A 217,234-nucleotide genomic window follows, 5' to 3' on the forward strand; every position below is an offset into this window, starting at 1 on the left:
TCACCCCTTAGGAAGCTCCTCTAGCTGAGAATGACCGATGTGAATGTGTCATCCCACATTACAGTAAACTCCCAGAGGACATTGCCTTTAAGCAAACACAATATTTCAAATCCAGCTGACAAAACAAAGTTTGGGGACCATATAGCACACCCTTTTCTTTTGAAAATCCCCATTAAGTGTAGGCACATTTCTTACTCATCACACTAGCTTTCCTGCAAAACCTTCCTCCAACCTGTACATCAGAGCTGATCCCCTTTTTTCATCATCCAAAAGCAAAGCTTCTTTATTAACAGCAGCTGCGAGCTCATCCAGCTGGGCCAAGCTGCAGCTTTTGTTGAGTCTGTATGGACCTTTCCTTTGCCCAAACAGCATTTTGTTTCGGTTGCTTCCCTAAAGCCCATCTGAGATGGACAAAATACTAATTTCCAGGAGACCTCTTGTATTGGGTTTGTCTGGTGGGGTTTTGGTAGCAGGAGAGGGGCTGCAGGGGTGGCTCCTGTGAGAAGCTTCCCCGGCTCCAAGTTCAACCTGCCTCTGGCCAAGGCCAAGCCCATCAGCGAGGGTGGTAGCGCCTCTGGGAGAACAGATTTAAGAAGGGCAACCTGCAGTGGCAGGAGGAGAGTGGAATGTGAAAGAAACCCCTGTGCAGACAGCAAGGTCAGTGAAGAAGGAGGGGAGGAGGTGCACCGGAGGAGGGGGTGCCCCTGCAGCCTGTGGTGAGATGGCAGGCTGTCCCCCCCAGCCCATGGAGGGGAGCGGGGGAGCAGATGCCCACCTGCAGCCCGGGGAGGAGCCCACGCCAGAGCAGGGGGATGCCCCCGAAGGTGGCCGTGACTCCATGGGAAAGGCCACGCTGGAGCAGTCTGTGCCTGAAGGACTCCAGCCCATGGAAGGGACCCATGCTGGAGCAGTTCATGAAGAATGTCTCCCATGAGAGGGACCCCACGCTGGAGCAGGGAAGAGTGTGAGGAGTCCTCCCCCTGAGGAGGAAGGAGTGGCAGAGACAGCGTGTGATGAACTGATCCCAAACCCCATTCCCTGTCGCCCTGCACTGCTCTGGGTGGGGGTAGGTAAAGAAAATCAGGAGTGCAGTTGAGCCTGGGAAGAAGGGAGGGGTAGGGGGAAGATGTTTTAAGGTTTGGTTTTACTTCCCATTATCCTGTTTTGATTTGATTGGTAATAAATTAGATTGGATATTAGAAAAAATTTCTTTACTGGAAGGGTTTTCAGGCATTGGAACAGGCTGCCCAGGGAAGTGGTGGAGTCACCATCCCTGGAGGTGTTCAAAAAACATGTAGATGTGGCACTTCAGGACATGGTTTAGTGGGCATGGTGGTGTTGGTTTGACGGTTGGACTCAATAATCTTAAAGGTCTTTTCCAACCTAAACGATTCTATGATTCTATGAAATTAAATTGATTTTGTTTTTTTTTCCCCAAGTCAAGTCTGGTTTTTGCCCGTGACCATAAGTGATGAGTGATCCCTCCCTGTCCTTGTCTCGACCCACAAGCTTTTTCATTATATTTTCTCCTCCCCATCCCACTGCGGGGGGAGGAGTGAGTGAGCAGCCATGTGGTGCTTTGTTGCCAGCTGGGCTTAAACCGTGACACCTCTTCCCTCCCTTCTCTTACAGAAAACACTCCTAAGGTTTTCTTCAGGTCAATGTTACCTTTATTATCAAAGCTATTTCCGCTTTGTCATTGCATCCTGTGGACACATGATCCCATGAACACAATTGCATTTGCACAGTAGATCTCTGCTGCGTGTTTTGACCAGTTTTGATTGGAAAACTCCTGACCTAACACCTTTTTCTGCTCAATTTTCACTTTATATTTGCCTGATTTTACAGCTACTCAGAGTTAACTGCTATGCACTCTAGAGTCCTTCTGGTCTGAAAACCTTGCAGATGGCCTGTGAAGGGGCACTGGGACATGCCCGAAAGGACACTCAGTGTCCCCTTACGGATGATGGTTAACCTCACAGATTTCAACATGATGGTGTAAGCAACCACTCCACAGCAGGCAGCCCATGGCCAGGCACGTGCCAAAGGCAGGGCAGGCTGGACCACTCCCCGACACTGCTGCTGCTGGGGGTCCCCCTCAGCAAGGTCCCCAAGGATCAGAGTAGATCAGGGCTAACAGCATCCACTGCCTACCCTCCTGACCCTGCTTAAATTGCTCCCACACTGCCAGACATGATTCACAGACTGTGAAAACCAGAGGGACAGTTGCAGCACTCTGGTGCAACTCCTGCATAGCACGAGCCAGAGTCTCGGTCACTAATGCCTGTAGCAGAGGATAATTATTTTTCCCTCGTTATATGAATGTGTATCTGCTGGGACTCAAGCTCATGACATGCTGCATCACGTAGAGTTACCAGCAGGGAAAATAAATGGGTGGTGTGTCATGCTCAGAGATTAATTAAATGGCTATTGAGTAGCCCAGCTTCCTCAGCTAGCAAAAATCTTCAGGAGGTACTGGGACACATCAACCTCCAGTAATGTGTCATAGTATCACCGGTCATCATCCTCCCTCACCAAGGTCACCGAAACATTTGGCAATGCACCGGCACTTTCATATCCCCTCTGAGAAGAGCGTGACCAGCAGAGCCACCAGCAGACGCCTTGTTCTTCTTCAAAAATTGTGAGGTTTTAATAGGGCCCTGGAGGCAAAGGCAGGGAGGAGATGAGCCCATTGTGGTGTGCCCTGGCATTTCTGGAGGCACGTTTGTTCACACGCAGGCTCGCTGAGGGCTTGTGTTTGCTCCTCATCAAAGCAACATCGGAAACAAACCTGCCAGCTGAAACACCATGTCCTTCATGCAAGCCAAAGCAAGTACCAGCCCTGCGAGGACTGACTTTGTAACTGACTTCACTTCTTTCCATTAGGTCACGCACACAGCCGCAAGGCATCTCTGAAAGTCACAGCCCTGCCTTCAGTGGAGGTGAAATAGAAACAGGGAGAGATGTGTGCAGGAGCTGGTGGTAGCAGAGGTAGCCTGCAAAGGCAATCGCTGGCTGCAGGGGTATTAATATACTCACAGAACAAGTTCATAAATTATTTCAGCAATCCCCCTGCTAGTCCTCAGTTCCGAAAAATCTGTGGATGAGCTGGTAACCTGTACAAAGTATACAAGGGCAAGAGACACGGACAGAGTTTGTGCTCTTTCTTCAAGCACCCCAAGGGCCCCACGGAGCCTCCTGGCCATCACACCACCAGCACAGCGCTGAGCTCGCCCAGTGCCTGGGATGCAGCCACTCCATTTGGGGCTGCCGGGGCATGTGTAAGTCCCAGAGCAGCTCTTCTAGCCCAGCCCCAGGCTGGCCACAAGGGCTGTGGGAGGAGGTGGAAATATTGCAGGGGACAAAGGCAGGTGGCTGAGGGGACCAGGGTTGCAGTGGGGTGGGTGGTGGCTTGCTTGGGTGTGAGTCTCATGGACCTAAATACCTTGATTAAACGCTACTGAAAAGCATCTGTCATGTCTGCCACGGATTTCACTGCTTCATTCAAGACTCCTGAGCAGTTCCAGGGAATTTTCTCAAAACCAGAGGAGACGTTATACTGGTTGCATGCAGTACTAAGGAATTGCTGTAAACCTTTATTGTAGGGGCTTAGGAGATAGAAAGCTCTTAGAGTGGGAAATACAGTGGATAAAAAGTGGACTTAACCTGAAGGACATAAGTCTGGACTGCGTCATATGAAGCACAGTGCAGAAAAATGCCAGTAGTGGGATTCAAGGAAACGCGAATGTATTGGTGCAGTTCAGGGCATGGGGGTAATCCTTTACTTTGTGCAGAGCTGGTGTTTCTGAGTTTCCTTTTCATTGCAGAGAACAACAGAAAAGGCCATCTACCAGGACCACCTGCATGAATAACACACCCCCAGGAGAGCCGGGGCCCTGGTGCCCCAGGTTGCTGGAATCCCCAGTCCCCCCAAGCATCCTCCATCTCCTGTGGGCTGAACGATCATGGGGCCACACCACGCCGACTTGCAACCGTCACTTCCCCTGCTTGTACTGTAGTTTCCTCCTCAGAAATGAGAGGTGTTGGCAGTGCCCTCTCTGCAAAAATGCTTTGAGATCCATGAATGCAGAAGTGCAAGTGAAAGCTAGCAGCTGCTTACTGCTATGGCTGCTACCACTGCTGTCCTCGGGAAGGGAGGCAGGGCCATGAGACTTGGCCTGCTGATTTGTTAGCAGTTGAATTTGCAAATAATTAAATACATGTAAAGCAGAAGATAGGCACCGATTTCCTTTAGTTTATTCCTCAAAATAAGTACATAAAAAAAAGTAAATGCTTTCAGATTTCATCCATGGGGAAAAATCCAGGAAGAGTGTGTTTTTCTTTCCCATCCTCACTTGGTTGCACACCAGAGGGAGAAGGCTAAGATGAGCCATTCTCCCCTGACATTCGCCAGGTCTCATCTGTTTCATCTCCATCCCATCCAAACAAGGGATGCTCTGCTCGCTCTCTGTTAGTCTCCCTTACCTGGCACTCAAAGGTGCAAACACACAGTGTGGTTACAGCTGGAGCCACAGCTTGCAGAATGAATAGTCCCACCGCTCAGAGAAGAAAAACTCAGAGCAGAAAGATTGTGACATTTCAGGGAGCATTCATGGAAACAAGTGGACCAGTGGCTATCTGCCAGACCATGACTGCCCATTTCCAGGCTGCTTGAGCATCTAACATCAGAGCTCTAAAAAGCTCCATAGCTACACAGGGAATTTGGATTTCCCTCTTTAGCCCTGAGCCACAACCACACTGATGCCTCAGCAGGAGCATGAATGTCCTCTTCTCTCCTCGCAGGTGGAGTGACCATGCTAAAGGACCTTCTACCATCTCATGTTGTTTTGCAGACAGAGGGCTGTCAGGCCCTGCTGTCACTTGTCCTGCCTTGTCCCCGAGGCAGATCAGTGTTGGCAGAGAGGTGGAAAATCATTGCCTCCCCTCTTTGCTTTTATTCAGGGAGGTTAAAAAAAAAAAAAAAAAGCTTACTGGCAAAATTTGTGGAGTTAACTAGAAGAGATCAATAGCTGCTAGATTTTTATATTGTTTGAGACTACTCAGCACAAGGATAACAGCTGCCTTTTGCTTCTGAAAAATGTCTAAAAAGAAACCAGCACTCAGCTATTCGACCAGGTGCCTTTTATCAAATGAAAAGTCATTTGCTTCACAAGGAAATGCTCCGAAATTTGGATTCACCTCATCAACAGGTGCATCACTGCATGCTGCAAAGAAGGTCAGGAGAAAAATCCAGCCCTCATTCATTAAACACTGCTCTGGGGAGGGTGGGCACCGGTGGGGTAAAAAATGAGTGAATGCAATATCAACAAGGGGAAATGAACGGTGAACAGTGCTGTGTGTGGGTACATGTGTGACGGCAGTACATCCTCTGCAGTAAGTGCTGTACAACCCTATTTTTGTCACTCTTCTCTGACCCAAATACAGGAAACACAACACCCTGGAGCTGTCTCCACACAGCAGGGCTGGTTCTTGAAACAACATCTGTAGCATCTGCACCCCTCACACCTACCAGCTTATATTCAGCACCTCCAGAGAAAGTGGGCAGTTTTCCAGCCTTCTGTGAAGGAGAGACAGGATTTACTTTTTTCAGTGCCCTGGGCAACAGTAGCTCTGTGCAGCCAGGTCGGTGTTGCAGAGGGATGAATGGGAGCCACGGCTCGGGGGTCTCTGCAGGGCAACAGGGATGCAGTGGAGAGCAGGGACACCTCCATGTGAATGTTAGCTAACACACCTCAGCTGGCCAGTGTGACATGGCCTGAACTCACAGAGGCAGACCGGACATCGTAGTAGGCAAAGCAGCCAGGAATGAATTAATGCACAGATTAAACACTTGCTGAGGAAACATGAGAGGCATTTGGAGAAACAGTGAGAAAGTTATTTATTGAGGAACAGCCTTGGCACATCCAGACTGACAAAATGTGCCCACATGCCTGAAGAGAGAGACCCTGAGGAAATCCTGCACAAACCATGCCGGGGAGGGCTGTTGTATAAACCTACCCTGGGGAGGATGTGCATTTGAAGCTAAAGGATAAAGCTGGCAGAAGGACAGCTGGTTACAAACCAGTCATCAACAATCTTAGGTGGGACATTGCAAAGCCGCAGCTAGCTGGGATGTTTGAGAACAGGGCGGTAGGAGCAAAAATAATCCATTTCGGGAGGAGGCTTGATGGGTTTAAGGAGGGGATTTGTACGAAGTGGTGTTTGCAACAGCCAGGGTCAGCAGGCAGTGAGCCACAAATTGCCAGCCAGTGCGGCACTGCTGTGTGTTCGCTCTGGTCCCTGCAAGGGCACAAGACGGTGCCCGCCCTGCAGCTAACCTGTGTGCCTGGGCACGAGCCCACGCTCCGCTCCGGATGGTTTCGTGTGAAGGGGCTGTGCTCACGTCTGGCAGCTGTGGAGCTGTTTGCCGGCGATAGAGCGGCGGCGGAGCTGGAAGGGTGCCCTGGGTGTGGCCCACCGCCTATCGCAGGGACCGAGGGCCTGAAATTGCCTTCATTTGCTTAACCTGCTATAAAAACAAGATGGAAAGCAATTCTTGGAAGTGCTGCCCTTCTCCATATGCTAAACCAGCAGGAGCAGAACGAAACCCCCAGGTCAGCACGTTGCACTTCGCAAGTGCACATCAAGTAGAAACTCGGGATCAAATTTTTCACCAAGGCTTCCTATGGTCCATTGCTGTTCTGGCCGTGGTTATAATTCTTTTTTGTTGTTGTTGAAAGGTAAATCTTCTATTGTTTTATCATCAGTATGGGGTGTTCTCAGCCAGTAAGAGCTGGCTTAGGGTGGGTCTTCAGGTCATATCGACCCTGAGGTAAAAGTTCATAGTCTCAGGCAGTGTTTGTTCTTCTAAGCCAGTTGTAATGCAGTTAGCATCTTGCCTTTCATGCTGTCTTCTGTGCATAGATTTGCACATACAAATGAATTTGCGGGCTGAAGTCACAGAGTTTGCATTTCTGCAGCCAGAAACAACTGAGAGACAAAAAAAAAAAAAAGCTGCCTAAGCATTATTCTCATGATATTTTTTGAAACGAACTCTATTAACCTAAACCTCCTCTTGCTCACTGACCTTCTTAGTGCTTCTCCTACCATTTACATTCATGAAGGGCTTTGAAAAAACACTTTACATGCCAGCATTTATGTTGATGAGTTCTATTTAAGAAATCTACTCAGTCTGAAAAATGCAGACACGTTCCTCCACTTCCATTTTATGGTTTCATTTTTGCAAAATCACAATCTTTTCTTCACTGGGCACTCAATGAGACCAGCTGCAGTGTCCTGTCTGAGCTGTTTATCATACTCCTCAGAGCCTCACACCTTCAGGAATTTACCACCAGTGGCTGAAGCACCCTATCAGCACGTATAACGTATCAGCACCCTATAAACATCTGCCAGTGTTTTCTTGGCACTGTGAGCAGACAGGCTGTCCTCTCCCTCCACACAGTCCAGGCCACTTGAAGTGAGGAGGGGGCTGAAGTTTTTGCAAGATTGCATCCCCAACAGCTTTGGAGAACCATGTGTTGCAAGATGAAAGTCAGAGCTGGGTTCTCTAGCTAAATGACAGCTGAATCTTGCTCGCTACAAATCCACAGGCAGTAATCCCTCTGACTTCCTGCACTGCCAATATGCCATTAAACTATGTTTATTTATTTTATTTGTTCTGCTAGCTGTTTTGCAAAAAGGTGAAGCCAACAAAGAAGTCAAAGTCCTGCTGCTTTCAGTTAGAAAAGTGACAAGTCAGGTTAGCGATAAAAGCCCTCATGAAAGCTGAGGAACTGCGTTTCCTATTCTGCACCCCATGACAATACAGCAGCCACTAAGTACTGCAGCTTATTTTGGGAAGTGTGTCATGCACTCCAGTTATATATAGAAAACAGCAGATTAGGTAGTGCCCTATTTCTTTTAAGACCCTCATGAGATTTAGGGGACGAGGTATGAGTCTGGTGCCCAAGCACAGGAGCATGTCAGACAAAATGGATAAGTAGAGAACAGAAGAAATGGAATTTCTCACACTCTGCAAGGCAGCAGCAGAAAGCGGAGGAGCAAGGCTCTAGAGTGGCGTACAGAAATAGAAAGCTGGTACCGTCCCTCCCCCTTCTTTCCCAAATGAAACCTACTTCCACCAAACTGCAATAACACTGCAACTAAGGGAGCACGTGGCTTCTTGCTTCAAAGCAGAAACATCCTGGTGAGATTAAAAAGTCACAGCAAGTATCAAATCAGAAAGAAAATCAAGGAGCAGCACAAGACACTGCTAGGTGTTGCCAAAGGTGCTTTTTCCACCCACAGGGAGGAGGAGACATGAGACAACCTGCAGCAGAGCGTGATCTGCTGCCTTGAAGGAAAGAACAATGGTCCACACAGACAATAGACACTCCCAACACACCCAGCAGCTCATACAATGGCTGGAAGTATCCAAGTGCCTGTTGCAAAGAAATGAAGTGTTTAACCCTTTGACATGAGGAAGGGGATAGCTTTTATCCGTACGAGTCGCACAAACGGCTGGGGTTGCCTTGTACTCATGCATTAACTGGTTTCTCCAGGTGGGCTGGTGGCCTTGCATCCCCACAGGAGGTGGGGACCCGCCAGGGAAGGATTTCCTCCCTGAAGGGTGACTTCATCTGAGGGAGAGGCTGAGTTTAAGCTAAGGTTGGCAATCACAAGTAGGGATTGTGGTGCAGGTGTTTGTACGGGAGTGCGTGTATCTCACAGAAAGGCCTTGGAAAGAACAAGCTAACATCTCAATACTTACATTTAAAAATCATATTAAAAACAGAATCAGTGATCTGCAAACTGCTTTACTCCTGGGGAAGGTTGCTCTGCTGTTGGTTGTAGTGGCTTATCGCAGTGCCTCCATCCAGACGCACCCAGGGTTGGAGCCAAGGTGGGCCACCAAAGTCAGGCTGGAAACTCCAGTTCAGCTCATGGGTTCAGACTGAGACAGGTACTCAAGTCATGCACAGCCATCTACCTACTCCCTAGTGTCACCAGTATAACTCCTCACTCTGCTGGGTGTTGGACCAATACATAGAAAGATCTAATCACTAATCCAGGAACTGGCAACTCAAGGACCAGCTATCAGAACAAGATTTTCCCAGGTCTGTGGTAATGATTGTCACCCACATCTATCTTCTTACTTAGAAATATTATTCCCTTCCAAGCTAGAACACAGATCAGACATATAGAGTACACAGAGAAAGCTTCACCTCAAAACACAGCCTGGCAATCACTAATGTAAGTGATGCAATGCACTGTCTACCTTAATCCAGATTATGTGGAAGAGAATGTGTTCATTGTCAATGAGCTACACAAGCCTATAAAACCTCAGAGAAAGAGTGCTTTTTATTGCATGAGAAGACTAGCATGCCATAAAGCAGAAGGCACTCCTATTTTCAGCAGCCGAACATGTAAAACTAAGGAAGGGTGTGGGAACCAGGAGAAGGCTCAGCAACATGAAACGAACCAAGATTTTCATGTGTTTCTAATGAGTATGGAGATCTTTTAAAGTGCCGTGTCAGAGCTCTCTGAGCAGGACTTTGTCTTCAGAAAATGTTTGGGAACTCTGAATGAGGCCTCTTCTGGAGGTTTCAGATCAAGTAGCTGAAATATGCCTCCTCCTCTGGTTAAAGACCTTCCCTCCAGTTGCCAACATTGATAATTCAGGGACGAGCAGTTTCTGAGTCCTTTCTGCCTGTTGAACTTTCAGAAGATCACAGGATCAGAAGGGGAACAGGAAAGGATCTGGGGGTTGCGGACTTTTCAAGCATCCACCTAAGTTAATGGCACATGAGGATGCCCGGCTGGGCAGGAGCCGTCTGGCACCTCCATTCACATGATGGGGCAGCGGGCACAGCTCCAGGCTGCAACAGGAGCGGTCATTTCTCGAGGGACTGGCTGGCAGTTGCCACAGCCTTGGTCAGTGAATCACAGATGGTGGCAACCAGCCGTGGCTGGCATGTGGAGCCATGGTGCAGGTAGGAGGCTCTGCCCGGCGCAGCAAACAGGCGCTCTCGCCCTAGCTGCAGGCAGGCCAGAGGCAGAAGCCAGTGCTGTGAGTCCTGCACTTGATGCGTGAGATCAGACAGGTCTGGGCTTATGCAGGATCATGTGCTGAACATGAGTCAACTGTGTGATGCTCTTGCAAGGAAGGTGTTCTTGGCTGTATTTATAGGACTGTAATAGCTAAAGTATGAGAGGCAATTATGCCATGCTACTAATTGCTGATGACTCCCCAGCTGTAGTCCTGTGTCCATTTTTGGGGACAGTACTTCAAGAAACAGGCCCGTGGTGAGCATCTATGGGAGAGCCACCTCAGCAACAGAAATTTAAATAACATGTGATGTTATTCTGTGATGGAATACTGAAGCTGTTTGGGTGCTTAATCTATAAAAGCAAATGCTAAAAGGGGAGCTGAGGAAACAGCTATTTTCTGTTTCTGGGATTAGTTATTTATTACAAATGATTACTTAATTACTCTCCAGATTCATGGGGACAAAGTAAGAAGAAAAAAAAAATCAGTATTACTTAAACCTTCAGATGATGAGTAAAGCTGTCAGGAAAAACTTGCTAACTATAGAAGTAGTAAAGATCTAGAACAGGCTACCTGCAAAGGATGTGGATTCTCTGAGAAGGTTACACAAATATTGGTCACCCATGATGTGTTGATATTACTCCTCTCTTAATGCAAAGGTTTTCATGAGATGATCTCCTTAGGTCCCTCCCAAGCTGATTCTGTGACTCAGTGCCTGCCAGACATCTGCTTCTATGCTTCTTATTAAAAAATGCCTTCATTTGGTGGCTGTAGGCTCCTGAAAAGTTGCTCCCACACAGTCTGTGAAGGCATGTTAGAGGTGCCCATCTAAATTTTCACATCTTGTGTACTAAGTATAGTGCAGCCTCTCATACCAACTGGTCTCCAAAGCCAGTTAGGAACAAGGAACAAGAACACAACCTGAGCTCTCAGGGGTGTTCTGAAATCAAACTCATCAATGTCAGTGAAATCTGCTGAGGCTGTGATGAAATTAGTAATGGTATAGTCAGAGTAGGATTTATATTATTTGCAGGAAATGATATAAATGTGAACCCAGATATTGAGTAAGGAGCTTCAAGAGAAATACTGAGTAACTTTTCATCCATTGTTAAAAAAGGGTAATTACAACCTGTGTGCATTGGGCAGCTGAATTAAACTGCATTTCCTAAATTAAAGTAAGTAAATTAAAGTAACTTCCTAAGTTTTGAGGGCACTTTGAGGGCTTCACTTAGCCACATTACCATCATAGCATGGCTTCTTGTCTGTAAGAATTTAACAGAACCTCATAGCTACTCTAAAGCGGGTGGTGCATTAAATTCCAGAGAAGAGTAAGCTAAACAGAAATATGTGACATATACTAGCACATCCACAGAATACTTAAGAATGAAGATACTCAAGGACTCAAAGGTATCTTTGGGGTAATCAAGTGAAGGCAACATCTCACACAGCTTCCTTCAGAAATTGTCTCTTATTCTCATTTCCAGCCTGGCTAATTTCTATCCATTTGTATTTCTGCCCACACCATCCATTAGCTTAAGTAATTGCTTTTTCATCTTTGATACTTACCCTACTATTTAGAGAGAGCAATCTTATGTTTTTTCCTCAGCTTTCATTTGTCTGGGCTACAAAACCCAGCTCTTTTAATGCCTTCCACTAAAACAGGTCCTTCATTCTCCTGGTCTGTTTTGCACCTCGTATAGTCATTAAGCTTCCCTGAGTGGGAATGAGCAAAAGTGCATATGATATTTCAAAGGGGGGTTCCCTACTGCACTGTGCAGTGACAGTAATGCTTCTCTTTCTGTACTGGAGATATCATCTCTGGTGCATTGTAGGAACATCTTCATCTTCTTTATGGCCATACCATAGGGATAGCAGTGTAGAAATACTCCAGAAAGCTCTCCTTGAGGTAGTGCCAAAACTGAAAGTGATACTGCAGTGACCACTCAAATTTCCACGTGAAGTTCTGTGCAGCTTCTGTGAGTCATGATGAATTGGCCTTGCACTAAATATAAATATTGCATCTGCTAGTCTTCAGTCATATAGCATCATCCTATATAATATCACCCCAGAGTAAGCAGGTGGGAATGCAATTGCATCATGGACTGGTGGATGTACTGGTGTGTGGCTGTTTTTGTATCATATGATGAGAAATTGCATAGTTACTGAAAGCCCAGACCTTTTCCATACTCAGGTCCTTGAGATACTCAGCAGCTGACTTTGCTGAACAGCTCTCTGAATTTATCGGAATGCAGCCTTACGAGCTGAGATCAAAAACACATTTCCCATGGTTTATCCTTCTGCTGACTCAATCACTGATTATTTTCTATCACCAACTCTTCAGTGATCCCCTAACTGCTTAGCAAAACCTGTCTAAGACATTGTCATCTTTGACTATTATCATCCTTAATTATTTGGACTCAGTGATTGGGGCCCTGACCCCAATCTGCTGGCTGAGTTCCTGGCTTAACCTCAGACCTGCCTTATCACCAGACTTGTCTGGCGATCTGGACTCCTGGCAGACCCTAGATATTGTCACTGGACCTGCCCTGCCTTGCTGTCATGCTGGCTCCCACAGCCCCATCCCATTCTCCATCTTGTCCCCCAACTCCTTCCATCAGCTGAGTATATCAGCAATATTGGTATTTTTTGGTCACTTTGTTGGCTGTTCTTCTACCCTCTCATGTTTTCTTATTTGTTGTTAGAACCTCCTAATGTCCTCTTTATCAGTACCAGGAATGAAGCTCATAAAAGTCCTCCTTTCTTGTATGATAGCTTAAACGTTTCTTCACAACGACCAGAGCCTCGGACCCAGGGATCCATAACATAGGAGCTCATGTGGAGTGCATGTGTTTTTTCAGGGTCTCCAGGTCTGACCAAGTGAGTAAAATTGATCTTTGCCAGAGACCTCAACTAACAAGTGCATCCTGAATGTAAGCTGTAAGGTTTCCACCAGGACAGAGAAAGAACTCAGCCATTGGTGAAGTGGTAGAAACAGTGTCCACAAAAGAATTAGTAACTTGTGAAGCAACTTGTGCTTGGGAAGAACAAGATGGACCAGAAACAGAAATGAAGAAATTTGGCACAAAACTGAATGAAAGGGTTATAACAGAAGACAGAGACAAAATACATCAGAAACACAATAGCTCTGTAGAAATAAAAGAGACAATAAATTGGCTTCTGCTCTGAAAACAGGGATGCTGAGAAATGTTTCAAAACACTGAGTTGGAATGAGGCTGTTCTGAGGCTTCTCAAAGCAGCCACTGGCTTTACTGCATTTCAGTAATCTTTTTTTTTAAGGTCATTTGCCCTCATTGCCGTAAACTTATTTAAACCTTGCAGGGAGCCACCTTACAACTAGTATTCTGCTGACTCCCAGTGATCCCTGGCATACTTTTAGAAGCTCCCAAAAGGCAACTGTTGTCAGTAGATTTTAATTTGCCATACGTATTTTTTTGAGTTTATAATTCGAAGACTGGAAACCACAGCGCACACACCATATGAATGTTTGCTTGTGTATACATGTTCAGCAAGATGTTTTGTAGATTATTAGATATTTTTTCTTAAGACTTTAGTACTCCTAATAATTCAAATTTGAAAGCACATCTATACATTATAGCAATGTAAATCACCCTTCTACACTAAGGCCACACTTCATAAGCAGTCTCCTGTTTTAACTGATGATTTCAAAGATCTTTGTCATGAATTGGGGTGGACTTTCCCTCAGGAAGCTTTTAATCTAGTTTGGATACTATTGTACTTGCCTAAATAAACTCATACTTCCAGCCAAGTGAAATGATCAGTGACAGTTTCTGATCTAAAACCCACTCACACGTGGTTCCTTCAAACAATACCACACCTACTGTTAATGCAAAAAACCCTAGCAGAGGTTGAAAATGTTTCCACTCCCTTTCTGCAGGTCACTCAAAATTACTGATTGCTAGAACATCTGAATGGCAAAGCAGGCTGGGCATGAAGACAACGCCATGAAGAAAGTACTAAAAATACGCAGCTCAGTTTTTTACAATTGCACTGCTACAGATGTGATATACATTTTTTTAGACTTCCTTTGAAACAATGCATCAAACAATGTACCTGTACAGACTCCTACTTCAGGTTGGAAGTTTTAGCCTTAGATACATTTGCAACTGGAAAGACTCCTGAAAAAAATCAGAAAATACTATTAAGGATTTGCTTTGGATTCAGAGAGTAGAGATGTTCAAAGGAGCTCAGCCTGTTTGGGTGTATTTGCTCGTTAGCCAAGCAAAACAGGAGCTGAGACACAATTCAGCTGTGGCCTATAAATATATTCTAGACTACACACTAGCGGAGAAGAAAAGCTTCTCATGAATGTGTTTATGCTGGAAATTAGAAGGTTACCCAATCCTTACAGCAATGATGCTTTGGAACAACCTTTTACTGGAGGAATGAGGCAAAGCCATTTTAAGTTGTGGCTTGATTAGCTGCAAGGATGATCCTGTGGTTGTCTGTGACAAGAAATGACAGGGTGCGTGGGTCTATGGGTGGGTGCCTTTTCAAAACATGGCCTTACTTGTCACAGTGGGAACTTTAGGATGCTGAGTATTCTGGAAAACCTGGCTTTTACTAGATGTCTGAAAGTGAGCAGAAGCCATTCATTAATATCCGTAGTCGGCAGAGCACTTCAAACCTCCTTTTCATGTGGTATTAACATGAGGCACCTGGGAGGTAGGAAGTAGGCATTCGATCATAGGCTACAGATTGATTTGAATAGAACAATGTTATGAAGAATTTCTTTTAAAAAAACCTACGAAATTCAGCATAAATAATCGCATGAATGATATCTTACTCAGACTTGCTATCAGTTTTTATACTATCCCTTCCAATTACCAGTTTATTACAGGAAACAGCCTTCGTGTTGCACACTGTCTTCTGCAAGCCATGCTGATATTCCAAGTGCACACTAAGAGTTGTCATGACCAGACATTTCAGAGAGAATGAGGGTAATTATGGCATCCCTAGAGATGGCTGGCGCTGTCTTGCCCAAGGGCGTACCAAGGCTAACCCCCATCAGCTAGAGGTTGGACTGTGCCCGGGGGGGAGCACTTAGGGTCATTTAGGGTGGAAAACAATGTTGAACTGCAGGGTGTAGACTAGGTATAACTGCAACAAGGCCAAAGGGGACTTTGCTTTGCTTGCTTTTCTTATGTCATAAAACTAAAAGAAGTTGGTCAAACAGCAGCGTGACAACTTTACTAGTTTTTTGTTTTGTTTTCCTCCAGCCTTTCTTGCCTCTCTGCTTCTTTGGGTTTTTGATTTGGTTTATAGACCTCTCGGCGGTCATGATCATAGATTTGGTTTTGGGTATCTGTTCTGGCGTCAATACAATTGGGGAGCTAAATAAGACAGGACCTTATTAAGGACATTGCATGGCATCGCTGTGTTTCTTCCCTCATGAGATGCTTTTGATTAGCTGCCTGAAATACAGGTTTCACAAGGAACTCCTGTGGCGCAGAAGTTTGTCTGGCAAAACTAATTGAGGAGAAATGGCCCAATTAAGAAACTCATTGTACTTTTCCATTTCTAATGGCAAACTCTGCTACAATTTATGTCCTGTAGGAAGAGTTTGCAGACTTAGAAAGGGTCCTCATTATTTTTGAACTGACAAGCAGTGCAACTCATGCATTCATCTGTGTTTGGCAGTCCCCAGAACCAAGTGCTGCAGAGAGAAAGGAAAGTGCTGTGCAAAGCCTTCAACAAAAGCACACCTCATCCTCAGCTTCTTCAGTTAATGACATGTACATGCCTACTAATGCCTAAGTGAAAGCATTATGTACATAGTCGTTTCATGTAGCAAACCAGAATGATATCCAGACCAGCCAAGCAGTACATGCCCCACTGTGGCTCAGCAAAAGCTTTAAACATAATTTCCCAGCTTCATCTAAAACACAAAGCCTGACAGTATTTTAGGCAATATTCCCCCAAGAATCCACTTTCTCAATGAAAGCTCATAAGCAACAGGGGAACAGGCACAGAGCTCACTTCAAAACATCAACTTTGAACATTTGGTCGTGCCTCTGCCAGTTTCCTCTAGCAGGAATGTTTTCCCGGATCCTGCCATTTAAATGTCTCCTGCTAGCAGTCAGCTTAAACCCCCAGGCCTTCAAACCATGAGTTCAGTACTAAAGTCCTTCTACTCCTTCAAGTACTCAGCTGAGAATTCTCCAAAGGAGAGGATACACCTATATGGAAATAAAATACAGAGTTTTTCCAGTTAAACCATTTCAGGTACCAAAATCTGCCTGTCCCAAACACACACAAAATTCTTAGCAAGGCAAATTCTCTACTTTGACAAGTAAACAGCTGATCAAGACAAACAGGTCAGCAGCTAGCTGAGCAGCATCTAGTGCCATTGGCCAGATGATATACTGGTCTTTGAAGAATGTGTTTCCTTCAAATACCCTATAATGTTAAAAGGGAGAGAAAGAAGATACAGTGAACTTGTTACCTATAAGAACATTCAACCTTTATGAACTTTATTCTTACCCTATGTCTTCTGGGTAAGACTTTTCCAGATTGTGCACTGTACTTTGACATGATCTTTTTATTGCTTGAACACTTGCTTTTTATTGCTTTTAGTGCTTCTTATTGCATGAACACTTACTATGTAGCACAAAAGAGAATTGAAAGCAACTGGTTTGGTTTCTGTGCATGATTCATTTGTATTGCCTTCATCACATCCCATTACTAAAGCAGCAAATTCCTACTTGTCTGTAGGAGCTGACAGTGCCACCTTCTCTCCTTCTTTCTCCTCCAAAGATTTAACTATGCAGAAGGTTGATCTAATTACTACTACTGAAAATCTTAAAATTTGTTCCCTAACCCATGGCCGCATAAGCCACCCATTCATTTTGCGGGAGCTCTGGTCCACATGCCCTTCTACAAACCTATTTGACTCACTAAACCCACAGAAAACTCCCTCCTCCATTTTTTTAAAGTTTGTTTTCTCCCGTTTTATTGGATTAAATCAGCTCATAAGAGTTGGCCAAGCAGCAGAAACTGCACAAAGCCAGCAGCTTTCTGGGCTGAAACAATCTCCAATTTCCATAAGCAGAGAGCTGATAACTTGGCTCACTGCACCTCTGAGCCATCAGAACTATCATGTGAACATGCCTTATCTACACAGTTTAAAACCAGATTAGCTTAACTCCTACTAAAGGTTCTTTAATTCACATTGACTTTGCACATGAAGAGACTTCGTACCATCGGTCTTGCAAGCTCATCTGTTAAGGCAGCATCCTTCAACAGAAAGGTGGCCAGATCTTAAAACAGCCAAAAGCATTTTTTGCAGTGATCATCCAACTGAAGCCCAGGAGTATGCAAAGCTATTGCTGAAGAAAGAATGCAAGGAATGACTGATGTAATGGTTGTAATGCATGGTTGAATGCAGAGAAAACCAAAAAGCACCAGATTTAGCAAGTAGAGGTAGGAATGGTTTCCACACAAAGAACTTTATTTTCATAAATACAGCAGTGAAAAAGCAAACTCTTAAAAGAAGGGGGGGGGGAGAGCGAGCTTTATGTCTATATGTTTAATAAAAACACTTCAAGACAAAAATCATTTACATTCTGAAAACTCACATTCAAAAATAACGAGAGAAAGGCAGCAGGGCATACCATTCAAATGAATACCTAGTAAAAGGTAGTAACGTATTTTTATTAATAATCAATATAACACTGCAATATTTAATCTTGAATTTGTATATACAAATGCCATATCCTACACAGCAATAAATCAAGACATATACACCATAAGGAGCATGTACACTAATTTCTGTCAAGTTGAAAAAGTAGGAATCATACTTAACAAAAATCTCCTCCAAACTGGTAACATAGAAAAACCACTTTGAGTGGTAAACAACAAAAAATAAACACTGAAATACCTAAAGAAAACTAGTTTGAAAAGAAATACAGTTAACACATAGGAATCACAATGTAGGATTACCTCTCCCCAAATATCCAATCATTTATTTTGCTCTAAGGTAGATTACACAGCACACAGAAAAGTTGTTATATTTCAGTATAGTAAAATGCAGGCTTTTGCAATTTGGTCCATTTACATTTCACTGATTATTTTAGCCTGCCGTATCAGAAAGCAAAGTTGTGTGTCCCTCAATCTTTGGATACAAAAAATAGAGAAATTACATTCTTCAGCACAAAAGCAAGATTTTGAGAAATGTGTGCATTATTTTTTTGGTTAAGCATATTTAGTTTATTACTTTCATTCATGCAAAAACTGTGAATTAATCCCATTCCAGATGAGGATTTTACCATAAAATTTAAATAGTCAATTTATTAGATTACAGAACAATGGAAAAAAGCTTGATGCACGTAATATCTTGTTACTGAACACTACTCAGTCAAAATCACACTAACCTTACACATTTGCCTTCTTAGAGATGCAGGCATAACAATTCATTCAGAAAAGCTAAAAGACATACAAATTTAAAATACAACCGATCCGAAAACTATACTTACTCATTTTTACATAAGAGGTTCAAACATTTATAAAGCTACACGTAACCTCCAAAGAACATGGACACTAAATTGTTAAACAAACTACAAGTAGCCACTGCAGACCTGACAGTAATACTAAAGAAAAATGAGTACTATCATTATGCTATCAAATTCTTATATTTCCTAACCATGTAAGTGCAAATCAGAAGTTGCAGCTCAAACGTGTAGAAAGCTTGAAATGAGTAAAATAACTCAGGTGTATAGTATTATTAATATTTTCTGTTAGCCACATAATATATAAATATAGATTGGAATTTTAACTAGGGGAAATGATTTTTTTGAGGTAAGGAGAGAAATTCAAGGGGATTATATCTCTGAAGGAGCAGAGAGAATCCTCCAACAAACATTCTGTCATTGCCAAATTGTGCCTTAGGCACTGTACTCAACTGAAGAAATAAGATTGGTTTTGGCAAGTAAATTTGCACAGCAATCACCTGTACAATCACAAACAAAATATATTCACACTCTGAAGTTACATAGCCTTTCACCAACATCTCAAAGAATGTTATGGAGCAAACATATTCTCTCCTTGTTGCAATAGGCACAGAAGACCTGCCCAAAGGACCCCATCTCCACATCAATGCATTTGTCTTTAAGCAGAATCCGTATTTCCCAAATTTGATACTCATTCTCAGGACTCTATAGAACAATTGTCACCTATCATATTTATGTTAATTTGTCATATATTATAGTAGAATTATATACATGTGAGAAATCCAGTTTGCAAAGATTACAAACGTATCAAGCTGCCAGTAAACAGTTCCTATATCTACATATGACGGTGCAAGTTAGTGGTGTCATAAAGGCACTTGTCTCTCACAGACAGTACTGTCTTCTCTAATCAGTCAAAAATAGATCTAAAAATATTTATTTTAACATCCGAAATGGTTTTTACTCCTTAAAGTGGTGCAAATCAGCATCTATGGAACAGTAATTCATTAATTCAATGTGAAAGAGCTAAGTGCAAAGTATCCATAATTAAATATATCTTTATAATTAATTCATTTTAATGCCATGCTCTCAAAAAAATGCCAAAAAACATGCTATAGTAGAAATGTGATTGGCACTAGCAGCCACAAATAAAAAGGTAGGTGCATACAGTATTACAAGCAAGCTTATTTACGAAGTTACCAAAACAATTAAGTGATGAGTTGCAAGGAGAGACATTTGCCACAAGTCTTTTCCAAGACATGCTTGAAGCCACACCTGACCAGTATGAAATATATAACACGCATTTACATCATTAGGGACATCTTTATAGCTAGCTACCTAATTTTACAAAAATAAATCCAAAATGCTCGTTTACTTAAAAGTGAATTCTGTTTCTGTTATCACGGCATGTGAAAAGACAAGTCAAACCCAGATCTAACAAGAGTTTAAAAAGACAGATAAGCAGCCACTAACTAAAGTTCAGTGCAGTTTTCAGGGGTTTATGGATAGCAGTGTGAAATCCTCAAAATCCCATTTATCTGGTCAGTATGTATGCACAGATTTTCCTCTCCAAGTCTCAGTACCTTAAAGCAATAATTTGAAAGAGTTTCCATCAACAAAAGACCTGTTGTTGCAAATCAAAGTGCTCAGGTATTACAAAAAATAGACATAATTGGCTTTGCCTATGTAAATGCTAATTTGCAGTTCGCATTATAGCTCCATTAACTGAGAAATTTAAACACCCAGAAAGGTGTGATGGATAGAATCAATCAAGTACAACCCAAAAGCCAGCAGGTTTTTTCCCTTAATACCTTCTGTCATAACAGCACATTAAGAGTATATCCAGACTGCTGTGAAGTTGCTGGATGGAGCCTCATGCTTGAATACTAATTTTCATGTCCAGACTTCTTTAAATAGTTTTGCCAGTACTGTACCATAAGGAATTTTCCGCATCTTTGAAAAATCTGCATTCACTGAACATTGCACAAGGTTATTAGAACAAGAACAGGAAAAAAAAAAAAAAAAAGCCATTTGATCAAGTATTAAGCTATTCCTTCAGAGAATCGCACTTCTTTGCTTATAGCAATGACCAGAATTGCTGATGGCATACTGACAGTTGCCATAGCAAGTGGGTGACTGCGTGGGATAGCAGACATATAGCCAAGTCAACTGCTTATGCAATCTCCACGATTTAAGCAAGCACAGAACACACCACTTTTATTGTGTGCTGCCAATGATCTGCATAAAGTGCCAAAGGAAAAAATGTTCTTCTGTGTTAGACCATGGCTGTTTCAGTATTCCCATTCATCTGTTTTCATGTCCAGATAGTAAAGAATATTCTGCGCAAGCTTTACCGCTTGCTTTCTGGCAGCCTTACACCGCTCGTCACCTTGTGGATCAACAGCATCAAGTGCTAGAAGTTGTTTCGTAAGAAGTTCTTCCAATCTCATGTAATTTTTATCCGTTCTGTTTCCATCAAATGAAATCACCTCCTGCTGAATTTGAGACAAGTTTCCAAGAACAGTCCAAACTGCTTTATGAGACTGATGTTCGGCAGCAGTTTGCTCAGAATACATTTGCCTTTTTTCAAGTGCTTCCTTCAAGTCAATATACGTTATAAGAGTTTGAACTTCTATTACTGCTCTTCTCCTGGCTTCTCTAATACAGGGGTTTTTTCCTGGACTCACCTCATCTAAGCAGGCAATTAATCCCTGCAATTCTGCTTTGGATCCCAAATACAAATCAGAAGCATTCTCTGTTTTTAAAAGTAAAGAATTAACTTCCTTCATTTTCTTACGGATCTCTTCTATTTTTAGAATGGACTGATTTTGTGCTAAATCATAAGCGTGAGTAGAATTTGCTTCTTCTTCCAAGTCCAGGTATTTCTGCAATTTATTGATCTCTTCCACTACTTCCTTTCTGTAATTTCTTATTTCTGCGTGACCACAGACATCTAAAGCATCCAAATCAGCAATGAGGCCTGTAAGCACACAGGATAGATGCCTGCAGGTATCATTACTGCTCACTCCCATTAGAAGCGCAATAAGAGTTCCTCTTGCTTTGTTCACATCGCACATTACAGAGTTAATTTTGGAGACAGAAGGATGCGCATCATTAGAAAGTGGCAGGGACAGCTGTTGCTTTACACAGCTTTCTATAATCTCCTGAACAGCACATACTTTTGTCAGAGTGCGATATCTTGCTTTGCGTAAAGAAACCTTCCCTCCGGTTTTCACCTGGGTAAGCCTCAATACAATGTCCTGAATACCTTCTTCAAATTCGTCACTTATACAGTTACCTCCTTTGTAAAAAGGTGTAATCTCGCGTTCGACAAGCGACTGTGCCTCCTTGAATATAGCCTCTATTTCCAGTCTGCGCGGATGGTTTGCATTTTGTTCCAGTTCCTTAAGCAGCCTCTCTGTTTCCTGAGCAGCTCGCTTTCTAGCTTGCTGAATATCCCCCTTTCCTTCGGTGTCTACAGAATCTATTTCAAAAAGCTGTTTAGTAAGACTCCTTTCTAATTTCTTGTAATCTCGATCAGTAGACAGACCACTGAAGACGACCACTTGCTGTTCAATCTCTTTGACTTCCTTCTGTATCTCATGCAACCGTTTTATGGATGGGTGTTGGTTACCCATATCCATTCTCTCCTTTCGTCCAGTTTCAGATGAACTACAAGGAAAGTGAGAAGGAGACTTGCGATTAAGGAAGTGTTAACGCAAGCACATGTCACAACTTTCACAACATCCTGAAGCACTTCAGCATTACAGCTATTTTAAATATCGCTAGCAATACGAATAAACCACTTGGCTGATAGTTTATAGCCATTCCTCTATTGTTTCACACCTCCTTCTCCTGCTCGGGCTGCAGGGGAGATGCTTTAGTTACCACACGACCACCTCTTAACGTTCACCCACGACCTGCAGCCCTCCCTTCCCCACCTCCCCTACAGCTGAAGGCATCGCAGAACAAACCGGACACCCGCGGCCCAGGGGAAAAACAGCGGCAAAACCCGACCGCCCTCGGGGTGCCGCAACCCCAGGGCAGGGCCGCCTTCCCCCACACAGGTCCCAGAGCCGACGCTCCCCCCTCCTGGCCCCTCCACGGCCGCAACCTCCCGTCCCGTCCCGGCCCCGGCCCCTTCCCGCCCCCCCCCCCCCCCCCCCCCCCCCGCGGCGATGGGGCCCGACGAAGCGGGAAGAGGATTTAACACCGGGACACCCCCCGGGGGAGCCCGGAGGCGCCTGAGGAGAGGCTCGTGTCCCGTGTCCCGTTCCCCCCCCCCCGCCCCCGCAGCAAACCCCCTCAGCGCCCCGTCCGCCTCACCCGCCGGCCGCCCCAGCCGAAGGACCCGCTGCCCGGCCCGGCTCTGCGCCACGGGCCGAGCGGCAGCCAACGCCCGCGGCCCCGCCCCGCGGCCGGGCGGGCGGCGGAGGCGGGAACGTCGCGGCCGAGGGACGCGGCCCCTTCCCCAGCGCCGCCCCCGACCGCAGCGCCGCGCTCCGGGCGGCCCTTGCCTTTGCGACACCGCCGTAAAGCGCCAGTCGCCGGCAGGAGGCGGGCGATGGCGGCGACCCGGGCGCTCTGGGGGAGCGGCGGCGGCGGCGGCTGGTACCGCCACCGCCGCCGCCTCCTCTCCTCCTCCTCAGCCGGCGGCGGCGGCCCCACGGCTGAGCGCGGGGAGCGGCAGGAGAGCGCGGTAAATCCGGGCGGGAGCGGGGCAGCTCCTGCGTCCCGGAGCCGGCCTGCCGCGGGGGTAGGCCGCGGGGTCTCCCGCCCCTGCGGAGCCCTGAGGGGGGAGCGGGCCGGGCCGGGCCGGCTGCCCCCGCGGTGACTCTCAGCGTCGCTGGGCGGGTGCGTCCCGATAACAGCCGGCGTCTCCCGCGGGCTCTCTCGTTGTTTATGTATTTCCCAACGCCCCCGGTGTTTGTAAGTGCCAGGCGGGCCGCGCTGCGCCGCGCTGAGGCACAAGGGGAGTAAAACGCTTTTACAAGCGGAGCGGGGAGTTACGGGCTGCCCGAGCCAGGTCTTCCCGAAAAGCTACGCGCTTGTGCGTGGTCAGACGGGTGCAGGAAGAAAGCAGGGCTTAGGGAGACTTACACACCTGTTAGTTCTTGCCATCAAATATTTTAATGAAGTGGGACGTCAGTGATAGAAAAATGGAGGAAAAAAAAAAAAGTTGCTTTTAAAAGAAAAATCATGGTTCGTGTCTTGGGAAAGAGTCAAAGGCTTCTCCTCTGTAGTGCGTTTCTAAATAAACGTAACTTTTAAATGTATCAAGTGGTTTTCGGTCAGGGTAAATGAATCTGCGTAATTTCTGAACTTGTTACGCTTGTGTGTTTTAAGGTTGTGTGGGAGTTTTGGAATTTATTTCAAATCGGGATGTTCTTCAAAAACTCTGCTAAAGCGGTCATAATGAATTCTGCCTGTATTTTCAAGGGCCTGGGTTTCAGCCCCCCGGCACACTCCCGTAATGACTGGATTGGCCCCCCCGACAAGCACTCCAACCTGCGGCCGGTCATCTTCTACGTGCCCCCCGAGGAGTCACCTCTGGAGCGGCGGCTGCGGGAGGCGCGGCAGGAGGCCCAGGCCTGCGACCAGCGCTTCTGGGCGCGGCACAACCGCACCTTCCGCCAGGTGAGCCTGTCGCGATGCCCGATGCCGCTTGGCTCCCGCCTGCCCACCCGAAATCAGGGGGTTTGGTCTCCATGAGGTAGGGTTCAGTTCTGCCCACTGTTGCTGGCTGGTAATTGATACTGTTTCCTTTAATGCGCATGGTGTCTTTCTGGAAATTACTTTTTTGTCATTCATTTCTTTAAAATGACGTACAAAACTGAAAAGCCTGCGTCTTTTATTGCTGTTTAGTAGCTTATAATGATATTTGCCTTTTTGCTATCTTGCACTGAAAACATAAAGTTGTAGCCACCCTACACGCAACACCTGTCTGTGACTAGAGTGGCTGTTGAAAATGGTTCTGCAGCTCTTCTTGCTCTGTCATAAGTGAGAGAAATTAGGTATCATCACTAAGGGTAAATGAGGGACATGGCCTGTTTCACTGGCAGTGTGCCCCAACAAAGCTACAAGTGGGGACTTCGCAGTCATGGTCTGTCTTCTTTCCTGATTGCAGCATTGGTTAGGAGACACTGAATTTTGTTGGAAGAACAGTAACGGTTCAGTAATTCACCATCACTTGTGATAATTTTTAATCATCATATCCTCCCATAACTTGGAAAGATCTCAGAGAAAAAACAAAGCTTATTTTGTAATTCCATAGAACTACTTTTTAAGTTTGCAAAACTTATGTACAAATAATTATTCTGTTTCCATCTAAGTAATTTCGATTTTTTTAAGGCTGCATGTTTTTCTCTATGCTCAAATTCTCAGTTATACAATACAGCAGATCTTCATAGTTTGTCTTAGAAACTGAAGGTTCGGATCCTGTAAAACAATACTGAAGCTCAGCTGTAACTTCACAAATAAGTTTTATATGTTTCAGTAGAACACTTGCATGAATTAACTGATGCATGCAGGTAGCAGGATCTCAGTGACAAAGTTACCGGTTTAACTAACTCACTGGATTCAGGAAGATGTTTTGTTGACATTTCCAAGTGTAATGAGTATTGCCTGTTATTTCAGAGGGTATTAAGCACTACACTGTTATCTGATTAAAAACAATGGTTAACGTAAAGGACTGAGTACTTCAGGTTCTAATGTGGAAAAACGTGTTTTAGGAAAAAGAAGAATTTATTTATTCAAGACTGAAAGCCAAGGGTGTGGAAATGAGAGATGAAACAGGTTAGTGAGATCTTTGTTTATAGTTTAGGATGCATTATGAATTCTGTTTAATTTTGAATTTTGTTAGTTTATGCTCTTTGTGTTCTGTCACAAGTAATCTTGAGGGTAGGATTTAGAAGTGTTTTCAGGAGCATGATAAAAAAGAGGAGAGGAGCTCTTCAGAGATTTGCATGTAGGGTCAGATTATCTGCTGCACTGTTCTTCGTCTAATTCCTTCCCTGCAGCTGGAGGGAATGTGCTGAAATCCTAGCCAAGTAATATAATCATTCTGTAGTCTAAGGAGGAAGGGACTTTTTCCTTTCACACCTCCTAACCTAGTGAGCTAGCTGAGCTAAACATACAGAGCATTTGCCTTGAGTGCGTATTGTAGTTGGGTGGATAAGTTCACACTCTTTGGCTTCAGGTCTATAGTGTATACAATTAATACAATATTTTTCCTTGAGGCAGAATAAGACGGCTTCTGAGGAGACAGCAGCTGCTATCTGCCTGTCTTTGCCTGAGCACAGTTGCTGTAAAATAGTTGCCTCTCTAATTCATTATGTGAACGTGAAACTGAAAACAAGATGCCTTCATAATAACAGTGAATTGGCCATTGTAGTAGAAGGTTGAACATTTTCTTCACAGAATAATGATCTGTTTGAGTTTAGTAAAGCATCTGCTCTGATGTTCTGTATATCACAGACCATTATTTTTCTCTTCTGTTTGTATCCTGGTGATCAGTGTGTGGTTGAGAAATAATTTTAGTTAAGTTCTGTGTTGTTTAGAAAACACTGCTTTTATATATTGCCATTTAGGGTTTGGTTTGGTTTTGGGGGGTTTGTTTTTATACCCTAAAAATAAAAGAAAAAATAGTAAGCATGTACATCCCTTAGAAATAAAATTATATTGGCTGCATGTGTTGATTAACTCTGTTCTATAATACAGCTGCGTTTGTATATAAAAATAAGAGTAATAACAATATACATGAACAGTTGGAAAAAAACTTACTTTTTATGTAAGTGAATCTACAATCAGTTCTGCTACCAGTGTGAAGAAACAAATTAACTATCGTTGTTAAGTAGGCAGCCTTCAAATAGTCTTAAATTTATCCCATAGTATGTTAATCCATTGTAATATAGTAGATTTGTAAATAACGACAAATAGAACTGATTAATAATTTACACTTCCATGATCAGTTTCAGGAGCTTTAAAATGCATTTTGGAACAGTAACAAGTTGAATATCACAATTCCATCTCCCTTATCATATCCACGCCCTATGGGACATTCAAATTTGACCCTCATTTTAGAAACATTGGAAGTGCCAGAAAGTTTGTATAGGAATTATGTGGTAGAGTTGAGAATATTTGCTGGTACCTCTGTGCTGTAGCCACAGGTTTTCCTGTCATGTTCTGTGGAGAGAATCCATCTCCTCTTATATTCTGCTTATGAGAGTGGCATATTCAAAGTCATCTTTTGTACTTGCTTCTTCACAAAATAATTGTCTACTATATTGTTAATAAGTCTGACATCTCAGAACATATGCTCTTTGGTATAAGTTACTTGAAATTTATCAACAGCAACAGAAAAAAATGTACATCTGAAAATATCACGTCAGTCGTGGATAGTGTTCTTTCCCTATTTATTGACTTCCTTTAGGGGGAAATTTAAGTTACTGAGTGCTCTTACTGATGCTGTTTAGACTTCAACCCCATGAGAGATTAATTTTACTCAAAGGATAGATACTTCTAGATCTATGGACTTTTTCACAGGGGTCTACTAGTTCCCTAAATAATCTAAGACCTAATAAACAAGTCTTATGAGGAGTGGCTGAGGGAACTGGGGTGGTTTAGTTTGGAGAAAAGGAGGCTGAAGGGAGACCTTATCACTCTCTACAACTACCTGAAAGGAGGTTGTAGTGAGATGGGTGTTGGTCTCTTCTATCAAGTAACTAGTGATAGGACGAGAGGAAATGGCCTCAAGTTGCGCCAGGGGAGGTTTAGATTGGATATTAGAACAAATTTCTTTACTGAAAGGGTTGTCAGGCATTGGAACAGGCTGCCCAGGGAAGTGGTGGAGTCACCATCCCTGGAGGTGTTCAAAAAATGTGTAGACATGGCACTTCAGGACATGGTTTAGTGGGCATGGTGGTGTTGGGTTAACGGTTGGACTTGATGATCTTAGAGGTCTTTTCCAAACTTAATGATTCTATGAACATAATCACTTTCACAAGTAATAAGGGCTTAAGAGTTATGCCAGCTTCAAGATGATCAGTATTTTTAATCTGCTGTTATGCCAAAACTTATTTTCAGGTCAAAAAGCAACACTGAACGTGGAAGAAATGGCTGACTTTTACAAGGACTTTCTAAGTAAAAATTTTAGAAAGCATATGGAGTACAACAGGTATGTAGAAGGTATTTATGTTGACTATTATACATTACAGTCTAAGTGAAAGGCATAAGATCAAATTTAAAATTCAAACTTTTTTTACCATAATTGGTAAAACAGCACCTAAAACTATAATTTTAGAAAATTATTTTTTTAAATGCTATTATTAGCATTTGACAGAAATTTGCATTATCATTTGAGGAGTTCTACTGCTTATTGTTGATTTAGTGGAGAGATGAATCTCATCTCTGAGATTCAGAGAGACAAGATCAGGCACTCAATTTTTTTTCTCTTATGGCATGGGTCTTTTCATGCTGCTAATTGAAACTGATAAATAGGCAAATAAAACAGTTGAAATTTTTTTATAACAGATTCTGGTTTATATTCTGTTTTATATTCTGTTTTACAACAGATTGACTGTTAAATAAGCACTAGTAAATGTGTTTCATCTCAAAGGAAAATTGTTTAGTGAGAGTAATATTTAGCATTCTTGGTTTTATTATTTTGCAAGCATATAGTAAAAATGAAAGTGATTAGCCTTGAGTTTGAGGGTTTTTTTGTGTGGCCAAGCATTAGTAAAATGGTTGCCTGAACTCATCCTGTGTAGAACCTTAGCTACAACTGGGTAACCCCACATCCACCGTGCTTCTTCATAACATCTACTGCATTGTTTCAGTATTACTGTTTGTACAACAACTTGATAAACTGGATTGGGGATCTGAAACAACTGAAAAATGACTTGCAAACATGCATTACCCTGCCAGTAGCTGTGCACACTTGGTAGAGGGCTAGAAATGAGGAAGGAATGGTAAGCTGGATGAGGATGGCACTTAATCCAGTTACAGTAGCACTGCCCACTGAATATGAAACCACAACTTCAGTTTCTTCTCTGTATTGGATTGAAAGATTATTGGGCTCAAATGTGTCAAGTATTACCGGGTTCCTAATGGTGTAATGCTAGTAAGAATTCTACCATCACTATAACTGATCTGTAACAAATTGTGGTTAAGGATTCTTTGTACGTATTGTGCATATACCATAACATACTACACTGTAAAAACAATTTTACTGTAACAAATATTTAAAACAAATATGCATGTCTTGTCTTGCCCATGGGGGGGGGGGGGTGGGGTGTGGGGGGGCAACATCAGCAAAAACCTAAGCAACAGCCTGAAAAGATGGAAAGTAAAAAAATTCTTTTTAATAAGAGGATCGTTCAAATTGCCTATAACTGATGAGTGAGAAAGCAAATAGTTTATCTTAGAACTGGTCACCAGATGCCATTGTTGTACTGACCTCAGGATAGTGTCCCGTCTTCATGGTAAGAGAGTTCAGGCTTTGTGCCTAAACATGACCTTCCTTGTTGCTGCCTTGTAAAATCAGGTAGTGTAAGCTGCGTCATTGTAGTTTCAAAGTGGAACTGCACAGCCCTGAAAGCAGTGGAGCTTTTTACAGGCATTCTGATTTTGAGGGGTCATATTTATAAAAATCTGTTTATGCCTTCAGCTGTATGTTCTTTTGCAGTGTTGCCAGCTGGCCTGAAAACGGTGGCTGCTGAAGTGTTGCAGCTTCTAAAATTTAGTTAAAATTGAAGCAATGACTGTGCATAGACACCATGAATATTTAGTTCAGGGTACTTAGACTGAAATACAGTCTAGTTTAGGAAAAAAAAATTCAAGAAGGATATAGGAAATGAGACATGAAAGGGGAAAAGAAACAGTTGCAATGTTAGCATGATATTTTCATTTAACATGACATTTGAGGGGGCAGCTCAGTGCTGCTTGTCAGCATGATTTTTGCTACTATCCTTACTGAGAGGTTAGTATCTCAGGTTTATGTTAGATCTGTACATGCAAGGTTTCCCACAGAGAGCTCAAGAGAAGACCTAAATCCCAGTGTTTAATATTCCCTGCTAGTTCTACGATAAACGTATTCTGTTGCTTCTCGTGCAGCAGTTTAAAAAATGGGGGAGCGATCCTTGTCGGAAACTAGAAAGAAATTATGAAATTAGTTTGTAACAAGGGCAAGAATTTGAAGCACGTTCTCAGAGGTTAAAAAGGTCTGATACGGACTCTCTGATCTATATCTTGAATTGGCTCCAGAAGTCATGCATGCTGCATAAAAATTATTTAAAGATATAAACGCTAACATCGGGAATATTAAAGCCATCATCTTTAAAGGGTACTGCATTAGAAGCTTAATGTTTCCTGTATTGGGTTATATAATTAGTCTTTGAAGTGTCATTTATTTTATTTCCCCCCCCTTTATAGGTGACCAGCTATGCCCTTTCCAACACACGAATCCTCATACATGCACAAACAAATCTCGCCCATAGCACAGCACTGGCAGGAAATTCTTCTAGATAGCTTGATGATCAGCTTTACTTCTGAAACATGAGATATGGTTACAATAATTTTATCTTACCTGATTCCAAATACAATTGGTCATAAAACTACTCATGACTTAACTTTTTTACAGTTAAGCTCTCAGTGGTTGTAGCCCTACGGTCTACATGTAATCTCTTCATGGATGTGGATATTCACATAGACGTTTTCATAGGTTATTTAACTCTAATTAAGCAGGAAAAGCATTGCCACAAAGAATGGAAAATGATGTTGTTACTGAATTGTCATTTGTCAATGCCAAAGGATATTTTAATATAATCGTGTACCTTTCTCCTGTTCTTGTTCTGTGTGCTGATGATTTTCCTGGCTTTGGAATCCTAGAGATTGGTATAAACGTAACTTTACTATCACATTCCTCATGGGACAAGTAGCACTGGCGAGAGCTCTGAGGTGGCTTCGTTGGAAAAAGAAAAATGTTGGAAATTAGTGATCACAGCTCCATGAAGAATGCAACACTAGCTAGGCCTGCTATAAATTTGCTATTTATAGTGATCTTCAGAATCTGAATGACTAATGTAATAATTGCTGAATCTATTTGTTAAACTATGTAAATAAAAGTTACCATTGGTATTAATTTATAATCACTATGTAGATTTCCTTTACCTTTATTCCAAGAATATCTAAAATATTTCCCAACCAAAACACAACTGAGAAAACTGTGAAAAGCTGTTCCTCGTTTACATTAAATGGAAGGGATTACAACTGTCACATTTTTACTGCGGAGTCATAGCTCCTAAATAACATGTGATTCAGTATGCTGTACCTGAAGTCAGGTCAGAGAATGATGTCTACACCAACCATATTAGTATATAAAACCAAAAATGCCTCATTTTGTGGCAGTTGTCTGTCTGGGGCAGTAGCTATCCACAAGTAATACAACATGGCTGAAGGAACGAGTATGATTTGTGAGTATATGTACAATCAGTTTAGAATAATCCTCTTTTCAGTGTGATTATTTCCTATTTTAATAAAGATTTAAGATATATTTCATATAAATTACTAATGCAATAGGATCTTCTTAGATAATTTTGTTTCAATTAAAAGAAATGTGCTCCCCTTGGACAAGAGTTCCTCTAACCTATGATTGGTAAAGATTTTAGTTGCTGAGCAATAAAACAGATGCATTGCCAGTCACTTAATCTTGGTAGAAAAAGAAACTGATACTTGGCTGTATGGAGGAGAGCAACATTAGCACTAATACGCACTGCTTTCTGCTTGTTAATTTCTTTCAAAAAATGTGCTATTCTCACCAGTTTCTCTGAGGCACTCAAAACAACTTGCCTCAGGGTGATTTTTCTGGCCTCTAGGTATCTAACATCAATTGGAAGGAGGTTGGTTTAAGTGAAGTCTTAACATGTTATGCCATATATCTGTAATTTAAAAGAAGTTCCATTCCTCAGAATTTTCTCTCTGTCCATTTATACAGTTAAATGATTTTTTTGATACAGTAGCTACTAAGAGGATTCTGTTAAAAAGAATGTATGTTGTCAAATGAAGCATGTTTCCCTAAAGCTATGCTGTAGGGAAGGTTCTGCTTTTGGAAACGTCAGCTCAGAGGCCATTGACCTGTTTTTCATATCTAAACATGACATGATTTATTCACAGCTTTTTATTTTTTCAGCTGGAGCAGAGAGCGCTTCGTCAGTATCAACTGTAATAATTCCTTTGCAAGATGAAATAAATATTAATGATAGAGTAGCAGATTGCACTGTTTCATACAATGATGGTATCATCATTGGGGCTAAAACAGTCACTGAATTGTGGTTTTAACTTGTGTTATTAATAAATGAAAACAGTCATTAATAGTGTTTGCTGAGGTGATAACCAACGCTTCTAGGAAAATAATATTTGTGAGTGTTATTTACTGCATCAGTACTGTAAAAGGTATATATTTATTAAAAAGTTACAAAATGCCATGTTTCTTTAGGAAAATAATTTTTTTAAATAGACCACTATGGGTATGTAATGTAATTCTTCAGGGCTTTACAGTAAATCGTATCTTACAGTATATAAGCTTTGACCACAATGCAAATGGACACTTTAATAAATAGTTCCAGGGTAAAAGAATGGTAGGATAATATAAGAAAATATCCCTGAAAGGCAGAGACCAGAACCCCAATGGACTGGTGGTTGATAGCCATATGTTCTGACAGCCTATGCATAAGATTCCTAAGGTAGTTTCACATATGCTTTAAGTGGGTAGAGGTCAATCAAAAGAAGCATTTTCATCTTCCGAGTGGCTCACTTTTATTAACACAGACGTTTTTGTGTCTGCCTGCTGAACCAGATCAGGAAATTGATCACTACTAGAACTAATCCAACAAAAAAAAGTGTTACTAGATGTCAGTTGAATTAATATGCCTCTTCATGCAGATATAAGCGTTCTACTGTTGGCATGAGGGAGATGTGGGAATTCAGATGGAAGGTTTGGATTGTGCTTCAGTCAATTCATAGTTAAAACTGTTCTCTGAACATGTAATTTTAGTGTTGGTCACCCCCCAAAAATATAATCAGCATACGATGGATTGTGCTAGGATTCTGCTCTGAGCTGCTTGTAGGTAAAGTTCATGCCTTTATGGCATTGCCTTCATTAAGATTCTGTGTGGAGTGCTGAGTCCCTTCATGTAAAGCCTATTGAAGGAGTGAGGTACTTATCTATTAGGTAAGTGTTGAGCTCTGATTTAGAATATCTAATAAAGCCACTGTGAAAAGATGTTATTAGAAATAATCCATCTGAAATTTTGAGTCTCATTACGAAAACCACATACGTTTACTGAGATAATTACATTTTTGGGACAGCCAAAAGCCATATCGTTTTTGCTATTGTTACATTACTTCTGTTTTTTTTTTCTTGACTCAGAGCAGTTGTAATAAGGCCAGCTGCTTTCAGATATTATTGATCATAAATCCTTCATACATCAAAGGAAGAATAAGGAGCTGCCACAGACTACTAAAAATAATTTTTTTATGTGTACAAAGGCCTGCTACAGTAACTGAAGCTAGTGAAATAGATCAAAGAGTGACTTTTCTGTGCACATTTTCTGAGTATAAGAAAAATACAGGGGAGTGTTCTTATCATTTAGGTATTTAGCTAATCCTGTCAGAAGGAACAGCAGTATTTCATATTTAGTAGTGTCAGCATGTGCCTTTTTAATCTGTCTTATGCACCCAGTAAGTTCATAATAAAGCAACAGTATTTTGGTAATATTGAAATAATTTTAGATAGTTTGTATTGACTTGGGGTGGTTCTGATAACCTGTGTGGGTTTTTGCTATTCACTGAATTTCTCTACTGGAGCATTAATTTTGATAGAATATGAGAGGAGTAAGAGGAAGTGTCAAATGGGGATTGAGAAGCAGACCAACTAAAGGTTGGGTTGAGGTGATTGTAGCACCTTAATATAGGATTAATAAAGAACTGTACATCTTAAAAAAAATGCATTTCTTAGTTTCATTAGGAGTTTTAATAGTAATGGTAGCAACTACTGAGAAGATAGCTTCTATGTTTAACTGAACATTCTTAGGGATAAAATTAAAATCTATTTCAAAACTCAGATTTGTTATTTAGATGCTGACCCTTCCTGGCCCCATTTTAAAGGGACTGTTCTGCTTGCAATTTTTAGCTTCCACTATCACTAAGCAAGATTGGTACCCTACAGGGTAATCAGATTTAGCCAAACAAGAACTTAATTTACATCCTGCGCAGAGCCCATGGGCCAGTCTTTTGCATAAAGACTGGGAGATTGAAATGTTTTCAGGAAAGGATAATATATGCCTGGAACTGTAATATGCAGGAATAACATTTTCATATTAAAAATTATATCCACTGATTGTTGTAAACCAATTCACAGAATAATAACCCCATAATTGTATATTCAGGTTCATTTCTCAAAAAAAAAAAAGGGAAACACAAGTTACTTTATTTCTTATGAGTTTATTTCTTAAAAAGAGTTTGTAAGTGCATGGAATGTAATAATCTTGAAATACATACTCATTAATATTCATTATTATATAAATCACTTCTTTGTGCCTTGACTTTGCATTCATTAATGGATTAAGATTTATCCAAGTACTGTGAGATTTAGTTGACTGATATATTCAAATAGGAGATGCTGGGGAAGTGCAAAAGCAGTACTTTTGGCTAGAAATAGTAAAGGCAAAAAATTCCATGATCCCTTTTTCAGTGTAGTCTTACTCAGGAGAAATATTTTATAGTACTACCCACAGTCAAAATCAGTTTCAGAAGCCATGTAAATGCTCTGAAGACATGGTCCCTGTTTCATACAGCTGCTTGTGTTTTACTAATTCAAACCAGATACCCATTTAATCGAGTTTCTTATATTTTGCAGGGAAAGGCACAGTGATTTTGCTTTCTGGTGTATGCAGGTTCTCATCCTTACGGGTGGTCCCAGGTGTGTTGTGACCAGGGCCTGAGATGGCAGGAGGCAGCAAGAATGACTGTATGCATCTCCTGAGACAACCAGGAGGCAATTAGCACGCAGCCTGAGCTGGAGTAGCCCTGAAGCTACTTTGATGGACCATGACTGGCATGAATTTCCAGCAGCCCCCATGCCAGTCAAGAATTGCTGTCATTTAGCAGTATTCTGTTCACACCGCTGCCTCCAAAGAACCCACTGATATGATTTAGCTGCAGAATTGGCTGTGATAACTTTCATCAGCTGAGCCAAAACACATTAACAGGCAAAACGCAAGTTTCAGAATCATAAGGAATTCAGGTCACTATTCATATCTCATTGTTTAAAAAACTTCCTGTTGACAGATTTTAGCTCCATCTTTGTAATAAATCCCTGCCGTGGAAAACTTCTCATATGATGATCAGTGTGTAGCATACATTGGCTGTTTTTAAAGGGTTCCAGAAAAGTTACAGATTTTCATTTCTAGAATGATTTGAATAATTAGAAGTCAGGATTGTTGAGGGGCGGTGCGTTTTGCAAAACAGATTTTGTAGTCAAGGCTATATTAGAAGACAAAATCCATGAATTGCAAATTTCAGAAGAGATTAATTGACTGCTTTGATTGCTTTCCAAGTGATTTTATTATTCTGGAGTGTCATATAGAAAATAGATGGTATGACACAGCATAAATATTCTGTAACAAACGAAGTCAAGACAGTTCTGACCTTAGTAGCTGTAGAAACTATAAATACTTGGTAGAAAACCCTTATTTGTGCAAAATTTTATGAGACTGAAAGACGAAATGGAAACTAAATTCCAGTGAATATGTAAGAAAATGTTTTCTGATTTACCAATCTTCTTCTCACATTTACAAAAATAATATTTCACTTTTAATGTGATGTCTGGAAAACGTCCAGTTTCCTCAGGCCTCATGAAAAATTCCACCATAAAAAACAGAACAAAATACTAAGCTGACATGAGTAAATAGCCACAGGTGCTAATTTGTGTCAAAGGAGAATTCAAGCTCACTTCAAAGAAAAAAATCAGTTCTGCCATAGGATATTATAGAGCAATTTTAATTGACAAGAGATGCTCAAAATTAATTTGCTGTGCTCCTCTGCTGCTTCTTCCCTGGTGCCGCTTTTGCTGTTAGGAAAAGAGGGGTCTGGTCTACTCAGTGTGACACGTGGAGACTTGCTGGGCATGCTTAACAGTTACCATGGTATTGCAGCCATAAATCTGATTGCCATAGGACCGAGTGAAATAGCCTGATGCTGGGAGAATGTGGCTGAAGAGTTGCCACTGGACAGGGCATGTTTCCATCTTGGGAAGATTTTTTTCAAGCTTTTCAATCATGAGGTTCACACTTCCTCTAAAAGCAGCAAAGCAGCTTATTACTGTCTTGAGTCTATAATTTATAGGTATTATCTAACAGCCACTTAGCACTCAGTGTTTGATTTCATATGTAATTGACAATGTCATTTCAACTTTTAGTTCTATTATATGTTTACATGTAAATTAGAAAAGCAATCTCACTTATTTACAATATGAACTTTGGTTTTGGGCACTACCCAACAGAGTTCACAACCAAAAATTCAAAGTGAAAGGAAGGTAAGTGAAATTAATGAGAATGCCGGTCACACAGCATTCCAGCCTCCTTTGGTTGCAAAATGAGTGGGATGGGAAATGACAAATGTGTGAACAGTCCTTTAAAGATATTTAGAGTGCTTTCTGCATTGGTGCAGGATAAACCTGGCAGTAACGTTTTTACGGTTATGTAGTTAATTATAAGGATATGGGGCATGTTAAATTGCTGCCCACAACAGAACCATTTACTGGGTAGATTTCTGGTCAGTGTTATATGCTGATGAAGGAAGATACTATTTATTCATCAGTCTATTCTGTGTGAGTCATGACAGTTTTCAAACATATGGTGATGGTGTACTTTGTGGCCCTTCAGCATGTAATAACAAGTGTAACACTGTGTAGGCAGTACATTTCATTTTCATGGCTAATTTATATATATCAGTTTTTCCCAGCTTTCCCCTAGTGTTTATTGAGGCATGTTTCAGTTCCTGTTTACAGTTACATTCTTTTCAATACGCAGGGTTTCATAAACTATGTAAAACTGCATTATATATGTCTTTGAAACAATTTCAATGTATTTCAGCTTTCATTAAAACATAATTATTATTTTAAATATTAAGGAATAATTTAATGTTGGAATACACAGATTCAAAATCTAAAGTACTGCATATGGCATGTTTCAGCAATTCCCCAGAACTTCGCCAGGAGACTGTTGTTAACTGATGTGACAGAGTGAACTGCTCCGTGTAATCAAAACGCCTCAAACAGTCCTGGTGTTTTAGGTGACGCTGGTGTTGTAGAGAACCGTGGTGGCACGGATTTCTTCCTTGAAAGAAATTACTACAAGTTCTACTTTCTGTGAATTGCACTATGCCCAGCTGGTCACCAAAGTCAAAGGTCAAGGAGTCATGCTTTAAATTGCTACCTTTAATTATTTGTCCTCTGAAGCAAAATTGTAGCCTCAGAATATCTGTGATGATCTACATACTGATGAGGTAACTGCCTTCTTAGCCAGTTTCTGCATAAATTACAACTTACCTAAATTGAGTCTAGCCTTTTTGGCACAAGGAAAACCTTCAGAACATGATGTGATGCAGCAGTATCTGCCAAACTTGACAAATTAACAGCATCCCCTCAATGTTTTTTTGTGTACTGTTCTCCAAAACACCTCTACACAGATGTATGAGGAATTCCTTTCTTCAGAAATTGACACCTACAAGGCTAGTTTCTAAGCCTCCTTTCACATCCCCTAATATAGGGGCTACACTAAGTGTGGATGGGCTGGGTTACAGATGGACCCTGTGGAGGTCCTGGGCAGAGCTATCACATGGAAGCCAGGCCCTTGTGGTTGTCTAAATCACACAGGGAGCAGAGAATAGTATAGGACTGGGAAGGCACAAAGATGATTTAAAACCATTCTCTCCACCCCTTCTCATCTCGGGTATCAGACTCTGTTCTAGACCTTTTGGAGACTGTCCACAGATTGAGTTCTTCAAGAATATTTACTCTTAGGTAACTGACAGACAAGCTTGTAGAGATAAAACACACCATCCATCCTGTAGGAGTGAATTAGGCAATCATCTCACTAATGTTTTAAGTCTAAGACTTGATAGCAGTGATGTACATATCTTGTTTTCTTCTGTATCATTGTGAAGATAGAGAAGTGAAGAGTGTGTCCATGGCATGTCTTTGAACTTAATGCTTTTCAGTGGATTTCTCTGTGAACTGGCAAGAAAATGATTCATTAAAGCAGATTAAAAAAGACAGAATTACAACAGAAAAGATAGGAATTACAACACCTGAAACTGAAGCAAAAACTTCACAGTACATAGTTGCTGTGGGAAGAGCAAGGAGAGAGAATTAATATCCAAACCCCTGGGAATAAGATCATCTCTCCTTATCCTGCATCTGCTCTATTTCCCAGGAAGCAGGATGAGGAACAAAATACCTAGCACAGGCTGTCCTGTTTCCTATTGATTTCTAGAGTGACTCTGCCCTTCTCAGCCCCACCTACTGTATACCATCCATCTAGCCGCAGGCATATTCACAGATGCCATTTTCTGTAGAGACATAATTGGTCATTGGCACAGAAACTACAGGAACAGTTGTCACACAGCAGAAACATTTGCATTTCCCTTTCCCTTGGGGCAAACTGTATTACCATTAGTTCCCCAGTCCAGTGCAGCTGAGTACTGCCTTGGTTTGAACACCCTCTTAACCAAGGCAAAGTCCAACAATGAAAAGCACATGTAAAATGGCCTCCCATAAAAAATGAGAAATTCCAACCAACCAGTGAATTTAGTATAATTCCATACAGAGTATTAGTTGAGGAGGAGAGAAAAGCATTTAACAGAAGATCTGAAAAGGGGATAAGGGTTTGGCAATTACTGCGGCATGTGTAGAAAAGGAATACATCAAGTGAAAGGGAGGTTATTGATAAATCAGACTTAGGAACAATCGTTTTCAATAATGACCATGGCGCAAACAATTGCAGCACATTAGGCTCAAGAAAGATGAAGCAAATGGGAGTAGAGAAGGGCAAGATGAATAATCATGGAGATGTAGAATCTCTCTTAAAGAGATTAAGAGTTCAGTTTGTTTAGCCAAGCAAATTGATGGTCAGGAGGGGGTAAAGGAATGCAGAATCTCCTAGACAGGTGGAGGAGGGACCAGCTAAGAGGGTTACCCAGGGAAGAATCTTCTTTCTCTGCAATAATTTAATCAGACATATAAAAGAGAAGTGCTACATTTGAGGATTTCCTTAGAAATGCAAACATGTAGAGAAATGGAGCCAATCACTAGCAAGGGAAAAGAGCTAGAAAGAAATGACACAATTTGGCACAGTATCTATATGTATATATTACCCTTGAGACTGAACACTGGAGGAGTGAGGTTCTTGGACAGGAATGGCAAGATGCCTGCTTAATTTTCCATAGAGTTTGATAATTACATTTAGAAAAAGACCAGATGAGGTGGTTATCTGTAATGCCTTTTAGACTTTTGAGACTTAGTTCGCTGTCATCAGTGGGTGCAAATTTCTACTTGGAAAAAGTCACATACAGGCATACACTGGCATTAGCATTTCTTATGATTAGCATATGCATGAGCTTTAATAAAAGGCAGCATCTGGAAAATCATAGCTTCCTTCTTTTATAAATGTATGTAGGAATCTTGGTGAGAATAAAGAGAATACATCCTCTGTATCTCCATGAGGAAGCACCAGTTTCCCTGGTGCCAAGAAAAGTTTATGTCCCAGTCTGTGCCTCTGCCTAATGTTGGTTGGAAATATGAATGCCTTTCTTACACTTTCAAAGATTCACTTCTCAAAAAAAGAAAAATCTTATACTGGTTAAGGAAATTATCCAAGATTTACACTGATGTGTGACTGAAATTAAAATCACAGCCCTCACAGGTTTTATTTTAGGGAAAAAAGCACTTTTCATAATGAAACTCTGGAGAATTTAATGAGAAAAAGGTACCTAAAAGTCTCCTTCACCATGGAAAAAACTCTACAATGACTACCAAGATTACCAAGGTAAGAGTCTCACCTAATCTAATTGCAAGTAACGTGGCAGCAAAGCCTGATGAGTTAGCAAATCTCCATGAAGGAATGCTGACAAACCATATAGGTGACAAACAGCTAGTGTTCAAAGAAAGGGAAGGGGATAATGTAAGTAGTAATAAAGCAGGCACTTAAAAATCAGTAGAGGTGATCCTTTTGTTTTCTGCTTTTAGATAAATGTTCTTGTGTTTGAACACAGACTATCAAAGATTTTGTCTTTGGAAGACTCTGTTTGTTGTGTTTGTGTAATAAACTATTTTCCTATCAATACTAGGCCTTATCCCAATAGAAAGGTAAAGAAAGGGAGCACAGTCATAGTTGGGAAGATATGGGAGGGTGAAGAGAAGCACCGTATCACACACTGAATGTTCTTACTCTAGTAGCAGCCAAGATTGTGATATTCCAACAGAGTGTTTTTTTGTTTCCTCTGAAAGACTTAATACACTTCTGCAATGGTTCAGTGACTGAGGTAAGTGAATACAGAAATAAATGTAACTTCCTGTGACTCATATGCAGTGATTAATAATTCTCATAACCTTGAATGAGCAACTGAAACCCTAAGAGAGAATAAACTCACTGAAAAGTGAGAGTATAGAGGAAGGAAAGGAGGAGCATAAATGGAACACTATCTTTCTTCATGTATAAGCACTAAAAGTCATGTGGAGTGAATATGGAGAAGAGAGTCTTTCCAAGCTAGAAGGGTGCTGGTAGTCAACTATCAGCTGACTACAGAACATGGAAGCAAGTAAGGAAGAAAGTTGCTTCATCTTTCAATGAAATGAGAGGTATGGCAGAAGTAAAGAAGGAACAGAAATTGCTGCTTGAGCAGAGTAAGTAGGTATTGGTGCGAGCATTCCCTTGCAGAGGTGGGAACCTACTCCTTGAATGCAGGGAGTAAAAATACAAGTCTAATTATCGTCATAAGCTCTCCTCTGCGAACCCTTAACCTGTTGGGATTTTTGATGCTTAAAAGTAGGACCTTGGAAAATACTGACAGTGTCTGTAAATTCATACAGCACAGCGTATTATACGTGCAATTCTTTGTTCCTTGATCACTTACTACTTTGAAGATAACAGTGGAAATTGGGATATATATAAATACAGCTGTGTTGCTGAAATTGTATAGTATTTTTCTTTATGTTCACATTAATATTCACATGCAAATTCCCTAATAGTTTCTAGCTTTCAAGTGGTTACTTTAACTGTATTACCTGATGTTTTTACGTCTGTTTTTAATAATAGAACTGTTTTAAAGCTAACTGAATGGGCTGCTTAAACCTTTCAGTCAGTATCTTTTGGGCTTGAACAATAGCACAGCTCTCTAATAGCTGGGAGATTAAAAGAATTCTGGTTAGCAAAATGTCAATGTCCAGCGCAAGTATCCTGCTCTGTTTAAAAAAAGTAACAGAAATTAACTAATGAAATGGCCTGTTCAAGAGTTGAATTAACACTGCATGCTTTATTTCGTTGTTATTTCTCTGTGAATAGAAAATGGCAGGGAAAAGCACACTGACTTTCATTTGTTACAGCTTTCTAGAAATCCTTGTGACTCTGAAAAAGGAGAATTCACTTGCATGTAAATACAGCTTATTGACTTGAGAAGCAGGATCATGATCAGTGTTCATTTTACTTAGAACTTTAATGCCATGTCCAACAGTGGGTTCCGGATGGTATGTTCAGGCAGCTTGACTCTGACAGTGAGTCAAGGTAAACAAAATACAGTCCTTTTACTCAGAAGTGCCTGAACTCCCTGATAACAAGGTAGCTCTGCATGCAATAATTGCACGTACGCTCAAAGGAGTTAGGCTAAAACTGTGTCTGGGACTGCATACTTGACACTTGTGACTCTTAAGCACTGACTTTCACGTTTCCTCTTTTCCATAAAGGACATTCTTGTAGGAAATACAAACTAAAAGCATATGCAACTGTCAAGTGATGGTGATGAAAAGCCAGACAGGTTGCTGAGTCTGGCCTTTCAATATTTATTATCGCCAGAATGCTTTTAAACAGCACTTTAGCGGCAGTTGAAATTATTCCAATGTAGTGCTTTATTGTAGCCCATATTTGTAAAATGAAGTAATAGATTTTATAGACTGTAGGATTAGATTTAAAAAACTTTTTTAGAGGAAAGATCCTCTAAGCCAGGAGGATAATTTTTTTTAATAACAATGGTAAAATAAAATGACCCACACTTCTTAAATGAAGTGAACCTGAATTTCCTTATAGAGGTTTGCTCTATTCGTGGATGTCAGTTAAACCGAACCTTAATTTGCTGCGTGTATTTCTCACACTGTTGCACCTCAAAAACCTAAGAGCTTGGTGCTGCATTAGTTGAACTGTTTCCTTTTTTTCTCTCCCACTGTGAATTACAAACCTCCCTCTCTCTTCTGGGAGAGGAGGGAAATGGGTATATTGAGAATAAAGAATCCAGCAGTGTAAAGAATGTGTTTTGGTGTTTTGTTTTAATATTCACTCAGATGTTTGCAGAAAACCACAGTGACTTGTAGGTGGCAGGCAAAGAATATTCTAGAGACAGCATGTCTAGATCATTTCAGCCTAAAAGCAGGGCATATAGCATAACTAGTTCCCTAAGAGAAGATGGAAATGTGGGCAGTAAGTAGTTTTTACTGCTAGATGAACTTGGATAACTCTTATGTAGATGAGACAGGAAAAACAAGATCCAAATGGAGAGGAACTCTTACGATATTTCAGGTCAGGCAGAAGTTTGAGGAAGAAGCATGCTCACCAAGTCTCTTCTGTGTCTATCTTCTGCTGTGTGCCATGAACAGAGGGGAGTAATACTGCACTTTAGTTCCATTGAGCTAATCAGCCTTCCTGCAGGAGGGAGCTTATAGTGTGTGCTGCTTATGTGGGAAATTGCCAGCATGCATATACTTGATTAGCCAGCATATTATGAATCAGGGTCATAGCTGGAGTAGTTGCTTTGTTCAGAGATGCTCAGATCCCTCGGGTAAGCAGCTAATTGCAGGAAATCTTTTAAAGCAAATGTGTGATAGGAAGAAAGCAATGAATATTGTTTATTCAAAAGACAGGAGTGGTTCCTTTGAATCAGTTCTCTTGCATAATTATGTAATTAGGACATGTTCTATTTTTAATTAAATCTCTTGCATATTCATGAAAATTCTCTGAACCTGTGGACCAATTGGCATGACTCTTACTTTTAAAATGTAGTTTGTATAAAGGAATGCCCTTCAATCTTTTCTTTCCCTTTCATACTACTGTACAAACACATATTTCACATTATTATACATCATTAGCCTGTATTACCTGTCAAAACTACAATATGGTAAACCATTAATACAAAATTGCCAGAGGAATGTTTTAAATGGAGCTGAAGAACACAAGAACCTGCTGTCTGAAATACTACTATCACAGCTGGTTTTTTGTTGGACAGCTTGACCTGTGTAAGATCCCAATCAATGAGCAGTATTCAGAAAGTATACTTCAGTTCCCTCAGTTTTTCAAATCCAACAGTGACTCTCTGCATTTGCAGTCTGCAGACAATCCATGTTCCCCTAACTTTGTTTTGTTTCTTGTGGGCTTCTGTGGCTCTTCCTGTTCTTCTGCCTCTTTGACAACAGCATTAGTTTTGATTCCTCTTCTGTCTTCCTGCTTCTTCGTAGGAGTCTTGCTTTCTCACCTGATTCTTGTTCTCACATCTGCCATTTTGTAGACTTGCTCAGTGTTGTATGTGAGGGCAAAGAGATGTGAGCTCTGCTTTCCTTGTGTGTTTTAGATATTACCATTTAGGTGAGGCTGCACATTTTGATTTACCACTATACCTCCATATGTTCCCATTAGCTTATGATTCATACCCTATATGTACTACAGAGTTACATAGCCAGTTGGACTAGATGATCGTTGTAGGCCCCTTCCAATTGAACTATTCTATTCTATTGTATGTGGAGCTCAGATGGTAATGCACCATAATATTCTGCCCAGACATAAATAATTCTTCCATAAAGTTAGGCTGTCGCTGTTCCCTGATGATTTCCAATGTGCATTTTACTGCTTTGCTATATTTAACTGTTTTTCTTCATCTCAGACCTCAGTTCCTTCCATCTTTCATTTCTGGGCTTTATTTCTACCTAGCGGAACATAAAGCAACATGAAGAAAGTACTGTGACTGTTCCTTCTTCTCTAGCGAGAGTGGGAATGAAATTGGAAGCTGCAAATAAATAGTTCTCGTGACAAGCGCCACAGAGTTCTAATGGAAGTCTTACTTTTTACGTGTAAACCTGTAGAAGAGAGGGATCTTAGTTCAATGTGGAACAAAGACAAGAGTGCTGAAATATATTAACAGCACATAATTAGCCCTAAGGGGGGACTCGGCCGTCACCGCAGAATTTGTACTTCAGCCTCAGTTTCCCCTGTGTAACTTGCTCCACGAGCCGGCTGCATGCTGTACAGCTCTTGATGCGCATTTGTCCCAGGGGCGTTCAGCTGAGACGGAAGCATCAGCTTTACAAGCCCTACTGTCGGCCTGCTTTACATGAGCAAAACCCTAAACTTCCTTCCAGCACACCCAGAACAACCGATGCAAAAAGCATCTGCGGTGGTACCCCATCCTGGAGCAAAATCACCTCCGTGTCACCGGAGGGTGCCCTGAGGAAACGCCGGGTTTTGCTCTCCGCTGACACTCACGCACTTGAGGCAGACAAGGCCTCAGCAAGGTTTAGCACGGTCCCCGCCCGTCTGCCCGGGCAGCCTCGGGGCTGTCAGAGTGGGGCCTCGCACCTGAACCCCTGACGGCCTTCATCAGCATCCCTCCTCTCCCTCTCGGGGGGGGGGGCACAGCTGCCTCGGGTGCCGCGCTAAGGGGGGGGGGGAGGCCATTGCGCTCGCGCTCTCCCCCCCCCCGCACGGCCCTCTCCCCTCCGAGGGGGGAGGAATGACGTCATGGATTGGGGTAGGCGGTGGGAAAGAAGGGCGCGCGGGGCCTTGTGGGAGAAGACGGGGGAGCCGCCATGTTGGGCGGGGCGGCGGGTGGGAGGGAGCGCAGCGCGGGGCGGGCGCAGGGGCGGCGGCGGCGGCGCCAGCAGCAGCAGCAGCAGCAGCAGCAGCAGCCGGGGCGGCGGCGGCGGCTGGCTGCAGCTGTCAGCGCCCGCTGCTCCGGGGCCGGGCCGCGCCGCGCCGTGCCGCGCGCCGACCACCGGGCTGCGCAGGGCCTGTCAGCGCCTCGGGGGAGGCCCTGACAGCTCCGTGGTGCTGACCCGCTTCCTTCCTTCCCTCTCTTCGGTCCTCTCCCCCCCCCTCCGCCCCCCAAAAACCCCTTTTCCTTCCTCCCTTCCGCCCGCCCATCGCTGACATCCTCCTCCGGTCGCCTCCTCCCAACCCCCCCATCCCCCCCCCCGCCCCGGGCTGCGCGGCCCCCGCCGCCTCTGCGAGCGCTGCGCACATCGCCCGAGCCTGCAGCACCGAGCGGTGAGCGAGGGGAGCTGCCCGCGCCCGGGGGCGGCCCTGCCGGGGGGGCGGCGGGCGTGGGAGGCGGGGGTGTGCGTGCGTGTGTGTGTTTTAATTATTTTGCCTTTTAATCTGCCGTTACGCAGACAACAAAAGGCTGCGCGGGCCGGCTGGTCCCGCCGCAGCACCGCTGACAGCCAGCCCCTTCCCTGGGCGGAGGGGTGGGGTGGGATGGGTTTTTTGGGGGGGCGGAGGAGAGGGGTGCCAGGTTGTTTTTCGGTGTTTTGTGTAAAGCTCTGTCAGCCACAGTCACCGCTCGGCTGCGGGAAGGAGGAACCCCCCCCGCCCCCCCGGCGGGGCTGGGGACCGGCTCGGCTTTGTCCCCGTTCCCTCTCCTGGCTCCGTTCGGTGCTGCGGCTCGGGCCGGGCGCCGCCCTGGGAGGGACCCTGGGCAGAGCCGGGGGGTGAGGGGGGCTGCCGGCCTCGCCCCTCCTTCGCGGTCCGCTCGTTCTCCGTGGGGCGTGCGACGCTTTGTTTTTACTTCACGGACTTCGCCGAGGTGGTTTATTCGGTCGCTAATTCGGAAACGGTGAAAGAAGAGGCGAGGACAGCTCTTTCTTGGGTTTTGTAAAGAGTGACCGGGTTTATACATTGTAGGTCACCTGCCATGCTGTGGTCGGAGGCGATTCGTGGACTTACTTAGGTCATGGCCAGATTTCTGCGCTTCTGAAATAAGGAAGAAAAGCATTGGTTAGGAACACGTTATTTCAGCAAAATGACAGGAATACGTAACTGACTTAAGTGGTAACTGTATCTTTAGGGCAGAGATTAATTAGAAGGACACTTTAGAATCTTACTCATTCTGGTTTCGTGTGTCTGATGTTTTTAAGTAACAAGATGCCTGATTTGTAGATCTGCATAGCAGTTGTCTGTAGTCACAAGAAGGAACTTCTTGAATCCTTATGGAATTCTGTGTCTGAAGCATATTTTAAGGACCAAAGCAGCATCACCTAGTGTAATGCTGTTGCCTGGCTTTTTGAAGGTTACTAAATCAATGATGGTGCTCTTACTCTTTTTTTTTTTTTTTTTCCTGTTAATGATTTCCATTAGTGTATATGATTTCAGTGTAGCAGCAGTACTCAAGTACTGCTCATGGCATCAAAATACAAAATCAGGAAATAAAAACAGCTAGAAAAAAGTGGAAGTTTTTCATAGTTTGCTTTGAACAACAAAATGGTGAGCAAATGTCATTCATGATATAAAATTCTTTCACAGTTATACATAATAATACATCAAATGAAGACTATTAAAACGTAATTTTAGTGTTTTTGCAGTTGGCAGAAGGTTTAGTAACAATTACTCTGGGAAGTAATTGCCTCTTTCACTTCCACTTTTGTATTTGCAGTTCACTTAAATAGAAAACTTATGCCCAAAGGGTGTGCACTGGAAGCTAAAAAGGAACCTTCGAGATTTAGACAGCTTAACATTTTAATTAAAAAAAAAACCAAACCAACCCAACAAAACAAAAACAAAAAACCCAACAAAACTAAAAACAACACCTTTTTGAATACACAATTGATTTCAAGCTCTTTTGGAAAATAGCTTTATTTTAATTGATTATGAATTCCAAAGCTTCAGCGAAACATGATAGAGGATATTACAACCCTAGGATTATAGATACAATTGAAAGTAACACATTCAGCATTTGCTGGCAGCAGAGAGAAAGCTGATCCATCTGGTGATTCCGAGTAGAAGACCTTGTATTTTGTAAGTCACTTGCACAATTATTTTTGTGAACACGTGGTTTAAGAGGACCTTTTTGTGAAATTGCAACAGATATGGAGAACTCTAGCAGTTCCATTTAGATATGCATTTTATATAATGCAGAACCATGTGGGTAAATGCAGGGAATTTAAATTGTCAGCTCCTGAAACTCACACAACAATGCAGTATCACTTCTGCATCATGTTGCAGTTAAAGTTTGGCAAGCTTTCTGTTTCCGGAGGATGATGATGGAACTGGATAATTCCAGTAATCAGAAATGCTAACAGCAATTTGAGCTTAGATTCCCTTCACTTTCTAATAAAAACCCATGCTATCATATGTAATTAAAAAAGAGATTAAAGTTACCCTCCAGACATCTCGTGAAATAGCCTCATTTACTGTTTGTCAAATTACTGTGATGTGCTAACAGTGCCTTATTAATGGAAACTGATTTTTAAAAAGGTCTGTGTTTGACAAAAGATGAATTACATACAAAAGTGTTAATTAAATTTGCAGGAGTCCAGAATGCAATCTTTTGAATGTTTTCGACATACAAGAATCAAAATAATACTGTACAGACACTTAAGGCATGTAAGAGCAATTGCTGCTTCCTCTGTTTATGAAGAACTTACCACAATAATGTAAGAAGACCCTCACCTGTCTGCTACTCTTATGCAAGATAGATCTCCCTGTATACCTATATATGTGTATCTATTTGTATATACACACATACCTACATGTCTCTTATTTAATTGGGAGTTTGGGGAAATATCGTAGCCTCGTATTCAGTTCTGAGTCCATTTAATGCAGCTTCTGTTTCTCTTGAGGCGTGGGCTTGTGCAGTTACTCTTTCATCTCTTCCTCTGTTTGGCTTCTCTGGCAGACGTGCAGTGGGATTTATTCTGGGATTAATAGCATCTCTTCAGATGCGTAGCTCATGGTTATTTTAAAACTTAATTCAGTGTACAAATACTTGTTAAAATAATGTTTTTATAAGAGGAGTGGAAAATAAGGAAATTCAGGTAAATTCATTAATAAGCAAAATATACTTCTGTATTTAATGTTGAAGAGCATAGTAGCGGATAGTGATGGGGACAAGCATGCTAGGTCTATTTAAATAAACACCTCTTGTAGTCTGTCTGCCTCCAGGGTGTTGTTCAGTATGACACAACTATTGTAAAAATGGACCAGTTCCATCATCGTTGCAATGAAGTGGCTAGTCACAGGCTTTTCTCTTAATCCAGCCTGTATAATACATTGTGTTTCCAAAGTATTTTTAATTGTTTTATAATAATATCCTATTTACTTTGACCAAGGTTTAGAAAAAAGTTTCTTTTCAATGTTAACTCTCATTTTCTTTAAAACAAAAGCATGACACACATAACCTCTAACAGATACTTCATGGTAACAAAGTACCAGTCAAAGACAGATTGTTCATTCTAAAAAGAAACCTTTTTGACTTCAAAATAGAACTGATTATAATAGTTATATCCTGAGTCACAGTCAGCTTCAGGTATTTTTGAGGTATTAAGGCTTTCCCAGTAATTTCTTTAGTGAAACATTTTCCTTTCTGAGAGCAGGCTGTAGAAATAAGTGTGGTTCCTTTGAAAGATTACTTAATGCCTGACCAGAAAAAGGTGCGCTTACGCTGCCTTAGATTTGCTGAGATGCTTTTGTTGCCTTAGTCTTATGGCCCAATTTAAGTCATTGGGCACTTTGTTAGAGGGTCAGAGCCAGAATTACAGATGCTTTCAGTGATGGAGGAATTATTTCCATAGGGTTTTGCGTGAGGTGCTTTGCAAGCATCAGGCATAAGATGACACTATACTTAGGGCTTTTTTTTGTGCTAGACAATTAATATACTTAACAATGACAGGCCATAGCGAATAGTCAAGCATGAGGACTGAGGATGTGTGCTTCCGGTACCCATAATGTATTTGGAAATGTGAACAAAGGAGTTGTTCTCAGAGGATGAGCACTAAAGCACAGTTAACACTAGGTATGCTAATTTCTTATAATGTATAAAAATATTAATCTCTGATAGTTGACAGTTTCTTCAGATTCAGTCAGCTAAGAAAACAGATGCAAGTAATAGTATATTGTGTGCTGATTTAATCACTGTTTGTTTCTTTGAATCCAGCTTATCCCCCATGGACTCTGCTATTTAACTCTTAGTGTAATCAGAAACAATCTTTACTCTGGAAGCTGTGTTTTGACATGTATGTAGAATGAAATTGAATTTATTTTGTCAAATAATTATTGTTGGTCAACTTTCTTGCTCAAAATTAGGAAGTATGGGATCATGTCATCTTCTGTTCCAAATATGTTCTCCCTCTGTTGTCTACTTAAATGTACAGATTTTTTACATGGTTTCTCAATATCAAGTCTTGCTTACAGGTAAAAGCAGTAGAATACCTGTTGTGGGTAGTCTTAAAAGTGAGCAGTTTCTTGTTTTGGTCCTTTTGTAAATCTCTGCCATAAATCCCATTCATCATACTAAGATTGTGTTTCTGGGATTATGTCAGAACTATAGATGATTTTATTAAATTTTAAAGTGAATAGAGCAAAGGATGTAACCAGTCTAGTCAGTAGTGCTGGCTTCCTTGCATATCAGTAGGGTTGGGGTGGTGTCTAATTATACTCTACTGGCTATGTGATATACCCCAGCAAACCATTTAAAAAGTTAATGTTGCACTAATTAATGTTCAGAAGGTCAACAAATGTCTGACATAAAGCTGCACTTTTTGGTACTATTTGAAAAGTTGTATCTAAAACCCAGTCTTTTTGAAGGACAATACTTAAATTTCTCAGAATTGGCAGATAACTGTATATCTTAATTCTTAGTAATTTGCATTACATACAAACACTGATGTTATTCATAAACTGTTTCTTAAATCCTGTGCTGCTATCCCTTTTGGCAGCATATTACTACTAATGTTTTATAGTGTTCTAATATTGTGCTTTGTCTGGAAAAAGCACAAGTAGTTAAATGTTAACAAAAAATTAAGATTACTTCCAGTGTGCTATTATTTGTGCGTGTGTGCCATTCCACAGTGTAGAGGGTGGTGGTTTTAAACTTTGTAAGGGATTGCAGTAACTGCATTCCTGCAATCTATCTTGAGTTTGCTCCTTCCAGCTAATAGTGGTTGAATGATTTGCAAAACATGTCATACAGATTATGGACTAGCAGGGGAAGAGGAGGGGGGTTCTGCTTCCCCCCCCCCCCCCCCCCCCCCCGAATAGAATATCGCATTTAAGATTTGAGTGCTTTTATGGATGTTCCTTTATCAAATAACGTCAGGCTGAATAGTGTAGGAGAGTCACAGTTGCATCTTTCTCTTCCAGTTTGAGCAGCTTCCGTTTTAGAGAGACTGCTGTTATTCCCTCATCCCTCTTGTCTTTGCCACAAGTGGATTTTACTATACCCTTGCCTTTAACATTTAATTTTTTTCATGTGCTTGAGCTGGATGTTCCTCCCTGCCCCTCCCCGCCCCCAAATCATATTTAGTGTGTGTTTAGAGGGAGAAGGGTTGGTTAAAAAAGTGGCATTCCTACCCCCTCTCCCCCTCACCTCAGCGTAGAGGGTGGCTGTGTGTAGTCAGATTAATGCAACTAGTGGGTTGGTAATCTGTGAGGGTATGGGGGAGGTTACACGTTTGAGATAGGAGGAGGACAGCAACCTCCTAAAGTGTTTCTGCTGACAGAATAGTAATTTATAATCAATGTTTAAGGATCTAGTTGAACTTTTCTTCAGTCTCAGTGCTGGTTTACGTAGTTCCACACGCCTGTTGCTTGTTCCTTGTCCTCACTGTTAACACAGCTTGCTGCATGGCAGCATGGGGAAATGGGTGTACTTTGCTTGTGTTTGTGTCCTGGACCTTTGCCTTTTCTGTCCCGTCACCTCTGACTGAAAAATAATCCTGTAAGAGGTGCAGATCTTTGGTTTGATTTATAATGGACGTGAGTGCTGGCATCATGGAGGATGTGAATGAAATGTATGGCTGCATGAGGAGCATTACTTATTATCTCTAACCATAGCCTTAGTGAGTGAATGCTCATGGTCTTGTGTTTGCAGGAAGCCACACCAGATGATTCGATGACCATTTCTGTCTCTAATTTCCTCTGTATGTAGAAGACAATAATGTGTGGAAGATACAAGAATGCACTGTTGTTTATATTTACCATTTCCCTGGATGTAGCCCAGCTGCATTCAGTATAATGAATATTGCTGTATTGAAATATAGAGGTCATGGAGTACAAGTCATGCTGATGTTTGGCAGTATGCCAGCACACATGATAGTGACCTAGAGGCCTTACTAGAGGTATGAATGAATGAATTCTCAGGAAGATATGCTAATTCTGAGGAGTGCTCTATATTGTGAAGGTTCAGTGTGCGAACCTGATCACTATGCCTACCGTAAGGCAGAATTGAATTTAACAGAGAGGATGTGATAAAACTGCTCTGTAGGGTTCTGGTCTGGGACCATTCTGAAACACAGAATGCTGGTGCTTGGTGGACATTACTGGGGACTTAAGAAATCATGCAGAGATGACAGGTGGGATTTTGTTATGGTACTGATAGATGGTTTAGCCAGATGTCCTAATTTTTCAAAGATTTGTTATCCATCCTATATCTTTTGAAAAGGCAAGAGGCACCACAGGGTGACTTTGACTTGGTGTCCCAGTAATTTGCCGATACTTAATTACATCTCCTTTCCATTGTTCAGAAAAGAGGTAAAGGCAGATTAATGATTCAGTTACTCTGCTTTTAAGTCTTTCTTACTCATTTAGTATCAATTTCTCTCCCAGTACTTTTAAGTTAAAATTATATGCTGCGTGTTGATTTTAGAGCACACTTAAAATATTGCTGTTAGAATACTCATTTAACCTTAGAAAAAATTTCTAACTTTGGAGTTTGTGCAGAATGCAGGTAGAGAGTGAAGATGCACAGTATGTTTTTGAAAGCAACAGCCAGTGGGGTTTGAATTACAGTGCCTGCTTGTAGTTTGTGTGGCCATTGAATCTTGATCCCCACCCAGCTGTTACCTTAACAAATGGCCTGGAAATATGCTGGCTGATTTTTTTTTTAATTTTTTTTTTTTTATTCTCCCCATTAGCCCCCAGTCCAGCTGCACATGGAGCAGTACTTGAAAGTGCATGATATGTTGCTTTCAGTGGCATGCTTGTTTTAGGAAGTGACTGTTCTGCTGTCCTCAGTACTGGGATGCTTTCAAAACAGATTTATCCAAACATGATGGTTTAAAAAGTAATATTAAAAATGTTACTTTTTTTTTTTTTTTACTTCTTTTGCATCTATTTCCTAGTTGCTGTGTGCTCTTGTTCTGTGTTAGCCCACCAGAAGAGTGGTGTAGTGCAGCAGGATGGTGGCAACTGTCGCGCTAGTGTTGTTACCACAGCCAGTATTTCAGGAGTTCCAAAGGAGCACCCAATGCCCCAGCACTAACTAAGATTAATCATGAATGTGAAAGATCACTGAGAGGGGGGCTAAAACTATGGTTCGATCCTCAGATGTGAGTGCACAGAATGTTAAGGTGACAGATGCTGGGTTAGGGCCTGCTGTACTGCTCCGTACCTCCTGGCCCAGTGGAGTTCAAGACCGTCTCAGTAATCCCTGCATATTATGGAGTACTTAACAAGGAAATTATTCCCAACCTTACAGCAAAATCAGCTCTCTGCTGTTGTAGGTAAGAAATAGTGAATGATACAAGGTTGTTTTTCTAGACAGCTGCATCATTTGCTACACTATGAAATGAAATTTGCAAGATATAAAAAAGTACTAGTCTGATAACTGGTGATTGCCATTGAAAGTCTTAAGTTTTGATGTAATATTTAATGGGGTAGAATTAATTCCTTCTTGATACTAAGGATAATGCTTGAACTATTTAATTGTGCGACTATTTTTCTGTAGTCATTTTGGAAGAATTAGATAAGTCATTTTGGATTTTATTTTTTTTTAATGGAAGGATAAGTGGGGGAGGCTATTTTCCCTAAAGCTTGAAGGGAGACTGCAGTTTGTGCATCTTAATGTGAACTATTAGATAGCTTCAAAACCAGATTTAAGGGTTTGTTGAACCTAAAGGCTAGTGTGTGCTCAAGCAGTGTTAGTGAATGTTCCTTTTATGTCTGCAGAAGAAATCAGTGGTTTTCTTGTTTTGTTTCAAATAACCGTCTCTTCAATGTTGTCAAGTGTGTAAGAGCAACATTATCTGTGCTCACAGTAAGTTGTCAGCAAAGCTTCCCGCATAGATCCAGTAATATGAGGCAAGATGTGGCCTTCTCTGCCCTTCCTGCATGCATTTTTTTAAATGGTTATAGATATGCCATAAAAAGTAGATTTGGTTAAGATTATAGGTCTGATGTTAGTAAGTGGAAGCTGATGGGGTTTTTAATGTATTATGGAAGTCTGATTTGATGGGAACATTCCTGTGCTTTTACCTAAGTGCTATTTAGAGTTAAGATAATTAGATAACATAAATGGATGCTTACTTTGATTAGTCAATACAGCAGTTCTTGTCCAAAAATAACAATGCAAAATGAAAGAACTAGAGTCAAGCTCAAAAAATGTTCTGTCTACACTATTGGCAGCTTAAAATTGCAAGACAAGCAACTTTTAAAACACTCTTATATTACTGTACCTCTCTATTCCAGTCCCAAAGAGATGCTCTCACCAGCTGGAATCAGTCTGTTAAAAATGTCTTACCAAGACTTAAGATTCACTGAAGACATAGTTGCGCAAGTTGGCAAGTCCATGAAGAGCCAAGTGCCATTTCCACACAGAAATAAATGTAGATCCTTGGAATATTGAGGGTAAAACTGTGAAATTTGATAATGGTGATGGATTTGCAACTCAAACTGTCTTGACAGTATTTCTTTAAAAATACAGTCAAAATTTCATTTCAGTCCATTTAGAGTAGGTAATTTATGAAGCATGTCTTTGTAACTACAAAATACAATACAATTTCTTTGAAAAATTAGCCTTGATTTCTCCTGATGTATCTTTGATTCTTGTGACAAGCATTTTTAATAACTAAGGGTAAATATAATGACTTTTTAAATGATTCAACTTGTGCCTTCTGATGCTTTTAAGTATGTTTATTCTGTCTTCATGTAACTACTCTTAATACAGTCATGATAATTTTTTGAAAATGATCCAGTGAGGTGGGCTTTGTGGTCATAAGCACAAGGCAAATCCTGTGTGGCCCAGACTGGTATGTTGTGTCAGTGTTCTAGTGAACAGGCAAAATGCTCTGCTTTCTTGAGGTCCATTGGTGGCTGCTTGGAAGTGTTTATTAGTGCTCGCAAGAAACTAAGGAAGCGCTAGCTTTGAAGAAGATCAACAGACGCTGTTTGCTGTTGACACAGCAGTAGTACAAAAAAGAGACAACTCCCTTGCTCCAAGGGGTAGGAGACTTTGCGATTTGCAGTCTGTCCTCAGAAGTTGCATGGACATAACTAAATTAACAAACTGGCATTAGAGCTCTTTGCCCAAGACGACCAAACAGCAGAAGAGGTTTGTATTCAGTGTTATTATTCTGGAAAAGAAAGGGGGGTTGATCTTGCTGCAGGTCTGAGGATATTTGATAAGTCTGTTGTTTCAGATTTAGAGTAAGGAAGGTTGGTACCACCAACCTGTAACAGATTATAGTAACCTCGATTAACAAAGAGTTAATAAGCATGTACCTTCTTGAAGGTGTGGCTTTTAGTGTAGTTTCTCTAGACTCCTGACTGGGTCTACTAATCCGGCTTAGACACATGCCTGTCAGATTTCTCTTGCACTTGCTTCAGCTTTGACAAAGAGTAATCTTTGATGTGATAACAAATGCATAGAAGGATCTTATTTCCATCCAGCTTAATTTGAAACCTGAGATGTTATAAGGGCTTGTGAACATATACAGAGAAAAATTTTTCTCCTGCATGCTTATGATACATGCAGAGTGGTTGTAGGATCTAAACAAATGCCACTTTTCAGAGGAAGAATAATCCACTGTGATTTTAGGATATGTCACTATTCTGTGTTTTTATTGCTATCTATTTTTAGGACTTCAGAAAGGTAAAATAGTGGGTGAGACATGCCAGAAAGAAGATACTTTCCCTTGATTCCTTTTACACAAATAATGGGGGTAGGCATAGTAATGTGTAGAGGGGGTAGCCATATCATCTGAGGATCTCTATCTGCTGCAGTATGTGAGCAGGAGGAGCAAGGTGGGATTTGGCCGCGGTCTGCAGCATTATGGAATTCCAGATACAGTTGAATCCACAAGAGATTTTGGAAATAGATTGACAGGTCATCTGGATTGTCTGCAGTTAAAAGGGTACAGATTTGACTGTATCATCACAATTGAAACACTAGCTAGTAGCTAGTGTTGATTAAGTGGAGCACTGTCAAGGGATTGACACCATAATAACCTCTTCTTTAAGAGGAAGAACAATCTGTGTAGTTACAGGATGCTTTTATGCCACTGAATACTTTTACACTGTATAAGCGTTTTTTGCTGAATTAACTGTTTCAGCAGGAAGACATAATTTTAATGCAAGTAGTGTACTTGCTACAGAAGAAGGGAGGCTGAAGGCTGAAATTACTCTGAAGGGTTTTTTTTTTTGCAATTATCTTTGAAATGTGCAAAAGTATTTATTTCAAAATAGTGTTAAGATGTTATTTCTAACAATGCAGATAAGATTGCCAAGTGTGCTGTGGAAATCTAAATAAAAGGACTCCACAGCAGTGCAAATCTTCATAGCTTGTGCTTTCTCAAAGAGAATTGTTGGCATCACCCTTGCTACAGGTTTTATAGGAGCTATTTTTGCTATCATCTCTTTTATTAGCAAATATAATTTGTTAGCCTGCTTTTCTCCGTAATAATTTTTAACGTTCCAAAGATTTCCCCTGAAAGGTATGAATTTTTTTTTAATAGCAGGCTGCGACGTTAAAAGATTCCAAGATTTATCAAGGCAAATGTCCAGTGGCTGTGTTCTTCAGCTAAAAAAATACATAATACTCTTCATTTAAACATAGTTTAAAGCAGTGGATGGGCTTATTGATAGCCATTGGGATTTCCTAGAGTCTGATGCAGTGTTTTTCAGAGGTGGATGCTGCTGTTACGTAGGGGTAGAACATGCAGCCTCTTCCCACTCGTGTGGAGAGTAGGCTGAGCCTGGCAGTCTTAATGGAAAAGCAACAGCCAGGTTAGTCTGGTGGAAATCTCTGCCAGTATTCAATTTTTTTGGTGTTTTACACTTTTTAGTCAAGCTGTCCTATGCTTATTGTGCATTTCTTCAGAAATTTGTGGGTTTACCTTTATAAATGCTAAACCTTTACAAAGTATGAGTGTTTGTCCAGTTTGCTTACCAACACGGACGTCTTGTGGTGTTAAGGTTGTAGGTCAATTAAGAACATGATTCTGAGCTTTTATTAGGATATGTGCCCTTGACATTGAAGGACTACAACTGTCCTTTTTATAGTATTTACCTTGCATACCTTCATTTTACACCAAGTGATAGGGCAGACTTCTGCATTCAGGGTTAGCTCTGAGTTGAAGGCTGGCAGAAGGAGCACAGTAGGGTTTTTTAAAATTCACATGCTTGCTAGCTGGAAGTTGATAGAAACTCCAAGGGGTTAATTCTTTTTTCAAACACATTGTGTGTTCTAAAGGACTTCTCTGTAGCTTAATGTTGGTTGCTAGTCATGTGCAACTCCATCTTCTTACCTGCTTCTAATCAGTGATTTATGGCCTCCAGTGTGTGCTGCTAATTGTTCTCACTGAGTTATTTTTAAGGTAGCTTGTGTGCATGTGTGCTGAATTGTGAAGACGCTTTCTGAGATTACGTATTTGGAAACCTGAGGCAGTACAGAAGTGCAGCAGTATTCTGTTTATAGAACTGGGTCAGCGAGCGTACCTTAAGTCTGACGTCCAACAGGACACTGTTTGCAGGTGCAGTTCAAGGTTTTTCTGTTCTGTAGAGGCTCATATGTGGATTCAAATATAGTATGAGGAAAAGAGTGATAGCATTGACAGTTGAGCTACAGTCCTGAACATGTCAAGGGGAAGAAGTTACTCTGTTTGTTTTGTGGGGTTAGAGAGAATGTATTGAAATAAAATTCCTGAGTGTAAGGGATCATTTTAATTAAAAGGAGGGCAAGCCAAACAAAAGGAGAAAGATTATAAATTTCCTTAGGTATGAGAATATGACTTGTGATAGCAGAAATAGCCTCACAGAGAAAGAGAAATTAACATCTTAGATTAAAAAAAAATGTAAGTAACCATTCTTCTTTTAGACTTGGAGATTTCTGACGAAACCATAATAGCAATATATTCAAACTAGAGTGTTTCTTATCCAAGTCCTTTTACAAATACCTTTCTAAGTATATGAAAGACATCCATGAGTGATTCATCCTTGCCATTTCTGACTAGTGTGTGTCACCGAGCTGCCTTGTTAGAAAGGGGTGCAGTTAATGTAGTATTTGACATACTACTTGTGTCCCTTGGCAGACTGTTTTTCATTTCTTGCCTTTGTTGGTGATTTTCTTTTTGTGCTTGGAAGGCCTGTGATCTTTTGAGGATTGTTTGAGAAGGCAGTTCTCCACATTATGAAGATCAGCAGTTAAAGCAGCTCGTGGTATTTCAAGATGGTGCATTCCATGATGTAATGAGATGTGTTCTTGGTTTGAGCAGGGAATTAATGACTTGTAATTTGCAGCTAATACAAAATGAAACAAGCACATGCCAGATGTAGGACGCTGAGCCTTGCCATTTAATTAAGAAGGAACTAAGAGTGAAGTTAGGGTTAAAAGCCCTGAATAGACTGATTATTGTTATGAAACAGTGAACTTATAGGTACATACTGGAGATACAAAAAGCTCAAATTAGTATATACTTTATCTTTGTTAAAAGCTCAAATTAGTATATACTTTGTGGAATTTGCTGTGCTTGTAGATGACGGGGCCTGTAGGTATGGCTTGAGCCAGTCCTGTAGTAGCTTTTACTGTCAGGAAGATGATTTATTCTTTCTTGTAGGCAGACACATTATTCCCTAATTTTCAGCTATCCTGCCTGCTATCTGTATATTCAGAGGAAAAAGTTCAGGCAGAATTTGACTTGTCACAGCAGCTTACAGACTTTGGTGTTTTGTTTTTTTTTTATTGTATTTGAAATTGTATTTTAAAACAATAATGATCAGACACTAGATACATTAAAAATTTATCTTCCAAGCTTTTAGTACTTGAAACCTGACTATTAAATAATGAAAATATCAATACTGAGAGAGGGAATTCTTAGGGATACATAACAAGGAAATAAAAATAAAAAATTAGAACTGTTTTGTTTACTTGTTTATTTATTTATTTGTCTTTAGGACCCATGCTAATCTTTAGTCAAGAAAAAAAAAAACCTTGTGAGTTTTAGGAAAATGTTCTTCTTCCTTAATAAGTTTTCCTACACAAAGAAGATTCATATGGTTATGTGTTTGATTCAAGAATTCTTTGAGGTGATCTGCAGGGAAATGACACTTTTTTTTTTTTTTTTTAAAGTAGCTGAGTAGGAAAATCTATTTATTTTTAAGAGATCCTTAAATATGAGTTGAAGAGCTTAAGTAGCTAGCTCTGGTGTTTGTGTGTCCGCAGGAGAATTTAGGCACAAATTGTAATGTCAGCATTACTAGTGCAGTTGGTTTGAAAGTTTTATGAATAACAAAATACTTAAGTGGTTGTATTTTTAATTAAAGTCATTTGTATATGATGAGATTATCCTAGCAGTTATAGGACTGAAAGACAGTAGGCTTAGCTCTGTTTCCTTTATGCTTTCTTTGGTTCAGATTCTTGCTATTCTCAATACATTTCTTTGATTGGAGTTCAAGTTATAAAATTCTGCAAAAACCTCTTTAGTGGGTGTCATTGTAGGGCTTTTTATGTTGATCTGTCCAAGTTCATTAATTTTTGTGTGTTTGAAGAAAATTGCTTGATTCTTTTTTTTTTTTTTTTTTTTTAAAGTGTTGGAAAGTGTTAAGTGACTTTTTGTACTTTAGCTTAGTCTATGTTGTGGTAAATAAACCAGGAAGGTAATACTCAAGATCTACACAGGCACGTATTTAAGATGATACATAAATTGCTTAGGCCAGCTGGCTAGTCTATAACTCTGGCTGCATTGTGTATTTTTTTTCCTCTCTTCCAAAATTCTGTTTTCCAGCTAAACCTTTGTGCATCTTAATTTTTTGTTTTGTTATCAATTGTACACTGAATGAAAAATTAGTGTTTGAATCTAGAATTCCTGCCCTATAACAGGTAGAATTTGCAGTGCAGTGGAGTGTATACAGGATAAAACTGACAGGAGCTTAAGAAGTCTTTGATTATGCCCTTTTTTTCTGTAGGGGAAAAAATAGAGGAAGAAAGAATTAACATTTTCGAAAAGTGACAATAGGCATGGTAGGTTTTGTATCTTTTCCTCTGTATACGTGCATGTCTACTTCCTGCATACAAACTTAACTTTTTTGCTTCCTGTATGGCTTTTGCTGCCTCAGGGTATGCAAAACTAATTGTATGATTATGTATTCAAATGTAGTCTTGTTTGATGAATAGGTAATACCCTTTTGTAAAATATATTTTTAAAAGTCGTGGAAATAGCACCACACCTCCATGCTACTCTTAAAATATATTAGATATTTATTTATTAATCTTAGTCCTACAAAGGATCAGATGTGATAGCATGATAAATTACATGTTTGTTATCCTTCTGTTTTCTAAATTATTCTCCCAAGCACAATCTATAAAACTCTGAAGAACATTGTCCAAATTTTCTGTAGTGTTTTATACAGAGATCATTTAAACAGATGCCCTATGAAACCTATGCAGAAGGATTTATTCCTTTCCTGTCAATGGGAGAGACTGGGATTCTAACAATTTTCGCTACAGGAGACTTGAGAATCCCTTTCCCAGGCTGCATGGACCTTCAGATCAATCTGTGTCTTGATGTAGCTTTTGACTTGACGCCAGCTCCGGTATAGTTGCTTGTACTGGTAGCTTTGAGGCAATGAAAGCTTATAGCTACATTTAGTTTAAAATGAGGTGGCCTAAAAATCTGACGCACCGGATTGAGACAAGAAGCATGTATTTGTAAAGCAGGTCTACTGCTGTGATGGGCTTTAAGAATGTTTTTGCCCCATTGGGTTTAAACCTTTCTGCTGTTCCTTTCTTCAAAAGCTTCTGTGCTGGCTTAGCTTTCCTTAATTGCAACTTCAGTGTATTCAGCCAGAGCTATGTGCCTGGTTCTATCTATGATCTGACAACCTTTTTTCCATATAGTAACAAATCAGTGTGTGTTTCACACCTTAGATGTAGTTGTGCACACAGATGTGTCTTTTGGCTGGATTTCGTATGTTGGATAGGTATTTCCCAGGCTACTGTATTCTTTTTGCATGAAGGCATGACCATTGCAAGGCGTAACGTAGTTTTTGGTATTACTTTCTTGGTTTTGTGTATTCTTTTTGTAACAATGAATGGCTGTATTTATTATTTGTTATTTATTATTATTAATTTATTTATTATTTATTTATTATTTATCTGTATTCATCACCTAGAATTCATTTAACTTCTACTGTGGCAGTTAAAATGTGCAATATTTTTTAAACAGCATCTGTACATGCATTACATACATACATGCACACACCTGCCTTCCATCTTTGGTGTAGAACGACAACAAAATACTGAAACATGCAGAAGGAGTTGCTACCCCTGTTCACATAAGACAGATAAATGATCACATACTTATTTTGAAATATTGTAGAAAAACTCCAGGTATTTAAAAATCGCATTTCTCAGAACTTCTCTAATATAAAATGGAAGCCCCTATTTGTTAGATGTCCGCTGCTGTTTTTATTTCCTTGTGATCAAAGGTTCAGTTCTTTGCATTCAGGATGGAAATTGTTAACTGAAGGTGTGAAAGCATGCTGACGGTAGTAAGGGCTGAGTTCTATGCTGAAGTTAGCATAATCCATAACAATTTCTTACATGACTCTGCATGTCAGAAGCATTTATTTACAAATTTGGCTCACATTAAATTGCAGTTCATTTTTATACACAATTTTAGAGAGTATGTGCTTTAAAAATGTCATTTGAGCATCTGGGTAGTAGTTCTCAGGTTATAAATGGGAGATGTGTAAATATCATTCTGCTCATCAGGTTCTGGTGGGTTGATTTTTTTATGCCATGCTAGATTAGATGCTTTATACAGATGTGTATGCTCATTACATATATTGGTGAATATGGAGTTCTTGTATTAAACTGTGGTAAAACTAAATTCACTGCTTCCCCAAATTATCTGTGTTTTCAGACAATAGATTATTACAAAATAAACCAGTGTAGAATACAGCTCTTTTGTGACAAATGGGTGTGCCTTTTAGGTATCACGTTGCAAGAGATCGTAACAGAGAGGGTAATTTGAGTGTACATAAGCAGAAAGAACAACTGGTTTGTGGTTGATTTTTTTTTTAATGTAATACAAGAGTATAAGAGCACATTCTTTGGCTTTTGTCATGAAGTGGTGCATATATGCATGTTCTTTATAGCACTCTTATTCAAGACTTAAGTAGTTGTAATGTTTTTGCTTTCTTCTAAAACTAAACTTGTTTCTGTACAAAATTTTAATACAGTTTAGCTAATTCATTTTAAATGTTAGTTTATCAAAGCTTCCCCAAGTGTCTTCATATAGATGTGATAACTTCTTGCTTTTGAAAAATTTTTCCTACTTTATTCTGATTTATACTACCTGGTTCACTCAGAGATATAAATATCTTAAGTATAAAGGAGCAATTCTTCAATTCTTTATTTTCATTATAGAACATTTTTCTGGTGACATTTAAAAAGGATCAAGTGATTTCTGTGTCTTCTATTTGTATTTTTACATTGTTATACTTGTCACTTCAGTAACAGCATGCATGATAATAAAGTTACTTGAGTTTCTAAACTTCTTTGGATCTTAATTTGCATTTGGTAGAGGTGTTTACAAATATCCAGCAATTTGCTAGCCATAATGTAGTGCATGAGGTACTGACAAAATAGCACAGTGAAATGTTTCTTGCAAGAGTTGTTTTACGCAAACCCATTTTTTTCCAGCATGAGACAGCTGTTGCAACTTCATCAAAACAGCTGCATCTAGACCTGTAGGCAATTGAATGTCTATATGTAACTGTAGAGTTAACAATAATGAATGTAAAGGAATCTTAGGGGGTAGTTGTTATTTTCAAAACGTAGTGATAACAGCTTTTGTAGCCCTTGGAAAATGGATGAAGACAGTGTTTCCTTCTTACTGAAAAAGGATGATTTTTCTCATGATTGATTGATCAACCCTTTTAGAGGGTTGGATGGTGTTTCTTCAAATTCTTCAAGTTCTATTTTGTGGATATTTTAAAAGATAGTTGTAGATCAGTAGCATCTGCAAATAGCTATGTTTATTACAGTATGTCTTCTATACACTAGCTACTTCGCTTTTGCACAAACCAGAATCCTGGAGATGCAGCCCTATTCTTCAACACTCGTTAGAAATTCTGCCATGTTGTAGTATATATTTTATTTTCTGCTGTTGTTTGGCTTATGGATTAGTGTTAATATTATTTCTGGAAATAGAAACTGGAAAACTTGAAACTCTGTTCAAACCCGGGTCTTAAAACATTGTAAAAGTTGTGTAAAAATATAACTGCATTCCAAATATACATTTCAAATTCATATGTTTTAATGTCTTCTTAAAGGAAAGCTTTTCAGTGATAGAAAATTGCTTGTTTTATTTTTACTTTCAGATTAACTAGCATACTCTTCCATTTCAGAATGTATGAAAACATGTCCACAATGGTGTATTTAAAGGAAGAGAAGTTGGAGAAGCTTACTCAAGATGAAATCATTGCCAAAACTAAGCAAGTGATTAATGGACTAGAGGCACTGAAGAATGAACACAACTCAATTTTACAGAGCTTACTAGAAACACTGAAATGTTTGAAGAAAGATGATGAAACTAATCTGGTTGAAGAAAAATCAAACATGATTCGAAAGTCACTGGAAATGCTGGAGCTTGGCCTTAGTGAAGCACAGGTAAAACTGCAGTAGAAATAAAGCATTTCAGACTTTGAGGACTTACATTTGCCTTACTGAATATTAGTAATGTGCTGGGACATTTACGTTGTTGTTGTATGTTAAGAAAAAAGACTACTGTAATTGAGAGGTAGATACTGTCCATCTTGCTATGTTACAGAACTAATTATGCATTCAATATTAAAGCACTGAAGCTCATAACTGAGCTCCTCTTTACTTTGGTGAGACAGTTGCTAATTTCTGTATAGACTTCTCCACGACATTAGGCAGGTAGTGTTTGAGCAGCTCAAGAACGGAGCGTTGGCATTTTAACTCTAAATTATTGCATAGGGAGGTCTTACACACACACACACACACACACACACACACAAATAAATGAATTTGCTCCAACCTTTGAGCTCTGCTGTAACCTTAAATTCATGTTTATATTCCCTTGATTCTGAGATTCTTCATAGTAGCTGATGATGCTCCTGGGGCTTAAGAATCTCTGATGTTTGTTGAACATTTTACTAAACCAAAATTGAATCTAAAAACATTTTAAAGGTTAAGAATTGAGTACAGAATCTGAACAACTTTCACTGATGCATTAAAGAAAAGACTCTGAGCTAACTTCTGTGAACTATCTTAGTTGATGAAGGTATCGTGTAAAGAAGATGAGTGAAAAGATGCATGTTTAATCGGGATGTCAGGACTATATTTACAGTCCAACTTTAGGGTATTTTGTACTAGGTCAAAAACCAGAAATGATGTGATGTGACATAGTCATCAGTATAAAACGGCAGAATGTTTGCAAATGAGTTGCAAATGCCAATGAGTTAGCTCTATGTTAATAGGCTTTATATTAGTCTATACCTGTGCTCAGTCTTCTCATCTGGATCGAGCTATTGTTGTTTGTGATCTGGAAGTTGTGTGCATTGGATCATGGTGAATTGAGGCCTGAGAGAATGAACAAATACAGGTTACCAGACATGGGAATCTAGAACCCCTGGATGTTATGGTACAGACCGGCAGGCCTTAGTATATTTTACAAGTTTTGATGCCTTGTATTGGAAGAAAATACTAGAAGATATATGGAATAAAATTGCAATAGTTGAGTTACCTTTAATGGGTGTCTGTAGAAGATCTGTGAGTGAATGAGTAACTTCTGTCTCCTAACTGTGTTGTGGTATTGGGACTCCAAAAAGCTAGTTCTGATTCTTGGCTCTATCAGATTCAGTGGCCTCAGCTGCAGATGTTACTGCCTTGTTTGCCCCACATGGTGTTTTGTGAACTGTGGTGGCAAGGAGCCAAGATGTCTGCATTTATTGCCTTTGTTAGGAAAACAATTACACTTCAAACTACTACTCTCAGACCTGCTAAGCCTACTCTTCCTGCATGCTTTAGGTTGCAACAGTGTAGTAATTTTCTTTATTTGCAGTATTTAAATTAAGATATGGAAATATTTTATACACATTTTTGTCACATGGATGTAGGTCTGATGACATGTTATTTCCATGAAAATGAAGCTGACTTTTCTTAAGAAGTAATCAAACTTTTTTTCAGTTAATTCTAGAGGGTAAGATGGCAAAGGATTTTAGTTTGCCATGGTAGCTTGTACAATGTTGTTTGAATATGTTGATCCTATTATCACAACTTTCCTAAATGTACTTTCTGATGTTTCAAACAGTGGCATTTGTATAGGCCAAGTAATTTAAATTATTAACAATCTTGGATATGTAAATAGATAGGTGCTGGAGACTGGAGATTTGGACAGGTATTAGGAAATTATAACTGGAGTTTTTCTTACCTTTATAGGAAAAAGTAGTTTCTAAAGGCTTGATGTATTTTTTTGAAATCTGAAATTTCAGCTAAGGACACCATCTGTTTCACATGAAATATGTAGTTTTAAAACACTTCAAGGTAACGTCGTTTTAAAGAAACATGAAATTGAGGAGATGAAATACTAATAACTTGGGGATGTCAAATTAATCTGAAAGAAGATTTGTATTATCACCAGTGGTCCATTCTTACAAGGAGTGCTTCCTGGGACTGCTATCAGCTGTTTTACGTGTATCAGTGGGAAATTACATAAACAGTGAAGGGAGAATATCTCCTGTATGTAGTGTTTGGCTTTTACTTAACAAGCTCCTTTTTCATTTAACTTTGCATAGCAAAAAAACCCAATCCAAGTAAACTGCTTTTATGGCTGTTCCATTTTTTTGTCCTTAATGTGACTGTTCAAACACATTGAATGTCTGCACACTCAAGCTTATGATGTGCGTATATAAAGTGCTTATATAAATTGCGTGTTCAGTTGCACATTTAGATCTCCATAGTATCATTGTCCCTTTGAAGTAATATCGTTATGCTGGGGTGTTCGTCCTTATGAACTGTAATCATGTATATGAATGCTTTTCTGTCTGAAAGCTGCTAAATTAGAGCTCTGTGTTAGTTCTTAGGTTATTTTTGTGATCCTTCAAGTTAAAAGTATTACTGCTCCATTTCATGTTAGTGGAACAAAGATTTCCATTTCAGTAATCTAAACTCTAATTCAAATTTTTCATTTATTTTAAGTTTGTATGTAATCTTCAGGGAATTCTAAACCAATTTGACTTCTGATAGCATCATGGAAAACAATCATTACTAAAGAGTTCCTCTAGGTTAATTCTGGCTGAACAAATGGTAAAAAAGTTTAGAGGAAAAGTGAGAACCAGATATATAAAGAAGAGAAATCTGAATGTTTACCAGATTTCACAGCTGACATAGGTTTTAAATAATAAAAGGCTTTTATGTTAAATACAGGACTGCATTCTAGGGGAAGTATGTCATGTGACACCTTCTGCTTTTTAGGTAATGATGGCCTTGTCAAATCACTTAAATGCAGTGGAATCAGAGAAGCAGAAATTGCGTGCTCAGGTTCGCCGGCTATGCCAGGAAAATCAGTGGCTACGGGATGAACTAGCCAATACACAACAGAAATTACAGAAAAGTGAACAATCTGTGGCTCAACTGGAGGAAGAAAAGAAACATCTAGAATTCATGAATCAATTAAAAAAATATGACGATGATATTTCACCATCAGTAAGTAGCTGTATAGTAAAAAGCACCTTACATTTACATGTGTTGTAATTTGCCTAGTTACCAAGAAATGACAGATAGAAGCTTTTTATTTATCTTTAACATAAACTTGTCATTAAAATGCTTACCTTGTACCAGTGTCACATAGTTTGCAGAAAGATTCTGAGAGTTTAGTTCATTCTTATTTTAAGAGAGTAAATGTTTTACTGTGTGTACATAATAAAATACATATGAGGATCAAAATCCATAAATAGTTATTTAGTATCATATTAGCTTAAAAATACAAAGAACTGAACTAAACTAAAATTTCCTTTTGTAAATTCAACAGTTAAAATAAGTGGGGAATGTAAACTATTAGAGATTCTAAGTACATACTTGGCTTATTTTGACTGCAAGAAAAATATTTACTTCTCATCTAGTGAAATCAGTGTGTAGCTGTTATATCTGTTGAGAAGTTATACTGTGATAGGATATTATTGAATCTCCTTTCAGGACCTTCTGCCAGAGATTGTGATCATCTGCATGTTTTCAGTCATGTTTAGCTAGCCCCTTGTGTTACATATTCTTAGATTCAGAGAGAGAATGGATACAATTTTAATTTACAGAAGTAATTTATCACTTAAAAAGACTTCTGAATTACTTGCCCTTCTTGTTGTCCTTTTATTTTGTTTCCTTAATTTAGATGGCACAGTAGAGAAAGATCTCATTTTTTGTGTTCAGACCTTCTCAGCTGTGTCTTGGAAAGAACAGTTTTTCATAACGAATTATGAGTTGGTATTTGTACCTGAATACTGCCAGTGAAGCCTGTTTAGAAAAGGGCCAGGCAGAGGGAATATTGGGGTTTTGATGTGCTAAATGTTGAACTGTAGGCTGCAGATGGCCTAAATAGCACCATTATTTGAAGTTTAATTGGCAAATAGGGTCAAAGTAAGCAAAGCATCTTTATAGTTTCACTAACCACATGGACAGTCTCTGTTGTTAGCCTTTGAAAAATAGTCAATTGTGTATACTCAGTACAAGGTTGGAATCAGCACACTTAAAGTTACAAACTTCCCATCTGAGATCTAGTCCCATCAATTGGCTGTCTTTGCAGAGCACTCACTTTGCTACCATTGAACTTGAATGCCAGTAGCAGCAGTTGTCATCTTCTCATCTGTAGAAAAAGGTGTTGGATGGAGAGCCAGAAAAATAGGAAATGTGTTCTGCTCCTGGGTTTTCTCTTTACTGAGATTAACATTTCTGAGAACTTCAACTATTTATATTGTGTAGACTCCACATTTAAGAAACAGGATTGAGGGATGATCTGTTTCTTTATTTTACATGATTGCGGGATTTGGAATGATCTTTGGATGTTTAAAATCAATACACACTGATGGATTGTGCAGAAATTAATATGGTTCCAGATGGAGACTGTTGGAGATGAACTTCCTTCCAAGTGTTGTGGAGTTTTTTGGGTGTTTGTTTTTTTTTTTCTTTTTGAACCTTACAGATCACAATTGCAAAGTCTGTTAGTTGTGCAGAAGTTGAGTACTCAGAAATTGAGGTCTCCTTATTCTTCTCCCTTGCCCATCTATAACTGTTTATGACTAAAAAAGTACAGTGGACGGTTCTGTATTCAGTAGTGCTCACTCTTCACGGGGTACTTTCATTAGGTATAATGTCTCTGTAAGAATAGCAAATGTGTTCTTCTGTGCTTAAATTGAGGCTGAAATCTAGGAGACCTGATTTCTATTCCTGGATCTTCTGAAGGTGTCCTGTATTGTTTGGGGACAGAGTATGTAAATATATTTGAACATAAGACCTTCATAAAACTTCTGTGAGAAATGTTATTCTTGTCTATTCCTAAGTTCTGGAAGTGGGATTTTCCTTTAACATAGCTGATTAAAATGGACTGTCCTGTTATGCCTTAGATTTAAGTGTAACAATTTGTTTGGGCTTGTTCTATAGGAGGATAAAGATACGGATTCCACCAAAGAGCCTTTGGATGACTTATTTCCCAATGATGAAGATGACCAAGGACAAGGAAGTAAGTGCACTTCAAATTAGAATGTTAGTGTATTTCTGCAATGCAGAATATAAAGATGCTCTTTATAAAAAGGAATCCATGCTTGGGGTCCTCTGGGACACAGCGGGAGTGGTGAATGCCTCTGCGAGAATAAGGAAACCAGTCATTGACATGCATTCTATACATTGATATGTACAGAACTGGGCCTAGGTTTTTAAAGAGAGTTTACTAGCTGTTGTAAAGTTCTTGGGACTGGCTTCAGTTCAAAATTCATCCCACGGTCTTTTCTGCGGGCCTTGGAATGGAAAAGGTTTGTTCCAAGTGACTGTGGCCGATTCTGAAACATTGAAGCTTTTTGATGGTCTGCCCAGGTGGTGAATTCTGTTAATGACCTTTCTGATGATCTGATTTAACATTTTGGGGCAGGTTTCAGTATGAAGTCTTTCTCGTATAATCTTTTGTCCTTTGCTAAAGTTGTCTTCCTTAGTTTTACTACTCATTCTAGAAGTATTGTCTTCAGGTCAGAAGGACTGATGAATATGCAGTGGAGTTTGAGGTAGAGGTTTTGGTAGCATGATTGAAAGAAGCCATTAATAGATGAGCCTTGCTTAGTGAAACGTTGTGTTTCCTGTATGGGTGTGAAGCTGATATGTGTTGTATTGATACTGTAGTGTATATGCAGTGTGCTAGTAGTATAATGGTTCTTAGTAGACAAAGGATTTCAGAAAAAATGTCTGAAGGGTACCACCTTTGTAATCAGTAAAGTTTCGAATTTCCTTTATGGGCACATACACAAGATACACTGCATTCTTGATAGCATGGTAATGCTATCCATAGCCAGCAATGGAAGGAAGACTTGAAGAGTTTAGAATAGGCTAGTGTTGAACATGAACTCCCCCCTGAACTCATCCTTGCTTCCCTAGAATTTTGTAGTAGGAAAGTTGAATGGCAAAGCTGTCTATACCTGCATAGTCCATCTACCTTATTTCACTTTACAAAAGACCAAGTTGACATGTCAGTTATTTCCTTGACCTTCAGGAAAAACACTGAAATGCTTCAGTGCTTTGGTAGGCAATGATTGTGTATGTGGACTTGGAATTGTATGATTCCACTGACATAAAAAGGCTCCTACTTGCTGTGAGAGTGGTTTTTGCTTGATAAAAAGGAGAGAAGAAAGTCAGGCTCACGGCTGGAGCCCTTATCCTGTGTGTTGTCTAGAATTTAATGAAAATGAGTGAGAAGGAATTTCTTCAATCTTCCTAGAAATCTTCCAGGTGAAGAGAAAACAGGGAGTAGATTTTTGGGGGGTGTAGGAGGGTGGGGGTTGCAACAACCAAAGGTTAGGAGCTACTGGAAAATAAGTGGCTAAGCCTGAGGGTTAGTAAGTAAAACCTAAGGGTTGACACTGGCTTTGATGACTTTTTGCCTTTTCTCTTGCAACTGTTATTTGTGGCATCCAAGGTGTTTTAATCCTTTATGTGCCAACCTAAAGTACTCCTTGGTATAGCAAACAAAGGGAAACAAAAAAAAAAAGTATATTTAGAGAAGGAGAATAAATGAAAAAGGACAAATCATTTGAGCTTTTCTGCAGGTATTTGGCTTGTCTATGTTTAATGTTCCTTTCCATAGAGAATGTCAATATTTGTAAGTGCAAAATTATGACATAATCTTGAGAATTGTTAATTATTTGCTGAGCTGAAATAGTTTCCTACTTTCTTCATTCGTTTATTACATTTGGTCCTTTGAGCTGATAGAAGTGTAAAATAATAGAATACTGGACAGAATATGAAGAATAAAATGGTTATATTTTCACTGTTACTGTCCACGACTGCATGACTGCTGTGAAGTATGTGCTAATACTAATGCTTTGTACTGAAGAAAGAAAATTCAGTGAGTCTCATTTTGTGTCGTTGAGCAGTAATGTTAAGATGTTTTCGTTACAGTCATCTTTTAAACAACTTGAAATCTTGTGGATTTTTTTCAGTTCAACAGCAGCATAGCAGTGCAGCAGCTGCTGCCCAACAAGGTGGCTATGAAATTCCAGCAAGGTTAAGGACACTTCATAATCTTGTTATTCAGTATGCTTCCCAAGGTAGATATGAGGTTGCTGTACCTCTCTGTAAACAAGCTCTTGAAGATCTGGAGAAGACTTCAGGTCACGATCATCCTGATGTTGCCACTATGTTGAACATACTTGCTTTGGTGTACAGGTTTGTATACTGGCATAGATAAATACCAGTTAAATAAATAGCTAATCTTTGGCTTTAACCTGTTAATGTTCAGACTAACATTTTTTGACTTTTATTTTCCATTCCATTTATTTTCCATTCCCCGCTTTTTATTAAAACCCTCAAGAGGGTCCTGCACTATTTATATGTCTCCCCATACTTAAAAGTCAAACAAGTTGGCTGCATTTTTGCCTATGACTTTGTTGTGGGAGTGAAGCTGGTTTTGATACTTGGGGTGGTTTGTTTTGGTTTCGTTTGGGTTTTTTTGTCTACTGAGGGGGCATGTCTTGATTACTCACTTACAGATAACCTAGAGGTATAAATTGGCCAGCAGTGTAGAAGTAGTGCATGCTAGTCCTTAACCAGCAAACTACTTCACAGTTACAGGCTTCAGGTTTTTACTTCCTGATTTCTGAATATATTCTCAATTACTCCTCTTTTGTACTAGCTTCATTAGGCCAGTACTGAAGTCAGCTTCATTTTTATGACTTTCTTTTCTGAATCCCCAGTATTAATTATTACTCTTTAACATTTAGAGACCAGAACAAATACAAAGATGCAGCAAATCTCCTGAATGATGCCTTGGCTATCCGTGAAAAGACTTTGGGCAAAGATCATCCAGCGGTTTGTATACATGCAATATCATATTTTTAGTTGTGTTTTTCACTGAATTTTTTTCAACTCATTCTAATATTAAACTCAACAGGAAAGTTTTTAAGACCTGGCTTATCTCTAAACAGTACAGGTAGGAGGCCACAATGCAACATTCTTCATTGTCTCTTGAATATTTAACGTACCTTTTGAGCATTATATTCAATGCTGTTTCACCACAAATGACTCGCACGTATTTGATTTTGGATTGCATGGATTTTCTATGGGAAATTAATTTGTGAAGAAAGATTTTAATTTGCTTACTCAAATTGCTGTATTAAACTCAAGATTGAAGGGGTACTTCTGATTTGTTTTACTGCTGCTTTTAAATGAAATGTAAATCAAGCTTTTGTACTTGGTGTTTAAAATTAATGTGATTATCTCACTTCATGTAGCCTGTGTGAAGCAGGGCAGCTCTGAGTATAAATGTGAGAGGTGACTTTGTAAGAGAAGAACATATGAAGAAAATGGATGCACTAAATGACATTTTCACAAATGAAGCAAAAGTATTTAATGATTTTGGTTTTTTTCCTTTCGTCATTTGTGTATGTATGCATTCAATAACAATTATTTCTTCATTTGCAAATTTCAAGAGATCTCCCCTGTGCATGGAAAATTTGAAAACATGAATGCATTGCAGATGTGTTCATTTGTCAGATATTTGTATCAGCAAATTCCAGTGTAATTAATATTTCTCTACTGTTGACAGGTGGCAGCAACTCTAAACAATCTTGCAGTACTTTATGGTAAACGGGGAAAGTACAAAGAAGCTGAACCATTGTGTAAGCGAGCTCTGGAAATCAGAGAAAAGGTATGAGTAAAAGAATACAGCACATTTGAATGGATTTTCTGAGGGAGAGGGCAAAGTTAAACACTTTTTTAGTGTTTTGGTCGCATAGATCTGTCAGATAAACTGCAGAGTTAGCAATGTCCTAGTAGTTAGGAGTGTCTGAAATTCAAAACAGTAGTAAATTCCAGTAGTCCTACGGAGCTGTTGGAACATTCTGGGTGTATTCTAAATTCTGTCTAGTATAATAAACCTTCTTTACCTTTTTCTTTCCTCTCTGATATTTAAGTAATCTTTGATTTGACAAGAGCATTGGAATTAAAAATGAAGCATCATTAAAATTTTTAAGTTGATTATTCTATGACTATGTAGATATTTATTTTAGTCCATGAGACTGAATGCCTGCATCTTCAGGCTTTGTATAATATGCTGCATATAATGTTATTACACTACTTACATTATTCCTGTTTGAATTGTTCTGCAGCATTCTCAGTTTGTAATAGAATTGGGTAATTTTCATATCTTTCAAATGCAAATACTGCTTTTGTCATCCTCATGTTGAATTGATGGGGAATAAAAACTAATGGGGTATTTCTAAATGATGCATTTCTAAACCCTGATATGATGATTGGAGCATGTTTTAATACAAGGTATTTCATTTTCAGGTCCTGGGGAAAGATCACCCTGATGTTGCCAAACAATTAAATAACTTGGCTTTACTATGTCAGAACCAGGGTAAATATGAGGAGGTTGAATACTACTATCAGAGGGCACTGGAAATTTACCAAACTAAGCTAGGACCAGATGATCCAAATGTTGCAAAAACAAAGAATAACCTGGTAAGCCTTTTATAAAGTAAATCTAAGAAATGCACCTTTATTCAGCATGTATGGTATTTATTGTTTATCAAGCTAAATAAAACAGTGTGCTGATATCTTTTCGGGGGGGTATTTTGTTTTTTAGGCATCCTGCTATCTAAAACAGGGCAAATTTAAGCAAGCGGAAACTTTATACAAAGAGATTCTTACTCGTGCTCATGAACGGGAATTTGGCTCTGTAGATGGTAAGAAACTGAGTCCCTAGATTTGAATGTATGTTTTATTTTTGTAGTTACTATGAAATAAAATCTGCAGGAAGTTAATTGTATCCTGATTAAAATTGTTGTCTGCTTGAGATAGACTTAAAAAGTGAGATTATAGATGCATTGAAGTACATTTGTCGTAAAAAAGCATTTAGATACAGCAGTAACATTTGATTCAAAATGAGAGTTTTTCTTACGTGAGGTAGACTTGGTAGGTTTATGTTTTATGGACTGTATTTCTGGCATAATTTATCTTATGCCCAACCAAACCCAATTTTGGTATTTTTATAGAGGCAGAAAAATGTATGTCACTTTGCAGTCACAGGAAAAAGTCAGTGCAGGATTTTTAATGATATAATAAATACATTGTTAATGTGAGTCCTCCATCGATACATTGAAAGAATGTGGAAAATACCCTTAAATTGTGAATTGCATTTGACTTCAATGTACAGTGTATTTTATCAACTGTAAATCACAGTGAAGAATTTTCACTGCATTCCATCACAGGAGCTTATGCACCACTTAGTAATTGTCAAAACAGTTGTTATGATAAAAGAAATAAATGCGTATTATCTAGCACAGAACTAGGCACACGACAAATTGATGGCAGCGTATACTGACTTCAGAGCTTCTCAGAAGTAACTGTTTCTCAGTTCAGATAAGAAAAGAAGACAGAATTGTAAAACTATAAAAGAAGAGGTGCATGTTGTATTTATCTGCTGCTTGTAGTATGGACAGTGAGTTTTTTTTGTGGTGGTGATAGTATAATTCTCTGGTTCACAATTTCATTTCAGAAGGGCGAAAATCAAATGATGAATACTTTGTAGTTTTTTACTTCTATAAAATATTTTCTTCTGTTTCATCAGATGAAAATAAGCCTATTTGGATGCATGCAGAAGAGAGGGAAGAATGCAAAGTAAGGCCATTGTCATAAATCTTTTTTGGAATTTCTACTTATTTAAGTTACAAATCAGTTATTTTTCTTCAACGTTACTTTTGTTTTAGGGAAAGCAAAAAGATGGCACATCTTTTGGAGAGTATGGTGGCTGGTACAAAGCTTGCAAAGTTGACAGGTGGGTAATTTCTTTACAGGACAAACAATGCAGCAATACCCGGTATGCAGAAATGTCAGATTAAAGCATGTTTAAAAATGAAACTAAACCAGCTGCTTGCTTAGGACTATAAAAACTATAGTATTAAAAATTCAGGAACACAGTAGCAGTTTTCAAGTCCCGAGGTTGCTTTTAATCTAGGCTGGTTAGATCTAGTAAGTGACATAAAAATTCACCAGTTGCGTTCTTGGCAGTCCTTCACATGGAAGCATAGGTCATCTTTCTTTCTTTTTATACTGTTGGTTGGCATACATGCTCTCCCTGCCCCAGCAAGACCTGTAGAGAGGGCCAGAAGCAAAAAGGAGACTGTGCAAGTAACTGAGCGTTGAGTTTTCTAGCCAGCACAAGAAAACAAAATTAAACTGGCAGAATTCAGCATTATTTGAGTTTCTAAAGCTTGAAGAATATAGTTTTGTGTGATTTAAAATCTGAACTTCAAAATAGAAGAAGAGAAACAGGGACTTCGGCTTGGATTATACTTGATGAAATATTTTTTTGTTTGCTTTAATTTTGTTCCTTAACTGCCTTTTTTAACGTGCAGGTGGTACAATGTAAGAAAAAACCTGCACCTAGTACTGATAATGTTCAGTGAGGGGTTTTAATTTCTTCAGTGTTTGAGTTCTTGTGTTTAACAAGCAACAGAACCTTTGTACTGTTGAAATCTACTCTTTTTTCTCCATCTTGAACTCTGGGTGCAAGACATTTTGCTGGTTTGTTTTTCATGTACTAGTTCATTCTGATGCATGAGGAAATCTTTTCTCTGCTGTTACTGGAGCAAAACTTCATGCAACAATTCTGTGACTGAGCTAATTCTCGTTGTGTCATTGAAACAAACATGTCTTGTTGGAGTGTGACTTGTTAATCGAATGTGTGGTGGTTTTTTTTTTCTAATTTTTTTTTCCTTTACTGTTCAAGCATGGTTTGAATGCATAGAAACTGCAAATAAGCATTAAGTAAAAGCTGATGAAAGGAACTTTTGATTTGTTTTGTGACTAACACATGCTACAGTAATGGTCACTGTATGCATGAGTAGGCATATTTTCTGGAAGCTTCACATTTACTTAGTTGGACACAGTCAGATTGAGCTAAATTTTCACTTCAAGGTGCATCTGGAAACAGATTGAGTAGATCTAGAGGCTAGTTAATAACTTCCACTTTCAGGGCTGTTGACTAATCATAGTGTAAGCTGTTAATGCACTTTGAAAGGGGTTAACAGGTTTTTCCACGTACATGAAGTACAAATCAAATCAAATAATTAAGTTTGGAAAAGACCTCTAAGATCATCAAGTCCCACCGTCAACCCAACACCACCATGCCCACTAAACCAGCCGTATACAGTGTAGTATATTTCAAGACAGACTTACTAAATAATTACAAGAAATATGACAAATACTATATTAATTTTTTATTAGTTTGTGAATTGAGAAGAGTTGAGTGTGTGTGTCTGTGTATATATATACTTCTTTTTTTTTCTTCTTTAAATAGTCCAACAGTAACAACTACCTTAAAGAACCTTGGGGCACTTTACAGACGACAGGGCAAATTTGAAGCTGCTGAAACATTAGAAGAGGCAGCAATGAGGTCTCGTAAACAGGCAAGTATGATAATTCGCCTTAATGATATTTCTGCATTGTGGTCATGCAGATTTTCAACTTCAGTATCTTATTGTACATGCAGAATATATAAACTTTTAACTATTCAGTGTCTGGTGCCTGGTGTTGCCCTCTAATTTCAGTCTGAACTGGTCATAAACTGATCCCATCTTAACACTTGCAAACTGGTTAATTGCTAGGGCAGTGGCACCATGTACCGGGGGCATGACTCACATTGAGGGTGAAATTGTGTGGAAGATGGAAGAGCAGAAAACGCTGTGTTGGCCAGTAGTCCTCAGTGGGCTACAAGTCCTGTGAGAGAGACTGTAGTAGGGGAAAACGGAGAGTTTCTGTTGATAATCTCCTTTGCCAGTAATGCTGTTCTATTTTTAATAAGGAGCTGTCAAACTTACAAATGTTCTGTTTCTGCATACAACTGACTGACTGGTGCAGACCTTTAGAAGACCATTATAAATTTATCAGTTGCTGTTTCTGTTACTTTTGCAAACCAATGGGATGGATGTTACGGTTTAAGGGGGCACTATTATTCTTTTAATGTGGAGAAGTTCTGTGCTGTCTCTGTGCTCTCAAATCTGCAGTTCAAGTAACCCTTTCTCAGTCTTAGAAGGTGGGAGAGAGTTCGTTTTTGTTGGGGTTTTATTGGCTTTTTGTTTTTCCTTTCCCTTTTGGATGATTTGAGACAATGTCTTTTATAAAAGTACTTAAGACTGGACAAGCAAACACAGCTTGTCAGTCAGTGTTAAAATGGAAAGCAAAATAAGAAAATATAAGTGAATAAAAAAAAAACTTGGAAAGTTCAATTTTAATTTCATTTTTATGCAATAGTAAATAAGATCTGTATTTTTTTTCAGAAGTGGTTTGTTTTGTTTTGTGGTTTTTTTCTTATATGTCCATGTAAAGTTCTAAACTCAAATTCTAAATTCAAGTAAACTGACTTAAGTGATGGACCATATCTTTATTGATAATGTACTGGTTTTTATTGGTTATACTGATTTGAAGTTGTATTTTAAAGAATGATACTGCAGTGTTTGATGTATATAGAAGCAGATTTCTGGAAAAGGGGGAGAGCAGAAAAGCTCCTGGCAAACCTCGTGCTCTTCTGGTGAATTCAGCAACAGTTCCCTTTGATATAAGGTGGCATAAGTTCTTTCTTCCACAAAAAATGATGGAAAACTTTAGAGTGTTTGCCAAATAAATGGAATGAGACCGGTAAGAGGAAAGTATGAATCTGGGAGAAAAGTTCTTTGGCAAGGAATATTGAAGGGTGGAGGGGAAATAGTTGATACAGATACTTTCTTTTACTGAGGATAATTTTCACATGCTTTTACTAAAGGTAAATTTTCAGTGTGTGTCTCATTCAAATGTGATTTGAAAGTAAGAAATGAACGTGCGCTGCATCTTAACATATTTGCTTTGGTTCTTAGTTTTACTGTCACCATTATGCATGGTAATTTTTTAGCGCAAACAGATACAACCAGGATAAATTGACATAATGTAATAGTAATAAGAAGACTGGAAGAAAACGTAGCTTGTAGTTACGTTTGTTCCCTTTTTTTGTATTAAAAAAACCAACAAACAAAATGGAGCACCAACTGCTCAAGTTTTAAATTTTTACTGGGAAGCTTGGAATTGGTTATTTGGAAATTAAGGATGGGAGGATCTTGCTATTGGAGAAGTCTCTTTCAGAGTCCCCGTTTAATCAGTCTGCTTCTGGCTTGCCAGTACTGCTGCAAAAACTCTTCTTGTCTCCATTTTCCATAGAGCCTGCTGGAGGCTTGCCGCTGCTGCTTTATTGTTATTACGCATGCTTCGGATTTTCACTGGTGCATCATATACCACCTATACCATAATATATCACGTTGCGCACAGCACTAGTTTTGGACGTGTAGGAAACAAAGCTGTCTTACTAGCAGCATTTAACACTACCTTTCTATTCTAGGTCATTAAAGGAGAACAGACAGGGTTAATGCATTTCCCCTTTTGAGCTAAAAGCAAAGAGGTACTTCTGTTCCCAGGTGTGGAAAAGCATCACTCCTCCACAGCTCTGTTCTCCTTCATGCATGTTTTGTTCGCTTCAGCTGCTGGGATGTCTATGCTAGATTTCTGAAGACCGGTGAAGTTTTTTGTCCTTCATCTTTCATGACAGAATGGAACAAACTGGGAAAGTGCAGTTCCCTGTCCCTTCATTTTTTTATTTTTTTAACAAAAATAATTTTTTTTTTTTAAGTGAGGTGAATGAGAGATGATATAGCTTCAGAACAGAACCTAGAGTCTGTATGTGATACATCACCTCCTTAGTGGTGATTTTCAGCCATTTTGAGCCTACGCTTCTCTACCGTCTGAGAGCTCTAGCCACTTTTCTGTACCTTACAGCCATGTGGAAGTGAAAAATATGACCGTTACATGTTGGTTTCATGCATCATTGTGTGTAGAATTCCATTAGGGAGGGCTGTTTTGCTCTTCAGTTAGTGGAAGGCAGCTATATGGGAACCAAGAACCTGATTTCTCCATGCCACTAGAACAACTTTCATTCTTATTCATGAACTTTACTTTTAAGTGGAATTTTGGCATGATTTTCACTTTCTGTATTGTGGTAGACACTCTGGATTTGTTGCACAGATCCGCTGCTGCATTTGCTGCTAAGGCTGCCCAGTGAAAGTTGCAGAATACTTTATTATGTGTAAGGCAGTCATCTGGGATCTCTTTCTGTCAGCAAATACCATTTATGACGTGGAGTAGGTTTATTATAAAGAAAACAGAACTGAAAATAAGTATGACTTGAACTTTGTTAATTCCTAGTTTCTGTGTTAAAGATTGTGCCTTTAGTGCAGGGTTTTCATAGAAGGTATTTTAGCACTTTTAAGATACTTAAAGGATTATTTGGTAATTGATGGGCATTCCTTAACACAAAGGAAACCTATTTTATTGACCATATATATAGTCTGTTCTATTACAAGCTTATTTTCTATTTGATTTCTTTCTGAAGGATAAATTATACTGCTGTGCCAAGTGTCATATGTCAGTATTTTTAAATAACACCACCTGTGTCTTAGGTATTAGATACTCAGACACCTGCAACGTTCTTTCCAAAGGTGGGTGAATACTGCACCACTGGATAGGTGGAAAACTGAGAATTGCGTTGACTGTTTATGATGTATAAATTGCTAAATATTAAGCTGGGGCCAGATGGCTTAAGGTAAGTGACAGGAACACCACGAGGCTTTGACAAGTGATAGGGAAGGAGGAAAAGAATGGCAAGTCACTGAATTCTTAAACTACCAGGCTGTCTGTCCACTTCATGCTATGTTGATTCCTGCAATGTATAAAGGGCAACTCAACTGCCCTTTGAAAGCAGAATTGGGGTGGTGGAGTTACGGGTTGGTTTGACTTCTTTCTTGGTATGATTGTTGTATGTAAGTTGTAGATTAATACAGCTTGTAATAAAATAAAGCCTTTTCCCATTTTGTCTAATTCTCAGGGTCTTGACAATGTTCATAAACAGAGAGTTGCTGAAGTGCTGAATGACCCTGAGAGCATAGAAAAAAGGCGAAGCCGAGAAAGCCTCAATGTTGATGTGGTAAAGTACGAGAGTGGTCCTGATGGAGGCGAGGAAGTGAGTATGAGCGTAGAATGGAATGGGGTAAGTACAGTACACAGTTTAAGAAAATAGCCTAGATAATTTATCACCGTAACAAATATGGTTGTCCATTCACCAGCCTATTGTGTTTTCAGTAGTTTCTTGGTTGATCTACTTTGTATTTTGTAATTTTGCAGAATCAATTAAGAAATGAAGAATAACATTTTGTTTATCATAACATAATGTAAAAAAAATTGTAATATTTTAAAACATTGTTTCTGTTGTTGTCCTGAATCGTGAAATTTCTTCAAGAATCCCAAGCAGCTGTATTTAACTCTTAAGTTGTTTAATGCTGATTGAGTGTCCTGGTTATGGTCTGGTGTACAATTGCTTGTCAGTGGTTTCTTTTTACTGGTAGAAATATTCTGGCAATTAACTAACTTTTGCTTTTGTCCTTTTGGTGCCATATTTGCCCATATTTTAAATGTTTCTTCTAAAAATAGTGCATCTGTTCAAATCACAAAGAACATTTGCTATGGAGATGTGTTAGGTGTTATCAGTTTTAGAGTAAATCAAAGTGATCAGTCTAACACTAACATAATTCCAATCTCTTTACCCAACTTGTTAGAGGAAATAATGTCACTTTTCAAGCTGCTATACAAGCCATTTTAAGAGGCAGTGCCATCACATAACAATGTGATCGTAACTTCGCATTTCGTAAGTGAAATATTAATATCACTTTCCCATATTAGAATTTGACCGGAGTAAGGGCTTGTTCCTATTTGTTTCCCATATATTGGCTTCACTGTGGAACACTGATTGTCATAAAGTAAAAACATATATATATATAAAATGTGATTACATATGCATTTTTCTAACCATTGTTTTCTTTTAATTTGAAAGATAGTGCAAGCTTTCAGTTATTGATCTGGCTTATGTAGTTGTTTGCTTCTGTCACCAGCTTTCCCATGCTTTATCCCATTGCTGGCAATGGGATATATATTGCTCTGTTAACTAACTCCTAGCTGCAGTTCTGCTGAAAATATTCTTTTAGATTATAAAAGTGGTGTTGCCTGCTTTTGCTGTATGGGAGGGGAAGTAGCCTACTTTGCAATATTGAGTGTTCTGAAGTTCGTTTCTCTTACAATAGCAATCTTTTTTTTTTTTTTCTTCTTTTTTTAGCCACATGAGACAAAGTTTAGCATTCCAAAGAAACCTCGATAAAACGCATACTGCTTTAGTCTTAAAGGAGTTCTTTCCATCTTTGCTTTTGTCTCTTTATTATTGTTTTCTTGGCATTGGTGTTCTCAGTGCCAAGACAGTCAATCAGCATCTGTTGTGAATAATACTGCATCATTAATAAAGCCAAAGTAAGGTTGGATAACTCTTTTTTTTAATTCTCATTTTGCCCGTTCAGCGTTAGAACTGTGTACTGTACTCCTCCCTTAATTTTTGCTGTACTTTGCATGACTATGTTCTAAATGGATTAAACTTTTTTCTGTTATTGACATTAATTAAACAAGCATGCAGGTTTTGGATTGAAAGGACCTTCTGTGGAAAAGCAATAGACAGTATTTCTAGGTCAATATTTGAATCAAACTCAGTGATAAAATTTGTTGATCTGAAAAATTAGATTTTGACCTCTCAGGGCAAACAAACTTTTCATTTTTAGTGTGCTGAAGTGACATTGCTTTATTTTCATCTTTGTTACTTCTTTTTTCTCCTTTTAAGAGAAGGTATTTTGTATTACATGTTTTACATAAAGTGGGCAACTCTCTCTCCCTCTACCCTGCTAGTGTTTCTATCTCAGTGCTGTTCTTTCCTCTACTTTATATTGTGTAGGTTTTTTTACCCTCGTGTGTTTCCTCCAGACAAAATATTCTGATTCATAAAGTATAGTAGAATTTTTTACTTCAGTGTGCAGAGCCTGAAGAGAGGCCTGCCTTTTCCATTTAAATTCTTCTGAAGTCGTCAAGCTGACTCATGGTTTTGGTTGTCAGAGAGAATAGGTGGAGTGTGTAAAGCAACGAACTTCAACAAAAAATTTTTGTTGGAAGATTTACTGTAATTAAGTGACTTCCATATGTAATGTAATCCATATTAAGCATTATATTCTTTGATGTAATATCTTACACTCTTACAAAAAGACCTGAAATACCTATTGAAGTAAATCTGCCATTAACTATTAAAACAGACACATTAAATGACGTTGCATAGCGCATGTTTACATGTTTCTTACGAAGTCCGTCCCTTAAAGTTAGCTTGAAAATGCAAATAAATACTCAGTCTTAAAAATTGAAGGTAGAAATCCCAGGATTTGTATCCCTTATTACATTTGTATATAAAAAATGACAGTTGGCATTTCTGTAAATTGATCTAGCAGCCAGTTGCAGGACATAAAAATCTTTGTGATATGATAGTGCTTAATTTAAGGTAATGTTCTCAGTGTGAAGAAGTATCTTTTCTTATTCTGACCCATATGCTTCAAAAAGACAAGCTTTTGGGCATGTAAGTCTGCTTTCAGGTGTGAAACGAAAGCAATAAATTTCACCGCCATAGACTAGCTGGTAAGAGTTGCTCTTGTTTAATAAGAAGTGTCAGACAGTCAGAGGCGCATTGTAGCAGACAACTGCAAAGTACAGAAGGTGATAATGGTGGGGAGGTGTAAGCAAGAGTAATAAGGTGATTCTCATTGAGTGACATAAAAATTGGCAATTAAACTTTGCTGCAAATGGATATCTCTTGTGATTATTTTTTGTTGTTGTTTACACTGGATTTAGGACTTTTTTTAATCCTAAGCTTATGTTTTAAAGATGTTTTGTTAATCATGCAGTCAGTCAGTGTTTAACTTGGGAGTTTGATGTTTTTATTTCAGATCTGAAGTACCCAAAAGCTTGTCTGCTTATTCTTAATGTGCTAGTTAGCATAATAAAAGTTATACTCTCTAACTACCAAATTTGTCTTGCCTTTATTCTTTGAATCATTATCACTACTATAGCATTGCTGATTTAAGACCACAGGAATAATTAGCCTTTTCACTGATCTAATACTTCTAATTGGAATTTCGACTTCAGTTTATTCAATCCTGCAAAGCTGAAGTCTGTTTTAATGTGTGAACAATGTATGCAATTTAGTTTGAAATATAAATAATCAGATTTTGATCTTCTGATCACGTGGTAGCAAGGCATTTTGCCATTTCCAAGAATAATTTTAATTACTGTTCATTCCAGTTGCTCTAGGTAAAGGCTCTCAAAACAGTTTCTTAAGACTGTCAGTAATGGTCTGTGTACTTACACCAAGAACGGAAAGTGTGTAAATTGAACCACAGCTTATTTTTAAAGGTGGATTCTTTCTGCTGCCTCACTGTATTAGGGGGAGAAGTTTCCACTTGGATTATATATATACACACAGATATATTGTAAAAAATATTCATGAAACTGAATTGCCACAAGTCAGTTGGATTCTAGTTCCTTAAAGGAATGAACAGAATTTTGTCTGGAGGTTAGGGGAAGACCTCTTTCTTCTTGCAGTTCTGTTTTGAGGAAAATTCCTGACAGAAGTTAAAGCTGAAATGAATGCACCTTGCTCTGTTCCTTTCTTCTGTTGTTTTTTTTCTTTATTTTTATTTTTGTGTTAATGTCAGCTGAAAAAAAAAATCCTTTCTTTGTTTACAAAATGTAATACTAAAGCTATGCCTTCTTAAAGGTGTTTTGTATTTTATACAAATTCTAACTTAAAGAATGCACAGCATCATTCATGCTCATTTGTAAGTTGCATATTAGTGATATAGACGAAACTGTATAAAGATATATGTTCTGGTAATTGCAAGGGCCTGCACTTTGTTCTTAAGGGCAGTCCAAATACTTACTCCAGAAAAAATTGTTTTGAATGTGACCTAGAAATACTGTAAACATATCTGTTCAAAATTGAAAACTGTTGAATTTTTCCCAACAGTTTCATTCAGTTTTTCTCTCTCCATTTCTGACAGGCCTAGATGCCTTTTGTGATTCTTATACTGTCTCCTGCATGACGGGCGTGCACCATCTTCAAGCTTTAACTTCTCTCTTCAGTACTGACTGCTGTGTTTTAGCAAACCCCTTAAGATTCTTGTCAGAGCTACACTTCCCTGTAAACTGGCCATTCCTTCAGTGCTGGTGTCTTTATTTGGTTTTCTATTTCTGTACATGTGTAGCTTTGCCAGATATGTATCTAGTCATACAAAATGTTATTACAACCATTTGCTGTGTGTAATACATTAGTAAAAAAAAAAAAAGTAATAATGAACTTTATAAGTAGCTGTTCACTATGGAAAAAAGGTAGTTAAAAGTATCACACAAGGTATTATTGAAATGGCATGATGGTGATCTTTACAGGAGAAAAACCAAACAAACCCCGTAAAAGTAAGGCATGTTCTCCAAGTGCTTTAAAATGTATTTAGAGACCTATTACATGGTTAACATCAATATGGAACTCTGGATGTCTTCACTTATGATTATTCTAAAGTAGCATTGCTGTTTAGTCTTTGTGTGAGATTTTGGCAATTATGCTTTTCTCTACTAATCTTGGTGTTCAGTGATTTGTGTATTTGTCTTTCTAACTTCTAATAAACTCACTCCAACTCAGGTGTCTGTCTTTGTCTGCTTAGTAGTACTTTACTTTCTTCTTTTACAATTCTTTTACAATTCTTCTTTCATAATCATGTGGGATTTCTATGAAGTAGGAGGTGTTCATTTCTTCTAATCTTACTAAACTGTTGGGTTTTTTTAAGAGTAAATAGAATTGTGGTCAGTTGGAAATTTCTTTGGATCAGCACAGCAATGTAAAACACGAATACATGTATGAAAAACATTTCATTGTGTTTTACGTTTTCTTTGGTGAAAGTTAAAACGAAGCACAGGAATTTAACCATACATGTTTCTGATCAGAAGTATTTTTGTTTAAGGATTTTAGGATTAATTAAACATGTTTGCAAGTAATGTAGTTGTTTAGAAGGAATAATACAGTTTTTTTCTTGGACTGATGGAATGCTTTTGCTTGGGGCTTGTACTCTGTTAACCACAGTGCGCTCATATGAAATGGTAACATGGTGATGGTGAATTATTTGACTACTGTGGTGGGTTTGTACTGATTATTATGAATCATGGCTTGAGCATGTCTTCACACTTTAGAAATCTTTGTTACAGTTTGGAACACGTTTGTTTTGGTAAAGTTGTAGCTATATGGTATTATGTGTTTAGGTAATTGTAGCAAGTATGTATTAATAGCAATAAAAAAAAAAAATTCATCAGTGAAATGTTTTTGAGCCAGGTTTGGGGGAGGGCAAGAAACTCTTGCAGTTTCACATTTGTTCAATTTTTTTCAGGATGGCACTGGATCTTTAAAACGCAGTGGTTCCTTTAGCAAACTTCGTGCTTCCATTAGACGCAGCAGTGAGAAGCTGGTTAGAAAGCTGAAGGGAGGAAGTTCACGGGACAGTGAACCAAAGAATCCAGGGTAATTATTTATTCTTAGCTGTGCTAGTGTGCCTTCATTCTGTGCCCCCACTGTAGCCTAGTGTAGTACCTAGGGCAGTGTTTTCTTCTCTGCTTAGCTAACTGCATATCATAACAGATTTATATCTTAAAGAAAAATAAAATAGGAAATAATTTCTTATAATGAAAGTTCTGTAACATCTGAGGAATTATCTTTGCTTTTGAGAGTTAACTCAATTTTAGCAGTGTTTTTTCCCTTTTTACTGGTTTAGCCACTCAAAGAATAGAAAAGCGTCATAGAATTATTGATAAATGTTAGTTACCTGCAGAATTCTCCTTTTCATACAGCAGTGAAGAATAATAAAGGTTATTGGTTTTTACAGTAAAAGCTTGAATACAGTAAACCCACAACTAACATTCTTGATACAGCTTAGTATCTTGATACAGCTTTATATATTGCTGTGGGTATAAAGGGAATTACCAACTTGAGCCCTTCTCAGTTTCTATTTTGGAAAACACAGATTTCAGAGAGCAGAGGAGAACGTTGAAAAACTTGAACATAGTTGTCCATCTCATTAACATTTTGGCCTCAGTGAAGGCAGTGGTAAAAACTCAAATTTTAATGGATCTGACTTCTCACTCTTTTCTATTTACCATATGATTGTGGATTTGGATATATGTACTATTTCTAATAAATGCCTAAAAACATTCATTGTTTATTGGCTGCTGCAGAGAAGCTGAAATGTTAAAACGTACTACTGTTTTTTATAATACCGCTCATGGGTGTTCCCCCCTCATCCCCAACATAATTGCAATCAGTTTTGCAGGGTTTTTTCCCCTTGCTGTGGAAAACTGGAATTCATTTAGTTGACAGGAAACTGTATGACAATGTGAATTTGAACTTATGCTTTAAAACAGTTAAATTGGAGAACTTGGAGCAACTTCTGATGGAGCAACTGGATCTATGAGTAATATAGTAGATTATGGTGATAGTAATACCCAAGACAGTGATCTGGAGGCAGGGTCTCAATGTGGTTTTGTAAGTGCTCCAATGAAGTTTTCCTTTATTGTTTTTACGTGGCTGTAAAACTTTGTGTACAGCTGCAATACATGTAGAATTTGCTTCCTCACATACCTGTTTCAGATTCAGCCTGATCTGATTTTTAGAATTGTTAATTAAAATTTCACTCTCAGCTGCCAGAGACTTGATGTTGAAGGCACTGAATCAAATTCAAGGTCAAAAATCCCTTTGCATTAATTGATAGATCATTAAGGACTGCCTCTGAGATGATAGATTGGGAATAAACTGTGAAAAGCATGTGATTAGAAGAAGGAAATATGTAAATGTAAAATGCTTTAGGGAAAACAAGCAAATGCAAGCCAAAATAGAATAAAAGGGATTTCCTTCTTTGTCTTCAGTATTAGCATTTTTATACATTGGTTTTCTGTTTCTACTCAGTTCTGTCTAGAGTTCATACATCATAGTTCAGGTATATTCTTGTATGAGTAGATGCATATATTCATAGCTAATTTTGTATTTTCTCCTAATTTTTGTGAGACATGGGAAGGTTTTTCAGTTTCTTAAAAGACGAAGAGTTTTATTCCTTGTTCTCTATAGTAAATAGAGCTACCTTTTTCTGCAGGTAAAGTAACTCTGTGATTATAGGTGTAGAAAACTATGCTTACATATAACTGAAGACATTTGGCTTTGCAGTGTCCTGTAAGAATTCCTCTGCCTTTTTATTCTGTGCGCTTCAGTAGTGCTACTTGACCAACGTAGAAGTAATCTACCCACATTCACATTAATTATATTGTGGGGTCTGTATCACCAGATAAGATTTCCTCATATAAAGACATTAGTGTGAAACAAATTTGAAAACAAAGCGATATCTTTCTTGCTTTTCCTTTTTGACAAAATATTCTTGTTTTTTAGATGTCACCGTAGTTCTCAAAGAATAATTTATTCTTAAAACTTGCAATAAGTGTGTTGCATTGACAGACTTTTATGTAGACATGCACGCTGAGTGTGTAAGACAATAAATATTACAATTTCTGTTCTTGTAATGTATAGACATTTTTTAATCCTAACTTATATTAGCTGGTTTTAATAACAAATGCAAAGATTCCTGGTATTACACACCAGCTTTGTAGATCATGAAGCATAGCTGTACATATTGATATTCCAAGAAGTCATTTTGATTTCATTTTCTGAAGAAACTTTAGTAAATTGATTTAATGCTTTTCTGCTTCTGAGGTTAATAAAAGGGATATTCAGCTTTTATTATGCAAACCTTTTGTTTTTAGTGTGTTTGATAGCTGAATATTACAATACTGACATAGCATACATAGAAATCATTTTTGCTATGAAGTCAGCCACTCTAGGTAGAAGATTTATGTGCCTCCCTCCTTACCAGTATACCTCTGCATCCCCTGCCTGTGTCTCTATGAAGACTTTATTTTGAAACTGGTTTACATCTGTTGTTTATACTGTGCTTCTGTAAATAGTAATTGACAGTGGTGGTATGATTTTGAATGAGAAATACTCAAATAGAAATACATTAATACCACAGCATGAAAGAAAGACTTAGTTTTCATGTTGTTGCTTGATACAGAAGGTTGGAGAGAATAAAGTGGAAAACTCATCAGGGAAATTGTTTCTTTAAAATAATGCACAAGTCTTTTTGACAAAGAACAAATCTCTTAAGAACTGTTCTTTGAAACATACAATATCTGAAGCATGGTATCAGTTCTTTATCGTATTTCTGAATTCAGTTCTGTAAAAATTTAACTTTGCTTAATTAGTGTTAGGTTTGATTTATTTCAGTTTGAAAATTTTGATCATACAGCAGAACAGTTAAGATTTGTAGTTTAAAAGAGGGGGGGGAAAAAAAAAAGCTTTCATTATTGCTATTACGCACCAGAAAAACAACTGCATGCAATTTGTGCGATCATGTTTCTAACATGGAGGGAATTAAAAGTGCATTTGCCAGACTAAAGTTCTTAAGTATGTTGATTTAAAAACAAACAAACAAACAAAACCAAACCCAGCCCACAAACAAAATAGTATCTCATGCGTGATTAAAAATTTCTTTTTGATTGGCACTTCAGCAAGAACCTAAAAATACTTGTGTAAATTTTTACTGGTGGATTTTCTATTTCCCTGGAATGTTTTCTGTAAACCTTTATGCTCTTTCGAAGAGTTTTATGTAATGTTTTGTTTGTGTTTTAAAGATTAACTTACTTTGACTTCCATATATAACCTCTGTTGTACATGTTTCATTGAATAAATGAGAGGTGTATACCATGCATGAGTCCTTGCTTTGTTGTTGCTAACGCTCATGTCAAATATTTTAAATTGTGTGCATTCTAGCTTTTGAAACATTCAGATTTAATGCTAGGAAAAAACAGTAAGCCTATGCTATGTGGCAGCTGGTGCCTGTGTTTGTTAGTGTTTTGGTTCCTTTTTCTGCTAAGCCTTTGCTTTATGAAAGCATTTAAAACTCGTGCTTGATTTTGACTGTTAGTAGTCTTGCTTCAGTAGAAAGAAAAACTGGTGAATATCTAATGTGATCTGTATGGATAAACCTTTCCATGTTATTGGAAGGCATTGGAAACTTTGCATTATCCAGTTGTCTCAAAAGCTGTAGGTAGCCCTGCAGGATTAGGGCCTTACTGTCTTGTGAATAGTTCATCAAATATATATTCAAAGCCCTCATGTAGTAGTTTTGAAATAGTTAAAGAGCTAGTGAAAAATCAAAGCAAACGTAGAACATTCTGAGTAATGTACAGACACTTTGGGATAAAGGACATCAGACGTTCCTGTTGTAGTCACCAAGATGATAGGAATCTTAAGACTAATCTTGAATTCCGTTACACACACTTTAAAATATTTTCATTGAATTTTGTATATGTTTGAGAAATGTAGATAAATTATTAATCCTCATCCCAAACAACAGTAGATATTACTGTTAATGCAGTGATATTTTGACTGTCAGTAGCTCCTGTGTAGGTGGTGATTTTTTTTTTTTTTTTCCCCCTTATCTGTTGCTTTCAATACAGTATTGTAGGGTTGTTACTACGGCTCAGAGCATTGGAAAGCCAAAAGCATAACCAGAGTTAATAGCAGCAACCATCTTATTTCCCTTTACTTTGAAATGAATGAAAATAAAAGATTTTAAAATGCTTTTTGAAATAGATTCTGGAGACTTACCTAGATGAGGCAGAAAGTACTAAACTAATGTTTGTTGTAGCTTTTCTGAGTTAAATGCTGCCTATGTGACAAACTTATTCCTGTTTCACATTTTTTTTCCTAAACTGTCTGAATGTTTTGATGCTTTTGTAAGAAGCTGCATAAAACTGAAACTGAGAATGAATTAATTAAAAATCAATGCTAAGTCAGTGTATGTATTTGATATGCTTTAAAAATTGAGATTTTGAGTTGAAATGAAATCAGTTGCCTGAAATGTTTAAGCTCTAAGGAGCTTGTAATTTTTTTGGTTTTATATGTAATTTAGAACCGAATATAAACATATTCTAAGTTACGTAGTTACCTTAAAGGGTATCCCTCAGATCAGTTTTGGGGCATTGTTCCAAATCCCTTAACTGTGCATTGCTCATTGTTATACTTGTGTTTTTAGAGCTGTTAGTTTTCAGCTATTCTGATTGGTTTATCCTTGCATGTTCACTGTCCTGGTTGCAGCATGAAGCGTGCCAGTTCTCTGAATGTTCTTAACATGGGTGGCAAGGCTACTGAAGATCATTTTCAAGTAAGAAGCCCTACAATACTCTTACAAAAATAAGTATCATAAGTAGGGTTTGAGATAAAAGAGCATGATAAATAATAAAACAACAAACTCCTAGTGATTGGTAAGATCCTACTCCAGTAAGATGCTTAAAGCGTCTGCTTAAGGCATCATTCTGTAACTCTTTTGTGAATTATGTGGAATGTTAAGCAAGTGCTTAACTCCGACCAGTAAAGAGCATTGGCTTTTATGATATCAAGCAGTCTCTGGCTTTGGACCTTTTAACTATTACAGTGGATATGAAACTTCTGGAATGTTACGTTCTTGTAAATGCTGGTTAAAAACACAAGAACTTTTAAATCCCAGTTACCAAGTATTTTTTACATGAGCCCCTTTATTGCAAAGGGCCCAATCATCTTAATTGCTGTACATTTTCAGATTCCCTTAAATGCGACTTCAGTTGTTTCTGAGGTTGCACAGGAGCAGTCTCTAAAAGTTTGTCTGATCTATGTTATGCTTCTCCTAATATAAAACCTTCTTATTTTGCTTAACTGTATATGGTGTGCTTGATTGCTACATCCCATTTTCTGTTTTTACCTAATAAGTCACTGTTTCTTATATTGTCAAACAAGCTAGCAATGTTCTGCGTTCTAAACACTGTTGTGCATTTTACTAACACAGTAGCTGCAACTAATTTTAGGAAGACAAAATTGCTTCTGTACTAACAAAATGTACATGAGGATCATCTTCGCTATTTTTCCTACAGTAGCAAGAAAGCCCAAACTGTATGGCTCTCATTTTACTGTTGAGTGGCATAAAGGTGTCTAAACTATATTATCTCTAATGAACGTACTGCAGCGTTTTCTGTGGTGTGAAATGTATGCAAAACTTAGCTTCGAGTGAAGTTCAGCCAAAAAAAAAATCCAGGGTAAAGCATAATTCTTTGCAGCAAGAGTGCCAAGGTTTGAAAATGCTGTGCCCCTAAAATAGATCCTTAGTATATAATTGATGTGACTTCCAGAAGAGTAATTTATTGTTTGTTTATACGTTGTGATATTAAAATTAGTTCTCACTTCTTATGAACTTTTCTAGTTCACCCACCATAGACACTCATGGCAATTCCCATAGATGGGCTTTTGCATTTCTGGTAAGACTTGGGTCAGGATTGTAAAGGCTGTATATACTTACCAATAGATATTTTCAGCATTGCTAGTTGAAAGTTGAGGGAAAAAGATGTTTATTAGAACACAGGAAAAAAAAAGTCCCCCTCCCCAACATGAACAAGGCCAGTTCTCTGTAGTTCTTCATATTTGTTTAAGCTAGTAATTTTGTTTATTTGCTTGAACTGTCTGGACATCTGCTTAATTTATTTGTTTGTTTTTTTCCCCTTTCACACAGGAACGAAATAATTGTCTGACAGACTCAAGAGCTCTAAGTGTCAGTCATACTGATTTGGCGCATTGAGATTCTTGGACAGAAGCTAGCTAATATTCCTTTGTGAATAAAGAAGCACTGAGACCTTCAAAGCTTTGGTTCCTCATCATTATGTATAGGAACATCTAGTTTGTAGACTTTTGGGTTTTTTTCCTCCAATGGACTGCTGTTTTTACTTTTCTAAATAGGGACAATTTTAAACACAGCATTAGTGGGTATTTTCTTCTACAGGAAAACTATATAGATATATATTGCTCATTGCACTGCTCCCATTCATGCTACTTAAAGTTGATTTCTTTAATACATCTGAATATTACAGCAGCCAAAAAAATTTAAAAATACAAACATATTTAAAGCATACCAAAATGCAAATGTGTTTGAAAATGCAGGCAAAATTAAATGTGTAGCGCTAAATATATACAGTGCTGGAATGAGAAAAGGATACATTTATGCGCATTACTGTATAAATTCAGATTGAGCATACTGTATTGGTGGGGCTTTCCTTTGCACCACTGATTAATGTTAGAAACCTTAGCTGGCAAAACAGCACTTAGACACGGCTTACTTAACCACTAGATCGAGCTGTTAAATTTTACAGAAGAGATGGTTGGGGTTACATTACATACAGATAGCATGAATAGCAATACCTGTGACCAGAACTTTCATGCTTGTTGATATACGTCTTAGGGCACAATAGGCGATAGAGACAGGACAGTTCATGTTGATCAGGAGAAATGGAAATTGTTTTGACCTTTGCCTTGTATGGTTGAAGAATACTGAAGTTTTGGACTGCAACTGTCCCAGAGCAGCTGCTGTTGCTCTTAGGGAGACATCAAGCCTCAGGTTGACTTTCTTGCTTGTCCACTGGAATTCACAATCCCATTCTCTGTATGCTGAAAGTGCTCCAACATTTCCTTACGCTGATCCCAAATCCTGCTTTTCTCCGTAACAGCTGATGACAGCAGAAGCAGGCAACTGCACGCTAGGCTGTTACACTGTGGAGTAGCTGCTGTGCAAAGGACCACTCAAATCCTAAGGGCCCCAGTGGAAGCACTAGATGGCTGTAAGTGGCAAGCAACTTGTTTGACCACACATCCATGTTAAATCTACTTACGGTTAATATATATGCTGTCTGTATACAGGACTGCTGCTGGAACAAAGTATGTATGTTTTAAGTATTTTATAGATGCTAGTATTTCCTTTTGCTTTTCTGTAAAGCTTGTAATTTTGTTCATCTTTTATAAAAATTCTTATTCATGTGAAGCTGGATGAGAAAGTAAAAAAAACCAACCAGTGTGTGTACAAATGTATTTGTGGTCATAGTTGTGAGTTGGAAAATGCCGAACAAAATTAACTTTGGGAAAAGCTGGAATATTCATTCAAGGTTAGCACCAACTGATGGAGGTAAAACATAGTGACATAAGCAAGTTTTAGTATTTGAACAAGGTGTGAAGAGTCATTAGAATTAGTACTTCGTAGAAGTATTTGAGTGGCTTTGCATCTGGTCTTAAGTTGTGTTACAATACCCGATGCAAAAAGTTGTATATGTAATGCACTTGACTATGTTTACCAGGAGGTACCTTATTAGCATCTCTTTAAAGCAAGCTGTGTATGGTATAACTGCCATAAAGACAGTTTAGAAATGGTGAGATATGATGCTGCTAATATATAGAAGTTTTAGCACAGAGTAGTGCAATTCATTAAAGAACTTGAGCAAGAACAGATTGTTGCTCAGTTATCTTAACAATATATACTCATAATGTAGACTCTTGAGTTTTAATCTTTTTATTAAGAGCTTTTTATAGTAAAAAATACATAATATATATACTTTTTTTTCCCCCCTAAAGCAAAACATGTTATATACACCCATTGGTGAAGTCAGTTCTCTGCACAAAGCCAGACCGAGCTTGTTTTGCAGAAGGAACTGTACCTCAGGTTGCCAGGCTGGGTGGGTGCCCGTCTCCAACCGAGAGTCAGGCCGGGGAGGCGGCAGGAGAACCCTCTGCCACAGCCGTCACCGCTGCGGTGGCGTCATCTGTCCCTCCGGCCGTACCGTGAGAAACTCTCGCTGCAAACACCCCTCACAGTCAACCGGTTTCACACCAGCACGATGCTACTGCTATAGGAGTGGCTCAGCGGGCCTTGGAACACGCGTTTCTGTAGAGCTTGATGTTTCACTCAGAGACCGTTATAAAAGTCTGGCTTCCAAAAAACCCACAAAACTAGACACAGAACTGATTTTGGTAATAAGGAATTACTTAAATTGAAAAATGTATTTCCCACATTCATCTTTCAACTTTGAAGGAAAATTATTTTTGCAGCTCCCCCCCCCCCCAAAAAACCAAAACCCAAAAAACCCCACCCAAACTTGTGTAAATAGCAATAAAATATTTAACCATGCCATTACAATTAAACATTAAAATGCAAGACCGTGGTATGTTGATGGTGATAGTGAGGAAACTTCCTCCTTTAGGAAGGAAGTACTCCTTCCTAAAGATCCTCCTTTAGTAGGATTGTACTGTTGATGGCATTACTAGTACTGTGCTTTTAAATGTTTTAAACCTTTATATAGTATTTTAAAGTGTTGGAAGATTTAAGTTGTTGAGCTACTGCTTATTAAACAATTCTTATATTTAAAAGGTTAATTTTTTTTTCAGAGAAGAAACAAATTTCCAGACTTACTTAATCCATAAATCCCCAAGAATGATAGCCAAGTCCTTACAGTTATGAGCCAGTGAGCTGTTTGCAGTTTGAGAAGAACTTGTAAAGTACAAAAACAAAGTTAAGGTCAACATTCCTTGTGCTTGAATCATGAATGAATTACTGTCAGGACATGGTTTGTATACATGTAAATTTCAGGTGGCCTTCTCAGTTTGCTTTTATGTAAGATTTTCTTTCTGAATTTCCTCTGTTCCAATTGTAGCCAACAGTCTGCGTAAAGTATAAAACCGGAATACCTAATTGTATAATTCTTGGATGTCTTCAGTACCAAACTAAATCAACAGCTCTGTTGAAACAGAAAACTAGAAAAGACCCTCAAAATTGACAGACATCTTGTTAGAAACTAAGTGCAACTGTGGTAGTGCTGTTGTGTTTTTAATCTAGCATGTTTGTCCTTGCCCAGAATTGTAAGCGTGAACTTCATTAAAAACATAACGGGGACTCCAGGTTAGGCCAGTTCCTCTAGATTCTCCTACGAACAGTGGCTCGCTCTTCTGGGGCATACAGTCAGGGAGGGTTGCATGTAGGATGAATGACACATTGAATTGTTACTGATAGAGAGGTGCCTGTTGCCCTTCTGTCTTGCTGTGTGCTAGTCTTTAGGAATATTGGCAATATTTGGTCTTGAGTTTAGATCTTATTAAATATCATTGTAAAATGTAACTGTTTCATGATTTGCTCCTCTTTCAGAGGAATAACTGAACTATTGGTGTGATGTTTGTGCTTGCAGTACTGCAGTGATAGAACATAGCACTTAAACAACGGAAAAACAATTGGACATGTTACCTAGAGTTTGTACCTTTTCTTAAAACAAGCACCTCCTGCCCCATCCCTGCAAGCCCTCCTGAATGGTAGTAACTTAAAATGGTTTTAAGCTTGAGAAGTATTTGTGCTTAAATTGTATCATTTGAATCCAGTAATTTTGAAAATGGCGTGGTCCTGTTGTAAATATATAGTAAAAGGGGTGTGCAGTGCTTTGTTGAAAGTGTGTTTACAATACTTGATGAGTTCAAGTTAATTTAGTTTTTGTTATGCAGGTCATGTATTTTGTCTGAAAGCTGCTAAGAGAATTGCATTTTCATTAATGTTAGCCTGTACTGAGAGAATAAATGTTAAAAGATGTGATGCCATGAAGTTTACAGTTTCATTGTGGCAAATTTACAGTGTCACAGACTTACGGAAGTATTGGTATAAACATTGGGTTTTGGTGTTTTTTGGTTTGGTTTTTTTTTTTTTTAATAGTTTAGAATTGAGGGAAATCTTGAAGATCTACATTTGATTATTTTTCCCCTCAAACCATTCACAATAGTCTCAGTACACTGAATAGCCAAGGTCGGTAGTTTTGGTTTTGGTTTTTTTTTTAAAAAAAAGCCCAAAACAACAAAGCAAGAAGCAAAACACAGTGCCACCATCTGATAGAAGTCAAAAGACCTGAGCTGTTGAGAAGATGCTTATGCTTATAATGAAGTTGCAAACCTCTTTTTTAGTTATGGCTGCTTTTAAGTAAGAAGTATTTAGAGAACTATAGTTGGAAGTTCATTTAACGCTCCAGCTACATCAAAAAGCTGGAAGCTGCTCTTAACAGTTGTGCTGGACACATGAGAGAGACTAAATTGTATACAGCATGGAACAAGCATAGCGAAGCAGTTTTTAAAACCAGATCGATCCTTAGGCTCCCTGTATTTATACTTGAGTCCCTATTCAAGCACAGAAAGTTACTGAGTCTTTAGTTTTAAATTATGTAATAGAAGCATTATACAGTAGCGGTGGTAGGTTACAGTATAATTAAGCCAGAGGAGTTCTATGCAATCAGGAATGGTATTTTCTGTTTTCTAGGACCTGGTTTAAAGAACAAACCCAAAACCTAACAGCAGCAAAACCACAAAACCATTTGTAATGTCAATGTATCCTTGAGAACTTCCCCCCCTGCCCCCGCAAATGTGGATTTCATGTTTGATTTAAGAAAAATAATAAACCTTCCAAGATTGGCTTTAAGATGCTGCATTTTGATCTCCACGTGTAGTTACTGCTTGTCACAGCTATGGACGAAATCCTGTTCAGAGTTCACTTGTTTGTCTTACCCCATAAAACTGTTGAAAATAAACTTCCACAAATGTTATTTGTAACAAATAGTAGTAATTCACTGTGATTTCATCAAGAAACTTGTAATGAGATTGTTTAGTGTGTTTTACTACATCTGTTTTGTTAATAGGTCAGTTGTGGAACTTCTTTATCTTTACCAAGCACAAATGAATTTGGTTCTACTTTCCCAAAGCAATGTTTCCAGAACCCTAGATGATCTTTCTGCTGAAAAAGACATCTTTAAATACATCACAGATCTGTAGATTAATTTGAAACTGTTTAAAAGTTTCTCAAGTGTCACTTAACATTTCTTTTCAAAGTGCAGACAAATATTTAAATGTAGTATTACAGGATAAAGATGATATACCTAATACATTCTAGAATGTAAATCTTCTTTGTAAAAATTACTTCAATTTTTTCCTGTATAGAAACAAATCTCAGTTGTGAAATCCAAAGATGAATAAAGCTGTATAAAGGGAAGGTTCTTCAATTGCATTTATTAAAACTTAAGCATGTTTCAACACTTTTGACACAAGGCTTCAAAGAGGGCACATGGTTTGTTCAGTCTTCATGAGGGTTTGCACCCCCAAAGTTGTACTTACACAAGATGAACAATATTCTAGATTTCTGATTGCAGATGTAAGTAACTGAAGAAAGGGGTAGAAACTGCAGATGAACGCTCAGCTGCTGCGAGTGATGTACTGTTGACTGTAAGTTTGGGGGGGCTGTTGCATTTTAGAGGTTCAGGGTTTGTGTGTGATGACGAGCTAGGAAACCCACTGCAACATACTCCAACTCAGCTTTAAGCCTTCAGCTGGAGAGTTAAATAAGAACCAACACGGGCAATGAATGGAAGACTTGCTCAGGTAAGATGTTACTTAAATTTGTTGGTAAAAGTGTTTTTCACCAGCTAAACTGGGACTTTGGTTACAGACCTATCTGTGACTTCAACACTTGGGTCTCATCCCTGCAAGCAGTCAGGTTGCAAAAAAAGCTATCAAAATACTACAAAAATGAGCCTTAAGAAGTGTATTGGACTGTTCTGAACATGGTTCACAGTGAGGCAAGCTCCTGGGATTGGAGCCTGGGCTTCAATGAGGCTCTTTTGTATATGAATGCCTGGGTAGGGGTTGACTGATTGCCATTTATCAGCTACATCTGTCTGTGGTGCTTTTTTTTAAGCTCAAATTAGTACAACAGGATGAGCAATATACTGGCTAAAGTTCCTGTCCCAGATACACAGGCCAGGAATGGAAGAGAATAACTTGAGTGTTACCTATGCTGCATTAGTTTATCTTCATTAAAATTGTGAGGAAGGAAGCATGGAACATAAGGATTTGAAGACAGAGGTAGCTATGCCTCTGAGCTATAGGACTCTCACTTTTTCCTTAGATTAAGTACACAAAGACTTCTGAGCTTCATGGCTGGATTTTATTAAAAAAACAGCAAAGCATGGTCATTTTCAAATACAGAGAATTAAGACATTTATTTAGAAAAGTTAAAGACAATTTGTTATGCTATTTGCACAAGGTCCCCTTAGATGAAGGGATCTCAGAAGGCACTGAAAGCAACTCAGCCTTCTTTCTGCTTGCTTAGTTTCCTTCCTTCAGCTTCAAGCTGCGACTGTGCCTGTTCTCCTCAAGAACTTCCCTGCAGCAGTCACACAGTCCCTGTCTTCCTGGGTCTCTTTTCCTTGTGTCATACTTGGTTGTCCTTTGAGAATTCTTCTGTTGGAGTTCCAGCTGACCCAGTGTACAGCTAGACAAAACTTTTCTGCTACCCAGCTGCATGCTTCCACAAGAAAAGATGGCTGCTATATCCTGAGAGTATTACTAGGGAAAGGTAGAGACAGCAGCTATTTCACTAATATAGTGTACCTGAAGAACACAAAAGGAATGTGTCTGGACTTGCCTTTTACCAAGTGATAGACATTCCTCTGAACTTGTGTTTATGGAAGAGATTTTTATTGTTCAGCCTATGAGAGCAAAAGGTTCTCATTTGCCAAAGACAGAACTGAGCAATGCAACTACACAGAAAAACCTAAGACTCTGGTAGACTTCTTGTTTGGGCAACTTGGGGAAGCAGGTAGAAGGGGGAAATCTGAAAGCTCAATGTGTGATACAAGTGAGCATCATAGACTGATAAGAGCAGGCACCCCCATAATATAGGCCAAATAAGGTCTAAGGCCTTCGGAAAATGTGCACGATTACCTTAATCTAGTTTTCTTTCACACTGCAGGAAAAAAAGACTAGAAAAAGTAGATGTCATAGCAGTAGTCTGAGGACAACAGAAAAAGATGTGATAAAATAGTGCAAAGATGGAAAGAAAAACGTTTAAAGCTACACCACCACCACCAAAAACCTGAGAAGAGTAATAGCTCCATGGATGGACACAAATAGCTAAAGGTCCCTTTCAAAAGCACAATTTAGCCAAGAGCCTTGCAGTAAGGACAAATGATACTAGAGGTAGCAATCCAGAGGCTGATCAAGAATGCTATCCAGATCCAACAAAACACAGAGCAGCCTGGAGCCTTGGGAGGAACACAAACAGAGCACTTGCTCTGAAACTACCTGCTTACACAGCTTCAGCAATGGGCAAACAGAACAAGGGGATGGCGGGGGTGTGGTATGTTATTTTTTTAAATGGAAGAGGCTTCTGCTATGAGGGAAAGGAACTGGAAAGCAGGAAAAGAGTGGAGAAGAACTATTTCCAGAAAATCTGTACAAGTTCTGCAAAGCTAGCATATGCCCATATAGTACAAAAGCAGTACAATTTTAATTCTTACAGTAAGATGTTAAAATCAAATACCCTTCTGGTATTTTTTTAATCCTAATAACAAGTAGTTTTAAAAGAGGATAGCTGCTTTGTGACAAAGCTGCTCTGTGTTATTTTTGACACCCTACAGGCAGAAGAATGGCTGTACTTAATGTCAGCATGAGGCCCAGAATCCCTTTGGGTCTGGAAACAGAGAAGATAGATAGATATACAATTGCAGTAAATACTGTTTCTAGATTGGCATGCTATTAAAACAAAATTAGAAATCAGGTCTCCCCTAACATAGAGATTGCCACATCACACTTCATTGTGCAGCCTCCACCTGCCCACAGCTTTACTCTCCTTCTGAATACTTGTCTCATGAGGAAAAGCTGCTAAACATATATCCAAGTATAAAAAGATCTTCTTTCACAATGTAGACAGGGCTTAATGTAGTCATATAACTGTTAATGTATTTCAGCATCCATTTCTGCCATCCAGGAAGAATCTAATTTTACCAATAATTCTTCCTGAAGCAAAGTAGTTTTGATACATTTTTGGAGCAGGATGCTTTACTATGCAAAGGATGTATTTATTCCTTTTACACCTTCCAATTTTACTGTATAGTAGCAAGAGGATGGAGGGAGATGAGGAGCAAAAACTACTCTTAAAGTCCTCACACTTCCAGTGAGGTGTGACGCAACTCCAGACGATTGTTCAGGTTGTGATATTCGGCTGACCATCAGTCTCATTAGCAGTTGATTTGCCCAGGTTATTCCAAGTGCTGGAGAGACTCTGTTATCCACTACACTGTAAAGAAAGCATTACAGATTTCTGCATGTATGAATTTAATATGAAATATCTTCACTTCTGTTGTAACAAAATTACACTGGAAGAAATGATCTACTGTTTCTATATTTATTGTTGTTTGCTATATTTAAAACTATAGATCTTCAGAGACAGAGATTACAGGGTATACTCACAAAATTATAAGCTAGGTTCTCTCTATAACAAGGTAACAACTGGAAGAGAAATGCTTCTATACAGAATAATTCGGTCATTCTTCTAACTACAGCCATGGTGAATACCTGCCTCTGTCTCAAGGGGTTCCCCCTTGTGACAGAAAAATGGCTGAACTTTAAGTATTTGCAGTGTGTATATTTAGAAGGTATATTTAGAAATGTTGGGTAGATGTAACACTGCGTATGTATTACTTTCAACCTGAAGTTTAAAATGATTTTTTTTCCTGGAAAAGGTGCAGTCCCTCCCATAAAAGAATTACAAGATAGATAACCAGGAAAAAAGATTGAACCTTATCCTTGTTCTGTGTCAGTTTCTGAATCTGGAAGACATAAGCTAGGTGCTACATAAATGCGTTTTTGCAAGAAGTTAGTTATCTAGTAAATCAAGATTATAGTTAGGATTCAAACAACAAATATGTATGTTTGAATCCTGTTAATATCTTGGTGTCAAAAGATACTTTTTTTTTGGTCTGAAGCAGCCAACAAAACCAACCGATAAGGTTTGGTTGCTATATTTTTTTAAGCAGACAGAAAATGCACTCAGTTACATCAGAGACAAGAGATGCAAAAGTGCTCTTGTGTAAGCAAGTACACCAGCCATTAACTCCAGGGAATTTTTCCCCCTAGCTTGCTGATTAGGGATTACCACATAAGTGTATATGACAGTCTCTTCCTCTTTACAGCACGTTAGTTATTGCTGATCCCCAGCATATACAGGATTGCTGGGTAAATGCACTACTGGTCTTAACATACTCTGGTAGTTTATATTGGAGTTATAAAAAATATAGTGGTTAAATGCTGCTGTGTATGACATCGTTACTTTTCTGTTGCGGATGACTGACTGACTTACCTACAACTGCACTGAGCAGCTTCCGACTCACTCACTGCATCGGTCACCTAAAGCAGAGAAACAGCATTTGAAGTTGACCTGTAGTTACGCATTTGTTTTTAGCAAGCAGAAGAGCAGGGAAAGGAAAAAAGCCAAGAAAATCCAAGTTATGCAATCACGTATTAAGCCAAGTTAGAAAACCCTTATTCTTTCAAGACAAACTAAAAGGGAGTTGTGAAGCATTATCTTAGTTTACCGTGCTACAACTATTTAGATAGCTACAGCCTATATGAATTTAACTACTACTAGAAGCTTAATTTGTTTAAAATTTGTTTAAATGAGAAATTTGTTTAAAATGCTTAATTTAATTTGTTTAAATTTAACTACTACTAGAAGCTTAATTTGTTTAAAAGAAAAAAACAAACGGGCAAACAAAAAACCACACACACACACAAAACTGTTCTGTAGATAGATCTGTTTTCTGTAGATAAAAGGTACTGAAGCCCAAATCTCCAAAAGGTGTCCTGTTCTCAATGATTTCACTACCTTTGAAAGCCTGCTTAATGGAGCAGTTTGCCTTTGACTACAATCTAGAGAAATCCACACCTCTTGTCTTTTAATGTCGTGATTCTTCCATACAAGTTCTTCACAAAGTACAGCAAATTTATAGGTACTTCTCTAAATGTAATGTACAGAATAGATTACTTTACAGCCATAATCTTTCTCAATGTTATTATATTCACAGTTTATTTCTATAGCTACACACTTGATGTAATGAGTGACCTTCCATTAGAACACAGTCCTGAAGGACTCTTTGTTAGCAAATGGTTGGACTGTTGTCATTCAGCGTCCAGCACTGACCTCATCTATTGTGAGCCAGCACCAGTGGAAAACTCCCATCATGGGAAGGCAGATCTAAGCAGCTCATTTAAATGACTTTTCCCTCTCATGCTGAACTGTTCTAAGGTAGAGACTGGATACATCTAGACTTGTCTTACGCTTAAATCACACCTCCTTTTGCCTGCTAGATGGGCCCTCAAAACCCGCAGGAAAAAGGCAGACAGCCTTTTCCGAATGCCCATGCTCAGAGTATCCCAGAAACTAGCCAAGGAACTTGGTTGGCTTCATAGTGTAAACGCTGAAGCACAGAAACCTTTGCTTAACAAGGAGCAAAATCCAAACCATGCTTCCCAAGGAGAACGAATTGTCTCTACTCATACCAAAATTCAGAAAGCAGTTACAGGAAATCTCAGTTTTCCTTAAAATCTAGCTTACCATATGAAAGATTATGAAAGAAAAAGTTGGTTAAAAAATTAGGAGTAACTCAAGGCTGAAATTTAAATCCTACTAAGTCTTAATAGGTATCTTATTGAAAATAAAAACACTGTGCATGCCTGAAAACTGTTCAAATTGCTGCTGTGTATGAATTCCAATACACTCCCTTCCAGTTATGGTAGTAAGTGTAAGGTTTTACACACTGCCCATTCTGTAGTTCCACAACTACTGCTAGGGAACAGAAACAAATCAAATAACAGTTGACTTGATGTTTCTAGAACCTCTTTCTTCCTGATACAAAAATTCTTCTTGCTTGTGACTTCTCAAGCTCAACGTTTCTCCCTACCTCTTTTCTTCTGCTGTGAGAAGGAAACCTCAGGGCTGAGTACTTATTCAGTTGATGGAAGGGCCTTCCAGAAAGGAAGCTTCCCAACAGTGGCCTGCCTGCACATTTACCTACCCCCTTCTGAGGCCACATTCCAAGTGTGAATGCTTCATCTCCAGCATTCATATGCTCCTTCAATTTGCAATTAGACTAAGAGCAGTGGCACACCGCTTCTATAGGATAGAAGTTGTGTCTTGGCTAGTTTTCTCAAAAGAATATTCTTTTTGACTAGTATCATTGTGGCCTTTTTTTGGTTTCAGCTCGAGTCAGCTTGCATGCATTCTAATGCTTTAGTAATCTCAGCAGTTACACAAAAACACTGAGCTACACAAAAATGCAGCAAGGTCCCTGGTGTTTCACTGTCTCCTGTATACGTGGAATATAACTGTGCAAGCAGAATTCCCAGAGCAATCCTGCTGGTGATGGCATTTGAAGCTAGTGTTAAGAAAGAACACTGTTATTTTAGTTTGATGCTTTGTGCAGTTGTTATACATATCTATTTTCATTAGCTTTAATGGACAACCTTTGAGAACATTAACATGCTATGAAAGTTTAAAGGATATTCTTAAACTTTGAGAAGTTAAGATGTACTAGTTTAAAGTACATCAGTTTAAGGAAGTTTCAGTTTCCATCAGTCATTAATATTCAGCTGACTGTTAAATACAACACCAAGAATCGGCATACACAGACCCCCGCCCCAGCCATTTATTAGATGGTCCCTATAAAATGAGAAGCAATTTTGATGTCATACCTGATTAATGCACATTATTGGAGTCCTGAATCTAGTGCTTAAACTGTGAAGCTGTGCTCCAAATGTCTGCAAATACCGAGCCTTCATAACAGAATCTGAAACTCCGAATTCACATCGGAACAAAGCGGCAATAGAGTCTATGACCACCAACCGCACCATGCCTCTTGTGAGCAGTAGCGAAATCCTTTTAGTAATGCAGTTGTGAAAGGTATCCTACCACAAAATACAGTCACTATTAAAACAGCTCAAATAATAACTCTATTTGTAAAATCAAGATAGTAACTACAGACATCATCACTGAAATATGAGTGGATGGAGTTTCTAATCATACAGTGAGTTTATGGATCTTTAAGTCTCACTAGTAACCATTTTTCGCAGATGTCTTGTGGTTTTACCTTAAGAAAAAAATAGAGACCAAACTGCAATGTACAGTTATCTGCAGCTCCGACTTAAATCAATCATTTACTGACATTTCAAAATCTCAAGAATGCAATACTACAATCCTAAACCATTCCTATTTTGCAGGAGTGGTTCTCACAGAAACACTGAGGACTCAAGACTAGCATTAAATATTCGAAACAGACGTTAGAGACTATGCTGCTGTTCCACTAATGACATATTAACTGTAAAATACATAGTTGCTACATCAAATCCATACTGATCAAGAGTCTCATAAACATGAGTAGCTGCAACTTATATCCTCCCTATTAAGTTTTACTGATTGAATATTTTGAAGTCACCAAACATTTCAGTTGCAAGAAGTTTAACAAGTATTTTGTAGGGTGCAACTTCTATCATGTAAGAATAATTATATTAGTCAGATGAAAGGTCCTTGTAGCCCAGTATCTTGTCTTTAAGAGTGTGGTCTACAGCAGCTGAGTAGAAAGGAGAAGCAGCTCATGGTGATAATCTCAACTTCCAGCCATCAGAAATTTCAATGTTGGCAAAAAAAGCAATAATGCGAGGCACAGTTCTTCTGATTGGTGCCACTCTTTACATCTAAATAGAGGTTCACGTCTAAGAGCTGACATGCATCCGAAATGACATATAATATCCTCCAGCATTCCACAACTTTTAAAACTAAATTGTAATTCTCAAGTCTGAATTACAGTAAGATCTATTCTACTAAATGAGCTGCTTTTTACAAAATAATATTATACTATCAAAGGCTTTTTTTTTTTTTTTTTTTTAAACTCACTGGAAGAAATTACTCTGAAGTATAGATGACTGCTTTCCATTCTGGAAAATGCTTTTTTTTTGTTTCACTTACTGGTATATCTACAGGAACCTATGTTGCACTTCAAACACTTCAGTGTTTGTATGTGGTCCTTCTGTTCATACAAGACTCATTCTTTTCAACTGAATACACGAACAACTGGATTCTTCAGAATGAAGCAAGTCAAAAAAATTTTGTTGTGCAAGAAAATACAGAACGTTACTGTGATTTGGGTTTCCACTTCAGTTGCTATAATCTGCCTATCTCTATATAGCAATGCATTCTACATATATGGAAAGACACAAACTGAATCTATACATAGCAATACATGAATTGTAATAATCTATTGTATGGTTGCTGGACTTACCAGTGATTGTAGTGTTTTACTTTTAAGGGTATTTTAGAGAGATGTACATACTACTATAAGGTGATTCTTTCCTTTTTACAGTAACATACTCTGTAGCTTCCAGAAACTACAATTAGAACTTTAATTAATATTTCCAATGAAAGGGACATGGAAAAGGTAGCTTAGCTGCTGCCTGGACCACCCAGCGAATAAGAAGCAAGCATACTAATGTGCAAGATCTTCTTACACTTGCAAACTACGATTAAAAAACCCCAACAATTGGAATGATTTAACAAGTGCTACTTTCGAGCCTTAGAGAAAACAGAACTTCTGACATTCTATCGATAAAGAGCATATTCATAGCAACTTAGGAAAAAGCACAAAAATATGGGTTCACAAGGCAAGAATACAGCACTGAAGTTTGTGTCTTCTCCCCTCCAGTTCTAATATGATGTCTTACAGGCACAGGGGCAAGACAGCTGCACTGCTGTGGTTATTCTGTGTCATTACATATTCCAGGCACCATTTTTTATATCCTTTTCTCCCACCTGCTTAATTTGCAGTTTAACAGCTCTGGTGTTATATTGCAAGTTAGTCAGGATACACACGACCTTTTGCATATGTATTTATATCCTGTCTCCCAACTCAATTAAGATCTCCCTAGGAGCTGCAGTAAAACTAGTATCAGTAAGTCTACTACATTTTAATAAACATAACGACTTACAAAAATCCACGACGTGACTCATTCTATAAAATATTAATAGTTATTTTTTAATATCTTTTGTAATAAAACACTGTAATAGGCAGTTCTCTAACAGCAAATTGCAGAGATTAAGAAGTATTCATTACAGATCCTAGTTCACTTTTAGCCTTCTGAAAGGTCTCCTGTATCAAAAAACCCCCTATGGTTACCGGATTATAGTGTAATAATTATGCATTCTTAATTTGTGCTACTACTTACTAGGTCTGCTGCATGCTCAACAAAAATACTGTTTCCAAATTTGATCTTCTGTATGATTTCAGCTGGAACATCCACACGCAGCTTATGTTGTTGATCTATGAGTTGTTGCAAACGTTTACTTGGGAATACATCTTCTGTACAAATGTACACAGCTCCTACAGTCAAGGAAACCACCTCTATTATTACAACAGGGCTTTTACACATGCAGTTGTCTTAACAGCACAAAAATAAAGTAACACATTCTGCACTCAAAAGCTAGACATATGTACCTGGAAATTCACGTTACTTTTTTTTCTGCACCCATATTGAATCAGTGATGAATAACAAAAAAAACAGTCCTATGACTTTCCTGTAGTTGCCAGGTCCTGCTTTTGGTGCCTGCTGACGCAATTGATTTTTATACTCTCCACTAGGTGACACTCATTTTGCACAGCTGCAGAACACCTGACTACCTAACTTGGGTGATTACGAGTATCGTATATAGAGCGACACTGCATAGTTTGCCTGGTTTTGTCAGAAATCCAAAACACAGCACTCTACTATGAAGAAAATTAACTATCCCAGCCAAAACCAGTACAACTAGTATTTTGATTAATTTCACTCACTGTTTTCAAGTTTCTTGGTTTTAAGTTTACATATGGAGGGGTACTTATTGCCACAAGTAAACCAGTGTAAAAAGGATCACTCATCCAATCTCAGTCCAATTAACTCTTCCTGAAAATGGTAGATTAGATAAAAAGAATTATACTTCAATCACATTACTGTGATTGCTGTCTATATGTTTTTACTGTGATTTCCGGTTAATAAGTATGCATTACTGCAGAGAAAATTAACCATACACATCAAAGATGTTGGGGAAAGAAAACAGAAATACATACAATATTTTCTTTATAAAAAATTTTTACTGTTATTGCAGAACTAGCCAGAATTATCAGCTAATACTTACAGGGTTACAGCTAAGGATTAAGTCCACTCACTAAAGCGGTTGAAGCTGCTAACACAGCTTGGCAGCTGATGTGCTTGGCAATACGAGACATCCAATGGTCCATCCCTAGACTAGCTCTCCAGGGAGCAGAAAGTCCCATTTCCAGATACAACTTCCAAATCCTCTATATATTCCACTGAAAAAAATATGAAACTATATCCAATAGCAGAAACTGAAACATCTCAGGACTGGATGAAGTAAAAATTGATGGTTACTTTATCAATAAAAATATTTTGCTGATGGACACCTGTATAACACAAGGTATTGAATTCTGAGAATCTTCTATATAAGACAAAGATGAGCCTAAACCTAATTTTCTTTAGGACTAAACTTGCATCTTCAGCTTAACTCTCCCCAACCCCACTGTAAATTCTTATGTAAATCACCCTACTTCATATGTGAAACATTTAAAAAAAATTATTTTTCCAATACACAGTCTTATTTTTAAATACTCAGAAAGCTATCAGATAAAGCAAGAAAATTTACCCATGCCCACTAATTAAAAAAATTGTCTTTGACAGGTGAGAATTAAAGACCTTCCTCAATTATTAACACATGGAAAAATACTTCATCATCATCCACACCTTCTGTAAGATGAACTGAAATGTTTCCACAATTTCTATTTCCATTCTACCTAATAACAGGTTCAAATAGTAATTTGGCTCCTTTTTACTTTCTTTGGCCCTGGCAGCCAATAGCATTCATCACTAGAATATTCAGTCTCCCTTCTTAATTCCCCAATTTCATTACTTATATACTTATGTCAGAGGGAACTGAGGCTTGTTAGCAGTTTACAACATTTGACACTGGATAAGGACTACAATAAAGCATTAGTGATCAGAGCAGTCATGATCTGATCACAATTCCTAAACTACAACATATAAAAAACTAAGAAGTTGAACCATGAATATTTTCTGTATTTTTCCCACTTTTTTCCTAGCATTAGAGTGGATGGAATTCAGAATTTTAAACTGTGGGTGTAAATACTGTCTTCAGTAATTACAACTGAAGTCATTTGCAATACCTGTAGACACAAGTGAGCACATATACAAGTTTCCATCAGCAAAGAAGGAAAATAAAAAGAGAAAGTAAGTCCACAGTTACTTGAATCCATTAAGTTTATAGTGCCATCAGCAGTTTGTTGAATACTATCTGAACTTGTATGAAGCTCAGGCGAGGAAAACACAGTAGACTATTAATTATATCACTTAACTGCTTAAGGCTTTTTAAATAGCCAATTATTAAACAGTTAATTAGGTGAACCTTAACTTTCTTGACTATTTCCCTAGGTTAATTTCTCCTAACTGGACTAATTTTCATATCACTCTCCAACTTGACAGTGACAGCTGAGTATCAAATAGGCAGGTGAGTATTATTAAGGGCAGTTCATGCATTCCTAATCAGATTTTCAGTTTCACAATTTCTAAAAAGCCAGTAAGTCAAGAAAAATTTCTAATCACAAATTTGACATTATGTATATCTAGCATCGATACTCACTCGATAAGCCTATTATGTCTTGCAATACTTACACCACAAAACTGAAAATCATCATGGTGCAAATTCAAAACCAAGTGAACAAAGAAATAAAGAAAACCCACCATGATATGTAGCTTCCTTAAGCACATGTGCTTTCTGAATTTCATACTAACAAACGCTATGCTAAATTGTGTTAGCATAGTAACTTACAGTTCCTAAAGTAAAATGGTCTGGACTTCTCAACTACCATTCTTATTCATAGCTGACTGCCTTTTGCATAACATTGCCTAATTGTGAAAGACAGGGATTTCTTTGCCATGAATACTGGCTTACACAGAAATCATCTGCATTCGAAAAATCAGACCTGCCTTAAGCAGTATGTCCCCTGTTCTCTCCTTGGTTTACTTAAAAAGGATGGAATGTCCGTTACTTGAGACTTGCTGTTTTTTCAAATGTAGATTTGCATTTCTAGATAGGTCGGTGCTCCATTGATTAAATAATTGTACTTCGTTCCAGAGTTATTGCAACATTCAAGACATTTCAAAACAGAAAACCTGAGAAAGTTGCTGAAAAAAAAATATTTTTTCCAAAATTAACTTATCTGGAGAAAAAGAAACATAAAATTCTCCTAAGAACAGTGATAGAAACAAACACAAGGCAAAAGCAGAAGAGTATAAAATGATCAAGCAATCTTACTGTAGTACAAATATATATGCAACTCTGGCCCAGTTTCACATTTATACCTGATGAACAATTAAATCGAGGCAAACAAGGTAATCCTACAGCTGTAATACACATAGGCAAAAAAGAACAGCTGGAGAAGCAAAAATCTGGTCCTCTCTGCTCCACTGGTCCAGCAACCTAGATTTAAAATTCCTGATCAATAGATACATACCACCCTCTTCGTAAAATCGTGACAGCAATTTTAAAGTTCAAGTGAACACATTTATTCAGGTTAATTTTTTTTAGTGAAACACTTAAAAAAAAAATCAAGAAGATTAATTCCTTCTTAAGAACAGTTCTACTTCATAGACTATTTCCTGCCTCAGTTTAGTTTTGTAAATACCAGCATTGTCACCTGCCAATCTTCTACTCTGCTGTAATGTTTCTTTGACACCTGTTAAATATACTACAGCAGATACTGTACTCCGAGTACATAATTGGTCCATTTGTGATTTCTCCAAAATACACAGTGGGACAACTTTCCTTTCTGTAAGTGCTGCTCATTTCACAAAACAATTATGTAATTTTCATCTTGAACTTTAAGGGAGTTAAGCCACATAAAATACCTCAGATGAGCTTTGCCTTGGCTTAAAATTTGAGTTTCACAGTACAATGACAATAGCACTCTCTCCTACTGGACCTTCATCAAGCCTCTTCAGCTTTTGTTTGTGGTCTTCAGTTTGAACTACAATGAAACATTTGTTTAAGGAGAATACACACCCGTGCATTAAAAATACAGGAGGTGCTTTACAACAAAGTTACAAGGGCTAGAAGAGATTGACAAATAACTAAACTCAATATTAAAGACCGATGTTGTTAGATGCCTAATTATGAGGCAAAAGCACTCAATATTCACATATATTTAAAGATGAATGAATTGTCATAACCTAAACAAAAAGAGGAGACTAGTACAACACAAACAGAAAAGCCTATGGCATTGTGCTATTTACAGTTTATTAGGAAGCTGTCAACGCTGAGAACAAGTCAAGAGTCAGGGTAGTTACCACTTTTGAGAAAGAAGCTGAGACATGCTTTTAAGAAGCCAGTCATTCTCAGTGATCATATAAGCATCTTGCCCCACAGGTCCAAAAAAACCAAACAGAAATCAGCTATTTCATCAAATCCCAGTGCTTTACCGTTATTTAGGCTGATAAAAGTGCTATGCTGGTTGTCAACCAAAAAACATCCCAAAACCAAACAAGCAAAAATAAAAAACACTAAAAAACCTCACCCTCAAAGAAGGACAAATTTTGAGTCCTATGAACATAACCTGTCATGCACCAAACCAGCTTGTTACCAAGAATCAGCAGCAAACATTTTTTTCTAGTTCAGGATTCTAATATGGATATAAATTTGTCACATTATATTCATTTATTACTTATGAATATGGGCATATAAAATAAATTCAGCCAACATGCGATTGACCATAACTGACATTCTTAGAATGGCAGAAAGATAACCTGGAGGCAAAGGATGTCCTATTTTCTTTGTTTGCTGCCAACCTCCTAGCACTGAGACTCATAAACAAGATTAGCACTAAGTCAAATGAAGTAAATACACAATAAATCTATACTGTCTAAAGAAATGTATTTCAACATCACCACCTAAGAGAAGGGAAGTTTCTAGCACTAAAAAAACCCCAACCAAACAAAAAACAACCCACCATAATTTTAAATCATTAGCAAAGTTTTAGCACTGAGATTAATCTTCTATTGGTGGTGCTAGACTTCTGTGATAGTTACTAAGCATTGTCATTCTCAAGTTTCCTAAAGAATAAAACTCCTCATACTTAACATAACTTTTAATTTTTAATTCCTGTATTTCTCATAAGAGACTCAACAGAACCCTTATTTATAGACTGCAGAGAAATCAAGTTTCATTTTCTAAGTGCTATGCAAACAATATCTGCTGCTATGACTGCAGTCTAACATATGGCAAGATAACCACACTGAGAGTTAAAAACTGCAAGAATTAGGATTCCACCACTCCCTTAGCTCTCCAACTCCTGCAGCAGGATATTTCTACCTTCTATACCTTTAAGATCCTCAAACGCTCTCTCCTCTCAGCCTTTCCAAAACGCTCCGGTTCTCTCACAGGAGCGTTGATATGATGGCCATTCTATCCCATCTTCTGTGAAACACTTAGGAGTGGGTAGATGGGGAACACAGACACGACAAAGCAATCATAATGGCACCAAGTGCTAAGTGCATAAGAAACAAGAACCATTTTCAAACACAAATAATGAAAAGACTTGCCATTTTGTAGCCCTACAAGGAAGCCTGTAGTCTGGTGCAAGAGACAAGAGTGCCATGAGGACGTTGGGCACCTTCTCCTGTACTCTGTTCTGGTTTGTTCCTTTCTTTCAACATAAATGGGGAGAAATGCTGGGGCATGAATAAAAATGTATTCGCATTCAAACTATTTGCAACAACACATGAAGGAATAAAAAAAAAATATATTAGTGTCCTGGCTTCTGCTGTGATTAATGATGTAACTTAAAGCAACGTAAGCCACAGGCTAATTACTGCCCTTTATGCAAGATCTTCATCTGGACGTTCCATGATTTTTCCACATGGGTGGATACAGTACAAGAAATAATTAAGTTTCCCCACAACAAACTGCTGAGCTGCCAAATTAAACCCAGCGCTGCATGGAAAGAAGAGCAAGATCACAGCCAAAACACACCTAAGGCAGACTACCAGGACACTGAATTCTCAGAAGTGACACAAGTTTCCTCCCTTTCTAAGACAGCATATGATACTTAATAAAAAAAAAAAAAAAAATTATGAGTTAGATTAATGTGATAGATGGTTAAAAAAACCATACTCTAATCAAAGAATAAACCTACTTACTTTGGCAAAACCAGGAAAATCGCAGGTACCAAACGATGTCAGCTTTCTTCAATTAGATTTCCATCAATTTTACTCCATAAATCACTTTAATTATTGTTATCAAACTAAATATTCTTTGAAATTTGAAAGCCCCAACTAGGGAATATATACCCAAGATCTTTGTGCAAAATTATCTGACAAGCTGTTTTGCTGTGGTTGTTACCTGAGGAGTCAGTAAGTACTTATGACAGCACTGCTTTTCATATATTGTTTGCATGTGTCTAGTTTAACCCACAGCAGCAGGCAGGTAAACAACAGCCAAGAGTAATTTTGTATTAAATTATGTTGTGATGCAGGGCATATGCACAGCATGCTTTTCTCTCTATAAAGATGCATCACTAACTAACTAGCTTACTACTCATGCTATCGCAGAAGGGCAAGACATGCACTGAATACGTGCATCTACTTCAAAGCACTGAAGATGTTCTTAAAGACAGTATATTCCTCCAAATGGCAAATTAATCAATATTTACATTTCAGTACTTACCAGATTCTAATCCACCATATTTGTAAGGATACTGCACACAAAGGCACAGTTGTAAACTAATCTGAGTCTTCCCAGCAGAACTTTCCCCGGCAAGTTCTGTGATTCCCACTAAAGGAATGCCACCTTTTAACAAGGTATCTAGTACTGAACATCCTAGGCTTAGCTTCTGGTGTTGGGAGGTGAGATGATCTTTATCTTGGTAGAGCTGAAGTGCTGCAGAGTTTTGGATTTTTTTTAATGAGTAAAAAAGAAAAAAAAAAAAGGAGTTTCATTTAGTATCTTTATAACACACAATGATACAAAATAGAGGCTGTATACCAGCTTTATATCTACAAGGGATGCTTGCTTTATTGATGGGAATTTTTTCAAATTCAGCCTGGTCTTCCCCACCTCCCTTTCCCCACAGGGCCTAGTAACTGAATGCCTGTTCAAAAATTGATAGTTTACACTGAGCCCTTTCCTCTTCTCAAACTTTTTTCCTTTCTCTGCCTCTAAGAAATCTCTGTGGAAAGCTACACTGGGCAAATACTGCCAGCAAGGTTCAGGCACAGCAATTCTGAAAATGGAAAGCTATAGCAGATTATGAAACAGCATACCAGGCATCGGGCCAAGGCCTGAAGATATATGTAAATCGCAAGAAAATAACTTCTAAGCACAGAGCTGCCATGAAGCGTTTGTACAGGAGGAGCTATTACATCCTGCTTGGTTTGGGATGAGGTGTTCATACCAAATCAGTTCATATAGTTTATAATATATCATATAAATTTTTCAACTAGTCTTAGTCCAAAAGGGAGAGGGAATCTTTTTTTGGTCTAATCAAGTTTTCCAGACTGGAGAATCATTTTGTCCTGTTTCAGGCAGGCTTGATCCTGAAGAATGACACCCATCCACTTCCATCTACCTTGAAGGTCTCAGAGGAGCTGTCCTTAGGAAAGTTAAATAACTCACTACAGCATAACAAAAACACTTGCCTTTTCATTTTCAGAATCAGATTACTGTGTCAATAAGGAGCCGAAACCTTATTTTATCCCAGTGATGGTATTATAAGATTTAATTAGAACACTTTTTTTATATTGACTATATTACCTGTAAGCATACTATTTCTCCTCAGCATGTGAGAGACTGTTTTCAGTAAGCACTGTATATCTGCACTGGATAGTTTCATCAATCTTTGCAAGTCTGCTCCAGAAAGATTTAAAATCTCTTTTATTGATTTTATGTCAGCTGAAATTAGAAGAATTTTTATAAATACTTTTGGCTGGATTACGGTCTTATGCACAAAAGAAAAAGTTTGCCCACTTTCTACTAATCATTTACTTGAAGTTTATCTACACTGCATTCTTGCAAGCTAGGCAGTCAACATTCACTTTCAATATATCAACACATGCTATACAATTGTTTGGAAAATTATTATTGAAGCATGGGGAAAAGCCACTACTACTGATTACTCAAAAAACTTGCTTATGAAATACTTAATTACTGTTCTAAAATGTTACTGTACATCTATATGCTTGCACCCACAAACACAATTATGTAAAGGAAGACATTATGGTGACAGACCTATTAGCGAGACATTGGCAAATTAAATTACCTTTCTTAAGGGCAGCAACTACTTTAGGGTTCAAGTCAAACTGGTCCCAGTCCATTTCCTGATACAGCACTGAGGCGAATTATCTGTTATTAAAGTGGCTTTTATCAGATACACATGCAAGAAAAAAAATAAGCATTATTCAACGTGAGAAGTTTGTAGGAATATTCTTTTTTATAACAATGTATTTATCAGTTATCTTAGAAAAATAATGATTCAGCACATTGGCAGAAGTATTCTCAGATGGCTGTTTACATATATGCTATTAAAGGGTTCAACTGATAATACTGCAGTTAAGAATTACTAGTAATTTTAACTGCTTGCAATTCCGCATAGTGCTTCTGCCCTGGATTGAAGCTCGCAAATACGTTGGACAGTCATTTCTAACGTGCTGCTCTTTACATGAGCCTTACATTTTCAAATAGAAGAAAAGATCTCATGCACGTGCAATTTGGAATGACCCAGGACTATTCGTACATTGGACAGTGAAGTATATTTTGACTAGCTTAAAGCAATTTAGTATTAAAACATTAAAATCAGTTTGCTTCTTACAACAACATTAAACACTCTTTTTAATACTTTGATCTAAACCACAGTAGTTTAGCATTATAGCTGCCTAGAAGAGTACTGTGAGGTTTGTTACCGTTATTCAGATCATCTTTATGAAGGATTGCGGCGGACACACAGGAGTTCTATAAGAATATATGACTTAACGAACAATCCCTCTTTTAACACGGGGGAGGAGAGGTTGCCGTGGATCCCGATAACAGAACAAATGCAGGAAAGGAAACCGTTATTTTTAAGCAACACCTATTTAAAGCAACATTCTGACGAGAGTTAGAGGTCGAAACTTACTGAAATTAACCATGATTATGACGACCTTGGCCAAGCCGTTTTGTACGCTCCACTCACGCGAAGCCACTCCATCGCAGCTACTGCCTGAGGCACGGGGAAGAGCGGGAGGTCACCGGGAGCCCGTGACTGGAAAGCCAGGCGTGTCCCACGGACGAAGCACCGAGAGGGGCCGCCCGGCTTTACCGCAGCCCACCCTGGCACAGAGAAAGGTGAGCGGCAACACCTCTCCGCGGCCCCTCCGTCAGCGGGGACGGCGGCGAGGGGCGGCTGCGGGGGGGGAGCAGAGCAGCCGCAGCCGGGCCCGCGCCGCCGCGCCGCCCGCCTCGCAGCGCCTCCGGCCCCGACAGGAGCCGCCTCGCCGCTGCCGGCGCCCTCGAGGGGGCCTTCGGCGCGGCCCGGAGGGCGGCTGGCGGCGGCGGAGGGACGCCGGCGGAGGGACAGCGGCTCCCGCCCCAGGGACGGGGGCCCGGGCGCAGCGCCGCCACACAGCCCTCACCCCAGTTACGAACCCCCCGCCAGAGCCGCCGCCAGAGGCCGTAGCCAATCGGCGAGAAGCTTCCCTGCGACGTCGCTAGTCGGAGGCCAATCCAAACTCCTCAAAGCGACCGCTCCGGCAGGACAGCCAATGGCAGGGCAATGCTCAGGGAGCGGGCGGGACGCTTTTCGCTCCGGTAACGATCTCTTCCGCGGGGCTGGACGGGGAGCGGCGGAAGAGATGGGCGTTCGCCGCCGGCGGCGGCGGCGGCACGAGCGCCTTGGGGCGGGGCGCTACCCCACCAGCCACGGATCCTCCGCAGGGCCGCGGCCAGCTGAGCCCTCCCCCTGCGCAGCCCTGCTCGCTGATTGGCTATCGCGCTTCCTCGACCGGGGAATACGGGGGCGCGACTGAGGCACGGACGCCCTGCGTTTCCGGGTTGCGGAGGTGGGAGGGGGCGGCAATTCCCGTTGCGCATGCGCCTCGAGCGCCCAAAAGGGGTGGGGAAGGAATAACACGACAGCCTTAAAGCCCAATCCGGAGGGGATTGGCTGGGAAGTCCGGAGCCAGCGTTCTATTGGGCGCCTGGAGCGGGTGCGCGGGGACTGGCGGCTCCCTGCTTTCCATTGGCCTTGCGCCGTGCCCGTTCCGAAGGGCCCGGGCGGTCATTGGGTAGCGGCGGTGCCAGTCCCGAGGCGGGGGAGAGAGTAGCGGTGGCAGAGTTTGAGGGGGGGGTGCGGGTGGTGGCGAGGGGGGAGAAGATGTCGGGCTGCGAGGCCTGCGACGCCAAGAAGCTGGTGCGCTCGCCCAGCGGGCTGCGCATGGTGCCCGAGCACCGCTCTGCCCGCAGCCCCTTCGGCTTGGACGAGCCGCCCTGGGTGCCTGACAAGGAGGTATCGGTAGGGGCGGGGGCGCCGCCATTTCATCCTCGGGGGAGGGACGGGGGGGCTCCCCCCCCTCTCCCGCCCCACCGGCTCCTCGCGGCGGCCGGTTGCCCCGCGGGGGTCCTCGCCGCCTCAGGGGGCCGCTGCCCCGGCGGTGGCCGGGACGCGCCTCGCCTGGCCGCGACCGGTCCGAGGGGCCGGGAACCGAGGGGTTGAGATGGGGCTTCTTCCCCTTCCTCGCACGCCGCCGCGTTTCCCGGCACCTCCCGCTCTCCCTCCGCCGTCGCTGCCTGCCGGGGCACGGGGGGCTGGTCGCAGCGGCTGAGGGGGGGCCCTTTGCAGCTCGGGGGGGCTGCCAGCTGGCCGCCGGCACGCGCGCAGAGGGCGGCGGGGCTGGCCCGGCTCTCCAGCCCGCCCGGTGCTGAGGGGTGCCGGGCAGGCTCGCCTCGCCTCGGCGACGGACCGGGCAGCGGATCAGGCTCGCCCGGGTGCGGTTTTTTTAGTTGTGAACCACAGTTTTTTACTTCGGTGGGAGTAGCGGACTGAAAAGGATAGGACTGTCACTCGTTCTTCAGGGGTGTGTGGCCCTGTCGCAAAAATTAGTGAGGAACTTAAAAGTGTAGTGAGCCATGCAGCATTAACGTTTAGTGAAGCGTTCTCTTTAAGTGCTTTTAAAGGTAATTCTGAAGACCATGTTGATTTAAAAAAAAAAAAAAGCAAAGTGTTAATAAGGCGAAGTTAGAACAGCCTTTCTGGCTCCCAGTGTGAATGTTCGTAGTGTTAAATGAGTATTGAATAACTTGGACTGTTTCAGTCGGCTTTGCCTTTAAATAGTTTTCAAGTAAAATACGTGATCATGATGTTCTAGTAAATTTCATGTAATGTGCATTATTTGTTACCAGTCCATACAGCTAGATGCTAATACAACTTAGAATCAATTGTTTGTTTGTTTATTTATTTGTTGCCAGCACTCTGTGGTATGGATGCATGCCAATGCATTTAAATGTGACCAGAATTAAGATTTATTTTAGATGAGCCAATACGAATTTAGGCAGGGAGTCATTAAACAAAGTCATTCTTTGCCAGATACTGACATGGTTGGTCTGTTTTGTATGGGAATGCTATGTCCTCCTTGGTTAGGAATGAGGAAGAAAATTTTGCTCCTACCTGGTATCTCCTGAGGCAGAAAGTTCTGTGTAAAAGTAGTAATTCTGGAGACTTGCTCTGCTAGTGCAGCTTCTGCAGCTCAGACTAACCTTTACTGTCACAAGGTGCATGACTTGTCAGTCAGTTGTTGGTTTTGTCCAAAATAACAACCCTTTTTTGGAAGGTGACTTTTTCAACTTATTTTAAACAAGCGGTCTGCTAAAATATCTTGTGGGAGTTTTATCAAGTTATTCTCTTCCGTACTTAGGGAATAAAAAAAAAAAAAATCCTCCCTGTCATCAGTAGCAACTGGTTATCTGTCTTATACGAAGTGTAGGTAAGATAAAATTTTCCGTGACCGGAGCTGAGTGTCATTTGAAGGTATCAGTGCTCAGCTCTCGGTGCTCCCACCCACTCGGCACCATACGTGGTGTGGTGCACTGGGTGTGTTGCAGATGGGGTGTGTATTTATCAGGGAGTATGTAGCAAAATCTGAGCAGTTATTGTGCAAGGGGTTTCTCTTTGCGTTGCGTGGAGTCTGCTTTTGCTGTGTCGGTGACTTGCTGTGCCCTGTGTGCACTGACCTGCGCCACCTGGAAACACGATTCCTGGCATCATCATCATCAACGGATAGAATTTGTGTGTAACAGTTAAATTGAAGTTAGTTTTCTTCCTGACCTTCTGAAATGTAGTTTTATATTTCAGTAGTCCTTGATTATAGCAGACTAGTTTCATTTAAAAAAAAGTAAGGTACTTCTAACTCATTCTAATACATAGTACCATCTTAATTCAACTAAAGTTTTTTTTGAGGATTGTGGTAGGATTTATTTAAACTAGTTAGATATATTAAGAATTAAGTCTGTATATTTTAGTACATCAGTCTGATGTGTGTTGTTAGTTTGAATTTTATATTACAGTTGTACTGCAGGTATTCATTCTCCTTAAAATTCAACTTTTCCCCTCTAATCTGTTGGTCAATAGGCTGATGGTGTTGATTTGTGACTGAATGTTGCCTTTGTATCAGACTCAGATATTTGCTATTGAGAGGAAGTGTATTACAGGCAAACATTTTAAATGCATTTGTTAATTCATATTCTTTATCTTGCATTATTGTTGTTTTGTAAAAAGTTATTTTACTAGATTTCTTGAAGTGTGTTGAAGTTCTGATGTCCCTTTGGTTAATGTTTACCAAATATGTTACAAAATTATTCCTTAAATAAAGCAGGTACACAATATACAGGGAAGCTTATAGAATCCATGTTTTTATTAATAAAATGAAATTTAAAGTGACAGTGTTATCTAGTTAATTAATTCAGCAAGAACTCTTGCTCTTGTTACCATATCAGACGTAACTAAAAAAAAGTGTTCTTTGTCCAAGACAAGGGACTGGTATTAGCAAATGTTGATCTGGCTTTTCAAATATGCTGGCTTCTGCTGTGCAGCCAGTAACAGTCACAAATTCAGTAGCTTTGTTTTTCTTATGCAGGAAGAGTCTACTGGCTTATTTTTTAAAAGTAGAGCCACCTAAAAATTACGGCAGTTAGTAGTTTTGCAAAACTTCTGTAACACTGAAATACATTTCAATTTTTAAATTTTATGTCACAAGATTATACAGTCTTAAAATATCAGTTATTTTGAGGAGTTTGAAGTGTAAGACTGAAGCAGGACTACAGAAAACTTTCCTTTTGGTAGTCTTATTTATAATATAAATAATGAGGTGGATAATAACATGAAAATTTGTGCTGAGCATCATTAAACTTGAGACAGAGCTTAAAATGTTGGTCACTGCATGTGCCTTGTCTAACCTGGAATTTCTTTGTTAACCGCCAGCAGAGCTCAACTGATGATGTTCCTATTAAGGAAATCTTGGACTAGAAATTGAGTAAAATTTGTATGATCAAATGCAGAGGTGGCCAAACTTCATGACATCCAGCTGTGTACCAGATCTTTATGTGGCTGAGGAGCGCTGCATGCCTCAGAGCTGGGATGTGCAAGAGGAGCTCACAGATGTGGTGACGGTGATTCCCTAGGGCTCCTGGATTGCTGCGGGAGGGAACTGAACTTTATGTAGCTGGGTTCTCTGTTGGCTCAGGCTCTTGGAGCTGGCACTAGTTGTGTGACAGAGCTGTGCTCGGACTGCTGACGAGTTCGTGTAGCTGAGGCAATGAATTGGCCTTGTACAGTTGTAATATCAGAAAGCATCATGAGCCATATCTGCCATATGTTTGCATTGTGGTGTTTTCCACTCTGGCATCAGCTGTTTTGGTCGGGCGTGTTACAAGGTGCGATTTGATGAGCTTGTGAACTTTCATGTCTGCAAAAGTTCACTGTGTTAACAAGCTCAACCAGGTGTTACCTTGCATCACTTCTTGAATCGCTTTGTTATTGTATATGCAAATAAAGCATATGAAGTGTAACTATAGCTTCCTGTCCATGTACAGTAGTCTCACCTCTAGCTGGATCCAAAGTATTATGCAAATTCGTTAGCACATTTAGGCAAACCTGTGGGAAGTTCCACTCTATTTGTAATGAACTAGCTCTTGGTATTTTTAAATAAATACCAAGATCCAATAACTGTTAGATGTTCTTCCATTTTCCTCTTGCTATATGAAGTAATCTGATACCAGTATTAGTGGCATGTTGATTGTATGTGAAACGAACATACTTGTGACATGCATTTTTAATTTCTTACTTCATATCTTTTTGTTTCCACTTGACAAAAAAATCAGATTTGCACTAGTTTTAAAAAGCCTGTATCTTGAAGACACAAAAAGTTAACTCAAACATCATGCTTCCTTCTCTGTAAATGTGATAAAAACCCCTTCAAGCAACAAAGCTTAATTCAATACTCATGCACTCTCTATAATTATGTCAGCATATGGATGAATAGGAAGAATTCACCTTTCGAGATGTTCTTCAATAGAGATCTCTTCCCAGGCAAAGTAGAAGTTGATTTTATGCAAATGGATTCACTTGATTCTGGTTACTCAAAGCAGAAGTGCCTTGAAGGAACAGTGTTTCGAGCCTACTTGTGTTAGAACATTCTGTGGTGCCTACTACTGTATGCCATTCAATTTGTGGTTTATTTATGACCACTCTATATATCAGGCAGTGTTACCTGGAATTGAGAAATATTTTTCTTTAGAGTTTCTATAAAATAAGAGGATGGATAATTTTGTTCCTTCCTGAAAAGCAACTTGTATGTTTAGTGTGACATTGTGTATGAAATCTATTTAGGACAGTGTTTAGAAGAGCGTTTTTTCCCCCTAGTTTGTGGCTTATGCTTTCTAATTTCTGGCCAAAAAAATACATGTTTTCATTAAGAAAATGAGTTAGACACTTGGTAAATTCAAAGTATACCAAATTCTTACCAGGTCCAGCTCACAGGCAAGCTATTAAGCTACACATATCAAAACCTAAAACACTAAATCAAGATCAATGTGCAGTAAAATATGGTATTAGCTGTAGAGTACTACTTGTTACAGAGATGAAACCTGGGGAATGCTGAAGTTGCTTTATGCTGAAGGTTATTCATCAGTGAATGTTAGAATAAGCTTTTCTACAGCCATTGTGAAAAGAGCTGGTTGGATGCCTTAATTTGGTATGTTATTTGAAACAATATGGGAACACTTACTTCTGCTTCTTTTTTGTGTGGGTTTTAGAAATAGATAGCTTATTGTAACAAATATTGCAAGTAGCAGCTATTTACGTTCCGTTACAGTGACTGCCGTTACTCCATATTTGTTGAACTTCTGTTTAGACATCAGAACACTTCATATAAATTATTGCAAATTATCAACAATCGTCTACTTCAAAAGGACGTGAAAAGTTTCTAGAGAATTTTAATTTAGCTGTTGTAATATTTTCTTGGCTGTAGTTGTTGAACTTGTGACAGTGATTGAGTATCTGCTGAAGCAAAAGTCCCTGAAATGGAGGACAAAAGCTGTTGTAATCTGAAGGAATTTATAGAAGATAAAGGGTTAAGTATTGAAATATGATAATTAAAGGCAAATGGTTATTACTGTGTTCTTAGCAAATAGCAATGGCTCAGCTTAGGGCATGTTTTTAAGATGACATTCTGCTGTAGTCTGAGATAGTCCGGTTTGAGGAGTTTCGGTTTCTAGAGTTACAAAACTTAGTACAGGATCTAACCATGTTCTCCTGATTCAGATGTCAGGCATAATTTTGCATTAAAATTTGCAAATAAACAAGTAATAACTGCATTATAAGCCTTGCAGAGTGGTTTTTGATATGGTGGATAAAAATATGTAAAATCTTGGTGAAAATCCAGTGATCTAACAGCTGAATATCAGCCCTTTGGTAGGTGACTTTCTATACAGAAAATTTTAATTGTCTGACAATCACTGATCACTTCTGGTAGTTGAGAAAATAAAAACTGTCACCCCTTAAACTCTACTTAGTTGCGAGAGAGGAACTTCATTTTTTTTCTGGCTTTTCTTTTGGGAGGAGTGTGGGTGTAAGCTTGTTTTAGGAAAGAGATATTTCAGGAAGTGACATTTTGTAGCTGGAATAAGAAGTCCTAGTGGCTTGGAAGAAAACCAAGTATCTCCTAGCATGTTTCAAAAATGTGTAAGTATTGAGAGCATGAAAATACGTAAACAATGTTTTAGAGAGTCAACAGAGCATACAGTGAGGGTGACAGCTTATATAAAAACAGGTGACTCTGGAATATATGACTACCTCAATAGCTAAACATAATTAAACATAATAAGTACTTCTGAAATATAGTTTTGACTGCTTGCAAGATGCAGTATTCCTTAGGGCGAATGAGTTTGGCAGCTTTTTTTGTCTTGTTATTTTGCTACATCAATATTAAATGAAAGCCATCCATGGTGAAGAGATAAAGGATGGAAATTTGTTGGAGGTGTTTCTTTTTAGGGCATAACATAAAGCTCAGTCTTTGTATATGGTAGTAGGATTAAAGGTTTAGAAATCTTGTAGATTAATCTTAATTTGTACTGTTTTCTAGTGCCCAAGATGTATGCAGTGTGATACAAAATTTGACTTCATAACTAGAAAGGTAAGAGAAATCAATGAAATGTAAAGGATTAACTGTTACAAAATACTAATATGGACTACTTTGGGTTTAAAATGTAGAAGATTTCAGCAGAATAGCATGCAAAGTCTGATGTAACTTAAAGTAGTTTTTGTTTCTGTTCTGCCTTTTCTGAGTAGAGACCATTTTTGTTTTAATTCTGTTTCTTTGAAATTTTTCTTCTTGCTCAATGTGTAATACATAGAGTTTTTCCAAATTACTGGGTACCTACTGATTCCCATTCAAAGGAGGAGTTAGAAGAACTCATGCTGGAGTGGGCTGCTAATATCAGTACTGACATAGAAGCCAAATCAACTAACTCAGTTGTGTTCGGGGAGATAAAATTAGTTGTGGAAATGTAAGCCAACGTTTACATGTTTTCAGGAGTTATGAATTATAATCTTATATTAAAGAACCATATTGTTAAAGTGCGGAGAAGTAAAACTCAGATTCTCTTTCTGTTCTAAAAGTAAAACAGGATTTATCTCAGGTTTGGAAAAGGGAATTTCTGATTAAAGTAGAAAGTGTAAACAGCCTTGATTGCTGTAAGCCATAATTAGGCTCACTGTATGAAGAAAACCCACTAACATTAGAGTTACATTATGTTCCTACATAAAAGTAACCAGGTCGCTGTGGAATGCATGCTGGTGTGCAGAATACTACTATCAGAAAACATTCTGCTGATATTGAGGTTTCTGCATGGAGAAGGAAAGCAGCCTCCCAAAAAAGGCCAGCAATGATTTTTAGCAGGGAATGTCATTCCTTTGTATAACTACATTGACACTCTCTTAGCATGCACTTGTGAATGTGAAGAAAGAAGCGGAAGTATGATTTGCAGTGCATTGACATGGTTGATGTTTTTTTAATTTATTGTTTGGAGGGAGGGGGAAGGAGAAATTGTAAACCAGGCATTCTGATATGTTATACCAGATAGGTATATATTTTCAGGAGGCTTGAAGAGCATTAGGATGTCAGTTAGTGATCCTAGTAATAGACTAGAATAGAGTATTTCAGTTGGAAGGGACCTACAATGATCATCTAGTCCAACTGCTTGGCCAGTTCAGGGCTGACCAAAGTTAAAGCATGTTGTTAAGGGTGTTGTCCAAATTCCCCTTAAACACTGACAGGCTTGGGGCATCGACCACCTCTCTAGGAAGCCTGTTCCAGTGTTTGACCACCCTCTCGGTAAAGAAATGCTTCCTAATGTCCAGTCTAAACCTCCCTGGTGCAGCTTTGAACCATTCCCGTACATCCTATCACTGGATAGCAGGGAGAAGAGATCAGCACCTCCCTCTCCACTTTCCCTCAATCACAGAGTGTACTTTCTCCTAGTTCTTGTTTTAGTTGGATGGGTTAAGAGCATGGTGGTTGGTTGGTTTGAGCGTTTTGGTTCAGAAGCACTAATTCATTAGGCTGCTGTGTTTTACTTGTGTTAGCTTTGGGAAGTAAATGGAGGTAGCCCTGGGAAATAGGTACTCCAGAGAATTTTGCATAATATACGGAAGGAAAGCCTAACACTGACCAAAACTGCAGTGTATCGGTTCTTTGTATCAAGCTGTTCAAACTTGCTTTGAGCCACAATCAGTTCCTGCTTGCCTGGGAATACTTGTTCTGGCATGAGAACTTGCATCAGGAAGACCTGCTGGGACTGTCACACGCCAGTAGTGATTTGGAGCACAAGCCACTTGTTGCAGATTTAGTAGCTGTGAAACACAGTGTAATAACTAGTTCTGATTTTGCAACTTCATTGGATTTGTACTATGCTACCTGGTATTTCTGATAGAGAAATAGCTTTAGGCTTTAAGTATGAAGATTTTTATCTTTTTCCATGGGAAAAACTTTAGAATAAGTTTTGAGAGAAGAATAAGATCTCCAGTTGAACTTTCCCAAGATCTTTGCTTGGAAATGGGAAGGGACCTAGAAACCACGCTTCTCTTGTGTTTTTATTGACAGTAAGGTGAAGGATTTACTGGACACTGGAGAAACCCTTTCAGTGTCTTGTCTAGTCTGTGTCAGAAGCACGTTCACAGAGTGCCAACAAAGACTTATAGTGCTGTTGTTCATGTACACTCAGTCTTTTGTCTTCAATCTTCAGAGATTTCTTTCTACTGCCCTAGCAGTTAAATTTCCTTTACCTATCCCTCAACTTGTATGTTTCACACCTGAGAAACTGTTCTGTTTCTTGGGGAGGAGGATATTTAATGTAGTAACTTTTATCAAATTATTCCCTAACAGTTTTCTTCGTAAATAAACAAACAAAATGTTCTCTCATGCTTAGCATCACTGCAGAAGGTGTGGAAAGTGTTTCTGTGACAAGTGCTGCAGTAAAAAAGTGCCTCTGCCTCGCATGTGCTTTGTGGACCCTGTGCGGCAGTGTGCTGAATGTGCCCTCATCTCTCAGAAAGAAACAGAGTTTTATGACAAACAGCTTAAAGTACTCATGAATGGTAAGGACTGAATGCATATATAAGCTCGTTTGATCTCACTTATATTTATTCAAATGCTGTGTTAAACAAATCTGATAAACAGCAAGAGTTTGTCAAACAAGCTGCAGTTGTCTCCTTTAAATACTGTTTTGTTGTCATGCTTCTTGTTTGCCAGTTAATAATTCTGTGTTATGAGTTTGTTTAGAGGTAAGTTTACACTTTTAGTCAGTTTACAAAGAGTGATTAATTAAAGACAGAGGAATTTTTAATGCCTCTGAGAACAGATGTGTGTGCAGTTGGCATTTTTATTAAAATAATGCATCTTCTGGCCATATTCTTGTCACGTTAAATAAGGATGAAAAATAATTTACAGTAGAGAATATTTTAGTATTTTCTAACAAGATACAGTGCTTGTTTCAGGCTTCATCTGTGAGCTTTGATCTTGTCCATGGCTTACAGCTATGGTTGATGGCAGATCATCGTGAGTGGTCAATTTTGCATAGCATTAAAACTACATGCAATACAGTAATTTGTGTTCCAATTACATTTAGAAAGCTGAGTCTTCAGTTTATAAAATCTTCTGTGATCGTTCAGTGCCTTTTGATGGGCTCTCAACTCTCAGCATGATGCCAATGTGTATAATTGGTAAGCTAAACCACAAGTTTGATTAGCATGAATGTTCTTAGGGAGATTCTAGGTTCAGAAAGGAGTATGTGCATCCCTGTAACATACAAATCATTCTTCACTCTGCAAATGAGGGTGTAGAAGAGTTTTTAAATAATGTATTTTCAACTGAAGACTTTTCTTAAAGTTTGTCCTGCTTGCATTCGTGTTATGAAATTGAAGTCTGAAGTTGTTCCTGGCTTGCTGTAGAGCCACAAATCTCAGATGGTGGTTGTGATGATCTTGGCAGTTTTGTGCTGTTGCCTCTCTGTTGCTTCAGCAGCAGCCTGGGGGCCCATGCTGAGGGGCCAGTGAGACTGTAAAGTTGTGAAATAGGCAGCAAGGTGAAGCTGTCTGAGGCCACGTGGTTCAGATTATGGAGGTGGACTGCAGACAATTTGGCAGGGCTGTATGTTGTTATTTTTTTCATTTCCCAGACCAACAGTATTGGGATTAGGTAATACAGGGAGCGTGAGGCATGGAGGAAATAAAGTGGTTAGGCGTGTAGTCTGCTTTATTTTAAGTTATGAATCACTTCACTAATGTAGCTAAGATGACTTTCCTGATGTCAAAGGAGCTGTTTTGAGCAGGAAGAAACTTAACATGAAGGCTGAAGTTCATTGACCTCAAAGTAAGACTGAACTAGCCTTCAGTAATGAAAAAGAGGTGTGTTTACTAAGTGTAGAGCTGAAGGGCACATCCTGCTATTAGATTCTTTTGACAGTTGTTTTTTTTTTTTAAATACTGAAACAATAGTTTGTATTATGGTGACAAGATAGGGTTTTTAATTGCCTGTTTTTGCCATCTCCAAATCTGTTCCCATTTTTAAAAGATTAATCTTGGATATCATCTGTATTTCTACAACATGTGGGAGAAATTACATAGCAATTGTGAAAGGTCCTGTGATTCAGAACATGATAATTAAAGATCAGCTTTTTATACTTGAGTGTTCTGCTGATGTTAATCAGTTTAACATTTCAATTAGTTTCTTAATTCACCCAATTCAGTGTATTAGGTGCAGTAAGTAAAAATCAGTTATCCTTTTTGATACTTGAATGTTCCTTCCTAAACTCTGCATTAGAATACTAAAACATTTCTTTCCAGGTGCTACATTCTTTGTAACTCTAGGAACATCTGATAAATCTGAGCTCATGGTTTGTCGACTTTCCAACAATCAGAGGTGAGAAGGATTGACAGAATTGCACTTGTAAACTGTATTATTGTTGCAAATACAGCTATATTATTATCTAATAACCTAAACAAAATAAGATTAACATGATGTGGGGATGTTGGAGAGAGTAATTGGACTGAAAGGATGGATACAATTTTGCCTTGGAATGGTGGACCTCCACTCACTGATAATGCCTCTCAGTCCCACTGGAACACAGGTTTTTTTGCCAGCTAATAGGGGGATCATAGGAAGGGGGGGCAGGGAAAAATCTGTAGCCATTGAAAAAAGCTTATTTTGGAATGATTCTAACACTGCACTGTATTGTTTAACATTACAGCCAGAGCATTACTTTGGTCATCCCTATAATTTGGTTGGCTAGAACACTTTAGACTCTGTGTTCTCTTCTTCCCCCAGAACTTTGGAAGAATGCTTTTAATATTTTGAAAGGGTCTCCTGGCAAACTGAACTGTAGGTTTTGTGGGGTTTTTTTTCCTTTAAGTGAAGAACTTCAATGAAAAGTAATTTTTCCTGCTTGATTTCTCTCCTTCCCCATCCCAAAGAACATATAAACAGCTAGTCACTGAGAGATTATGTTTATTTTTTTCCTTTGATTTGGACTTGATATGGTAGGAAAAAACCCCATTTTTTTAAAAAAGAGTTTTTCTTCTGTTATGTAGATATCTGGTTTTGGATGGAGACAGCCACTATGAAATTGAAATTATACAGATTTCAACTGTTCAGATACTTACAGAGGGATTTACTCCCGGAGGTAAATTTTTCATTGAATGCAAATTAACTATTAAGAAAAAAATATGTGACGTTGTAATTATTGTTTGAGCTAGACAGTGCATTTCTAGGTTACTGGTAACTTAGGTGTAACTATGTTAGTTACAACTGCTCTCAGAATGAAGTGCAGTGTGTGCAACCCTGTCTGTGGCTAGTGGGATTTTGGGGAAAACCTAAGAATTACAGCTATAATATGTGAGAGCTTCTTGATAAACCTGAGTAAAGGTGGTCATCATCTGTTCTGATCCTTTCTCTTGGCTAAATATAAACATCTAGTGATTCAAAAGCCCATAGGAGGGAACTGTTAGTCTTTGGTAGCTTCCATTTCAGAATCCAGCTGGGATTTCTTTTCTACTGGTACAATTGTGAGGAAAGTGAGAGAGAAACTGGGGGGGGAGGGGGGATATAAATACTTAAACTATGCTTTCTTCACTTCATTTAAGATTAAAGGGTGGCCAAATGAAACTGGTAACACCTGAATCAGAGGGCAGCTACTTACTGCCTCATCTCTTACCAGATTTTAGAGTATTTCAGGATGAACTTGAATATGATTTCACTGAAATGAGAACAAACAAGGTCAGGAATTTTAATAATTGTTCTCTAGCAACACCTCTGTCACTGCTGGAATTTTCTAATCGGGCAGCCTATCTGTGCGATATTCAGTCAGTACAGCATGTTAACTTCAATGAACTTATCTTGGTACTGAAATCAACCAGATTTGTTGCTGAGTTCCTTAATGCTCCTGTAATTCCTTGTTCACTACTCTTCTGACTGCTGTATCTTTTTGCCTGCCTGCCTTCTTGATGGTAGAAAAAGATATTCACACTTACACCAGCCTTCTGGAGAGCCAGCATATTACTGAAGGTATTGCCAGTACCTTTGAGCATGACTCACCTAAGCATGTTGTCATGGCCCCTCTCCCATCTTTCTTCCTCTGCAGTGCTGTTTTTTTGCTTGATCTCTAGCTGTTCAGCTTAAGTTATGTTCAAATCTGACATGTACCTGTCTCTTCCCATCTGTCTGTTTAATAAACTGAGAAAGAATGTTTTGTAACTTTTTGGAGGAGAACTAAAACACTCAAGGCCACCTTTAGACCACATGTGCTATTGTCCATGCTAGAAGAGAGAAGGGAAGATGAGAAATAGTATCTTTAGTGGTACACAGTATTACACATCATCTACTTCAGCAGAGGTGTGATGAATTGTGTATACCAGAAATGAATAATATGCTTCTTCTGTACTGTCCAGTAAGGCTTTGCACTGAATAAATAAACTGTTAATTAATGGCTTGCTTTTACACATCTTTAAAAGAAGTAAGACGTCGTTATGCAAGGTGTGTTCTGCCTGACTCAGTAATGTCCTGGAATACCAGACATGGGCAAACTGGTCAAGGCTGTAGGTGTTTGATTTCCACTGGTTTATCTTTGAGTAGCCCCTTAATCTGTTACTTTGACCAGGTAGATGTAGGATAAACCAAAATCCAACTTCATCACTCACTTCCCTGCAAGAGGAGCAAATGGCTACTTTTATAAACAGTGCTTGCAGGCTTTTGATCAGGTTGCTTAGATTAAGATTGTCTTTGTTTGGCTGCTTGGGTTTTGCAGTAATGGCCCCCAGGAGCCCTCTCACACACGCTTCTGTTTAAAAAGAATTTTGCAGAAAGTGTCCTGTGTACAGTGGTGCTGTTCCTGGGGCTTAGTTTATGTTCTACTGCTTCAGGAAATAGTGCCAATAAAGTGTGGTATTCTAAACAAAGCTTTTGTTTCATTTCTGTATTTTTGCTTTGGTTTATCTTAACCTCTATGCAGCTAGAGTAAAAGAGATACAAACATCTTGCTATCACACTGTTGTCGGAGCAATGTCCTTTGTAGCGGATTTTGTTCAGGAAGCAAATGACGTTGCCTGTTGTTATCTAGTCTTGCGTAAGCATCTTTCCCAACCTTTGGAAGGACTTTTGACTGCTATGCCAGACTTTGGATCAAGCAGGGATCCCTCTTTTCTATCACTTTTCTAACTGGACACAAGTAATTCAGTTTGCAAACTGCAGGCTACAGTATGAAACTATGGCATCTACTTAAGAGAAGACATGCTAATACTAAAATATGAGGGTATTCTTAGTGTGTGTAGCTAGTGGCTTTATCTCATGGCTTGTACAAGTTCTGCCTCAGTGATTGCCAGAGAGAATTGAATGATACTGAGTCTGCACACTCCATTGCCTGGCACTAACACCCATGGTCACTACCTCCTCTGATGTGGCAGTTGTTACTGCACCTGCAGTTGCTAGTGCTTTGAATTAAGTGATAAGCTAGTTTTCTTCAAACATGCTTATTAGCTAGAAGAAGTTGTGTTACTTAGTTGGTAAAACCTGTTGCTGTTCATGATTTTATTTCTTTTTTCAGGAGGGAATACTCGTGCCATAGGTATGATTCTGCAGTATAAGGTACCAGGATCAGAGGAGCTAATGCAGATGAAATTTACAGCTAGTGAAGACTTCAGCTGTAACAAGAAGCTGTCAGCAAGCTGGCTGGCAGCTATGCATAAGGTAAGCAAAGGAGGCAAAACTTACAGAAGGCTGAAGAAAATCTTTACATAGGGTGCTTAGTAGCACTAAAGAGAGCACACAGCCTTAGGAGTCTTTTTTTTCTTTTTTATTTAAGGATTCTAGGGCCTTCTTGCTAAGAAAACAGAAGCTATGGATGGTTGTTGTGAACATGACTTTAGCTTTATGCTCAGATAGCTGAAGGAAGATACACACTACAAAGGGTTCCCCAAGATCTTATGTGTGTTAGGTGAAAAGTAGGAATTGGACTTCCAAGTTCCTTGGGTTTTTGTTACTCACTGAAGAATGTGCATTATGAAATACTCTCTTGAACCTAAACTCAGCTAATTGTTTTTACTACTTTATGAAGGTTCAAAGAAGTTATTGATTTTTGAAAACAGGAACAGAGGTGGGGGCAGGACCCTGGGGAAGACTTTCATCTTTTGTTGCTAGGCATTGTATGGCTAATGAAACTGAAGTTTCCTATTTCATAAGTCAGAGTTATGGGAGACAAAAACCAAAACCACCCCAGCTAGTTCTGGAACTTTGTTCATCTGATCAGTTGATAATTAGAACTGTAATTTATAAGCTGTCTGCAAATGCAAGTGCGTGGCTGTTTGCTACTCTACCACTGTTGTTAAGCTCCCCAGCCACCCCTAACCCCAGCATTTAACTCTGTGTTTAGCACAGCACACTCAAACTTTGTATTGCTGTGTGAGTACAATTTAGCTCTTCCTTAGACCTGTTCCACTTTGTCTTTCACAAGCAATGCAACTCCTACAAATAAGGTGAGAACTGGCACTTCATGGATAACCTTAACACCCTCCCCGCACCCCAGAGTTGTCTCCTTTGATAGTTCAGTTTGGAGTAACTGACCAGTGCAGTGAGGCTTTCAGAGGTCCTAGTTAATACCACATAAAAGCACCTGCAGCTAGAGGATGCATGTCTGTTCCCACTGCAGGGGCTTGGTTAATCCTATAGGATGAGACAAATGGAACGCCTCACCAAAACTTTGCAAGGAGGAGGCAGAAGGGGTAGGAGGAATATCAAACAGAGTAACTGTTTACTGCATGTGTTTAGACAGATTACCAAAATCTCAGAAACTTCTATTCTAGCTTTTCTAAAGGCAGTTTTGATCAGAAAGGGTCATTGCTGACCAAGAAGAAACAAATGTGTTGAGCTGAAGTCTTCAGTGACCTCAGGTTCTGCACTTAAAGTAACCCTGAAATAGTCTCAAAAATTACTCTAGTGCCTATGTAAATGCTATTAAATGCCTTAGACTAAGGAAAAGAGAGGAAGAATTTAAAGCCTTGGGTTTAAAGGAAACATTTGGAGGGGTAGGAAGGAGATGGAAGTGGCTGCAAGTGAAACTTCATTTAACACAATGACATTTTGCCTTCATGTTAGGCAGCAAAACTTCTTTATGAGTCCCGGGACCAGTAAGAACAGCAAACTGTTGGCTGCTTGAGGGAAGACACCAGCCTCCATGGACCTGCCTCTCACTTTTTGCTAATTTGACAGCTGGTAACATTTGCTGTTCTTGACCCTTTCTCATTCCAGTGTGGTTCATTATGTAAGAACTGGCAAATGCAATGTGAGTATGAGTATTCACTATAGTGTGCAATATGTATACAATTAATGCTTTAAACAGCCTCACCTTTTAAGACTTTGTATATTTTGTTAAGCCTTTATTGGCACTTAATATGAAAGTGACCTGCACTACAGCTAATGTACAGCACAACTTTTATAGTAACAATTATAAATACTGTTTGCTACAAAAAGCAAACAAATGTGTATGTCTCTTCTGCAGAGAATAGCTTTTGGGTATAGATCTCAGGTTTTTCCCTCTATCCAAATGTTTAAAATCGATGTACAATAAAATCTGCCTTAGATATGATTTTATAGAAATCACTTGGGTTTTTTTAAACATTTCATTTTAAACATACAAATATTTCACCAAATACCACCAAATTGGACTTACATGAACATGACCTTGAAACTTAACTTCTGTAATAAATAAGCTTCCAGAATAATTTTTAGTTTTGTATTTTCTTTTTGGTAACTAGCTTTTGTTAATCTAACTGTAATGCTAGCTGAAATTGTATACAATTTAATGTACAAATATGAATAAATTAATTCACTTATTTAAAAGAATGAGGTGATATTTAATTTCACAATATATAACTTTTTTAATGATGGATACTGTGGTCTCTACTCTCTGAAACTTTTGACGACTTATAAACAGCACTCTATTCTAGTTCTAAGTGTTGATAATTGCTTCAACTATTGGCATGAATCCTTTGGCTACACGTGCTGAGCCAAGTGTCTTTCTCCCCTCTGTCTTCCTATGCTGGTAAAAATTGAGTAAACAAGCACACAAGGCTCAGTTGTCAGCTTGTGTTTAAAGGACCCTTGAGAGCTTTTCCAGACAAATATTAATTTGTCACAGTTGGAATACTGGTGTAAGGAGGTTCCAAAACTGTTTAGCAAGTTGTTTTCTGCACAGCTGGTGAAACAGTGAGGAAACTTGAGTTACAGATAGAACACGGCAAGCTAGAATTAGTCTTTTTACGTAGACTATGACCAAAGGCATGTCTACTTTGGCTACCTATGTAAAAATACTGGAGAATGCAGCCATGCCTTAGCAGTACTTTATTGTGCACATTTACATGTTCTCTGAATTAGTGTATCATAGGCTCTTGAAATCATCACGTTCATGTAGCAAATTCTTCAACAATAATACCCTTTCACTTTTCACCACAATATATACAGTTAATGCTAACCTGTGGTAAAAGCAAGTTACAGCACTGCAGAAATGGATATATAAATTATACACAGAACTTGTACATGAAGAATTAATCAAATTGCATACTGTTAAATGGGAGAAAATTACAAGACAGACAGCTAAAACTTATAATGGGAAATTCAAAATATACTTTTGGTATATAAAATCATGTACAATTAAAATTCCAGTGAAGTGCTTTTTTTTTTATTTTTTGCTTGAAACTACAACGTAGTGGAATAGGTTATTGCATAACTTGCCTTGGCAACAGCTGTAGGCTGCCAAGAACCACAGAAACTGTCCTCAAATAAGCTACTGCCTTTCTTAAATCTTTCTGTAAACCTTGTTTCTTTCTTCTCCTTGACTTAGCATCTACACACCCCTCTTACTACTTCTATCCAGTCCTTCATATTTTCTTCTAGACTGACTCAGGCAGACTTCAAATTACACAGTATAACCCTTACCAGACTCTTACCCTTTTCAACTATTGCACTTTCATCCATGCAGACGTACAAATCCCTTAAGCTGCTGCAAGTTTGGTACTGTTTTGTCCAGGATGGACAAGCCCAGGTGGTTAGTAGGGGAACCTTTATATTAGTAGAGGTAACACTGGTGCTATAGGCTGAATAATAAGAAAATAAAACACCAAGTGAAATATTGTGTAGGGATTTTGAGAAGTGTACAAATACTGTTGTGTTGTTAGTTCTCTACCTTGATTCTAAACGCAAATAATACTAGATGCTAGACTATGTAAAGCTTTTGTTGGGGTTGTCTAGACTAGGATTTAAGTGTATAGCATGTTACCACTTAAAATCCTAGCCTTCATCAAGCTTTGGTGACTACTTAATTATGCATGTAATAGGTGAAGATCTTGTGTCGTAGAACCCAAAGAGTTGATTAGTAATGAGAACTCAACATTCACTGGTATTGAACAAAATATCCAAAATCCTGACATGGGACAGTTACTGTGGGGTTGGAGCAAACTGGACAGCGTATCTGCACTCTGGAAATGACACCTCTGAACATTTAACACAAGAAAGCTCCTGCCATGGAACTTTAACTTAAAACACTGCTGTAGACGATAGTTGGCGCAACACTGTAGGTAGTGGAGGCATCACTCTCCTCATCAGTGGTGGGTCACATAAAAACGATCCTCATTTACAAACTGCAGATCTTGAAAATTGTGGATGCTGTCCATTTAACAAGAGAAAGCACCATTAAAACTAAATATCATAGTTTTATTTCTCTGTGTGAAATGATCAAAAATGATGGCTCCAGTGTATGTTTTAAGTTTCCAGTTACCAGCATGGTATTGCACTGTCGTACAACTGAATTCAAGCAAGGGTTCGCTGTCTGGGTTTTATTCGTGGATATAACTGTAAAAACAGAATAAAAATATTAGGCTTTGCATGGTTGATACCAAGTTAAATATAAATCAATTCAATTATAACCAAGGGGTACTTGTTAACAAGAACTGGCTGATGAAGTGTTTTGGGGGTAAGTTTTTTCTAAGCTACAGCATTTTCTTAGGTAACTTCTGAAAAATTAAACCAGAAGCAGCAGGAGGCTGAGGGCTGACTTACTCCTGCCAACAGCAGCAGAACTGCTGCTCTGAAAATGACTTCGTTCATTTAGCTCAAGATCCCAGACTAGACCAAAGGATGCTTTTATGTGAGTACAAGAATTCCCTGTCGAGCCCTACAGAGAGCTTATTTCCTGCTCTGTAAGATTTTCTTATGCATTTTGTCCTCTGTATCTCTACTTGGTAGCCTTCCATTCCTGGTCTCTCATGATAGCAGCGTTCCATTTGATTGAGAGCAGCATAAATGACTTGCCTAGGGTTGTAATCTTCAAGGCTCTTCCCTGTTGTAGATTAGTACATATCTGTATGTTGCTTATCTTGAGCTGGGTATTAAAAACCTTCCTAAAGAACTTCCTGGGCCAAAGCTTCGAGCTGCCTAATAAAGGCACTGCACTTTACATAGGAGCCCTGTATTTTAGCCAAGGGGAAAAAAATCGTACTAAAGATGAAAGTATAAACCATATTAAATAAATACACTAACTTGCCAAATAAAAACCAGCACTAATCTCCTAGCCATAGCTGCTCCTTTTTGTTTACAGTGACAGAGAGGCCAGAGAGAATAAGGATAATCTGCCTTGCACCACTTCATAGCAGTGTATCCAGATGATGCACAGAGCGATTCTGGCCAAAGACCCATCCTGTGTTTCCACTTCAGGAGGAAGTAGAAAATAGAAGGGAGAAGGTAACTTAAAAAGAGCTTACCCCAAGAAGATTTTTAGGCACGTAGCCTTCTTTATCATTGAGGCGGGCCCACCACCACTCTGTTTCATTGTCATCCTTGCGTCTTAGAATAGTAATGGCATCGCCTTCATGGAATGACAACTCGTCATTATTCTGGGCTTCATAATCCCACAGAGCATACACCACTCCTTTATTCATCACTCCCAACTTCTCCTGCACTCCTGTTAACAACAAATTAGAGAACACACTAGATGATAAAATATCCTATTTTTCCCTCTTGAGATTTTTAGTATGGAACACTGTGGCCAAAATATTAGTCTTTATTATTATTAATAAAATTTCATGAACAATTTTCAGTACTTCCATGATGAAATGCTTTCAGAAATTAAACTGCATGACAAACCCACATTTTACAGAGTATTTTAAACCAATTTAGAGCATGAGGTTTTTCTCTCTTATTACATATGCAACAGAAACTTTACAATCTTTTATTCAAATGAGGATAAAAATAGCTTTACAAATGTTTGAGCAAAGCAGTTTTATAGAACTGCTGTATTTTTCTCACAGGCCTGCTTTCTACAGAAGGCCTTATACAGTAGCACTTGAAGCTTTTGAAAATCTGCACCATGTCAGGTATATAGAGCCTTAATGAAGCTTATATCCTCTGATGTAAATTAAAAATTTGTCTGCTCCATCAAGATACTTTTCTTGCAAAATATATCTTAGTAACTAAGTACATTCTGTAAGTTAATTATTCATAAAGTATACATGTTTCTTCATGTGACCTGCTAGAAATTTGGGCATCTGGAAGTTGGAGTATCTCTATCAAGATACTTTGCAATTCATGGTTACTGTCAAAACCTCCCCATGGAAGCATTTCCTTGAAATTAAGCCAAATTAAACTTTAAAAATCTGTAACATGAAGGAGCCTGTGAAGTAACTCAACAGAAGGACTATGAGCAACGTAATAATGAAAAGACTATTCTGTTTTTAGCATTTTGAAAGAACAGGTAGGTGACAGGCAGTATTATCAAGTCGGGGACCTAAGCAGATGTTTCATGCAGACCAGAGAGACAAAAAGGGACGAATTTTGGAAAAGCTAAAAAAGTTTGTAAAGTATTATCACAGCTTACCGTACAAGAACTGGGAACACTGAATATAACCTTCTTCCATCTCTTCACACTTGTCTGCAGCAGTTTCTATATCACTTATAGTTGAAGCAAAAATAGCTGCCCCAGATTCAACCAGTAGTTTACAGAGATGAACACTATTGCAAGAAGCAGCACAATGCAAGGGTGTCCTGAAATAAAGCAAAAATGTACACTTGAAAGAACAAAATTCCATGAATCCTAACTATTTTGTCTTGCAATACAGAGTTTAGCCTATTTTTAAAGGAAATTTTTATGATTATAGTGTATGTATGCATTGTCCAAAACCTGTCAAGCAACTGGAGTGGATTCCAGGATTTACGTGACTCCGGTAAAGCCAAACATAAGAGATGCTAGCAAAAATGTCGATTTTCATAGCTTACAAAACTGCTGGGTATAAAAGGGTATTTGCCAATATGAGGACATTTGACAGGTAAAACAAAGGTGAAGGTGAAACAGATCAGCACAACAAGGTTTCACATCCCCTCCAAATGCTTCAGAAGTGCTACATCTATCTGTAAGGCTAGATTCTTCAAGAACACCAAAATCTGTGGTGGGTTATGTGAAGATGAAACTTAAACAAATTAACTTTTGGCATTTTTTATTTACAGTTTAATTATTTCAGCATCTGAACAAGAAATGCAACTATACCACCAAGTAAAACCAAAATGTAGTATAGTTTATGATTTAAGTGTGCTTGCACATGAGTTGAACACAGTGTAACCTTGCATTTGAGTTCATCACCACCTAGAAATTACAACGTGCTCATTTGCTGGGGGTAAAGGGGAAGGAAGTTGTTCCCAAAACAGGAAACAGGTCTTGACTAAATTTTGAATGAGCATCAAAAATGGTGTTTCTCCCAGATACTAAGTTAAAAATCTTGACACTTACCACCCATCACTATCTGCTGCATTTACATTTACACCAAAATCAAGCAGGAACTTCACAATATGGTGATGACCAGCACACACAGCATTATGCAAAGGTGTAATTCCTTCATCATTTGGTTTACTGGGATCATCAACCTATTGAAAATATAAAATAGTTCAGCACTTCTGGTTTTTTTCCCCTAAATATTTAAAGAAGTTGCCATTGTTTAGAAGCTCACCTCATATATGATTCTTTGTACAAGATCAAATTCTCCCTCCAAAGAAGCATCTAGGAGGAGGGCCAACGGATTGAACTTCACTCTCAAACCATGGCCTGTTCTTTCCGAGTTAGGTTTCTTCAAGTTGGTACGTTTTGTCTGAGTAGAGATGAAGGTTGGAAGGCATAATTTCAGGTTGTGTAAGTATTACAAATTATTCAGTTACTTTTAAACTAGATTAAGAATCTCATCCTCCTTAAATGGTAATTAGAACTATGCAAACACTTCTATTATAACATCTCTAAATAAAAGGCTTGATGCCTTACTATGTCTTCTTCAGTTCAAAAATGAAAAAGCATGCCAATATAATTTAGAAGCTTCAAATTAAAGGCAGTGAGTACAAGTAATGAAGTACTTAAGTCAATGAATTTTGAGCACCACTATCTTAATTTTATCTAATATAAGATGAATGTGTTTCTGGTGGATTGTCTGAGACACTGTCAAAACTTTTGCTTAGACTAGAAAGCATGACACAATTAAGCCTAAGTATCAGTCTCTACTCAGAGGAATCTTTTGCCTTGAATTTGCAAAAGTATCTGCTGTAGGTCGGTACTGACAAGTTACAAGTTTTGCTGTGGGAAAGAAAAGCACAGAATGTGAAGCTATTTTGTATGACATTCTAGCTGGTGTTATCAGCAGAAGCATTCTCAAGATCTGAAACACATTTAAATGTGTTTTGAGAATATTCTGAAATCATTCACATGTGTCCTTGTCACTTTCCAGAAAAAAAAAGATATATTATTAATTACAGCCTTTATAGAATGCTTTTAGTCTCTAGTACTGTAAGATCCATTTTCATTTATGATCCTATTTAGTATGGCTATTTCTGTTTGGAAAATAAACCTCTCACAGTATGAATAATATCTGTTGCTAGCATATTCCATTCTCCCAGAAGTATCCTGGCCCACTTGTGCTCATGGAAAATGCATACATGGCCCTGTGCACACTGCTGTCAAATTATCAGAGGAACACAAGGTCCCTATGTGAATCAAAAAATGGAGATAATTCTTTGAAACTGATGTTAAAGTGAGTCATATCAACAACTAAGAATAAAACTCAGTTTTCTCCCTATTTTCAATTCTCCATATGCTGTAGATTTTGGTAATGACAAGTATTTATAAGATTTTGGTGCAGCTGGAGGAAGGACTTGGAAAGCAATTCAAATTATGTGACAAGCCCATTAGAAAAACATTTCTGCTAAAACAAGTCAGCTGTGTTGCTGTTAGTGTTAGCCCTGGTCTCGCATCTCTGCTGAGAGGGGAAAAGGAGTGCACTTCTCCCGGAACAGTTATTTCAGCTTGCTTGCAAATTAAACAGCTTCCCACTGGCATAGCTTACCCTTAGTTTCATACAAATAGTTATCTTTGTAGGCCCAGGGAATTGAAGAAAATACTTTTCATGGAATCTCAGATTCCAGAATTAGTTCTACAAGAAGAGTATATCCCCCAAGAAGTTCTACCGCCTAAAGTACACACACAATCTCCTGTTGCCTGTATGCATATTTTCCTTATTAAACAGCTACAGGAGTAAAGAAACTAATCCATCAGAACCCTCCTTGGAGCTCCCCTGGTTTTCTTTTCTTTTACTATCATGAAACTTGAAGTGCAAACATAGCATGTAGCATAAGCTTACCATCTTCCAGTTATGCTTAAACACACGGCAAATTCTGTAGTTCACAAAATTGTCTTTTTGCTTTGTTACTTACTGGGGGAAGTGGAGGAGGAAGAGCAGGTGGCAAAGGAGCTTCATCTTCTACTGGAGAACTGACCTCAGGCGTGGGACTGGATGACTGTTCAGTAGAAGGAACTATAGCAGGATTGTTGTTGTTATCTTCAGTTGTCTCAGATGTTTGATTTGTGGTTTCAGTGCTTATCAGTTCCTCAGTAGCAGGAGAAGGTAATTCATTATCATTGGCATCTGACGAAGGGGGTGGCTCATCAGGAAGAGGAACTGTAGGTTGCACAGAAATAGGTTCTTCAATATTGCCATTGGTACTAGTGTTACCATTATCAACATCAGCTAAGATGCCTATGAAGTCCTGTGGATTGCTTGGCTGATAAAAAGGAGCACTTTCTATTCCTCCAGCAAGAGTATTAAAGCGCTGATACAATAATTTTTGTATATTTGGTCCACTTGGGCCTTCTGGTTCAGTGATAGAACTACGCTTCTTTAATGGCCTAGGAGCATTCGCCAGTTTTCTTCTCAGAGCTTCAAGGTCAGCATCGCTTTGATATCGTAGGGGTGAATGCACAATAGGTGTGAGCTTAGTAGGACTGAGAGGACGAGGAATGTTTTCCACATTGCTGTTTTCACTGGATGGTGGAGCATTTTCCAGCTCTTGATCTTTTTCAGAGACCTCAGTCTGAGGCTGAGATTGTGGCTGTGAGGAAGTCTGGGCAGGCAAAGAACCATGAAGGAATGGCAAGGGTGAGGGAGAAGTCGAACCAGACTGTAATACAGGTTTTCCATAAACTGAAGAAAAGAGATATGGAAAGCAGTGAATAACTGTTCTCAAATTACATAATAAAATATTTGTAAATAAACTGCATATGTCTCTGTTGCTACTTGTTTGACACTAATACAGGAGGAAAAAAAAAATCAAAGATATTGGAATCTATCAAAACAGAAATAAATACTCACCTGTTGGTAATGGTGATGCTTCTTACAATTATAAGCTACAAGTAACACCTGGAATGTTCTTCCTCTTTCATGAGGAAACAGTAAGAGGAGAAAAACTCTAGACACTGTTTTTTCCACTTGTTTCTGAAAGTATTGGTAGACAGTATCCAGACTGTATTGTTCTATTGTTTCTTGTTTTAAATAAAAGGTAATTTAATGTACACTTATTTACCACTCCAAAAATATATGGGATCACTTTTCTGCCATGCTGCATACATAAAAATATCTCTCCTTCTCTCACAGATTTAGACAAGTTTTTCAAACTGATAGAGAAAGTAAACTAAGCCCAATAAGTAGATGTTAACAGTCTATTTCAAAGGAAAAAAATAAAGCAAAATATATTCTACCTGCTTTTACCGACTTATTTAAGGTGTTGTATACAGCTTGTTGATAATTCTTTGGTGGTGTTGCTTGCTGAAGATACATGGAGTAGATGGAACTGGAGTTAACTGTCTGCGGCCCTTTTCTGGGAGACTGAGGTCTTGATCCTTTATCAGCTAGAAAAGGTCTGATTGCCACAGTTAAAGGGAGTTCAGGCCTGCCATCTCCTCCTGGAAACAAGGGGGGACCGGAAGGTTGATACGTAGGGCTGGGAGGTACAGAAATTCTCTGTTGAATCTGTTGTGAAGAACTGGGCTGATGCACGTTGCTTGGCGGCGGAAGTGGAACAGGTCTTTGCCGATTTGTTATACTGGTGCCAGGTCTGGGCAGACTGCCATCCTTCCTTCTTTCTAGAGAATTTGTAGAACCTGTTCCTAAGGGAACTGGACTTGGATAGGTCCCATAGTTTTGAGGCAACTGCTTGCTTACACCAGGAACTGTGGATGGCACCTTCCCCAGGTCAAGACCCTATGTAAGAACAATAAATAGTATACACCATTTAATTAAATATTTGTGAGCAAGAATATTCATCACTCAACAAAACATACTAATAATCTTGTGTGACAGCACAGGAGTCAATATAAACAGTTTGCGTTCCTTAATCACTAGATATGATTCTACCTGAATTTATCACAAGACTTCATCATACATCAGACACAGGCCACTGTTTAAAGGCATCTTCAGCTATAATACATTAATATGAATTCAAAACTATTTGCATACTGCCAAAGCCTGAATGACTTGTTCTAGGTTCTGGATTTCAGTATCTAGTTGGTGATGTATTTGACAATATATAGTGTGATAACAGTTTACCAAAACTATTTAAAGAAAAGGTCCTTATTTTTTAAAGATTACAGTCTTAAAGAATTCATAAAGTACTAGAACAACAGTGCAGACAGACAACACCAGTGGACGCACTCAAGGACGGATTTAATGACTTTGTGAGATTTTTGTTAGAAAAAGAGCACATTGAAAAAGTGATAATCTACACCAGGAAACAGAGCACTGAAGATTTGAATTAGAAAAATAGGAAGGTGGGGGGATTAGGAGGAGCAACGGGAGAGAAAAGGGGAGACCAGATATGTAAAAGAACAGGAAGGAATATGAACTACTGAAGTTGAAAAAAAAAAAAAAAACAAAAAACAAACTACAAATTGTAATGTGATAAGAACAGGAAGGAACAGGAGGAATACAAAGGTAATTATGAGTTTTTAAATAATCAGCAGCAGGGAAACTGAATGTGTATGTAACTGAAGTGAGTTCAGCTATGGAAGCCAAAGGTTCATAATTTCAGTAAAACAGATCTATAGATACATCACATATGAAACCCACCAGCTTATCAGTACTTCCTAATACTGAAGTTGGCAAAGGCTGGCTGGATATAGTTCCTTGTTTTAAAGCAGTATCCATGCTTGATTCTTTCCAGTCTGTGTTGGAGATCTGAGGGGGTTTTACCACAGGGGTTGAGCTCTGTTTAAGTATTGGCCAATTTCCATCATTAGCTTGAAAACAGACAAAAATACTATATTTAAGATAATCCACACCACCATTGTAAACAAGCAAAACAACATGTGAAATGGAATAATTTAGATTACAACGGATTAATTTGATTTCAGAAATGAGATAAGTCACTAGTAATGTTTGATTCATAAATCGATACCAAAAGCCCAATCGCTGCATATAATATGCTGTTCATTACCCATTGACATTCAAATTGTATTAAAAATTTCTATAGAAAAAGATGGTTAAAATTTTGGTTTGAGCATTGCATATTCTGCTATTAGAAGGCAAACAAGTTCAGAACAAAAATCCTTACAGAAACACTTCATCAACAGAATTCTTTTGGTACTATCCAGAGACACTGTCAAATTATGCTAAATGTTAAGTCTACGTAAGCTCTGAGTGGACTTCCTCCAAATTTAAACTATGGTTACAAGATTCATTCATTCATAATAGGATGCAAAAACTCTTTTCAACAACAGGGTGGAACAAAAGCATACACTGCTTTGCTGGAAGTAGCAGTTAACTTACCTTTTGTTTTTCCTCAACATAGGCCCCTGATTAGAATTGCCCCAGAGATTTAATTTTAAAGGAATTCCTAAAGTCAGCTGAGAACTTCAACTCACAGTGTCAAGATACGAGTCATGGGCTTTTATCTTCATCATATGCAAAAAATCATGCATAGCTGCACATAAACTGAGACAACAAATCCTTAATGAAGTCCTAGATGCATTGATATGTTCCTTTATTAACTGTGTGAGACTATTTAGTTTCTGTTCTCTAAGTAAGCCAGAGAGTTTAAATAGCCTGATAATTAGAGATCTGGTTTATAGTAACTAAACCAGATCCCTGGTTAGACCCTAAGGCTTTGATTTACCTTTAAAAGATTACTCTTACTCTAAGGAGACCAGAGATCATTTTGCCTTCCCTATTGCCTGTAATTACCTTAGCGGAGCACTTGGGATCAGTAAAGATGACATGTAATGCATAACTAACTTTATTAGAGGATAATGGCTAAAATGGAGGGGGGCGTGTAGATTTGATGAGATTTCTGGATCCCATAGTAAGACAACATCAAATGAAAATCAGGTATTTAATGGCAGAGTTTCCCATTTCATTTTTAAGCCCCTAGAAAACAGAATCAGCAAGGCTACTTCTAGAATTCTTTACCATCCTCTCTGTCTACTATAGTGGACAGCCTAAGAACAAACTGTATAGGAACATTCTAATTACAGTGAATTTAACATCACCACTCTACTTTCTGTCCATAAGCCTTACCCTCTTTATTGAGTATCCTTTTTCTCCCCCCCACCCCGAAATGACAACCTAAAGACTTCTTGACAATTATCACCCAGTGTTTTTACTATATGAGTGCAAATTCACTCCATTAGCTCATAAACCTATTTATAGGCTTGTTAAAATCATATCACTTTTAAGTGAGCAAAAAATAAAAAGTTACACCTCTGCATTTAAGGTACCGTACTAATTATGCAGACCATTCCTTAATATTACACACACTATACTGTATTAACCTTTCAAATTCAGATCAACTGTGTTTGAATTCTGATAAATAATTACTTTGGAGCAAGAGTATTTTTGTGGTTAGTCATTCAAATAGGGTTAACACTTGCATATTTTTACACTGAGAATATAGTACATAGTCGAGAAATCACTTTTCACACTTGGAAACTGCCAGGAAGTAAAGTAATGAGGCCCAGTTTTAGTACTGGCAACATCCAAGAACTGGACATGTTGGGGTTTTTTGTTTGGTTTTGGTTTTAATCATCTGGTTATCAAGAGCAAGACCAAAAGAGATGACTGTCTAAAGACTTTGACCCTAAATAATGGCAAATTTTCCAAGTATGCATTGAATTAACATTTACTGTACAAAATACGCAGGATATTCCATAACTCCAGTAAGGTTATAGTTCAGTAAAACTTTGTTTTGAAGATCAGTAAAAGGTGTTATAACTGATTGACACTAAACATGAAAGCATCTTTGCCATAAGTTTAGGTATTAAGAAAACACTTAGAGAAACAACAGCAAAAATCCCGAAGAATTTAATTATCTTACCTGCACATACAAGCCCACACTCTTCTATTAGAAAGACAGTTATACAAAAACTTTTTGTAATCCTTCAAATTCCAAATATTAGCACGTTCATCCCCAGATTCTGAGATAACAGACTGGAAGTAAATTCAAACTCCCTCTCCTGCCTCTAACTTCTCTGTTTCATTCTACTTACATAAACATCAGAATGTAACTGTTCCCACCTTCATGTCCTTCATATTACAATCTGGCAGACTTGCCAACACCATGCATTTTTTATGAGTGCACCTCTCACGTACTCCCACAACCCAAGCTGAATCTCATGCACTTAACTAATCTGCTGTGGCAATCTGCAGCGGCAGTGTATGGCACCAGAGCCTGCGTGATAGGTGCTAAGAGGAGGCAGCCAAACAGCATCTACCTTCTGCTATCTTTGGTTAGACTGAACAGGTCCTAAACACTCTTGCCCATCTGATAGCAACACCCTTCTGACAAGCCCTCACTAGCTCCTGCTCTCAGCCACCCCACAGCCATTTCAGCCAACTGGCTTCATTTTCTCCTCCAAATGTACCCTCTCGTCTGCTGCTTGTAAGACTACCTAACACCCAGTGTATTTCAACTTCCACCAGTCCATTTTGTATTTACATAAATAAAACAATGAATGACACGCAGACACAAAGTTTTGTGCATTTTCTCAGATTTTACCTAAAAATTTTTGGAGGTCTGGATCCAGGATACTTACTATAGCAACTGGAAGTGCAAACCAAGTATTAACATTTTTTCCAATAGAAGTCAGCAAGATTCTTGCCATTGACTTGGCCAGAGTGAGCTTTTATCCCAACTCTGGGGCCAGTGCAACATGAAACTCAGAGTTTCCCCACGAAGTAACTCAAGCTAAACCTGTATGTAATACAACTATCTAATCTGAGATATACTAAAACATGCTTTGGTGATTACCATGAATTTTCTAATAGCAATTAGAAAATTTCAAGGTTTTTCAGTGAAGAAAACTCATCCCTTGTACACTACTCCAGTATTCCAGGGATGAATTTGCTGCAAATCTGTTTCCATCAAAGATGAAAAGCAACTTCTCAACAATTTTACATTTCAACAGCATCTTCTGCATGCCAGACCACAACACAAGTTCTAAAGATGCTGTTTAATATGCATCTGTATGCAAGAGCTCAGATGACCATATTAAAAACTGAGTTCTTAGCTAGCCAGAGATCTTCTACGGACTCACAGTGCTGGGTGTCAAAGAGAGTAGGTGCCAGGCGGATGACATTGTGAACAGCAGACTGAAGAGAAGTGGGAGGTGACAGAATAGGATCCACTATTATGTCTAAATCAGAAACCTTCCAGGTGTCTGGAGATTTTTTCACACACCCACAGTCTGTCTCTACCGGACACACCAAGGCAGATCCAGTTACACAGAAAAAGAAAGAAAAAAAGTGGTGGAAAAATTATAACAATGACAATGGAGAAATTAGAACAGGAACACGCAGATGATGAGAAATAAAAGCATGACAGTTGAAAAAAAATTCTCAATTTCTTTTCTTCCTGGAAACATATAAGCTTCTCCTTACATAAGTCTATCTTATAGGACTTTACTCAAGTACATTCAGAGTAATAAACATAAAGTCAGTCCTCACATAGAATAAATTAAATTACTTTTATAAAATCAAAAAGTTATCATTCAGAGATCTTGTAACCTCCTGAGGTAGGTCTAGAAATGGGTATGTATATCTTCTGAGGTTGGTATTTACAAAATAGTGCATTATTTTTGGTTGGTGAACTTAAAAGTTATAAGCTGTCCTTTCCCAAATGTGGAATAGAAATCCATGCCTGAAAACAAAACTGTTGCAAATCTGTCACTTCAGCCTGCGATCAAGTCATTCCATATTCTTAAGACTTTTCCATAAAACCACAGCAATGGGGTTTGTACAGCCTTTGAATTAAACTAAAGGTATTGTTAAATCACTAGTATCAATGGAAAAGACCGGGGGCTTTTTAAGTTCTGTTTGGATAGTTTCATTTCCTGACCTTGGTTTTTTTGTGGGGGCATTTCTGTCATTCTTTCCTACAGAGAGGTTCAGACTGTCTTCCCTCCATCTCTTCCTCCCCATTTGGAAGCATGCTGCAAGCTTTGCTGGAGTATTCAGTTTTAAGTACTGGAACATATGTGAATATTGCAGAAGCTTTGCTCTAGTGGTCATTGCTTATCTCATTTTTAGATCTCTCCTAGAAGACCAGGTAAACTAAGTCCTGTGGTCAGACCCATGGGATTGTGTGGTTTTATTTGTGGTAACACAAATAAAGTGCATTTTCCTAGCTAACCATTTCTTAAGAATTCTGATTTTGCTAAGATGTGAGCAGAGAGGTGAGTTTTGCCAGAATGAGAACTTAAGGCACAAATGTCATGACGTGCTTCTTTCAGTCTACAATGTAAACTAAAAAAAAATTCTATTTTATAATGTAAATTGAATTATTAATTATGGGAGACATAGGACCCAATTTGGGGCATCAAGTTCTGGGGAGTACTCTGGAGGGGTAGCTCCTTCACTAATGAAGGCAGAAACAAGTAAACAGCATCAATGCTAAAGTTATTCCATTTCAGAAGTGCTTCAAGCACCACAATTTCTCTTATCTCAGTTGGAGCAAAAAGCTCCCACAGTTTTATTCTATTTTCCTATTTAGTCTCCTTCTGAGAAGTGGTATTATTTTTACTTGTTCACTAGCTTTGTTTTACTTGACAAAAAAGCAACATACTGTAAATAATTGTTTATAATATAGTTTGCCACAAAGTTGATTTCTTTATTATATTCAAACACACAAACTAATTGAAAAGCTATTAAAGACAGAATATAGAATCTGTGAAGAAACATGTGCTCCTTTTAGCGGTGTACCAGCTAGTAAAATTTCAAAGAAAACACTCAGTCTCCTAAGAAAAACTCATGGAAAGAGGCAAAAATGCCTCATAACAACTGATGTCCAATTCACAGAACAGTATCAAGACATCTGAAACTTCCCTCTTCCACTACAGAGATTATGCCAACACTGGGTCTCCTATGATTCCTCTCTTTCTTTATTACTCCTTTCCAAATCTTGTGTATTAATAAACACCATACTTAAATGCTTACCAGATTTTGATCTTCCATGTGTTGAGCTAGAAGCAATGGTGAGAGACTGTGGTTTAACTGGATCTGCTGGTACAGAGTAAGTGCCAGCACTTGGAACTTGGATGTAAGGTCCTACTGCTGCCACCCTTCCTGAAGCACTCAAGGATGACTGGGGCGATGAAGTTCCATTAATACGATTCAACTAAAAAAAATCAAAGGGACAAATTGAAATGTGAACTTCCATTTAATCTAGGCACTCATGCACGAACAGGAGGTCTAAATTTAATTATCTAGAACCATGCACTGTAGCTAAGACACCTTAATAATTAAGTTAACAAACTCCATGCTTCTACAATTAAAAAAAAAAAAAAAAGTAGAAAGTACAAATTTTATTCCCTAAAATCAACACCTCAAAAATTAGATTTCTCAGCCAGAGCACATACATTTCTTGTAGAAACCTTCATCTGTGTAGGGTCTCTTTCATTGTGCCTTTCTTAGGCAAATGGACTAAAATAAGTTCTTAAATGATCAACTATGTATGGGGTTTTTTTTAAAAGCAATACAACCAGCTAGGAATACATATGGAAATCCAGAACTGATCTCTCTAGTCCTTGGATAAATGGCCTGCTGTGCAATGGATTTCTTTTCAAAGTTCCAGACAACTATTAAGACTAACTATTAAGACCATTTATATTTTTATCAATTTTCCATATTGGAAACCAATAAAACCCGAACTTTTTATGCTTTCATGCTTTGAATCACAGCCCATAATCACACTTTCCTTCCTAGAAATATAAACTACTATAATTTTTAATATAGTATGACCTGTGCCATAAAGAAAAATAAAAGGAAACACATTCTGTCTAAGAGTTTTCTGATATCTATGGAAAACCTTAAAATAGTTTTAAGGCGGCTACTACTTTTAAATAGGTTCTTTAGATGTGATTGTATTACTCAGCTGGGAAAAAGTGAGATTCTATGTAGTTTTTATAGGCTCTTGATAAACTGAAGTGTGGCCCTTTTAACAGTTTATCTTACAGGAATGTTTTCTTTTTGACGTGCCTCAACTTTTTTCTTGTATAGTCGTTCACGCAGCTCATTGATTCGCTTGTCCATCATAGCCACCTCCATGTTGCGTTTGTTTAAGAGTTCTTTCTGCTGCTGAAGCTTGGAGTTCTGCTCCTGGTTAAGCCTGTTACGAATCTTCAAAAAAAAAAAAAAAAAAAGCAATTGTTAGGACAGTTACTTCATTCTGTCTGTTGTCAAGTTGGTTTTTAATACAGCGTTAAAAAAAACAAAGCAACTTGGATCGGCAACTTGTTCTGATGTCTCTGACGTTATGCTTCCACACAGCCTATCAGATTAGCATTTGCCACCATGAACAACCCTTAAAAAGAAATAGCAAAAGAATGTCCTAATAAACTAGTGGACACCTATCAAATACATGTAGACTGCATCCCATTTATAGCAAATGGATTGAAGAATTAGGCATAAAGACATTTCAGAACTGAATTCCACCATGAAAAATTAAGTCATAGAAAATGTTTGTTAAAAGTTATGTTTAACCAAGACAGTTTGACTATCGTGAAAACTAAGTAATATAAAACTTGTAACAGAAATTATGTTACTGATTCTGTTTCCAGTTCCACATGAAACTTATGTCTGGATGGGAGGTTAACTGAACTGCTAGTGCAGGGACTGGGCACAGATTTTCCTCTCTACATGGGGATTAAACTGAAACCTTCACAGCAGGTTTCCAGTAGATTAGGGGATGGATTACCTTTACGGTTAAAATCAACCATGACAGTCTTTATAACTGTTTCTCTTGCGTTCCCATTAGCATTTTTTCATACCTTCAATAACTCTGACAGTATTGTCTCTTTGTTCCAATTTTCATGGTAATGTTACATGCAAAAAAAACCTGAAGCAAATTTAAGTCTTGATAAACATGTATGGGATCACTGTGAAGCACAAGAGAGAAATCTTAATCTATTGAGCATCTTTGCACTTAGAAATACTCAAAAGGCAGGTATGCCTTGTATAAATGGGGAAAGGGGAAAAAAAGCGAAAAAGAACTCTTATTCCTAATCCATGAAAACGTGATGGATTAATCTGTATGTTGTATTTGCTCATGTAAAGCAATGAGTGAGACTAATTTTGAAATTTAAATTAATTTTGAAATATTATATATATATTACAGCTGTTGCCTTGATCACAATAAAGTACATGAGTAAATAAAAAAAAACCTCAAATCCTGACACATTGGCACACAATTAAGTATTCCATAACTTTAAAACATAAAAACTGGGCAAAATTTCAGTATAAATGGAATATTTTATTACTCATGTGAGAACTACACTTTAGATGTAACAATCTTTTTGGAAGAAGATATATGACAGTGATACAGGGAATACCGTGTGAATATACTGCAGCTATAGTGCACTATACAGTGCCGTGAATACAGTGCAGCTAATACTTTTGATGACTCTGTTAAAATGTCTTATTTAATTCCTATGTATTTCGTTTATTTACACCAGACATTATAGCTATATTTTCACAATATATTTTAAATACACTTTTATTCACTGTCCAGTGATGTCTCCAAGTTAAGATGACATCCAAGTGAGCTTGCTACACCCAGTTCTTTGCAAAACAGAAAAGTACCAAAATGAATTATTTTAATTTTTTTTAAGAGATATTAAAACAAATACTAGATTGTGTCAACATTCAGTATTTCAGTATTAGAGGCTGAGAAATGCCCTTCAGAACACTTGCACACGTTGTATCATTATGTGTATGAGCACCAACAAATATAGTTTTTAAAGCTAATGAAATTCTGTTTTAAATAGGGTTATATGCTAACTGCAACCTCACACATTAACAGCATTCCAATACACCAGTTTTATAATATGTCACAGAACCAAACGGCCACCCATATGAGCAGTAATACAACTTTTTAATATCTACAGCTATCATCCAAATAGCATCTCTCCATTACTCACCTGTAGCTCTTGATACAACTTTTTTAATTCTACTGCTGCAGGTCCCGTCATTTGTCCATTGTAAGACTGAAACCCATTCAGTTTCCCTTTCCTTAAATCCTCCAGTTGCTGGGTAAGTTGATCCACTTTTAACACTGCAGCCTGTAGCTCCTGCTGCTTTTCCTGGAACATGGCACTTATATGCTCAATTTCAGTTGCTAAAATTAAGAAGATAAAAATAACAAAAGCCAATTATGTAAAGCAAAAGTTGTTAATTTTTTAATTCTACAGGTATTGATAAATACAACACACTAGTTTTAAATCTAGTACATGCATGCACATATAAAATATTTATGTGCTGGGAATCTGCTAACAGTAGTAATATTTCCTAATAGTTAGAGAATACACTTATTCTGACTTTAGGCCTGACTATATAAAACAAACAAACAGTTGCATTATATACAAATTTCATAGAAACACAGCACCCTCTGTAAGACAAAAAACATTCCATCTGAAATCCTGTTTCAATACTATATTGACTAGCAATATAGCATTGCTAGTCATGCAGTGAATAGTAAATTGAATAAAATAAATTACTTAGAATTTCCACATACACAGATTGCCATTCATGATCTTGCTGTAGTCTACTTGTCCTCTCATGGCACGAATTTTTTTCAGCTTTGTCTCCTGGGTTTCAACACGTTCTTTAAGTTTTTGAAGCTTTTCACTCTCAGAAACAGACTGCTGCTGACGACGTTCTTGCTGCTTCAGGTAACGCAAACGTTGTTCCTGACAAAATGAGGTTTTAGACAAGAGGTACCTGTTACCCATTTATTTAAAAAAAAGGTTAACTTCGAAAAACCCATCAATATGATCAGTGGGGGTTTTTTTTATTTCCAGAAATCAGAAAAAGTTTTATCTAGTTAAAATATTTATCAGTCCTCCTAGAAAAACTCTTTAACATTAACAAACCTGGTTTAGAGCAGAGATTCAAGATTTTTTAGACCAAACATCAAATCTACATATAGGTGCAAATACAACCCTAGACTGAACACTCACTCAAACACATCTCCTCTGGCATTTGTTTTCTGATGCTGTTAACACTTCTCCTGCTGTTGCAAAATGAACTTCCAATGCTGTTATCCAGCTTCCCAAAGAAGACAAAATATGTCCAACAGACCATTTTAAATAAGCTGACCTACTGCAAGATACTGTTCCTGTTCTAAACAACAGTCCTTCTGATGGGCACACAAGGAAAATGTTCCTTTTTCTGCATTATTTCCATCAAGAAAGAACAACAGAATCCTAGGCACTCCAAGCATCCAATGCATACTGTATATTATAACACCTACAGCAATGTCAAAAACATTAAACCTACTCCCCACTCTGAAAACGTACTTAGATTCTTACATCTCAGAGGCTTTGGAAATGTAACACATGAATATATATGAAGTGGGCATATTCTCATCTCACACCACTCTTACTATACTGGAGTGAATGTGCTACTAAAGATGAGCATAGAGTCAAGCCTGGTCTATCACAGATAATGAAGTGGGCCTCACAAAAGAGACAAATAAAACCTAGCAATGTTTTTATAAAGACGCATGACTTGGCTCGACATAGGTTGTTACAGTATCATTTACAGTGAAATGCTGTATAATGCATAGGTTAAGATTAACTTGGTAAAACGATGGATTTCTCAAGCTCGCTCTTGAGCTTATTTAGAATTAATTAGTGTGGTTTTCTGTATCCATGAAACTTACTCTTGCATATGTTGAAGAAATTTGTATTTATTATGATCTGTATATAATTATTACCTTAGCAACCAACATTTGCTGTTGATTTTCAATCTGCTGCTGTTGTCGGGCAGCCATATCTTGAAGTTCAGAAAGAGTGAGCTCAACACGCGGATTCCCAACCTGCAGAACACAAAATGTTACAATAATGTGTTGACATATATTGTGTTCTGACAACAGAAGCTAAATCCCCACTCCTCAGAGGAAGGCTAAAGCCTCCTCCCCAGCCCTCAGAGGAAGAATAATGATGGACACCTCTGAAAGAGTTAGGAACCTCAGAGCAGAAGGAAAGGACATAGATCACGCACATACCAGGGACAGAAAAAGCAGAAAGTGGAAAGAGAAAAACACTACAGGGACAAAAGAAACAAGAGAAAAAAGCCCTTATACTACATTTAACACTGCTCTGATAGGATGTTCTGTAGAACTGGTACACAGTACTGGTGTGGCACATGTGATAACACACATGCAAGCAGGTATTTTAGGTGGTAATTGGAATCTGGAGCTTCTTTCCTTTCCTAGCATTTTCAGTCTAACTGCCTTGGCAGCTTCAACTGGTGGTGAGCATTATTCACCTAGCGCAGGACAAGACCACATGAGAACCCTTAGATAAAGGCTGTCACTAAGCTCACATCCAAAGACGGTGAAACTTCCTGGCAGACTGGAGCATTTAAGGTAAGAATCTGTGAAAAACAGTCTGTACAAAGTGAAGCAAAGTAAGTTGATCCCCTTTGGATAAGTAAGTGGCTATTACTGAGCAAACTTTGAAAAGACAAGATATTAGTGGGGCTTTATCACTCCTTTTCCATTTCAAAACTAACAATTTACAAAATTGGGGTAGAGAGGCAATTACTGAAAATTATTTAAAATTTATACAATGCTGTGACAATGTGTGAGACCAAATATTATGTGTTTTTAAAGATGAATGCCTTGTTTCAGTATATTCATAGTTTTATCAACAAACATAATTTCAATCTATACATTACTTCAATTCAACCACATTTTTTACAATGCAATCACAAGAAAGAGTGCAGTGTTACAAGACAAATTCCAGAAGCTGACACTTGCCAAATATCTGCTTTGCTACTCAGAAAACCAAACCCCACAACCTTAGAATTGCATGGTTTAATCACAACTTTAGAATTTGCACAGAAAGAAAACAACAGCCTTTGAAAAATTATGCTGGAAAGCTGAAAAGTTCAGAAGAGACCAATACCTTTTTCAAGTATTTACACACAATTCAGTCAATTTATCAGATCAGTGTAAAAGCTGGACTACTGCACTGAAATAATTCAATAAACAATGTAGTATTTTCACCAAACTACATGACTAGACTATTAGTAAACCAAATTAAAATTACATCACTTCCTATCCCCGATATTGTCAATACTGCTGAAAAAGAAAAGAGAATTAGATGTTTTGGATATATTGGTAAATAAAACTCTGTTTCAAATGAATGTTTACAAAATAGAATGAGGTACATTTTACAGACATACAAAAAAAGGAAATTAAAAAAGAAAGAAAAAAGAAAACCCCCAAGCACCTCCCCACCCCAATCAATCAAGAATCAGACTGTGGATCTGATCAGACCTGATCCCAGAGGAAAGCTGATTTAGCTTCTCTGCTTTTCTGGACCCACTCTACTGACTTCCAATGCAGTCCTGTAGTGATCTGATTTGACGTGTCCCCTCCAATATCTGTACCTCACTTTAAGAAAAGTAAAATTCTCCTCCAACGTCTTCTTGATACCAAAGTATCTCAGCCACTTTGAATGGCTTGTTTCATATTGCTACATCAAATTCCTACTTAAGTATTTATCAGTTCTCCAACCAATGCAAAACACAGAACTGTTTCTTTAAGCTTCAGTCAGGAAATGAAAATAATATTTGTTTTAAAATAACTGATTTTTTTTTTCCTACCTGAACTCCAATTAATATTTCATGTTTCTGCATAAAATTATTCAGGCAAGATACGAACCTCAAGGTTAGTCACTAAAATGAGCCAGACTTTTAAAGCTGCTGCATCTTAGACACATGACATAGACATGCTGGGCTAAAATTTTTAGAGAAAGTTATTGTCCCTCTTCAAACATTTCCTACTGAACAAATTATGGAGCAAAATTATAATTCCTACTGGATACCACAACTGAAACTCCTCTTACTAGTCAACAGTAATATTTATAGTAAAGAAGTAATTAAAAAAACCCCTATGTATTTATTTACAGTTATAGCTATATAGAACAGTGGCACTAGAACAAAAGGTAAAATCCACCTGAAACACTAATTTTCTATTTCAACACTTTGTTAGTGAACACAGTAATAATAATTAAAAAAAAAATTAAAAAAAAAAAGAAGATTGAATTTATTAGTGTGTACTTTTTTTTATTAGCATGACTTGTGACAGACAAGAATCCTTCACAATATTCTTTAAGGCCAAGTAACTTGTACACGCTTCTGGTCACCAGCTAATAAATCAAAGAGATTTTAATATTAATTACAGACTGAAAGGCACCAATTGGGTAAGAAAGTAAGGAAGCTTTTCCAAGTGCCATCCACAAACCAAAATGTGCTCACTTGAGCCAAGAAAGTAACATAGAAAAACCAGATGCTGTTCCCAGAACACGTTCAGGCTCTGCTGACTTCCTCTGACATGATCTTCTGCCAGAAAAACCTAAACCTCTACATCTGCTTCTGCTGAACTCTGTAGGTAATTCTTAAAAGGGGCTCAGAATGGCTTGAAGGCTTCCCTCTGGATCACTGATTTTAAAAAGTAAAACAGGTGGGGAAGTAAATTGATAGTATTTTCTCAATACACATATGCTCTGTTTCAAAAAATATAAAACTTGCATCAGACTATGCAAAGTCTTCCCACTGCTTCCCTCCTTTCTGCTTTGATCATCAGTTTAAGTTAACAACATTGATAGCTCATTCTATTTCCATTTGTAATTTTTAGTATAACACTGTCCGAGAGAGAGAGAGATGTTTTATTCTGCCAAGAAATCTTGTTAAAAATATATCCAGACTCAAAAAGGGGTATCTGTACAGGCGTTGTGCATACTTCAAGGTAAAAAAAGCCATTTCACCAGGTGAAAATTACAGAAAGTATATCTTATAATGCCTGAACAAAAAAGTAACATGTTATTTTGTATTATGTAAAATACAGAAGATTAATTATAAGATAAATGCAAATATTAGCTCCTCCTTGAAGAAGCTATTAACTATTGTAAAATGTTCCATTTAGAAAGTGTAATGTCTAAAAACCTTTTATACAAGGCAAAGCACAGGAACATGGGAAACAGTGATAATTAACCATTTAAATATAAATGCTCTATGAGAAATCTTTTAATGTTTACCTCACTGAATACCATTAAGTGTCCCTTTCACTTAAAATAACTACATTATACTTAGGAAAGAAAAGAAGAGGCAGCTGAGGAAAAAGTTTTAAACCTGTAACTTCACTCGCAGTTTGTTCTTTTTCATCCACATGGCAAAAGCAGTAAACAGACGAGGCAGAATTCCTCTTCAACATCAAATCAATTATTTTCGGATAGACTGTTGCTGATTTCAGGTCTCCAAAACAGGATAGCATCGTTTTTGAAACAGCATGAAAATCACTGAATCCTTCTCTTGCTGAGATCTAGTTGAATCAATTAGTTTAGAGCATTTCATAGTAGTTGAGCCTGCTTGTAATAATCTGTATGCATACACCACCACTGAAAAAATTTAATCTCTGTCCTTCTTCAGAACCCCAGGTTATGAGAGGCAAAGAGAGTGCTACATTTTCTCAGTTCTTTAATGAGGTTGTTGGTTTCTTGGATTCTTAAGTTTGTGCTGTTCATACTAGTTATTAACAATTTCATCCATGAAGTCACTCCTCTCATAACAAACATGAGCCTATCATATTTAAGGTCCAAACCTCCTCCTTTCTCCTGCAGCAAGAGAAACCTACCTCCTACAGAACTGCCTTCTGAAGGAGGTACTAAAAAGCCACTACAAATATCTACTCCTCCAGATTCCAAAGATTCATTTGCTACATGGTGATACATCAAAGCAGACAGTTTTGCTGAATTGTAAATTTCTTTTCATTGATTCACAGAAGCATTTACACATACAGGTGAACTCCTAAATAAAATGCTGCAGAGCAAACACTGTACTATTAGGCACTAAGGAAGTATTATGTATGTCTCATAGATAAGAATACTTTACATCTATATTCCCTGATTTCCTAATATTGACAAGAATCTTTAAAAACTGTATTTCTTTTGTTTAGCACGCACTTTAAAAGGTCAATATGAGAGACCAAATTTGTAATGAACTGGAGTTTCAGCTTCTGACATTACCCTCCTACTACAGCCTAATATTTTACCATTTGATGATTAATATTTTTGAGACAGGCGAGATGAATGGTACAGTAGTAATTAAATAGTTTGGGAACCAGTTTACAAGCAGCTTCAAAACAAGTCATACTTCAGGCATTTAATTAAGAGGAACCTCCTTTAATATTTAATTCTACACATTAATCTTGTTACTCTGAAAATTCATTTTCTTGTTCTTCCTTCCTTTCTTTCTGCCCTCACACTAGGCTGTTCTGTCTATCATCACATACTCCTCAGTCTACATGCTTCTGAGCTATTATGAAATGGCTTACTCATTGGCAACCCACAATAGTAAATGAAAAATTGCACCTGAACTCGAAAGATTTCTTTGACAAGCAGAGTGTACTGTAGTCGAGACATGTAAGCAATAAGGACAGATTCCAGGGTTTTTTTGCCTTTACTCCCATGAGAAAACCATATTTAAGAGGAATCTAATCTATTTCAAAAGGTCAGTCTCATGAGTATTTTATTTTAAGATAGACATAATTATTTTTTAAAAGATAGTAATTGGGATGTGGTTTGATTTATGCATTTCTTTGCCTCCGTGTCTAAGCCATGAAGATACTTATTTTGGATCATTTTCTGAGTTTGCGCTAGTGAGAACAGAAAGTTACTTTGAAAATAATAATGAAATATATACAAACCCACATCTGAGATTGTTATCATGTCAGAAATAAGAGATTATAGGAAAACAACAAGTACTCAAAAGCTTTACAGGCCACCATAATGACTGGCAATCTCATGTTTAGGTTCAGCAACACCTAGCTACTCAAATAGAATCATAGAATCATAGAATCATTTCGGTTGGAAAAGACCTTCAAGATCATCGAGTCCAACCATTAACCATGCCCCCTAAACCATGCCCTGGAGTACCCTGTCCACTCACTTTTTGAATACCTCCAGGGATGGTGAATCAACCACTTCCCTGGGCAGCCCATTCCAATGTTTGACAACCCTCTCAGTAAAAAAATTTTTCCTAATATCTAACCTAAACCTCCCTTGCCTCAGCTTGAGGCCATTTCCTCTTGTCCTATCTCCAGACACCTGACAGAAGAGACCAACACCCACCTCACTACAACCCCCTTTCAGGTAGTTGTAGAGAGCGATAAGGTCTCCCCTCAGCCGCCTCTTTTCTAGACTGAACAACCCCAGATCCCTCAGCCGCTCCTCATAAGACTTGTGCTCCAGGCCCCTCACCAACTTGGTTGCCCTTCTCTGGACACGCTCTAGCCAGTGTAAAGCATAATGTAACCAACTAATTGAAAAAGAAAACCAGAGAAGTATCATCGTTTCCTGCACGGTATCTCTTCAGATCTTTTTCTAGGTTAGCAAAAGCCACCATGTCATTAACTTCCCTTATTGATTCCTTCCCTCTTTTTAAGATAAGTGTTCACACCCATCTCCCACACAGTTCTTCAGTTCCCTTCCCAATGCCCTGCACTAGAAAGTGTAGGTTGAAGCACCTCCAGTCGCCTGAAACTGGCCAAGCTCCACGTTCTATGCGTATTCTTGTCCAATGAATTAGGTACAAAGAACTCTCTCTCACTTGTTTTCCAGTCTTCTTCCTAGCATTCACTTCCATCACCTCTAATCCTACCCCCTCATTCACTACCTGTCTTTTTAGTACTTTGGTCCACCCTTCTCTCTGGTCACAGTCAGAGATGATTCTGAGGTTAAACCACCAATTGCCAAGTTCCAACATAACCTAGGTAAAATGTAATCAACCAGCGTGCAGGGAGGCGAGAAAGTCTTGTGTCTTAGCTTCTGCATTGGAGTCCAGAATGGCTGGTTCTGACTCTGGCCATCAAAAGGGGTACCCAGAAAGTTTTTCTGCTTGCATCCCACTACTTTCAACCACCTATTAATTTACTGACAAGCCAACACAGAGCAGCTACTAAAGATAATGCAGCACATATCCCACCCTCAACCCAGCTACACTGTTTATTCTTTACATAGGCTGCCACTCTAAAATTGTAGTACACATAAGGAACATTTTGGCCAAATGGCCTTTTTAGCAAAAAAAAAAAAAAAAAAAAAAAAAAAAAGCAATCCTTCTGTGAAGTTCTCCATACCCCACCACCCAATAACATTTTTGATGGTAAAGGTAACCATATCCTCAGCCATAATAAATTTGAAAGAAAGCACTCTTTGTCAAGGTTGGGAAAACACTAGCATATCAAAGGCAAGAGATAGGGGGGCAGGGGGATACCCCTCACCCCCCCCAAAAGAAAACCTCAACCCTCCCAAAAACCAGAGATCAAGGACAAGATCAGTACTGAATTAGAGGCAGAAACTGCAATAGAGAGAGAGAGAAATCCACGAAGCAACTGGCTCATGACTTAAAGAATTTACTCTTCCCTGTGGGATTCATTAATGAGGCACACAACTTTGCCATGTCAAAAAGAAAACATCTTCACCAGCCTAATAGGGGAGGCCAGTAAAGGCCAGAAAGGTACTGCAAGTTGCTCCTGAGAAGGCTTAAAATGCCCACCTAGAAATGCAAAGTAAATACTCTGTTTTTACTGCACATACTGAAAGACTCAGTTTTCCATAATCTATAGCAGTTCCTTCCAAGGGCAAATGAGGTAACACAAAACTTACCTCCAGATTAGAAATTTACCTTGGTAGAGCTGTCAAATCCCAGAAATCTATATAGCTACATGACAAACACAGAACTGACAGGTCTGGGACTAGGTATACAAGTATGTGGACAAAGGAAGTGAAGTATATTACATAAATGAGCATTTTCCCAGAACAAAGCAGACTGCCAACCATAAAATGACCGGAGGTTAGCTCGGAGCGCTCGCCAGCCAGCAAATTCCCAGCTGGGATCAGGGCTCTGACAATTCTCAGCCTCCCCAAATCAGGGAGCTCTCACCTCCATGGGCCATCCCCTGCATCCTCCTCCTCTGTGCTGCCTTTCCAGCAGATGGAAGAGCTACAGCTCTGGCTGCACAACTACCAAATTGCCAGAGCAGGAAGGAAAGGAACAGCTTGCTTTTTGCCTGCTGATTCTAGCAAAAGATTTCCTAATTCTACCATGCTAACTTGGACAGGAGCAGCAGAAGCCCATCAGTCACGTGTAACTTTTCTGCTTTAAGCCTCATTCAAAGTAACATAGTTTAGGGGATGCTTTAATTAGCCCAGCTGGCAACAAAGCTTTAAAGGTTGCTGGTAAGAACAGCCAGCACGCACTTTGGGTACCTGTCCTCAGCACAACAGTAGTGATGGGGAAAACAGACGGAAGATACAGGAGTTTATTATACCAGTTCTGTATCAAATAGGTCTTATATGAAATGTGTATGTCCTCCTTGTGCTATCTGGGGACTATGACAGGAGAACACAAGATGGAGTATCTCCTGAAGATTATTGATTCTGACCTCCTTACATTTCTGAAACACACTGACCCTATATATCATCAAATTTAAGAATTCTAATAGATTTTTAATACATTTTCCATAAAACCTAATCTTAGTGCCAGGCACAACGAAGACAACTTGAAAATCTTATGTGAAAACTCATACATAACACTATGACATTATTTCCAGTTTAATGGCTTTATCCACAGCTCTGCCTTGCATTTTTTTAACTGGGTCAGAAATATGCCGATAGCAGAAATCCATTTTAAAGAATCCAATGACAATAGCACGTGCCTTTTTTAGCTTAATGGAAATGAACAAGCTAATTAAACCCAGAAAAGGCAACAACAATTTTGGGAATTAAAGGAAAATATACCTAGCATGTGCTATCTCCTGATAATCAAATAATCTTGAAATTAACATTACAAAAGGAACCCGGTAACTTTACTCAGAAATTTATAATTAAAATGTTATTTTATTTATGCAAATACCTACATTAACAGTTTCTTAGAATAAACATGCTTCAAGTGTATCACGATTTGCTGAAAAAACTCACATTATCTATGTTTGATAAAATGTTAATATCTCTCATAAACTACACTACCTTGTTAGCAATTCCTCCAACCTGCTGATGCCAGTAAGTCACTTTATATAATAAAACGTTTAAAGTCTATTCAGCATAAGCCACAGATTCCAGATTTCCTGTTTTCCCATATTGCTTTCTTAGAAATCTCACAAGTGAGGCTGTCCTCTATTTTGCACAGAACAGCTAAGAAAAGGCAGAATTTAACAAAAATCAAAACAATGTTAAAATAGATTTTCAAAACTAGAAATGGATTTAAGCCTATATTGAACACCTGCTACATATAAAATAAACCGCTTATAAATAATTTCCCCAATATAGGAAATTAGTATCTGGAACTCGTTTATTTAAAATACTATTTTCTTCCTTGTCCTTGCAGACACTTTTAAACAGCCACAGAAATCTTAAGCATGTTTATCTTTAGTGTCAGCTAAAATACCTAGTAGCTCATTTGAATCAATGTATCAACCTCATACTCCTAACAAAAGTAAATTATCTTAAAAGAAATTATGCATTCTTATAGAAATAACAGATCAGTTGTGCACAAAACAACTTCAGACCTGTTTACAATACCAACCCTTTCACTCAGAGTAATTTTGAGTAACAGACATGTTACAATACATGTTGAAAACAACACACTGTCCAAGTGCCTTTAAAAATAGTCTTGGCACTGTATTTTTCTGGGTCTTTTAGAAAAGCAACATCTTATTCTGATAGGATAGCTAAGTATGGTTAAGATGCACTTATCGTTAGTCTGAATAACATGTTTAGCATCAAATGTGCATTTATTCTTCCCTTAAGTAATTGTTTCAATATGAAGGTTTTCTGCGGTGATGTAATACTGGTTTTATGAGAACAGTATAATAAAACATTTCCAAAACACAAAAACACTGAAAATAAGTATACTGTAATTGAAGGGTATGTTGTGAAACTTAGCATACAACTTGCACTTCCCATAAAACTTAAGTTGTTAAAAGCAAAAGTTGACCATGACATTTTGAAGTAACGAGCTTTTGATAAGGTCTTAAAACTTAAAAATGATAGCCAATACATCAAACAAAATCTGATTAACTAAGAATTTCAATTCAGAGATAAGGCATTACAAAACCCAAACTGCTCTGCATTCTGGTCCTATGTCAATGAAACGCACAATCATTTAAATTAAAGTGCAAAACCTAGACAGTATTTAAATAATGTATCCACTAAAGTGTAAAACTAACTAATTTTGAAAAGTAATTAATTACCCGTTTGCTATTTTCCCATGTAATTGTAAGAGAACACAACTTTATTTTGCAGCACTGCCCATCAGCTGTAAACATTTGCGTTGCTTCAACATGCTTCAACTCCATGTTTCTGTTATTTTCTGTCTACATTGTTTAACTGTTTGCTGTGAACAAGCCAAATCAACAACTGTACACATCTTATGAGTTCCTGCATGGCTTTTTGGCTCAGTGCAATCAATAGGAGGTAGGATATTTTTTTAATCTTATTCCATATGAAATAAAGGTTTCCCCAAATTTTTTATCAATATGAAAAGCTGTCTCTCTGCATTCATCAACAACCAGCTAACAGAAAAGGCTAGTGGATTTTGCCAGCAGTAAAAGACCTAATCACAGCAAGATCAAGCCAGCTGTCAACTACAATCAGCTTGATTCATTGCACTTTTCATGTTCAATGGAAAATGTTGAGCAATACACGTTTCTTTCGGTTATCAGGTTAAACTGAAAATATAAGAATACAGACAATTTAGCTTTAAAGCCACATTTGTTCCATTTGTATTTTTGTAGTATTACCAACTCAGTGCAAAAACTGAATACCAAAAAGATCATGCAAATCATTACTTTTTGTACTTAATTTTACTGTTTAAAGTGACAGAAAACCATACCACCTGAAATGTAACAGTTTCTTTATTAACAGAGACTGCCTAAGATAAAAGGCAAACAGCAGTCAGGATACCACAGTCTTATGCAAATAACCTTTCCAGTGTTTGCTATATGCTTTTCCCTACATACTTCATCTTTTTCTTAAATATTCCACGCACCAAGATGAATGCATGAGCCAGTGAGAAAGCTAAAGCTAAAGCATGTGCGTAATAGACATAGATCATAAATCAAGAAGCTGCAAGTCAGAGAAGACTCCAGCAAGCCAAAACCTAGACCTAAGGATTTTTAAATATTAAACATTGAAGAAAATATTAAACCCCATGAACAATTTCTTATGTATCTAAAAATTATGATATTGTGGAAGATAAAAAACATTAAAAGCTGTAATTTACCTTGTCAGACTCACGAATGACATGCAAGTTCACGCTCTCTTCGTTCTTTCAAGAAAGTAATTCAAGCATGATTCAGTGCACTTACACAAGAGATCCAGCCAAATGGGTCTCCATAAGGACACTGAAGAACTATATGTCCAAGCACAATACAGTGAATATTCCAGCTGCATAAAGAACAGGCTTATTTTTAGAAAGCAAGAAAAGGTATGAGCTGTAGAGTAAGATCATCCAGTAGGAATAAGAGAAGAAAAACAAGTTCAACTCCCTTGCTCCTAAATTAGCCAGAGGGACTTTCATTTTCTCCGCTTTGATCTGAGGAACACTGCAGGGGGAACAAACCTAAGAACAATTGGATCTGGAGGCAGCTGCGGAGACAATAGACAAATGGAAAGGTTCACTTGCCTGGGAAAAACATGCGGCTGGGAAATAGGTATGCTATGTGTCCAAAGCCTAGATGGACAGGAAACTAAATGAACAAGTCAGTGAACATGGAAAGGTGTGTCAGAGAAAGGAGGCCACAGCAGCACTGTGCAAGAAAAACCACAGGGACTGTGGAAAAGATGAGAGGAAATACTAATCTGCAGATGACACAGCTACATAAAAGAGAGAACTCTAAAGGTGGCCTGAAAAGGAATAGTTGGCCTTTTAAGTACCAGAAGAGTCTCCTGCTCAGACCTGAAAGCTGCTCAGAGAGGCAGAGGGACCGTCTAAACTCTCAAGCTTTGACAATTAAGCTCTTAGAGCTCTGCACTGACACAGTGAATTTCATAATCTGTCTCCCGTGAGGAGCTACAGAAGTAAAGGACAACTCCCATCTTCCTTACAAAAAAGTAATATTAAAATATTTGGCTTAACTAAAAACGATACTAATGTGACTGCAAAAGGATAACTGTGACAAAAGCCATTGAAGTTTACAGTGCCGGTGTAAGGATTGTGAAAGCAGAGCAATACTTCATGAAAAATAACAAATGAACTTTTTAAGTAATGTTTACTTTATGAGCTAATGTGTATAATGTTATGCGTCAGCTGAAGCACTCATTTATTCTAAACTATTCCACCTTTATATAAGGGCCAAGCAACTCAGGATCTCTATGTGCAATGACAAATGGGGGCAATTCTCCACATGCTTCATTTACTTAGAAATCTAGGCAACAGAGTGAATTGTACTGCTCCATGTTCACAATACAAATATATGAAAGTACCATAGTTAGAAGGTAAACAAACGGACAGGACTTCTCATCTTCCCCGTCCCATGGACATCTGCAACTAAGTATTGCTGTAAAACTGCAAAGCCATGCCTGAGCAAAGTCAGACCTGTAAAAGTGGAAACTAAGGGTGTAGATGAGTAAATGGTGCAGTTTAGGGCTTCCCTCCTCATCTTTGTTCCCTGTAACTTGTTGAGCAGAACCATCTTTGATGCCCAGAAGAACAGCAGAACTACAAAGTCTGTATACTACAAGTGAGTGTGTGTAAGTGTCTGTATACTACAAGTCTGTATACTGTATCTCTCATATACATAGCCATCTAGATTGATATTTGGTATCTAGAGCGACAGAGATTAAAAATTACATAAATACATGGAGAAAACATGGAGGAAAACAGTCCTTTCACAATGTTCCAAGTGGGTTCCAAGAGTTTCCCGTTCCCAATTAGTCAAACAATCTTTAGACTCCTCAAAACAAATGAAGTCAGATATTAAGAGCTAATATTAGTCATAAACTAATGCTATCATAATTAAAATTATAACAGGAAAATGATCACTGAATAAGTGTGATGAAACTTATGAAATTATTCTTATAAAATGTAAGCATCTAGTAACTTTGTCCATTATGGATTGAAATATATTTGAGATTGCACAGGACATGTCAAAACACTGTTCATGACATTCCAAATCCAAGAATGATGCGATTCTGCCTAAAAAGTTTACAAGAAGCCTCAAGAGTGAGGAATGAGGTCAGGACCATTTGAATTCCCTTCAGTTTCACAGAAGTTCCTTCTATGAGATCACATAGCTATTAGTCTTGCAGACATGTTACCCTACATAACTATCCTTTACTGAGGTGTGAAGAGACTGGGATTTCTAGTCCAGCAAGAATTGAAAAGCTATTTGTATGCATTAAAATTAGCTCTAGACTGTAATTTTTTTTTAACTTCCTAATTTAATTTTTTTTTTCCCTTAAGTCCTTTAGTTGGATTATTTTTCTATTTTTTGAAGAGCAAGATACTGCCAGCTGTCTGGAAAATGCTTCAGACAAACTTAACGAAGAACGCTATCAGTCTGAGGAGAATCCAAACTCAATTAAGCTGACCCAGGGGTTGAACCAGAAATCTGACAGTGCAGAAGGCTGCTATAGGGACAGCAAGGCTCCTCTCTCTGACAGGTAAAAATAATTTTAGGAATGTATGTCTTAGACAAGGGAACACCCTTGACTGTAAAAAAGCAGCAGATACAATCATTTTAGTCTCCTTAACAAAAGCAACAGAGAAGGCTGCAGCAGAAAATTAGGAAAACTTGGATCTGATTTAATTACCAGATATTTTTACATAGTCCAAGTGCTCCAGGAAGCCTGTAAGCAAATGTCTTCAGAAAAAATTTTTTTCTCCGCACACTGTTAGAATTCCTTGTGCCTAAATTTTTTTATCATCTTTTAATGGAATTATTTCCTTAGACTTTGCTGACCCCTGAAAGAACCTAGATTTCCAAGACTGACGTTGTTATTTGTTCATTTTAAACAACTTTGATTAAAACCTGTCTTATGTGAATGGCAGCCTCTTCCACGTACATTGTTAAGTGTTACAAAGAGACAGTACTTAATACTTAAAAGCTTATATTAAATTGAATTTGCAGCTCAGGTTTGAAGAACAACTTCTATTCCAGACTAAGCTCTTTATCCTTCAATATTCCAAATTAGAAACTTCAAGCAAGTACATATAATGTATTTCTCATCTCTTGAGGTTACTACTTCTGTTAAAAATTTAACTTGTTTGCCTTTTTCCTGATAATTAGATTTTGTCATATCTTTGCCTGACAGGCTAAGGAAACCTTTAAGTATTTTGCCTGTGCAAGTATACTTGTAAAACCCCATTCAGCCATCTTTGAAACTTCTTTATCATACACCTTTTAGAACACATTTAAAAAATTTAACTGTCATATCAGAACAAATATATGACAAAATGTATAATAGATATTTAATGCCTTTTTATCTGATCATACTTGTATGGATCGAATAATTAAAACTAATGAAAAACATACAATTCTACTCAACGATTTTGGCACCACATGTAAATCCATATAAACTCTAAGCCTAGAATTTGACAAGCCATACCACAGAAACTCAAAAGCAGTTTAGCTTTACTATTGTCATGATGGAATGGGATACAGAGACTGACTGCATCAGATGGCTATCTACTCTCCGTCAGCAACCATATGCTCTCCTAAGTTAAATCAGTACTATTAAAAACTGCTTTGCGTGTACATATATGTAGAAGTTTTAACCTACCTGATAATGGAACTTCCCTGAGCAATTCCCCCAGCATGAAAGTATGAGTCTCCTGATGCCAAACCAGTTGGACTACCTGTTGTAAAAGTTTTGCTAAAAGCCTGATTTTAGCCACTTTAACAGAAATAGTGAAGCTCGGTTCTGTTATCTAATCAGCACAGAATTTTAATTCTCAACTCTATCTATTGGTCACAGCTTCAAGACTAAGAAATTTTACAGGAGTGTGATTCTCCTGTTTGGGATAATGGTGAAGTTTTCTTCCTCTACATGAGTTTCTTTTACACTAACGCTAACACAAATTTCATAGTGAGAGATAAAATCAGCTTCCACTTTCTATTTCTTGGCAAAGGCTTGAGTCAATATCCATCGAGAAAAACGCTTATTGATACCAGTCTCTGTAAATCGGGGCAGCAATTTTAATATTAGAAACAGCAAAAATAAGTTAAAGATAGAATGGTACACTAGACCACAAACTGACATTTTACTCTCCCCAAGTAAATTACCAAGTAGGAAAATAATTTAAACCAAGCAACTACAGCAAACGAGTACTGTCTTCATGTACAGATTGTTTTCATTACACTAATTTACTTCTACTCAGTCCAATATACTTTACTTCCACCATGTTCCTGTACCCCACCCTTTTTTTCCTCCTGAGCTGCATCTGCTTTCTTGTTCTCTCATCTCCAAGAAGTTTCTCGGTTATCTGATTACCTTTTCATCTGGACAACCGTCATCATCCAGTCAGTCCTCTTTCTGGGACTTCCTTTAAGTACACCTCTGATCCACTTTTTCTATTGATGACTGGTAGCTGCACCACGACGGGTGGCTCCCCACTCCCTCTCCTGTCTACCACTGACCTCCAGTGGTTACAATTATATTTGCTCTGTCTCTGTTTTCAGACCGCTGCTGCTTGCCTGGAATGAAGCTTGGATCACACTAGGACATCTGGAAGCAAACAAGACCCAGCATTCTATGACCACTGTTTCATCGCCACTGATCACAGAATCAAATAATAATATAGGTAGAAAGGAGCCTCTGGAAGTCACCCAGTTCAATAACCCCTGCTCAGAGCAGTTCAGACTGCTCAGGACGTTGTTCAGCTAGATTGAAATTCCACGGACTCCCAACAGTCTGTTCCAATGTCCGTTACTCTCACTGAGAAAACATTTTTCCCAATATTTAATTAGAATTTCTCTTGATACAACTTGTGTTCAAATCCAACTGGCTCACTTACACATGCAAAAGAAAGGAAGAGGAGGAAGAGGCAGCTATTCTCAGAGAAGAGAATTCCTCTTCAGACACTGTCCAATCTCCCTGGCAAAGGGAAATGTCTAGTTATGTAAATCTTATCTCCACATATCTATACCTTTGTGTAGTGGCGGAAAGAGATCAGGCCCTGATTATAGCATAATTCCACTTCCAAGGAAGAAAGTTGTAAACAAAAGCAAACCCCAAAAGGTCACCTCAGGAATAAGAGAACTTGCCAATTTACAAAATCTCACATAGGTTTTTCCTTTAGACTTTGTTAAGCAGAATGCAAAGCTCTCAGATGAGCACTTACAGATAAGTATTCTTTTTACAACAATGCATGTTGCACTGTTTGAAGAGACCTAGCCTATTTTTAACATTAAATCTTTATTTGGAAGATAATCTAAGGAAATTTAAGCATTTATATAATGTGATTTTAAGCTAACCATTATTTAAATAATTGTACATATCGTTTCAAAGAACAAAAAAATCCTACTGCTTATGACAAAATGCCAATTGAGTTATCCAAATTGAATTCCAGACAGATTTCCCATCATTTTTTCCAAGACTATTGATATGAACATTAAAGCAAACATTCATCTTAGTTTTCTATGCATGTCACACTTTCAGCTCCACCCAGATATTAAGTAAAAATCAATTATTTCATCATTAGAGCAGTACACATAATAAAAATATACCTGAATGCAGAATATTTGGTAAGATTTGAGCTGTCTTCAGTGTTCCATTGGTTTGTATTGATTTGAGGGCTAGTCTAACATTCAGCATGCCAGTAACAATGAATAAGCCTAATGCATTATGTAAGTGTAAGCTGATTAAATCCTTGATCCTGAATTCACCTCTTTTTCCCCCTCCCCCTCTGATTTAAAACTTGGCACAACTGAAAAATCTTAGTTTTATACACTTTCAAAACCTAATTTGTACCATTTTTGGCATAAAACCCACCACAATTTACATTAATACAACCCTTTCAGGTTTTAGTCTTTCTTGTGTTTTAATAATTTCCTAAACCTGGTAAAAGTCCATTTTAAAGTGATCCGTTCCCTAATAAATTTTAATTTTGTCACCCAACTTTTGCATATTTTTAAAAATATATACTGAATGGCACAAAGGTAGCAGTGTTATTCAAGTTACCAGGTCTGAGCTTTACCCATAAAAATGAATAGCAAATTGAACTAAATACAAAGCCATGCTACCATAAACATTAGTGCTGCCAAGAAGTGAGATTGTAAGGCATACTGCACATGCCAGTCCTAATTTCCAAAGATATTATGTCTCAAATGAAGTATATGTGTTAGGACTTACATGGAGGAATAGATTAGAGGAGGTCATGAAAGGGTTATGTTCCCCTAGCACGTTATAGCACTATGATCTCACTACATTGTCAATATGACAATAGAAGCAGGATAAACGGATCCATGCAGCAGAGGACATCAGCTACTGTTCTCTACAGAAAAGGAACGTAGAAAGCAATACATGATTAACTGTTTTGAATAGGGAAAAAAATTCCTTCCACTAGGCCCACATGCCATACACAAAACAAGCTGCTAAGAGCTGCAAACTGACTGAACAACTTTTTTGCTGCGTATTTGTGTGTGTGTGAATTTTAGATGCCAATTATCAGGCAACATACAACCACAGAATTGTTTAATCTGCACAATTATTTTCAACATTTTAGTTCTTTTTTTCTTTAAGACATCTCAGCTTGAAAAACCTGATCTGTTTGCTTTTAAACTTCTTTAAGCATTATTTTGCCCTGAGAAAGAGCCCTATGCCTATTTGGAAATCCACAGTGCTTCACAGAGACAATACAACTATGAATTGGTGACCTCAAATCTTTTTACTGAAATTTTAAAATGTTTAAAAATAGTCAACTATAGCTACAGTGCCTCAGTAAAGGCAGCAGAATGGCCCTGAGCAAATGAGAGCAGAATATGCTGTGTAGAGTCTTCATAACTATTGAGGATGAAAAGACAGAGTAGAAAGTGAAGTGAGTTTCAGCTCAGGAGTAGAAGGTTTTTAAGCTACAGTAATTTTGAAAGAGATGTACTACGTTTTACTTGTAAAAGAATGTTCAAGCCAGGATTCACCGAATGCTACCAAAGAAGTTACCTATGCTATGTATTGTATATTTTAAATTAGAAATCCAGTAATATTTTAGTAAAAAAATGAAAAGCGTAGATATGAACCATAAAGAACAGTATAAAGAGGCGGTTCTGAGGAGTATGCAACCTCTTCTACCAGCATCTGAAAACATCCCAATCCATAGATACGTTTTCATGTTTTAACATATGAGGCTATGTCATGAATCAATACCAGTGAGATAAATCAAACAAGAAAAGATGTCTGGACAGGCAATACTATGAAAGAATAATGTAGCTGGTTTTTTCTTCACACAGGATGAGCAAGACAGAGGAAGACAGATTAGAAAATGCAGTAATTAATAAGACTCTGGGGGCTTCTCATGTCACTTAAGTGAATTTCTAGCCAGAAAATTTAGAGTAGTTAATGAAAAAGCCATATTCTCCCATTCACTTTATAACAAAACCAACCAACCAACCAAACCAGAACAAGATCTATACATTTTCCACCAGTTCCCACCATAATAAATCTTGAAAAATAAGAATTTTAAAAACATCAAATATTTGAGTGGAATTGATCCAAAACCTTTAGGATTTATTACATACCCCATTCTCTGTACGTTTCTCCACAGGTATATTTATGCCATTTCTTTGATTTTGGGCTTGACGTCCACCTAAAAGTAAAGTATCACTCTTAGTGCAAAATTCAGTTTTCAACACAAATGTTTTCACACTTGAATCTGTTCTTTCCAAGAATTTTTATATAAAGCTTTTACCTGTGAATTTTAATTCTGCTAGTTCCAACTCTTTCTTATTAGGTTATTCTTTGTAAGCAGTGGAGTCAGCAGAAATAAAGCATTTACTTCAGAGAATTCCTCTGTTAAAAGTACAGACATGCAGCTCTACTTTCTGATTTGTGTTTAGGCAATGATGTCATGAAAGGGAATGTACCGAGCATGACTACCAAAGTTTCATATTTCTGTGTCCACAAGAAGCAGTAGCTTCAGTTGAATACATTATAAATGAATATAGTAGAGGAAGGTTTTCTAATGCCTTATAAGCAACTTTAATCTACAAATTGATCGATAGGTCAATGATTAATTAAAAAGCCTTGCATGCATGGTTCAGAAGCAAGATTTTCCTTGTACATGAAACACTATGGCTTCAGTCGTATCTTAAATTTCTTAACATACTTTAAATTTGTATTGCCCAAAGGATGACTGAGTATTTTACAATGTACCTAATTAATACAAAAATCCCTCACACATTATTGGGCCTGCTACTTCTGACATTCAAAGCAACCAGGAACCACTTAGAAATATGAAAAGAAACCCCAGCTCAAAGCAATAAGGACTCAGCCAAGACTTCAAATTTGGTTGTTAGAAGTAGTCAGATTAGTTGAATGAGTAAGGATAATCTGAGCATGCAAATATACATCTCACTTCAAGATACCTTTCCTATCCTTCAGACAGTCTGACAGACATTAAGTATATAATGCACAGCCTCAAAAGCCTTCTCATAAGTTAAGCACAGTCTATACTAGGTAGATCAGAAAACTGAAATCCTTCAATTTTTTTATTCCAGTCTTTTAAGAAAACCCCACTTAATAGAGCACTGGTTTATATAAACACTTTACCTATAGAACCAAGCAGACCAGAGATTTTTCAAGGTGTGAATTATCACCACTATTAAATATATCTACATGAAATTCTGAAAAAGTAAAGCCACTGAGACCTCTGCCAATGACGTCTATAAAATAGATTTTAGTTTCTAAAGGAGGCAAAGTAGTTTACTGAGTCTTTTCTCTGGGGCAACTGAAGGAGAACAGGAGGTCAAAAAGAGCAATCCCACCCTCTCAAAATGCAGGAACTTTCTCTCAACAAGAAAAAAAAAAAATGCATTAAGCCTCTAATACCCACCAACATTTTTGGATGAGTATTAACCAGAATAGAAACCAATCTTGCTACAAAAATATTACTCAACAGACTGGTAGAAATTATTCTAGAGAAAGGAATTTGAGAACATGAATAAATGTGCCACTGAGGAAGGTTCAAAATTGTTTTGGTATAAGGAAGTTGTATTATATGTATCTACTGAAGTTCACTGAAGGAACTGATAATCAAACTCACTTCAGAAATCTTTTAAATATGTTTAGGTGACAACACTAGGGGATAAGTGTACTTACTCTGTTCATTACTTTCGGCTGGTGATTCCTCATGACGAAGAAAAAATTTTACCTCTTCCCTGCGGGGACCCCATTTCTGTAGGTGGTCATACATCATGTGATCAAAGGGTATGGGACGTTCTAAAAGTACAAGACCAAAAAACTTAACACAACTATTTTAAATTAAGCAAAGTTTTATAGAACTCTCATTAAGAATCAGAATGTCCTTTTTGGTAGCAATTCAATCTATCCAATGTATTCTGTCTTCCACAAAGTCAAAGAAACAGGCACCAAAAGACAATAGTTGCACTGTATTAAAAGCTAGCCTGTTATTGTAACATAGCTCACTGCTCAATCGCAGTACATAACCCGTTTGCCAAACCATACAAAAGATACCAGTGTTTAGAAGCCCTAATTTAGGAATTCTTCATCACACCCTTTTCCACAATGCTGATCTTTGCACCTTTGCTCCCCATCACCACCAGATGGATATTTTGTTCTGTTGTTAAAATGATTCATTCAAATTTGAACCTCCACATTTCCACTCAGATTAAAAGCCTTATCATTACATTGACATTTCATCTCCTAAGAACTTGAGCAGGTGCTCCCACTCCAATACACGAAGCCATACATTAACTTCTAGTATATGTGGAATTACTGGCAAATCTTTGAACAAATAAAGGCTAAAGTTCTATGCAGCAGTCAGTCTCTTTGTTTTCCCCCAAAGAAATGTAAAACATTCTCATAGTGTAGTTATTTCTTCCAAATTGATCAAATATATTATTACTAAGAGGCTGCACACTATATATTTAGTATTTCAAATTTAAAATACATTTCAAAAGCAAAGTTTTCACTGTTTCCACAATTATACTTGCATTTATTTTTAAATGTTTTCACTAAGGTAAGAAATTGTCCCGTTTAAGATCTAATACTAAGCATAGTATTAGAAGATATCTTCTAATCATAGTAAAATTATACTAGAAGAGATTTAATTAGCACCATGTCAAACCAATATTACTGCAGAAAATCAGGCTTGGATGGAAACCAAAAGGTGGAGTTTGTGTTCTTCATTGTTAAAAGCAAAACGCTCTCTGCCCTCAAAACCCAAACCACAGTATCTCCTACCAGGCAGAGCACCGCTAACAATTTGTTATCCATTTCATACTTAGCCCCTTTGACATGAGAAGACAAAATGATTCAAAGATAACAGATATCTTAGGGAAAGCTTGGGAAAACCACATCACAAATACACCTTCTTATAGTGAAATTTTCCTAAATTTATATGCATTATGAACTATATAAATGAATACATATCTTGATACTCTTGAGATACTTAATTGTAGTATTTAAAGAACAATACATTTTCATCACTTGATTCACAATGCATTTAATACAATAAAGTGTCTTGTCAAAATCTGTCACGTCAAATAGTTACAGTGATTAACACCATTTAGCCACAGTTAAATCTAGCTGCTTTCAACGGGGAAGGGTCATTTAAACTACAAGCTAACTATATTCATCAGCTGACTGGTTACCTATCTTCCCAAACAAAAAAAAAACCCACAACAAAAAAATCACAACACCTGGATTTAAAATATAGATGCTTTGCTTTGCTTTTTCTTGTTCCTCACTCAAGTAGACTCCAGGAAATATTGTCAGTAGTGTTTACGCACACAAGAATAAGGTCAGTGGCTTATTACAACTCAGTTCTTGAAAAGAAATTTTAAAAACATGATTTTCAGGTTTTTCAACTCCTGAAGTGAGGTAAGATTCCAAGTGCTTTGAAGCATAACCACTAAAATTGCAGCATGAGTCTTCTAAAGATCACAGAGTGTAAAAATATTTAAATGGTTTAGTTCAGAGACTTTAGGACACAGAAGGTAAGAATCTTCAGGAATTTTTCCCAAATAAAAAAATTGCTAGGTAAACCTAGCAAGAACTGAAGTTTGATAACAAAGTACCAAGAAACTGGATGTCTGGACAGGGTTGGGCTAATTCTGGAATAGTGAGGAGTGGCTGCACTCCTGGTTAGGCTGGTCTCCCATTAAAAGTAAGGCCCTGATCCTAGGAGCTATTCAAAATAAAAAGTTTCATTTACATAATGTACCTTGAAGAATCAAGACTAATATTTTTCAGACATGACCATGGAGAGAAATGGGAAAGACATTTTCTACTACTTCTGCAATTCTTCCACAAAAACAATTCAGCATGTGTTGCCCTAAATTAGACAGACAGAAAACAGGTTAAATGGTAACAGCAACATCATCATCACTGAAACAGAGAAATGAAAAATGAAGAAGCACTAATCATTCTGTGCAACTTAACTACATGAAACAGATTCAGAAAAGAAAGAGGAAGAAGAAATTAACAACTTGACATTAACACTTGACACAAGACATGATGAGAATTGAATTCCCCATTCCTTCCTTCAGTTTAAATCCTTTCAATCTAGAAAAATTGCAGGAAGAAAGCATGATCTTATACTTGCTCTAAGTTAGGATAACACAGAGAGGTATTTTCTGGAAATACCTGTTCTTTAAGAATCAAAATCAAAACCAAAACAAACAGAAAACCTGCAGTTAAACTTTTCCCAGTTGTTATAGCTTCAGACATATTTGTCAGTAATTGTTTCCACAATATTATTTCCAACTTTAATTTTTTAAAGTTTAAGTAGAAGAGAATGAAGAAAATGTGAAATAGGAGTATGGGTGTAGAGTAATAATAAACAGGTTGGATCCCTATACTTTAACAACACATTAAAAAATTATCTAGAGAATGTTTATTTTCATTAATAACTAAGTGGAAAACTATGATATATGCATATATCCATAATTATTTGCACAAACTGCCTTAGATTTTAAGTTGGATGAAAATTCTGAAAGACTTTTGAGAACCAAGCTTGACTCCTTTCCTTTTAAGTAAAAGTTTTGAGGATGGGCTACTTTTAAATATTCTGAAATGATTGAAACACCCTGAAAGACCAAAACGCAGATACTGCATCAACGTTTTAGAAGAGAATTGCAAAAATGCTTCCGTTGGAACCATATATCCACTATTTAAAACAAAGTAAATTTTCAGACTTCAGAATCTGTTTTTACCCTTATTACAAGTACCCTGCTGTTTGTAATAAACACATTTATGCCTGCTATACATGAAACCAGAATACAAAGTAATGGATTGTCTCCATAGCGGGGGAGTTCACTGCAAGATCAGGAATGAGTCTTTCCCCCCTCAGGTTTGCAGAAGTACAGTTGTAGTAAACAACTATTTCTTTCACAGTCACTTGCCTCTATGTTACAACTAAATTCAGGAAGACTAATTAATACCAATTGCTGAAGGGCATTCCAGATGTAAATGAAGTGAATAATTGAGTACTGGGTGGACTTAAAGGTTGAAATCCATTCTCTCTTGAAACATACTACAAGTTCCTGGCGTCACACCTGTCTTTCAACCTCCTTGCCAACTGCTATTTGCAATAGCTGGGGAATGAGGAATAATATTCTGTGGTTTTTTTTCTCCTGTTATAGCATGAGAAATCCATGCAAAAAGAGGAAGCTTCAAACTGACAAAGCACAATGTACTGATATATCAGGCACGAATGCTATTGACTTTTTCAACTATTATTCATCTCAAGAAACTGAGAAGGAGGGGGAACAGAGAATGAAGCACAAAATAAAATGTGAATAAACCAAATGCTTATGCCATGCAGCTCTGAGAAGAATCAGTTTCTTAACTCAATACAAACAATACATAAACTATTTTACAACTCTTGGGAAGGTCCTCAACCATTTCTTTGCCACACAAAAGCAAACAGACAACAGCTAACAAATATGTTTTCCAACAGCTAAGCTATTGTAATCCTCCCCTGAACTCTAGAAATCTTACGTAATTTTTGAAGCCAAACTTCCATGGATTTTAATAACATTTTTCTAGAAGACAAATGGTCTATCTCTGTCACCCTCTAAAAATAAAATGAAGTATTTCTCATTTATTTGTACATGCCCATTCAGGAGAGGAAGATAATTAGAAGAGACAGTATTTTGTTAGATTGATAAAGTTTTAGGGCACACAAACTATTTTCTGTATCTGATAATAAAACTACAATCTACAAGCCCCATTGCTCTGAATTTGAGTAGACATGTATTGTTCAGTTGGGCTACCTAAAAGAGTCTGTGGCTACCTGTAGAACAGAGGTAAGCACATTCACAAGAGGACAGGTATGGCAGCTCTGTCTTATACAGAGCGCTGTGATTTGTCACCTGTGCAACACGGAGAGACTACTAAGAAAACAGACCGCTTACGGTGTGTGACAAAACCTAATCTGTTTATTCAACCCATGATTTTCTGTATTAACTTTTGTTTTGAATTTTACTTTCCAAAATGTCTTCTGAAAGAACATTTGTAGACCTCTCTTGACGATAAGGGCTGAGGGGTCAGAGACAGTGTAACAGAAAAGAAAAAAATGCTCTTCCACTGGCACAACACACAGCAGTTTCATTGCAAATTGCTTCACACTTCCCACTCAGAACCATATTTTAAGTTGTTTGTTGTTGTAACTGTTGCATTTAACTGTTTAGACTCTTGTTTTCTACAACACATCCCTGCTCCAGGCAAAATTATTTTTAAAAACTTCAGGGGAAAGACTTCAATTTGGCTCTCAGGAACAGCTGAAGGAAAAAATACCGTGTTTATGCCCTGTTAAAAAAAAAGTTCACGTTGTTTCACCGAGAAATGTGTGTAATCCAGACGTTGGGGCAAGAAGTTGAGGCCACCAACACACAGATGGTGTAACAGTATCGTACATTTAAGAACAACAAACAAAATGCTTGTGCTGAAATTCCCATCGGAGAGACTTAAAACCAGTGTGCAGGACATCTTTTCTGCTGACAGTACAGGCTTGTTGGAGAAATCCAGAAACATATGCGAGTGTTTCATTTTTTCTTTCCTTCTCTCTAGTCTTTTCTGTTTCACACTTGCAATGGAATAGATAAATACAGTTATCACCCTGGGTATTTAACAAGTGAAGCTAGATTTGTGAAAGCACTTTCATGTGAGTTTTAAAAGAAACTTGGAGCCACAAGCACATTTTGAAAAGTTTGACAGACCCATTCAACAGGTAGAAGCTTTGGGCAGGACTCTGCTCCTAAACTTAGGTGTCTGTATATAGAAGTCTACTTCAGAAAACTGAATGAACTCCAATGCTCAAAATCTAATAGATAACAGCTAGCTGAAATCAGTGATCTCCATGTTCTACTCACAGTATTATCTAATTTCCATTGACTATAATGGGACCAAAGATGCATAATTCACAGGGTAGATACCCAAAATTTAGTCTTAGTCTCTCCATCACAACTTCCTGGGTAAGTTTTATTTCCCACTTTATAGAAACTTCAAGCTTTAGATATCTAACACTTTGAGAAATAATGTCTTACATCCACAGATAAAATATTTTTTCAATCTTACAAGTTATTACAGAAAACATGTGCTTGCACTTGCCAGGGTTGCAAGGTGTAAGTGTCCCAGAAAGATGTTGTGGAACACTTCCATTTTCCAGTCGCCCTTTGAAGCTAGTTGACAACATTGTCTGCATTTTTTAAGGAGTGCACCCTCAAAGTATTGTGAAAGCAGAAGAACAAATAATACCATATATGTTACACTTTTACAGGCAAGTGATTGGAAAATATTAGGAATATTTGAGTGCTGTTAAACACAGTCTGCAGACCTATTTTAGAAATTTATGCAATGCACTTGGCATTATAGACTCTCTGTAATCTAAACTTCCAATCTGAAAAATTTTTAACCCTCCTGTAAGTTTTATCCTTAAAGACAGTTTTCTAACCAAGCATGAACTGAATTTGTATTCCTAGAACTGCAGACATGCTTAACTCTGCTCGCTCTTGCCTAAACTCTGAGTTCCCGTCCCATTAGGAAATGACTCCTTGAGGCACCTTTTCCTTTTACAAAGTCTTAGAACAGTTTAGAAAAGAGAAGGAATAGTTTCCCCGTGAGGAAAATATTCTAGATTGCTAATACTTAAAAGCTCCAAAGGCATCTGAATAATGCCTGTTTTGTCTGCTTGACAAAAAGCCCATGACCAAAATAAAATCCCTCTATGCAAAATTTAAGAATTCAGTATCAAGTTATGACCTCATGAGTCTTTACACAAAACAGATGACAAACAGCTCAAACAGGGGTGACCTTAGTAACTGAGGGCTAAGAACCTGCCTGTTATCCTCACCCATCCACCGATTCTACTCACATCCATACATTGATATACTATAACTTGAAGGCTTGTACTACATGCAATTGCAAGAATCCATCTAGAAACGGAATCCGTAATAGGGCTGTTATGACACACACCTGAAAAGAACTGCCCACCCCATTGTTCTGTGAAATAATGATTGCAACACAAATAGGATATGGGAACTACTACCTGCCCCAAGGGAGGCTGTCAAATCTTTGAGAGGAAACGTTCATGAAGAAGCAGGAGATACTATGTCCAATTCTGGCACAATTCTGTCTGCAGAACATCTGCTATTCATGATACAGAAAGAAAGAATCTATATCCATTCTTAAATTTCATGTTGTGTTCACATGCCTAATAGTTGGGAAATAGGATTGGAAAGAATGCAGGTGGTGATCTGCACCCATTGACTATAAGAGAAGACCACTGAGATTCCTTATTGTCATTTAAATACCCTCTAGCCTAGACACACTGCATGCCTATTTGAAATAAATGACTTCTAGAAGTGAAAATACCACACACACCCCATTATTTTTTTTCCTTTTAAGATGGGGATACTGAATACGTTGTTTATGTAATTTGAAAAACTGAAATACAGAACACTGGCATATCTTATACATGCATTTTATCAAATACTCCATGCTGAGGAATAAAACAGGGAAGGAAAAAAAAAAAAGTCAAGAATTGGATTAATCTCTACAGATATTGAACCACCATGCTTTGCATCAAAGTTTGCTAGAAAAAAGAAAGTACAATTGAAATAATTAATATTGAAAAGTCAGTCTTACCTTTTTTCTAATTGGTACATATATTTAAATCCATTTCCACTGAACATTTTACTTACCGTTTCCACGCCATACTTCAGCCAGATGGCAGCTTCCTTCTCCAGGCTCTTTGCAGAACTCTACTACATCGCGACAGGTTGTTTCTGGTGTAATTGGAACTTCTGTCAGAATCTGTTCATTGTTGCTCAGAAACACAGTTAGTATCATCTGAAAGAAAAAAAAGTAACAGAATATGAAAAAAAATGACAAGAATAAGATTATGGGTAAGATAATTCCCCTGTAAATGGAAATGTATGCTTATGGTTGGTTACCACAATCCATCAAAGTAGTTTTCAGTTTCTTGTAATTTTGCCAAAGCTTTAGTCCTTTGTGTTGAATTTTTTTGACAGTGCATTGAAATGACAATTTTTTTAAAAGCTTCAGTTGAAATGGTTTAATTCTGTCTGAAAATAAGGCTGGGAGGGAAGGAACAAAGTTTTCGCGATGGTAGATGCTTGAAATCATACCATTTAAATGTTGCAAATAAATACATACTTTGGCAAAGTAACCTGAAGCTTCACAGGTGGGCAACCCGTTGCATGATGGACATCATTTTTGCAATTTGTCTGAAGATACTGTTGTATTTGGTTGAATCGTAAGCTTTTGGTTAAATGGTAAGCCTCAGAGTTTAAAAAAAAAAAAAGGGAGGAAAAAAGTCACATTTTTCAAGGGATTGCATTTGCTTAGTATAATTGCTAGAGCTACAACCCTCTGAAAAGTCAGTTCTTTCTGTACTACTTTAGCCCCATCCCCCGAGCTTGCCGTGTTGATCAGACTGCAACCTTCCCACAGTGGTACTAAGCCTGCTCTCTTCACTCAAGAGTTACAACATCAAAAGACTACTTTTCCTCTAGTAACTGCTCCCAGCTATTCCAGTTGGAAAGTAGCCATGAAACAGAAAATAGCTTTTCTCCCCACCCCTTAACATTCAAGATGACTTGACATCAAGGAAAACAGAAAGAAGTGGGATGAAGTCTATAAAGGAAAAAGGCTAGCACTAAGAGCTACTACTAATCTGTGTCAATGCAAACTTCTGTTCAAATTCCTTGCTCCACCTTAAATAACCATGTGCACAAATACATCTAGCCAGAGATACCCCCACCCCTCTTCATGTTAGCAGGTGTAACTTGCTGCAAAGCTAAACATTCAAAAACTGTGCACATTAACTTAACCCATCTCACCCCCTTGGTGCATATGTATTATGATATGTATGAACATTAATAATATGTTCACTTGCTATATTCCCCCTATTAAGGGCCTCTGCCTTATGCAGTATTCTCAATGGATTTGTTCTGTAGGCCCTCATGTAATTTACTGCAAAAGCTGGGAGCATATAGTTAACAGCTGAGGGGCTTGTAAGAAGGAAAAGATAAAAAACATTCTACCAAGGAACAAAGTCCTAATGCAGTGGTGCTAACGTGATTCATTTTTTTCCTGAGTGAGACTGGTTGAGGACCAATAAAGGCTGTACTTAAAGACAAGTATTCCTATGTTACACTAAATGCTCTGAAAGATACCTGACCCTAAGCTCCTGCTTAAAATTAAATAGATACTTTCAACCATTCTCTCTGCACCTTAATTTCCCATCTGTAGTCACAATACTGTTCTGTAAACTCATGGGGATGGAACAGAAATAACGTGATGTTTAAAAGACAAATATACCATAAAAATAGATGTCCCTAAAAAATGTGACAAAATCAGTAATTTTGTCTGCAAAGAAAGTTCTTTCAGATCTTTCCAGAAAATAAAATGTGGCATCACATATTGAACCACAAAGATTAAACCTAATTATTTAAAAGCTCTTTGTTAAATGAGCACTCTCCACTTCAACAGAGCTGTGCTTCAATTTGCATAGGTAATTCTTAAAAACATGCATAATACTTTTATCTGTGGTACGTATACATATACCAAACTGGAGAATTGCATTAATAACGGCTAGATACTGAGTGAGAGCAGTCTATCTACTTTAGAAGTAGGCACAAGACAAATTCCAAGAAAGCCCAGGCTTCAAGCTCTCAGTCACCTCGTCAGTCCTCCAGGCTATTTTAGTCCATGTTTCTACTCTCCCTCAGCCTGCCAAGTTTGTACGCTGTATCCTGAAGTTTTCAAGTAACTACACTTCAACACAAGAAGCAGTTATCCAGGGCTGTAAATATACTAGAATTCACCTCTGAGTTTCTCCAACAGCAGCATTAAAGGCAGCTATAGTAAAAGCTATAGTACAAGCTAGGAGGAAGCCATAGGATGCAGTTACAGATAATAATAAAGTGCCTGTAATCACCTACTGTGAACAGCTCACAATGTTATTTTTCCCCATACTAGATTCAGACGTAGTCTTAATATTCAGTGGCGGTGGAATCTTTTACAGAGTAAGATATCTGATGCAGAGTTTAGTAGTAGAATTTGACCTCATATTTAAGAAGAAAAAGAGTCATATATGAACATAAAACAACAGGCTTAGAAGAAACCTTAAGAGGTCATCTAATGCAGTCTCTTGGCCTCAGGCAGGATGAACTATACCTACATTATTCTGCAGAGATGCTTGTTTAACCTGTTCTGAAAAGCCTTTCATGATGGAAATTCCACCACTTCTCTGAACCATCCACCCCAGAAATCCAGGATTCCTGTTGCAAGAAGTTTTTTAAAGTCTAGTCAAAGCTTTCCTTGCCACTATTTAAACTCACTGGTTCTTCTCCTAGCCACACGGGTGATAGAAAACACTTTTTTTCCCTCTTTTTTTTTCCTCTGCAGTTAAATTTAAGGAATATATAATAAGTAAGTAAATTAAGTAAGTTAAATTAAACAACACCAATTTGACAGAGGGTTATTAATGCCAGTAGTCTAAATAGTTTCCCCATAACACTTGATAGTAATTTCAAAATAAAACCCAAGTTTCCCAAACTTTATGAGAATACTGAGAGACCCTGGCTTTACTGAAGTTATGATATGATGCATACTGCCTCTTTATAATTTGTCTGAAAGACCCGTTACCTTGTTATGAAAGGGTAAATAGAAGGCTTAACATCACGTGGGTTTACATGGTTTCCAAATTTTCATTTTTTATTGCTGTAAAGATAACACTGACCCAGAAAACTTGTTTCATGTATTCAAGATTATCTGTCTGCATCTGCAGACAGGTTGAAAAAGAAAGAAAAGCCTTGGAGGTGTGAGTTATCCCATATATCTCAGCCAATTCTCCATAAATTCAGACCTCAACCACTGTATAAACTCACAGTCCCCTTTGCAAGACCAGCCCAAAATTTGCTGTACCTCAAGCACACCACCACTTTCTTCTCTCAGCTCAGAGTGCACCAGTACTGTCTTCTCCAAAGCTGGGTGTCACTTACAATATCATCTGCTAGACAGCCCAGGGAAAGGTATCTTACTAATGGGAAGCAAGTGCTGTAGCCAACTACTGTCATACTACTCCTCAAGCAAACTTGGTTAAGTAAGGATTTATTTTTAACAGGTTGTCTGAGTAATACCAAAGGAACTGAAACACTGTGCTGAGAAACAAATGTCCTGAAACATACACAAGAAGACTCAACATATTGAACATTATTAATATATTGCAATATTAATCAGATTTTCAAGTCAGTGATGTAGCTGTCCCTATTTGCGGTGGGGATGGAATAAGAATCAGAGGTATTTCATAGTGGTAAAATACAAAGAAGCATTAATGGAGCCTGGAAATTTGCTGCTGAAGAATATGAGTAAAGCGTACACATGAAATACATAGTACACCCACTGTAGTAAATTAGCTTTATGAAAAAACATTCTTAGCCAAAGATTAGGACACAGGAGAACTGATAAATGCTTTGATTTCTCATTTTAAATGGATTCCTAAATAGGAACTGTACAAAACCCATCTTGTAAAATGAGATCAGAACCATCGTAGCATTGCTTTGATAATCTCTCAATTCAATCAGTTCAAAACTTCTAATACTTGGACACAATGTCACACAACAGGATCAACCTAACACTCATGAGCAAATCACCTCAGGGCTTCTAAATCATGTATTTTTTCCACAATGAATACCAAGCTCCAGATCTTACACTTCCCTCCTTCTCAACCCACACACAGATGTTACCTGTCTGTTACTCTCTACTGCTCCTGGTACCAAACCAACGGCTTTATTCCAATTTTCTTGAATTCTCATCTCTTTTTACTCTTCTCTTTAACGTCCTTGCAAACTCTAGTATATCCCTTCACAGTTCAGGTCTTTTCCATGCCAGATAAGCTTTATCAAACATCACAACCTGCCTTTAAAACTACTCTTGTCATCTCACTAATTTCTCAGCTTACAGCTCTAGGAGAGCCGCAGAATCAGTACTCTACCTAAATCTTCTCTGCCCAACAGGTGCTCATCAAATAATTGTACATGCTCCTCTTCGTAAGTTGTCTCCCCTTTGTCCATTCCCATCCCAATTCTCCTCTTCCAACCATACTTCTATGGTTGGTTCTCAATCATCCCTGCAGTTTCTCAGGAAGGTAGAAACGAGGGATAAATCTACAAGATCTTTATCCTCGCTTATTATCTCATCTCTTTCTACAGCTGGATAATGTCACCTTCAAAAATTTCAACAGGCATCATCCATAGAGATGACACAATTTTATCTTTCTAGACCTCAACTCTTGCTAAGGAAGCTGAAACGTTGACAGTCTTCAATCATCTCTTGTGAATGCCTAGCTATCAAGTTCCATATGGCTGTAACACAGTCCTTAGCCATGTTTCTCCAATGACTCCCTAGATTTCATATTCATAACACACAGGTACCTACCACTGTGAGCTGTAATGCAGGCATCTTTGACACCAATCATCTTCTCAGTCTTGTGTCTCAGATCTATCTCTAGTTTTCCTGTACAATATGTAAGACATAGGTAGGTTTTTTTTCTATGAACTGGTCCAGCTAATGCTCTCAGAATTTGGACACTTGCCTATCAGTTGCCCAACTTTTCCCTGGTATGCCTTTTTTACTCATGATGCCTATCACAGCAAAAATCATCCTTCATGCCTATGGCTTTGACCACGTTGCCTTTCTGTATCAGTCCTGACAGGCACGATTTATTGGTCTTCACTTCCCCATTGTGATGTGGAATCTTCTTCTCGTATCATTTTTCACTCCGTATCAAGAAATCGATGCTGAATTGGTCCTTTACACCAGTTTCTACTCTCCATGTGCTAAACAGGTATGTTTATGCCTTCTTCTGTGTTGTTCATCATGCCTTATATGCACCTGCAAAGCAAGCTCATTGTTTTTCTTGAAGACCCTCCTTTGCTATTCTGGCTACAAAACATATTAGACACAAGTAACCTGTCAATATGCTGAACAGTGCTGCCCATCAGGCTGATAAATATTGGTTTATCTATTTAGACTTCTCTAACTGTCCAGTTGATCTCTTACTTCATGCCAAACCAAGATTTCAAGAGCTGTGCAACAGAGATGCATTCATAACTGGTTTACCACAGCAGAGATCCCACAAGGGCACAACTAAATGCCTTACACGCTACTATATAGTAACAAACAATCTTTCAGATGAGTCTGATGTCCTTTGTTCTATATGAGCTTGTTCAGGCTGTCCTAGAAACCACCTTGACTGCCCTACTTGAGTTTTGCAACTTCAGTTGCACTCCCGTAGTACAAAGCAGTTAGTTACAATTGGAATAAAACTAGACCACCACCATAAAAACAGAAGATGGCAGCCGACGTAGCACATTGATTCTTAGTTAAGAAACAGCCTGGAAAGCTAAAACTCCAACTGCTGAATGAAGTATTTTCCTCAACATTTTTCTACAATCTTACTAAAAAAATAAAACTTTGATCTTCAGCTAATATGCTAAATTAAAAAGAACAGGTATACTTTTAATTAGATCCTCTTTAACAACAACTTTTGTGGAGACAAGAAATACATCTTACTCATCTATTACCTTATGCTACCAGCACCTGAAACACTGGTGCTTGAGAAGAAATAAACGGTACACCAACATCTCCACTGCCTTATGCCCAAGTTAATTTACTAACTTGGACAGCTGATACAATAAATATTGTAAATACAATAACAGAGTCCATGTAAGTACGTATCTCCTGATACCCTAGTCACAGAAAACGGAATTATTTCAGCTATCAGAAAGCAATCAGACAAGTACTATTTCAGGACATGCTGAAACATTACAATTTAAAACAAGTCCGAGATTATTTTCTTACAGTAATAGTCATATATTCAACCAGAAAAAGAGAAATTGTGAGTTCTGGAGATGAAGATGGGAAATTACTCAGCAGGCTTTTTACTTACATATTTTAACTAAACCCCACGTTTCCACTCAAAACCAGGGCTCCTGGCAAAAACGGATTAGATGATCATTACTTTTCCTGCATATAACCTATTTCATGTCCACAACAACCAAGTAATTTAGAAAAAAATCACATCTATGAAAGATTAGAAGTAAGGTCATTCAAGCAGTGAACAAAAGTTAAGACAATAAACACATCCCAAGAAAATGAAAACCATGAATTTTTCCCTTTGTGCTATCCATTGCTCTCATTACCCAAATCTAGATATAGGAACGCCTACCTGATATTAAAGGGATAGTATAGATCTTTTTGTGTTAATAACTTCTGCAATTTAAAAATTATCAAGCATATGATTGTGAGTTAAGGATATACTGGATATTTAATGTGGCTAAATTCACACACTGCTGTTTAGTCTTATTAGATTTTCCCTTTGCCTTTTTTTTTTTTAAACCAACCTAGAAATTTCGTTGTGTAAAGGTAAGAAACAACAAAAAACAAACAAAAAAATGTTCTTCCAGCAGAACAGTGATGAGACATTTCAAACATATGAAAAGTTTATTATTAAAAGGCTGACGCACAATGAAGTACAAAACACGTTTCTGATAAAAATGCTAACTTCATTCTGTTTCATGGGAATTGGAAGGTGTTATCTTCTCACCATGCATTTTCCCCTAATAAACAGTTCCGAAACATCTATTCATGATCTTGTGCTTTGCCATTTCAGAGCACTTAGTGGTGCCTATAACTCCAAGACAAGAACGATCAGCAAGGACAAGACTTCTTCAAAGTAAATCTAAATCTCTCTTGCACAGTAGAGACCTCAACATCTCCCAGGAAGTTTTAGTAACTTTCATCCTTGATTTTGCTGACTTGGGAGATCTAGGAGCTTGCTGTATTTAAGGTGCTACTACAATAGAGTTTTAACTGCAATGTCCAAAACCAACTATTACTGAAATGTCAAAGCCCCATCAATAAAATATGAACTTTGATTAAGACTGACATTTTCAGTTACTAGAAAAATTATAGAATGAGATGCAAGCAAAATGTGAAGAGGTGAAAAATCATCCCTTTGGTGATGAGACATAATAATATGCACAACTCTGCATATAGAATGGTCAGAGAAAAAAGTTAAAAATTATCAATTCTCATGCAAGTTTGCTTGCCTGGAATTCATACCATTACATAAATCTTGCATCAACTACAGCTGTAGAAATTGTAGTTGTCTATTTCAAGCACTAAAGCAGAATTTTAACTTTACTTGCAGTATGAACACTGTCCCTTTTTAAGATTATAGACCTAATTACGTGAAGCTTTAAGCAATTACATTTTAAAAGAAACTAGACTATGAAATTATAACCACAAAACTGTTTTAATTAAAGTCATCTAAAGAAACATTCTTGACTGAAGTCATGAGTATTTCTTTATACTGTTGAGATTTCAGAACAAACAAATCCCAGAGAAATCTCTGATGATGATTATGTGTAAACCCCAGAAAAACAGGTAATAAGATTAAACTATTTCACTTCCCTATATTAAAAAGAAACATTTAAAGTCCATCTAATAAACAACACAGCATGCTTTGTTCCAGTAATTATTTACCTTCAGAATGAAGTTATTTTTAAAAATAGATCTGTTGAAGAATTTCTTGCAATGTTTACAAGTCTTATTTCAAATAAGAGCATCAAGACATACAGCAAATTTATTATCAATTACTGTGTTTTTCATCAGGAGATTTCTATCCTTTAACATCTTTTCCCCTTCCTCATGTATGGGGTGAGAAATAACTACGTTCAATCTCCATATTTCCAAACACATTTTGTCATACCCTCCTCACATCCAAGCTGTGCAAACTTCGAGTTCAGGCCAAAATTTAAAGCCCAGTGATGCCTTTTGACTGTATTAGTAAAATTCACAAAGGTACTGCAACCAACAGAGTTCAGTTTGCAAAGAATACAAAAACGAGTAAAGTTTTCTGCCAAAACGCAGACTTGTGAAACCAATAGCATGTTTCCTACTACACTTTCAAATTTGAAGCCAAGTGCCTCCATATGGCCTGCAAAAGAAGTCACAAAATTGGGAGCAAGTCTCAGACACTAAAAATGTATAGCATTCAGCTACAGGCTACTAACAAACATTAAAACCATAAATTTCAGTATTGATAAGCATTTATAAGGTTAATATTAGCTTGTTTGTATTTTTAAGTATTCTTGAATAACATTTGCAATTTTGATCAAATGTGAAAATTTAATGCTGCTTAAATGTACTTTAACTATACTTATCTCACAAAAGCATTTTTTGCATAAGCTCGTACACCAGTTGCATTAACTTGCCATTTTGCAATCAGTGAAAGGAAAAAAAAACATAAATTGATCAACCTTGAGATCTACCTTCATCAGGCTCTGCACAAGACAACTTGGCTACAGAAAACATACCAGAAGAAAAAAAATAGTCGTCAGACAATAGTTGTACCAACAGACTTAGTGTTGGGCTATAAAATTACTTCTCTTGCTAGAGCACAGAAATCACATTCATTTAAAAAAGAAAAAAAAAATTAACTCCTCTTAAAGAAACAGGGAAGCACAGCATTAAAAGAAATCCTTAAACAAGATTTTCCTACATTTTTATAAGGCCTACATGTATGCAGCGGCTTAAAGAACTGAAAAAGACCACAGACATTTCCTCTCCGGACTTTCAGGACTATTGCCATTGCTCTCTTTGTGACAGCAGGTGTTCAACAGAATTCAGACTACTTTAAAAGCCTACACGTACTTGATATTTATTTACTGAAGGGATACTTAGGACACTGTCTTGTTCTTGCTCTTTGTTACTAAAAGATACAAAGCTAAAGCATAAATTGCAGATCTGGAATTTGAAGCTTCTTACTCCTTCAGTGGCAGGCTTTTTGTAAGGCAGAAAAATAAGCCAACATTTTTGCTACAGGAAGGAAACACCAACTATCATCATGTATTTAAATATATTCAACTAAACAAGATAGGTCCACATATTATTAAATGAAAGGTATTGTAGTAGTTAACTGAAAGACTTCCAGCGCTCTAGGAAAACAATACCTAATGAAAACAATAGCAACTAAAAGTTCACTTGTGTAAACAACACAAGCAAACCACTGACTCAAATGGGTGTTCTACAGGCTGTGAGGAGCAAGATATGAAAAGGGCTAAAAACCAACTGACCTAACAAACGTTAAGATTCTAGCATCTGCCTAAGACAGAAGAGCAGCACAATCATTCAGACATTATAATCCTGTATCAGTTTTTAGACTATACTTTGTTACTTTAGTAGGAGTCACAGTCATTATCTCCAGACATAATCTTTATAGAAGCTCTTTGTTGTTTTTCACAACATTGGAATGCCTTCTTTTAGATTCAGATGGTTCTGTTAAAAGCAAGCAGGAGCTGAGATTTGGATAAATTAATTTAAAAGACAGGCAGTAAACTTGTGGCTACAGAATGGAAAATGGGTATAGCTGAAAAGGGACAAGTTAAAAGAATAAAAGAGGTTACATTACAAATAAAACTATTAATTTAAAAGGAAATCTGTCCGAGCACAGAATTTAACATCATTAGCTAAAGCAACACAGCCTGAAGTTAAAGAAATCTATAAAACGTGCTCTTTTGCTGTTTTCTAGTAGAAAATGTAATTTGGCACTTGCTAAAGTTCAACATCCCTGCATCATATTATCTGTTGGCTTGATTCCTAAATAACTACGTCTGGAGAACCAGCAAGAGATCTTGTTGTTGCTCCTTGATGCAAACAATTCTACCAAAGGACTGTCAAGACGCTAGTTACCATGTAAGAGACTTTAGAAGACAGGGATAATTCTAGGTACACCAAGTTCTTGCTGAGCACACTTCTCTGTTAGGCAACATACATTACAAATGGAGATATTTTTATTCTTTCCAGAACAAGGCTTTGAAATTTTGTTTTGTTCCACTGTTTAAAAGACTGTGGTCCATATGCTATCTTTCATGATAAACACAACTATTATTAAAAGGTGGAAGTTGGAGACTCTTCTTGAAAGACTCGTTGCTCTAACCAGTTGATGCTGGATTTCCTAAACCCCTTACAAGGTTCATGACAACTCAATACATAACAGTAAGTATTCTCACCTTGCAAATCAGTATTCTCTGATTTGTTATAGGACTGCTGCAAATGAGTCTTTGCCATCTATCAAGAATAGAAGACTGACCTCCAAATCAAGCAGCTCTGAAGAAGTCCCGGAGTTTTTCCGACACTTGCTGGCTTCACTAAGGATACTCTTTTTTATCTTTTAGAATGTTTTTTGTCTGTGAATCTTAGGATGACAAATCTCATCTAGTGCTGACTGCCTAATTTCAATGAGATTTATCTAAAGCACCTTGAAAAAAACAATAAAAATCAGCAGGCATATCAATTTTGTGCTGATTATTAAATAAAAAAAGTAAAACAAATTGCTAATCTATTTAACAAACTAGCAAATACCCCTGCTATAACTAAATATTTTAGTAGTTGTTTAGGCCTATTAATACGAGAATTCCTTAAACAATGGATTCTTGCCAAACTCCTTTTAGAAAACTGCAGCAGACACTGCATTTGCAAATGCATGGAACAGTAGTAACACACAGGAAAAGTCAGAAGTTCAGGGGACAGCAAGACTCCAGATCACAACAATAGCTACATTGGTGCAGTCATCTTTCCTGATGTCCATTTGTCCATAAACTCTGACAGCTCTATTTTGATAAAATATAAACATGATGTCCACATTTCTGCTATTCTTCACATCTCCAACCCAGGGTCCTCCAAACCAAATGGTTCAGAGAGTGAAGTGGGGACACCCAGTACAGGGTCAGGTGTAGCCCCATAGTCCCCGGGGAAAAGGACGGAGGAATGACTGTGGCACTACAACCATGTCTCATTGTACAAGACTGCAAACACAACTTAGGGCTAATGTTCAGAGGTCTAAATCTTTCACATCTGTCAAGGTAACCAGCACATCATACATCAAATGCATGACAAGCTTGAAAGAACAGTCCTAATATATTAACTGCCCATTTCATTTCATCAGCTGATGAGATATGAATAATATGTTTAAAAATATTATTAAATATTTTACTTTCCAAATCATTGCAAAGACATGTTGCTGAATAACAACGCAACCGTAGTGCTGTAAAATATGCAGTAAACTCAGGTGAACTGGCTAAAATAAATTAAAAACAAAATTAAATTAATCCAACATGACTCAGCTTCAGAGATCATTTTATTACATAAGAATCTCAGCTTTCCAGTCAGGAAAAAAAAAAAAAAGTTGCATTCATCAAAAGGAACAGCTTAAAAAAAAACCCAACCCCCAAATCAACAAAAAAACAACCAACCAAAAAACTCCACACAAACCCCCAAAAAACCGTACACCGCACACACAAAACCCCTAAAACCCCAAACCCTACAAAACAGGACACCCCCACAAAGACTCAAGAACCAGATGACAGATATGAAAGACAACAAAAAAAAAAAGACTATTTTACTTTTACTGTGTGGGGAATATGGGGAGAAGTCCTATTCAAGGTTTTTGCATATTGGGATTAGCAATACTGTAATTTACTTTGAAAGAAAGCTCATTCTGACAACACAAGGCAAAACTGAAGCAGGGTTAAACATGACGTTTTGGGTTAATTTTCCTGAAAGACAACTTAATCTTCAAAGTCCACATGCAACAAGAGTGTCCCACAATTTGTATCACAGAACTGAGTGTTCTGAAATTATTAAAAATATTTTGGCCAAGGCTAAGGAAAGGGAGGTGCTGATGTTTCTACAGTCTTGTGTTCGACCTTGTCAACAGCTACAGCAAAGTCATCCAAAATCCACTGAATTCCAGAAAAGCCTGACCTACCTACTGCATTGAAAATAATCTCATCAAAAAAGTATAGGATACAAAGACAGACATTTGTGTCTTTTCATTTACAACTTTTCAACAAAACACAAAAAAAAACCCCAACAAAAAAAAAAAGCAAAACCACAAAACAAAACCAACCAACCAACATAGCATTTTTACTAAAGACATTGTCCTTTTTGTCAATGAATAAAGGTGATTTGCAGCACCGAACGTCAGTTTTTCATTTTACAAACAAGGAGCAAGTTTTATGAAATCTACAGACACACACCCATATGTAATATTGCAACTGGAATCAGCACTACTCTTTTCTTTTATTTTCAATAGAGCAAAATAAGAAGGGACTGCCACAGCTTTCTCCCACTGAGCAGAAAGTATTAACAAAATACCGATTGTTTAGTGCATTGCTTTCAGGGAATACCAACCATTCAATCTTAGTTGTAATGTTATCTGGCTTGGCAAAAATATAAAAAGTGAGAAGTGAATACATCCTTCAGGATTCAACAGGCAGTCTGCAGAGTTTTCCTTCCATCAGAGTGGAAGTTGCACATAATAGAAAATAACTCTTTCCAGTGCATTTCTTTAGTTTTTAAATGGCAGATTTAAAAATTAAAAGCTGTTCTGTTTTACTCTTAGATCTCCACTTTGGCTGAATCAGAAAACATAAATAATAATAATTAAGAAATCAAATAACTTATGCAAGGTAAAATTAAAAATTCCAGACATTTCATATACAGAAGAAACCCATATAAGGCAATAATCTCTGATCTTCGAGTAAAAATCCCACATACGCACACTCTAACCCACTAAAAGGACACACTGTTCAGTTTTACAAAAACAAATCCCCAAATGCTTAATTTTACAGCAAATAAACAAAAAGCAATTTAATCCCACCTTCTTTTTTGTAATTCTGTCTTTTGTCCAGTTTTTAGAGTGAAGTCCAGCCTTTTCTGGTAGCCAAGATTTCTCTTTTGATGTTTTTATAATATTCTGAAGAACCATCCTTAAAATATTCTTCATGTGGACAGTTGTAAATAGCAGTGAATATAAAAATATTGTGTAGAGCTAAAATCTAAGAACAGTTTCTGTGCAAGAACTACAGTGAAAAACTACTTAAATGGAGTATTTTTGGTCTACTGGCATATGAACTCAAGCAGTAATGACGAGCAGTGATAAGATGTTGTAAAGAAACAAGACAGGCCACACTTGTGACAGGAACAAGATAGGCTAGATCAAGTTTCACCTAATTAGGCAAGGTTGCAGTAGAGGAGTTCTGCTATCCTCTCATTGTGCAATAGTAATCCTTGTTTGCTATTATAATAATGACAAACAGTAAGTATTCATCTTAAATAAATTCACATATAAGGCTCTGACTGTCTCAGAAGAGACAGAAGTGATTTTCCTGTTGAAGGGGGCAATGATACGAGCAGAAGTTCCAAGAGCAAATGATCCTAACAACTATCAAAAGACATTTCCACGACACATTTTCTTAAAAAGACCAACCAGCTTAAAAACAAAACAAACAACAACAACAAATCCACCACGTATTTATGCCTAAAAATACTATAGTTCAAGCACTACTCCATTCTTGGCAAAGTCTGTCTTCTTGCTGGACGTAATTCAAGCAGCAGAGAATATAAAACGGTAAACTACATTTCTGATTGCCTCTTCATGTCGAGGGACAGCGAATGTTTATCATCATTCCTGTCAACACTATACAGGATCCAGAGTGGGGAACAGACAGAGAGAAGGCACCAACAGTGCATTTAGCTCTTACTCTACAATTGCAGGGGCAAAGCATACTCTCCAGCCTGATCCATTCCCTTAATAGAGAAAATGGAGAGAAAGAGTGAGCAAGTGACCCAAGGGGGCGGGGGGGGAATCCAACCCGTACTATGAAAGATCAACAGAACCTGAACAACCCATCTTTCTTAAAACAGAGCTATGAGCTACATTTTTTGTGTAGCACCGTACACATTCACTGCAGGAAGGGAAAAGTAGGGGGTTCTCAGCTTCATTTGTGAGCCACAGAATCGTTACATTAGCCTTCCCTACAAGCAGCAGCAGAGAAGAAAAAGCTAGTAAGATTCCATATTTAGCCTGCTTCAACATTCAGAAATAGTACTGTCCTCCCTTAACGCATTTTGTTGGTAACAAAAATGTTCCAATCCCATGCAGTATTCCTTCCTCCTCAGCAAACATGTATTACGTTGAGAGGTTTATTGAGAATATAATTGGTAGAATAATTTCAGACTTATAAAATGCTGCAACTTAAAAAAATTAACCTGTTAGCAACTGAGAACATTTTAAATAAATGAGAAGCTGGAGGATATTTCTTAAAAGGGAAGGATTGTTTTGATTTGGAAGGGTGGAAAAATCTAATCTGGTTGCTCTCCAAAACCAGATTGTATCTTTATCTGCCAGAAAAACAAACTGTATCACATGAATAAATATTTGAGAGGAAAAGCTGGGCCTATATTAACACATATTGTGCCACTCTTCCAACTATGGCTACCAGCTGAATTCTTCTAAACAAAGCCCCCAAACTTATAAAAGCCTTACCTACAATAGAAAGGCATGACATACACATTTAGACCAGAAATATATGGGACGGTCCAACTCTAAAGCTTGCCATCCCTACTGGATAATAGGGTTCTTTCAAAAGAAGAATGTGAACTAAAATAAACATAGGTGTCACTGAACTTCCCTTTTATCCTCTCATCCTCCCTTCTGAAATAACTGAAAACACCTGTGTGTAGTTTGTTACATCAGATAAATAATAAAAACAATACAAGCACAGTGTAGCCCCTTACTTTCTCTCATACAGTCCATAGATGTATTGTCTCCGTATTGAGTTATCTGATCCAGTGCAGTTATTTGGCTGACTGATTTATAACTGTTACTGTTAGGTAGGTAAATAGAAATCTAGGATATACGTAGACAGATAAGGATACCACAACCTCTGGCTGCTTATATTATAAGCCTCAAAATCCTAAATTAAAGAAACAAGGGGATTTTCCTCCCAAAAATGTAAAGAGGTTTTGAATGTTCTAAATGAAGGAGGCAAGGTACATGCAGTATTTCATAGACATAAGTTATGGTCCTGCATTAAATGGAAAAACCATGTAAAATCCAAGAGGACTTGCCCTGTGTGACAAAGCTCGTATTTAGCAAACCTATGTATCTGCAGATTATGTAAATCACTCAGTAGGAAAGTAAATGCAGTCTATGATCTTACTAAGGTGTTTTAACATGAAGTCACTCATGACCTCTGAAAACCACATGGAATGATGTAGGAAAAAGAATACAAAAGTGAAACTGAAAGTATAATTCCCTAAAATGTACACAACTTTATATCACATATCTACACAAAATGGAAAATTACTTGACATAAAGCTATAGCTTAAAATTGGTGGATGTGAGCAACTAAGAATACACAGAGAAGCAATAGACAAATATAAAGAAAAGCAAGAGTTCAGAAGGAATAAAATACAACACCGCATGCAGGGTATCACTAACTTTAAATTAAGGGTTTTTTGGTTTAATAACTTTTGTTCTACTTTGCCACCCTATCTTACCCTCTCACTATTTTCACTTCTTTCCTCCTGCTATATAAGCTATATTGTAAATGCCTAATATGCAAATGTATAATTTACTTATTTTGAACATGCTTAACTACAAATGTGCACGATTGCACAGAGGCCCTCTAAGCTAAGCTCTTCTACATTTGTGGAAAATTAATTTAAACAGACACCTTATTTCCAGATTAAAATTAACATGTTATAATTTGCATACAAGATAAAGATTTTTAAAAACCCAGCTTGTTTGTTTTCTATACATTCTCTTTCAGTTTCTCCAGTAGGATCAATCAAAAATCCATAGATAATACTGGGAAAAGTAAAAAACCCCAAACCAAACACACACAAAACCACCACCAACAAAAATATCTGATTTTTCCCAGGTCATTGTAAATTAATAATACTTAATGAGACAGGTACCTAGGTTTACTTACCACTTCCACTTAGGTAAACTGACAACTAAGTTAATGTATTTCTTAAATCTATTTTACTGAGTTAAACACAGTGATGTTGTATTACACTATAACAACTGTACCCTCAATAACCTATACAGAGTATGATTTGTGGTGAGCGTGTTTCCTTTTTCCAATCACACGGTAAAGAAAATAAAAGCGAAAAAGAATTTGATTTAAACATGTCAAATACATATGTTCAAATACATACAATCAAAACAGAAATTGTGGTTAGGATGCTCTTTTCTGGGGGTGGGTGTGGGGCTGGGGTGTATGGAAGGGATTTTACCAACTGCCCTCCAAATTAAAAACACAGTAGCATCCCTAAGTCCCCAGCATATTAGACTGTTTATTCCAGTATGACTACAGACACCAATATATAAAAACATACATAGCAACATTCACATTTTTGCATTCTTTCACATATTTAAAGACATCTTTTCTCACAAGAAAACTGCAGTACTCAACAGAACAAGGAGGATGACTGAATGACTTTAGTCCCCACTTCAGGTGGGGAAAGGAAGACAAAAGGTTTATAAAGAAATTCAGACACAATCAGAACACTCTCATCCCTGAGCACTGGAAGAAAAGAGGGTGTTGAGACCTCACTGCTTGAAAAATTTCTGTATCATTTGTGAGATAATAAGAAAAAGCTGACCAAAAGCTTTTTCCTGCTTCTGAAAAGAAACAGGCAAGTACATGCACACTCCAGATCAAGCTTACTTGTAATTTTGTGCCAAGGCTTCCCAGTTCTTCAGAACTGAGAGAGCCAACTGAGCAGTATTTGGTAGCTTCAGAGGACCGGGGGAAGGGAGCAGCAGTAAATGGGGGTAATCCAGTAATGCACTGAAGGCTCAAATCACAAAGATTTCTTATGTTGAATGTTATAAACCACCCAGAAACACAAAAATACCGTATCAGAAACACTGTATAGTAAATCCTCTTATTTAGTGTGTCTTTTATGTCCTTTAAAGTATTTTTTCAGACTATAATTTTGTACTATAAATACAAAAAATCCACTGTAAAAAGGATATCAAAGTAGCGTAAAGGTTGGTAAATGTTAAAGTGAATCAAATTCAAATGTTCTTTATGTTTAGCTAAAAATGAGCAGAAGCACAGTAATTGATACATGAATTAATTATTCCAATATAAGTATTTGAGTTGGACTCCAAAATCACGCTGGGGTAAACAAAGCAGTTTATAATTCAGAGTTTAAACTGATTTAAACCTCCTTCATCACTTTAGCTCCTATCAGTGCTACAAAAACAAATACTACTGCTCTCCACCATCTGAAAAAAAAAAAAAGTAAAAATAAAGTGCTGCAGTCAGGAATTGGGCGGGGGGGGGGGGAAGGGGCATTGCAAGCAACAGACTTGAAAGTGATTTGTTTCAATGTAAAGCTTGGATTTTTATAGCATATTCCCATATCCAATAAGCTCTTGCTGAAGTGGTGATAAATGACAATAAAATGGTAAATACATTGCACTGTTAGTACACCAAGAAACTATTCAGAAAAAGGACTGAAAAGATTTCCAAGTGATGTGGGGTAGAATAGACACCAATCCATGTGATATGGTTTTAAAATAATTGCATTGATCCTGACATGATTTAGAAGTGTAAAGGAGGTCAACCATTACAGATCTGTTTTCCACTATCAGAAGTACATGATTCAGACCTGCAGCTAAAATTTTCTGAAATTTACATAATTTGGGACAATAAAGCACTCCGTAAGGAAATTAAGCATCAGGCATGCTGAGACATTCAGAGCTGCATGCAGAGATGAAGCTGCACACAGAGATGAGTTTCATAGTTTATTTTTATAAGACACTGTTTCAAGAATTCAATAATCTCCCAAAGTGTACATACAGTCCAACTGTTTGGAGCCTGAATAGCAATTAACCCATTTGTTAGCCTGCAGAATAATCCAAAATTTCAATTCCAAGAACTTCCTGTTTTTAAATACACAGGAGGAAAATCTAACCACTTCTCTGTCAATGTATCTGAACAGCAATAACACCAAGAACCCTGTTTGACTATTTCTAAGTATGTATTTGACTAAGCTAAGTATCTAACATAGCCATGTACTATAAAAATTTCTTACAGGATTTGTATGAAATGGCTGTCAGTTCATAGATGCTAGTACTTTCTCAGATGCCCAAATAATAAGTTAGCTAAGCTGTCAGCGGGTAACTTACAGTTTCAGGCAAGTAATCGCTAGTTGAACTGTTTAAACTTATTAGAGATACTAGTTTCCTATGCTGCCCACATCATCACACAGTATATGCTCTGGCTATCACATTCTTCTCTCTGCAAAATGCTAACAGCCTGCCAACCATTTTACAGACATCAATTATACCATAACAATGCACGAATATCCTCTCCTTATTCTGTATCTTTTCAAATGAAGTGATTGAGACATTAGTAACTAAAGACATATTATGACAACATTTTGAATTTAAGTAATTTGAAAACCCCTATCTTTGGCTAGATGGGATAGATTCAGGTCAGGTTTTGACCAACACACTGGTTAAGATTTTACAAGATAGCCAGATACACTTTCTTAAGCCTGTTTTTTTTTTTTAAAGTAGTAAGCATGGGCAGAGGAGGAGGTAGGAAAGAAGAGGTTGAACTATTTTGAAAGTACTGTAAGTATCACCTTCAGAACAGAAGTAAGAATGCCAACAGGTGCAGCACTGTCTTGAATCATAAATTAGACAAATTGCATTAGGAAACAGGATTAGAAAAGGATTTTCTCATGCAAACATGCATTCAAAGTATGTCTCCTCAACTTAAACTGTACCTGTTATTTTTAAACTAACACTTAACCAAGATTCTTTGAGAAATTAAAAAAAAAAAATTTATATGCAGGTAAGCCTGTACTTAATGGCTATGGTAAACTTTGCTAGTCTCAAACCGCCCTATTTCTTTTCCTTTAAACATCAGAGAGCAATGCAGGCAATACTTTTCTCCACATATTAATAACGCAGCCCTGTCTAGTGCTTTTTTCATCTAATACTATAACTCTCAACAATTCTCAGCTATTCACCTTAGCAGGTCTGGACAGATACATTCTGGTTTTTAGAAGAGCAAGGTTTGCTGGTCTTGAAGTGTCAAAAATTGGCTCCCAGGAGAGTAGAACACAGAATTAATTCAGATGCTAGTCAATGAAATATGCTTATGTGCATGGGGTCAACCCATGGGATTTGGGATTAGAGAAATTCTCCTAGATCAGCCTGGTAGAGACCTTGGGCACTGTACTGTTTTCTTGTTTTGATTTCAGAGAGCAGGGAAGTTACTCTTCTTTACCACTTGGGACATGGATTACATACCAAAATCATCTAGATATATCTCACCATATTCATTCACCACCACAGCGTTGTTTCAGGCTGAAAAATCCTAACAACCTAAACTGATAAAACTGATTACATCCTTCCTGCAATCTACACACTGCCCTTTCTTGTGCTGGTTCCAGTGCTTATCTGACCCTGCACTGAGTTGGTTTCAGTGCGCTCAGCTGGCAGAAAAGTATCCTGAAGAAAAAAAAAAAAATGGCAAGCAACAAGCAACTTCCTGCTGAGTTCGCATCCTGAAACAGCTCAGCACAGAATCAGATAAATACCAGAGCCAATATAAGAGAGAGGGCAGCAGGGAGGCAGGCCTACAGCAGCCCCTGCAGTTACATCAGGTTCACCCACACAAAACTGAAGCCTCAGTTTCCCCCATTCTCAATTTACAAACAATAGTTTAGTCATGTGAAAGCTGAAATCCTTTTGTCAAAGTAGACATAAGGATACATAGGTTAAATACAGTGTCTGCAACATATGCAAGTTTAGATTAGATTGCTTCCTACTGGAGTTGGAATTCCTTAAATAAAATAGTTTTCTAACTAAAGTCTCCTCACACATAAATAGAATTCTGCTGCTAAGCAAAGCAATGAATTGGAAACTAAAAAAAAATCTTAATTGTACTTCCACTACTGAAGAACTAGGCTAAATTATGAATCTTCGAGTATAAGGAAATAACGGGCAGAAATCAGAAGGAATGCAATATTGCAAAGTGGGGGAAAAAAAACATGGCAGATTAGCAGCTGCCACCCAAGCTTCATCATTTTGCCTTTTTTTTTGGTCCCAACTTTATATTTGTATCTCAAGATTTCCTCAAAGACCACACATTTTACCAAAAAACCAGTATCCCTTCCTTCCTTCTGTTTCAGGGAAAATGTAAAGTGTTACTGGATACCCAATAAAGATGTGAAAACTGGTGAAACTATAACTTATCTCTGAAGTAACAACATTACTGCACCGCAGAGATCTTTAGTTTCATTTCACTGTTCTACTCATCTGCTGAATAGCCAGAGAACAAAATTCAAAATATGTGACCTGGGGTACACCTCCACAATAAACTAAACTGAATAAACAAAAATACTGAAAGGGAGAGATTCCACTGCTCTATGCCCTTCTCCATTACAGATCTCAGCCAAGCAGTCTGCTCCCTCCTCTATCAACATAGACAATACAATAGTCACAATGTAAGCTGATTTAACGCTCTAGTCTGGCAAAATACATATATATATACACACACACACACATATGTGCGAGTACATATATCTCTTCAGCATTCTTTGGATACAACTATTTCTTACATTGTTAGTGACCTGGATCAGTATACTGAGACAAGCAGTGCAGTCCATTCAAAGCAAATGGTGGGAATGAGCAGCAAGGAAGAGGAAACAGAGCCTCTTTCACCGGCCACAGGAAATGGTTAACCCAGCTCATCCCTATTGTGAAACCTCAGCCCTGAAAGGAATTCAGTTGCTCCAACATCCTACTGCACCACAGTGATAAACCTGCACTCTCTGATACAAGCAAGATTACACGTACTTGCTTCTAAGCAAGATTTAAGAAAACAAATAGTGACCTAAAATCTAGGTAAAGTGACTGAAAATTGATGTTCAAAATAATTCTTTTCCTCCACTAAGCAGTTCATATTCTTGTTTGTCCTTTGAGTTACTATAGAATTTATGCTTTTTCCTCCTGATAGCATTGTTGCGCTTGACACACAAATCTACTTCTGAAAGATGGTGTGTTATTGCACAATATTATTCTATTATTGTCTGTCATAAAAAAATTGCTTTCAGAGGCTCAAAACATTGAGTATGTTCCACAGATATATTGCCTAATACATTAGAGATTATTATGTGCTTCCAAGTTTAATTAATTCTAGTGACATATTTCCAAACTACCAGAAAAATGTACCAACCTTAAGTGTTAATATTTTATAATATTTATTTACTTAAAAATCTTATAATTTAAGAATCAGTGAGACACTGGATTCAAGATTGATGGAAAAGCTGTTCATAAGTGAAGGAAGATTTTAAAGATATTTGAAATCACCTACTATCGTATTCCAATTTAAGAAAAAAAACAATTTTTTTAAATCTCACTTTAATGGGGTCTGACACAAGCCTAAGAATGAATCTTCCATATCCCAGGCTAGCATATTCAGTTAAAGTATTTTGAGCTATCCTGTGCTAGTAATTAATGTATAGTAATACTAAGCTTTTAATTTAGACAAACACGTAAGACTTGTAAATTCCAACAGTGAGTCATGATGGAAAGGGAGCAAGACACCTCCCCCCCCCCCCCCCCCCCAGTTAGGCAATAATTTGTTTGCTTCTTCAAACCTCCATTCTCAACAATTATTTTTTGTTTTTGAAGATGCCTCCAGCTTGTAAGGACAAAAAAAATTAGATCTAAACACCCTGAATGTTTAAAAAGATAATAAATGTGAACTTTGATTTTAAAACCAAGCATTAGACTGCAAATTCTTCAAAAAAAGGCACTGTCTTTATTCTATGTATGGACAACTCTTAGCATAACAGGGGCTGTTCCACAGCTGTATGAGATCTCAATATAAATAAAATAAGCTAGATTTTTTTTATATAATATATTTCACATCAAACTTGGATTTATTAGATTAATATAACTTGGTCTGGTGGAACGGAATTTTGTTGTCAAATAAATACCTATTCTCTCTGAAGTCTGCAATGGGCAACAATATAATCTATGTTAATATATGAAGAGAAACTAATAGAGAGTACCCTTTCCCTTAAAATTTTCTCATATGTTTCATTAGAATCCACATGTATCTATTAAATATATTTAAATATTCAATTAGAGTAGCCTATAAATAGTACTTTTCATTGACATGGTGAAGCTGATGAACTTATTTTTACCACAGAATAGGACATATTCTGTCACCCTAAAAACCACAGTGACATGATCCAAAAAGCCACGAAATGGCCTTTAAGCTTTGCTGCAATAAATAACTTCATTAATAATGGCTGATAAACTTGCAAATTATTCTCTACAGTCAGTTCAGATTTATTCAGCAAACAAGGATGATATCAGTTTTGCCGATAACTATACAGCTCTGAATTGCAATATATTTTATCTCAACATCACTGGAAATTCCTAATATTAATTTAAGTGGATTAAAATGACACATCTTCCTTTAGACTTTCACAACATAGAATTGTATTAGTAGTGACCTTCCTAAGGGAAGAGAACAGTGTACAATGATTTGAAAATATTTTGGTTTTAGATTATGAATAAGCAATGCTCACTTGGACTTTTTGGGAAAGGTTTTAGACTGAATACAAGACAAGTGTGTACTCATTTGAAAAAAAACCCCACCACCAAACAACAAAAAACCCCAACAAAAAACCCTTTTTCTTAATTCACCTGGAAGATAGCTTAATTCAAAAATAACTACTGCAGATACCCATCTTTGGTTTGTGTTTTATCAGTCATGTTATCTGTCTTCATAGGTCAGGAACATGTGTAGCAATTAAGATATTAATGCACACTGTAATACTCAAGATCCACTTGTATATTGTCTAGTATAACATAAAACATGCATCAGTCATGGTCATCTTTGGAGATGAGTTGCAGTGTCACATAAAATTAACTAGACCAAAAAAAAAAAAAAAAAATCACTATACACTCTCCAAACTTTTCACTCTCACTTCTATTAAAAAACCAAACACATCCACCTGATCGTGCCCAACAAGTCTTTGACATAAGCCTCGCACAAAGTCCCACAAGGTTCCTCCTAGATGCATTCAAAAATGCGAATGCTGGCTGCAACCTCACTGATGCTCATTTCTCCCAATTACGTTAAAGGCAAAACCAGGAAAGCTCTGCAGCAATAGGTGCTAGGGGAATATGCAATACTAACTATTCCTCTTAAGAGATTCAGTCCATCACAATTTCTTACACAGCATCCACCATCGCCTCTCTTATCACTTTATTGATGGTGTACAGACCCTACATAGTTCTATGCCTTTGGCATGATACGCTACCTCACAGATGCTGTAAAAGAATGATACCCAAAATTTAGGTAAAAAATAGGAACTGTAGCTGTAGCAGTTCCTTCTTCCACCGTATCTCCTTGCAAGTAGGAAAACAGTGCTCCTCCTAAGTGGCTTTTTCTTGTCTGCACCCTAGTGTCCAAGGAATATGGCTAATACTTGTCAGCAGAGACCATTTTGGAACTACCATCCAAGAAGAAAAAGCATTAATCGCATTCTTTAAGGAAAAATTTCCAACACTCTTCCAAAAACAAAGTCTAAAGTCCCACCAAAAAAACCCTACTGCGGCAGAATAAAAAAAACAAAAACAAAACCAAAAAATAATTAGGCTCCTCCAAACAGGTTATCGATTATGTGGCTGAAAGAGGAGCTACATCCACAACATTTTTGCAAACAAAATAAAACCGTGGCTCTTTTAACCCAAAAGATTTCCTGTTTGAAAGGATATCACATAGCTCTGGGATTGCACATTTTATTCTAAGAATGCAATAAATACTAACCTTTTTTTTCAGTAAAAAAAAAAAAAATCAACCCTATATTCAAGGCATACTTATAGCAACTCTTTTAGTAAGTTCCTTAGTAGAGGTGATATTCAGTGTAGCATCATAAGCTCATCATACACATAGCCCTTATGTCCTGAAGGCAAAGAAAGACGTTATGATGGACATGCCTTGTCAGCAAAGCAAAAAACAACGGGTGAGAAAAGTGCAGTCCATGTCATTATTACTTCTTGAAGCCCAACTGTGTTCAGGACCAAGAATGTAGTTATTCTTATATTTTTCAAAAAGAAAGTAGAATAAACAATATGAACTTATATGGAAAGGATGCTAAAGAACAGAGGGGGTGGTGTCCTGGTCACAAATGAAATCGTAACTGATAAAAACTTCTCAGAAGTAACCGTGTTCCCCAAGGGGGGGGGGGGGGGGGGGGGGGGCGCGGAATCGAAAAAACACAGGAAAGGGAGAAAACAGATAATTCCATTTTCTGTGCTTCAGATGTGACTTCATTCTTAAAAATGGTTGTACAGAATGTAAAAAAATTACCAATCCAAAAATGGCCTCAATCAATTACTTCAAATCTGATAAATGCAAGTCATGAGAAACTGGAAAAGTTTGATAACGTTTCATTTTAATTTCTTGACACAAAACTGTAGTGATACCCACTTGTTACAACAGTTCAAGTCTAGTAGTATTAAAGTCTCTCCTCCTGCTATTATATACTTTTTTTAATTATAAAAAAAAAAAAAAACCACAAACCCCATAAACCACACCAGGATCAGGGAGGAAAAAAGCTTCTGTGAATATGAATTCAAGGAATTCCATCATATAACAATTTACATCTCTAGCTTTTCCCTTTCCAGAATACAAAATCTCAAGTAAAAAAACCCAAAACATTTGGTCCAGTTCTACAGCCATATGTTCACATTATTTTGATATTGTATGTTGATTATTCCAGTAAATGGGGTTGTTTTTTTCATCCTTGCAGTCCATAAATAAAATTGCTGGGATGAGAAACAGGAAGACTTAAGGCACTGTCACAGTGTCCATTTAAATATACATATTCCTGACTACCTTATGACAGACTGTCCATAACAGCATCTAAAAGCTCTTCAGAAAAGTAAAATATTTATTATTTTAGGATTCAGACTCAATAAGCTTTAATCTGCAACATTACTACCATTGCAGCAAGGTGATTTGTTTTTATTAAAATTCAGCCATCAGTATTAAAAATGCTTTGAAGAGTGTTTAAAAACATAAGAAGTCTGAATTTTATAACACCTTCCAATAAGCACAAACAACTGCTACATTTAAACAACCATGAAGGTAACATGAGACACTGGCAGAAACACTCAAGTAGGTAAAAAAAAAAAACTTGTTATAAAAGTCAATCACTGCACTACGGAAGTTATGACATTAGCCTGAAACCCACACACACGGGTTAGTAATGGGAAGCAAATACATTTGTTCTGACTTAGCCTGTCACTGGCATGCTAGGTTTTCAGTAAGAATTTTATGTATGTAAAGCATAACCCAAGTTGTGATGGGAGCTGAAAAAGCTGACAGTCACCTTGTTTTTGTTTTTACAAGCTAACATCCATACGTTTATGGAACAAGCCTGTAACTCAATGAACTCTGTTGCTGGTTTCCAGCCTGCCTAGTGCACTGAAATTCTTATACAGTATCAATAGAATATTTTGATACCTAGCAGTTGGAAGTTAAAAAGCATGTCATATTAAAAAGCCTGTTATAATACCTGTTTTTTAAACACTACCTGCACTCTTCAATCTGAAATTTTACATCTAGTTTGAGCAATTTATTTCCTCCTCTCAGTCACTAAAAAAAGTTAGAACAATGAAATTTTGTAAAAGATGTCTGTAATAGTCTCACTGAGAAGCATTCTGCTGCAGTGCTTTGGTTGCAAACGCTGCAGAGGAACTGTAAATAAAAAGCTCATTTCTATTGGAATTAGAGAAAACATGGGGGATACCCCACATAAGGGAGTATCTCATAAACCCACACTTGAGATCAAACAGTTTGAAAGAAATCAGCAAAAAGACTGCAATTGTTTATTACTCAAGTCTCAGAGGATCCTGTCATAAAACAACAGTCATCAAGAACAACTCTCTTCTGACCACTGCATCAGCCACAGCGAAAGGGGGAGGGAAAGAGAGGGGAAGGAAACGGAGATTCTGTCACAGAAGACAATCAAGGTTGTTTGCGGGAAAATGAAAGGTTTTATCTTCGATAAATAAGCGACGGTTTCACAGAAGAGGTGGCAGAAACCCAGGAGGGAGATCACCCTTCCCTCAGAGGTGGCGAGGCTGAAATGAAGCTGCCGCCTGCACTCTCCTGACAACCGGCCCAAGGGCCGGAGCCGCCTGCCCCGGGACTGCTTAACCCTTCCCCGCACCCGGGCGGCTAAGAATCGGTGTGGGGAAGGGCAAAACCAAAACAAACAAACATACACACACCCCCACCCCACCCCCCGCATACCCACTCACGCAAACACAGAAAACCCACCCGCGCCTCACATCGGGCCTCGGCGGCCAGCAGCCGGTCGTCCCGCCGGCCGATACCCGGACGGCGAAACCCGCGCTCCCCGCTGCCCCCCGCCGAAACTGCCGCGGGCGCAGGAGGGCGCCGGGGGGGCGTGGAAGGAGCCCTGTCAGGCAGACGCGAGGGCAGAGCCGGGGGAGGGGGGGACGCGGCCCTCGACCTGTCACGGCCGGTGCAACGCCGAGAGCAGCTCGGCCGGTGCAACGCCGAGAGCAGCTCGGCCGGCGAGGGGGGCGGCAGCCCCGCGCTGAGGGGAGGAGCGGGAGTAGGTCGTGTTCCCCCCCCCCCCCCCCCCCCGAAACCAGAGACGACGGTGACCGGCGGCCCCACCCCCGGCGGGAAGACCGACGGCGTCTCCCCAGCACCGTCGCCCTCTGCCCCGGCTGGCCGGGGCACAGGCGGGGATGACGGCGGCGGCGCCGCGCGCTCCATCTGCCGCGGCCGCCGGCCCCGCAGGAAAAGGCAAGGCGTCCCACCGCCCGGCAGAGCGGCGCCAGGCCGGGAAAGCGACGACGCGAACTCAACCCCTTCCCACTCACCGGCATCATCTCCGCAGCCGTCCCCCAGCCAGCCCCGCCGAGGCTGCCGCCGTGCCGTGCCCGGGCCTCTCCTGCCGCCGCCGCCTCTCACCGCCGAGGACGCCGCGCTCGCCCTGGCGGCTGTGACAGGTGCCTCCCGCGCGCCTCGCTCCCCACAGCCGGCGGAAGGAAGAGGCGAAGGCGGCGGCGGCGGCGGCCGGGCTCCCAACCCCCCGCTCCTCCTCAGCGCGGCGGCCTCCCCGGCTCCTTCCCTCGGCGCTTCCTGCTCCGCTCCGCCCGCGCCGCGCCGCCCAGCCAGGGGTTAACCGCCGCCGCCTCCTCATTGGCCGAGGCGGGAAGAGCCGGGGGCGGGGCGGCGGCGGGAGGCGCGCGCACGGCCCGCGCGGGGAGGGGCGCAGGAACCGCGCGGGCGCGCGATCCCGTGCCGCACGTGACAGCGGGCGCCGCTGCGGGGTCGGGACCCGCGTTCTCCTCTCGCCGGGGCTGGTTTCCCTCGCAGACCCGCCGTGACACGCCCCCCCTCCCCCCCCCCGCGCCTCCGCCAGCTCTGTGTTTCGCGTGGGCCTTGTCCCGCCGGTTCTTCCCGCGGCCCCGCTCCGGGCTCGGTCTCCTCTTCCTCCTCCCCGCGGTCCTGTGCCGCCCTTCCCCCCGGGCCGGGCCCCCGGCGGGCGCTGCCGGCTGTGGGCGGGCTGCCCGGGGCAGATTGCCCACGGGCCCCTGGGCGGTGGAGGAAGGGGCAGCGGCCCTGGGCGCTTTCTGCCCCCGGAATGCGGGAAGGGGGTGGCGGCGGGGCGGCTCCGCCCGGCCCCACTCCACTGCTGCGCGGGCGAGCGGCCGGGAGGGCGGCCGCTGTAGCTGCGCGCTGGGGCGCGGAGGAGCGAGGCGCGATCCGCCGGGCGTGCGGGGGCCTGGCGGGTGGGAGCGGGGCCGGGTGGGGTTGCTGGTCTCCCGCGGGAAGACGGGCGCGCCACGGCGTCAGCCCGTGCCTGGGAGCTACGGCAGGCGGGTGCGCGGGGAAGGTCGCCTTCCAACAGCCTCTCTCGGTCTACCGAAACACACCTGAGTGCATAGCTGTTCTTTGCGGCTGAAATAACGTCATGGCTAGCGTCACCCTCGTTTTACCGCCCCTTCGCCCGCGCGTTACTTGTGACACCTGTCTGATGTACAAAACCCCCGAAGAGCAGAAGAGGTGTTCTTGTCCGAGACCCTGATGTCAGGCTCCTATGAGAGTTGGTCTCGTGTTTGCGAGTAAGGTTTAGTTTCTTCGTTTTCGGGTGTCTCATTCTGTAGAGCTACAACAGCAAGATGAAAGTTAACAGCTTGGAAGAAGTCAGGCTCAACTACAAGCCAAAACATCGCCATATGTTAGTACTGCAACACATGCAATGTAGACAAATTTCATATTGCTGTGAGTCTTAAATCCTAGTCTACAAAATACACGGACCTACCCAATGCTTCAACTCTTTCTGTAAATGGCTGGTTTCCAGTCTTTGTTACTTTATTTGTAGAAGACCGTGACAGATCTCGGCTAGGAGTGAAAAGAATGGTAGCTTAGGAAGTTTTTGAGAGGAGCTTAGATATTGTTTGTGTAAGTTTTTGAGGGTAAGTGATAATAGCATATTAATCTCAAATATGAGCTGTATGTTAAATGTAACCTATTAATCTAAGATTCTATAACAGATAATTGTGTGAATTATCTTAATATATATATGCCTAAGACTTCATTGCACATCCTTGTCAGTGTATTTGCAGGCTCTGGTGTCAGCTTTGTGATAGCTCAAACCTTCTGCTTCTTTTAGTAAATTGGTCCTACGGAAAAAATCTATTAGCATCACAAGATAATACTTTGTCAGTTTAAAATTATTTTGAAAGTACTATTCAGAGTGCTACTCACTGACAATAACGCTATTATCACACTTAGTTTCTTGTAAACTGTGATTCTACCTTGCACACACAGCTTTGGAAATAGGTAAGACTATGATACTTCAGACCCAATAGAGAACTCCAAGATCTACCCAGAATAATAGTATTAACCCTGTAACTAGGCTGACCTGAAATGAAACAGGCTATAATGTGCTCATAGCTATGTATCTTAAGGAAAAAAAAAAAGGAATTTATCTTCATCAAATTCATACTGAACTTTAGTGAACAAAAGAAGAGCAGGGAATAGAAATTTACTTGTCCTCTTACTATTTGTGGTGAAATTCTAATTTTAACAAGGGAATTGTGCACCTTTTGTCACGCTTGTTCTTTAGGAGTTACGCTCTTCCTCATTAACCAGGTTAGATTTTTTGCCAGTGATTCTTAAATGACGGTCTGTAATTTCTTTGCAGGTATACTTTATAGGTGACTTCTCTCTGTTTTCAGTGATTGATAAGAAAAACTAAAATACTACCCCACTACTACTTTTCCATTGCAACAGCAGGAATGCTGACAAAATGAAAAGTGGAAGAACATGGCATAGACAATTGCTACTGGGAAGGAAGGCACTCCTCCATGCAATGCTTCTGTTGGAATAATGGCCTCTAGTATAAAAGTTTGTCAACTTTGCGTTGCTTTTGGCAGATGCAGGTTCAGTCAGTGCAGCAACCAGACAGACTGGATACTGTGGACTAAGAAGAAATGTCTTCAAAAGGTAGAGTAGACACTTTATAAGCAAGTCTGTTCCTACTCCTATTTCTGCTTCCCTTAAAAAAACCACTTGCCTAATCTCTTCCCATCTCCATTTTCCCATAGAAATGAGGAAAGAAAAAAGAAATTAACCAATATTTACAAAGCATAAGACTTAAAACTCTACCTGCAGTGTGGTAAATTAATTAACATCTCCTCTCCCACAGAAGAATCTTTTGGGGAACTGCTCTTTTAGCAGTCAAGGGACAGAGCAGCCATTATAAAATCTTCTGATTCCAACTTATAACTACAAATGTTTTGTTTACTGTAAGCAGGAACATGGTCACTTGCAATAATGTCGAATTTTTTTCCCCATTGCCCATGCATTTCCATACCAAATGACTGGTCCAACTTTGTAGAAATTATGTTGCCTGGCCAAAGGAGCCAGTGATATCTACAAGTAGGTTGCCTGTCGTAGATAAGTGAGGTTGTGTGAAAGCAGTCATGATTTGGGGAATGCTTAAGAAGATAAGAGAATTTGGTTATGGAAGTAGATAAAGCCAGAGATACAGAACCCAAATTATTTGCTTCCAAATATGTTGCCTTTGTGAGAGGTGCTCTAATTTTGTCAGACTTTTTCTAAAGGAAAGGGTTTGTGCTTATTTGTTGGTATAAGTATTAAAACGTTATGCAAATACCTTTTACGCCTCTCTTGGTTCTTAAAAAACCCAGAGCAATACTATTTAACTTTACAAATTGAAGCTACTATAAGTTAACAGACATTTATTCAACTTACGACATCAAAAAATGAAGAATTACTGTTTATTAATTATGATATGGTTAGGTTTTGAGATTTGTGCTGAGCTCATCTTTAGCTAGAAATTGAAATTTGATTGAAATGTATAAACTATCATTTTAGTGTTTTGCTAAAATACTTGAAATTTATGGATACATAGAGAAAAATTACCAAAATATGTTTTGCATTTAACCAAGATTTATTGAAAAAAAGGGATATTAACTGCAGTTAATAAATTGGCAGGCCTCTTATTTGATCATGCACAATGTTACTCTTAGGACAAGAAGAGATTCCCAAAGATATAGGTGGGAGACTAATGAGATTTTCAGGAGCACTCCTGATGAAGTTCCAATACCTACTTGTGGTTTTTTAAGTGTCTTCTAGCGAGATTTTCAAATGTAGATGTTTTTTAAGGTTTTTAAAACTACCAGGTCTGAATCTCCCCTACTTTTTTTTTATGCATAGAGGAAAGGAGGTAAGTGAGCTTTCCTACCATCTCAGATCAAAGTTTTTTCAGTTTTGCATTAACTTGTTGAGATGCTTTTCTGGAGCATAGGAAAATGTTTTCAGGCTTTGGAGGTGTCACAGGAAAATAAGTGTTTGTTTTTAATTAATTTAACACTTTTTCATGTGGTATATTTTAAATAACAGTTATTTATAGCCAGAAACAGTCTCAGAGGTCAAACGTTTAGGGTGGGATCCATCTTATCCGACTCTAGTAATCTAGAAGTTAGGCATGTAGTCTCAATCAGTCATCTAGGCTCCTTCTATAGATAAATTGGGATGGGGAGGGAAGAGAGAGAGGCAGTTCTGCAGGCAATTCATTCCATGCTGAGATACTCATCCCACTATCTAAATCTCTTGGTCTTTGAAGGTGCCTATCTCTGTATTGATTTAACATGGAGCCTGGATGACTAGGTCAGATTAGAGAGCAGACTTTTGGATGGCTACAGGTAGGATGGGTTTCCTCACAACTGGCAGAATAAAATCTCTAAAAAGTGAGCCATGGGTAGGAGTGTTGGGGTTTTTTGTGTATGTGTATTACAAAAAAATTAATGTATCCTTTCTAAATGAATGAGTAGATTACTTTTACAGAATACAACTCTCCTTTCAAAAATTACATTTTGCATTTGCTGTAATGCAGGAGGAACTGGCTGTGAGTAGGTAAGCAATTTTAGAAGTTGAGTCACAGAAGTACTCCTAACTTGCCAGGCAGTTAATGTGCAGGTGCAGTGCTATGTAACAGATGATACATACAAAAAGACTATGTATTTCAAGAAGAGTTTCACAGCAGGTAGCCTAAAATCTTTAGTGAAATACTGTGTAAAGTAAGTGTGTATATTTAAAGGAAAGGTATTTTAATTTGTTGCTGTGACCTTAAGTAACCTCTCATTCCAGAATCAAGCTGACTTCCTAAGGCTGCAACAATACGGAATTCATACTGAACAATAGTCATATGCTGCCATGTTTGAATTCATATACAGCCAATGCATTTTAAACCCCACCAAACCTGTTCAGAGATAAACTATAAATAATAATCTAAAGGAAACACTTTGATGTCTGTTTTGTATATAGTATTTGAGACACGTGAACAGGAGAAAGATACTTTTTCATCACTACCTTGTAATAGTCTATAAGTAATGTGTGCTGGACTAGATGACTAATGTTCTAAAGTTTCCATAGCACAATCCACTCAGTGCATCATTCTGAAAAAGAGTATAATAATTAAAGCAGGAGTGAAGCCATATGATCTGTATATAGCATAGCTGTGTATACTTCCTGGGGATTTGAGTCTCTGATATGTCATGTGTTTCAGCCCTGCATTTGGTGGATTAGAGATGTAATTTCTTTAAACAATAACATAAATTGTATGCTTAATCCAATACACATGATGCAAAAGAGCATACTTAGTGGAGAATGCTGTGGCCTCATTGGCAATGTGTTGCTATACACTCATAAAATTCTTACACTAATAGGTATTGTTCATTTTTTATGTTGTAGCTACAGAAGACATAGTTCCATAAGACAGATCACATGCCATCATTTTTACAGACGGAAAATCTTGTTCTGCTCCCCGTGGTTTATAATGATGAAACCATTAACTATATTTGAAGGGGTGAAGAAAACAAAAACTTAAATGTCCTGGGAGATGTTCTCTCTGCTTGTACCTTTAGGCTTACAACCATTTGGGCTGTCAAAATGTTACTTTACAAAAATCTTTTTTCTTAAATTTTCAATATGCCCATGATGAGTGGAGGTATCTGTGACTAGCTAGATGATGGGTTATTAGTTGAAACATTAATTAGTGAGGGGAGAGAGTAACAAGTCAATCCTTCACTCTTCACTCCCTTTTTTTACATGCCACTTTGTTTTGGGTGTACAAGTTGGCTAAAGTTTGAGGGGGAAAAGGATGGCTCATGTTTTAAGATTTGAGTCCAGCCATTTCATTTGTTACTATTCTAAAATTGTTCTTGGGTATCTCAGCCATGAGTCAGTGAGTCAAGTACTCAAGTGTTTCTAACAATTTCTGTATGAAGTGATTTAAAATATTTCCTGTCTCAGCTAAAGGCCTAATGCAGAATTCTGTGATACATGATTAATTTTTACCCAATGCTGCAAAAATGGTGGGCGGCTAATCTTCAACTTTACTATTAACCATCACTTCCTTGTTTAAGATGGGCAACTACTTTATTTACCGTAATTGAAAACACTCTGGTTTCTTTTCTTATGTTTACTGCTGGATCAGATGCAGGTTTGTTTTCATGTTACATTTGTATTATTCCCATGTTCAAACGCAGTAATTCCTAATTTGAAATCCGTGCTGCCTTCTAGAAAATGTCTTTTTCTTGGTTAGCTTACTTGAGGTAAGTAGATCTAATAAAAAACGTGCAGAGGGTGTAATGTAATGGAGCTCATGCTTCCTGCTGTTGTACCTGGTAGTGGGTGAACTTAAGAGGATTGCAGCTTGGAAGGGGAGATTAGGAAAGTCCTCTGCTTGATTCTGAAGTCTGGGATATACTGGAAGGTGTTTTTCAGCAATTACTGAGACAAGGTGATGTGCAAAGGAGGCTTGGAGAGAAAACATGTCTCTAAGCAGACTACTACTTATAGTAGGAGAAAGAAATTATAAACCAAATTAAATGTGTCTTTTTAAAAAAACAGTAATCCGTTTATACTTGGTATCTGAACAACTATATTATTAAGACTACACTACTGGAAGTAACATTATTTACCTTTTTTTGTGTGTGTACTCATCACAGCTTTTACAGATCAGAATACACAAGGTAAATTTCCTCCAAAAATACAACAAAGAGTATGGAATCTGTTTAAATAAAACACCATTACAGTTGTGAAACAGGATATGGTTATGAATTAAGATACACCTCTATGGAAAACACTTCTGCACTATATATATGTATCACACACACACATACATAAACAACACTTTAAGTAAGTGATCACTTTGGGGGCTTTTTGATTACCAAAAATTGTCAGAGCATGGGCGTGTATATAATTTATTGTGAATCTGAGTTTTTCTGTCACAGACACCTTTTTAATAGTGCATTTTTATAGAAGGGCAGCTGCACTCAGATAATCTGACCAGCAGATGTAATCTAAGACATTTGCAATGACGTTTTTTCCACATTGTAAACAAAAACACCGGGTTTGTGCCTTACTGATGCTTAAGGCTCATCTTTTCTAACCATTTGTTAAATATTCCTTTTCCAGATAAAGTAATGATGTTCTAGTCCTGGGAACATTAATGAGACAAGTTGATTTTCCCTCTTAAGTGCCTTGGTTTGTAATCTTCCAGAAACATATTTCTGAATAAGTTTTATTTTTACTGTTGCGATCCTACAACAAGGTTTACTGCAATTCATAGCTGCATAAACAGAAGAATGTCAACAGTAAAGGGAGATGAATTTTATAGGACATTGATGGAACCCTATTGAAAATGATTCCATGGAAAGCCCTAGAAATAGTGACAGTAGAAAATGTATCACTGGTATGTGTTTAGAATCTATTTTAGGTTGATTTATTCAAAGAAGATACAATACGCAGCTGAACCTCAGAAGATTTGAGAGACTGGATAGGAGTGTGTTCATCATGGAGGACTACACACAATAATAACCTACTTGCTTGGGGATGATTAGATGCTATTTTAAAGGTTTGTCTGTTGCTTACGTCTCAAATTCAAAACCAGTATTTCTATTCTATAAATGAACAAGCTACAGCACAAAGTAAAGTAACTTGCATCTTTTCTCTTTTTCTTCCAATTGCTATGTGAAAGTTCTACACAATTTTTTTCTTGCCTTCTGTTTTTGTCCTTCTAGACAGGCCTGAGTACATGTTTAAATTAGTAGCCTTAATTTAAAAAGAGGTGTGATAGTTAGCATTAATAAGAATACATAATTTGAAAGCAAAGTAAAAATATTTTTGGCAAGATTCCTTTTCTAGTTGCATTACTCTAAAAGAATTAACTAAATCAAAGTATGCTGAGAAGTATTTATGTCTCAGTGTTCACTGAAACAAGAGACAGATCCTTTGTTAAAATTGGTATGACTGCAATTCTTAGCTTATTGAAAGAAATGCATCATTTAAATTTTTACTAATTATTTTAAAGAAGTGTCTTGAGGTCCTAACTGGAACCAAAAGAATTTTCTTTTCAAGCTGTATGGGATATGTGGAATACAATGTAAGGAATGTAAGGAAAGAACTGTAATGTCAGGTATAAGAGAATTTAAACAGGGCTATTTTTCTGTAAAATTACACTAAATTAAAAGGTATACCTGAAGCATCAAGAGTAGAGAGTCGATAATAGTGCTGCAAAAAAGTGTAGCTTGAGACTGCTGCATATATATCCTCAAGATAAATAATGGAGTTAATTATAAAAGTGGAAATGCTTTTGGTTAGACCCCTGAAAAAAGGGTATCCTTCCCTGTATTCTTGGTCCTGTATCAAATGCCTGATCACATTCTAATCTATTTTATTAATCCTTCCTTTTTCCTCCCGTAATACTCTGGTTGTATTCAGTTTAGTTGTTGCATGTTTATATAGCATTCCATATGAAATATCTCACAATCGTTTCTAGTTCATACCTAAAGAATTCCCCCTTAATTGCAGCAATTCTTAATATTATCAAAAGCATGCTAAATACAACAGGTTAAAACAAGAAATGAAGACTACAACTGATACTGCAGGAAAAATCTGTGTAGGCAGAAGTAGTCATCACAGATGGGATTCATTCAGTATACTGCTGTTAGTTCTACCACCCACATAATCCCTATTATCATTTCCTAGCAAACACACTTCATTGGCTCTGAAGAAATCTCTATTGTCTGTTCCAGCAGATAGCTGAAGTTACTGTGATGATACGGATATAAAGTAGTTAAAGGTCATGTCAATTAAAAGAAGTTTCAGGTTTTTGAAGGTCATAATAATTAAAAGTATATTTTTATTTGATGACAACCGATAATATAATTTGATTTGAAGAATCACTACCAAACTTATCCTTTATTACTAGAAGTATTCTTCCTGCAAGTAGTGAGCATTAGGATGTTGTGGTACAGTTGTTCTCCCTGTTCCCTACTTGTTTGTTCGTTTGTCCCACTTTTAATGAAGTGATACTGTAAACTTGAGAAAGCGATGTGCTGTCACAGAGGAAGGAAGCAAGGTTCTGCCTTTTTGCTGAAGCACAAGCTGACATTCCTGATTTGTATACAGGGTGGAGTTCTGCATTCTTTTTATTCCTGTGAGTGTTGACAGTGATGACAGTTCTTACAGGAGAGAGACTACTTTAATGATGTGCGTAGCTAGGTATGAGGAGGAAACTCGCATTAAATTATTGTAAGGGACATAATGACTTAGGAAAGCTGGGTGAGTGAATGGGAAGCTAGAAATTCTGATTCTTCTGCCTTTTCTGGAGAAAAAAAAAAGAGTTCTGCTGTAATGCAAGTTATAAAGCAGCTTTGCTGTAAACAGGATCAGATGGATCCAAATCAATACAGAAAAAAACCCTGAGTGCTTGTTTTGTTATTTTAGAGAGGAAAAAAATGCTAAAATTATGAAAAATTGCCTGATCTGATTCACAGATAGTTTTATCAGCGCAAGTATGAGGAGCAAGGCACTGTGGTATAAGGGTGGAAACTCCACAAGCTGGTGTAGCTGCCAGAGTACTCATACTGTTAAACCACAAGCAAAGACGTCATAGTACCCTTAGCAGAGTTTAATTAAAACTTCCAAATAATCCATTCTTCTGATGGTCAGTTCATTTTGAGTTAGGAGAGAGTAATTGTTTCTAAGTAGTTTGCCTGCAGCAGTGAAGTAGACTACAGGAATTTCTTGTTTATGAGTTCTTCATTAATTACCAAATCAGAGTCACATGGCTTTGCATTCTTAAAGGCAATATTAGCTGCTAAATGTTAGTTGCTAAAGGTCATGGAATTATAACATGAAGAGCTTGCTGTTCAAGCACTATCTTGTCACTTCTTGTTCCTCCATTTACCGAATTGTTAACCAACATATTTAATGCCTCAGGGAATCTCCATCTTACTATTCTTTCCTTCCTAGCAGCTTTACTGATTTCCATGAATGAAACAATAGAGATTTCACAGGTTGATTTCCTCAGTTCGCTTTATTTCAGCCATCTGGTGGTGATGTCACATATAATCACCTGTGTCTAACAAGCATCTGATAGTTCTCCTTCCTTGGGGACTGAAAGTACAATACACATACACATACCAGCTCTGTATCAGACTGTATTTGTACTACAAACAGTGGTTTGCTATCATGATTCAGATAAACAGGAGACTAGTTCAGCTGTTTCAGTTGCTTTAGATAATTTCCTGCAACTTTACTCATCCTCCCAATTAACATGAATACACATTTGGGTTTTTTTTCCAAGTTAGCCATTAAAGAGGTTAAGTACAGTGGGCCCTGTGACTAATGTTTCCTTGGCTCTGACTGTATTTTGCTGCTCCCCTAGAGTATTCCATACTACTTTATTAGCATGCAAGGGATATTCTGAGATTCCTAATTGTAGGACAACACTTGAAAATGTTCTAGAAATCTCAGAGCTCCACAAAGAGAAATCCTGGCCGTAAGTAAGACCCAGTATTAATACAGCTCCCTACTGCTGAGCTTTCTTGTTCTGTATTGATTTAAAAAACAATTACCAGTGCCACAGCAAAACTTGGTCAAGATAGTGCTGCAGGAATTGGATGAGGCTTTTCAACCCCTACAGGAGTTTCTTGTTCCACTAACATTGCAAAGGTAGCAAACAGTCAAGTTTTTGTCATTGTTGATGCCTTATCACAGGCAACAAATTAAAAATGCAGTTGCTGAACTATTTTACTACAAAGTTTAAATGTAATCCTCTTGTTTTAGACATGTCAGCAATATAGAGAGGCAGCAGCGAAATGGAAACAGCATGATCTGTCAATGAGCAGTAAACATTTCCCCCACCAGTGTTTAATTATGAATCATGATTAATCTTACTGCTGTAGATTAAAGTCCTGATCTTAAATAGTCATTTGCACAGAAAATGGGTTTGTTCAGGAGCTAAGGCTTGTCTATGTAGACACTTACTTGGAACGAGAAACCCCTTTTGTTTTAAGTTAGCTTTAGAAATCACCTTAGCTAAACCAGAAAAGGCGGCACGTATTCTAAAATCAGAATATTCACTTAACAGTGCCCTTCTGCAATGCTTCTCTGACTAGGGCTACACTCCAGATCCTAGTGCTGCAAAGAAAACTGATTACTTCATCCACACCTCACTGTATGTAAGAAATGGCATGTTTAATGCCTTAGCTAACTTTGTTGCCTTTTACACTACCTGGTATGCTTCACATGCATAGATAGTACTACAGGTGTTACACATTATGGATGTGTTGATTTCTGCTTTTAAGTCAAGCTACTGTCTGAAAGTTGATTTCCTCCTCCTGTATCCTACTCAAGAAAAAAAACCTATTTTAAATATAAGCACTGGTTTTACCTCCCTTATCTTTTGCAGAGATTTGTGTGTTAAGAATCACAAACGGGAAGAAATACTCTGCAACCTTCATGGAAATTTCTGACACAGATTCACTAATGGAAGAACCAGTTGCAGATAGCATTATTTCAGTAGAAATTGTAGCTTTCATAACCCAGACATTGCTGCCCATATGAACTTTCTTTCTCTACTAGAAAATCAAGCAAGTCAGATATCAAGAAGCATTAAGTGTTGAAGTAGGTTAAGTTTACCTAAAAGTGCAGTTAACTGTGCTCCAAGCAGAAGCTCCTCTTGCTTTTCAATTAACATCTAGGAGATCAGACAGCATGTTGATATAGCTCAGTCCCAGTGTGCTACGTTCTAGCTAAGGTGAAGCAAATCCAGCAGTGATTAATGTTTTTTTCCCTAGCTTGTTTTCCTCAGCTCTGTAATTGGAAAATTGCTAAAGCAAGTCATTTAAAGTATGTGTAGTATTTTAGGAACTATAACTTAGGGATCATAAATTTGCATTACAAATGCACATATAGCTCCTTACCTGGCATAAATTTTCTATCTGAACCACTTATTAACTATACCACAACTCTGACCCACCCTGTAATCACCACTGGCCTAATATCTGTTCACTTGAAGCTCAATTTTCTTCTAGTTTTTGTTCTCTGTTCCCTTCTTCTGGATGCTTTTGGTTTTATGTAAAGAAACAAATAGTGAGTTCCTTCTACTTGTCATTCATTCTTCTGCAGTGAGGAAACACTGAAAAACCCCATATAGAAATGATGAAAGTGATGAAAGAATCTGCTAAAACATATCAAGGGAAGATGCAGCAAGAAGGAAGACTGGAAGGTGGAAAAAATGTCAAGAATGCGTGAAAGAAAGATGTCACCTATTCTTTTCAAATTAAGTAATGCTATACCTGCCTTTTTTAAAAAGCTTTCAGAGAAATACAACTGATAGTTTTACTC

General features: G+C 38.3%; 6 protein-coding genes across 33 annotated transcripts; 3 read left to right on the forward strand and 3 right to left on the reverse strand.

The window, feature by feature from the left end:
• Positions 1–17,719: 17,719 nt before the first annotated feature.
• BAG5 (BAG cochaperone 5) lies at positions 17,720–22,990 on the reverse strand. Its single transcript, XM_052783292.1, has 2 exons — positions 22,858–22,990; positions 17,720–22,203 (listed from the first exon to the last, which is right to left on the reverse strand). The coding sequence occupies exon 2, from the start codon at positions 22,173–22,175 to the stop codon at positions 20,823–20,825; it is 1,353 nt and encodes a 450-aa protein (XP_052639252.1). The 5' UTR covers positions 22,176–22,203; positions 22,858–22,990; the 3' UTR covers positions 17,720–20,822.
• An 80-nt stretch (positions 22,991–23,070) lies between these two features.
• Positions 23,071–30,677, forward strand: LOC128140005 (cytochrome c oxidase assembly factor 8). Of its 3 annotated transcripts, none has more exons than XM_052783294.1 (5): positions 23,071–23,230; positions 23,971–24,168; positions 25,263–25,326; positions 27,616–27,706; positions 28,368–28,782. In XM_052783294.1, the coding sequence occupies exons 1-5, from the start codon at positions 23,096–23,098 to the stop codon at positions 28,390–28,392; spliced, it is 513 nt and encodes a 170-aa protein (XP_052639254.1). In that variant the 5' UTR covers positions 23,071–23,095; the 3' UTR covers positions 28,393–28,782. The 3 variants fall into 3 exon arrangements, with proteins under 3 accessions (XP_052639254.1, XP_052639255.1, XP_052639253.1); XM_052783295.1 differs by lacking the exon at positions 28,368–28,782 and adding an exon at positions 29,962–30,677 and having other exon boundaries at positions 23,072–23,230; XM_052783293.1 differs by lacking the exon at positions 28,368–28,782 and adding an exon at positions 30,418–30,677 and having other exon boundaries at positions 23,077–23,230.
• A 14,100-nt stretch (positions 30,678–44,777) lies between these two features.
• KLC1 (kinesin light chain 1) lies at positions 44,778–95,978 on the forward strand. 8 transcript variants are annotated; one of them, XM_052783305.1, is made up of 16 exons: positions 44,778–45,104; positions 62,676–62,937; positions 65,767–65,997; positions 67,942–68,020; positions 69,984–70,209; positions 70,764–70,851; positions 71,588–71,689; positions 72,331–72,504; positions 72,629–72,728; positions 73,613–73,662; positions 73,752–73,819; positions 75,344–75,452; positions 78,950–79,111; positions 84,411–84,541; positions 89,219–89,285; positions 90,660–95,978. In XM_052783305.1, the coding sequence occupies exons 2-16, from the start codon at positions 62,677–62,679 to the stop codon at positions 90,723–90,725; spliced, it is 1,914 nt and encodes a 637-aa protein (XP_052639265.1). In that variant the 5' UTR covers positions 44,778–45,104; position 62,676; the 3' UTR covers positions 90,726–95,978. The 8 variants fall into 8 exon arrangements, with proteins under 8 accessions (XP_052639265.1, XP_052639267.1, XP_052639268.1 ...); XM_052783307.1 differs by having other exon boundaries at positions 78,950–79,084; XM_052783306.1 differs by lacking the exon at positions 44,778–45,104 and adding an exon at positions 59,253–59,283.
• A 2,509-nt stretch (positions 95,979–98,487) lies between these two features.
• On the reverse strand, positions 98,488–114,302 carry XRCC3 (X-ray repair cross complementing 3). Of its 7 annotated transcripts, none has more exons than XM_052783318.1 (8): positions 114,053–114,290; positions 113,191–113,273; positions 112,686–112,823; positions 111,600–111,812; positions 105,038–105,192; positions 102,515–102,727; positions 100,125–100,171; positions 98,488–99,062 (listed from the first exon to the last, which is right to left on the reverse strand). In XM_052783318.1, exons 2-8 carry the CDS (start codon positions 113,243–113,245, stop codon positions 98,828–98,830), a joined length of 1,056 nt encoding a protein of 351 aa, XP_052639278.1. In that variant the 5' UTR covers positions 113,246–113,273; positions 114,053–114,290; the 3' UTR covers positions 98,488–98,827. The 7 variants fall into 7 exon arrangements, with proteins under 7 accessions (XP_052639278.1, XP_052639275.1, XP_052639277.1 ...); XM_052783315.1 differs by having other exon boundaries at positions 114,043–114,290; XM_052783317.1 differs by having other exon boundaries at positions 113,191–113,288; positions 114,053–114,289.
• Positions 114,303–115,227: 925 nt separating this feature from the next.
• ZFYVE21 (zinc finger FYVE-type containing 21) lies at positions 115,228–131,084 on the forward strand. 6 transcript variants are annotated; one of them, XM_052783323.1, is made up of 8 exons: positions 115,228–115,410; positions 121,538–121,588; positions 123,882–124,050; positions 125,797–125,872; positions 126,541–126,632; positions 127,460–127,513; positions 129,048–129,190; positions 130,595–131,084. In XM_052783323.1, the coding sequence occupies exons 1-8, from the start codon at positions 115,279–115,281 to the stop codon at positions 130,628–130,630; spliced, it is 753 nt and encodes a 250-aa protein (XP_052639283.1). In that variant the 5' UTR covers positions 115,228–115,278; the 3' UTR covers positions 130,631–131,084. The 6 variants fall into 6 exon arrangements, with proteins under 6 accessions (XP_052639283.1, XP_052639285.1, XP_052639282.1 ...); XM_052783322.1 differs by having other exon boundaries at positions 115,230–115,416; XM_052783327.1 differs by lacking the exon at positions 115,228–115,410 and adding an exon at positions 115,795–120,148.
• Positions 131,085–131,824: 740 nt separating this feature from the next.
• Positions 131,825–205,131, reverse strand: PPP1R13B (protein phosphatase 1 regulatory subunit 13B). 8 transcript variants are annotated; one of them, XM_052783299.1, is made up of 18 exons: positions 204,880–205,131; positions 177,725–177,872; positions 170,658–170,777; positions 169,079–169,146; positions 151,055–151,156; positions 149,852–150,026; positions 149,259–149,455; positions 147,295–147,459; positions 146,278–146,458; positions 144,381–144,536; positions 140,920–141,089; positions 139,554–140,055; positions 138,233–138,999; positions 136,489–136,626; positions 136,272–136,405; positions 135,366–135,532; positions 134,254–134,453; positions 131,825–133,345 (listed from the first exon to the last, which is right to left on the reverse strand). In XM_052783299.1, the coding sequence occupies exons 1-18, from the start codon at positions 204,886–204,888 to the stop codon at positions 133,304–133,306; spliced, it is 3,441 nt and encodes a 1,146-aa protein (XP_052639259.1). In that variant the 5' UTR covers positions 204,889–205,131; the 3' UTR covers positions 131,825–133,303. The 8 variants fall into 8 exon arrangements, with proteins under 8 accessions (XP_052639259.1, XP_052639260.1, XP_052639256.1 ...); XM_052783300.1 differs by lacking the exon at positions 204,880–205,131 and adding an exon at positions 204,305–204,424; XM_052783296.1 differs by lacking the exon at positions 204,880–205,131 and adding an exon at positions 190,777–190,917.
• Positions 205,132–217,234: the final 12,103 nt, after the last annotated feature.

This window comes from Harpia harpyja, chromosome 3, assembly GCF_026419915.1.
Source record: "Harpia harpyja isolate bHarHar1 chromosome 3, bHarHar1 primary haplotype, whole genome shotgun sequence".
Classification (NCBI taxonomy): domain Eukaryota; kingdom Metazoa; phylum Chordata; class Aves; order Accipitriformes; family Accipitridae; genus Harpia; species Harpia harpyja.

Coding starts and splice junctions, on each gene's coding strand:
- BAG5 (XM_052783292.1), bottom strand. CDS start 22,175: ATGGATATGGGTAACCAACACCCATCCATAAAACGGTTGCATGAGATA.
- LOC128140005 (XM_052783293.1), top strand. CDS start 23,096: ATGGCGGCGACCCGGGCGCTCTGGGGGAGCGGCGGCGGCGGCGGCTGG. Junction 25,327..27,615: donor GGAAATGAGAGATGAAACAG/GTTAGTGAGATC, acceptor ACTTATTTTCAG/GTCAAAAAGCAACACTGAAC. Junction 27,707..30,417: donor AAGCATATGGAGTACAACAG/GTATGTAGAAGG, acceptor TTGGAATCCTAG/AGATTGGTATAAACGTAACT.
- KLC1 (XM_052783305.1), top strand. CDS start 62,677: ATGTATGAAAACATGTCCACAATGGTGTATTTAAAGGAAGAGAAGTTG. Junction 68,021..69,983: donor AGATGACCAAGGACAAGGAA/GTAAGTGCACTT, acceptor GATTTTTTTCAG/TTCAACAGCAGCATAGCAGT. Junction 72,729..73,612: donor GGAATTTGGCTCTGTAGATG/GTAAGAAACTGA, acceptor CTGTTTCATCAG/ATGAAAATAAGCCTATTTGG.
- XRCC3 (XM_052783318.1), bottom strand. CDS start 113,245: ATGGACTGGGACCAGTTTGACTTGAACCCTAAAGTAGTTGCTGCCCTT. Junction 111,813..112,685: donor GAGAAATAGTATGCTTACAG/GTAATATAGTCA, acceptor AAAACTCTGCAG/CACTTCAGCTCTACCAAGAT. Junction 100,172..102,514: donor CAATAATGTGCATTAATCAG/GTATGACATCAA, acceptor TCTCTGCTTTAG/GTGACCGATGCAGTGAGTGA.
- ZFYVE21 (XM_052783322.1), top strand. CDS start 115,279: ATGTCGGGCTGCGAGGCCTGCGACGCCAAGAAGCTGGTGCGCTCGCCC. Junction 125,873..126,540: donor CGACTTTCCAACAATCAGAG/GTGAGAAGGATT, acceptor TCTGTTATGTAG/ATATCTGGTTTTGGATGGAG. Junction 127,514..129,047: donor GAGCCAGCATATTACTGAAG/GTATTGCCAGTA, acceptor TTCTTTTTTCAG/GAGGGAATACTCGTGCCATA.
- PPP1R13B (XM_052783296.1), bottom strand. CDS start 190,902: ATGAAGAATATTTTAAGGATGGTTCTTCAGAATATTATAAAAACATCA. Junction 136,406..136,488: donor TACAAAGAATCATATATGAG/GTGAGCTTCTAA, acceptor TATTTTCAATAG/GTTGATGATCCCAGTAAACC. Junction 134,454..135,365: donor GTGTTCCCAGTTCTTGTACG/GTAAGCTGTGAT, acceptor TGTTGTTAACAG/GAGTGCAGGAGAAGTTGGGA.